We start from the raw sequence: 261,210 nt of genomic DNA, 5'->3' as shown, positions 1-261,210 counted from the left end.
TAATTGGAAAGGGAGTAGTAGGAATGTTTGAGGCTTTTTTAGGCAACTAAAGCAATGGCAGGTTGAGCTAAATCTTCACGGTTGACAAAAAATGGTCCTCATGCCCACTCTTGGAAACCCCACTGCCTTGAGAAATCGATGTATTATCAGGTGTTGCCTGATGTTGAAAGAGCTGATCTCATAAGCACGTCGTGCAGTCCTCACTCATTGGGACAAGTCTGTAGCCCGGATGAGGGTTGCTTGTATTAAGATTTTTGTTGCATGCTTCATTTTTATTTTTGTTCTTTGGTCCCTTCTCCAATCTAAGGACCCAGTCATCAAGTGTCGCAGATGGCCGGATCTTGCCATCCAGCTGTATCCCTGCTGTTTGCTTGCTGCCCTCCCTGGCCCTATCGCACCTCCTGTCTTCGCCAAGGCCGTGTTTGCGGGGAGGCTCCGCAGTGTGGCTCAAGAGGAGAGCACTTGTAACAGGAGTGCAGGCAGCCCCTTCGCGGTCACGCGGCAGTACATTACACATTACATCTCCGTATGTGGGATGTGCGGTCCTAATTAGTGCAGCCTTGATGTGAGTTGGGAATGTTTTCTCTCATCTGTTAAATCTTTTTTTTTTTTTTTTTCCCTGCTCGCAAGCAGCCTCTCATAGACTTGATGAAACCCACGTTATGAACTTGAGATAGAGGGAAACTGGAATTGTTGAGAGTTCAAATTAAGCTTTTCATTATTTTGTGTAAATTGAGTGAACTTTAGAATTGTATTAATACACAAACTAATCTCTTACTAATGCCAAACCATTCCTTCAAACAGTCATTAGAACAAGCAGTAACTCAGTAAATTACAAGCTCTGTAAGCTTTCGTGGGAAAAGATGAGCTGTCCTCTACAATTTGGACAAGCTGTAAAGCATTTCTGCTGAAATGCTAGAGGGTGATTTTTCAGAATCTCGTTTGAAGAAAGAGAATTTATTTCACAGAAAATCCTTACCATAATTACAATGTAACATTTTGAGTAACCAGCTCCTGATGCAGATTTGATGGATTCTGTTGCTATTCTGTGCCGCCAGACTGTGTCTTACTGACTCCAGGCACATGGGGAAACTGTTTTGTAAAAAAAAAAAATAAAAATGACAGGGAGGTTTTCCTGGATGTGAAAAGCCTATCAGCCTAGATTTTAAAGTGCTTCCCTTTGTTTTGTGCTGGCATAGACATCCTTTATTAATACTGATGTTAAAAATTTCTGTTCATAGGGTCCCTTCCTTCCAAGATATTGAGTAGGTCTGGAATCTGTACTGAAGTCAATAAAAAGCAGGCTTTTGTGGTAGGCATACGAAAATTGGATGGTTAAGAGTAATTTTAAGGGATATGTTAATAACAACAAAATCTTGCAAACACTGCTGGGTCTGCTGTTACCAAGGAACAATTAAAAGCAATGAAGACATTTCAAGGAAACTTAGTGATTTCTTTGTATGTGTCTTCAGGACAAAATATGGAGCTACCATGTTTGATCTGGAAAAATTTGTGAGAATATGGTATAGCAATACTGTCGCCTGAGGAAAATCTCTGCTCTTCTAATTTAAACACCTATTTGTAGAGAGTTATTTTTTGCTGCTTTTGTTGCAGTCAGTGCAGGCACTGTGCATGTTGGCTTTTCTGGATGAAGTGCATTTCCCAAGTAATAAACAGCAATACAAATGCTTATGATTTAGGGCTTTGATGGTGTCATGTTGATAATACAAAAGTAGTAATGTTGAAATAGCTTTCTTGAAAGAAACATTGGTATGTTTCTGTCCAGTAGGAAAGGGTTTTTTCCGCATAAGAAGTTTCAATATGCTCCAGAGGGCTCCAGGATTCCAGGGCTACTCATGCTTGGGGACTTGTTTTGTTTCTGAAATGTAAACTTTGTTATTTATGTTCAGGCAATTATAAATTGTATGTTGATCTGAGAGTAATACAGCATTAAAAATCAGAATCTGTGAAAACTTTCTGTACACGCATCCTTAATTTCAGCTGCATACAGTGCATATAGTTTCTAATTGTGTGATTACCTAATGCTCAGATAAAACACACGCATGGGATTTTCTGGCCTTAGGAATTGTGTGTAGTGTTTTATATGCTGGGGGGAAGTAAGTTGTGTGGTTGTCTTTCAGCCAACAGCTTTAGATTTTTCTCACATGCTCACTATGAAGATGGTGTCTTGTTACCTGAAGTCACCGAGGACCACAAATGCAGACCCCAGTTGTTGCACACCTGTGAAATGCATCTTCCTGATGCTTCCAGCTCTGGCAGCTGAATGGAAAGTGGTGACCCTCAATAATAACTCACTCAAATGTGGCATTTCTGTGCTTTTTAATTGGGACATGATGATGGCTATTACCTGTGCAGAGCCAATCTGTTCACAGCATCCATTTCTAGGTCCTCCCACAGTAGCTGTCACCACAGTAGGCAAAAGCCCTTTCTCCATCATCCCATCTTTGTTCCTCGTGGTTCTAATCATCTGTTTTCTTACACTGGTCTTCAAACCAGTAATAAATCCCATTGCTCTTTAAAATTACATTAATTTTGAAGAAGCATGGAAAATCAAGCTTAAAAAAAAAGTCTTTTGGAGTGGGAACTTAAGGTCTCTAGGAGACAGCAGCACAGACTGTCACTTCAGCAAGAGCAGCTGCAGCTGTAACTTGTTCCAAATAAGCAATCCAAACATAAATATTCGAAAGCAATTCTCATAAGCAGACTTCAAGAGAGGTGGAGGAGAAAGTGGCTGAGCCAGGCTCTCAATTGCTTAACAGCAATCACTTGTTTCACTTCATAGGGTTGTAGCCGCTTGTGCTTGCATGGGTACACCTGACTAGGAGTCTGACAGCTTCCCCGCCTTGGGGCAGATTACATCTTCTCCCTGTCCTTTCCTGACCGTCTCTCAAGGAGAGCCTTGCTCCCTATGTTTGTTAGTATCTGAGCTGCTACAAAACACTTGGATGTACATCAACAAATACCTTTTGCTACATCTTAACTTGTGTGAGCCCTGGAACAGGCACTGCAGCTCTCCCCATCGGTCTTCCTGGTGGCCTTGCTCTAAGAACGCGCCAACTGCAGAGTTTTGTGGCTACTCCTTCATGTTTCTTAGGATCCGTCCTTCAGATCTTCTAGCCTGTGTGGGGTTGCCACCCACCACTAGCACAGGGTCGGGAAGGAATTGGCCTGAGCTCAGCCAGGGTGGGGAGAGGACAAGTGTTACTACATTGGCCTCAGCTCATGGTAGAGAAAACCCTTTACCCACTGGAGCTCGATAGTGGGATTGATGGTAGAGCAACAGAGCTGTGACACCACCGCAAACCCAGCAGCCACCCAGGTTAAGTCCCTCAAGCCAAGACTGATGTTCAAACACAAGAAATCCGGGAGCAGGAGAGCCCCACAGGTACCTGTCTGCCTTCCTTAGCCTGAGCAGCAGTCCCATCGCTCAGCAGGACCCATCTCTGCATCAGCCATGCCCCTCCCTCAATGAACCTCTTGAAGACACCTCTCCTCTTCGGTGTCCTGCCAGACAGCCCAGGCAGGCTCCCATGGTTGTGCACTGTTGGGCAACAGACAGGGAAACAGACTCTCTCCCATGTTGCCTGAGAGCAACCAGGATTAACTAATGCAGCAATCTGTGCTCTGCCATGCTTTAACCCTCAGTTACCAAATGCTCCCCTGAGTTTTCTCCTCTAACATGGAGCAAGGTCCTGGGAAGACTATCCCCAGGAATCACCGTATGAAAAGGATGGAGGGGCACACATATGAAAGAGCAAAGGCACCAAGATGCAGCTGGCGGCCAGTGTTTGCGGTTCCTAGGGCCCTTCTCCATTTCTGCTTTAGTCATGAATAAATCAAACTTGTGATTGCTGCTGGGACTGAGTTTCTTTCCACTCACCATGGATGCTGGAGGCCTGTGATTATACGTATGGACCTCAGCTTTCCTTTTAGAAAGTGCTGCTTTCATAGTCCTCAGGGTGGTTGGGCACGGCTGAGCTCAGCACTGCCTAACAGCCACAGAGCTGCAGCCCTGGCAGCAGTGTTCTCCCAGTTTATTTGCTAGTGAGAGGCACACCCTTGGAAACTGAAGAGGTTTTCCTTTCTTTACACATTTAACAAATATATATGTATATAAAAGTTCCTGCAACCTACTTGCTCCCTTTTGGCAAGAAAATGTTTGTCACCTCCCCTTGAGCCGCAGTATGAGCGCACAGGCTGTGTTGCCAAGCCTTAGCTGAAGCTAAATAGGCTGCTGCAGAACATAAAAACTGTGATTGTAATTCTCCCCAGTTCAGCCCTAAATGAAATTACAGTTTTGGGACCACACGGGCTGCTGCTGCTCCAGACCTGCAGCTATTTCCAATTCTAAATAGCAATGCCTGACATTTTCTGTTTGAATATAACATATACGAAATATTCCATGGTATACACGCAGGTCTAATACCCCACAAAGTTTAAAATTCTTCCATAAAAGGTTGCACCAGATGCAGTAAAACATTTCTGGTTTCTCTACTCTGCAATTTAGTCTAAAACTTATTTTACATGAGTCTCTAGGACTATCTTGTAATGTCTTGCAAAGTCTGTGTTTGGTGCAATGTCTTGTAGAGCTTTGCAAGGCACCTTCAACTTCCTCTCCAGTGACAGAGCATCAAAGAATGGTGGTGGTATTTTGGGTGCAATTTTGGGTATTTCTTCGGGTGAAATTTTGCAGCAACTAAAACTTATTGTTTCTAAAACAGGAGGCTGGTATATGAAGGATATCCTATGTCCCGCACTTCTTTGAATGTGTTCATTACAAATAACAGCAGAAGAATCTTGAGGATCAAGGATGGCCACCCCTCTGTCCCACAGGTAGTGGCAGAACCCTTGGCAGCCCAGTGGACTTTTTGGTCCTGAGCCCTGTGAAGTCCCATGCAGTAACATCCCCCCCTGGTTCACTCCTGTGGTTAATATTGCCTCCTAGTGATGGCTGATCTTTCTGAGGGGAAAAGCACAGCCTTCTTGTGTCTCTGTTAAAAATGTGTAGATCTGATTTTAACTTTTTCATGTTAATGCGATACATGTATTTTGTGGCAAACCTCTGCTCCCACTGGACACTCAAGAGCCCAGAGCAAGAAAAGCTTAAGAGCTGTGAAAGGAAAAATTCCCACCCTTAGAGCTGTGATGAATTTGAAGGTTTGGGGGATTTCTCAAAGTTTCAGATCTGTCCTGCTGTGCTGGCAATTGCTTCTTTTGAGCAGGCTGGTGTCCTTGCCTGCCAGAGAAGCCTGCCACCCCATCCGTTTCCTCTCCGATGGCTGATCAGGGTTGAAGATCACTAATGGTACATGGACATATACAAGCACACACACCCCCATGCAGCTGTCGTTGGAGACACCATCCCATAGCTGGTCCCTGACCCCGTGCTCTCCCCATTGCTGGTACCTGGACATGCATGCCCGCAACCTGCAGCCCTGCTGCAGCTGCAGTACTCAGCCCTCTTCCCCTGCTCAACAACCAGTCCAGCATTACATTTGCTATGCTCACACTTAACCACTCAGACCAGAGAGCACACTCTGGTTTTAACCAGATAAAAATAGGTTTTAATGAGAATAAAGAACACATTGCAGTGATCAAGTGTAGACACGGCTCAAGCAAGCATACTGACCTGCCCTTTTTATCCTCTCTTTTTCCCCACTCTTGCTCCTTCCCAATTCACCTTGATCCCTTTCTTTCCCCACTTTTAATCCATCCCCTAACGTCCTGAACTAACCCACAAGCCCCTTAAAAAGATCCCAAAATAAGTTGTAGACAATCCCAAAAATGTTTTCCCTGCTGCAACTCATAATGGGTCTTACATTCATCACCTTGTCCTAAGTACCTCTAGGTGTTTCTCCATGACCCACAAGGTCATGCGCATGCTCTGCTGGGGCTCACGCACCATGATGTTCTTCTCACCAGAGCTCTACTGCTTCTGGATCTGTCTTCTCCCATACAAAGTCTTCCAGCACAGGAGGTTTTCTGGGGATAAGGTTGCCCACAGACACAAGAAAGGAATTAGGTATGGGAGCTTCTGAATGCCATTCATCATTTAGAAGGGGCCTCCTACAATGTAATTTTAAAGAGCTAAATGTAAGTTTGTGAGTAGGGTCTCCAGGACACCGATAGAGGCTGGTGTTGGTAAAGGAGCCAGACTCCTTCTAAGAAACAGTTTTCATAGAAGAGGACAGAGGGTGGCATTTCTCCTCCTGGCTCTTCCATACCCCACGTGTGCCATTACGGTAGTTTTGAGTTGTGTTTCTTGGCGTATTCCTCTTCTGCCTGCCCTTCCCCTCCTCCCATTTCACAGTGTGTGAGGGAGCTGTGGGTGACACACCGGCCTCATGGGCCTCTCAGGCAGGCACAGTTGACAAGAGGGACACAACGGGAGCAGATGAGTCAGCCATACACTAAGCCACAGGAGCGTGAGCTGCTCCCTCCCCCCTGCCTGCTGCAGCACTGGGCAGGGTGGCCAGCCCCGTGTCACCGGCAGCCAGGGACAGCCGCCACATAGTGCTTGGCAAGCATGATGGGGACTGGGTCCGCTCCACCTCGCACAGGCTGATCTGACCATGCTAAATGCAGGAGGCCTCAACAACATTTACGCTGAGGCCATGGAAGACTAATGACCCTTTTCACTGCTTAAGGTTTGCTTTTTTCTGTTCAGCTGCTTTGTACCTTGCCTGTCAGGGCAGTGAAGGTTTGTCCTTGCCTAGAGGGACACCTGCGCTGTATGAAAGCCAGCCAGCCACCTCCTGCTGCAGCTTCCCAGTGCGCTTCCCTGGGCATCTGATGCCCCCAGGGCAACAGGAGATGGTAAGTCAAAGGGTCGGTTCCCATTCTCGAGAAATGGCACAATGGAAAAAAAGTAACTTCAGGAAAAGGAGCCCAGCCAGCTGCTGGCATGCATGAAGTCTGCAGCCTGGGGGAAGCTGTCTAGAAACCATCAAGGGCTTGCTGTGGTTTCCAAGGTAACTTCCATCTTCTGTGACCCAGGTGAGGCTCAGCTTTTCTGAGCACATGGGTAGAATACAAATAGTGGGTCTGAGGTGGAAAACAAAATGCACACAAAATGCCATATGTTACCCCAGCTGCTCTGCTAGCAGCTGCTTGCCTTCCACATCTGCCCACTGAGGCGAAGTGCCAAGACCAAGGAATGTGGCCACCGCAGCTTGAACCTTCATGACTTGCTGCCAGAGGGAAGCCAGATAATTCAAAATTACCATAGGTGGCTTTCCAGCTGGAGTCATGACTCAAAAGCCCAGGGACCTGGTTAATGCACAACTCCCCGGTGCCCACACAGCATGGCTCTGACCCTTCCTGTGTGCTCACCTGAGAGCATCCACGAGTCCACTGGCCAGCACTGGCACAAGCTGGACTCAGCTGTTGCCTCAAGGGCTGTCCCGGGGTCTTCCAGGAAAAAAAAGGAGTCAAGGCTTCCCAAACATTATTTCTGTAGCAAACACGGGAAAGCTGGGCTGCTGTCACAGGAGAACCAGGTAGCTATGGGGTCACATGGGTCAGGTGCTGTTCACCTCCGGATCACCTGCCACAAAAGCCACCAAGTTTTAATTGCCTCTTCCAAACCAGTGTGAGAAAGGAAAACCAGAGCAGTGAGATGACGTACTCACAGTCACATACTGAATGCAATACTTTAATTCTTTGATGTATGCATTATTGTCCACAAAAAGAGTTTCCAACAGCAGAGAAACCAAAGCCATTGCTGAAGGCTTCACACAGTTCTTCCTGTCACTATGTCCTGGTTTCAGCTGGGATGGAGTTAATTATCTTCTTAGGAGCTAGTGCAGTGCTGTGTTTTGGCTTTGATGTGAGACACTTCAGTTCCTCAGGCCTTTCTAGCAAAAAGGCTGGAGGGGCACAAGGAATTGGGAGGGGACACATCCAGGACAGCTGACCCGAACTAGCCAAAGAGGAATTCCATACCATGGGACGTCATGCCTGGTATATATACTTGGGGGGCTGACGGGGCGGGCAGATCGTTGCTCGGGGGCTGGCTGGGCATTGGTTGGTGGGCAGTGAGCAGCTGCACTGTGCACTATATGTTCCTTTCTTCCTTTCCCTATGGATGTTATTCTTTCCCTTCCCCTTTTCATTACAACTGTTATTGTCATCATTGTTAGTATTGTCCTTTCACTTTTATTCTAATTCAATTACTAAATTGTTCTTATCTCAACCCTTGAGTTTTACATTCCTTTTCAACTCTCCTCCCCATCCCTCTGGGTGAGGGAGGAGTGAGCAAGCGGCTGTGTGGGGCTTAATTAGAAGCCGGGGTTAAACCATGACACACTATCATGCTATGCACAAGCAGGGAGCCCACCCCAAAAATGTCAGCTTCCCACAGAGCTCACGGATGCACGCCCAAGTCATGGCACTGCTGATGCCACTGGTCCAGTGTCTTCTCTCCATCACCTTAACATGACCCAGGCCTTGGCTGGGAGAGGGACACAGGTGCCAGGCTGAGCCTGTTATGGCAGAAGCTAATACAAGAACATCACCACAGTGCTGAGGGTTATAGGTGATGCTCTTGAGATGGTTTCTGCACAGTACTGATGCTCTGGCAGGAACCAGTGCATGGCCAGGAACCAGAAGGGGACCAGGCAACAATACCTGCTGCAAATGTCTCAAAAACTCGGCATCAATAGGTCCTCCTTTCCAGCTATTTGTGGCTTTCCTGAAATAGTCTGTCAGCTGTCATTACCTGTCACCTCTGATCCACCCACAAGACTCCATGCCACTTTTCTTTTTCCAGTATTTCGGGGCATAAACTCCACTAGCAGTGCTGATATTGAGGAGTTCCTAGCTCTGTGTTGCTGAGAAGCTCTGGTTTGGAATACGGTCTTAAATTTGGGAGAGGCAAATTTGAGAGTCTTACTATAATCAGGAAGAATTTTAATATTTTTTACCAAATGTACCCTCATATACAAGCCTTCGACTCTCTCAAGTCACGAATTCTGAGAAGAGACTGGTTGGAGCTTGAGGAGCATCTCCTTGAGACCTGCTCTGGCAACACTGTATCCCCAAACAAGGGAGGCAGCTGAGATTCCTTCCCCAGGCAGGCAGGAGCTGCAGCAATGCCACGTTGAGCAGGTTTGTGAGCAGGGAATCTGTCCACCACACAGGACCAGTCTTCTCCCTCTGTGTGGCTAGGCTGGCCTGCAGGAGCCTTGTGGCCCACTTTCTTGAAAGACACAGAGAGATGTGCTTCACCTTGCCTATTCCTGGGATGAAATGATGTCTCATCATTAGCTGAGGCAACCAGTGAAATTTCTGTCCCATCCCCATGTGTTTAATCCTGCTCATCAAGGTTCTGGAAAACTGAGGGTGGAAGAAGCTGCCTGGCCACCAGTTAGTGGTGATCTTCACTAGCACTGGGAGGTGGGCACAGCCCAACAGGCTGATACCTCCTGGGACATGGACCTCAGTCTTCCTCCTTTGATACCTCCTGTATCCCTACTGTCCTAAGGAGGAAACATTGCCCAACAGTGGACTTGGAACCTCTTGGCTGGCTTTAGGCACACAGAAAAGGCAGGGACCCCCACCAGCATCCGAATATCAACAGCAAGTGAGACGAGACACAATGCAGGCAGCTAAGGCGTCATCCTATTTTGATGGTTGCATACCCTTCAATTAGCAGCTGAGCTGTTTTGATTGCGAAGAAACATTAAAAGCTCTTCACCAGGAGGAATTCTTGGTTTAGCAGCTAAGCTGAGACAGTGAAGATCCGCCAAATGCTTGGGAGTTTGAAATGCAATAGGCACAACTTCACAACGGCAAAAGAAAGCTTTTCTCTCAGCCTGTCAAAAGATATAATCTTCAGCTCTTCATATGAGTCAGCTGGGATGAAGTGCTTCCAACAGGCAACATTTCTTACGGTGCAGTCACTCCACCTCTGATCTCCCAGCCCTGATGCTCAAAGAAAAACTACAAAATCTTCTCTAGGTAAATCTGGAAACTGTATCTCATCACTTTTCTGAATATTAACGCTTTAGAGCATGTTACCATCCTCCTCTTTTCACCATTCCCACTGATCTCTGTGCTCTACATTGTGCTACTATTATTCTACAAATTACCTGCCTCTCTTTTTCCCCTAGGAGATAACTGCCAATATCCCCTTCATATTCCATGTGTGCTGGCAGATGTCTAGCTCAGACATAGGTCTAATTAAACCCAGAACAACTGTTCCCCATGTGCAGTGAGGTCTGAAATTCACTGTGTCTTTTCTGAGAAGCATGCATGCTCCAAACCTTATCTGCTTTCTCCAGCTATATAATCTGGCTTTATAAACGCTATTACACCCACCTACAAATCTTTATCTTTAAACTTTTTGGTCTAACAATACTGCCATGCCAAAAGGCTGCATACACTGGAAACAGAAGGGGCAGTGTGCAGCTGGGTCTGGTTTATAAAAAATAAAAGGTGTAACACTATGCCATGTTTCATAGAAGAACTTAAATTCTGCTTCACAGGACACGGTGGGGTTTGAGCAGTAGTTTAAAATCAGTGTTTTTCTTTGACTAGCAACACTGACCTGTATCTACATGCCCCGGTGCTGCTCAGCCTTCCCTTCACTCCTTCAGCCCCTGCCTGGAAGAAACACCTCTTCGCTTCTTTCTTCAGGAGGCTCCTCTCCAGAAGGGAAGCAGCATCTGAGCTGCCCCTTCACTGAGCCTCAATTTCCCATCTGTAGAATAAGGAGGTAAGGGTGCCCCTCAGCCTTGTGAAGAGAGGTTCAGGCTTAGCCACTCCAGCCTGCTGTCACCCCCACTACTTATCCATCGCTGCTCCTGTTTGCTCCTGGCCGTGGCCAGTCTCTGCAGGGAGCCATTCGCAGTGCTTTCCTCCAGGGGTTTGTGCAGCATCTGAATGTCAACTTACTGCATGAGTAGGACAGTGTGTCCTGCCAATACCTCCCACGGTATCTGCATAATATCTGTATTGTGCATTTCCACAGCAGGAAAGGACCTGAATCTCTTCTCCCTGAAGCCAGGTATCCTCGCTGGGAGCTTCTGAAGAGGGCTTTGCCAACGTTTGCAAAGCCCTCACACACTAACACACTGCAGCAACACCTGCCACAGAAGATCCCATGGAGAAGGAGCATTGCTTGTGCAAAGCAGCGTGCAGGGCAGAGGATGCAGGACTCCCCACAGTGCGGGCTAAGACAACGCTGTAGCAATGCCCCCATGGGAGTGTTGACCACATGGGGCTGGGCTGTGCAGAACAGCGAGGAGCTCTGGGACCAGTGGGTACCCAGCCTGCCAGGTGACCTACTAAAGACTATCAGCACAATATATATTTGTGCCATTCAGAGAACCATCAGAGGAGGTAAACCTTGACTGTTGGCCAAGTGTTTAATAAAGGATGGAGACCAGCTGAGGCTTTTCTCATATCTGGAGTATTTTTAGCATCTCCTCCCTCAGGTTGCTTCTCTAGGTATCTAGTAAGGGCTGGGTTTACACTGCTCTCTCTCTCACTGGATCTCTAGCAGGATTTTTTTCCTCAGCTGCACCTCCATTTTCCACATATTTATAGCAGTATAATATCTTTGAGATTTGGTTGAAACTGGTCGATGGTTTCAAAAGCTAGGGAGGGGACAATTGTCAAGCAGACATACACCTACACTGACAACATGACCATAAGAGCCTCCTTCCTATAGGAAAACAGGCTAAATGCTCTGTAGTCATGACATTCAAGGCTCTGTCATAACACAGAAACATAGATGTACAGAAATAATGCTGTGTGGGCAGCCTAAACTTCAGCCTCTTTTAACCTTTGGCTACCTGACTTCGCGAATTTCATTACTTTTTCAAGGAACCGTTTTTATATGCAGTGTAGTACCTTGTGAGATGGCATGTTAACTTTGATGGAGTGTGTTTACGTGAAGGAAGACGCCTTTTAATTCTGCGTTGATTTTCACCTTTTTTACATTCTTCCCACACACACTCTCCCCCACTAAGAGTATATTCATGAACACGTGAATACACAGAGGATCAGCAATGCAAAAGCCATCCACCTCTTTGTCCCTATGCCACAGGTGATGGGAGGCTGATGAGTCTGATCCTCAAGCCTTGCACAGACAGGCTTATTGAACTTGACAGCACCACTTGTGTGCAGAGAGATGACTCACTTAAGCAGAGGGTATGGGATCTGGCCCTAGTTGTGGGGCCACTTGCTTCATAGCAAATATTAGCTGTATATACCACACTCATGTTTCTATTTTGGGTCACTGTTTGCAAGTACAGACTAACAACAGTGAAAGAACAGGAATCTGCTACCAGCCAGCGCTCTCCTGGCACTCTCAAAAGCAGCTTACAGAAGCTACATTTCTGGAGAGGGTCAGAATGGACAATTGCTGTAAATAAGTTCACAAGATACTAGCTGTGGGAGATTTCACATTTCCTAAGAGCAAGGTGAGTATCTGGCACTTTCTCTAGCATGTTAGAGGAGTAATTGTTAGTGAGACTTAGACACTGACTTATTTTTAACAGGTTGTCAATGATTTCTGAGACTAGAGAAGTGTCTCAATGTTTTCAAAATACCAGCAAATTTTCTAGTGAAGAACTGCACCTTTTGGGTGCTTAACTGAAGCACCCCTGAATGGCTGTCAGAAATAATTTGCGCTATCACTCAGCAGAGGCAATGGATGATTTAATATCCTGGCTTTCTGTTATGCACAGAACGTGGCAGATACGTACATAGCTGGCCCAAAGGAAATTACTACCTGTTCTTTTTACGCTTCCTTCTCTCTGTGTGCATTCACCTGCTACTCCAGCAGGCAGTTCAAAGTCCCTCATCAAAACCGTAATTGTGGTGCAATCGATAGCATTTTACAAGAGGGAAAATGCCTTGACCCACAAGTGCTGAAAATGGAGGTCATGCCAAACCTACAGCTCATCGAGATGTGAGGACACTTAGCATGACCTGACTTGATTCTCAAAACCCGAGTTTTATTGAGCAGTCATCTCGACAATTTTGTGTTGTCCACACTTCCAGTACAGCAGTGGGCTCTTCTCTGTGATGGACTCTGTATGCCTAGAAAGCCCACAATGGGCTGGCAGGTGCAAGTGACTTCCTATGTCTGGGTTTTCTTCAGCAGAAGCATGGTTGCATGTCACTGAGAACAACAGGGCAAGGAAGGAAGTCCCAGAAATTTAATCTCAGCTCTTCCACTCACCTCTCCACATGGTGAGAAAACTCTAAACTCTTTCCCTTTTTTCAGTTTCGACCCTCTACTCATTGAAAAGTAACATATTATTTCAGATTTAATGACGGGGGAAAAGCCTGTCCTAGCCAAAGGACTCAAAGTCAGTCAAGCAAGAGAAACAAGTGGAAGAGAAATCAGACTTCTTTCTTCCTAGCTCTGCCAGAATGACGCCTTCTCTCTCACCCCAGAAGATGTCCACGCAAACAAAGTACGTTCAGGTAATTTAACCATCATGCTCTTAGGGAGATGTTATTGCCTAGTGTAACGTGCCAGAAATGAGGATAAAGCCTACGGCTGGCTTCAAGTCATTGCTGTCTCAGTTCCTGATCAAAACTGTTAGGATCTTCAGTGGTAGCCAGGGGCCATCAGAGGTTCTGGGGATGCACAGCAGGGATGGAGAGATGAGCAAGAAGCTCAGCTGGGGCCAGCTTTTTTTGTGTGCTTATTTGTGAGACAGCTGAGTCAGTCAGCAACAATAGCAAATCTTTAACAGCAAATCAGTAAATTAGATGCAGACACGTTGAAGGTAGGAGACACGCTGTGGCTCATATTGGGGTGTTCCTGAAAGGATTATGTTCCATTTGTTCTCTAAGAACTAAGTAAGTAATGTGCCATGCAGGCATGAGCCAGATCCGCGGGGCAAGGCAAGGCAGGCAGAGGGGGAATACTCTTTCTCAAATAATAATGTAGAAAAACAAGATGCTGCTAATTTGCTGAGGGGCTCTGAGCGTCAAACTGAGGAAGGGCAGATTAGGCAAATGCTCTGCTAATAGGAATACCAAAGGGAAAATATTGTGTGATAGATGTAGCACTGGTGCTGCACAAGAGACAAGGCTTTTAAGGTGACATGCATAAGAAGAAGAAAATAATGGTAAAGCCTTGAAAAAGCTTGAAATAATCAGAAAGGTTATTTAAGTGAGGACAATTATGCATGGTAAAAAGGAGCGCAGTTATGTAATGTGATGAGGGCCAAGAGCTCGAATTCACAGAACAGCAATGGGAGGCACTGTAACCCTGAAGGTAAAAGGAGGAAAGATCCCATGAGCCTTAGGGCAGGCAGAAGTAATGAGATGAGGTTTGCAAAGCTAGTGAAAATACTGTGGACCCTGAAGGGAAATCTCATTGCAGTTAGAAACAGCCTTTTGTTGTTTATGTTTTTTAATTCTGGTAACTTGAAGAAAGAAGTTAACATTCAGCTTGGCTAGATAAAGGTTCAGTGATTCACTCTTAAGAGCACATGAAGCAAAGAGCTGAACTCCTGATCACATTGGGTCTCCAGAAATGACAAGTGTATGTGAAGCAGGGTGTGAGCTTCTGGAGGGAGGTGGATATATCCTGCAAGCTGCAAGTGCTGATTTGAGGGCTGCTGCTGCCAAACAGTATTCAGGAGAAATTGTTCTCAGTGATAAACCTGCAGCTTTCAGCAAGAAGCAGACTGTGAGGAAATAGTCTCTGATGATAACTAATTCCAGAATAATTGTATTTCTTTCCCTAGCCCCATGTGCCGTTTGCCAGGAGATAAAATGAAGCTACATGAGGCCATCAGGTTTAGCTGCAATCCCTGCCCCTCTCATCACCCTTTGGCACCCATGTTCTCTCAGATCTTCTTGCCCTCACTAGTTTTATGTGCTGTTTCCCTCTGTTCCTCTTCTGTTTATTTTCCTCCTACTGACTGAAATGCCATTTCTGTTCTTTCATGTTTAACTCATACTAAACTAGAAGGCAAAATTTCAGACCCTATTTAACCTCATCCATTAACAGGAATCCAGTAAAATATGATCCAGTTTTAGGTCTGTAACACTTTCTACTCATTCCAGTTTATTCATTTCAGTTTAGCTGGAAAGCCCTTCTTTGTGGCAAGGAGAAGTATTTTGCTCTGGTCTGTAGTAGCATTTTGGCTTATGCAATGAGGAGGCAAACCACTCTCATGTAATCATATTTATTAGATCATTAGCACTCTTTTAAAGAAGTGCCAACAACCAGCACTTAGGGAAAAAAGAGAGCTGGCAGTAAAGGCCATTAAGTAGAAAGGCTTTGGAGGGAACCTGCAGGCAGTTCGCAGCAGTAATGAAGCAGACTGATGTCTCCAGTTAATTATCTCACTGAGAGCTTTTTGGGAGGTGCTGCCATCACTGAGCTGCAAGCAGGTGCAAGGGTGGGATATGAGGTTGGAAGCAAATACATGAGGTTCATTTCCCTTAATCATAACACTTAAATATGTGGCATCACAGGGTAACAGTATTCACTTCTGAAGCAGTGGCACCCTCAAACTAGGTACCTTTATTGCATTCATGTATATACACAATTTCAAAATTGCATATACCTGCCTATGCTTTCAACTGCGGGCAGCTGCAGGAGGTTGTCAGCTAGTCCTGTATGTGTTCTAACAGTGTGACTCCTATACAGCAGGCTGGCTGGCTTCACAACACGAGCATCTTGCTTTCTTTAGTAGCCTTCTAAATTTGTTCTTCTGGTCACTGATATTGTTTTAGCTCAGCTTAGTCACACAGTCCTCTCCTAGGGTCACTGGAAAGTTCCCTTTGCAAAACAGTAGTCCATTAAGAGATAATTTATATATCAATTAACATACCTTGGCAATTGTGCATTGTTGATACCTGGATAATTATGGCAATATCACTGCCATATAATCCCATTTGTTTAATTGTAACACAAAGGAATTTTTTATTATTTTTTTTTCGTAGCTGAACAGAAAATGCCTTGCTCTTCACCAAGTCATTAGTGGAAAGTTCAGGAGAAGAGTGACTGTAAGAACCACTAACCTTTTGTGCTGAAGTAGTACATCATGAGAAAAAATTTAAGGACCAGAAAAAAGGTAAAGGAGTACAGGACTGGAGAACAGATAGCACTCAGTTCTATGTCACATCTACTTACCTACAATGAAAAGGCACTTTAAAAAGCTACAAGCTGCTCAGAGCTCATATTACCTTTACACTACTGGATTAAAAATGTCGCATGCTTAAAACCCATTCTTGAGAGACACTGGTGAAAAATGTTAGCTAGTACTTTTTTGTAGAGGGATGAAGCTGGGTTAATTATCATTGATAATATACAGCTGTGGGCTGGCTTCAGGGGCAGTGGGTTGGCCGATGTAGATAAGGTGCAGCTGTGGCTGGTTCTGTTAAGGGGTTGGGCAGCCAATGAAGAGAGAGCAGCTGAGGAAGACAGGGGAGGAAGGAGCAGAGAGCGAGTGAGCCAGCCAGCCAGCCCTGGAGGGAGTGAGATTAGAAGAAGGCAGCAGAGGGACTGGCATGAGAAGTGTGTTGGTATGAGATGGTAGAAGACCTTGTTGCAGCCGGCTAGTTTGGAGAGTTCTGTGACACTTTTCTTATACCAGAGAGAGGCAAAAGGGACTTTGAGTTAAAGGAATGGTGTCAATTTTATGGTCACTTTTTAAGAAATTATTCTAAATTAGGTTCAGATCAAGTATCTCTGAAATTCTTTGACAAGTGTACTCTCTTTTTTTAAAAAAAAAAAAATTTCAGTGGCATCTTTCAATTATATTTTTTTTCCCTTCCTTGATATGGTTAAAATCCAAACAGACAAGAGGCCAGGCTGCCTACAGTCAAACTCTGTGCATATTGTTAATGTGAAGACATGGTAAGGGTAAAACTGGAAGCACAGCTGCAGTTCCACTAACCCAAAACCTAGGTGTTCTCCAGTTCATAGCACACACAAAAATGTGTAGCTGTAAACACATAGAATTAAAAAGGATTAATTAATGAATGAAGATTGCCTTTGGATGAGAGCTGGGGTTTTGAGTTATGCTTTCAGGCAGAAGTGTGATGTTTAATTTTTTCATACTGCCTAGCATTTTACTGATGGGGGGGCTCTGCTGTGAGGTTGATGATTTTGCACTCTCTGACACAGAACAGCTTGGGGTGAACAAGTCTGTTATTAATGTATTGCTCAAAGGCAGTCGGAAAACACAGTGGCTGCAACGTGTATTTTGGCCTTGAAGAGACACACTGAGAATCCTTTACTGCTGGAGGAAATAGATATGCAGCTTGATGACCCATGATCTGTTTCAGTAATAAGACTTTATTTTCTCTTATTCCAGATCATGCTCTGTCCAGATGTTTTTAGCCTCTCTGCAGATTATGTCCTCTCTTTTTTCCAGGTTACATAGACCATCTGCATTCCAGGCAAGAGAATGATGCATCACAGTTGAAGATGGCAAAGGTTTACCATTTGCTTGCTTTGGCACTTTTAAGCATTAATGGTAGTTTTGAGATTCACTCTTCGCACATGTGAAGCCATGGGTTCTTTGCTGGCTGAAAAATCAGATATTCAAGCTATAGGAGATATCCTCACTGGCCAGTGGAGCTCTGCTGATGCTGTGTGGTACTTGTAATGGAGTAGGACAAGCAGCTCTGTAACAATCTCACTCCATTCATTTTCCTCTTCCAAAGTAAGTGCCCTGCTCACGTCACTTTGTTAATGAAAAGGTTGGATGACAGAAAGGAATGAAGTCAGAGCATTAGCTGTTGGTGGAATAGTCTCCTTCCTGGCTCAGTGCTCCCAAGTGAGCTTCTGCAGGAGCTTCCCTTTGTGCCTGGCAGCACACCTCAACTCTACCTCCAGATCCAAATATTTTGACCCTATGGAGGCACCACACAGCTCCTGTGTACACAGCTGAACTCAGGGAGCACCCAGATGTGAGCAGCACTGAGCTCCTTCAGCACTTCTGTCACCCCATCTACAGAGAAAAGGAGAGGTGAAACCAGGTTTCTGGGGTATCACTATTTCCCAGTGAAATGCCTTTTGGAAACCTGGGAACCAATAGATGAGGAAACATGCTAAACCTACCAGGAATCACTTGTAGATGCCAAGGGCTCCACATCAAACATGAAGTGTGACTCAGGGAGGCAGTAGCCCTGCAACATGTTCAGCATCATCAGCCAGAAAAGAAGATGGGTCCTCCAGTCATTCCCCGAGGAGATCTACCATGAGGAGGAGTGAGAAATCACCAAAATGAGGTCTTCCACCTGCATAAGTCTAAGTGAACGCTTTGGTCTTAGATATCGAAGCCTCTGGGCTGTGAGGTAGTGAAACCACATCTGGCCATAGGGAGTTCAAGTCCCCTGGCTTTTAGGGCTGCCCAGTTGTTGGGCCAGCCAGATGGCCAGCATGACCTAGGAAGCCTTGTGGCTTCTCTCAAACTCTTCCCACCCCTACGTGTCCCCAGCTACATAAGCATTGTGATGGGATGGGGGCTTGCTGGCCATGCCCCAATGTCTTTCACAGGAAGCTGGGGAGCCCGTGTCCCAGTGGCATGGTTTATCCTGCAGGGAGAGCCCATGGTTGGACGCCTGTGACACATCTGGAGTGTGCGTCCCAGAGTGGCAAAGTTGCTGCAGCAGTTTGGGTAGGAAGGGGCTTTCATGTGCTTAATGTGATTTCACAGGACCATAGCCAGGAGCTGCAGTCCCTCTCCTCCTTGCCTTGTGCCAGATACACACTTGTCCTTGTCCACCATGCAGAAAGTCACAGGACAGGGGGTCTGCAAACTCATTGCTGGCAAAGCAGTGAAAAGGAGCCAGAGGTGGTTGTGATTCCATTTTGCTGTCCCTCAAACCAATGATCTTCTCTGATGTCATGCACCAGAGTAAGGAAATTTTTTTCCTCTCTTAAAATTCCATGTATGCACTCTGCCTTGCTTATAAACTGAAACACAAGTTGGGATCAATTTGCTCAATATGTCAGTGCTTGCAGTTTAGTGTGATCATAGCTGATTTGTTTGATCTAGTGTATGAAAACTGTTTGTCACCTGCTACTTTACCCATGTGAAAGGTCTGGGGACATCTGCACAGAGAGCAATACAGACCTCTGTGTTGTATTAGCTCATAATACACTAATTATCATGTGCTCTTTTTATTTCCTTTCTAACACAGCTTACTTCACTTCTCCAGGGGTTTCTCCCCACCAGGAAAAATACAGAAAAAAATCTAGTTTTCATCAAGACCTCTGATGTTTCTAAAACAACATTATCCTGTTACTTCTTCTTGCCAGTCAGGGAATAAGGACTATGTTGAATCATCTTGCAACTAAAACCAATGAGGCTGAGGCAAAAGAATCCTGACATCTTCAAGAGCTGTCCTGGGGGAGCTCCTCTGTTTGGTGCTATTACTTGGGGCTCAGGGAAAGAAAGCATGTGGCCTTCCAGGCTCGCTGGCCAGCTCTCTGCCTGCATGCCCAGCTCTCTTCCCTCCAGCGGGAGCCAGCACGTTAGGAAGCAGTGTCCCGCACATGCGTCCCCGCGGGCACCCTTGAGGCAATGTGCACACTGTGTCAGGAGCTGAACAGGCTTCCCAGGTGTCACGGTGTATTTAGTGCTACCCAACAATAATGAGGATTTTCCCCACAGAGGATACAGCTGAGTGGTTTGAGCACTTTCATGTGCAATACGCTTTGGCAGTAGGTCTTTTCCCCCTAAAACTCTATTTAATTTTTAAGAAGTGTTTTCATTGAAACTTGTCCAATAGTGTTGTATTGGGTTTGTGTGGCAAGGTGTTGGTAGCAGGGGGGGCTACAGGGGTGGCTTCTGTGAGAAGATGCCAGAAGCTTCCCCCTTGTCCGACAGAACCAGTGCCAGACGGCTCCACGGCTCCACGGCTCCATGGACCAGACGCTGGCCAAGGCTGAGCCCATTAATGATGGTAGTAGTGCCTCTGTAATAACTTATTTAAGAAGGGGGAAAACCTGCTAGGAACAGTAGCTGGAAGAGAGGAGTGAGAGCAGGTGAGAGCAACCGCCCCGCAGCCACCATGGCAGGCAGGAGGGGCAGGGGGCTCCAGGCCCGGAGCAGAGGTTCCCCCCAGCCCGCGGTGAAGCCCACGCTGAGGCAGGCTGTCCCCCTCAGCCCGGGGAGGCCCACGGAGGAGCAGATCCCCACCGGCAGCCCCTGGAGGCCCCACGCCGGAGCAGGTGGGTGCCCGAGGGAGGCTGTGACCCGTGGGCAGCCCACGCTGGAGCAGCTCCCGGCAGGGCCTGTGGCCCCGCGGGGAGAGGAGCCCGGGCTGGGGCAGGTTTGCTGGCGGGGCTGGGGACCCCGGGGGGACCCAGGCTGGAGCCGGCTGTGCCTGAGGGACGGCACCCGTGGGGGGACCCGGCTGGGGCAGGGGAGGGGTGTGAGGAGCCGCCCCTGAGGGGAAGGAGCGGCAGAGGCAGCCTGTGAGGGACTGACCCCAGCCACATTCCCGGCCCCGGCGCTGCTGGGAGCGGGGAGAGGGAGCGGGACTGAAGCTGGGCCCGGGGACAAGGGAGGGGTGGGGGGAAGGTGCGTTTTAAGATTTGGGTTTATTTCTCATTATCCTGCTCTGATGTGATTGCTAACAAATTAAGCTAATGCCCCCAAGCGGAGCCTGCCCTGCCCGTGAGGGTCACTGCCGAGCGATCTCTCCCTGCCCTCACCTCGACCCACCGGCCTTTCCTTACATTTTCTCTCCCTGCCCAGCTGAGGAGGGCAGCAATGGAGCCGCTTTGGTGGGCACCTGGCACCCATCCAGGGTTGACCTACCATAAGTGTCCATCACTGACATCTTGCATGGGACAACTACTAGCTCCCAGGGGCACATCTTACATCCTCCCCTGGCTTTGAGGGAGGCACTTGAGTTCCCTATGGCAAAACTCCCATCAGCTTCAACAGCACAGCATCAGGCCTTTTGCATCTTCTGCTGTGCTGGTTTTCAACCAGCACCATCAGGCTGCAGCAATTAGCCCATTCCTAAAACCAGTGAGGAGAAACCATGTGTGGCTACCTACGACACTGCAGCCTCTTCATCTCACCTACTTGGGGGGGCGGGGGAAGGAGGGGCTGGGGGGAAGAAAGAAAGGTTGTGTAAGTCTGAATTTAGCCACCTATCTCCTCAGACACAGCATCTGTTTCCATGCAAGCAAGAATAAAATGGTTGACTAACACACAGGTCTGCTGCTCAGCAGCTGGCCCCCAGATCCTCTTCTGTGGCACTAAATATGTCCCTGGCAAATTTAGGGACAACCTTCTCCCTGGCAAACAGAATGCTGAGATTTCAAATGAGGAATTAATGAAAATGTGCTCTTTTCCTGCTTGTTGTCCCTTTAAATTCAGTTTCCATGGAAACGGGTCTGGAGAGGCTGCCTGGAGGGAGCCATGAGAGATCTCTGCCTGGCTGCTTTCTCCTCTGGCTTGCCAGCTCCAATTGCCACCCCAATTGCCAGGTTTTTAGAGAGGTTTTTGCTGTTGTCATTTACACCTGCAATAGGAGCAATGGTTCCTTGTGGGTTCTTTCTCTAAGGAGTTCCGAGGTAGTCAGCCGTGCTGCTGTCACCTGCAGCCAGGCCGCTTGCAAGCAGAGCTCCTCTCCTTCCATTGCCCGCCCATCGCAGCGCAGGCTCGTCTAAACCTGCTGCAATGCAGCCTCACTGAAGATGTCACTTCTGTTTGAAACATCCATTCTGATGCTTTTTTCTTTTTTAAAAGTGGCCGTGGGTGTGATCTGAGTGTGCCGACTGAGCTGGGAGTGGTGGCAGAGGGACAACTTGATCATTAATTTGGTGTTTATCCTAGAGGAAAATGTGAGACCCCACCTGGAGTACTGTGTCCAAGCTCTGGGGTCCCCAGCACAAGACAGACATGCAGCTGTTACAGCAGGTCCAGAGAAGGGACTCAAAAATGGTCAGAGGGATGGAGCACCTCTCCTACAAGGAAAGGCTGAGAGTCAGGGTTGTTCAGCCTGAAGAGAAAGCTCCAGGGAGACTTCATTGTGGCATTTCAACATATAAAGAGGACTTACAAGAAAGATGGAGAAAGACTTCTTACCCAGAGCCTGTAGCGACAGGATAAGGGGCAATGGTTATGAAAGAGGGTAGGTTTATATTGGATATCAGGAAGAAATTTATGATGAGGGTGATGAGACACTGACACAAGTTGACCAGAGAAGTTGGTCTTCCAACTTCATTGGAAGTGTTTGAGGCCAGGTTAAATGTGTCTTTGAGCAACCCAGTTAGGTGAAGGTGTCCCTGCCCATTGCAGGATGGTTGGACTAGGCGATCTTTAAAGGTCCCTTCCGACCCCAAGCTGCAGCACAAACCAGTAGGCTGCAACAAGGCTTTTACCATCAGTCAGATTCTACTGTCTATGCTGTTTCTCCTTGCTCCAGAAACCACACCACTCTACCTCCATCCAGCCCCCACTACCACCATTCTTAGGGCTATTTAACTACCTAGTGGGAATGAGCTACAGCTGCACATCATCCATGTCAATCAAGCCACTGCCGTCCCAGCAAGGCCACAGCTGCATATTATCAATGCTAATCAACCCACTGCCTTCATTTCTCTACACCAAACCATTCTGTACTTCTGTGATTCTAGGAAAATCGTTATCTCTGAGATCATTTCTGCCAGATCCATTGCCAAGTTGTTTTATAGCAGGGTGAGGAACAGCACATATCACGGTACATGGCCTGAGAGCTTTTGGTTGCAGGTGAGGGTGCAGTGTTTCTTGGAGTTATGCTGGAGGACAGGGCTGGGTACAGACAGTCAGGTGGGATATGGCTGCACCCATACTTTCTTGGATATCCAGCAGTGCCTCTGGGTTTCTCATAGAGAGAATCCACTGTCTTGTTCTCAGAGACCTCAGGAACAAACTGTCCTATGTACTGCACAGGCAATCAGTGGAGTAAAACCCAAAAGCAAACTGTAAAGTGATGGCATTTGAGTAGATCCACCCTTTTCCCCAGTGAAAAAACCTAAGGGTCTTAGACCCATAATATTTGGGGGTCACATAGTCCCACAAATGGTGGCTATTTCTACCACAGTTGCAATACATCTGCTTCCGTTTTTGTTACCATTTGAGGAGATGCCTCTGGTGTATCTGTGAAAGCTTGTCTTAATGAAATCTGAATTTTTAGTGAAAGCTAACAGGATAAGTTTCATCCACCCTCTCAGCTGAGATCTGCAGACAAGTACAGTTCCGATGTAAAAACAAAAGTATTTTTTAAATTTAATTAATCCTAATCAGAATAGTTCAACAATAGCTGTTGTTGCTTCAGATATGCATGAAAGCATTGCCCTCCTTGGTTACCTAGATGCTTGCCTATAATTAGAAAGGCAGGCTATCCTGAGATGTAATACTGAGATCGTTTTCTGCAAGCCAGATGAGCAATGTCTTGCATACTGTACCAGAGAGATTCTCTGCTTGCTGCTGGTGTGGTCTCAGACGGAGTATGACCTTCACTGGTGGACAACCAGACTTCAAGGAGGTTGCAAACCAGTACCGGGGAGAATCCAGAGAGCAACAAGCATGGCCAGGGGTCTAGAATATATGACCTGTGAGACAAAACTGAATGAACAAGGCTGTTTAGTATAAGGGGAGGCAAACCAAAGGGATACACCTCAATGAAGGGATAAAGTAAAACTGCAGACATGAAAGCAACAAAACACTTTCCATGTCCACAGCGGGTAGAAGAGAAATAATGAGCTTAAACTGCCACAAGGGAGACAGTCCAGGCATTAGGAAAACTTTGCCAGCAATAGGGACAGAGCCATAAAACAGAGACACAGAGAGGTTATCTATGCCCAACAGCCCCGTCTCAAAGCAGAACTGGCAGATGCTTCCTCTCTCCCGACTTAAGACATTTCCAGCGTTGGAGACAGCATCCCACTATCGGACAGCCTGTTCTAGCACCTCACCCTGAATTCCCTTTGCAGAAAGCTAAGCCTAATCCTTCCCTTTCTATCCATGGTAAACGACTGACCTGCTCTTTTTTTCTGACTGTTGGGGCATACCGTGCTGCTCCGACCTCTCTCCCCTGAGCCCACCCCCCGCGCCCACAGGGGGAAACATCGTCGTGGGGGTGTCTCCTCCCTCCAGGCTGCCCCTCTCAGTTTCTCGCGATCATTTGGCACGCTGCTGCCGTTGCCCAGCATCCCGCCGCGGTAACCCTTCCCGTACAGGGTGAAAATAACCTTTCGTGGCCGCCAAGTCACACGGCTCCCCCTTGCCCGCGGCGGAGGCGGGGCGGAGACTCGAACCTGCGGCCGAAACGTAGCGGGGCCCGCCGTCTCGCCCCTCCCCCGCCGTGCTCCGTCAGCGGAGGTTTGTCCGCCGCGGGCCGCCGTCTGCCGGCTGTGCGTTGCCGGGCGGGTCCGCCGGCCGCGGGAGACGGAAGAGCTGCCCGCGTGCGCCGCCCGCTCGCGCCGTCCTCCGCCTGTGCCCGGCCGCCTGCCCCGCCATGAGCGAGAAGGGCGAGCTGGACCTCACCGGTGCCAAGCAGAACACGGGCATGTGGCTGGTGAAGGTGAGGAGCCGCCGGCGCGCCCTCGGGCCCGGCCCGGTGCGGCCTGTGGGGGCTGGGCCCCCCTCCCGTCCCCGCTCCGCAGTGCCGGGCTGGCGGCCGGCCGGGCCCCGCGGTAGAGGCCGGGCGCCGGCGCGGAACGGGGCCGTGCCCGGGGCGCGGGGGGGCCCGGGCCGCGGCGGGGGGCCGGGGCTGCCCACGTCAGGCTTGCCTGGTGTCACCGGGCAGCCGGTGCCCCCCGTCCCTTCGCCTGGGCGCCGGGGCTGGGCGGGCAGGGCGTCCGTGGTGACCGAGACACCGCGGGGAGGCCGGGTGGCTGGAGCTGCCCTTGGCTCCTGCTCTGTTAGGGCTAACAGCCGCGGTGGTACCGGCGCTTTTGTTTTCCCAGAACTCTGAGAGTTGGAGAAAGTTTTGAGTGCTCCCCAGTTCACATCCTGGTTAAAAATAAAGGAAAATAAACGCTTGTGTCGCAACAGCTCATTTTGGTGCTAGAGAAGTATAGCTATAGTGAACGTGCTATGAAAAGATACAAAGGCCACCAGATCAAACCCAAGCACCAGTTTGGGGCATGGCCATGCTCTCCGTCTGCTGCTGCTGCTAACTAGCCCACCGCTGCATGCCCACCGGCTCTGTTCTGGGGAGGGGCTTTCTATAAACGTGCCTTGGCTGCTTCTGCTGGCAACAGCAAGCATTGGCTCCGGGAAGAGGACACTCACAGCCAGCGGGGAGAATATGTGCCCTGGCCCCCTTCTAGTCCCATGTGGATGTGCCCTCGTTTTTCTAGACCCAGACATTTGTTCTGTCTGGGGAGAAATGGTTGCCTCTTCCTCCTTTGGGGATGAAGGGAACAGGCTCAGACCGTCAACTTGTGAGAACCGGTGAGGGCAGGGTAGTATCCAAATGCTGGTCCTGGGTGGTGAGGGAGTGTGACACCGTAGTACTTCAACTACCAGAAAATCTCATTGTGGCCCTTGAAAGTGGTGGGGGCATATCATTGCTTTGTTGTGCAGAATTTCTGGTTGTGAGGAGGTCGCTGCATCTGGCTTCCTCTTTTTGTACTGACACCCAAATGTCTGGTTTCGTGAAACTGTAACGAACGCTGCATAGTGCTCTAATCATAATAGCTTATCTAGGACAGTAAAAATGAAAGCTGACAGCAGAAAGCTGGAAAAGTATATCATGATACACTGAGTGGCAGGATGATAAAATTGTAGATGAAATTCACAGTTGAAAAATCAAATCAGATGTGCGTAGAGAAAAACTGCTAATTACACATACATGGGGATTGGGTCTCTGCTGATTGTGATTCAGAAGGAGGTTAGGTTTTCAGTAGATGTGGATAGCTATAAGAATGTCATGTCAAATGAGCAGATTCAACATTGGACATGATTACTAAAGATAGAACAAAAGAGAAAACATTATTGTGCCATCATATTCCCGGTACCCTGAATACTGTATGTAGTTCTGGTCTCATTCTCCCCATTGTGGAAAGTATACGGTGGATCTAGAAACAGTACAGAGGAGAGCACCAGGGATGATCTGGGGAACAAGGAATGGTGGCTGTGGAGGGGACTCTTGAAGACATTGTTGCCTTTCAGACTGTTAAGGTGATTGATTTGGAAATCTTACAGGAGTCTGAAGTAATCAGGAATGTCACAGGTGAAGAAGGAAGAAGTGAATAGGCGAAGGTGAATCGTGAAAGAGTCAGTTGGAACACGAGTATTAGGGGTGTGTCAAATGAATTCCTCTGGGGCTCAAAGCAAGCAAAGCAGGTACCATTTTGCACAATATGTAGTTAAATTTTGGAACTTGTTGCAATAGGAGTTTGTGAATGTCAAAACTTTGCAGAAGCTCAGGAAGCCATTAGACAAATTCAGGCAAGAAAATAGAATTGAGAGATCAAAAATGAGTATGCTTCCTTACCGCAAGACTGCTGAGTGGAAGATCCTAGAAATTAGAAGAGCATGCTGGGGAAATACCTTTTCTTCTTATGTTCTCCTGTTCTTCCTGAAGTATCCCTGTTGGCTGCATTTGGAGATGGGACACTGAACTTGCTTGTCCTTTAGTCTGATGTAGTTTGGTGTTTCTTGAAGCAAGCCAGGAATTTTCAGGCACATCTATGCTTACAGTTGATGCCACTCTGAGCACAGATTTAATGAGAAAACTGGACTAAAAGGAAGGCTTCAATATTACTCTTCCAATTAAGTATTAATGTAAACCTTCATGCATGTGGTCTGAACTTCTGATTTGTCTGTCTTCTTGTATGTTAATAAAAAATATTACATGGTTGTTAACACTGATAGACCGTAGCAGGGGATGTGCAGGATTTTATCTTTTGAATTCCTTGGGACCTGAGCTTGGAAACAGCCATCCTTGTCACTAGGACCTTCAGCAGACTCAGGCATGACAGTGTGTAGCACCTGTACTTTCTATCTTCACTAGCTAGGGTAATGAAGCTGAATTTATTCTTCCTCTTAGGGACAGAGCAATCAGTTCTGCTGGAATTAAAAAAAAAAAAAAGAAGGCATATTTAATTTCCTTTTAGCATGTATTATGCTAGCACAGGAAGTATTCCGGAGAGACCATTTAACAGGCAATAAAAATAATGTAGTGATGGGTATTTTAGAAGTATGAGCAGTAAGAGGAGGCACCAGAAATTGAGTGAGTCACTTTAGTACAAACCCAGAAAGCAACTGGAATAATTTTTTGTGCGTTTTCAGTGAAAGCTGAGATAGGGAAATGTAAGAACTCTTGGTTATGCACTTGTAAAGTGAAGCCCGTTTAATGTTAGCCATTGGAATTGTCAATTTCTTGTTTCCTGTGTGGTAGTTTGTTGGTTTTAACCTGCTGCATTGATCTATATTTAGGAAGATGGTATCTTTGTATAATTTCTTTTTGTATGTTCAAAGGAAAATGAAAACATAGAACCTGCCATCAGCCTTACTCAGTTTCTGGTGTACATACTGCATACAGATTGCTGTATAGAGAAAGAGCTTATTTAATTTCACATAGAAGGTTGGAAGTAGTTTATTACCGGTTGAGGCTGCTTGTGTGTTTTGTTTTAAAGGTAGACAGGACGCTGAGAATAAGCTGAAAGATGCATGGAGCAGGGGCCCTTGTGTCCTACGCTACATGCAGGGTGTCTCGCGTACTGGGGCATGGGTGTCTGATGTGAATAGCAGGAAGAAAACAGCAGTCTGAAGAGGTCTTGAAGTGGTGCTATTCAGTATGTCAGATTTCTTCTCATGATTAAATTGTAATGTTTTTTTCAAGAGAAGAGTGTTCTTGCCTACAAATCCCAGAATAAAGGCCACTTGCCTCGAAAACTTTCAGTAGCCTTTCAGTGTGGCAGACAGAGTATGACTGTCCATACGCCAGCCTTTCTGTGGGTATGTACTTTTCAAAATCCTGCTGTGGGATCTTTGAAAATGCTTTCTGCTCTGTAAAAGCAGGTTGCTCTTGTTTTCTGTACATCCTTTCAAGGAGTGTAAAGTGTTTGAAAACTGATGTGTTCTCCGTAAGTTAAACTTTTATTATGCTAAAGTTAATAGAAAGTGGCAAATTAAAATGTCTACAGTGTGTAAGACCTTATTTTATCTTTCCTGTGATTGTTTACACCTTCAGCATGGAGCTACAGAGTTTAGCACATGGTTTTGGGAGTACCATCTGGTTTATACTGAAATATCTGTGTGTAGCTAAAAGTAGTCCTTTGATCACAGTCCTTCATAACTCTCTTTCTTTCTCTACATGGCCCTTGACTGTAGATAGGCCAGCAGAAAGATGATTAATTGCACTCTTTGAGACTGTTTCCCGTACAGCTGAAAGAAATGTGATTGATCTGCAGTCTCTTAATCTGAATAAATTCCCTGTCTGATTATATTATATAGCAAGTCAGTGATTTTAACAACATGAGTCCTTCACTCCTTGCCCACTTATACTGAATGTGTGTCTACTTCATTACCTGGCAATATCAATTAGATACAGATTAGGTGCGAGCAGATAAAAATATTTCCATTAAGTCAGCTGGGGCACATGTCATAGCATTTATTTTGGCTTTAGAAAGAATATGGTATCTGATTTGACATGAAATCCGCTGTAGAAAATTACCATTTGAAAACTGTGGAAAAAAATGTGTATCTCAATAGATTGTGCCAGTTCGTGGCTTTCTGTTGTGCGTGTGACGTTTTTGACCCAGCGTTAGGACTTTATGGAAACCTGGACTGACATTTAGTTTGGTTGAGCATTTGGAGGACATCTGGCTATTTCACAGTGCTTCTCACAGGGGTGCTGTGAGACCAAAGGAAAGTGCTAAGCACCAGTACCAAGATGTTTTCTGGATTTTTTTGAAGACCAGATAAATGCATGATTAGTGTTAAATTCATTTGAGCTTTAGGAAGCTAAGAGGTTGCTGTTTGTCAGCAAGTTCACGGAACAGGCTCTTCGCAACTTCAGCTGCACAGTGAAACTTGGCTTAGTTTTATTCTATGCAAGACAAAAATCAAACTACCAAGTGCCTTTTTGCAGCTTGAAACAGAAAATGCCACAGACATAGCTGAGTACATTTCTCTTTCTCACTGACTGTGTCTCACACCACTTTTCTATGTGGGCACAGATGTTTTCAGTAGCTGTGGACTGTGTGAGCCAGAATAAACTCTGCCGTACCAGTAAAGAACATTGCTGCAAAATTAAAGAATGTAGATTTGTCCTGATGTGTCATGAGCACATGAGGGAAAAAGATATAAAATTCCTGTATCGGAATGCTTGTTTCTACATGGTGTTGGAACAGTAAATGATTTTTCCTTTAACAGGTCGCTGTTTTGTTAGACACTGAGACTACTGTAGGTCTTTAAGATGGTGTTCTCCCAGCAACTGCTGCATCCTTATTGGAAAGAAAGGGTTTTATAGGAAGTAGTGGCTTCTGTTAGACTGTTTTCAGCTATTTCCTTTTGAAATAAATCTGTAATTCCCTCAATGAACATCTTAACAATTAGATTTGAATAGTCAGATGTGAGGTTGTCCTTACTGCCTCAGGTCTGTATTCCACCTCTTGATGTGCCACAGTACTTCTGCATCTAATAACTTGTGTGTAGGGGGGAAATTGCTCCAATCTCTCATTTGATGTACTAATGTATCATGTTCTGTCTTTATAAAAAGCCGTAATTGAAAAGGCAGTCATAATCGTTGAATGGTGGCGACAAAAACTTGTGTTCTGCAATGCTATGTGAAACATTGCACTCTGCGCTTATAACTGATTGAGATGGCTTCTGGCAAGGAAAGGTGGATATGGCTAGAACTGATGCCATGTGGTGGAGGTAGAGCAGTTCCTCATTCCTCTGGGGCTAAACTGAGAAGTTTCAAGTGCCTCACCAAGGTTGGATGCATGAACGTAGGGGCTGAGCTGGAAGATCCTCTCTGGGGCAGAGCAGTGACAGCCACTAGCTCAGGCCACCTTTTGAAGTCCTGGGGAACTGTGCAGATTTATAGGTGTTTGTCAGTGATAGCACCATATATCAAAACAAACATTTAATCAACCTTAAGATTTCACAGAATAAATGTTGTTTGTCATCTTTAACCTTGCCTGGTCTTTAAGGAAACCCAGGATATCTCTGCTGAGCACTGGGTACATTCTCCTGGCATTACTGTCTCCAGAAAAAAGAAGTGCCGTCACTGCTGCACACAGGCGTGCATGTTTCTTCAGGTCTGGGACACATCTGGAAGTCTGAGGACTGTGGGTGTGTGGCACAGTGGCAGCAGCAAGGCGTTGAAGCTGGCTGTGGAAGTGCCAGCTGTTGGGGTCTAGGTTACCTCATAGTGAGCTGGTACTTTTTTGGCCAGAGACCGGAGAGGCAGCTTGTGATTTCAGCTCACACCGCATTGATGGGAAAAGAGGAAAAATGGGTCTGCTTTGAAAGCCAGCTTCCACGTTGTTGGTTGATTATGTAGGCGCATTACTGTCCTTCATGAGCTCACATCACCTGATGCTGCAGATGCCAAAACCTTTGTAACTCAAGGAGATTGTGTGTAGGTGAGTCAGCATCAGTGGAGCAGCTTTTATTCCTTGGATGTATCACGTTAAGCGGGGCTGCTTGTTCCTGTCCCTGCACTGACCTCTGTTTTGTGTAGCTGTTTGGGGAAATGCATTGGGGAGCTAGTTTGGTTGTTCCACCTACTAAATACAAAATCAGTACAGCTAAAACATAGAAGTCCCCCACACCTCCCAGCCATCTCAGTTTGCTCTTTCTGTATATTGACCAGCTGCACAAAGGCTTTTCCTGATAGTGTGGTGGGGTGGGGATGAGTGACTTGAGACAGATCTGCCTAGCATAGTTCTGCTGTTGGAGAAATGGACATCTGGTGGGAGTGGGACTGTGGTTTGCTGCTCAGCATGTCTGAAGTTCCCAAACTCTTAAGCCTTCCCTTCACAGCACCTTTTAGTCTCAGAGTTGTAATTGCCTAACTTCTCATCATAGTAGTGGTTTGGTTGCTGTTTTTTTTCCCCAGAGAGATGACAATTTCTAATGAATATTTAAAATTCTAGTTTTACCTGATAAAATTATTGGGACTCCTTAGTTTAAGAACATGATGCTGATCTTTTTCTGCCTTTCATGAGTGGATAATAGTATTTAAGGTATTAGAATATTTTTCCTGCATTTGGAACTCTACACTGGCTTTATTTTTATGCTACATTATTCTCTTTGCTCTCCCTAACAAAATATATATATAACAGCTTGAGAAGTGGGCCCTTGTGAACCTCATGAGGTTCAACAAGGCCAAGTGCAACATCCTGCACCTGGGTCAGGGCAACTCCTGCTATCAATACAGGCTAGGGGTTGAAGGGATTGAGAGCAGCCCTGCAGAGAAGGACTTGGGGGTACTGGTGGATGAAAACCTGGATGTGAGCTAGCAATGTGTGCTTGCAGCCCAGAAGGCCAGCCATATCCTGGGCGGCATCAAAAGAAGCGTGGCCAGCAGGATGAGGGAGGTGATTTTCCCTTCTACTCTGCACTCATGAGACCCCACCTGGAGTACTGACTCTAGCCCTGAGGTCCTCAGCACAGGAAACCCATAGACCTGTTAGAGTGGGTCCAGAGGAGGGTCACAAAAATATTCAGAGAGGTGGAACACATCTCCTATAAGGAAAGGCTGAGAGAGTTGGGGTTGTTCAGCCCACAGAAGAGAAGGCTCTGGGGAGACCTTATTGTGGCCTTTCAATACTTAAAGGGAGTTTATAAGAAAGACAGGGACAAACTTTTTAGTAGGGCTTGTACCAGTAGGACAAGGGGTAATGGTTTTAAACTAAAGGGGGGTAGATTCAGACTAGCTATAAGGGAAACAATTCTGCAGTGAGGGTGGTGGTGAGACATTGGTACAGGTTGCACAGAGAAGTTGTGGATGCCCCATCAATGGAAACACTCAAGGTCAGGCTGGGTGTTTCTCTGAGCAACCTGATCAAGTAGATGTCCACGGTTATTGCAGGGGGGGTGCACTAGATGGCCTTTAAAGGTCTCTTCAACCCAAACAATTCTGTGATTCAATATTGTCTACTATATTTAGGTCATACTGTATTCTGAAGAGGTAGGGTAAAAGCATTTTAAGAATTTTAAAATCTACTTTTCTTGAAATCTGTCTTGTCTTAGGTCCCCAAATACTTGTCGCAACAGTGGAATAAAGCTTCAGGAAGAGGTGAAGTGGGAAAACTAAGGATTGCCAAGTAAGCCTTTACTGTACCTTTATTGACTGCATTTTTTAGAAGAAGTTACCAGCAGTAAAATAGGTTATGTTGCACCTCTTATAATGCATAATACTGTTTCTTGCAAACACTGCATATTTCTCTGATACCTGAATGGTACTTGCTTGTATAGTAATTATGAATATAAATTTTATGAAATTACTCTAGATAGTGGTTGTATCCCATTATATGATGTTTGATTTCTTAAACCCAAGTAATATGCACATCTAACTAGAGAATGCTCTATAACTTACATGTGCTATTTTGCTGCTTCTGTTCTCAACTGCTGACACTTTTCCCATTCTTGGGCATCAGCATAACAAATTTGAGCAGCTCAGGAGTGAAGATGAGTAATAAAACTAGGATTTGAGTGTGGGTTTTTATCAGGAAAGCTAAACTTGTGGAATTAGATTATGAAAACTAAAACATTAAATATTTTCTTTTGCAGAAATCAAGGAAGAACAGAAGTAAGTAATTACTAAATACAAAGGCTGTGAATGTGTTATATTTTTAATTCTAAAAATTGTTTAGAACTTGTTTAGAACTAGTTTCTAATGTCACATTTTTTTTTGTTACACCTGTAATAAGGATTGTACCACAAAATCGGCAGGAGAGAATTCTGTTCATAATTCTGCCCATAGATTTACTGTGGGACTTTCATCAGGTCTCTTTGTTCCCTAGGTTTGTTTACCCATCTGTAAGCAGCAGTCATAGTAGCGACTTTTTCTAAACATTTTGAGATGTATTAGTGCAAAAGGCTGTCTGAGGACTAAGGAGGATGATGATAAAGTGAAAGAAGTTGGAGATGAAGGGTTGCAATTTCAGAAAGTATTCTGTCTTATATTTGGAATTTGGTCCTACTAAATATAAAGCAACTTGAAGGTTCTGCATGCAAAGGTAACTTCTTTTATTAGCAGCCTCAGTGCGTGATAGTAACTTCCTGTATCTTTTTCAGGAGATAAGGGAAGTTGTATTAGTTAGAATTACTTCAAGTACCACTGAATAGGAAGAAGCTGGACAAAAAAATGGGAAGGAAACAAGCTGCATTTGCCATTTGATAATCTGGCCAAAATCCTTTTAAGATAAGTGGAGAGAGTTCTGCTGGAGGTTTGAATACCTCCCTAATTTTGTGACCCTCACACCAAAATCTTGATATTGATGAGACCCACAAAGTTCATTTTGCAGACCATGTAAAACCAAGCAGTAAGGAACCCAACGAGTATGTGTGCCTTCCTGGGGGCCCTGTTGCTGCATGGCAGAATGAGGCTAAGCAGGATGCACAGGAAAAGCATGTACTGCTGGTCTGAAATGTCCCTCTTCAGGTTTCTTGCTGTGTCCTGTGGCTGGGGATTCTGGTTACCCCAGTCCCCCTAGTCCCTCTTCAGCTCCTGTATTGGGTACACCATGTAAAAATAGCCAAGGAGCTGTATTTGAACCTCTCTTGGGCTGCATAAAATTCAGGAGTTCCTGGGCTAATAACACTTGTAGTATATTAGCACTTTTCCTGGAATTCAGCTGGCTGTGTGAAACATTTTAAAGCACTCCTGCTGAGCAATGTCTGAAAACTTATTATGCCTTACATTTTAATAAGTATAATCCAATTGTTCTCGTGACTTCAGGAGGAAGTAATTTACAATTTTTTAAAAGATGAGTAAATTTTAGTAAGTAAATGAAAGCTTTGAATTCTGCATTTCAACAGGAGATCAATATAGTAAGACTTTTATCCCGCTCTTTATGTTTTTGAATTGGAAATTTGCTATACTGCTTGTGTTTCCTCTCTTGTTTTCCCCATAACTCTCAAAGCTGTGCAATTGAGTCTGTTTAGTAACACTGTGGTAATTGTGACTGTTAGGTGTCATTTACTTTGAATGAAGAGCTTGCAAGCATCAATGATATTGGAGGAAAACCTACTTCAGTCAGTGCACCAAGGGAACATCCATTTCTTTTGCAAAGTGTGGGAGGACAGACCCTAACAGTGTTCACAGAAAGTTCAGTAGGTAAGTTAGAATTGAAGTTATTTGTTATGATTCCAATATACATGATTTCAATAAACTGCATTCTGTAAAGGCCATAAGACCCAGAAGTCAGATTTTGGCTCTCTTGTGTTGTTATCTGCATACGCTGTTGTACTTTTTTTGTTTCTGTCTCTCCTTATATGATTTAGCAACTAATCTAAGTTCTGCACGTAGGGCTTTCATGTATGTTTCAGCTGTGAGTCTGCTGAAGAGAACAGGGAGAGTGTGGAGTGCAGTACATTGTCTATTCCCCTTTAGGTTTTTCACTGGAAAAAATGTTTTTAAGTTTCCGTGCACTTTTGGGATCAACTAATACTTTTTTGTCCTCCTTGAATTGGTGTCTGCTGTGAATATAGTTTTACAAGGATGCTGATTCTTCCTCTGTCCAGTTGAACAGATCCATTTTATCAATGAACACATCTGTTCACCACATTGAAGTACATATATGGTTTAAGTGTATTAAAGCTTAATAAGGTCATGATACCAAACAGTGCAGCAGTTGGGTTATCATTTTTCTCACTGGATTCCAGCTGTTTGGCCTGCCTTAAGTTCAGCTCAGTAGCTCTATGAGTGATTAGGATATTCAAGATCATATGTCCCAAATCACATGTTAAGCTTAAGGGACATCGTAGCGTTACACTGTATGGTAAGTTCAGCAGACTGCCTTGCATGTAACTCCTATGTGCTATAAGGTTTTTCTACTGAAATTACATGATCATGTTCTGGATGTTAGAGACAGAAGGAAGGTGTCTGCAGAGTGTACCTCTTTGTCTGCAGGTTATCTGTTTCAGGCATTTAAGTTTTGGTGTTCCCAGAAGACAAATAATAGTAATTTTTTTTTTTAATACTTCTGCCTTTTGTTGGGCAGAAACTACAGTGTGACCAGCTTCTGATTTTTTGATGTTCATAGGCTGGCAAGTAATTGCTGTGATGGCCGTGTGATGCTTTACCAAATAAGGAGGGAGAATCATAACTCACAGGACAGACTTAGAATACTTAGTAAGTTTGACCACCTCCTTCTTAAAATCTGTTTTAAAGATTTAATGGCTGAGCTTTGAGATATTACGGTACAAGGAGCTTGGCTCTCTCAGTTGTGTTACAAATACAAGCTTTTACACTACAACTTAGGCACTTTGCATTTGTTGTCCCTTTATCTGAAAGTAATGTAATTGTGTTACTGGTTTTTCACTTTAAAAAAATTGTATTGTTCTGTGTGTGACTTGCAACACTTTAAAAATACTGGCTTATAATTCATAGCTTACAAATGTGGAAAGGGAACAAATTTTCAAGAATGTTGCAAGCGTTTTAGTAGTACCTGATCCTTCTTCATTTCTCTGTGCCCGTACCTCAGAATGCTTGACAGAAGAGAGAGATTTTAGGTGTGAAGATGTGTTTAGAGTATACATTCAGTGACTTTTACATGATGCAAATCCCATGAGATTTTGCTTCCCAAAATACCTTATGATACAAAATACTGCTTCAAAAACCTCTTAACGGTAACTTGAGTTGCAGCAAGTGCAGATGCTTAACTTAAATGTGGAGTATTTGTCATCAGTTAGAATGAAAGTCATTAGAATGGGATGGCTGGAAGATGCCTGTTTATTTCTGTTTTACTGTCTCTAATGCCTGTGTCTAAAAACCTTTAGGTACTTAGAACCTGTCCAATTATTATTTAATAAATTAAAAATTTTGCATTTCTTAGCAACTAGAAAATGCTATTCAAGGACCATGGATTGCTTGAGTAGAAGTTGTTATATTAATCGGGAGCAAAGGGTAGTTAGTGAAATGAGAAATACTTGAAGCACTGAATAAGCATAGACCCTGTCAAAATTGTTTTTGTTTGAGATCAGGAAGCATAGCATGCAGTCAGTGAGTTTTCATGAAACTTGCTTAAATGCAAAACGGCTAAAATGTGTTGCTGTTGTGTTAAAGCTGGTGTTGGCAGTACAATCAAAAATAAACTTTAATGTGCTTTTCTAGTATGACTTTTTTTGGTTGTAAAGATGAATGTGACACATACATTCCAAATTCCAGTCAGATTTCATACAGACACCATGTTCCTGCAGCCGCACTCTTGTGTTTATATGTGTATTGCCAGTATGTTTTGAGCTTTATGGCCAATTTCAACAAATTTCATAGTGAATTATGGCTAGCATGACAATAGGTGTCTGAAGCATGGGACAAAACTATGTGGATATCCCAGCCGAAAGAAAGACTGCTACCCTATTTGATACCAGGAAGTCCACATAGGAAAAAATGCTATAATTATATCAACCATGAAAAAAGACTCAATAAAAACTTACATCTTTGCACATCAGTCAATCCGCAGTATGAGATAGTCATAGGAAACTGAAATTCATTTATTCTTATGTTCACAGACCAGTATTTGTCTTCAAATTATAATTAGCATATTTTTGTGAAAATGTGATCTCGTTCCTTTTTCTTTTGTGAAGTGCACCATGTAACAGAATCAATATGCCAATTTGAGCTATGGGCCAAAGATTAAGCTGGTATGGAACTGCAGCTGGCGTTGCTAATGTGGAATCTGGAAGGATGCATTTGAGGAATTATGGAAATGAAATACAGATAAAAAAGTGCTTCATGCACTATTGATGTCAGTCAGTACCCTTCTTGAGGACTGAACTTACCTAAAATGGAGCAAATGGCATAAACCAGTTGGGTTTCTTTTGTAAAGGGTGGGGAGTTTTTTTGATTGTGGGTTTGGGGGTTTATTTTTCTGGTTTTTTTGAGCACGTTAAAAGCCCTAAGATCTATTCTGTGTGCTGTCTTCTAATCCTGGGATCTTTATGTTGTAGAGAGATGGTCTTTCAGAAAATGAGGGATGACAAAACTGCTTCTGAAATATTTTGTAATCTTGAAAGATGCTGCAGGGAGTTTACATGTTCTGGATAATTCTGCACTTCACATTGACTTGGCAGGTCACTTAAAACAAGCAAAAGAGATCAGATTTGACAAGTAATTTAATATTTTCTGCATGATGTAATTTCTAGATTTCTGAATTGGATTTTGTGTGGGTTTTGTTTTAACTGAACTTGTTTCTAATACCTGTTGAATTGGAAGAAGTACTTTAGTTCTTACATTGTAAACCTCTGCATCTCTGGTGGTCCCATATTGGGGACAGTATTGTTAATCCACAGCAGTAGGCTCTTCTGAGGTGCCATTTGTTACGTCCAGAGTCTAATAAATTGCAGTTTCTTGGCCTTCTGTAGTTTGCACACTAGGTCTGAGCTACTATGAAGCTGGATAAAGTGGATCCCAACCCAGATACTATTAAAAATCTGGCTGCGCTGGCTTTCACACTTGGTGCACTTTCTGTTTAGACTAACTGGGGTTTCTCCTGTTTCTTTTTCTGTATTTTACAACAGCTCTAATGAATATTACAGAGTAGTACAATGCACTCCAAAAATAGTAGTTGCAAAATATCTCCCTACTTCCTTTGCAAGGGAATTTGCACATGTGAGATATTGCTTTGTCTTCATTGCTGGGCAAGACCTGTGGTGGTGTTCCTGAATATCAGTTTAGCAAAGCTGTGGCTTCTGTGATGACTGCAGAGGGATCTGAAGTACAGTTGTCTCTTGCTGTGTAGGTCTTGCTGTCTAGGCTGGTTTCAGTATTATTTCTGCATTAAATATGAACTACATTCTGTTCCATAAACATCACCATATGTACATCAACAGTTGCTATGCAACAATGCTATTTGTGCTTCCAGTCACTTTATTTTATCTTTGTCATCAGCTATCATAGCTGTAATTTTTTGGGCGGGAGGAAAGGAGAGCATTTTGCTTATATTTCCATTTGTTGTATTGAACAAAATTAATTTTTCTTATGCATGTATAGCTAAGAACTATCTAGGTGCAAGTCATGGCATGACATAAGGTATATTTGGTTAAAATTGTTTTTTTCTGAGCTTCCTACTGACAGACACCCTGACATAAAGATGTGCTGTAATTTGACAGTTTCTTTCTTGGTTGAAGGAATGGGAACATGCTTTTGTTAAACATTTAACAGCAAAATTTTCTGATTGCAATTATAAATTAATTCTCTTACTGCTTTAATTGACTGTTGCTTAATTTTTTCGCCAGCAGGTAGTTTAGGATTGCTGTCCCTGAATATAAATAAAAATTGGAGCTATGTTACAGATAACGATAAAAGTTTCTTTCTGAGCTAGTTCTTGGACAAATGTGCTACTAATGTGAATTGGGAAAACACAGACCTTGGCAGGCAATTGCATCCCTAACTGTAAAGGGACTGATGGGTGGAGAGGAAGGTTTTACACTGCCGGCACAAATAAATTACAAGTTATTTCTGTAAAGTAGGATGAGATGACTCATTTTATTGAAATTTTAAGTGTATCTTCACAACTCCCCCTTCATAAGTGGGATTGCCTTAATGCCTGTTTTAGTGACTTTAAATTCTTTCATGCTTGTTCCATCTTGCTGAAAGTAAAAAGTGTTTAGAGAATTCCATTGACAGAATGACTGCCAGAACTTTGTTTCTCAGCAGCGTTCATGCATGGATTGTTTCACTGTTTTGTGCTTCACAGAAGACTGCTGGCTGTTAACATTGCGTTCTTCTCCAGTTTCCTGAATCTTCTCTTCTTTCAGAATCTCAATTCATGAATTTCAGCTTTTTTTGTGTTCTTGTTCAATAATACACGTAACTGCTTATATACCTTAGAACAGCTCCTTTATTCCCACACTCCTTGAATATTCTCCCTTTGTTTTGAGTTGTTTTTTTTCCTTTATACAGCTTTTCATATATGAAAGGACCTTTTCTGAGTTTGTACATGAATCACACCTACTGTTTAATGTACAATGCACAATTGTATTCCAGTGAAAATGAATATTCAGAGGTTTGTATTCTGTATTTTGTGTATTTTGAAATACCAGATCTATCCAGACATTTAAAGAAATGTGAATGGAAGAAAGACTAATAAAAATCCTGGAAAGATGTTTCTTCCCATCATTAAATCAGTTACTTCTTTAATTACATTTAATTATTTCCAATAAAATATGCAGTGCTCAGAATCTTGATGCCTTCTATTACTACTACTAATCCTATTAGATTAATGTTTGACTTCTCAAATTTCTCATCAGACTCTTTTTTAGGAATTAAATGCACTCCCTCATCATTCTGCCATCTTAGCTCTGCCTGCTGAGGAGTTTTGATGTATACCTGTCTACTTTAACAGTACTTTCCAATTATTTCTATTCAATCTGCCATGCATTTCTGTCTCCAAAATGGTTTGGGGTCTTAATGCTACTTTGTTCCTCTATGTACTTCAGTCTTTTATGGACTGTTAGCAGAAGAGGAAAACCTATCAGCAGCCTCACGATCAAAAGAAATAGAAGCAGCAGCAGCCTTTCAGGTCCCTGGCATTTATGCAAATTTTCAAATATTTTTGAGGATCATAAAGAAGATGCAACCCGTGATCATAAAAGCAGAATATGTGACTCAAGTTAGTCTAATTACAGACAGCATTTTGATGGGTCAGTATTATTGTGACTTACGGTCCATTTAGAAAACAACTGTGACTTCTTACATCATCTCTCTTCTCCACCTCTAAAAAATGGAAATTGTATTTATTTACTTCTTACGAGTGTTGCGAGAATAAAGAAATTACTGTAAAGTGGGTTCAGCTGGCTGGCACGGGTAGGCTCCTAATTTTCATTTTTGTTATCAAAACTATAGACTGTTAATGTCTGTACAAATTTAGCAATTGAGAATACAATGCACAAAATACAAGGTATGTTAGAATGGGTTCAATGTGATGGGAATAGAATTGGATTTCTGCCTTCCTCATTGACTTAAAATTTGGTTTTTTCAGTCTTACTGATGTATGTGTAAAAAAACCTGCACCACCACCACCACCCCAATAAAAAAACAACCACAAAAAAACAACCAACCAACCCCAACCTATTGATATTTATCTGTTAATCTTGCATGTTGTGGAGGAGGCTGAGCAGCTGTAGTCTGCATCAATAAAATATATTGAATAGACATAGTATAACTTCTTTTACCTTCTTCATGATATTAGTTCTGAGAAGATTTTTAAAGCAGAGACTTGTGACCTAGTCATAACAAATCCAAATTGTCTAATAATGAGGAAAAAACCCACCACTTTTTTGCAAGGCTTGAATTTTGTCTGTTTTTTTGTCTCTGCTGTTGAGGGCAAATTCTGTTGATACATACAAGCAAACACACACACTCCACCTATAGACATGATACACGTTATTGTTCTTTGAATCAGAAATGCTTGATGTGTTATGCAGTAGTTTTGGCTAGGTAGCTAGTCTTTCACTGAAACAGTTAAAAAGAAACTGCTTTAAATCCAGCTGCTTCTTACATCTCAGTCCAGGCAGCAGTTGACATCTTAGTACACTTGTGTGTCCTTCATTGTGTCCTCTTTTGTGTGTGTGTACTGAATGTTTCCTTAATTAAGTTACAACTGAGTTAGGGTACTGGTTGGGTAATAACATTGTGCTGTAAATGTGCTAAATAACACAGAAAATATGATGTCAATGAGAAAATACATGTTTTCCTGCAAACAGGCTATCCTGCATGTATATCTGAAAGTTGGCGGAATTTTAACTCACTTTGTGAGTACTCACGGGTGGGAAGAGGCCATATAATGGATATTTTCTCTTGAGGAAGCACGTGCTTTCAGCTGCTAAGACTAATGACAGCTACTGGGAAAGAAAGAAGGCTCTGTGAGATACTGCTTTTTCCATTTGCATTAGTTCTCAGGCTGTCAGCCATCTCAATGAGAAAACAGGGCTATCAGCCATGAAAACTAGAAAGAATCAGTGGAAGAAAAAAGGTTTTGTAAAATATTGCAGGTTTTCAGTTCAGTTAATGCCCAGCCTGTAAATGGCAAAAATGATCAAACTAACTGAACTCAAAAATTATTATCTGAGTTAAAGCAGTAATTCGCTCTCATCTGTAAATAAATAGCCCGTAATGATAGTTGTGACATGTCTGAGTTGAAAGCTAAGGATGAATATTACCATTTTAAACCGTATTTCAGATGAATGAAAATGTTCTTTTTATTCTTTACCTTAGAAGATGTGTGAAAAGGAGAAATGTAGGAGGAGAAGTCAAATTTTAGGTTGATAATTTTATGTAGGGGATTAATTTCATAGGGCTTGGTAGATGTTAGAACTCAGTTTACCAAAATACATTCGCTGGCTGCCATTTCTTGAAATGTGGGATTGGAATGTCATGCAGAAAGCTGTTTCTGAATCGGACTCTACCATTCACCCAAATGATAATTTTTTGGCAAGTCACTTTGCAACACTTGTGCCTAGGTTTTTCCTTCATACATTGATTCTCTGCTTTGTGGAACAGGAGACATTTCTGATTATGTGCATTTTTTGTACTTAACAGGTTGGGCTATAGTATCGTTTGAGGGCCAATGATCAGAAAGGGAAAAGACTGAAAAGATAAATTCTTGTGTGATCTGCAGAAAGGGTAAAGGAGAGGTTGATCAGGTTAAAAAAATTACCTAATACCAATTAAGAGCATTCTTTTGCAGAACCTTGATTATATTTTTTTATATATAAAAATAATATTCATTTGTCTAGACTGACCAGTGAGATAAATAGATACTATTTGTTGCTTAAGCATAATCGTACTACTGATTTTGTACAGATGTGTAACTTCATTCTTGCAGAGCTCAGAGGTGTAATGGAAGTTGTGAGTTTGGGCACTCATTTTAAGTTGTGAGTTTGGGCACTAAAGGTACCTTCAGAAGGTAAATTTATAAACATTAATCAAATCCAGTGATTATGATTTTATCATAATTTATCATCTTCTTTTCTTTGCAATCCACTTTTTACATGTAATTTCAAATAATCAATACAGAAATGTTATGTTCCCTTTTTTATTCATTTGGTTGTTTTTTTTTCCAGAAAGCCAACCGGAAGAAAAATCTGAAAGCAGCAGTGCTGGTAAGTATGGATGCTTTTTTTTGAAACACTACGAAAATTAATTATGACTGCAGCTTTTCAGTTTTACTTATCAAGAAATTGGTAAGGAGTCTTTTTTTGTTACATTTCTAGAGTAGAATTTCATAAAATTGAAAAATGATTTCATAAACTGATTCTCTGCTGCAACCAAAAGCTTAAATTATTAATATTTGTTATGTAAAAGAAAGGGAATAAATGATGTGGGAAAGCTTTAGAAATGTAATGTTCCTTGGAATGTTATTTTAAATATTTAATTTTTTTTATTTCTCAACTGTTTTTTTTTAAGTTCATTGTATTTTTTAGTTTGAATTCTTTCCTCTTGATTGGAAAGTTTGTAGCAAATTTCCAAATGTTTTGTTATTTGATTTTAATTGCATAGACTAAGTAGTCAGAAAAGTAGTCTTCTAGTACTGTACTTTATTCTGTTTTTCTAATGGAAAAAAGTTTTCTTGTGAAAGAATTATAAGTTCTTTCGAAAGAGTGAAAAATGGCTAGTTCACTGGTTATTACCTGCCAGTTACATATTAGTCAGTCCAACGACGTCTCAAGTACAGTAAAAATTCTGAGGGTGCATCTCAAACTGCCGTTGCTATAGTAAAAGTGGTTTTTTTACACAGTTCGTAGTAGTCAATAGAAGTATTGCCCTTTGGTATTTTTTTGTGAAAAGGGCAACATGCTTATATCATATAGGATATCAGCCTTCAGAATCTAAAGATTTTATTTCAGGTCTGAGCTAGTCTGTGCAGGCTTCCTTTACAGCCTCTGAAGGAGGCAGTCCAGGAAGTCTTATTCTAACATAGGTACGTGCAAGTACAATTCCCCAGCAGCTCCAGCAGAACTGTCAAGGCTCTGTGTTCCTAGCCTGCTCCCTTCTCTTCTGCTAAATCCTTTGGGCTTATGTTACTGAAATTCCTGGACAGGTACACAACAGCATGAGAATCTTACAGTGTCAAGTAATGTTTAATAAAAATCCCCTTTTCTGCTTTTGTTAAAGGGATGTTACAAAAATATCATTGATGTACTAGCACAGATAAGTGCAACTGTTTGTTAGTAAGGGCCCATGAACCTTGGAAACCAGACACATCTAATATAAAATATATAGGTAAATCTGTTTTGTCAGTAGGATTACCTCTCATGCACACAGATTAAACAGTACTGGGACTGGGCTGGCACTTGGGAGTGGCAGAGACAGCAGATGGACTGGAAAGAGTCTCATGGGCCTGGCTTAGAGACCAATTCCTGAACATAAGACTAATGCTAGTGGGTTTTCAAAATGTCTTCTTCAACGTAATTTTTTGAACACTTTAACATGGAGATGTCTGTTTTTTCTAATACTTTTATTTGAATTGCATTTCAGTGTTCGATCTTGTTGAAAGTGTGTACTTTGTGTCTGGCTAGGAGTAGGGTTTGGGGGTTGTTTTTTCTAGGAGGGAATTCTTCGTAATATTGAGGTGCTTTTTGTTACACTGGCTTAAGCATGTCAAAAGACTGGTGCTAGAAATGTTGTAGTCTGACGACTTACTGAATTCAAGGTGTGTTTTATAGCTTGCAGTTTTTCACAGTTACTTGTTAAAACCTGTTCGCTCTGATTATATGTTAATTGTGGTGTGGTTTTAACGTTATGAAGGGCTGCTTTCTAGAGATTAGTATTTTATGCCACTTGAAAACTGAGACTCACTGCTGTGGGATGTCTCATGTAAAGCAGATCTTGAGGGTTTAACTGTTAAAATGAATCAGTATTTTGATACTTATATTGCATGTCTCTGATGATCTTTAGTTGCAGGGATGCAGCCTTAGTTTTGCTTGGCTTCCGGGGGGGGGGGGGGTTATTCTGTTTCAGTTTGTATTGGAATGGTTGAATTGTCTGCTTTTCACTCATGGTGTCTCCTTGTTCCGCAAATATTCTGTAAGGTGGTCACATGTTCAATTGTTTGTATTTTTGCTTCGGCCAGAAGAATGAATTACTGTATGCTGGGGGCTGTTTAAATATGCTGAGAAGATGAGTGCTAAACCCACTTGATGGAATCAAGCTGGTTGTGGATTCAGTTTCTGAGTGGTGATAGTTGGTTTACACTGGAGCATTTAAAGGAGGGCTCTCAGCCATCAGTTGTGTTTATGTGCTTTTTTTCTCAAAATCATCACAGAACTCAGATGACCTTTTCCAGGCTGCCTCACAAGTAATTCAGATTGAGTGCTCCATTTTGCTGTTAATCTACTTTATCTTGGCCTACAATAAGTACTTTTGAGGCAAAGATGATGTCTTTCATGTATTTACGTAGCATTTTAGCATAACAAGGCCCTAATGACTGCTTTTAGGTATTTCTGTAATAAAAATATTTAAGGTTTATTTGTAGTTAGAAAGTAAGTAAAAGCAGTAAATGAGATAAATCAAAGGATTTCTAAATATTATTTATATTCTTTTAAAAGTTCCCCCACATTTTTACATTAGGAGGGTGTTGTCAGTCTTCAGAATTTCTTATGTCACAAATCATTAGTATTATGTATGACATTTTTAATCACATTTATTTTTGGTAAGTGGCTTACAACATCCCAACAGGTGAGATAGTACCAGCATTGCTACTGGATATTATTTGGAGACAGACAACATGATACTGGGTCCCACCAAAGATAATCTGGCTGGTATCCTTTCCTCAGTGGTAATCAATAGCAGATGCCTTGAGAAGAGTGTAAGAACAATGCAGAAAGCATAGTGATACCTCCCCAGAATACTTCTTCCAGCCTTTAGTGATTCACTGGTCAGGGAGATCCAGAGCCAGGTGTGATGGTGTTTTGTTTAACAGGGCCTCATGGATTTTCCTTCTATGAAGTATCCCTGTTGGTTGAGTCCATGTAAACCTTTAGCATCCATAATATCTTGAATGATGCTATGGTTAGGGTCAAAATATTCGGGAATGAAGACATAAGTGAAACCAGTTTACTTAAACTAATTTTGAGCTCCTCTTGCATGTTATCATTTTAGATCACTTTTTCTGTACAGAAATCCTATTTGATTAGTGCTTGTGATAAACAGTGCTTAGTGGTTCAACCAATGTTGTTTAGTGCCTGAAGGCTGGTTTATATTAAATGTGAAAGGAGGGAAGCAAATTACACACTCAGCTAAAGAAAAAGAGAAATGAGAATTGGCTCTCCTTGTTCCTGTATGATGATGAGCATTGGATTTAAACCCAAATATGTGTGTGTAGCTCCTGTTTGCCTATGACCTTGCTTGCACCTACTTGTAAGTGCTGTCAGTGGTGACAGAAGCTGTGAAAACCAAGCATTTGTGCCAGTTAAAGTACGACCTTCTCCCCCCGCCCAATAAAAATCCCCAGAAGCTGCTGCCCTGAGCCTGTGTAGTCTGTTGAGAATGATACGGTAAACAAATGCATTCACCTGTAGGAACAAATGTAATTGGATACTGTCCTTTTGGAAGTGCATTAAATGAAAGTTCCCGGGGCAGCAATGGATTATGATGTTGCCTAAGCTCTGAGAAGGTAGCTTTGAAAGTATAGTATTGGTGTCAGGGGGATGGGGGGCGGTGAGGTGAGTGTATCAGCTCTGTACACAAACTACAGATGCACCGTTTTCTTCAGGGGTTCGCCAGGGAGTGTTTTGTGCAACCTGCTGGTTGCAATTCCTGAACCTTCTGTAAGGCAATTGAACTACTGTTGTATCCAAATGTTATTTCTTGAAGCCTTTTATGTAAGTTTATAGCAAATAGCAGCCTTCAGTACTTAACATGCATTTGGACAAGGTATTAGTCATCTCTTTTCTGTAAACCTGCCAGTGAGTAGTACAAATGCCTTCTAAGGAAGGGAGAGGCACCATTGGGACCATTTCTGATTTGGCTTTGGTTAAAAGGAGTAAGTTATCTGAGCTGCTGCAGACAATGTAGTGTGAACCTAGTATTAAAGTGTTGCCAGTTGTGAATGTACATATTTGACTGCATACACACATATACAACACTTCAACTGTCTGTAGATCACACTTGCTTCATTTTTTTGATGTTGCAACATAAAAAATTCAGGTGGTGAAAATACATGTGTTTAAAATTTATTTAAAATAAATTCAGTGTAAGCACTTTGATAAACACTGAAGTGCATATGGTAAAATCAGCAGTTCTTTGTTAAAGGCACAGAGTTCTTAACATGACGACACAGGACTGTATAAAGCTGCTAAATGCACATTTGATTTCATCCTCTTCAAAGTGGCTAACGTATATTTATTATACTTCAAAAGTGAAACTAACTGAAAAATGATCTTCAGGAGGAATAAACCAGTAATTCTTAATTTATATACTAGCTCAAAAGTCAGTCTTGAAGATAACTGAATTACGGAATCTGCCATTTTCAAGCCACAGAAACAATTTTGGTCTTGGAAATATAACTATTTCTGTTGACAGATAAATGCAACAAAACTTTAAATACAGGCTTCCTAGTAGTTTTCTAGGAGCCATAATCATTAATGAGACTCCATTTGTAGCTGTTAAACACACAAAGAAGCAACAATTCCTGCTTTAAGGTATATGTAGTCAAAGTCTATCATACTGGTTGCAATAAATATTGTGGAGAAAAAGGGAAGGCGCACTGGTCGAACAGCAAAAAGGGTATGGATTTGATGTAGGTCAGCACTAACTGGCGTTAAAATTTTTAGGAACTTGCATAAATGGCCTTTGTGTCCTTAGGGTCCGGCTATTTATTTTAGTATACTGTATGAATATTCTAACATTTCTGTTTGCCTGAGCAGCACCGATGTATTTGTTGTCATGCAGTCTCTATCCTGGGAATAGAACCCAATATAAAACAGTGGGAATTAATCCTATGCGCCTGTTACTGTCCTTCAGCAGTGTCCACATCCAGCTTGTCAAAGTATTACACTAAGCAGAAGCATGCTTTTGGCTTGTATTAGAGTTCTTGGTTTTCCCTTCTGACTCTCGAGAAATTCCAGGAATTTCAGCTGTGCTTGGCATTGCAGATCATGACTCCACAAATTGTGTTTGTCTTCTGTGAGGGATTTTGCTGATTATTGCAGTTCACCCATCTACCAGCACGATCACATTTGATGCGTTCAGACCTTTGCCGTATTGCAAATTAGAGCCTTGAACGATGGATCAAAGGGTCAGAGGGAGATCAAATGCTTGCTGCCTTGGCCAGTACAAGACTGGCATGTAGCAGATGTAAAGCTAGCAGGAAGCAGTTTCAAAGTAAATAAAAAGAGGTGGTTCTGCACTCAGCATGTAATTGAGCTATTGAATTCGTTGCCAGAAGATGTGGATGTGAAGGTGGTATTTGCTAAAAGCTTACATGACCTTAGAGGACACCAAAGAGATATGTGAAAGGTAATCCACCGAAGGGTACTGAGATTGAGAGGACATCTGATTTAAGAGACCCCAAGCCACAAAAGCCTGGTAGGCACTGGGATCCATACCCAGTAGGAGAATCATGCATGGCTGCTCTGTCCTTAGGCTTCATTCATTCTTCTTTCAGACTTGATGATCTTAAAGGTCTTTCCAACATAAATGATTCTATGGTTTTATGATTCATGGATATCTGCTTTTGGCTACTTTGCTGGAGTCACGACACTGAGCAAGCAGACCTTCAGTGCTGTTACTCTCAGACTCTGCTTTTTTTCATGCTTTGTTTTTTTTCCCCCACTTCTGTACTGTTGTTACACTGCTTGCATCAGGGATAGTTGAAGTTTCTTACTTTTAACCATGGAATTAACTTCTGAGGGGAGAAGCAATGAAGGCAAAGGCAAGAGCAGCTGTTTTAAGGTTGCTAACTGCCACTGAGCGCACTGGAGGCTGCAGCACGGTACGACCTGAGCTTTCTGTATGCTTGAGTCTAGAAACAATCTAGCAGAGCTCATTTGGTGCTCTTACTGAGGTTTCCAGCCCCAGCATCTTGCCAACAGCTGTGATATAGGAGCAGGAATAACATGTAGCTGCATTACAGCATGTTGTCTTACTCATACAGGTTGTCTTAGGGATTTCTGCACTGTCGTCTGTGGGCAAACCCTAAAATCATTATCTGCATGGCAGAAAAGTCTTATAGAGGCGGGCTTTTATCTTCATGTAAGGCATAAAATAGCCTACATGTCAGATGTTTGCCCTGTTGGGAAAGAGTAGTATTTGCTCTTCAGTTTGATAAAGTTAGTATTGATATGACTCCTAACGTGAGAGTACCTTTTTCTCTGTTTAGCTGATTCTTGTCAGCCTGGCTTGCAGGACCTTAAATTTGTCTCCTCTGAGATTACTAGTTTTAGCATTGAGAAAATGTACTGCTTTATCCCTAATACTTGCCGAAGGCTTTATTTAAGTAGTAGAGAGGCAATAAATGACTGGGTTTGGTGTTATAGTTGTTTGTTCTGTTTACATTTTTTGATGCTTAGCCTGTTCATTGCTATAGTTTGTTTGCTTAATTTTTTCTTCTTAATTGAGAGTGTCTGTACCCACCTCTGACCTGTTCTTTTTCTTCATCTGTTCACTATGGTACAGAATCAAGAACCTCCTCTGAGTTAACAAGCAGCTTTCTGCAGAGCTGCAGCAGTAGATTTGTAGCTCAAGGTTTTCTATTAACAAATTTTTTTTTAAGTGAATTTTTCTGACTCCTGCTGCAAAAAAATAAAATTTCCTCTCTGAAATCTGACATACGACAAACCAAAATAATTTATTTTGGGTTTTGGGTTTTTTTTGTTCAATTTTTGTTTTTAATTTAGTAATTTCAGGATAATTAGATGTTGCTTGTGTTGTACAACCTCAGTGTTGCATTACGTGGTCATCTGCCACCTCCATAAACCCAAGACCCTCAGGTGATGGTCACCGACACGGAGTTGATTGGCCCTTCTCTTTGTCTCTAGGTACTCGGGTATTGTAGGCTCTTTTGCCACACTGCTCCCTCCCCGTCCTCACTGCTTGGGGACTGCAGCACTGCAGGCTTCCCTGAGCATCAGGTCCATGGCTCTAGCAAGCTCCTTGGATCCTCATCTTCCTGGGGGATTTCCCTAGCAAGCAGCCTTGGGCTATTAAATCTGAACTCTCATCCCCTTGGTGTGTGCTCCTGTGGCTGGTGAAGTGCCACCCCCTTACGCTGGAGACTGAATCTCCCTTCAGGAGACGTGAGCAAGAAAACCTGCTGCCTCCTTTTGGCCAAGCTTTCCATACCGGGAACAAAGCTGCTGTTGAAAGCTTGGAGTGGTGTGGTGTCAAAAGCAAAAAACAAATGTATCCTGGAAAAGTGTAGAGATCTAGTTTTTCAGGTAACTGAAATAATGCTTGGGAGTGCAACTAGTGGAATCTCCCTTTAATGTCCAGAAAGATGGAGGGTTTCCTGAACTCACTATAAATGAAGATTATGTCCCCCAAAGTCACACCACACAGGCAATACTGTAGTGAGTTTTAACATTATCAGAAGTTTACGGATCTTCAGAATGGCTCAATTCATAACAGTCATCTTCTAATTGATTTTGAAACCTTAACATGTTGAACTTGCATGTCATCATGTCCTAACAGTGTTTTAAATGAGTAGCTGCCGTTTACAGCTGTAATTATTGTACCAGCTTTGTGAATGGTTTTGTTTCTGAAATGGCAGAGCAGTATGCTTTTGTGAAGCTTAAAATGAACAATGTAGTGTTAAATGATAATGGCAATGATGTTAAACTGTTATCATTGCAGATAGAAACAGCTTTTTAGGAGACTGTTGCTTTAGCTGTGTGTGGTACTCCTACTACACACATTCTTAGGAGAAGAAATCAACTGTCTAGTTCTACAGGATATTATGCAATTTCTTTCAGAAAGGCAGCTGCACTTTCTTCTTCCAAGTGCTTGCCTATCCACATTCCTCAGGTGTCATCATACATCTCCCTCCTACCTTCCCCAGTGCCTGCTGCACTTCTTGTTTTCTGGCATTTTATTGTGAATTATGATGATTTATAGAGACAATGTTTTGAGACAGTGTTCCCTGTAATATACCTGTAAGTATGTAGGACTTAGAGAATGCCTACGTCAAAAACCATAATGTGAATTTTCTAGTCTTAAATTTCTTGGGCCATATCAATTGCTTTTGTTTCAGCCTAGTAAACTATGCAAGCCTGTCTCTTCATATGAAAATACCTTCATGTTTTTAACTAATAGTCATTTTCCTGTCAATCTAAGAATTGCTCCCCTGTGTTGTGGGACAGAAGACAAAATTAGGGTTAGGCAGTAGTTATTTAGCAAAGATAAAATAATTATAGCCTAAGAAAATAATATTTATTTTGTCATAGACCCAAGTTAACTTGCCCCTTTATCCCCAATCCATTAGTCAACAGAATTAGGGCAATGTGACCCTTCTACCCAAATAAATTAATGGTCGAGGCACTGCTGTTATTAAATTGTAATATTTGTTGCCTGCCCTTGTTCTGCTTGTATACTAATGGGGAGAGAAGGAGGAAGATCATTTTCTTAAGCTGTTCTCATCTTATTGAATGGAAACCTTGTAATGCTTTTATGTAAGAGGAGAAAATAATAATGCCACTGATTGCTGCAAATGATGATGTAATTTCCCCCCCTCCCCCCTTTAGGATCTAGAGAAGTATTACCTACTGTAGAAAAGAAATGACCAATTGTCACTTACACAGTTGTAATAGGCACAAATGCAAAAAGACAATTGAAAATAAGACATGACTATTTGAAAATGTCAATAGTGCAATTATGATGCTGTGAAACACTGGTCAGTGGGTGAGCAGGTGATGTAGGTGAAGAGTTGGAGCTGTAATTTGATGTTGCACAGCCTGTGTATTTCACAGCATCAAAGCTACCTCCAGAAGCCACATCTGGCTCTAGAAATCACTGGACAGTAAGTGGCTGGAGACTGAGGAAATACTTCAAGGGAGCATCATATATGTTTGTTCTGGTTTTATATTCTTTCCTGCGCATACCTAACAAAGCCCCAGAACCTGCCTGATGAAAGGGAGGGGTGCGGTGAAAGAAAAATGAAAAGTAGTTGTTTGATGGGAGGAGGTGGGCAACAAGATAAGGGGAAGTTTGTGAGGGTCAAAGGATCAAAAATGGGGATTCTGCCCAGAGATGTGAAGGATCAGGAGGTGGAAACAGTTCACAGTCACCAGGGGATGCTGGGCTAGTCAAACCTTGATCTGATGTAGTGCAGCCAGTCTTAGATTTTGTCCTATGTGTAAACCAAATAGTTGGTACCCATGCCAGCGCATTGCCAAGTGTGATAAAAGAGCCCTTGGCTTCTCCTCCACCAATGGAAATGCTGGGCATCCAAGTGTGGGTATTTTGGTCTTTTGGGCAGCTATATATATTTTTTTCATGAGCAGTCATTCAAGGAATTAATAGAGGCAAGGATATTTTTTTTGTAGTGTATGGGGGGTCAGTCCTGCCTTCAACTCTCTCTGTCCATTCTGCATGGTGGTCCCTTTTCTCACCCAAGAAAACAGGCAGGGAGGGAAGTAGAGCTGACTGAGCCTGGGAGCAGGTTAAGTGCCTCCTTGGGGAAGGGGGAGGACGCTCCTTTGTACACCTACAAGCAATTGAAGATCATCAGAGAAATTATGGAAATTGTTGTTCCTCCCTGCTTGTAGGACTGTTCCAGTAAGTTCATTGTAACCCAAGTCTTGATGAGAAAAATAGGAGTAGAAATACTTCACGTGCACATCGTATTCTAAGAAATGTTGTTAGAACAACTGTTAGTACTTCAGACTTAAGAACCTGATTTTGTGGCTTTCTCCTTGTCATAGTAGTATTGAATGTGAAATTTCCAACCTTGGAAGAGAAGACAGAAGTAACTGATCTATAACTGGGTACCTTTTCTGGCACACCCTACAGTGGTGTAGCACAGGTATCCACATAAGTGACTGAACATATGCAAAATATATTTATCTTTAGTATATTTGTGGAGTAAAAACGAAACATTATTCATAGTATGGAGGTTTTATGTGGTCATTTTGTTCATATACCAAAGGAAGACATGCACCCCCGCTGGTTTGTAAAATTATTCAAGTTTCAAACTAGTTTGAAGTGTCTGATTATAACTGATATGGTGTGGTTCCACATAGTTGTGGATTTCTTCAATGTGAACAGGGAAGAGAATAATTTTTTTTACCCTCATCTATCTTCTGTTTCTGCTGTGTCAATCAAACAGCTGAGTGAGGTGCCTTCAATCAGAGATGGCATATTAAAATTTCAAACCCTGACACCTGTGAAAATGTATGGATGCTCATGAAAATGGGAAAAGAAGACAAGATTGAAGTTAGTGTTGCAGCAGGTGACTTTACATGTATACCATAGATGTCAGTATTATTTACACAGAAACATTTTTTTTAAATGCAGTGAACAGTATTTAAGGTAATGAAACACTGAATTTTAAATAAGAAAAATAGAACACCACCAGAATTTATTTTTACTAATGATTAGAGATGTACATTTTCACTTAAAAAAAAAAAAAAAAAAAAAAAAAAGAAGAAAAAGAGGTTTCAGGTTCTCTTTCTTTTTCATAGGTTGAGGGAAGTAGGTACTCTGAACCAAAAGCCTGGCAAATAAAAGCCTTCCTGTAAATCTTTTAAGAATAGCTATAGAATATTCTTAGAAGATGTTTCAGATAGTTTGAATTTTACCCACGGTTACCAGCTTGTGAATAGCTTATGTTTTAAAAGTATTTTCTACAATAAATGCAGACCCGTCCAGTTCTGTACTGCTTTTTCATGAGGGAAGTCATGCTATGATGAAAAACTAGTACTGCTTTCTGATATGAAGTGCTAACATTTCCTTGATGTTTGGCATTATAAGGGCCCAACTGAAAAGCAAGCAACCATAATATATTTTGATTAATGTGTAAGTATATTGATTGTTTGAAATCAAAATAGATTTTTGGTATTTTTCTTTTTTATTTTCAACTGCAATGACATTTTAAATCTCAATCAAAGATCAATTACAAGTGAAGGTTATAACCAAAAGTGTTTAAGTGAAAACGGATGATTTGACATCCTAGGAGCAACAGCCTCCTCCAGACTCTGTGCTTATGCAGGCTGTGTATTTGACAGCACTAAGAACAGGCTTCTTTAAAACTTGTAGATCAGTTATGGAGCTTTTTTAGATTGTCTTGTCACTTTTTCTTGCTCATGTAGAGAATTGTGTGTGCATAAAGGGCTTTTCATGTAATTATTCTGTGTGATGGTGTTTCTAGTTCTTGTCCTAGAAGATCAGCAGGATTTTTAGACTTCTTTTAGGGGAGCTTTCACATTTACTTCTCACAGAAGTCTTACAGATTCTTGTATGTACAAGATTAGTGGTTAATGCAGATTTTTTTTTTGAAGATACCAATTTGAAAATAACTTGTGGCTAGGGAAAGGAGGGAGGATGACACACAGTGATGTTTTATGTAAAGAACTGTATTTTACTATATGTCTTTTGTTTGTAGGTAGTTAATGCATTTAGATAAACTCAGAGAAGTTTTGGGATACGTGAACAGTTCTTCAGCTTGTGTGCCTGAAATGTAGAGTGATCTGATTTTTAAATAATTCAGTTTGAAAAAGTTCCACTTAGAACCACATCTTTTGTGATCTGTAAGCCTGTAACATGGAGACTGGATAGGAAAGTTTGTCATTTCTAGACAGTGGGATCATTCTGACGGAGTATTCTGGAGAGGCTGGATTTCTCCATTTGATAAAATCACACTGGAATATGTTCCAGTCACTGCTACCTGGTCTGGAGATGTAGTCTTCCTCTCCCAATTCACCTCTAGCGGGGGACCTAGTTAATACCACCTATTGTATGTTACAAGTGACATAGAATTTTGTGTTGAAGGATAAGTAGAACTTGCATTTACATTCCTGGCCACTACTACTAAGGATGGATTTGTTTCTGAAATGTGCAATAAAACTTCTCAGCCTGTCTTGTGTTAGCTGTTTTCCTTGGTCGTCATTTCCAGTATGGAGTGTATTGCATTTTGTTGACATCCTTAATATTTTTTCCTATACTGATGTTTTGGGGAAGTTGAGAAACTACTTGGTTGTTTTGTCTTTAATAGCATTTTATTTGAATTTTGGGTTCATGTGAACTGTGAATGATGGTTGGGTTCAGTTATGGACAAAGCTTAAACTTGGAGTTAGTGCAGCTTCTTTTTGCCTTATGTGATGATTTTTCAGTCCACCTTTGTGGAGTGGTTAAATTAGAAATGCTTGTGGTTAAATTAGTTACAGTTGTTCCATAGATGCTATTAAAAATTTGTTTAAAATATAAATGGAAAGATTTGATAAATAGTGGATATGAGGAGAAAGAAGGTATTTTTCTATTAAAGTGGTGCATCTTAGGTGCCAGTGGGTGGTGTATTCAAAACTAATAGTACTAGTTGCTTCTGGTAAGCCATTGTGCAAAGCAAGAGCTCTGTTCCTTGCCTGTCCTTACGAGCACAAATTATTAGTAGGAAATAGTGACTTTAGCATTGTGGGATGTCATTGCTAGACACCTGTTGTATGAAACCTTATGTCAAGTATTTTTATTAGCCATTTGACATGTATATATAATTAGAAAATTTAACATTCTGTGCAGATGCAACTAATCTCCCATAATAGAACTAACACCCCCCCACCCCCCCCACCCCCTTCCTTATTTTGTTCATTTACATGTTTTGGCAATTATTATTGGTGTAGTAACACAGCTATAAATTTGGTTTTACGTGATTTGAGAAATCATTTAACTTTAAAATCAAGTTGGTTAATTCTAAACTCTCTTGCAATCTCAATTTTTGCAAATTCAGTACAATAGATTAGCAGATTAGCATAAATACTAATGAACATTCAAAATAATTTATTCCAGTTAAAATCTGTTCTGAATGTTATAAGCAAAACATATTTTAAGCCTGCTTATGAAAATACTCTCACTGCTGTTCAGAGCAGTTAGGTGTATGCATGTTAGTCATACAAGTACACAAAAATTCAGCTACACTCTCTGGTTGAAAGACTGCATCGAGAAAACATGTATTACAAATAGCATAAAGCATTCAATCTGTGTTTACAATGTTTAGCAGATAATTTTTATTAAATTCAGGCATAAAATTTTCATTCAGCTTAAGTAAGCCAGAGATGGATGTCATTATGAGATTTACATACCATTAGCTCACATCAATTGATTAGCAGCCGAGCTCTGTGGTACAAAGCTAGTTAGATACATTATTTGTGATGCCAGGAGGCTGCAAGTCAAGGAGGTTTACTGGCTGCATGCTCGCTTCCTTTGCCTTTGTGATTACTTGATAAAATGAAGAGCATCACTGTGAACGATTGACCCTTTCGAACAATCCAGACTGGTCAGCAGTCTAAATCCACATTTCAAAGCCATCATTATAGCCTCAAACTTAAGAGTTTCCAGGGTGCAGACAAAGGTGTTGTCCTCCTTCAGTACCAGTCGTGTACCATTTTCAGACTTTATGAAGTACTTGAATTGAATAATATTTGAAGATACTGAAAACTCCTCTGGAAATCCATCCAGCCTGCTTTTGGACACCAGTACAATTCTGGATTTTATTTTTGCAATGAAATCAGGAGCATTACAAAAGATTCTAAGTCCTTGTGAACGGTCGTGGCTGTCAGTTATTTCCAGGAAAGTAGTCTCTCGAGATGCTAGCTGTTCCTTCTCCCACCGTGATTTCACTGCATCCGAGAGTACCTTAAGCTGGAAAAAATCTGCTTCTTGTGCCAAAAGTTGATTTTCTCGAAACCCTTCTGGTAGGAGAAGTTCTCCATTTCGGAGGAAGTTGAGAATGTGTCTGAAAAGGAGTCCATCTCTGTCTATGAAGTAATGACCGTCTGCATCAAACGGGCACATTATTTTTCCATTTATGATTCCTTCCAGAAAAGAGTCTGGATACTTGGTTAGTGTCTGTTTTTGTGTGATGTATAGATAGCCACCAACATTCAGAGTAATCAGAGACGTTCTATAGTCCTTGTCTTGCTCAGAGCCTTCGGAGTTGCTGTGTTTTTCTTCACATTCCTTTTCTCTTCTGTTTATTTTTCTCTCCATTATCAAAGATAGGACAAAAAGCCAGCTATCTTGCTTTGTTCTTGTCAGCTTGCAAAGAGATTTTTTTTCTTTTCTTTTTTTTTTTTTTTTTTTTTCCCAAAAAGCACCTTTATTCAGCTCCGGCACGATGTTGGAATGGAAATGCTGCTAGCATTGCTGCGACTGTCAGCTCGGGTTTGCAGTAGGTGGCGTATCAGCTGTGTATGCAGGGAGATATCAGGAATATGACTGTAAAAGAGAATTTGCATTTAACTGTATAAGGGAAGAAGGGTATAACAACTGTTTGTCTCTTTTTTTCCTTTAACTCTTAAGAAGTTTTTGTCATTTTGGGGCTTCTTCACAGAAATGCATACTACTATTTTAAAAGACACCTTATTTTTAATACTTTAAGATATATTTGAAGTATCAGCTGGCCAAATCATGTTTAGTGCTTACAGTGTTAAACAGGTAGCTTCATTTATGTTTCAAGGATTTTAATTTTCACAAAGCATCTTTTCACATTTTTTAGTACTGATTACAGTACCTGATGCATACAGCAGGACAGCAGTGAAAGGAAAGGTGTCCCTGTCTGTACAAGGGGGGTGTCATCTATGGAGTGCATGCACATACATATTCCTCATTTATCAGACACATGCACGGTGGTAAGTTGTTTTCACAGAAGATAACCTGGAAGTGATGTTGAGGACTTGTTGGTCTGTTTTAAGTTTGTGAGATGAAAGCTTCCATTTGCAGTCAATGGGAGTATCCGCGCCAACGTAAGAACCACAGCCTGATTAGGTCTTGCTTTTTGCCTTTCTCTGTGCCATAAATAAAAATCATTTTGGAGAGGGGATTTACTATTTATACTGGTGATGTTTTTTAAGTCTCCAAGGCTATCTAGCATCAGTTTGTTCTTTCTCGATAGAAGTAAATCAGCTGCCCTGTGGAACAAAGGGTTAGTGTGCCTACAGATAGCTTTGAACATCACATAACATTATAGCTTAGCAACACTTGGGTATGGGGAGGGGGAAACATCAGCAGAGCACACTTGAATCAAATGGCTGTCTTCTCTCCATGAATCTGTGCTTTAAGGCTCCCTCTCGGTTGCCTCTTAGAAAAAGGTTTCCCCTTTAAACATTTTCAGCCTGGAGCAGGAAAGGGAAAGCTCTTCACACATCTCTGTGTATTTCCTTGAGAAGCGGTGGGAGCTGCAGCATGCATTCCCCAGCACGGGCGGGAGCAGGCACTTACCTTGGGCTGGACCTGGGGAGGAGGTCCCATCTTTTTCAAGATATATTTTTCACTTTACAGGTAGATGTCTCCTGCTTTGCCTGGTTAGCAGTGAAAAGTCAGATTATTCTTCTGCTCTATTTCTAAATATTTTATTTCTACTGCTTTCACTGTCTCTAAGGCTGTTTATCGATACTGTAGAGTCATCACTGTAATATTAATTAAAACTGAATCTAGTAGAAATAAATGCACTTCTTTTTACTTACTATTCTCCTTGCCACAGTATCCCTAGCACTGACAAGCTGAATTTTTCTGCTCCTATATGTGATACATTAAGCAGATATTATTCATTAGATTTGATTTATCAGGAATTAGTCATGGGTTTAGTTTTAACTCTTTGATGCCATTGATATGTTTAGTATAACTTCAGTCAAAGAGATTTCAATGAGTTTCTAATTTTTACACATTTGGGCTTTTTTCAGAATTAACTCCTTTGACAATTATTGGGTGAATAATTGAGAAAATAAGAGCCAATTAGTTTCAAGTATGATATTTTTTTTTTTTTTGCCATTACAGGAGACACCATTCAAATTAATTTTATTGTTGACTGATGGGAAACTCAGTTAATGTGCTTAAACTCTGCATAGCTACAATGTTGAACGGTCTTAGTGGCTGTTAGACCCTAAGAGAATGATTTCTGTGGTTCAGTCATGTTATACAGGGATCTTGAAATACTTTGAAGGTGAATTAGGAATGTCCTAGCAGTAGTAAGCAGGGATTTCCAAGGAGAGCTGGGATTTGTAAAAGATACGTAATTTTTTGTGGCCAACTAAGCTGTCTACGTTTTAAGCGACAGCAGTTACAGAACAGTATCTGCTCACTTAGTTTTTCATGCTCATCATCTTCTCAACGTTCTAACACTTGCAGTTGAAGTTTTCCACTTTTGTGAACGAGTAAGTATTCTTTGAAAGATCATGCAAAATCATTTTAGTGGTTTGTATGATAAAATATTCAGGATTGATTTGATGTGGAAAATGTACTCTGTGGAGATCATGAATATTTACATTTAAACCTTTGAGACTTGAGAAGTGTAGGGCTGCTGTAAAATTTTCATCACCACAAACCCATGCAACTTTACTTCACTGCAACTGACAGTCATGTGTAACACAAAATTAAAGCCTGGCATATCTTTGTGAAAATTTTCCATTTTCTGTGCCATACTACAAGACTACTTTTCCAAAGAGCCCTTGTTCTTCCTGTGTACTTGGTGATGCATATGGTATTGCAGTGCATGTAGTTTCAGTGCAGTGGTTTCCTATAGCTCATGTTTTTCTGAAGGTGTAGCTATGCCTAGAGGAACTGGATTTTCTTTTATCTGTCCCTTTGTCCATGCACTGGAAGATCATCGAAATGTTCGTTTTGGTAAAAGCATACAAGTGTTTTTTGCAATCTAGTTGGAGACTTTGACCATTCTTGTGCTCCAAGAGTCTTTGTGTTGTGCACCAGTGATAGCTGAGATGTACCCACTGCATCCTGGGTCTTCTGGCTTCCCACTTGCGTTGAGACAGAGCAACCTGCTGCTGCGTGCTCTCCCATGCTGGCTCTAACCAGCTGAAGTATCCTGCCTGCCAGTGTCTGTAGCTAGCAATCCTGAAGTGACTGCTGCTTTACAAATTGTTAGTGTCACCTGTATGCTGGGACTGGCCATTCAAGTAAGGAGTAACAGTGGAATCCAGCAACTGAAAGGATGTTGTTTTGGTTCCAGATTAAGTCAAAATATACTACATGCTCTTGCACACAAGAGAGTGGTGGTAGTAGTAGGACCCCATTTCCAAGTTAGTCACCCTTAAGGCAGCAGCAGGAGGGCAATCCACAGAGCTTTTCAGTTTCTTCTTGGTCAGACAAGCTGTCCTGGAGACTGAAAACGCAGTGCTGGTGTCTGTCAGCTACACAGGAGAACAAATCCAAGGAGGAGGGGGATAAGCATCTGCTCCTCATTCTGTCCTACATGTTTCCTTCTGGAAAATAACTTTACTCCTCAGCTTTCACACTTCTCCTGAACCTCCTGGTCTGGAAGCTTGAGCACACTAAACTAGAGCACACCACAGGAAAGTTCGTGCTTTACCAATGGTTCAGCTTACTCGCATGTCCGAACAGCATCAGCTTCACTGAGAGTCTACCATCAGTAAAAATGACTGGAGTTACAGAAAACAGCTACTTTTATTTATTACAGTACAAAAGGATAGGAGGAAAAATCTCAACTATAAGAGGTAGAGAATTTTTGAAGTGTATTAGGAAGCCATGCTAATGAAATCTGTTTGGGTTATTGAGGCAATTTAGTAGTTATTTAATGTTGTGATACAGAAGATTGGCCAGGTTGTTGAACAATTAAACCATTCAATAGCTACTGTCTCACAGTGTTGGTAGCATGGACATTCTCATTTCAATAATAACTCCAGGACATTGATTAACAGCTATTGAAGACAAGCTCTACACTCTAATTAAAATAGAAGATTTTCAAATCAGCAAGTCTGAACAATTTGCATTGAGGACTTTTAAAAGAGCTGTCTGAGAAACTCAACAGTTGCTGTTGATATTTTAAATAATTTTTCAGCACTGCAGTTCTACAAAACTGAAAAAGAAAATGCGGTGCCAGTATTTGAAAGGTGAATTGGATGGCCCAGGTATTTAAAAACAAAAAGGGACTGTACAAAACCCAGTAAGACATCTGATTTGGAAGTCAAGCAGTTAAAAATTAAGGGAGAGTAATCTGATATTAATCAATGTGGGTGGAGGGAAAATGGATTGTGCCAAAAGGTTTCCCCTTTTTTTTTTTGATTACAATTTGTTCAGCAAAGCAGGTGATGCTTTTTTCTATTAAATCTTCCAATATGTCTCATTTGTCATTTTGAATTATAGTATATACTGTATTAGTTTCCCTTTCATTTAACTATACAAAAATTATCTGCAGGCTTCAAGCTGGCAAAATGTTAAGCAGAGAGCTATCACTAAAATGTTGCTGTGGTTTGGTTCTTGGTCCTATTTATTTTTAGTCAGTGATCAAGAAGGGGGTAGTTACTGATGAAGTCTGGAGATGATACAGACTGAGAACGTAATCAATAAGGAGATACATTGCTGATGCAGAACCATTTAGATAGATGGTTAGGTTAACATTTTAACGTGACCAAATATGAAGTTTATATGCCCAGGAATACGCTCTAGACAGGGCTTGCAGTACATATGTTTGCAGGAGGATTAGGGCAGCTCTGTCCTACGTATAATGAAACGCTATTGGCAACTAAACGTGAGGTCATCATTGTGTGCAGTGGGCAGTAAAACAAATGTATGTATCTTTGGTTACCTAAGTAAGGGAGTGCCAAGTGAAGACCAGGTGATACTATTCTCTAGCTGTGCAGCTACCAGGGAAGGGTGGCCTGAAAAGGGGACCAGTCTTGAGGCTGCCCTTTGAATGGAAGAGAGGTGCCACAGAACGCCTCTCATCTGGAAGAGCAGAGCTGAGGTCTGGTATAGGACGAGGGGGCCGCCTCTTGTCCAGCCATCACGTGCAGTAGCCTGGGAAGCTGTACAGCAGTATCAGTGGGTAGCGGGAACTACCAGGGCTTCTGACTTGGATGCTGGGAAGCAACAGCCCAACTTCTGCCTGCTGAGGAGCTGGAGGCATGCATGCCCATAGCCTGTCCTTACTGCACTTTCTTCCACTTTTTCTGCTGCCTGGGGATTGTGCATTCTGAGGCAGGTCTTCATCTCCTACTTCCCTGGCACTGCTCACAAAGAGCAGGAGCTGGTAAACTCTAGATCCTATCCTATGTGCTGTCAAGTCTGGCTGTGAGAGACAGTGTCTTGGGAGAGATGTTCATGAACTGAACTTTCTTAGGCCAATAAGAATGATTAAGAAGCTGAAAAATAGGCCTAATGGAAGATTCAAGAAAACATGATTTATTTTTATTAGGCTTGATCAATGTGGAGAGTACATAAGTGCTTGGATGGGAGAAATACTTTCATAGCAGGCTCTTCAACTTAGCAGTCAATGGTTTAACAAGATCCAGCGGCTGGAAATTGGAGCTGGGTGCAGTCAGACTAGAAAACTAATACATTAAAAATCTCCAAGCCTGTCCATTTTTCTCTCTCTCTGTCTCTCTCTCAAAACCCAAAACTAAAAACCACCCAATCAAAAAAACACCCCCTATCAGACCATCTTCTACACAATGCCAGTGAATTTCTCCTCAGTGAATTTATTAAGATTGCCTTAAGCATTTTAACCACATTCTGTTCATTTGATGATGATTGTTAGCAGGATTTGAAGCTGGAGTCAGTGTCTCCACAGCGTGTCTCCCTGTCATCTCATTGGAAGAGCCAACAGTTGAAATTCCTTTATGAATTGGCACCGGGGCATTCAGGCAGGGAGATCAGGGTGAGCACACATTTGGCAGCTAATGATGAAGCTATAGGTTATGTAGACCAGCCTGTCCAGAGCTGCACTCGCAGTGTGCTTGTACCTGCCACTCCACATAGGGCAACGGAGAGTATAAGGTGCTTGGCAAAATGTCTGTTTTCCCTTCTGATCACTGGTCTTAGCTAGTCTTCCAGACCTATTCATTTATCTTGTACTACTGCTTTATTTTGAGTAGGTATTTTTAACAGGGAATTGGTACTTCCATGCCTTAGTGATTTGGCTTCTAGCTGATGTGACTATGGAAATAACAAGGCAGACATGTGGCGCTTTGGGTGTCTTTTTATTGCAGCTCTGGTCCTGCAGTGAGTGAAGACGGACCCAAGTCTTGGAACTTGAGTTTGGTGAATGGGGGCTAATTAGGCTGAGAAGGGAGTAGAAACTGTGTTCCCCCACTACAGTCTTGTATCCAGAGGTTTGCATGCATCTTTGCATATTTATCCTGCTAGATTCTCTGGATGTGTTAAAATCCCCAAGAGGATCCAGGGGAAGTGGGACATAAACCTTGGCTTTTGGACAGTGGATGAGCTTTGACAGCAGCCTAGCTTAGCTGCAAGACTGCATGCAGCCATGTACTGTAAAGTGACTGGAACTAAAAAAAGCTAAATCTGATCAATGGTAATTAAAAGAGGGCATTAGCCAAGACATCAGAGATAAGATATTACTAAGGATAAGCATGTTTAATTTGCAGGTTCATTTCCTAAATAGTTGGTGTGTGGGAGCTATCTGGTTCGCTGATCCTGATTCTTTAAACAAGAATAGTTTGAAAATTGTGCCAGGTGCAGAGAGGTTGATAGCAGCATGTGTGGTGTTCGGGAAGTTGGGCTGGATGGCTCAGATGAGTGTAGGCTAGTTAGCCTTGAACCTGAACCATAGAAACTAATGGAAAAACTGTCATGGAGTTAAAAAGGTAGAAAAGATCAGAAATATAATGAATGCTAGCAAATGTGGCTTTATGGAAAGGTTTATCTGGTCAAACAAACCTAATTTTGTTTATTTCGGAGATTACAAGTTTAAAGTAACAGCGTGTTTGCAGCCTGCTTACCATTTCGTATTGCACATAATTTAGAATCTTGTGATGTTCTGATTTATGTCTAAAAAAAAAAATAATAGCAAGCACAGAACAAGATTAAAAACTGGCTGGCAGTTATCAGAAGGTAAGTATCAGTAGGAAGCCACTCGGGCTGGAGTTTGAAGGGCTTCCTCAAGGATTAGCAAGAGGGACAGTAGTAAGTGAGAATCAGTGCTTATAAAATGTGTCATGATTGACACGAATGCTGGTCAGATAGTGAATAACTATGACAGGACTGTCATGGTGTGACTGAGATCACTCAATTCACAGAATCTGGTTAAAGACAATGCATTTTAATCAAGACAAAGGCAATTATACACTTAGGAACAGGGAATGCAGAGTGCGCAGGTAAAATGTGAGGCTTAGAAAAGACTCAGAATAAATGTATTGGTGATATAATAGCCAGTGAGCTCCATCAACCCACAGAGCTTGATTTTTAGAGACAAATTGATCTTAACCCATTTTTAGCTGTCTAAACATGAAGAACAGTCATGGGACAGACACACATACACCCCACAAAAAAAACCCAACCCAAAACTCAAAAAACCCCACCAGCACAGGGCCATCATTGAATCCTAAAAGAGATGGGACCAATTTTCTTCTGAAAGTCTCCCTTCCTCCCTCTCTCAGCTGAATTCAGAGATTCTGCTGAATAACCTTGAGATGGCTGAAGTGAGGTGAGAGAAATTCCAGCTCCTGTATCTGTTATCTAACCTCCATACATGGTTTTGGTAAGGCCAGTACAATAGTATTAATTACATCTGTTTTCTGGTCTCCATATTCTTAGAATGTCATTGCAAGATTGAACAAGGTGTAGCTAAGAGACCCAAGACTGATTTAAGTGTGGCGTAAATGCCTTGTGGGGACATAATTCATGAGCATGAATTACTTCACTTATTGAAAATACGATTGATAAGTGACTTGATTACAATGTGTAAGTACTTGGAGGAAACATGAGGTACTAAAAGGCCCTTTAGCATAGTATAGAAAGTCATAAGAAGAATCAACTGCTAGAAGCTGAAGCCAAATTCATATTAGAAATTCAGCAGCAATATTAGAGTCGCTGTAGCCACACGTAAGTTACTGGGTTTTATACAGAAGAAAGAAGGTAAAATTTATCTGTTGGTGATACACAGGAGGTCAGACAAATTTGCCAGGTTGTCTCTCTTGACCATAAACCTTAGGACTCTGTAAAACCAGAAGTGGTTTAATCAAGTTTTCTTTGTTTCATTCAGAACTACTGAGAAAAGTATGGCATTCTAATTCCTTTCAACGATTTAGTTTCAATCAAACCAAGAAATTTTAGATTAAATAATTTCAAAATACATGGTGTCGAAGTAATCACTCTCTGCATTATTCAGGGAGAGCAGACTTAGATTTCCAGATTTAGTAATATTTCATAGTAATCACACCCCCCATGCACACATTATGTACTAGAGCATTGTAGTAGAGAAGCAGGTGTTTGCCCACCGTTGCTTCTCTCTTCCTTCCTACATCAAGTTGCTTTTAATTTTTAGGCTTTTCCACCTTTACGGAGCAGGCTGGTATTATCGTACTGCTCTGGTAGTTGTTGCTTTAGGCAAAAAGGTGTTCACGTTGTAATACAAAGTGACTGTGTTAGAGGTGAATGTAACAGAGAGCAGTATTAACTATAAACTTAGTATGTGATCTCCTAGATTACTAACCACAAGTTTTTATCTCTTTTCCCCAAGTGTCAGCGTGAGTAGTATTATTACTTTATTTCATCGTGCTTCTTTAGTGAACCCTTTCTTTATTGTAGTAAGATGAAAATGGGTTACTCTTTTTCTGGGGGTAGGGATATAATTAGCTCTCATTTTGTCTTCCACTAATTTTGGATACTTTGATGATCAGGTTCTCTGTAGATTATTTTTTTTTTCATGGTCACTGACTGTATTCAATGCCTCTTTCCAGAAAATGGTTCTTAGATAACCTGAGTGCAACAATCTAGAGAAAGGAGGACTGCACAGTTACCATCTCTTATTTAAAATTTGGTCCTTGTGATTCATTCTTAATATGTAAAACATCTGATGGCAAAATAAAGAAGTCTAGGTGATAGCAGCTGTGCAACTATGTTTTTCCTGCTTATTTTTTTCGGTGTCTAAATAGCAGAGATTTTAGAACTTGAGAACTTAAATTACATTATGTTTACTAAACGCTTTGTTAGTGAAAAATAATTCAAATGTTGACCATGTTGGTGAATCTTATTTTAATGTCCAGCTTTGCTTTGCTTTTTTCATTGTAGATAAACTTTCCTTGGAAGGAATAGTGGTGCAACGTGCTGAATGCAGACCTGCAGCTAGCGAAAATTATATGAAACTGAAAAGGTAGGAGTGCTCTATTACAAATGGATATGCGATACTGACTTTGATGCTTTTATTATTGCCTTACTAGGGATGGACTACTTCAGTTACCATGATCTCGTGCAGGATTTATACAGGATCAGAACTGTTCTTGCTTTTAGGGTGGATTTACTGTAGGGAGGGAATGAAGGCTGCAGGGCTTACACCTCCCTCTGCTATTGTCTGGTGGGATGGCATAGACTTCTGTGTTCCATCATGTGCAGAGCTCTTACTAGAGCACACATTCGGCCTCTTCATACTTAAATGTATGAATGTATGGCTATATTAAAATGTGACTGAGGCTGAATTTTCTGAGGACTTAAAGGTTTACATTGGTCTGGTCAGGACACGCTTCTGGAGTATTGGTTTCTATGTGGATGGTCCACATATTTAATTCCGCTTAATACTGTGCCATGCTAGATGAAAAGCATCTCTGAAAAGATAACTTAAAATGTCCAAACTGGGAAGGGGTTCAGGGAGAAGTGCTAGACCTAAACTGGTGTGCTTGCTGGGAAAGTCAATGACTGAAAATGTCAGAAGTGGTATGGAAACAGCATGGCATACATTTAACAGGATCATTTCGTGACTTTATAAAACCTCATAATTTGTTGCATCTAGAATTTACCCTGTGATTTCATATATCGTATGGATAATTGATGATGTTCAGTAGCAATAAATCAGATTTGAAATTGAATTGTGTATTACATTAAATGCACATTTGTATATTTTAAGCATGTAGGTTTTAATTAAATCCCCCTTTTGTATTGTAAGTTTGTTGTAAATAGAGAGGTGCAAAGCAGGAAATTTCAGGAAGAGAATTGTCTGTGACTAGTTGTACAATCATCAAAAGAAATGCAGAAAAGGCGAAGTGATGTTTTCCCCCAATTCCTGATCTGCTTTCTGTGTATCATATACTACATTTACAGTATCTTATGCTTTATTAACCTTTTCATCTAAACTGCTCCAGTATTTCCTTAATGTTTTCATTAAAATCTGAGAGTTTATGTTCTGGCTGTTGGCAAATTGATACTGTAAGTTTGCTGCTGTACAGTGAACTGCCTCATTTCAGACTGAGTGCTGTGATTGCTATCATGATTTTTGTCATCAGTGTGAAATGGAGTATGAAGCAAATGCAATGTTACTAGAAAAGGATTCATTTCTAGCAACTTAAAATATATACAAATATAGTCTGTGAGATGTATTTGCTTTCTAATTGTTTTAATCACAGGTTGCCTGATCCAAGTGCTTTTTCACATTTTCTATTAGTTGATCAGATAAGCTTCTTCTGGTAAGGCAACAGCAGGAGACCAAAACAAAACTGATAGCTTTAATGACATACTACCCAAACTTTGAATTTTTCAGCATTCTACTTTGTTGCACATGGATGCACGCAGCCCTCTGGTCTTTGATTTTGCCATGTTCAACTCCTATAGGAGCAACAAAGATACAAACACAAAGGCAGGTTTTTTGTTTGGAAGCCCTGGCAGCTGAAAACTGATAGTAGCATTGTTTTTTCTTTCCTGTCGAAAAATTGTCAGGTTGTGTATGCCTAGTTTCTAACTTCCCATGTTGAAGGTTTTTTGCTTTTTACTGAAGAGTTAAAAAAAAAAAATCTTATCTGGTGGGAACTGACATGAGATTTAGCAGATCTAGCAGTCAAAGCCTCAGAAGAAATTGGTTTATGTCCAAACATCATCTCTCATATTTGAGTAGTAGGATCTACTGTTTCTCTTCATTCCCTTTACTCTCTCCTACCCTCAACATGCTACAGTCTGTATTTGTGCTTTAAAAAGGTAACAGCATTGAAGATAAACCACATAAATTATACAATTATGTTATATTACACCATTTTTATTCACTTTTCTATTTACTGTTGTGCTCTACATGAGAGAGACTCTCCAAAGGTGGAATTGATAATGTTGATAAAACAGCAAGTCTGTTGTGTAGGCTTTCAAAGCTACAATAGTAAGTTGAGTTGGGGAGGAAATAAAATTAAAAGATAAATGCAGTTGCTTCAGATTTTTAAGATCTAGAAAATGAAATTAAGCTGCACACTCCAATAACTGTGATAATTCGTTTTCTTGAGAGCTGGCAGTGACCAAATGGGATTATATACAACCCTGGTATTAAATGCAGGTATGGATCCCATCTATTATATAATCTGTATCTGGGTCAACGAAATTGGCCGATGGGTATGTGGCATGGCGTGGCATTTGATTTCCATGCTGCTTTGTGGAGTTTCAGTGAGAGGACAGGGTGGTGGTCTTGTGATGGCGCTGCCAGGAGTTAGGTGGGAGATGTGTGTGACGTGTAAGTTTAAGGATGGGTAATGAAAGCACATATTTTGGTGACACATATGGGTGAAAGCGTTACCAAGTGTAGCAGATGGGAGGGGTTTTTCCCAGGGAGCAGCTTTTGAATTGATTACAGGAAAAGTGTAGATGCCTGATGTTCAGAGCACTTTGCGTACAAGGTACAAATGTGTGTCTAGGGATGACTAGTCAGAAAGGTAAATCAAAGGTTGTGTGACCGTCACTTGGTATTTTCCATTTTGCAAGTTTTGTTGTTGGGAGATTTGCTTATTTTTTTCCATTTTCCTTAATTTCAAGTTCTAGAAGGGGGGCAAATACCACGACACGTCAGCTATCCTGTACTAGTAAAGCTGCATGCTATTGAATTTCCTGAAAGTTTTTTTTTAACAATGTATTTGTTCATTGTAACACCTTAATGATACATTTGCAATTACTGCTGCTGATACTGTTGCTGCTAGCTGGAAAATAATATGTGGTTTCCACGCTCCTGTCCTAATTTCTGTGTTGTGGGAGTGGATCTCATGGTCCCACTTAAAAATATTTGGACTGTGTAGTGGAAAAAGTAGGCAGACTGTTCCCAACTGTGGATGGTGTTACTGTGTGGCGGTCACAGAGAATACTGTCCCTATGCTACTCTTTCTGCTTGATACTTCCTCTCTTGCCCCGTCAAGCCTGTTGGACGAAGGAAAATTGTGGCATGTGAACTGTTGTAGCAGAGAGTGTGTATCACCGGTGGGCTTACATGCATCATGGCTCACTGTACAGCACACATTGTGTTTGCACAGTCTTGTGCCCCCACCATCCATGTCTGCTTCAGGCAGGCTCCACATCCACCCCAGCCAGTCCCACCCGAACTAAACTGTTTTCTTCATCTTACTGTAGTCAGCTTTCCACCATGAGGAGACATTATCTGTCCCTTAATTTTATCTTTTCTGAGGGTTAAGAAATTTTTGTTTCCATTATCTTTGTTCTGTGATCCCGGTGTTTAACCACCTTGGAGTTAATGACTCCCCAAAGAGAGAGGTCCTCCAAGAGGCTTGTCTGCACTGGGAAGGACAAGGTACAGGGAGAGAGAAGATTCCCAAACATTTAGGATCCCCCCCGGCTCCAGATGACTTGAGAAGAGATGAGAATAAGATTTTGATACTCCTAAGGGGGTTTTGCTGTGCACAGAAGAGGCAAAATGGGGGACTGGCATGCACCCCATCTCAGATTCTCTTTGCCAAATTACCTGTTTCTGTCCTTGCACTGCTCCTCACATCTGTTGTGTTCATCCCTCTGACCACAACCAATGCTCCTTTTCTGCAATTCTTTCTCAGTCCCCCTTTCCCATTTCTGTTTACTTCTGTTTCTTCATTTCCTCACAGAAAGAATTTTGTTTTCAAAAATAATTTGAACACATCACTATCATATACACTCAAACTATGTTTCAGTTTGAGGAAGAGGTAAGGAAGAAAAACCGCCTCTGTGAGTGACTTCTGCAAAAGCCTGATTCAAACTGGCATTGTCAAGTTGAGTATCTACAAGGTCTCCAGGACTGCTCAGGTCCTTTGCAGTGGGGTGACTGGGCACCAGTTTTTGGGGGAGCTTTTGAAGGCACATGCAAAGTGCAATTCAAGCAGTTGTTAAATGCAGTGTTTGATAGCGCTTCCCCAGCAGTAGTGGATGACAGGCAAAAGCTGGGATAAAATCAGAGCCCTTGTTTCGTTCTAAATTGTGCCATTGAAATGCTGGTCGCCTTTCAAAATGGATTTTGATTCAACTAATACATAATCTGAATCATTGTATACATAATACATAGTTATAATAGATACTATTATGTATTATCTGAACTCACCCGAATTGTACATGAAATACTTTTTTTTAAAAAAAAGGACTCCCAGTATTACAGAAAGCCTGGAAGAGCTTATATTTTAACACTTCAGTGAGGCTGGTAATGCCTATAATTCTCTTAAGTAACTTCAAATACATCTTGAAGTATCATTAGTGAAAATGGTAATTGCCAACATGGCAGCTTGTAACAAGGCTGCAAGAATTTTGTTTATCTTCTTGCTTTTTCTTTTAAGAGTTTTCTACAGACAGTGCGATGAAAGTCCATGGAAAAAGTTACAGAAAAAAACCAGGTGTGATAGGCTTCTAGGAGAAACGGGTTGGAAAATGTTCTAGAATAACTAATGACCTTCCATGTTTGAAAAGTCACATTTCTTTACAACCATATTACGGAGGCCACTGGAAGTCCTGACACTTTGTGGTCTAGCCAAGGAGCTGAAATTTAATCAGTACAGATGAGTTGCTCATCTTCTCTAAAACACTGTGAGAGCATTGTCTGACTGACAGTTCAGTATATTGCTGAAAATGAGCATTATGCCAGCTCTTTTTCCCCAAATACCCCCTACCACCAAAAGAGTATTAATAATTTGACCGGCATGCCACTTTGTATATATTCTTGTAGATATGCTTAGTTGGCTATGAATTCCCTTTCGAAATAGATATGTATGAATACGTTTACGCATTTTGCACAAAAACTGATACGCTGCATAAATGCTGTTCAGTTTGTTTGAAGTGGGAGGCCGTTGTTACGCAAAACTGATATCTCGTCTGCCTGCTGGTCAATGCAACCTCGATTTTTCAATACCAAAGTTCAATTTCTTTGTCTTGAAGTAAGATTCAGCATTATACAAAAAGACGTTCCCTAGGATGTTTTGAGTAACTTATCATTAAGTACAAAAAATAGGAGATTTTTTCCATGTGCTAATATATTTCCAATCCCAATTTTTCCTGGAGAATAATGTGCTGACTTTCCATTCTCCTTTTGTTTTACCTTAAAATGGCTTTGTTACAAAGTGGCATGAAGTTTGCCTTCTTTCCATCTTTTAAATGTCATAATTACCAGGTGATGGGCACAGAATCACAGAATGGTTGAGGTGGGAAGGGACCTCTGGAGGTCATCTGGTCCAGCCCCTACGCTCAAGCAGAGCCACTTAGAGCCAGTTGCCCTAGAGTGTGTCCAGACACTCCTGCATCTCTCTGGAATTGAAATCATGTTATAAAATGCTGCTGGGAAGCTCTTGTGTTTCTTAGTAGTGGGTATACTGAATGTGTTCAGTACCTTTTAAAAAGGCACATTGTTGAGAGGAGCCTAGCCTGAAGGTCATTTTCAGAAAGAAGAAAGATGCTTAGAGAGGCATATTTAAGAGGAGTTTATGGCAAATATTGCATGGATTTTTCCTTGTGCTCTGGAGAAGGAAATCAATAGTCGTAAACAGAGAGTTCTCATTGTCTTCTTTCTATGACACATAGTTCATAAAACAGTATTCGTCTTCTGCTGGTTACATTACTGCTTTTCCCTTGCCATCAGAAGCATTGCATTTAAGAACGTATCTAGTTTGCCTTTGTGGTAATTAGCCAAAAAGCATCCTTTCTTTTTTTTATCTGCTGAAGGGGTGAGGCTAAAAACAGTTCCCCTGGAATATGTCCAGGCTTCAGTCGCAGCCAGTTTCTTCAGGCTGAAAAAAGCCTCATTCAGTACCAGTGCTCAGCACCAGAAGTTCTGGGTGCTTGTATTTCCAGTAAACCTAAATATCAGTGGTACAGATTCCTCCTTTTGAAACCAAAGTCTTTGGTGTCGTACAGTGCTGAAGGTCTTTTTAGCTTACTGTTACCAGGGCTACAATAATTACAAAGGTGTCTCTGCTGCTAAGATGCTTTCCAGATTTTAATGAGCAACTTGTTTAGTACTTAGGGACATCCTTCCTGTTCCCAGGGCAGCACCAATTCGTTCTTTTCGTCTTCTTTTCCATCTGTGGTATGAAAGTCACACTATAATGGGTGAAAATCTCTGAAAGACATTGCAGTTTTAACTACCATGGCTTATCCTGTGTTATTAGATGTACTAACCTGTTCTTTTCTTTTGCCGTCATGCTTGACCCTGTCAGGAAAGATGGGATGATAGCTGGTATAAAAAAGGCCCATTCTGCATTGGTGTCAGCATTTGGATGTAAATCTTCGTTTTCTGTATTGCAGAGCAGAGCTCACTGAAGCTCATGGATCTCTTCCTAGTCGCCATGCCAGATGCTATAGTCATCCTGAGTACTGCCGGTGTTCTGGGTTCTGCAAAACTGATTTGGCAACTAACAGGCTGACGAGCTCAAATTTACACAATATGTAGAATGTCATCACCACAGCATATCTTCTATTTATAAGCAACTTTGTTCACATACTTCCTGATGATATTTGTAGTTTGTGAGAGATCAGTGAACTAGTATGATCCAACAGTTACCCTGCTGCCAAGGAGCTCCAAAAATTGTATGATATCACAAAGTACTAGAAGTTATCCTGGTGCAAAATCAAAGGTTGGAATTGCCAAGTGGCAAGCTTTGTTGCTGACGTGTTGATTTCCTGGCTTATTAAAATATTCCTGAAATTTATGGAAATGCAGGAAGGCACTAAAAAAATAGCCTGAAGGGTGACAGGTACGTATGTGTCCATCCAAATTGCACTTGTTACTTGGGATGTTGCCAAGTTCAAACAAGTTCAAAGATGACAAACCATCCATCCTCTATTTCTGGTTCTTTTTTGAGGGAATGTCTGTCTGTAGGGCTCCAATGCTTCTCAAAGTGGGGTTCCCTGCAATCAGTGGGTGATGTATTTCCCAAAGACACAGCAAAATTCCAGTGGGAGCTTAACTCCTAGAGTGCCACAGGGAGAGCTACACCACAAGGGAAGCAGAGGTATCTCCTGTGCTCCTCAAAGGCTTTGTGGGTAGAAAAGATGCCAGCCTTGGAAATTAATCACAGCATTATATTTTATGGGAGAATCTTTCATTCTCTGAATTCCTCAGATATTCATACAACATACTAAAAGCACTGCAACTATCACTTAGTTTCAGGCACAATCCAGAAATGTTTTCCAAAAGAGGGGACTTTGTGCAGCCACCTGCCAGTGCTTGAGTCTGGGACATTTTTAAAATGGCTTGGGAGTTGAGTTCAAATGAACACCATGAAATGAAAAAGAAGAGTGAGTTACTTTTTGGAGGGGTTTGGTGTTATTTTTTTTTAAAGAGAGAGGTACAATGTAAAATCATTTGAATTTCAGTCATTCAGCGTACTTAAACTCACTTTTTTTCTCCTTTAATTATCTGGATGGAGAAAATGAGACTGCCAGTATCAGAGGCCAACAAATTGTACTTAAGTTGCAAATACAGGGAAGGAACTTTAAAATCCTAGGGGTTTTATTTACCTTCCAAATCAAGCGCAAATAATTTTCGATAATATTTTTAACAAAAGCTCTTCTACAGAATGTTACTTTCCACAGCCTGAAAGATGCAGAAATGTATACAAAGGACCAGTACATAAAATATTTCTTATGTACATTCATGTGCATGCACAAATTCAACAATACTGTAAAAATGACGGTTTTCAAATTACATTTCCCATGCCTGCATTTAAATACTGACACTTCTGCTTATGGCCTTAAGAAAATATAGGCTGCTATTTTAATTCTGTTACCATTGCAAGACTAATATGACTGAGGGAATGAGATGGTTTCTCGTTGAAATGATGTTTTATCAACAGAATGTTAAATGTCAGTGCTGGTGATGTGCAAATCATGAAATTATTCCTTCCTTTTGAGTCTACAATGACTTTGAAATTTGCAAGTTACTTTGTGCTTTTTAATGAAATATGTTTCTGAAGTGAACCTCGTAGACAATAGTCACACAATTCCTGCGGTTTCTGGTTGTGATCTATTATGATGTTCCTGTAAGCTGTTGTCTCCTTTGTTTGAAGTTAGTGGTTTTGGCTGGGATTTAATCACTGTCACTTCAGTTTCTGTGCTGCTTTGCTGAAAATTTTGCACTATGCGCTAAGCCAGTACCATCCGTGGGACCTAACATAAATGCATCTGCACTGATAGAAAGTATTACAAATCTGGCTGTAGGTATGGTTGTTGAATGTCCATGTGAAACCATTGTAGGGCTGATATGCTTTAATCCATACCTGAGATTAAAATGAGAAGTTTTTTTGGAGCTAACCTTGTATGTTGAATGCTGTGTAATATACCCCGACAGGAAAGCATAAGTGTGCTGTGGACTCGCTGCCACTCAGTTCCTTCCTTCCCTGCTGCCTGTGGAAGAAAGCTGAAACTGAGCAGTTTTGTGTCAGCTACCTGTAATCATCAAAGTTTAGTTTACAATTTTGAGTTCGTTGTATAATACAGTTGGCTTCTGTAGCATGCATGTGTATATGATAATATGCAAGGTCCTGCACCTGGACTGGGGCAATCCCCAGTATCAGCAGAGTGGGTGATGTGGTCAGAGTGGGTCAAGAGCAACCCTCAAGAAGGACTTGAGGATATCGGTAGATGAAAAATCGCACATGACCCGGCAATGTGTGCTTGCAGCCCAGAAAGCCAGCCATATCCTGGGCTGCATCAAAAGAAGCATAGCCAGCAGGTTGAGGGAGGTCATTCTCCTCCTCTGCTCCTCTGGTAGAGCTGGGTGGACCCCAGCTGGAGTACTGCATTCAGCTCTGCGGTCCTCGGCACAAGCCACAGTTGGACTTGTTAGAGCGGGTCCAGAGGAGAGCCACAAAAATGGCCAGAGGGATGGAACACCTCTCCTATGGAGGAGGGCTGAGAGAGTTGGATTGTGGGGTTCAGCCTGGAGGAGGCTCCAGAGAGACTTTATTGCAGCCTTTCAGTAATAAAGAGGACTTATAAGAAAGCTGGAGAGGGACTTTTTACAAGGGCCTGTAGTGACAGGACGAGGGGCAATGGTTTTAAAGTGAAAGAGGGTAGGTTGACATTGGACATAAGGGAAAAATGTTTTACAGTGAGGATGGTGAGACACTGGCACAGGTTGCCTGGAGAAGCTGCGGATGCCCCATCTTTGGAAGTGTTCAAGGCCAAGGCTGCACGGTGCTCTCAGCTACCTGATCTAGTGGAAGATGTCCCTGTCCATGACAGGTGGTTGGACTGGATAATTGGGTCCCTTCCGACCCAAACCGTTCTGTGATTTTATGAAAGTAGTATGTGGATATAAGACTGGACAATCAGTTTCATGCCTAAGGCAAAGAACTGACTTCTGCTCATGCGGTGAAGGCAGGAATGCCATGTTGCACAGGAATTGTGAAGATCTGTTTTGCCTTGGAGGTGACTGTTCCAGGTGACTGCACTGTGCTTTCCCAGCAGCTCACAAAAGCTTGAAATGTCCAAATACAAAGTTAAAATTTATAGTGCAGCACCTGAGAGTTGTCAGCTCCTCCTGTATCAGATGCTTGCAAGCCATGAGTTTGGAAAGAAGGTATAGCATAACGTGAAACTGAGAGAGATTATATGCTGGTATTTGAAATGAAAGTTTCCAATAGAGTGTAATTAATATAGCAAAGCCACTAAATGGAAATAACAATTAAGAAAAAGAGAAGGGTGCTCAGCTTCACCCAAGTTTCTGAGGTACCTAAATGCTGATAATGCTTTGCACTTTAAGTGATTCTGCACAACTGGATTAATATCCTATTAATATCTATGTGTATCATATCAACATATATTGATATATGTCACCTGCCCTATCAAACATCTTAAGTTTTTTTTCTCTTTGGGATCCACTGTCTTTATTAAGGTGTTGTAACATAGCTAGCTAAAGCCATATCTAGTTGGACCATCTCTGAACAACTTAGAAACCACTGTGTGCACAGGCTGGAACTTACACTAACAAGGTGGAGGAGGGCAATAATGAAACCTGCGGTGGCTGACTGACTGAGGGTGGGAAGTTCTGGAGGACAGAATGACTTTTTTTAATTGCTTACACAGAAGTGTGGTCTTTTCCATCCCCTACTTTTCCTTCCCTTCTTTCATCCAGCATACTTACCTCACTCAAACCTGTAAGTGTGCTGGATGCTCCCCTGCATTGCCAATCCCTGTCAAAAATTTGCTGGTAGGAGTTTAGGGTGGCCCTTTCTGACTCGGATGAACTTGCGTGTGTGTTTATCCAGGGGTCATCTTCATCAGCAGATTTAAAATGTAAAGCAATTCTGTGCTCAGCTCATACAGTGTAATCTATTGACAATTTACATTTGATTTTACAAATAACTAATGCCAGAGATAGCAAGCTTCCAACTTTATTAGTGTATTAATCTGTCCTGGCAGATGTTTCACTGGATTCAGTCCGCTGCAAGTCCAAAAAGACCTGCCAGAAATTAATGGATACAGCACTACCTCATAGGTCCTGGACATGCTGAAACAGTAGCTGAGAGAAGTGTAAACAGGCTAGGTCCTAATGAAAGTTAATGTCAATGAAGTATCTATATTCTAATCAATATTATCTATATAGATTAGATATCTATATTAGTATAATATCTAAAGGTCTTTGAATACTTTGTTATTTTTGCAGTAGTATCTAGCTAACCCCTCTTTTTAATGCTAGTGGCAGAATCAGGAGGAACTGTACCCTGTGACTTGTAATACAAATTTGAATTACTGTCCTGCTGTTCCCTCAGATTGTGTGTATGTGCTTGAATGCTGACTGAGACTTTGCCAAGGAGGAAGATAAAGAAGAAATAGTTAAAGAATTAGGAGAAGAAACAGCTCACCAAAGAGCTTTCCTCTGTTCCTTCTGCTCCTGGACTGTATTCAATTCTGCGGCTTTGTGCAGCACTCCTATTAACAGGCATAGGGAAGTTTGGGATTTTACAGGGTTCATTTCTGTGAATAACATAAGGCTCTGGCTTTGTGATTCCAGTCTGCAGACAGCGGAGACACACAGGCATCTTCCTTCTGTAGAACTGATTGAACTATGTTAACTCAGGTTAGAATAATTTGGGAATGTAACAACAGCCTTAAGGTGAAAAAAACCCCAGGCTAACACAAGTGCTTAACTTCTCATGAACCCAGGCTCTTGTTAGTCCTTAGACCATCATGGCCATGACAATGCAACCACTTTTGATTTAAAAGCAGCGGGAGGTGAAAAAATCACTTGCAAAATCATTTCCATTAAAAAAAAAAAAGGCTTAGCTGGGGCTAGAAGCAATGAGACACACATCCTGGCTGCTAAGCTCATTTTTAAAAGTTCCTGTGTCATATCTGAAAGAAGGAAAAGACAGGTTCCTAGCTCTCCAACAGTGTTAACTATAACTGTACCTGAGGTTAAAGGAAGCCCTATGTTCAAAACCTGTTACAAAGCTGAATATTATCTGTATTGTAGTTCACTCCATTTTTTCTAACTGGAAAACAGACAGGAGAAATGGGAGCACAAAAATACCCATGGCTGGATTTCTCTGTGTAAAAAAAGGGAAGAAAATCCCAGCTTTCTGTATTATATTTTGAATTGAGAAGTCATCTTGAAAGAGAAATTTCACTGTATGTGAGTGTAGGCGGGAGTATAAAAACGTGTGATAAAAATAGCAGACTACATGGAAATCAACACTGATATGTGGATGCATACCTGGAGATGTTACATGATAATAGCTGAGAGAGAAATATGCCTTAGGTTCTTATTTATATAATACTTTTCAAAATGGAAAGAAACCCCCTTACATAATTTTCAAATTATATTTCAAATAATCACTTTATTTTTACTTCTAATTTCAGCTCAGACATTGGCTCCTGTTCTCACCTGTGGGAAGTGCTTAGAAAAACCAAGATCATTTAACTACTTTCAATTGGTAGCGCATGTTGAAAATGGACTTTTCAACAAAGTCCTTGAAAAGTAGGCTCTCTTTCTCTGAAATAAAATGCAAGGAAAAGTACTACATCCTAAAAATCTTGAAACCATGATCAAAATGCTTACAGCACTAAGAAATAGCACTACAGCTCTATTGCAGAAATGACCTTTCAGCTGACAAAAGGTTAATCAACCAAAATAATTATTTTTAAAACAAGTGGGTGTTTTTGTAGGCTCTTTAAGGCACAGCTATGGACAGGTACAGCAAACAGAATTTTCATATGCAGCCTTTTTGATGTGAGAAGCAAAATATACGTTTTGTAGATTGACAGAATGCACAACTTCATGAGGTTAATTTGGTTATACCATATAAAATAAAGTGCTCTTCAAGTCAGTACGGTAAACCAACTGGAAAAACCATAGATACTTTTATTCAGCACTATTTAGTGATTCTCTTACTGTACCCAATGTCTTCAGAAAAACACATTTCAGATGTGCTCTTAAGTGTCAGTTGGTCTTTGTTATTATCAGCATGATGCAGGAGCAGCATCTGTCTATGGGAATGCAATTTATGATGAAATATAGCTAATTAAATCCCTGGAGGATTTATATTCATGTATGCTGTGAAACTGAATCATACAGATATTTCCTATTAAATTATAGCAGAATTGAAGTGTGTATTTTAATTTCTAACTGTGTACACCTAAACCCTTTTCCCCTGTCTTTCTATGACAAGTGTAAATTAATATGAAATACACTGTATTACTGCAATATCAACCAGGAGAGATACTCAGGGTAACTTGGAGAGAAACATGTACAGCATAGTTATGCTGCCGCATAATGGAGTAGGGGTAATGCTGTGGGTTTTCTAAACTGACACCGAAATCACCCGATCTTAGTAGATTATTAAAACTCATTCTATTGCTATTTCCTTTTTAACTCTTCTTAGCTCTTTTTTTATATTAGTAGAGAAATATCCAATGTAGTATCCACTCTAGGGGACAAAATGTTTCCCACAAACTGGGTACAGTACCCAGTTTGTGGTACCCTAGCAAGGACAAAGCTAGCAAGTAGTTCTTCCAGATTTGAGCTGTTTTATTAAATCATACACAGATACTTTTCTCCCTTTTCTATCCTAAACTTTTAGAGCTGCTTGGTGTGGGACAGAAAGAATTATCAATTAATACATCCTTTTGCTGTTTTTTTAAAAAAAAAAGTGATTTTGAATGTCATTTGGATATTAGTTTGTTCTCTGCAGAGTATGTTTATTATATAGCATTTAGATTTTTATTATTATTATTTCATTAAGCACTTACATAAGTGAAATGCTGGGCTGGTAAATTATATACGTTAGCTGTAGTATGCATATGCTGATTTTTGTTCCTTAGCATACCGAAGAACTAATGCTTATGGAAAATGAGCTATGATTTTGTGTGTTCATGAAGTATATTAGTTGCTGCATAGCCTGTGTCTATGTAATCAATTTTTTCAGAACATAGATTGCAATATGGGAATTACTTGGTTTAATTACTTTATCAGCTCTTATAACCAAATAATTTGTTTTCTACTACACCCTACTTCACGTTTATAAATGCGCATAGTACCACTGAAAGGGAGGTTTCACATGCTTTAATTACCTAAGCATATCATTTGTGTAAGTCTAGAAACTGGCAAAATGGAGGATAGGATAAAGTTTTGGGGAAATAAACAGGATTGTATTTTCATCTTCTGTGTATATACTGGGACTTCAGCTGTATGAAGGAAAATCAGATTTGTGAAAAGCAGCTGCCTGCCTAAACAGGGTGTAGTCATTCATCTAAATTGATGAGAAAAAAGCAAACAAATCATAAACTGATCTATTGATATTATTTTCTAACAAAGATTTCAAACTTCAAGCCGATAAATGATGCATTTATTTTTATGTAATTGTAATAGAATATTGTAAAACAGTATGTAAGGAATCACAGGTAATGTGTGACCAGCTTTAGTGAAACCAAGCTGGTATGTTTTAGCTATAGGTATATAAGTTAGGAAATAAAATGGCATACATATTTTACTTGTGGTTTTATTTTTCTGAAAGGGCCAGTAAATTCAAATGAGCTTGTACACCTCAGAGACTTCTTGGTCCCTGAACATCTGGGTGATGAGGCTGGAACAAGGCCCTTGAAAATAATATCCTCTTTTGTAACGGAATACAACCAAATTAAACGTATGTAATTAGCGATGTGTTCCAGTCTGCACATGGGCAGCTGTATGATCGGTGCCGTGTAAATATTACAGAGATAAACATGAGTAATGAAAATCAGGAAGTGCCTAATTATGCATGAAATAATTTGGAGTTACATAGATTATGGGCAGCTCGATTTCAGAAACTAATGAGTGAAGCACAAGTGTCCTATGTATCAACCAGAGAAGATGAAGAAGATTTATAAGCACATTTGCCCAAATGTCGTGTATGCTGTTATTTTAATAAAAGAATAAACAGAGTTTAGGTCTGGGATTTAGGAATCCTGTTAAGTGCAGAGTAGAAGTAATATTGCCAGAAAGCAGGTGCACAAGCTCTTACTATTTCAGAATGACCTACGTCCTTTTTGGAAGCAAGGGAAACACCTTGTTACACAGTCAGATTTGGTGTTTATATGGGCCTTTCAATGTATTTATTCATATACAAAGTGACTGATGTACCAGCCATTTATTTGGCAAAATTTTAAAGGCAAAAATTAAATGTTTTGAATTCATGGCATGCTACATCCACCAAGTGGTTATTAGAAGCTCTTCGGGCCTGATCCGTGAAACCTATCAAATCCAGGAGGAAAACTTCCATTGGATGCAGCAGGCATTAAATCCAGCCCTTTAATGGTGGTGCAGAGTCCTATGTCTTAAGTATATTCTGTGGTCATATAATACTTTGTTTGCTTTTTTAATTTTTTTGCTTTTCTCACTGGTCTGCATCTACTATGTAAGCAAAGAAAATATTGCTGTAATCATGTGGGTTTTTACCTGAAACAAAATGCAAGGTGGAGGCCACCCATTCTGTAACACTGCCTTCAGAATTATTAAGTGCTGCTTTGTCACCCAAGTGCTCTTTGGATAACCTGGCTTCTTGCACTGACTTGACAGTTGCATTTCTTCATTAATCACTACAAACACAAGCAAGTACCCTGGACTCAGTTACTGTCTGAATAAAATAAATTGAACCTGGCTTTGTCTTCAGTTTTGAGTGTGAATTGAAAGCACCTTGTGAAATGAATTGAGTCTAAAAAGGATCATCTGCTCTGAGCTCTCAGGGACCCAGGCAATTAGCACACACTTCCTTTTTGCCTTCTATTAAGATAAATCAGTAGTTTCATTCAAAGTAAGGCATCGTATTACTTAAAAAAAAAAAAGTAATTTTTTGCTTTGGTTTTGTTCAGAATGTTTCTTAAGTTAAACGGAAAAAAAATGTTGATGGTTTGACAAGATGCAGAAGTACTTCCAGTTCATTGCAGTATCAATAAAGAAGGGAAAGAAAAGTCAGGTTTAGAGGATTTAAGCTATATAAAAGCCAGCTGACAAGAGAATCATCTTGTTCAGACATAGCTTCTGGCTGCAGCAGATAGGAGCTTCTTGGAAATAACTCTGTCAAAGTAAATGACTCAAAACAAGCAGCTAGTAGCCCATCTCCAAGGAAAATGAAGCTGTAGACATTTTTTTAAAATAAACAAGATTACAAGAAAGAAATACTTGACTCTATCAACAGTTTCTGTTCTTCATTGAAATAGCCTTGAGGTTGCCCTATTTTGACTTCTGGATGGAGATTAAAGTGCAATAGCAACTTCACTATGTCCACCTACAAATGGATGTGCTCCTCTTAGGAACCTCTGGTATGCAAACAAAATTTTGATGTCCCTAATCTCCTGTGAAGTACAGAAAATTCATATCTTATGATGGCTGTCTATTGGCCTCTCTTTTGTATTTGTTGGTTATCCTTTTTCCTCTGTAGTGTGTCTTTAGTCCTTTTTGAAGTAATCCTATTTATGTAATTGTGGCTTCTTGGTTATGTAAAAAACTCTTGCAAAGAAACTCCCAGTTTTCCATAATATGTTTCTGTCTACGTTGTCATTCTTCATTTTCTGTAACTTTTGGAGATGGGCCTGTCTGAATGTCTGTACAGATGCACAGGGTTCCCTGCTTGAGACTCTTCTCATCAGATCGTGACTGTTACTTATCCTACCTAAATGTGGTAACTCGCAAACTTTTTTAGTTAAATGTAAATTTAAAATGAATAGTTCTTTTATTTCTTCTCTATTGTGGGTTTAAATACTCAGCTTTGTCATGGATGTCCATCTTGAACGTGTAATTTAATTTCTCTGCAGTTTCATTGGCCAGTAGGAATAAATGTTTCACTTTTTTTCCTCTTCCTGCTAGGGTTTGTTAGTACTCTGTGTATCCAAGGGTCATGCAAGGCTTTGCGTTTTAGATGGACAATTTTATGCAGTGTTTTTAAGCAGAGAAATAGATGTGTGAAGCTGACCAGTCCAGATTTGGTGAGTGGACTGATGGTGTTCCTCTGCAAGTCCTGCCAGAAATTCTGTGGCATGGCCACTTCCCAGCTTCAGGCAAAAACCAGGTTCATCTTACTTTCTGTTGTCTATGTGGGTCATATGAGATGCTTCTCCCTTTCAAGACTGAAGTCAAAAGCCTTGCTTTTTTGAAATAATACTTGAGTCAGAAAATCTTCCTTTCAATTTTTCTTCTGTCTTTTAGACTGTTTCCAACAATAGGATTGCAACAATATATGTCTTTATGTTCTTGTATTGGATCCCATCCTTCTGTTAAGAGGTGCCTTTGAGCAGAAGCTGATTAAATCTACCACACATTTGGAATGACATTAACGTTCTTTTTTTTTATTTCTCATCTAGTATAGCTATCTATGACATTTGATTACTGGCCCAGTAATTAACATTTCTCATGACTGTCATTTCGATTGAGTGAGAAGAAATCACAACGATGTCTGGTACATTTTCTCTTTCTGGATTGTCAGTTTTATTGGAGTGGAGCGAGTGCTCAGCACATCCAGCTCTTCATCTGTTTCTTACAGACCTGCATGTAGCTGTGCTGTAGTTACAGAGGAGGGACTGTGGCTGCTCTCTTTTTTGTATACCTTGGAGGGCTTACCTCATGCCTTGCACTGCTCAAGGGAAAGGGGAAGTGCAGCATCTCTGCAGTTTTCCTGCTAAGTTCAGCATGTTATGCTTGTCCTGTGATACACACAATGTTATATTTTATGCATATAACATGATTTATGCCTGAATTTTTGACTGACTGTGCTGGGTCAGAGCAAAAACTGTCTCACCAAACGTCACAAAGAGTCACCAGTAATGGGTGGCTTAAAGAAAACTTAGAACAGGGCAAGATCCTTCGTCAGCACAGTCCTTGAGTTTGCAGCAGGTCATGCCTCAAGAACTGTTGGGTTGTCTTGGTGTTTAACAGCCATCAATACAGTTATCTTTTGGGAATTTATCCTTTTGAACCCATATGCGCTTTTAGCATCCATAATACCCTGCAGCAAAGAAGTTCCATCAGTTGTTTACAGGTTGCGTGAAGAATTGCTTTCCTGTGTTTGATTTGAATTTTTACATTTTATAGGTTTAATGTCTGCTAGCTCTCGTATTCAAACCATGCAGTAGTTGCCTATTTGTTGTCTTCCTGAACTAAATGGTTTTGTGACCTCAGTCATATCTTCGTCTCTCATTTTTCTCTTTTCCAGCCCTGAAGAGTCCTACTCTGTTTTCTCTTACAATGTAACTTGTTCAGTACCTCTATGAATTTATACTGGGACACAATAGTGCCCTAGTAATTCTCGTTTCTTTTACTGTCCTTTCAAAAGAAAGCAGACTGCCATTTTTAATGAAATACTGTTTCATTAATTGCAGTATATTACTGGCCTGGAAATAATCATCCTCGCTACTGAGAATCTATAGAATAATAATGTTGAAATCTCACCCTGGCATCTCAAGCATTTATCTTGGGTTCATTTTTGTGATGCTGGCATATCAGATGAGCATCTAACCAATGTGTCAGCCTGACTTTTCAGCTGCTTGTAAGAAGGGGTCTTGTGTATGAGGTGTCAGTGTTGCTGAAGTCATCTGGCTGGCTGCCCTGATACGGTGGGTGGCGAGGGGAGCTGGCTGGCCTGGAGTGCAGGGCTCTGGCATTCCCAGGCAGCTTGCGCGCCTGCACTACAGCGTCAAGGTACCATGGATGGTCTGGCAGCCCCTGGGCTGGATTTTAAGGTAGTTTTTTGTCATTTTTGTCCCTACAGCAAGCCATGGAAATAGCAGTTGTGAAATGACAGGAATTATATTAATTTCAGTCAGCAGCTGCTGAGGATACTGGGAAAGCATATTTTGTTTTGGGAACATCATGTTTGGGTTTCCAAAACAAAATTTGGAAGGTTTTCTGTTCCATGAAAACTTTAAATGTTGGCTTACCTCCTTATTCAAGTTGTGGTTTTTTTTCTTGAAAACACAAAAAGCATGTAATAAAAATTCTGATTTCCAGCCAGTTCTACTTGGGCTTCAGTTGGAAGATTATTTCTCTTTTTTTCCTACATGTTATTAGTAAGAAACTTTATTATATCTACACTTTCTGCATTTTTATTTCTCTCATCACTGCAATGGTTGTTAGTGTCCCAGTGTGCTGCTTAAATTTTCTTTTGCCTAATTTTGTTTCATTACTTCATTGCACAGCCTTCAAATAACCTAACTGCTTTTTTGTTTACACCCTGACATCCACAATGATAATTCTTTTTAATCATTCTGAAGCTAAGCTATATCTATTTGTCTTGTAGTCTTCTGATTACGGAGTAAATATGCAGCTATGGAAAATACACATTCTCTAATGTATATTAGTAGAAGCAGATGGTGCAATCTGTTCATCGGTGGAATTCAGTTTCTAAAACTGATTTAATCTGGTTTGCAGCAGATACCACTCCAGTACCGTCTGTCGTGGAACATATGTGAAGGGAGAAGTCCCGTTTCATGTTGGTTGTATTTCATTGCAGTAAGGTGTTTATCTCATGAGTGACATGGGGTATTGCATACCAGAACACCTATTGTAAAGGCATGTTGTTTCAATGCACAAGACTACCTTCTTTATTATTTCTGTTTTCATATATTATTATTTTTCATTACCTTTTTTCCATTACCAAGCTGTGTACTGCCAGTCCCTTTGGCAAACCTAGTTTTCATGCAGCCATTAATAGAATCTGTACTCAAGAAAAAATGATGGTGAATAATTTTCTTAATTTGTAGATAGGAATTTGAAATTCATTATAACAGCGCTTTGCATAAGTTGGCATTTTTCCCATTGTGAAAAAGAAGTTTCCTCTTTTCTTCAGATTGGAGGATTTTCCAAAATTACCAAGACCAGAAAAGCTGTTTGTCTTCTGCTTCTGCTAAGCCAAATGCAGAGAAGAATACAGTGGGTAGTATCTGTCGTCTTTAGCTCAGACAGATCTGTAACCTCTAAAACAGCAACTGCTTAGGCTGAAATGGTGAATTGCCATAGAAATCTTAAGGCTCTGTATAGCTGAAGAAACATGCTAGCAGAGACAGCTTTCTTCTCCCCACTTAGCACAAACACAAAATGTTTGCAGCTCTAGATACAGATGTTGCAAGCAATAAAGGAGAGTGATAGGTAATTTATATTCCATTTCCTTCTGCACTGAAGGGTGTGGGAATCCTCCAGAATCTTGTGGAGTTAATAACATTAAAGGGTGCGCAGTGGAGCAAGGAATAAAAATTAAAAATAAAAAAAAATCAGAAATAACTTACAAAAGCATCCGTTTGGAAGAAACCTGTTAGGCTTCTTGCATTTCTGAGTAATTGCTTGACTATTCTTTGCATTTTAAGAATCAGATATTTGCTGCAGCTGTTTCTTTTAAGTGATTCTGTTTCCCAGTCCTTTCCTCTAGAGTGTCCTCGCTCCTCTGGACTTCAGGCTAGAATTTAAAAACCCAATTTCCCACGCAATGTAAACACTGTACACCAGCTCCAAAGCTGTCAAATGTTACAATTTTCACAAAAGATGCTTTGTTTGCTGGTTCCCCTAGAGATGCTTATAACTATATTTTTTGTACAAAGCCAGTAATTAATACATAAGAAAAACCAAAGCGTGTACTTCAAGGTGATAGTATTGTGTAAAAAGAAAGGACCTTAATAGGAGACATATGAGAGGGGAAAATACAAAACCTGCCTTTTTGTAAATTAGTAAGTATATGTGATATACTGTGATTGTTCCTAAAATATACCATGTATGCTGCTGAAGAGAGGACAGCTGCCCAGCACATCTGGGTATCACATCGTTCCGAGCTGAGCTATATTTACTGCTGTATGTCAGCTGCAGACAGCGGTAGGTGTATTGCTCAGTACAGAGTACTTCTTGCATCAGTGTTAAATGTTTTTTAAAAACCTACAGCTCTCAAGATCTCTTAATTCCAAGGTAACTTTTTATAAAGTTACAAATTTATTAGCATTTCTAAGTGTGGTGAGTTGACCTGGGCTGGCTGCCAGACACCCACCCAGCTGCTCTCTCTCACTCCCCCTCCCTCAGCAGGGTAGGGGGAGAAAATAAGATGGAAAAACTCATGGGTTGAGATAAAAACATTTTAAGGGAAGACAGCAAAGGTTGTGTGTGGAAGCAAAGCAAAACCAAAGGAGACTTATGGTCTGCTTTCCATCAGCAGGTGATGTCCAGCCCCTGTGTGAGAAGCAGGGCCCCAGCATGCATAGTGGCTGCTTTGGAAGACAAACACCTTAATAATGAACACCCCTCTCCTCCTCCTTTTTCTTAGCTTTTATTGCTGAGCATGGCATCGTATGGTATGGGATGTTCCTTTGGTCAGCTGTCCTGGCTGCGTCCCCTCGCAACCTCTGGCCACCCCCAGCCACCAGCCCATGAAGGCTGTGGGACAGGCAGCCTTGGTGCTGTGTGGGTGCTGCTCAGCAGCGGCCAACACATGGTGCGTTACCAACACCCTCCTCGTCACCATATGGGATGCTATGGGGAAGGTTAAGCCCATCCCAGCCAGACTCAGTACACTAAAATATGCTGGTTTACACTGCCATTTGATATGTATATACACACTGAATTAAAAATTGTCAAAGTTTTTTGAAAACTGTACTCTTCTCTCAATAATAATAGTTTCACAGTATATTGTATTTCATGTTTGGATTACTGATTAACACATTCAGTTCCATGCAGGTTTATGACAAACCAATGAAAGTTGTGTGTAGTATTTCTTGTGTGTGTGTGTGTATATATATATATATCTATGGGTTTTTTATTTTTATTGCAGCCTTAGGTGTAATTAAGAAAAACTATGCAGAGCAGGCTTTAAAATGTAATGGTCCTGAAGCTTCTTTCAAGACTACTTTTTTTTTTTTTTTTCCTGTGGAAGACATACTCAACCAAATTACACATGCATGGAGTCTGCTTTCACACAGATCTTACGGACAAATGCAATTATCCAGCTTCCTATTAGGGAAGCTAGACAATGTTTGTGCTTTAGCCATTAACTGGTTTTGGAATTTGTCATGCCAGACAAATCTATAATCAAATCTTTGGGGTTTTTTATCTAATAACAGAATAGGTATGGCTTCACAAAGTCTGGGTGAGTTTCTTTGTGTTCACAAATAACAGGCAATCTTCTGAACATCTCTAATTAAGAGCAGAATACTAATGTAGCAGAGCTCAGAAGTGCATGGAGCTAGGTTTATTTCTTAATAAATAAGCTCTCTAGAGAATGTTCAAAAGATAATATTCTGAGCTTCCAAGCTTATATTGTTGTTTTTTCTCCAAAACAATGTCAAAGTTATTTTTTAAATTATATTTTTAAAATGCAAAATGAAATCTTACGCTTTCTGGACTTGGTTGCCTCAAAACCTAGCCTTGTCCTTGTTGTACCTTGTTGTTATTGGTGTGTTTTTAAAAGAAAGATATTTTGAAATAACTTTGCAAATTGTTGGTTTAAAGTTGTAGCAGAGCTTGAAGCTGAGTCTTGGGCCACAGCCTCCAGATCCTGAAAATGTTTTCAAAATACTGAGTGAGAGCTCTTGTCAGGGGCTAACAGGGACACATCTGTGGCTGTGATGGGCACTGCACACCCTGAAGATGATGCGCAGAAGCCAAGTAAGGCTTTTTAAGAAAATAACACTCACGTTTGCCCTCTGCAGCACGATTTCAAAGACCAGACCTTGAGGAAGGTGACTCAAGCCAGACAGAATGATACAGGCTGGGTATAAAACCATCCTTCACACAGCCTGGCAAGTGGAAGCAGAGGTCTGCAGCGGGTGGTCCCATGGTGGCTTTTCTTTCCCCGTTGCCATCACCTCCTAGCTACAGAGCAGCCTGGCAGCTCCCACCCCTATTCTTGCTCGCTGGGCTCCCTCTGCACAGCTGGTTTCTGCCTGTGGCTTTGCCACAGCTGCATACCCCCTTGCTCTGCTTGTGGGAGCATGGTCCCCACTCAGCAGCTGAGGGATGGCAGGTATGTAACGTATTGGGACAGGGAGCTGGGGAGGCACTTGTTTTGCAAAATCGGAGGAGGTAAACTGTAATTAAACTGTTTGAACAAATGCAGCAGAGCAGCAGTGCTATACAGTTAGCAAAGGAAATACAGGTGACTGAAGGAATGATTATCAAACTTTAAAAAAAAATCTGCTTTCTGCTTTAACTGATACATCTTTCAGTCTGCTCTTTGGTTTGCTGTGTTACATTTCTTTTTTTTTTTTTTCTGCAGCTTGCCAGATAAACTGATAAGTTTTCCAGTTGGAGGACAAGCAAGACTGCTTTTTTTGCATGGACTAAGAAGAACATGGGTTTCTTTCCCTTCCTGTGTTTGTTCTGTTGTATATAGCATAGGGTTTCTAGGGTTTCTGAGCCTACCCAGCTTTTCTTTTTAACTTCATGCTGATTTTGCTTGGATTAAGCATGTTTTCAGAATTCAGTTTAAAATAATTTGGTTCTCTTTGCTTGCAGGAAAGAGTGTTGGGTGGGTTAATTCAGCAGTTTCATGCAAGCATATGGTTAAGCTACTTAACAGTAGCTGAACTGTGCAAGATTACCTTTTAAGCTATCGATGGCAGTATATAGTCATCAACACATTAACACATAGGCATGCACAACGCTGTTTCTCCCAGCAGTTTCATTTCAGTGCCCTTTGCAACAGTCCCTCACTGGTGGTTTCCAAGTTTATTTTAACAGAAGGGAGGTGGATGTCCTCAAAAAGCCATTCCACTATCTAGCAGTTTAGGTCTGCAGGCTAAGGAAGGAAGGAAGAAGAGGAAAACCTCGAGGATTTGAGCCAGATAGGTTTTCTAGGGAAGCAATCCAAATGTTTCCCAGATTGCCACAAACTGTTAAATTGTTTACAGTAAATTTAAACTGGAAGATCCCCAATGGAGCCAGATGCCGTGGCTGTTTGCAGAGCTATGAGGGGAGGGGTGAGGTGTCTGGGAAGTGGAGTTTTCAAGATGGGAGAGTGTAGTCGGAGGCAGAGTGCTGGCAGATGTAACTCCATAAAGACATTTTGTAGAAGGGGAGGAGTGGTTCAGACTGAAGAGAGGTAGCTGGGATGCTGTAGGGATTTTTTTTTTCATTTAAGGACTTCTAGCCAACAGTCTGCCTCTCTCTTTCCAGCTTTTCTGTAGCTGTGAGTGGTTTCATTGCACAGTGAATTCACTGAGCCTGTAAATCTTCTACCTTTTTACCAGCAATTCAAGACCTAGGGCTTTCAGGGTATGGTGAAGATGTAGCTTTCTAACAGACACCCTGAAATTCTCCTTTCTTGTTCTAATTAGCAAAATTCAGCACCATTTGTGAATCTGCAGACACTGGCAAGAAGTATTTGGCTTTGTGTTGCCTGAACTTAGATATTCCCATTATTTATACTATTGGTTTCAAAGAGCAACAAGCACTGCAGATTAGTTTTGGCAGGAAAATGAAGATTATGTGATTTTGAGACAAGTCTGTTTATTTTACTTTTAGAAATAATTGGTAGTTGAGGATTTAAATTTTCCTTTTCTAAAACCTGATTTGAAATAGTGTCTAAAAAATACATCCATTTGTTATGGAGAAATTTGGGGACTGAGGAAAACGGGAGCAGGGAAGGAAACTAGATCTTTGAAAATGGAAGTGGGAGAGGAGGCACATAGACATACAGTGATTCTTCATAATTTTTGGGTTTTTGAATCACAACAGGATGTTTTTCTATAAATGATGTAGTGTAGCAAAATTGAAATTATATCACTGGATATTCTTCAGTCAGTAGTACACAGGAGAAAAATTTAGATTATCATTTCATTATTATAATGGTCATTTCTGTCTTTAAATTATATAAAAACCTGAAGGTAACTTCATTTTTAAAGATCCATTTTGTCTTGGTTTTTACATTAAGATGCCAGATTTTGTCTTCCTTCTTTTCTCCTCAGGCATCCAAGTATAATATTGGCATTAATTATAGAATCATAGAATATCTCAAGTTGGAAGGGAGCCATAAGGATCATCAAGTCCAACTCCCTGCACCTTGCAGAACTACCTACAACTAACCTGTATGATTAAGAGTGTCATTCAAATGTTCCTTGAGCTCTGACAGGCTTGGTGCTTCCTTGGGGAGCCTCCTCCAGTGACCAACCACCTCCCAGCGAAGAACCTTTTCCTAATCTGCAATCTGAACTTCCCCTGATGCAGCTTCATTCCGCTTACTCAAGTTGAGGTTTTCCTTAAACAGGAAACAAGTTTATAGTGGCAAGTTCCCGAGTGCAGGTGCACACACTTTGAAATGCATTATTTGTATTGGTGGGAGAGTGGACAACCCAGCGCAGTCAGGATGGACCGAAAATATAGAACCTGATGGTCCCCAAAGTTTGGATAAGAATAGGGCTCCAAGCTGTGTAATTTTCAGAAAGGTGTAAATGGCATAACAGGGTGCAGAGCTGGGAACAGAGCTTGACTTTAAACACATCTTATTCCAGGTTCTTGTTCAAAAATCTCAGGGGCACAGACATCATTTGTCACCTAGATCAAAACTCAAAGTGCTTGGCACTTGCAGGGTTTAACCCTTTCACCTGTGTTGTCATTTTTAGCAGTCTGCATTTTGTCAATGATGTTTCAAATACTTTATTTTTCAGTTAGTTGGTTGGTTTTGTTTGTTGACGATTTAGGATAAACTTCCCTTTTAGTAAGAGGCAAGAGATTTCCAGACATCTGGCTGTGAAGCAAGAAAAAGTCTTGAACCAGCAAAAGGGGACATAAAACTTTTCCTTACACTTTTGCCTTAAAAATAATTACACTTCTTAAAATGTTTTTGTATGTATTTAAGCTCACTTGTACATTTGCAAGAAGTCTGATCCCTCCCCAAAACCATGCAGTCTTTAATTTCTTTTCCAACTTACCTTCCGAACCATCTAGTAGAGTTAAAGAGGAGGAAGTGACGTTGTATTATTGTTTCCTAAAGGATATTTTTTGATAGGAACAACTGTAATATGTGTGCATACAGTTGCACTTGATCTCTAAGGTCTTTTCCAACTTAAATGATTCTATGAATCTATGATTGACTCTGCAAGGCCTTCGATCCACAGCATGACAGCAATAGAAGGGGCTTTTCACCCAGCAAGAGGGCAATGCTGGGTTGACCTAAGTCCTCCTAGAAGAGCAAGGAGGATGCAGATGCTGCCTTGCTTCCCAACGGTGAGCGGGCATCTGCACCCTCAAGTGTATCTGGTCAAGGACCCTTTCCAGTACAAAAAGGGGTGTTGAGTAAAGGTGGGAGGCAACAAACAAAACATAAAGAAACACAGACTTGGACAGACAAGCCTAATGGAGGCAAAGACAAGAAACTTCATCAGCCATACTAATGGATGGGCTATTTATAACCTCACTTAGCAGTCATATCGCATAGAAGATATCTCTTGAGTTATGATTCCTTTTTAAGCTTAGCCTCAGATGGCACACTTCCACTCTGTCCCCAGTATGGACCATGCATGGCCAGAGCTTGGCTTCATCAGCATCAGGACACTTCTAGAGGAAGTATCCATAGAGACGTATGAGCTCGATTAAAAGTGTCCACGATGCCAAGCAGATCTAGTAATTTTCTTCACCCTAATTGCATTAGGGCATCACTTAAAATGTTTACAGGTAGTCATCAAATAATAAAGTTATTAAATTATATCACTCCTAGAATGCTAAAGTCTGTCTTATCTTATTGTTACATTATTTATCTTCACATCCTCAGCCCAGAAAGATTTTATTTTAGTCATTTGCAGTACTAAACTCAGAGAGAAAAACAGGAGCTTAGTGGTTTTAATCAACTATTCCCATTTTATCAAACCAGAAAATAAAATGTATAAGCAATTATTAGTTATTGTTGAATTGCCATTCATATCATCTTGTGTTCTGTACTGGAGAAAGATATGTAGAAAGTCTTCAGTTATGACTGTGGCGCTTGTCTCAATATTAGACATGAAATTATCTTCTATTCATATAATTCATCGCTCAGCCTTCAACATACGTAGTTGAAGATGTCAACTTCAGAAAAGCCTAATAGGTTTCCTGAACATGAAATAATTGCAGCACTTTTCTTGAAATGCCAGGATTTCAGGACTTAAAATTAGTTATAAATCATATTCTATATTAATAACATGAAACATTTTGTTATTTAATGCCGGCAAATGTGCTTCTTAATGCCATTTCCATTCAGCTTATCCTCTTCCCTGTCTGCCTGTCTGGTCTTTATAAATGGGGATGGACTCATTTTGCTTTGGCTGGGTGTGCGCGCTGGAGTAACACTCAACGTGTGAAGGAGAATAGTAGATTCATCTGTGCAACAGGCTGCAGCCGTCCACCTCCATTTAATGTGAGACAGTAGGACTCCTTACAACACAACATACTGAATTTGCATGCTGCTAGTTCTTATCTTTCAGAATGTATGACAGATTGTTATGTGTAGCAACAGATTGTCATCATTATTATTAGACAATGTGTATTTCTACCAGTGTGGTCATTCTGGCAGTTTCCTGTGTTGTTTGTGGTTGGGCAGTGCCATGGAGGTTTTTTAACAGGATGTGCCCCACAGGGTGCCGAGTTCCCGTAGTTCCCACAGAATTACAAAAACTTTTAAGTTTCAGCATCTTATAGGAGTTTTTGTCTCTTGCCCATCATCTGCTCGTGTCTTATATTACTAATCCTCTTGCTTGGAAGAAAAGTCAGGAAAGATGCTACCTGAACTTTTCAGCAAGGTGCTGTAGTCCAAATGAATGCAACAGAAGTAGGTATGAAGTATATTATTAAATTTATTTTATTAGCTTGTTTTGGATGAGATTTTGCAGCATGTACCTATCTCTTACCACGTTTGGGATGCATAGCTAAACAGGGAAGCAAAAAAACTTGGTTGCACATCTTGGGTATTGTTGAACTTCGTATAATGCAGCTGCCAGTGTCTGGTTCAAGTACAGAATTACTGAGTAAAGGGCTAAGAGAGCATTAGTCCTTGGCTTTCACTCCACTGGTATCGGGCTGGGGACTTCTGTGAGGAGTCAAAAAAAACCACCAACCAACTGCAAAACTGCAGATCTGGAGAGGTTGTTTCTTCCCCTCCAAAGCTTTGAGCAGTGGGCCTGCTCTTTTCCAGTGCACCTCTGTTGAGTGATATTGCGGAGAGAAAAGCAAAGCAACTTTTCCTCCTTAGCAACAGTTAAGGTTGGCTCCTTACTTACTAGTGCCCTGTGTAAATACAGCTAAGCACACAAAGGTATTGAAACTTTCAGTCCCATCTGTATAGTAATTTCTTTAGAAACGTCAAGAATTCAAGTCCTAGCAGCATTTCTGATTAATACGTGCTTCTAGTCTTTGAAACATTTGTTTTGTGGCAGAAGATTAATCACAGTAAATCATCTATTCTAAAGGTCTTTGTTTTATTTTTTGTTGCTGGAAGATACATGTATTTAAAAGCCAGTGAGCATCTACTCCTAGGAATGTACATATTGCCTTCATGTTTCCCTTTATGAGCCTGCTGCATGTTGACAAATCCTATAGAATTATTTCCATGCTGTTTGAATATTTTTCCCCTTATTCAGCTGTAGGCACAATGACAAATCAGAGTTGCAGTATAAAATGTATTCTGCTGGGAAATGACCGTGGTGAGTTCGGTGCCGTGCTGGTTACTTGCTGTATTTCAAGGCAGAAGAGCTATATTTGATCTTGGGGGTGGAAGAGAAAACCACAGTGTGCAGGCTGGTGGCTGCTCTGTCGCTAGTTTATTGCCAGTTTTGGGGGGAAAAATCTGCATTCTTTTTTTAGGCCAGATATTAGCATGAATTATGGCACTAGCTATTTCAACGAGAGTCAAGTGGAAAATCTCCAAGGAGTTAGAGTTGTGTGTAGTTCTGACCCATAACTAAGGCTTTTAACTGTCACACTCCTGCAAATCATAATAAAGAGTAATAGGTAAAAAGCCACTGCTCTTTTAAATCAGTGTCACCAGTGACTCAGAATACCTATTGATTTTTTTTTCTTTATTCCTACCAACAGTTTCAATTAAGATTCAGCAGATCCACTCTGAGAAAACCCTGTGTAAAATGATTCATAAATATTTTGGTTTAATACTGTTTTTTAAACTCTGTTTAAGAAATGAGCATTTAAAAGTAATTATATCTGTAGCACATTAAAAGTTGCTCAAAAAGGCTAGTATAATGCCCAATTCATAGCTTTTGTTGCAAATTTTTGAGTGTATAATTACTAGAATTTATAAATATGTTTTATCAACTTTTTTCAAACAACAACTGTACAAATTTTAAAAGTCAGTTATATTCACCCAGATATTTCTGAATAAAGGAGAGTTACAGCATGGTTTTGGGAAGGAAAAAAACCACCACTGTATTTTCCCTGCAAATAGCATCTGTACCAACAAATCATTTGGACAAAATGATTACAGGCCATTTGTCTTTACCCTTTGTAATGCACTAAGCAAATTTTAGTGCCTCATCTACACATGAACCATTTGCTAATTTGGGGTTTATAGCACATTTGTCAGGCCCTTTACCTGTATTTGTGCATATTTTGGGGAGGCTAATGTGAGTTATGCAGCAGCTCTTGTTCCACATAGATTGTGTGACCATATTCTGCATGGAAGCCCCGTGGAAGGAAGGCAAGCTGAGGCTCTGTCATTCTCCAGGAGATCTTGAAAGCTGCAGAAAAAGAAATGAGAAGGGCAGCCATTAGGGAGAAGAGCAAGATGCATGTGTAGAATAAATGCATACTAATAAAAAGGTTTGCCTCCTGAGTCACCGTGCTTCCCATTTATATTTCCATATTGGCATGTGGCAGCTGCTGTAATTGCTTGCATTAAAAAGTAATACCAGGAATTTAATGTATTTTTAGTTCTCACTACAGGAATTTGTCAACTAGGAACAGGGAAAAAATGTAACATTGTACTGTTAGCCAGTTTTCTGAGGGCCATCTGAGACCTGTGGGTTGTAAGAAACCCTGAAGTACGACAAAGACATCTCTGAAATTTCTTTAAGAGGTACATACCTTTGTAGCAGATATATTTGTTATTTGGTACATGTAGATCTTTCTGAAGTCTGCCATTTTACAAACAAACTTAGATTGTCCATTTCTGTTTTCACTTGGTAGGCTTCCTTCCTGTTTCCTAAGCAGGCAAGAAGTTTTTCTTCACTTTCAAGATTCTGTGCTGGGGAGCTTCACATATTAAACGTAACTTCACTGCCATCAACCTCTGGAGGCCTCCGAGAAGTGCATTAGCTCTCCTACGCATTTGGTTTTCTACTGGTTTGGAAATTAGCAGGTTAAAATGAAAAAGCTGAAATGCATATCCTGCATGGCAAGTGAAAAAATGTTAAGAAGTAAATTGCTGGTCTTCTTTCCTGCAAAGAAGGATTAATTTATGGAAGCTGCACTGAAATGGGGGTTGAAATTTCCTGTATTGCAATTTTAAAATGCCAGAATAGGAAGAGACCCTCAACACTGAGCAGTGTCCGACGTTCACAACAGGCTGTAGAGGAAAGACCTACCAATTGTTTGCATCTTTAAATATCTAATTCATTAAGAAGCTGGAGGGGGTTTGACATCACCATTCTAAGGGTTTTCCTTCTGAGGACAGTCTAAGGTGTTCAGTCCGTATTTTCAGTGTTCTGGCGTTTTGCCACTGAAGGGCTAATGACTTTTTCCTGAAGAAATGGAGGATATGGTAAATTTACCTTGTAAAGAGTAATGACTGTAAAGCCCAGTGCAAGGAGGATTTAATCATGGAGAAATGCCACCATGGAAAGCCTAGTGCTCCCTGAAAACGAGACCATCGGGTATGTTTTAATATTGTCAGGAACCTTGTCTATCACTTACCTGTGCTGCAGCTGTAATAAAGAGAAGGACTCTGGAACAACATCACAAATCAAATCACTAAATCTGGTCCACATGAAGGTGGTGCAGTGGCCTTGAAGGGGAAAGCAGGAATAAGAATTCCCAGTTCGTCACCAGGAGCCCCTGTCTTATGAACAGGAGCAGTATCAGTAAACAGGTTGAGCGGGAAATCTTTACAGAAAGGAAAAATATGCGAGGGGAGAAGTGAGATGAAAAATAGCGCTACAGTAGGGGAGAGGGAGGACTGGAAAACTCCCCAGGTCAAAACAACAGGAAAAATGGCAAAGTACTGCAAGAAAAGATTTTATAAAAATAAAAATTAAAGCCAAACTATTAAAAAAAAAAAAGCATTGAGACTAAAAGGAAAAATATTAAGTAACGAAAAGTTGGAATAAAAGACAGATTTGGAGAAAAGATACAGATTTAGCTTTAGCCTGTGCCTCTGTGAAGTGTGAGTTTAGAAGACCTTTGGTAACCAGATCAATAAAATCTTTAAAATGATTTAATTAGATTGAAGGCTAAAAGATAAACTCTTGTGATAAAAACACCTTTATTTGCCAGGACAGGGGTAAAAAATGTTCACTGCTCATTTACCTTCCAATTTATTTTTGTTCAAGCTAAGAAAACGTGCTACATTTGGACAGAAGAAGGCATTGATGTACCTTTGAATTTAGAAATGTAGAATACAAGGCAGTGGTTGCTTAAGGGTAATGAAAACTATAGAACAAATGACGAATCTGCAAAGATTCAAAAGGAAACAAGTTTCTATCTATGTGTGAGACAAAACCGTCAGCAACTGCTGTCCGCTAATACTAGCTGGGAAGGATGGTTGGCTTTATTTCCAGCTGCTACAACTAGAGAATTTATTTAATGTAATGCTTACTTTAATTGTAATTTATTTAGGTTGTTCGAGTGTTAAATCACAAGCGTGCTGAATTTAAATCAAGCTTTTGGGGTGCACATTATATTTTTATAAAAAGAAATCAGTGATGTTAAGCACAAGTGGTTTTGAAAGAGCTGTTGTCTTTATCACTTTTGTGTTTTACATTAGTAAACATTTAGTTACTATTTGCATTAGCGTCACTATTAATTTTTCTTTGGAAAGAAGCAGATTTATTTTTATTTATTAAAAAAATTGTACATTTATTGGGCTAGAAGTCTCATATTGTGTTTAGTGAAATTGACTCTTCTGCCTGTAAGATACACCTTTGGAAACAAAATAACTTCACTGATGATAAGGCGTTACTTTTATGTGCTATAGAGCTGTTTTCTCTGAAGAGAGGTCCTGCACCTTTCTAAAGCTTGCTTTCTTGCATCTTCATTTCAAGTAGTAATTCTTGAGTAAACTTGGAGTAAACGGAGCTGCTCTTCTACACCATCATATATAAGCTTTAAATTACGTAGGGATGACAAAATGTGTTCAACCTCAGACCTTCTCAGAGTCTTCCCTGAAGAGGGATGAAGGTCACCTCTTGGTAACTGTATGATTGAAACTTGATTGTACATTCGTTTGAACGCGGGTGGATTTCTCTGTGTTTTTAAAAGTGCTCGTAAAACAGTTACTTGTGCTCTCTGTGCTATAATGCTAAAAGAAAGGTCATGGAAATTTATATTTTTACATTAAAATATCTAAGAGAAGGTCATGGAATCTGATCTTTGCTGTGCTCTGAGAGTTAGCAGAGGTGGATCAGAAGCTTTTTCTGACCTCAGCTGAGTAGGCTGGGAGATTCTGGGTTCATTTGGGTTGGGTTTGATCTTTTTTAAGGCTTTTCTTCCATCTGAGTGTCAGGCTTTGGGAATAAAGTTTGTATTCAGACATGGGTTTTAGCATCTTGCCTTCACAGTTGTTTGGTTTTCAGCATTTTGGTATCTTCTGTAGCATATAGTGTCCTAATAATTCACCGTGTTCTTGAGCAAAAGTAAGAGTAGGAAAAACTTAATTCAGAAGAGTGCATCTGTTCTGCCTTATGATTTGTTTGCAGCTGACCTTCGATAAGGGCTGGTTCGTACTTGCAGATTTTTAGAATTCATTTGGAATATGTGCTTGTCTGAACTTTTTCTAATTCTCCTTTTCTTTTGCAGATTACAGATAGAAGAATCTTCTAAACCTGTAAGGCTATCACAGCAGCTGGACAAAGCCGTAACCACAAACTACAAACCCGTGGCTAATCATCAATATAATGTAAGTAGCTCTCAGTGTTTTCCCTTCTTCTCCTCTTCAGGAATCTGTCTCAGGACTCTAGAATCGCTCTGCTGCTGTCCTGCAGGTCTTTTGCTCACAGCTGGCCACTGTCTTTGGAAACGCTCTATGTTACCTGGTTTCTGCCTGATTTTGTCTTCTGGGGATCTTCTTTCTGTCTCAAGACCGGTGTCATCCTTAGGGCTAAGGTCTGCCAATTCTAACTCTTGTCGTGCTACCTGACAGAGGGCAGACCGCCTTTACCCAAACCTTTTCTAGTGGCTTTATTACATTCTTCCTCTGGTCTTTTTTTGTGAGATGTAATTTCGAAGTATGGCGATGAAAGGCAGTTCTGACTCTGTGCTATGAGATCTGGAAGCACTCCTCTGAGCCAAATAAAATATCATACGGGGTTCAAAGACTTGAAAAGAATCATTAGTTTCCAGTCCTTTGCAGGAACTGACAAGAAGTAGAGAAGAGTAACAGCTGATAATTTTTCACAGTTTCATACCTTCACAGTATGTGTTATTTGCATCATTGGCTTTGTCAATATTACACCCACACTGCTGTTCCAGATCAGTTGATGTACATACAAACTATAACGTCCTTTTTCTTAAAGATCTTCGAGTAATTTGTGTGTATGCATATATAATTGCTGTTACTGTTGAATATGAGCAATGTTAAGTCATACTGAAAATGAGTCACTGTGTTAGTCATTTAAACTTTTACACTTTTTATTAAGATTTTATTTACATAAAACAAATGACAATATACTGCATGATATTTAAGCATTATTCTGAAAGGCAGTCTATTTCCACAGAACCAAAAATAATTGTTTCTCTCTTATGGGACTGTTCTGTAGTAGTTACTGTTCAAAGTCTGATCTATACGCAGATGATCATACCAATATAACTATTTCAGCTAGGGGAATGACATTTCACCAAAATAGTCACACTAGTATATCCTGCTATGCAAGTGTGATTTTATATGAGTATATTGTTTTATGATGCTACTATTAGTCTCCTTCTTTAAATCTGAAATAAGCTACGGTGATGTACAGCTGCTCTTTTTACTAGGATGCTGTGCCATTTCCCTGACACTAGCATAATTACAACAGTATGACTTCTGAATCGTTAATCCAATCGCAAACTACTGTCATCGTATCATCACAGAAATTTAAGTCTCCTGTGAGACTCAGGGGGTATAACCAGGACATAACCAGGCTTCTTAAAAGTTGTGATGCTCTTTTGTCCTAATTGTAATATTTTTATTGGTTACATAGCGGTCCGTGCTAGTTGAAGTCCATTGGCAGTGTGTTTACTTTTCATGTCTACCTTAAAGATGTTCTGATAGGAAATAACTAGTAGGACATACTTGTACTTGAGTCACTCTTGGCCTTGCCTTGCCTTTCTACATCTTTCTTTTCACTACTCTTTTATTAAGGTTCAGGTTAGATGGCTGAAAGGATGTACAACTGGGAGAACACGTCCATGAACTTTTTAAACCTCTTCGTTATTTTTCTCCTGTTTCCAAGCAGCAGTTGCTTTCTTAAAACTTGCTGCATTGCTTGTAATTGTATGACAGCCCTGTTGGGGACAAGACTTTTACTAAGAAAGAAGAAAAAATACACAAACTACTGTACATGCTGATATGTTCAGTCATCTTCTGGGGAGTTTCTGAGGAAAGAATGAGTATCTGCTAAATTAGAAAGAAAGCAGTAACATTTCCTGAAGGAAGAGATGATAGAATATTAAATGGGGCTTAAACGTGGCTGCTCCATGTACCTGTAAATAAACGTACAACAGGAAGGAGGGAAATAAATTATATGTGGATGAGAAATAGCAATAGCTTGTTTGGATACAAGGATGGGGAAAGTGATTTTTTAAATTTTTTAAATTTTTTTTTGGCAAGACGTTACATTAAGCCTACCTTTTTATTAGAAGAAATTGCAGTTCCGTTACAATATATGCCAGGATTGTGACTTTGTTTTTCTTCTCTGGGAAAGGGACCTTCATTTTCTGTATATATGTAAATATTACATGTTTACAAGGTTACAGTATTAATATTCTTGCGCTGGAGTCTTTCTATGACTTAATTATTTTTCGTAACACAGCAGAAAAGTCCTCTAGTGGTCCTGGTTGCCCCTTCAGAGGCTTCTTTGTGATCTCCCCTCTTCCCACTCTCCCATACTATAGAGGCTGGTACCTGTGCTCCAGGGAATGAGAAAACTTTTAAGACTCCTTTCAAACATCTTCAGGTGAAACTTTAGATTTAGTCTCACTTCTCTTTCACCTTTGTATTAGCTGTCTACTGAAGCAGAGTAATACATCAGCTTCAGTATTAGTGATACCTTCAAGAAGGTAATTTTGGCAGCTTTTCAGCAAGCTTAGCAATGTCCTGGGAAGGTAAACAAAGAGAAATTGATTGCTGTATGAAGTCTTGCAGGGATAAACTCTAAATTTCTACACTCAACAGCTTGTTCTGAAATGGTCCTTCCTTGAAATCAAATCGTATTCTAATGCTTCTTAAACTTAAAAGCCACACAATTTTAAAGAAATCTCATTAGTTGACAGTGTACGTGCGTTCTGTAATATGACTCTCAAAAAGTCTTTTAAGCCTACTGCATAAAGCATCCTGTTTGCGAAGAAAACAGGAAGGAAAAATAATGAAAGGCTGCATTGTAACTTGCTATGAGCAGTGTATTCACAAGACAAAAAGAAAAAAACAGCAACAGATACCGTGCTTCTTTTTTTTTTTCTTTTTTTTTTTTTTTAAATTAGCACTTCACAACGCACTCAGTGTTTTCAGACACAGTGGGAGCTGTTGCTGAAGTTGGAGGGAAATGCTGGAGTGTTGCTAATTAAATTTGGGGCAATTTGGACACCAACAGCAAATAACTCTTTAACAAAGGGAGAGTTTGATACTCAGATTTCTGTGTGAGTTGGTTTTATACATTAATGAATTAAGAATATTAGAATATTCACATTGCATTTGTATAGGGAATACTAACACTCTTCTTTGATTTACTTTAGCTCATCCAGAGAATGTAAAGTAGAAACCCCTACTGGGGAGAGTATACCGAGGCACTGAAATAATAGAGAAAGAAGAATGCTGGGCATTACAGTTTGCTAGCAAAAAAAAGATTGTGCTTTGGTTAGAAAGACTACCTCATGTTATTTTCCAGGAGACTATTATTCGTATAATTAGGTTTTTATACCCAGTTGTGAAATAGTCCTGTCAGAGACCTAACATCAGTGAAGATAATGTTGAGAATTTCCTTATTGTTCCTTTGTTCCTTTGTGTAGAAGCATCAATTTTAAAGTTGAGTACTTTTTTTTCCTCCACAAAGGGAGAGTAGTAGCTAGTTGCTAGCTAAGCACATTTTTCCTGTGGTGTCATTTGAAGAGGTACAAATAGTACCATGGATTTTTTTTGTTGTTCTCAGAGATTGTCTTGAGAGTCCCAGTAGCTTTTCCAGCTGCAGTTTGTTTCTGTTTCTGTTTTTCTTTTTGTTCATTTTGGTTTTGTTGTTTAGGGAAGCAGAAAATTGCAGAAGGCTTGGTAAGAAGAGATGTGTAATAGTTGCTGCTGTGGCAGAATGATACAGCCTGTAACTGACTGTCTTCATCTTTCACACTGCATCTTTCAACTGGTATATTTTGAGTCAGAGAAAAGTTGCTAACCTGAGAAAAAACTGCATAGGTCTTTGCACTGAAAAGTGACCTCAGATGTATGCGGAAACCCAGAACTCAGTCATTGCAAATAGAGACACCTTCATCTCTTCTGCGGTCTCCTGGACTTGACCTCTACTGAAGTGCTGGATGCTTTTCTGGCAACAAATTAAGGCTGGATAATCCATCTCCTGCTCTTGCAAAATGTTAACATGTGCCTATATTCAAAACATTCTTAGTGTCCTCAGTCCTAGTGTCCCATAAGCCAGTGTCTCAAATGTAATAGGGCTCTATTGAACATCCAGTTGACTGCTGTTTACCGGTATCAGCCATGACCTGACCAGCAACTGCACAGAGAAACTGGAAAATTCTGGGTATCCCTACATCAAAAAAGGTTGGAAACTCAGGATCAAGAAAGCCCACTGCAGTTGATTGCAGCGGCTAATTAGAAAACTCTGTTTCCAGGAGAATACAGTGTTGATGTCTTGATTTTTGAAGAGGACTCCATAAAGTTGCAGTCGTGCAACTTTCCTTCCCATATGGTACAATATATCCAGGTATAAATTAAAAGCATTTTTAATGTGCAAAGTGACTGGCATTAGGTCAGCTGAAGATCAGATGCAAAGACTTTTTGGCAATCAAACAGTTGATTTAGTGTATTGCTTATTTATTGTTGCTTATTATTGTAATGCTTGCAGGTAGCACTCTCACACATCTCGTACTTCATCCTGCATTTCATGCAGCAAGAGGCCAGGCTCTTCCTGCTCCCTACTTTTTGTGTCATTTCTATAGGTGCTTCATACAGAAACTCTTGCTCAAGTACCAGGTCATGGGTAGTGCTGTAGGTCATAGTAGACTTTTAGATGAATGGGATTTATTCGGCTTCTCCAATACCTGCATGGCTATGTGAGTATATGCAGAGAACTGGCCAGCTGCTTTGCTGGTGGACTTGCAACCAGCAGAGGCAGGGAACCCCCGAGTGCACCCTGGCAGTGCTGCTTGGTAAAGAATTCGGCTTCTGTCACGTTACGGTGTCATAATTTTTTATTGTATTAATGGATCCTGACTGTATTTTGGGTTTGTAGTTTTAAAGTGTGCCAGCTGAGTAGACTTGTTCGTACTTTTTTCAATGCCATTGCAGTTCTGCTCCATGTGTTCACAACTGGATGCAGTCTGCTTGCATTATCCTGCACAGTGAGACTACACCAGTACAGAAACAGAAACTGAGTCCACAACAGGGCTTCCAAAGCTTACAAGTAAAACCTTTTCAAGGTCAACAGAAGCTCCTAATGAATTGTCTGTTGGACTTTCAAAAGAATCAAATGTTTTGATGGATAATTTACAGGCAGGTTAATTTTCTAGATTTATGTACCTACTCTATAGTTTCTGTGGCATAGCAGTTCTGCTGTAGATCATGGCAACCGAGATGATGTACTGTGAAGCTGTTTTACTTGATGCTACACTTAGCTGTTGTTGCAAAGCTATTACTGTTTTGAAGATTTATTGTTTAAATGCAGAGACTAAGGAGTTAAATAATTACACCAAAGTGTATTAGTGGATAAAAGCAATTCTGTGTGTTTGTGTGGGGAGTTTATGTCTGTTATATCACTAACATACGGTTGGAAAAGCAGACAAGTATTTGGTTGCCCAAGCCCGTCTTAGGTTTTTAGCAAAAGCAACAGACTTCAAGCTACAACTGAGAACAATTGTTCTGCATTCAGTGTGGTGATGTACATCTGTTTCAGGATTTGAAGGAGCAAGTTGGCTGTGCAAAGACCTGTGAGCAATGGCAAAGGTGGTAATAGTCTTTAGCCACTTTGGGACAGATACCAAGAGACAGGCTATTTTCACTCAGAGAGTAGGAGGGAGTTAACTGGAAAGGAAACATAGGAAAAAGTAAATTGTGCCATGAAACTGATTTCTCTTCTTAAAAATCAGATTTTTAGTATCCAGTAGAACTGGGAATTTTCATCTCTAGGTTTCTTCTCTGAAGCTCTTCATTTTGAGGATCAGGTCTGAGACATCAGAGGCAGAACAACTCCCATAGGAAATTATCCCACTGGCAGCCAGGCTTGTGTCCCTTATTGATCACGTACATCTCTTGTGCTATATGTTGTACCACTTCAGATGCACCCATGCAGTTTGCCTGAAAGCACTTGATGATTACATGAACTGTATTACCTTCTGGGTCACCTTTCTTGGTTCCAGGGAGCTTGATGTATTTCTGTTATTGGGTGTGGTATTGCGGGTGGGTGGAATGATGTGCTGGCAGATGCTGCGGTTGGTGCTTTGCAGTGATTGGGATTTGTTTGGGGTGTGCCGGTCTGTGCAAGTTGTGCTTCTGATGGTGAATCTGAGGAAATGCAGGAAGTATTTTTGGAGGCAGTAGAAGTTTCTGCAAAAATATATGGTCATCTTGTGCAGATTATAATAGTTAAATACTTTTTAATATGCATTCAGTGCTTTTTAATACACATTCTGAAACAGGATGGTATGTGACAACAAGGGGCCTCTACTTGCTTAGAAGGTTTTTCTTTGGGCTGTTGTAACTTTGTGTGTGCTGCTCAGGTTTCTCCTGAAGGCATATCATCCACATCCTTGAAGTGTCTTCACTTGGTGAAGATTGGTTTTATATTGACAGAGTTGTCGCCCGGAGTGATGAGGCTATGTCCAAGGGCCCTCTGAGCATCCTTTGGGCAGCTGGTTGTTAGGAGTGTGGATGTAGCCATATTGGTCTGTGGATTTTCCTGAGTATGGCCATTGGTAAGTTGCTTGATAGCTGTCGTTATACTTCAGAAGCCAGCATCAGCAGAGGTGGAGTGAAAATATGTCTCAGTTTCCATTTCTGTACTAATATTAATTCTCTCTGCAGGTTTGGGCATATCATGCAGGCTCTGTTTCTGGGGTTTTTTACTGGTTAAAGCAGAGATACATATCTGAAAAGCTTATTGTGCTGAGGACAAAATGCTTAGTTTATGTTCATAAAAGAACATTCGAGTGCTCAAAAGAAAATTTTCCAGATGAAAAGCACTGAGTCATTGAACAGTGTTGTATTAAATTGAAGAGGGGTTTTATGTCTTAATGTTCAGCACTGAGAATTATACAGCGTTACATACAAATGCCTTTAAAACATGTTTTGTATCTGATAGATCGAATATGAGAAGAAGAAGAAAGAGGATGGAAAACGGGCTCGAGCTGATAAACAGCAAGTGTTGGATATGCTTTTTTCAGCCTTTGAGAAACATCAGTATTACAACATCAAAGACCTGGTGGACATAACCAAACAGCCAGTGGTACGTACGTACTGGTAGTCTCGTAAGATAACCATTTTCAGTAGTTACTATTGTGTATATTTTCCATATCCAGACAATAGTTTAATATACACTATATGCCTTTGAAACATCTCTCTAAATATGTTTTACAACAAACAGAAATATTCAAGTTTTAAGTTCACCATTGTAGGAGTGTGTAGGATACCAAGCATTGCAGTGAGTGTGCTTTTTCTTGACAGAGGTGGTTTAAGTAACCTAAATGGTCTCTTTCTTATTTAGATTTGCTTTAATACTAGAAACTAAATTCTGTAATGCTCTGACATCTCCCATGCTACTCCTGCCCTCACTGAAGTAACAGCCTAGTTCTGTTGCTGTTATCAGTAGAGAGCTTGTGTTATGTGAGTGGTCAGCCCTTCCTGCAGCTTCTGAACTTTATCTTGGCATAGCAACAGGCCTTATTCTCTAAGTCTAGAAAATTGTTTAATGGAATTAATATTAAATTCATGCATTGCCCATGTTAGGAGCTCAGGCATCATGTCAATACCCCCAAAATCACTTGATTTCCTTTACAGATAGAGTAATTTTAGACTAAGATTTTACAGATTTGATATTTGGGGTTTACTTTGATTTTTTTTTTTTTAAACACTGTTTTGATCCACGAACAAGAAAAACATGAAGGTGTGTGTTTATGCGATGGTTTTGTTATCCTGCGGTGTCTGCCAGCCCCTTCGTCTATGAAACCTAACTTTACAGTTCTTCCCCTTCTTTCCCTGGTCAAGCTTTCCTTGAGCAGAAAAGGCAGGAGCTGGGGAGACAATGACACATGAAGTATCTTCGGTGCTGTTCATGTTTTTCACTGCTGACTGTGGTATCTGTCCTCAACCCAGCTGCAGTTCTGAGAAAACCTAAGGGGAATTAGTTATGTTTGAGTCTAAATGGAGCAACGATTTCAAAAGTTGTTAGAGCAAAGGCAGAAGAAAAAACAGTGACAGCTGAATTATGGAAAAAATTATTCCACTAAAAGAGGTGGGGAAAAGGGAGATGCTTACTAGTTTTGCTCACTTCACATGTAGAATTAACTGGATCTGCATCGGAGGGTTTGTATAAGGTGCACAGTCTGGTTAAGAAGCTGCACAAAGATGGTACTGGATTAAAGTACATGTAGGTTCACGGTGTTCTAATACCTTGGAATAAGCTAGTTGGATAATGTATTCGTGTCTTCTATTCCATTCATTTATCTAATGACTCAGCTCCTTATCTGTATGGCAGAGAAGATGTGTGGATCATGGGAGCTGAGGAGGAGGAAGGAATAGGAGGAAGATACGGAGGAAGTGGCAAGAAAATTTTGAGATTTTTTTCTTTTTTGGTAAGAGATAGGTGTGACAGTCACTGTCTCGATCACTTTGAATGTAAGTAGGTACAGATTTATCCCGTCTAGCATGACTTTCAGCTAGAAATAGTCACCCACAACTCCCTCTTAAGCCATTGGAGAACAAAAGTTCTCTTCCTTCTCTGATGTGATTTACTTCTTGAACGTACCTGTCTCTCTGCATCAGCTCAAAGGAGCCTGGAAAAGCTGTGCTTCTGACACAAGTTTCTTCATTAAGCACCAGAAGTTGGGCAAGATTAATCCAATTTTTGTCTAAGTCACTGCCCTAAGGATTAGATGTATAGAGTAGTTATTAAATTAGAGCAGAATACCTCACATGTATAATTCTGTTAAATGTATGTTGAATTTCTATGCCTGTCTGTATATCTCCGCTATCATCATACACTCCTGAATATATTCTGCCTGTAGCGTAGCGGATCTGTGCTGTGTACTTTGATCTTAGCAAATCTAGCCTTTTTTTTCAGCTATTGTAGTACTAAGATAATGTTAAAGGGAAATTTTAGATTAATTTGACCCAATATCACATGCTATTTGGGCTATATCTTTGCATCTGTGTTTGTTATTTGAATCTGTACTGATGGCTAGAAGTCCTGTAGGGCTCCTGAGATTAATCAAACCATTAAACCCTCCTCCCCTGAGTGGGCTGTGCAGTCTCGGTTTCGAGCTCTGCGCAGGAGTTAGGGGTTTTGTATTCATTCCCAGATGCAGTTCTGCTGTAGGTGTTAGTGCCCATCCAACTTCCTCAGACCCAGATATCCTGAGAAAATAAGTGACCAAAATCCTCTTCCTGGTGCCTTTCTTCATTCAGTGGCTAGCCAGCTATTGTCTTTCATCTACCCCTCATCTAAAGCTATCCTGATTTTCAGTCTGGGTTCCCATTAAAAACTGTAGGGAGTTGACATCCATTTCCATTTTAAAATACTGTCCCTTGGTTCCTGCTGCTCAGCCAGTGTTTGCTCCATGTGTGAGCGCCCCTGATGCTGCCGAATTGAACCTCTGGTACTGGCAACATTTGTTTTTTTGTCTGAAAATAAAGGATCTGTTCCTAATGCCCACTGTGACTTTATTGCTTGCAGAGCAGCTATACCTGACACAGAAAAGTAAGATGCCAACAGGTGAATAGGTATGCTTTCCCCACGCTGCTAATTTATCTCTACAGAGCGTTCACTGCTTTATTTTCTGTCGTAGTGTCTAAGATTGTCTGGGTATGTAATTTCTCCTCTGAGTTTCTAAATGTTGAGGTTATTTTCAGATGCAAGGAAAAAAAAGCAGCTGCTTCTGTCTCCTCAGCTCCCATTGAAATGAAGTTCTAGGTGCTTACATCACTGGCTAATAATATTTAAAACACATTTATCTAAGGGCAATAACATCTTTGTTAGTAAAGTAACAAATCAATAAGGGTATTTTTCTTATGTAATGGTAAATGTGAATAGTAAACCCTTGCTACAGAGTATGTTGCATGTCACACGGGAAATTGCTGCCATCTTTGTTTTGTGATTGTGAAATCAAAAAGCAAGTCTATTCTGAACACAAACTACTGTTACATTAGGGAAACCTGGGTTTATTTGTTTTCCTTTTTTATGAAAAACAACAATTCGCAGTAGTAGACAAATCTGTTGCCACCTACCCAGATGTAAGCACTGAGCGCTCCCTGGAAACACTGCAGTAATTCTAGATTTGGGCTTCACGGCTCAGAATATAATATGCATTTTATGTGAGAAATCAAATACTTGCGAAGAATGGAACCAGTACGGAACCGATGGTTAATGTGAACTGTGTTTTTTCAAAATAGGATAGATTGTTTGCAGTTTTTTTCTTTTATTTCAGCTTTAAGTAATGGTTATCCTAAATACAGGAGGGGTGTCTCCTCAAAGTTTCAGAAGCGTTTTCAGAGCTTGGAAGTTAACTCCTCCCTCAGAAATGTGTATCCCATAATTCTATAATAACATTTCACTTCTTACAGAAAAAAATGTGAGGGAAGGTGTAACAGAGGAGAGGATTCCTTAAATGTACAAACAGATTACCTACAGATTCGCTTCTGTGTTAGAATTTATGTACATAAACATATTGAACCCCTTTCCGAGAAGAAATTGTGGGGCCCTGGTTAGTGCTCCCCAGGCTCTAAAATTCAGTGTTTTGGGAGGAATTGGGGAGTTTCTCTGGACGATACAGTGTCAGACTGAGTAGCATGCTTCAAGAGGTGTAGGCCAACCGGGCACAGCACAGACCCAGGTGGAGGGTCATGATATCTGGAAGGAAAAGTGATCCTGCAGGAAAAATCCATAATGTCCCCTGAACTCATCTCAAGCCACTTGCTCTCAAATATGGTACGGTCCAGCAGGATTATCCCTGATTTGTAATTGTCTAAAAACCCCAGCAGTTTGGCTTGCTCTGAGTCATGCAGAGTGATTTTTTGGGGGTTAACGCTCTCAGCTGCCCTCCCTAAAACCACTGCTGCTTGTTTCCCCCTCAGTGGAGATGGCAAATAGGAATATGTTGCAAATCCTCAGTTGCTGCAGTTCACAGTCCCAGCTTGAAGTGCCCTTACTTGCGGCACAGACATTTATCTTGCTGTTCAGTTGGGGTTGGTTTTTTTCCGTTTTGTTATGCTGTTGAAACAGAACTCTTGGAAGTTTTGCCCAGAGAGAAACAGAACTGCCTGGGGAATTGGGTCTGAAAACTAGTTGAAATTAAAAGTAACCTTTGTATAACTGGGGGTGTGAGCAAGTAGTGAGAGGTGAGAGCTGCCTCGGGCAAAACATCGCCCAAAGATACTGCCAGTGAACAGCAGGCGGGAGCTGTGGACCTTGCGGCTGTAGCGGTTTCATTCTGTCTGAGCCCTGCGGCAGCATAATGCCTTGTGAACTGGCTTCCTAGGTGCAGGCTTGGTCTCTCAGCCCAGGAACTGCATATGGATGTACTTGATGGGACCAAGTGCAATTATATTTTTTCCCCCGATTCTCATTAATCTGTGTGGTCTAGAGCAGAATTTAACCTTGAATCTGAGTGTTTCTTCCATCCACTCTGCCGTCTTTTGAAGTGTCTGTGACTACTGAAAGCTGCCTTATGCACATGCACAAGGATTGCAAAGCAAGCAGTGGCTATGCAGGTATACACACCTACATGTACCCATGTAGAAATCGCTTTTTTCACCTGCTTTCATCACCTTTTACAAAATGCATTGCACAACAGCAGCAACAAAAACAATTTGCCGATTTGCCCACTAATTGCTGTTACAGTGAGTACAATTGTCTTAGGTACCTGGCTCTCATATAATGACAGCATCTCTGCAATATGAGAGATGTGGAAAGGTGTGCTAAGAGATGTGTATAGATCTCCTGCTGCCACCTGCTGGGGTTTGCATCGGGCACCCTCGAAGAATGAAGAGCCATCCCCACGGTGCAAAATGAACTCCCTGCTCACCGCTCACAGCTCCTGCACAAAACCCCCTCTGCTCAAAGAAAAGACCCTAAGAAACTAGTTTGTATATGCAATCCATTACAGTCATCTCTTATTTGTTGGACAAACACCCCTCATTGCTTTGAGATAGGTTTTTAAGAATAATTTTGCTGCATGAGTTCAAATGAAGTATCATCATTACTGTGGGATCTGGATTATTTTTTTTTTGCTTTATAAATTTTTGGTGTGTGCCTGGAGAGGGAGTAATGACTGGTTTCTCTAAAAGAGAATTTTTTTACTGAGTGAGAACATGCTGATTATTTATTTCTCAACTTTTCCATTTAGCAAAAAATGGGAAGAGTAGAAGGAAGAAACTTGGCCATCAGCCTTTCTTTTTTTCCTATGTCATCCACAAATATTTGATTTTTTTTTTAATGAGTTGGAGTATGTTGATATTTGTGCTTAGTGGAACTGTAGGTGCAGAAAATACAAGGGTTCCAGTAACTCCAGTTCAATATATGCACTCAGAGAGGATTAAACTGCTGAAACTAAAGCAATTATTAATTTAATGTGGAGATTCTTAAACTGTGGTCTGCAGTTGCCATGGCAATCCACTCAAGTTGGTCCTGATTAATATTTAAACAAACAAGCAGGCAATCGGCTCTTTAAGAAATGAAACAAATTACTGGTGTTTATTATGAAGAGTTAAGGAGGGCTATATTAGTGAGCTGTCGTGTGTCAAAGATGATACTACTGGTATCATAGCTTCACTTGGTTTTTTTCTTTGATTTTTCTTCCTAGCGTTAACACTTGAATGTATTAGAAAATTCTCTGGCACCTACTCAGCTCTCTGAAAATGAGGCCATAATAAAACGCTGAAGGCTTTGCAAAAATGGCATGAAAACCAACAGCTTGGGGCTTTGAAGGTGTCTGAATAAAGCAGGGAGTTTCAAGATAATCCCAGCCCAAGCAAGATGAAAAGCCAAGAGCTTGTAGCTTAGGTGAAGAAATTCCAGGAGGAAGACGTGTGAGACAACCTCAGCATCACCTACCCCTCTTTTCTGCAGCCTGTGAAGCATCATCTAGCTAGCACCTGCCTGTCTGCACCCCAGCAGGGCTGGCCGGGAATACCCGGGAGCTGTCACACTGGAGCTTGGGTGCTCCCTGCAGCTTCGCTGGGGCTTGAGCTGGGTGTTACACTTAATCTGCTGCTTAATCACTGTTGGTGCCCAGGGCTGGAAGTCTGTCACAGAGCCATTACCGCTCTGGCTAGTGCCCATCAGCCAACCTTGCTGCCCACCGGATGAGTTCTGTGAACCAAGCTGATGTGATTGAGCAGATCATGAGACCTCGCATAGGAACTGTGCTAAGTGCCTGCCTGTATAATTTGATTTTTGTTTCCTTTCAGATATACTTGAAAGAAATTTTAAGAGAAATAGGCATCTACAATGTGAAGGGGACCCACAAAAACACATGGGAGCTGAAGCCAGAATACAGACATTACCAAGGAGAAGAAAAGAGTGATTAACAAAGGCATTTACAAAGCAAGAGCCAATTAGAGTGATTGCACTGAGGGAACTGTGGTGGGTTTACAGATAGGACTGAGCACAGCGCAATTCTGCAAGATTCAAGTTAAAGCAGCTGATACTTTGTAATTTTCCGTAGCTTCATTTTTTTTTCCAAGGAATATTTCTTGTATGTTTCTATAAGTGTTTTGTCTTTTGACAGGAAAAAGATATTTATAGAATAACTTGTATTAGATTTATCTTTATTAGAAATCTTTTGAGTTCTGATCTTTTCTTTGTTAGCTTTATGGCTTTTCAAAGCCTTGATGACTTTGGAAAACGTGTCCTAGAGGAAACCATTAACTTTGTGGTTTTGCATTCGAGTAGAACCAGGTTAATACCCTCATTTCTGCTGGGATCTGTCAGGGCTTTGTCTGGAAGTCTGCAAAGGTGCACAACCTTCTGTGCAGTGTGTGGGTGCAACAGACATGATGCTCCTTTTGGGATCAGGCTTAGAAAAAACAGCCGTAACCACACGTGCTCATCATGGTCCTTAGACTCCATAGGAACAACAGGTCAGTGGGAAGACAACAGTCTCCCTCCCCCACCAAGTGATTACTGAGAAAAAAAAAATGAAGTGTCTGTCTGTTAGGTACATCAAGGAATAGATTTCTCTCGTTTTATATCATCATGTTACCTATGTTTAAGCATATCAATAAAATCATTATTTTAATTTGTACCATGCAATGTTCTGCATTATTGACTGAACACGTTGTGATTTAGATAGCGTAGGTATGAAGGGTTTTTTCAAACCATGTTTTTATTGCTGGCTTTGCCACTGGGGGTTTCTCTGTGTTTTGGGGAAGATTTCTTAATGCATCTGTGTCTCTGTTTAGCCATTTTTTAAATGCACATTGCAAGGGTTCAACATCCTTTTGGGGAAGAAACAGGAAAGGAGATGGGAGGGGACTATTAAATTATATTCTCAAAGCTTTTATGTTAAAGAAAGAGCAAAGAAAACTGTGGAAAAAAACCTCATTAGTATACCGGTATATAAAGCAGAAGGTGATGTTTTAAAAGCACAACTTCCACCTCATATAGGAGGTGGATTACTGAGTTTTTGAAGAGCAGGTAACGTTCCGGGGATGTGTGCGCTTTCATAAATACTGCCGTTGAATCCCGTCTCCTCAGGCTCTGCAAGCAGGACCCAGCTTGCTAATGGCTGTGAGAGAAACCCAGGAAGTCAGCCTTCGTGTCTTGCTATAGAACACAATGTGCAGGACTGGTCTAACTTCATGCAAGGCTGCAATAATCATTTAGCATTTGGGACAACCTCATTTGGATCCAGCACACGATAACTGGCAAAAACTCTCCAGCTCCGCTCCGCTTGTTCTGCAAGGGGACCTTACACAAGTGCTGTTAGCAGGATTGCCATCTGCTGAAGGAGTGGAGGAGGCAGCTTGTTAGGCATTCAAGTCTGATCCCTCAGCCCCCACGTTCAGATTCATTTAAACTTTGAACTCACAGCCATGATGAGCACCAGTTCCCTGCTGGCTTTGCATGTGCTGCTGTATTTGCTTGCTGCCGAACTGTGCTCATGCAGATGCTCTTGAATATTAATTGTTGAAACATTGGTCCACAAGCAGGTCCCATAGGCATGAGCAGAGATATCAATGTGCTAAATGCCATTAAATGAGATTAAAAGCACATCCAGCTCTCTAACATTACTTCTCCCACATGACCAGTTCTTTTGAGTCATCAGAAATTTTATACTGGGCACACCCAGGCAGTACCAGCATGGACCTGAGCTGATGGGAGGCAACAGTGATGCAGCTGGCCCAGCAGAGACATCCCGGTGCCAGTGGGCTGGCAGTGCAGAGGCTGCCACTGCTAAGCGAGGACAGGGGGTGGATTTGCACCCAGCATGGGACAGGCTGGTCCCAGTGCTGCCATGCTCTGCTCCCCACCAGCTCACGGCTCTAAACAGGTGCCTGCTGCCACCTGCCTCCCCTGCTGATGGGCCCGGCAGGGCTGCATGAGAAACAGCAGCAGAAATTAAATGCAGATATTAGCTGCAGGCTGGCCAAAAGCTGTGTGGCTGTAACTGACACCACGTCTTTGACACAGCTGGGAGTGGGATCTGAGCTCACTAGATGCTGTGATCCCAACGGATGTTCCCTACAAGTCATCCATGCTTTGAGTCAGCTATGTATTGGCCTTACCAGCTGCTTGGAGTTGGCTCCAGCTGAATATACCTCCTGCATGTGTCAGCTGTGCCCACCCATGTTCACATGTCCCTGTCACCAGGATGGCATTTTCATTAGTCACTGTATTTATTCGACTCCTAAATCTTTCTCACTAACACAGCATCAGAGCTGAGCCGTTGCTCCAAGCTCACCTGGAAGATCATTCTGCTTGTTGAACTTCTCACCGAGCTGTGGCTGGGTACAACCTGCACTGTTTCTCATACCAACGGCAGGACTGCAGGACACTCCTGGCTCCCCCAACAAAGACTATGTGTGGTCAGCCTTTCTCAGGGAGTGTTTAGTTACTCACACAAGGATGACAAACTCCAACAGGAAAGATCAAAAAAAGACCCATTCCAGAAGAGCTCAGCACTTGGGGCTGCAGCAGGTGTCAAGGCTCTCATCTGTCAAGAAAGTCAAACCCCTCCACATTCAGCTCCCATCAAATAAATTCTTAAGTTTACCACATTTTGGAATAAGGAATTGAAAAACGCCTTTAGATGAGAAACAGAGGGCAGCTCTAAGCCCGGGGGGGGGGGGGTGTGGGGGTGGGGGGTGTGTCAATGAACACAGGTGCCTTTGAGCATCCCTTCAGCTAAGCACACCTAGGGCTTGTGTGAGGAGATTCAAGCACCAGCAGGTGAACACACAGTGATACTGTTCTCCTGCCCTCAAGAACCTCAACAGAAGGAGCTGCTTGGTACTGGTCTCCAGACCTCTGCCAAAACGCACTGCTTGGACAAGTGCGGTCATCCAAGAGGGACTTGCTGCCCCTGATGGTGTTACGTAGGGGTTTGGGCTTCTGCAGCCGGTATGTTTGCAACTACAGACAAATAGAAGGGAGAAGGTGCAGACCTTGGCTTTCAATCTTGAAAGAAAAAGAACACCTTGTTTCTTTTCCCCTCTGCTCCATTTAACTAGTTTTACCTCTGGAACTCATTCTTGAAAGTGGCATTTCCACAGGAACCTAAGCACCTCCAGGAAGCAGGGAAGGCTTTCAGCAGCTCTGAGACAGGTAACCAAGTAGAAAAGGAACATGCAAGGGCAAAAGCTTGATTAAAAATGACAAAGGAAACTACAGAATACTTCCTCAGCCTCCTGGACCTACGCCTGCACCCACCAGTCTGTGGTGGGAGGGTTGATAGCACTGGGGGAGGGCAATGAGACCCGCCCACCCTGGGCTTCACACATCTAATTTAAGGTGTTTGGGTGTGGTTGTTTTTGGTGTTTTGTTTTTTTTCTCTCCAGAGTCTCACTCACATAAAACCCAGCTTTGACTCCCGAGAAGCCTCCCTCCACCACTCAGCCAAGCCCAGCCTTGGGAAGAGGCTACACTCCAGCGATGGGAGAGGCTGCAGCGAGGCAGGGCCCACCAGCCCAAGCACCCCCAGCCACAAGTTCCTAAAGCTACCTAGCCCACTAAGCAAGGGGCCATGAACACAAATCCCTCTACCTGTGGGCAGCCACTATCTTGCCTTTTCTGCTTAAATTCAGGTGTGTTCGTGGGGGCCACAGCAGTCTTATGCCACCAGAAAGCATGTGCCACGAGGTGGCTGCTGGGCCAGGGCAGCCAGAGCCAGCAGCGAGGGCTGCACCAAGCCCTTGAAACATCTTTTTGTGGGCAGCTTGACCAAGGCCCAGCAACTGCAAGCAGTTCTGGGGCTGCAGGAGGCAGAGAAATCAGCCCTCCCTGGTCGGCTGGAGGGGCCAAGGGTGCCAGTCCCAGGTGCAGACAGCTGTAGGTAGAGATGAACCTCAGCCAGTGCCACAGTGGGGCTTTGCTAGCTGCACCTCCGCAGGGAGCAGCGAGGGAGCATCCAGCTTTAGCTTTTTCTTTTCTCAACTACTCCATTACAAAGAATTTGGGAAGCTAATCGTTACATACTTCCCAAGCATCTAATTTTTGGACATTCCCTATAAAAAAAAAATAAAAAAAAAGCAGCTACATTGCTTTGGCAGGGCTGCCGGCATGCTCACACCTTGCAGAGGATGGGAGGGCACGGCCACTCTGGAACGCCAGCAGTGCTTCCTCCTGGCCTGCTGGTCACACAGGGCAAGGAACCCCAGCTGTTGGCTCCCAGGGTAACAGGATGGGTGCAGAGAAATGATTTCTCATAATTTTTCTCACCACATTCAGCTGCTGCCTCTTGTTGGCATCACACACCAAGATTCTAAAAAGGCCTCCGAGGGCTTTTGGCTTCTTTCTGCCAGAAGTGGAAGGTGATGAGCGCAGCTCTGATGGCTCGAAACACCCAGCAGCTACGCGCATCCTTAACATCCTGCTGTGCCCCTCCACAATGCTCTTCAGGGCCTGCCAGCATTTGCTGGCACCCAGTAAAGCTCCCCCAGCCCTGGCCACAGCCACTTGGCTGTCATCTTTGCACAACAGCTTCCAGCTGCAGCTTCAACCAGAAGGCAACCAGGGCCCAGGGACCACAAACCAGCACGCTTGTGCTCCTGGCGATGAATTCTGGGCTGTTCAGGGCAAAGATTTTCAGACTTGGCTAGCGGGTTTTTTTCCTCCTACTGAGGCATTTATGTCCAAGCTAAATGAACATGGTGTTCAGTTGCTGCTCTCCCACTGTGGGTTAGCAGTGACACCAAGATTTACTTACTTGCTGGCTGGTGCAGAGCAAACAGCAAACCACTAGTTTGTAACAGCAGCTGCATCCTGGGGCAACGGCTGCAGAGCTGAAGCGCAGCCAGAGGTCCACAGGAGCAGGAGGAGGCATCTTACCTGCTCCAAGTCAGCAGCAGCACGTGAGAGCAGAGGTATCTTGATGCAGATGCTATTGTATAATAAAAGCATCCTCCCTACATAGCTGTCACTGAAGACACTGCCCAGGATGACAGCAGGCTGGCCTAAGCCAGCTCAAGAGAGACTTGCTGAGGGAAGGAAGCAAGTTGAGCATTTATTTTTTTTCTACATCTGCTTGAAAAAATAATTTGACAACAATCATAGCCTAAGCTTATGCCAAGTCCCTTCCGGCCTTAAGCTAAACCAAGCCGGGGGGTGGGACAACCCAAAAAACCACCCAGCTCTGTTCCCTACATCCGTTCATTTCTTGCAGGCTCTCCCTCCTTGTGCAGAAGCTGAGGGCTGCACAAGGCTCCAGGACCACCCCCCACCTGGGCTCTGGCACCCACCCCCCGCCCAAGCTGCACAGGCAAAGCCAATGGGCAGAGTACCCGAGGGGGTAAGGGGGGTATCCAGCTCCCCATGGCCCCACCAGCACCTCTCCCAGCACGCCAGCTGTTCCCTCCACAGCATCAACATGCCCAGGCTTGCACCCTTTCTCCTCAAAGCAGGCAGCCAAGGAGCAGCAAGCTGCTGCAGCGTCATTCAAATGTTAACAGCACAGTCACTGGTCCACAGGGGTGGGATATTTTACCAGCGCTGGGCTGTGGGGCTGGAGACACTGCAGGGATGCTTTGAGAGGGCAAAAAAGAACAGATTTGTAGGTGGGGCAAGATCCAGCTGGGGCAGCAAGAAGAGCAGCATTGGGGTGGGAAAGCAAAAGGCCAAAGGGGACCACAGGACACATGCCAAGCACAGTAGCCACTTCCTCCAGCCCAAAGACATCACAACCTTCAACACAAAAGTACAAAATTAAAATGGAAGGTGTCCATCTAGTCCCGTCTCTCCCCTCCCCCCCCCCCATTAGCCATCAGCCCTCCCCTGCCAGCAGCCACCTCATGGGAGGTGCAGGAACAGCCTCCTGCCCTGTGCAGGGCTGACACCCAGCCACTTCACCTACCCCACGAGGCTTTGGGGAAAAGCCGTTTGGATCCTTCCCAGCTCCGCAGTCCTTCCAGCCACGGAAAATATCTTCCCAGGAATGCAAGATACAAGCCTGATAAGCACACTTTAAAACAAGATGGGGGTAAGTTTTAAAGTTGTCCTTCAGTTCAGGCTGTGTTTAAGCAATAGGGTAATTTGTTATGAGGAGGTTTTTTTAATCAATTCAGTAACTCCAAAGCTGTAGCATTAACAGCCTTACAAAGCCTTGCCTTCTCAAATCACTTTGGCTTTCCAGCCCCACAGAACAGCTGCTTGAAACGAAGAGGGGCCAGAACAGGAGGAACTGGGTTATGAAGAAATATGCCAACTTCATTTTCAGCCGAGTTGCATCGCAGGCCTCCCACTTAACAGCAAGCAGCAACTCCCAATGCAAGGCGCTGGATCCCACCTTTCCCCTCACCCTGCCTCCACTGCAGGCAGCTACCACAGCAGTGCAGCAGAGACCGCTGCTTGTCACTGCCACAGTCCTTCCCTGCCACCAGGTGTGGTTTAACCTCTCCTCACTGGTGCCTGGCACGTTTGACACTTCAGAGCAGCAAGACTTGCCCTTTTCCCCAAGAAAGCGAAGGCAGCAATGCATTTTTGGGAAGCACAGTGCAGCCAGCCACAAAACCGCTTCTCTTGCCAGGGCTCACTGGAAAAGCAAACAACAAAATCCTGCATTCTCAAGAGCCCTTGAACTGACACTTTCCTACAACAGGCTGAAGGGAGACTCCCCATCAGAGGCTCCACCACACAGAAAAGACATACGAGATTGATGGGAGCATGTAACCCAATAGCTCAGCATGCTTGCACACACCAATTAAATATCCCAGTTAGCCTGGAGTACAGACAGGATGGCACACAATTTGCCATAAGCCACTCAACCCAACAGCGAGGCAGTGCTCATCATGCTTTTAAGCACCTGCTTTTCAAAGCAGCACCTTGTCATTTGTACACAGCTGCCACACAGCAGTTTGCCTCAAGCCTGTGCCCAGTGTTCCCAGCCCCAGCATAACCAGGCAAGCAGGCAGAAGAGCCATTGTCACTCCCACGTACCAGCTCCATGCAGTTTTGAACACTTTGGCTCACTGACTGGAAGTGGAAGCCAGGGATGTTAGGGGCTGCACAGCCACACAAGCACTGCCCTGCCTACACTAACCTTACTCCACTGAGAAGCAGAGTCTCAAACTGAGCAAGCGTTCCCAAGCTCCCAGCACATGCAACATCCTCACCCAACCCCGTTAAACAAAGCCTCTGCAAGGAAAACAAAAATTGGCTCACACTGATTTTATTTAGGCTTTGAACCTGCCTCCCTTTCAGCCCCATAGGGTAAAGGCAGAGGAGTATTAATTTACATCACTCAGATTACACCAAAGTTGTACCTCAGCCAGCAGTGCAGCTGGCCCGACTTACTCGGGAAAGCCAAAAAAAAACCAAACACAAACCAACACACCACACCACCACATATGTAAATGAAGTTCCCACAGAACTAAAATAGACAAACCAGATAGGAACCTCCGAGATAACTAGGGCACACTCCACTCCCACCTCCGCAGACACTATCACTCCTCCCAGCCTGCTGCCACATCTATCTCACCCCTGCAGAAACCTGGCTCCACCTCAACCCTCCTGCACCAGGGCCCAAAAACCAACAAGACAGACATAAAAACTCTGAAATGGAGGCCTGAGGCCTCACAGGTCCACAGCTAGCCAGCGCCTCACGGCCTCCCCTTTCAGGCACCTTAACCTCCGATACCCCTGCAATCACTGCAGTAGGGAAGAAGTTATGATTTCCAGTCCAAGGCAACATCCCTGGTCAGGCATGCACTGCATCAACAACAAACCCCCTTGCCCCAAGGCTCTCTGTGAAGGTATTTGTGTTCCTTTATTCAATCCAGACTGCCACCAGGTCAGGCAGGTAGAAAGCGCAAGGAACCTGTTACTGTTGCATCCCAGCAAGAACCAGAGAAGCAACAGTGGTTTGCTCCAGGTCTGTCAAACAGATGCATTTCCTAACAAGGGACACAGCAGGCACAGCAAGTTTTAAGTACTCCAGTAAGTCTTGAGCCCAAGCACACACTTGCTTTGTAATGCACCTATGACAGAGCGTGGTCATTCCAACATTTCTCTCCTCTAGTAGTACAGAAAACCCCCAAACCCTGCAAACTGACCAAGTTCTAGTTAACCTGCTCCTGAATAGCTGTCAAATACAAAGGAGCTATTACCACAGCCAGGCTGTGCTGAAAAACCTCATAATTTCACCCTCTTCCCCAGTGTTCCCAGTACTCAGGCTCAGACAGTGTGCTGGTGTTGACTCCTGTTCCATCCATCCTCCTACTTTGATCTTGAAGTCATACTACAACTGAGAACAGACTCAAGTATCCTTGTCTGACAGAGCAGCTCAGCCAGCACTCAGCTTGAATAGTGCATAGTCCATTCTGGGTGTATTTGTATGAGGTTTTTTTGTTGGGTTTTTTGGTGGTTTTTTTTTTTTTACCAATTTTGGTATCTCTTCCAGAGAAGTCTCTGAGCAATCATGAAAGACGAAGGTGGTCCACTCCATTATGATGGCATTTCTTGGACTTTGCCTTATTGACCTCTGCCTGCTCTTGCACTCCAAAGCCACAGGTAAAAACTGCGTGAAGTCTGTCTGGAAACAGTCAAGTTGTACTGTCAGTAGTATAGCCTGGTCCTAGCGCACTACCAAATCCTTGGACAAACACCTTGCTGCAACCTCTCCTGCAAGTTACCCTAAGAAACACATTAGACCAAAAGGCATCACCTAAAATGGGTTTAAATGAGTTTTATTTTAGACAACCTACATGACAGATGTTTGGGGTTTTTTTTTTTTTTCTTTTTTTTATAACAATGCCTCCACTCCAAATCAGGGTCAAAATAAGTGAATAAAGCTCAAGATGACATCAGTCCAGTTAGACATTGCCGATTCCTGGTGTTGTGCCAATGAAGAAGAAACAGCAGCCAGCTATGAAGACAAGTGATCCAAAACCATACTGTTTGATTTGTTACTGAAACAAAAGTAGCAAGGGTTAGTTCAATGTCAAGACAGTCACAGTAAGTTTCTATAACTTACTTGTGTATTCCCTAATTCAATCTGAGCTGCCACAGTCAGGCAGGCAGAAAGCGCAAGGAAGTTATTTTTGCATCTTAGTGCAAACCAGAAAGCAACAGAAAGAGTGCTCATGGTCTATCAGAGGATGCTGATCATTTCTTATGATCATACAGAGCAACTGGTACCAGCTGCTGAGCAAGCCAGACTGGATGCTTATTCATCCCCTTTTTCTTGACACACCAAGTTTCAGATTTCCTTTCAAATAAGAGTATGTCCTAAAGAAGTACTAAAGTTTACAACGTACATATGTCTCTCTTCAGAGAGCTGTACACAAAGAAGCTGTAAGGTTTTTTGCCCACTGGAACACCCTGATGCTATTCCTGTAACTCCACCTACCTGAAGATGGTGTTACCCGAATCCAAAAGGTCTGCCCAAGTAGGGTAGATGCATGCAAGCTTCTGGTCTGAGAAGGTACCTGCCAGGTGACCACCTATTCTAGGGCCCAGGACAGACATCACCCTTCAGTCAAGCTGCAGGAAGCTGTGTGTCTGTTTTGGCCAGTAAAAGCATTCCCTTAGTTGGACTACTGCTCCACAATAGAATTTGGTTCATCTTTACATGACTGGCATACCAGAAAGCCTGTAAGAGGCTTTACAGATAAATTTAGCTGGCTATAAACAGACTTTGTAAGTCCACAATGACTGGGCAAAGCAATTGGTGATTCCACACCGCTAGTCTGCATCAAATTCCACAGTTCTCCAAATAAGCTAAAAGTACAAGTGTTGGGATCCAAATACTGTTTCACTGCAATCACATTCCAAGAGTAGTTAAAGCAGACCACAGGAGCTGTCTGAGCTTAGACAGCTGGAGATTCCAAGTAGAATAAGGTTAAGTACTCAGTCAAGTATCACTGTGATCCCAAATTTAGGGCAATATTTGAACAGTTCTTGCATAACAAAATAAGGGCATCAAATTAAGTGAAAGAAGAAAAAACATGACCAAATACTTCAGAATTAACCCCCACAAGAGGGACCAAAGTAGCAAGTGCTCCATTTCAGAGGACATTGTCTTTAATAGTTTAAAACCATAACCAATTACACATTTCGCCAAGGCAATTCTTCCTACATTTCTTAGCCATTAAGTCACCATGAATCGCTACAGTGAAACTGTGTCCCCTTTTACTATAATTGAATAGTATACAATGGAAGTTCCAGCCACTTTGTATAACACAAAGTAGCAATTAGGGTGTACTTACATGAACTTTTAAGTTTTTGAACTGGCAGCTACTGTTCAACAGGGATACAAGAGAACAAGTGATGCATTGAAAGAGCTAATCATGTAGCAGCAGTTAGGCACATTCATCCATTTCAGGTCAGTACTTACACATTTCTCAATTTCTAAGCCATCCTTAAAGAAAATCATATACGGGGTCACACCATCCTCACGGAAATCCAGAAGAGCCACCATGCCATCTGGATTCATGTTCTCTCCTACAAAGAACTTCAGAGAAATATGTTACTGAGACATTTAATGAGCTATTACCAGGAGAAAGTGCCTTTTTGTATAAGAAAGCTACAACATCTCCAAGTTCGAAGTCTCCACGACCAGCTGCAGCAATTTTGCTTTTGCAGCTCACCCATTTTAGTGCCACACCACACTACTATGAACAGCAGAGTAAGACACAACAGACAAAGTTATCCTTCAAGTCTTTTAACTCCACAGTTCCTAAATGGCGATAACTATAAATGTAGTTAACTACAAACAGTGCAAGCTGAAATAAGACGCCCGAACACCAAGTCTTTCGCTCTTTCTCCTCCCTGCTTCTCAGAAACCCTAACGCTCTTAGAGAAAGGATGTCCCCACAAGAGAGGCCCTCAAAACTCAAACTAGTTCAGCAGATGAACCAATTGCAGCTTGCATCATTGCAGTAAAGAGACAGAAGTTTCATTACCTGGTAGTTTTTGAAGTTAGCAAGGATGTGTTTGATTTGTTCTGCAGCCCCAGTCATGAAAGGCTTTACTCTCTCTGGCTTGTGTTCCTCAAGTCTGGCTTTGATTCTGGAAGGAAAAACACACTGAAAACATGTTCTAGCTTAATAACTTCACTGTGCAGCATCACATCATAGCAAGAAGAGTTACTAGCAGTCAAACTGTGATTTTGCTGCCTTTCTCCTGTTCCCTCTCAAAGCCCCCAAATTTGAAGGGAACTAGCAGAACAGTGCCTGCCAATCATCAAGCTCACTTCTAGTGGTAGATGAAAATTAGCAAGCCACTTCCACAGCACCAAGAGTACTCTCTGTCAGTATCGGAAAGCATTTTCACCTTTCATACTAACCCACTGAACCATGAGCAACAGAAATTACACCTTAAATTAGCAAGAAGTTTCATTCACACACATTATTTTTGGACATTTAAGTGTCAAGTTAGAAAAGCTTCAGGAAGCTTTTCTTGACCACCTAACCCCCTTCCACATGAAGGTTTGGCATGAAGAAACCCAAAAGAAAACAACAGGGTTACAAATAAGATCTAAAGCACATGACCAGGTCCTCTACCTCAGCCAAAATAAACTTAGATATTCCAGTATCAATTCTTTAGAGCTCCAGTTCTGCCAAGCGTTAAGACATTACAGAAGTTCACAGCCAGTTTGGCACGTGTATCAAAACTAACACCTACTGGGAATAAAGTTCAACACTGTTTTTAAAATCTCAGCAAACTAAATAAATTTCACAATCCCTTTTAAAGATAACGCCTACCAATACTTACGCTTTCATGTAATCCTTGATGTATTTCTTGTAGGATTCTTTTGTAAAGCTGGTTTCCTGAAGGTGGTGGTTTATTACTATATCGACACCAGTTATGACCGTGGCTTCTGTTCCATCTCCCTCAGGACCTTCAGCAGAGGCATTGCCACCAATTAGAGAGTCATCAATTTGACCCTCTGTCCTGGTGACCATCTAGATTTAGAGACATCAAAAAACTTAACGGCTCTGCGAAAGTTTTAACGCTACCGCTCTTACACATCTATGACCTGACAGCAGGGCATGACTTCAGAGCCACAGTTAAGCGCAAGGAACCTGACTGCAGCCCGAGCACGGTTTAAGCCAGACGGCTCTCCCAACACCTGACCGAAGCTTTGCTACACCGCCGGCGCCGCACACCAGCCTGGCTGCCCCGGGCCCTCTCGCTCACCACCGGCCGGCCCTGCCCCGGCCACAGGCACCCGGCCGCGGTGGGTGCCCCCCTCTCGGGCCCCCGCAGGAAGCCGGTCCCCGCTCCCCAAGCCGTGCCTCCGCCACCGGCCCGGCTCCCCGGCCCAGAGTCACCGCTGCGAGGCCCGCCCCCCCTCACCGCCCGGGGCGGCCGGGCCACTCACCTTCCCCTCCACTTCCAGGCACAGGCCGTTCGCCACCTCCCGGATCTTGTAGATGTCCGAGAACATCTCGTCCTCTGCGGGGGACGGACACACACAGGCGGGCGCCGCCGCGTCAGCCTCCACCCTCCGCTCCCCCGCGCCGGCCCGCGGCCCCTTCCCCTCACCGCCCGGCCGGGCCCACGCTCCCTCCGGCTCCCCCACCCCCGGGCCCCGCGGGCCCGGCCCGAGCCCCCCCGGGCCCGGCCCTGCCCCCCCCGGCCCCCCGCCGCCGCCGCCCGCACTGCACATGCGCGGCACCGCCGGGCCCAGCGGCCGGGCCCAGGCCGCGACCAGCCGCTTCCCCCGGCCGACCGAGCCGCCGCCCGCCCCTCCCGGCCCCAGCGTCGCCCCCCCCCCCGCCGCGCCGCCGCTCTTACGGCTGATGCAGTCCCGGTAGATGATCATGGCGGCGGCGACGGGCGGCGGCGGCGCGGGTCTCTGCGCAGCGACCCGAGAGCGGGCGGGAGCGAGGCGGAAAGGGCCGAGTCAGCGCCTGCCGGGGCTCATATAGCGGGCACGTCCCGGCGCGTCATCGCGCACGCGCGCCCTCCCCCCGCCCCCCTCCCCCCGCACCCGCCCCGCGCGGCGCCCCCGCGCGGCCGGTGGGCGGGAGGCGGCTGGCGGCGCGGGGGGCGCCCGTGACGGGGCCGTTAGAGCGGCCGTTGGCGAAGGGGGGGGAGGGGGGTGTCCCGCAGCACGAGCCGCTCCCCCGCACCCGCCGCAGAGCCGTGCCGGCGGCAGGGCGGCGTGTGCCCCCGCTGACGGGGCCGGGAGCTGCGGCCGGGGGGCGGCCCTCTGCCCGGGGCGGGGGCGGGGCGGGGGCCGAGGGCGGGCCGTCGCTGTGCTGTGGCCGGGCGGTTCGCCCAGCGCCCGTGGCCGCTTCCCCCCGCTGGCTTGTGCCCCGGCCCGGGCACGAACCTTACCGCCAGCCCGGGACGGGCTCAGGCGGAGCGGGGAGCGCTCCGCGCCTCGCCCGCGCACCGCCGGGACGCGCCGCTCGGTGCCCCGCGGCGTCCCTCGCTGTGCCCGCTCCCGAGCAGCCCGATAACGCGCCTGTCGGCTGTCGCGACCGCCTGCAGGCGCTGCCCGCTCACCTGCGGGGGCCTCGCTGGAAGCCCCACCACCTGCAGGGACTGCTGAGGGTGGGCCCTGCTCACTCGCTGCTGGGGAGCTCCTGACACCTTGTTAGGGCCGTGAGGTGTTGTCACTGTTCAGGGTGCTGCGCCTTCTCCAAATAAACGATGTTCTTTAATAGGCAAACAATTAAGAAGCTGTTAGAGTCCTCCTGTTATTCCTCCCCCCGATAACGAGAGTTGGGTATGTTCAGAGACGCCACTTCCGTGCTAGCGAAAGGACTGCTTGGAGCAGGTATATTGCTTGGATTTTTGTCCACAGTGAAGTCAGATTAAGCCCGGCAGGCAGGGTCAAGGTGAAAGGCAGAAGGACAGTGATGCCTAGGCCTCTTATTTCCCCCTTGCACGTACTTTTCTGCAGTAGCCTGTCACAGCAGAAATTAATGCAGACCCCCCTTGAACCCTAATTCTTAGGGGACATTGACAAAATACCTTCAAAAGACACCGTGGGACCTACAATGCTTAATGTTGCTAATGATCCTGGACTTGACAGAGGCACCGGGGCACAGAATACAATTGCCTGTCCCTCACCTCCTCAGGCTGTAAATTACTCATTGCTTGCTTTGTGTATGCCAGAGGAGCTCGAGTTTTATCTCCTCCTCCCCTGCTATCACTTCCTTTGCTCCAGAAATCAGTGCCTTTTTTTTTTTTTTCAGATGGTCTAGCTGCTTACATAATTAAATTTAAGTCGTTCTCTGCTGTTTTTCACCTTCATGACTACCGTTGCTATTTCAGACCTGAAAAAGGGGCTTCTGCCCCAGAGCTTATCGGTTTTGTCTTGGTGGCAGCTGGCCCGATAAAAGATAGCCCCTCCTCTTACAAACCGCAATAGAAAAAGAGCAACTTTCATCTTCAGCAGTGGGTTGAGTGACAGGGGAACATTTGGCTCCTTCACTGTAATGTAATATGCAGCTAAAAACATCCAGTTAGTAGGTGTGCTTCAATTTGGTTATATTTTGAAGAGATTGTTCTAGAAAAATGAATATTTCTGTAGCGGTATTGAAACCTCTTACAAATTCAGCAGTTGACTCAATTTACTGGAGTCAAGGTAGAAACCCTTTGACACAACTGCTAAGCTAGATGGACCTTCAGGCTGATTTGCCTGTAGCTCTACATTCAGAGTTGCAGCTGTGAAGTGGGAGATACTATTAAAAAATGTGTCAGTTATATAGGTCAAGGCTCCTGTGTGAACACCAATTTGGTGTGGAGTTAAACTAAATAAATATCAAGTGGAAAAAGCTTTAAATGAGACTAGGAGTGTTGACATGACAAGGTTTTGCATCCTTTTAACTTGAATTGCTTTTAAAATTAATTTAAACTCAGACAACCCTGAATAAATCCCAGGACTAAGTGATATTTTAATTGGTATAGGTTTTGCAAGAAGAACTTCACCAAGGTACCATTGCTGAAAAGTTCCTGTGATGCTATATAAACAGGCAATTATGTCATGTGTTGATACATTGTCATGAACTAGATTAGAAAATGCATTAATTTACCACCCCCACTCCTCAAAACCAGCATTGTTTGAAGAAAACCTTAGTGTTCCTCACCTGCTTCATCCAGCCAACAGTTAATACATTCCAGCGTGGTAGGCTGGTTAAAAAGGTGGTCCCTCCCGCAGCACATTCTTTTTAGGTGCTGAGTGACATCTAAAATGATGTGACAGGTTTTCCTGACAGTGCACCTCATCTTTGGAGACATGTAAATCCCCAAGGACTGAACAAAGTCCTGTGTTTTTATAGATGAGGCTTTTAATATCATTTGAGGAGGATTTTCTAGGCTGGTGTCTGCAGAGTCTTACAAGAAGCCTTTATCATGGAAGACGCATCTCAGCTAGTCGGGAATTAATGCACTGTTACTCATTTCCACCAAACATTAGCATCTGGATATGACTGTGTTCAACTAATTGTTTGTGTCTTGGATTAAAATGGCAGATGAGAGCTGATACTTTGCCGTTCTTTCTCTAAGTGAACAATATGTTTTCAGCCCGTTGTGGTGCCTCCTGTTGAGCTGTATGAAAAGGGAGGAGATCTTGCCTGCAGCTAAGGCTCCTGCCAGGTGCAGTCAGTGGAAACAAATGAGAGGTGAGGCTGGGCTGTCACATAAGGGACAGCACCAGTGCGTTTGTTCTAACCTTTGTAAAAGGCTGTAAAAGGCACATAGTAGTGGTGATATTTTACATCACTTGCTGGATGCGGGAGAGGGTCCTATATATATATATATATATATGTATGTATGTGTGTATAAATATATATTTCTCCTGGTAGAGAGGAACTGGAAAACTGAAGACTAAACAACTGAGCATGACTGGCATTGAAGAGAGGCCTGGCAAGGCAGCCTGTGCCCAGTGCTGTCTTCCCCAGCACATCTCCTGGCACAAAGCCTCTTGCATTGGGAGAGAGGATGCATGGCAAGCCTGTGATCAGCTTGTGTCTTCACAAATCTGGCTGGAATTTAGGACTGAAACAGGAGCTGTGACTTCATAGCCCCCTCATTCCACCCATCCAGATAAAAACTGTAGCTCAAACTGGTTTTGTTCAAGTTCTTTCCCCAGGGAGTTTCAGGGCAATAAAGGTTTGATCTTTAGGTGCTAAAAACCTTACTAATTCGGATTTGACCTCAGAAAACTGGGCCATCCTTTTGACTCTTTCAGGTGTGTTTGTTACATGATATAGTCAGCCTTTCAGGCCCTGGCAATTCTTGGAGCTTTTTGGGTCTTGAGTAAAAATTGGTCATTTATATCTACATTGGCACAGTACTGTCAGAATCCCAGATCCCGAGACTGATACTTGAAAGAGTTGAGCTTTGATCATCAGTATAGCTTATCAGGTCTGACCTATTCACAAATAATAGAATATGTTAGACTGGATTAGATAGATGAAGATATCCCAGAAAAAGGCATCACTTTTTAGAATACAAGAAAGATCTTCAATTCAGCAACAACCCCTCCTGCACTCATAAGAAATGTAGGTGTTGTTACTCTGACATTTACAGTATTTACAGTTCTTTCCGTTGCAGCTGGGTCCCTGAAAATCCTCTGCATCTTTCTTGGCTGTACACATCCACAGCTGTTTTGCTTGATGGCTGGCTGCGCTTCTTCAGACAGACAGAGGTCACTGCACAGCAACAAAAAGCCTTTTCTCATCTGTGACATTAGGTGCACCATTTCAGTTTACCTAGAACCTCTCCGGTGGGGAGGTGTGAGGGTGTCAGGCTACACTGCAACTAGTGCATTTTCAGGAAAAACAGGACTGGAATTGTAAAGATAAGATCTTTGAAGCACGGTGCTGCCCAAAGCTGCAGCCACATTTTAGACTTAGGTACATAAATATCCACGTGACTATAAGAACTATGGTAGAAAGGCCTACTCCTGTCTTGGGTCTGCTGCCATTCAGTGTTTCACTGATGTGCTGAATGCTGGGAAAGAGGGTGCATTCATTAAAGTTGCAGGCATTAGGTTGGGAAGGACCACAAGGGTATTGCAGATTGAGAACTTAATTAAAAAATTATTTTGACACATTGGACAAATGGCATGAAGAGTTAGAAGGTACTTGGACAAGGCCAGTAGGTCAGTGAGCAGTCAAATTTACTAAAGGAAAATCTTTCAAAGGCTTTTAAACACAAGGATGCAGTACAAGGCTCAGGCAAACTCTGAGCTGCACGCTGCTAGAAACTGAGATGGTGTATGGGGGAAGTACTGCCTCATTACTGGCCCTGGTCCTCTGCTCTTCCCTAGGCTTCTGCTGCTGGCAAATGCCAGGGGACACTGGGCTGATGCTGCACTCCATATGGCTGCTTTGATGTCATGCTTCTGACTGCAGAGCAGAAATGATCAGCTACAGGCACAGGTCAGAGAACTGCACAGCTGTTCTGCAGAAAAGATCTGGGGTACTGGCAGGTCCAAAGCTGAACCAGAATCATAGAACCACAGAATCATTTAGGTTGGAAAGGACCTTTAAGATCATCAAGTCCAACTGTTAACCTAACACTGCCAAGTCCACCACTAAACCATGTCCCTAAGAACCACGTCTACACGTCTTTTAAATACTTTCAGGGATGGTGACTCCACCACTTCCCTGGGCAGCCAGTTCCAATGCTTGAGTACCTTTTCAGTGAAGAATTTTTTCCTAATATTATCTGTCTTACCTGTTTTAAGAAAAGCCCACACCATATTGGAATATATAACTGGTGATGTTATGTGTAAGAAACTGCTGCTGTCTTAAAGATGTGAGGGGCTGAGCTCTGTTCAGTGCTGCATATACCTCCTGGAGCACTGACTCCAGCTTTAGCAATGCACTTTGAAAAAGGTATGGACTAATAGGCCAGGGTTCAGAAGAGCAGTGGGAATGAGTAGAAGGAATATGAGCTGGTTTATTTTGCTGCAAGAGAGTTTAAATTAGGCACTGGGAATGCTTTTCAGTGCTCTCAATAGAGAAGCAAGGAATAGACTGTCCACCTAGTTCACTGTCCCTGCAGGTTTTTGAGAATAGGCTAGAAACCTGCTTAGGTGAGATCAGAAAGTATGTTAGATCCACCATGAATGACACAGGTAACAGCTGACCCTGCCCTGCAACAGATGGACAGACTGCCTCTAGGTCCTTTTAGCCCTATTCTGTGTCACCCTGCAGTTCTTAGATGAGCTATGTGCTGTCATTTACACGTGTTTAGACTGGTTACACAATTGGGATAAAAATAATATCCTCATAACCCTATTCAGAGTGGACAGGAGGGTTTGGAAGAGACATGTTGTAAGAGAAGAATGTGTTTGTTGTTCTGCATGGCAAGATAAGTCTGTGTGGAAATCACATATGTGCAGAGGGAGAAGCATTCAGGTTCTGCAGTGCCCAGAGCTTTAATCCTGGTACAAGTCCCTGCTTTAGTCCTCTTTAAAAACAATGTGGTACAGTTCTTTGACTCAGGTTTGAGATAGGCTGCAGAAAAGGCTCCTTCCATGCCAAACATAAGGGAAAGGTGAGCAGGGATTTAACTACTCTCATGCTTGCCGGTACTCTGCTTAATCTGCAGGCAGTAAGCCTGGATCTCTCTGCAAAGAAATGGAAGATTTATAAATTCATCCACAAAAAAAAAAAAAAAATTGCGGGAATCAGCACAGGCCTGGACAGTTCAATTGCTTTGCAAAAATGACAGTGGAATTCATTGTATTTAACCTCCACAGAACAGACAGCTCACTGCCAGATCCCTTTGTTAAGTGAGCTGAATCTGACTTCTCACGGAGCAGCATGGCCTGCTCCTAAGGGAAGGGGAGCTGCGAGGGCTGGTGGTGGTGCGGGCAGTTGAATAGCTTTTTTCTAAGGCAAATTAGCCTCTGCCTAATTTTTCTCCCGAAGCCGTTGAGCTCAACTGTATCCTCAGCTAACTTAGCGATCCCCATCGAAAAGACTCAAGAAATCTGTGTTTGCGCTCCAGATGTTAAGGCTTCCTACTTATTTGGGTGCTTGTGACATCCGGAGACGCCCCACTAGATGGCGGGACAGGAGCTGGTGGATGGCAAGCAGGGCTCTACTCACCTTGGTAGGAGGCCAGAGCTGTTTCCACTGGTGCTGGTGTCATTCCCGTATCACCCGGAATGCCCCAGGACCAGCGCAAGACAGATGTGATCTTGGGCTTGTAACTGATACAACTTCTCTGGGCCCCTGGCCACTTGGATGCTGCACACAAATACCATTCTCTCCAGATGATCAGCATCCCCATGTGATCAGCTGGGGCCTATGGAGTTTTTAACCATTAGAGGGGCTAATCCTGCCATGATACACTCACTCAGCTGTTATTTTTCAAAATGACATTTGCTTCAGAAATGTTTTGAAGACTGAAATTGAATTCTTCCATTTTAATCCATTGCTGCATGCTTTTTAGTTCATTGTTATGTGGTGTGAGCTCTCGGTCTTGTCAACAGAGAAATAATCATCAGAGCATGCAGCTTGTTAATGATGTTATTCCTAAAATTCTGGCACTGGATTTGCCAGCAGGTAATAAATAAGGAACATGCTCAGTTATGTTTGTAAAGCAACCCTTGCTGCAGATGCCCCAGGAGAATGGCAGGAATAAAGATGGTGTTACAAGAGAATGGGAAGATCAACCTTTTGGTCTCCCAGTTGTGCAAAGCATCGCTTTAAAATACTGTAGAGGAAAGCAGGCAACAGGACTAAAAGACAAAGACTGCATTTTGGAAAAGATCTTCCTAAATAGTAATCCACTAACCTGAATTCATAACACTTGTCAATTGTAAATACAAACCTGCTATTATTTTCAAAGATCCCAAGACAGATTTGTTATTTATTATTTTCTGATAAGGGTTTTGTGTCTACTGTATTCCCCCCCTTCTGTGAAAATCAAAAAGGGACCTGAGTGACAAAGGATTCAGAGGCTTAGGAGATATCACCCAGCTTCTGAGTGATTTTGAATTCCTCTGGTTTAAATTGTTTTATAAAGGTCTGTACCATAGAAGCCATTATGAAATGGGGAATTTTAACAGAAGGGTGGTAGAAGCAGCTCTTTGCAAATTGTCACCCACAAATGTGCTCTGAGGAAATATGGGCTGATCTGTTTATCTATCTGTGAGATCGCTGATAACCTTAGGCACTTTAAGATTAGGGTAGGAAAGGACCTTGAGAGGTCAATCATCCAGCCCTCTTTCATCAGGGGGATTAGTTAGACACACAACACTCTGGGGAGAAGTTTGCCTTGTTTTTCAGATCTCATGATGGAAATTTCCATCCTCTTCTGCAGAACAAACATTTACTGAAAAAGGGGCTGGGGGCTGGGTACTCCCATTCCCCTGTGAGTGTTGTAAATACAGGATGGATCAGAACCTGTATTAAAGTGGATTTAGGGGTCTGTCTGAAGCTCAGATCTTGATGGAGCTGAGTTGTCACATTCTACACGGACGCTTGGTTGCACAGTTTCCATAGTTATCAAAAAAAAATCTGTATTATTTGCCACTACTTTCACACAGGATGAACCAGGATGTTCCTCACTGTTTGGTTCCTTCACTGGGCCAGTGGGCACATGGAAGTCTGTCTGCAGGGCCATGATACTGTAGGCAGAGAAGAGAAACAGAGGAACAGGCCCATCTCATGTATTTCTGCTAAGAAGATTTACATATAAAAAGCAGTTTAGCTAATGAATACAAATCCGGGCAGAGTTGCCTGAAGCAATAATAGATACCTCTGTGAAAACAGAAAAACAATTCTCAGTGCTGATCAGAAGACTGAACTGCTAATGAAATTTTAAGAAAGAAATAGACAATAAAACCAGAAACATCCTTGCCATATGTATGTCTGCATACACACACAGAATAAATATATGTATACACACACATACACATTTTATATACAACTGCTGTATGCCCAAATGTCAAATGCCATGTGCAGTTCTGGCCTCCCAGTGTCAAAAGGGTATGATAAAAGTAGTAACAGTACCAAGAGGAGAGGCAAGGAGTGAAATACTAAACGTGGAATAGGACACACCAGCTTTAAAAAGAGATGTCTGGGGTGTTTGGTATGACAGCAGTCTTTGAAATTAACTGAGAAAGTTAAAAAAGGTTAATTATTTGCTGCCTCTCAGCATATAGAAGTATGGACACGTCAAGAAGACGATGAGGTGACCAGGTTTAGAAGACGCAAAAGAAGGGTCCTTTTAACATCCTTTTTATAGTTCTGTTGTGGAACTTAGTGCTCGAGGATGCTGTGGATGCCAAAAATTTAGATTATTGCAAAAGCAATTAGAGTCACGGAAAAAACACAGGAACGGCTATTAAGCATTTCTGGCTCAGGAAGAAGCCCTTCAGCCAAGGACTGTGGGAGGCTGGGCAATTTAACACTTAAATATTACCTTCCTCTGCATAGATTTGTAGGTTTTGTGGGAAAAAGGGTTTGGAAGAGATCTCCTGTATCCTTGAATCCCCTTTATTAATTTATCAGTCAAGTGCAGCCTCAGGGAGGGACATTTCTAGGCAGGAAGAGGGAGCAACTGGGTCTCGAGGAGGCTAGGAAATCATCTCTGGCTGTTTCTCTGACCTGAAATAACCCTTGGCGAGCTGTGGGGCCATGCTGAGGTGAGGGAGGACTGATACCCGCTTTGCCTCACTAGGTCCCAGCTATGCTGATTGCATTAGCTGCTGCCCTGAGGATTTCTCCTGGTCTAATTTTGCTGTCTCATAGTCCTGACTTGGTAGTGACATTTGAAAGAGCAAGTAAACCCCTCACACGTGTCAGGTGGTTTAGCTTCCTTAATGTTTAATGACCGTGCCCAAATGCGCAGCCAAGGCAGTGTTGGGTATCCCTGGGTAAGCAAAGGATTACAGAGGTGCTGCGAGGTCAGTCTGCTTTGTTTCAGCTGTGCCAAGAGATAACATCCACCCTGCGCAGTCTTCTGGGCAGACACAGGCCCCCTCTGTCTATCTTATTTTGAGTAGTTCTGCAATGTGGTCTCATCCTGTATCCCTCTACCTATGGCTCACCAGGTATTAAATAACAGCAAATTTCCCACCTGGGACATCCTGAAATACCTGCACACCTCATCCTACAAACATTTACATGTGTGCAAGCAAGCCCAGTGTGTCAAGAGGTAGAAAAGACACATAGGCACATCCAAAGTTGAGCATACTTTTTTGCTGTTGTAATTGAAAACCGCTGTAGCCACAATGTGCACAATGCCTGTTAGGTTTGCTTTTGTGGTGTTTTTGTGTGTTTTTTTTTCCCTAAAAGGTTATGCTGTCCTTGGGTTTTGAAAAGCTCAACAGTGTGGGTGGGAGCACAGTATGCACCTGGGAGGCAACAAAGAAATTCCTATGTGCCAAAACTGGTCCTTACAGCCTCTCTTGTCTGCAACGGCAGTCAGCGCATAACCCTCCTGTCTCACATTCTCCATGCACGAAATGAGGCTAGTAATGTTTATCCACCTACTGTGAGGGTTGATAGAACAAATCATTATTACTCTACGGGGACAGGAAACCAGGAAGAAATCCCATTGAAATAATTAATCTATACAGGAGCAAGTGAATGTGGAGCAAAGAAGGAGGCTCGGGGGCGTATGCTCTTCTAGCACAAAGCAAATGATTCTCCACTGAGAACAGCATGAATATGGAAACCACGCAACAGATGCACTGTGCTGTACATCAAATGTATGTAAATTATTCTGCTTGTCTTTTTGGTGCATTTCCTCATCATTCATGAACAGTTTTGTGCTAAACATCTGAGAGAGGAGCTGAGGAGCTGGTTTTGGTTACAGTGGCTGTTGCAGACACACGGTGAGAGCACGCAGGGTACGCTGTGCTGGTGCTGCCCAGAGCTGCAGTTGGCCCCTAAGTAGCAGGATAGAAGTTGGCCTCTTCTTTCAAACTGCTCTGTGGCAAGGCAAAGGCAGTGAGCCCCAGCCAGGCACTTAAGAGCAATGCCACAGAAATGGGGACAGTTTTTCTTTCTATTAATCTGAGTTTATTATCCACTCCTTTGGATTTCTGCTGGTGGCCAGTGCTATTTAAAGACTTGGCTTTTATCCAAAGCCCACGCACGCACGCTTCATATAAGAAATACAGACAGAAAAGAAGCGAATTCTCCATTAGTTCATTGAACAGTTCTGCTGCGGCTGAACACAAAAGGCACCATTTCAGTTTCTCCATGTAGTCCTGATTTACAAGCAAGCTGCTTCCCTGAGGGTCAGCCTTGCCAGAGGAACGATGTGCCCCCTTGTAGTGCAATGTGTCCCTGCTACTTGGAGTTTCACCTAGGCAGACAGAGGCTCAGGGCAGTGATTTTTACTTGCAACTCTTTTTTTTTTTTTTTTTTTTTTTTTTGAGGATTTCACATGGAAAGTGCAAACACAAAGGCTGAATCTTCTGATTGTTGTGATGCACTGAAAATGAAGGGCCATGAAAATTCTTCTTTATAATTTCCTTGATTTCTGATTATATTGTCCATTCCTGAAAACAGCCATGACGACTGGTAGATATATTGACCAAATGTTTTTATTCATTCATAGCTTCTCTTTTGATTTAATGCAGTTGTGATGAATTATTACGTGTTTCCATATATAAGGAAACAAAACTATGGAGGCAATGGATATTCAAGAAGGACAGTAAGAACCCAAGATCTTGCCATGATAAAAAATTTCAGTGCTGCTGATGCAGGAGTTTGGTCTTCAGAGAGCTACAGCGTCTGTTTTGACAATGTGGCATTTGGCATGTGGCATCCCCAAGTTACACAATGTTAACCCTGAAAGAGAAGCATGAAAAAGGGCTGGATTTTGGACTAACAGCTGGAATGTCCCATGTTGTAGCCCTGCTGAACAGTATCGCTTTCTAGGGTGTTCAGGGCTAAGCCTGAAAATCTGTATTTAGGAATCAAAGTAATTTTCTTCTGATTCTCAGAGGAAGGTAGATGCTTCCTGTGGTGCTCAGTTCTTGCTCTTGGCACTCAGTTTGGGCTTCCATTTTTTGGTTTCAGTCCCTTTATTCATAACATGTAGCTGTGGGCAGAAACTCTGACCACACACAAGTATCCAAAGATTCACTACTAACAGCTCAAAAATGCAATGTATGGGATGAGGTCCTTTTAAAGCCTCAAGGAAGAAGGCTGAGTATTACAAACATATAAGAATTGCACCCCCTTGCTCAAGCCCAATTGCAGAGACATGAAGAGCTGCAGGCACTGTTCCAGCATCTTTTCACTATCAGTGCAATTTCAATTATATTCAGAATTTTGAAGTCCTTTATTTGCCCTTTCATACTGTTAATATGAAGGACCTACTAGCCTAAAAACTGTAACTAAGAACAGCTACGGATTTACCAGGAGGCACAAAGGGAAGAAAGACAGACTTGTGCTATCCCCCGATATTTCAACAATACTGTTATTATCCATATATCTATCTCAAAGAATTAAAAATGATATTGACGTGCATATAATGTTAACAACTGCTAGCTAATAAATATTTTTAAATATGAAAAATACGAAAGCTACAGACTGCATCTACTGCACAAATGGACTTGCATATACAACTTATGAAGAATGTACTGACGATCAGATAATGTTAGCCTTTGAATGCAAATGTCCAGTAGAAATCTGAGAGGTAAAGACTGTTGAACATAGGTGTTCAAGTTTTGCCTGGTATGTGATACAGTAGTGATATTAAGATGACTGTAGTTGTTACATTTTTAAATCATGCAGTTTGCAAGCCAAGAGCTGTGATTTACAATGCAGTGTTTTATTTTCCATGCTCTGGCAAGTGACATCATGGCTTTATTCTGACTTGGTTCAAACACAAATTCTTATGTTAATAGTGTATAGTAAAAGGAAAGGAAGTCAAACAATGAAGATTTGCAAAATTTTAGGTACAATTCTTTTATGATTTCTCATTTGTTTTTCAATGCTTGCTGTTCAAGGAAATGCATTTAAGCATGCTTAAACTAAGAAAAAGGATGATCTGAATTATTACTGTGTATGAATGTAGTTGGCATGTTTTAGCTGATGGATCATCATTATTGCCACTGTTGTTATTAATTAACATGTTGAATGTCTTGAATGTATTAAGGCATAGTAAGTTTGTAATCCATAGACAAGGTTGATGTTAACAAACATTTGTGATTACAGTTGATATAAAATACAGCACTATACTACCAAGTCATGATGCATTTGCTACAGGATCTTATGCATTCTCTACAAATATATTTTGCACTACTCCTCCCAGTTTTCTTGTGATCACACATTCATTTTATAAGCACTGTATTTTTTTCTCTTTGTATTGCTTGCAGTAACTCAGGCATGAATCCATTAATGCAATTACAGAAGTGTAAAGCAGAAAGCAAAAGACTTACTTGGTAATACAGCAGCACAGAGTGACCCCACGGTAAGGTCATGCTGCTTGCCCTGGATCCTGTCTGTGGTCAGGAGAGGTCTCTGGGAGCTGGTTTTGGAACCTGGCACAAACTTACTCCATCATGCGCTACTTGGGGAAAAGTTCAGACATTCAGATCTGGGCTCAAAACACAGGCAGCAAAAGCCGAGGTGCAGTTCTGGGAGAGGAAATTTATTACATATTTTTACCTGTCCCACACAGCTCCTGACTGCCCTTTTGACGGCACTTTTTAAAGTTCATGTTTGCAAGCACCTGTTCAAGTAGGAAGCAAGGTTGGGAGTGGGGTGGAGAGTATCTATATCTGGGTATGTGGTGTTCAGTGATGACAAACATTTCAGTCTATACTTGAGAGAAGGTTTTAAAATTGAGACATACCAGAGCCAAGATGGATCAATGTAGTAGTATGAATAAAACCAGCCAGTCTCTGTCATCAAAAATTTAAAGTGACTATTATTATGCCTTACCACCTTTGATTCCTCACCTCAATGGCCACAGTCAACTAGAATCAACAAAGCAAAGCCTATATGAGCTCAGAGCAATGTTTGAACATACATCTCTTGCATTTACAGTGCAATACTTAATGTCAGTGTCATGGTATGTCTTTAGGTTTAATGTACACTAAAGAGGATCATCTGCTCTATAAATTCAGCTGTACCTTTTCTAGAAGCACCAAGCACTAGTGCACATGAAGTATTTTAACATTACCATGTACAGCCTAATATTTGAAGATGTGAGGTTAGACCTTCGGTTTAGGATCAGCAGTTGTTAGCATCCTGGCAAAAATCTGGGGGACGTATTTTGCTCTTGGTTTCATTCAAGACTTTTTGTCCCATTTTTGCCTCCAAAACTTATGCCCTGAGAGTTTTACAACATAATAATCGGCCTCTTACTACTGCCCTCTGAAATCAAAGCCCTGGCTTTCCAAGCAATTTCTCAGTACATTCCTCACAAGGCTAAGAGAGATCAGCTAAAACTTGGAGGCAAACCTAGATCCATTTAATGAGCCTATCATTCATTAACATTTACATTGCCATTTGTTTCAGTGCACTTGAAGCAAATAAAATAGGGGAAGTAAAGCAGAAAGACATCAATGTCAGTGAGAAGCTTTAGGGCCCGATACGATTGCTGCTAGTCAGCAAACAGCAAATACCTCCAAACCTGGCAAATGCACTCCAGGGTTGCTGAAACTGTTGGGAGATAGAGCACTGGATGGGAGGAAGAATGTTGTGGCCTGTCTGAACAATTGTTTTCCAGGGTGTATTTTGCAGTGGATTTAGAAGAATTAAGAAGAAAAAAAGCTCTTCAGCTGAGCTTTCTGGGTAAACTGACTTTGACCAAGAATGTTGTTTATGAAAATGCAAAAACGCTCTCACTGTTTCTAATGCAAAACAGAAAAAAAAAAAATATCTGTGGCACAGGCAGAACAGCTTTGATTGTAAGATTCCCTATTCTGATTCGTCCTGCTACAAGAAGTGCTGCACTTGTGCCAGTGTGCCGAGTAGTCTGTTCCTAATGCTGTCTTCCTGCAACACATAAAGGAAGTTTTGAAGGTCTGGCTGCTGCTGCAGCTCTGTCTGGTATCACAGTTGGTAGAGAGTCACAGCACAGCACCTGGCTGCTGCAGAGGCTACACTGGCTTAAGTAAATTCTTAGAACCATTTCTGGGCAGGTATCCAGAAACCAGCTAAGTTTAGAGAGCTTTTCAGACACAACTAATCTGATACTTGACACCCTTGAATTTAGGTGTGTTAACATTTATATCGAAAAGACCGGCACAGCTATGTGTTAACATGGTCAGATAAGATGGCAGCTTGGTTTGGGAGCTATATCCTTCTGCAGTGGTGATGCAGTCTGTTAAACTAAGACCTTTTTTGCTGATTAGAGACTTGCTGAGCTAATTGAATGAGCTCTGTTCAAATAAACCAGATGGAGCTGCAGGAGTCTGCACACGGCTGTGATTTTTCCCCACCTAATCTTTAACCACACCATTTAAATGCCTCTACGATGTGCCACATAGCACGGAGGGAGTAAGATCATCTATATTTTACACTTCATTGCTCACTCTCTGCACCTCTCCCATTCCTTTCAGATGCTGTACACCTATTGATCAAAAGCCATCTTCTGGGGTTCCCCTGCTTCTGGAACTGCTGCTGTACTCCAAGGTTTTAGAAACACAGAGCACCCTATTTATAATCTCCAAAATCAGTGTTACAACGGAGTCTGCAGTGACAATCAACATCAGAAAAACTGCTACCATCTGCATATTACTGAGAAGCATTTGAAAAAAAGTTCTGTAGCCTCTAAAATGACCACATTTTCATCCAAATGTGTTTACATCCATTATAGAAGCCTTTCAGGTAGGGACTGTAGTTTAAGATATAAAAATAGTAAGAACAGTGGATGTATGTGTTTTGGAACCGTACGAAATCCAGGTTGTGTCAGAACTACAAGAGCTGGGCTAGTTTCCCATAAAAATTTATAGATATTACAAACCCCTAAAGTTTAACTCCATCCAGGGGGAATTATATAATCTTTCCTAAGTCCTGGTCTCCAAGCAGCCTGAAGAATGGCCATGCTGGACTCTCCTAAGGTGTGACTGCAAAGTGCTGTGGCCTTCTAAGGTCCCTTAAGACCTCCTCCAGGAAATTCAACTCAACCTTCAGCCACTTTCCTTGGAACATTTTGGCTCTCAGACTGCTGAAGTTGTCAGAAGTAGCTTTCACCAGTAGCACTTTCCTCTGGAACAAGCTACCTAAATACCTTAATCCTCATGTCAGCTATTACAGAACTGGCAGACCATCTGTTTTCAAAAAAGCACTTATTCTTTTCACTTACAAAAAAAAAAAGCTTGTCATTTCATACAGTCTAGCACCAGTAAAAGCTTCTGTACAATTTATACATGCCTGTTTTCCTCATGTCTCTTGTCTCAGCCCCCATTTGCACTCTCTTCTCTTGTTCATCTATGTCACTCTTAATTGCTTTTTTGTCTCTCTTCTCCCTGTCTTCTCATTTAAAATGAAAAGCAATGAAATTTTTAGACTGGTTCTTTGATTCTACAGGACTGGATTCCCCATGGCCTTAGAGCTGAAACAAGGCCAACCCATCTCCTGCATGAATTAGGCTCTGCATTTTTAGCTTACTCTGGAAGTCCACCCGAAGTCCTTAGATGAGGTTTTATACATGGTCCATCTGGCAGCCTGCAAGCTGCAAGGTGGCTCTGCCTTGTTTGCAGTCTCTGCTCTCCGACCTTGAAGAAGGTCCAAAGAAGTTGTTAGTGCACTATGTGAAGTCTGGTGGTTAACACCACATCATGCTCATACTGCAAGCCAGACAGGAGGCCAGGGGTATTAGGATGTGTTGTTAAAGGCAGTATGCATACTGCAACCCCTAAAAAACTTTTTGCTGTGCCAGGTACTTGTGGCTAAATCCTGTGAGATGTTGAGTCATTCTAATATTCGATGCTTCCGAAAAGGCTGAACCCATTGCAAGCCATGCACTCCTGCTGCTACTGTTACATTGGTGCTGGTGCCAGTGTGAAGCCAGTTCAGTTCCATCAGCTGGTAAAAGCCTGGGTTTTGTATGTGTGCGTTCCATAAATGTAGTGAGTTGAACCTGCTCGCAAGTCAGATGAGAGCTATCACCAGTGTAAGCAACGGGCCACAGCTGTGTCTGGGAATGGGAGGGGGATGTGGGAAGGTAAGGGAATCGTGTTGGCAATCAGTGCTGCCATGTTGTAGAATACCCTTGTTGCAGCTGTGAGGCACATCACTGCGCTCACTGGTGCTGCCACCCAAGGTATGAGTGAGTCCAAAAGCTGGCATCTGCTGAAGCCTGCATAGGGAAGGATGACTATGGAAAATGGAGGGAGGTGATTGAACATGTCAGCTGTCACATTTTCCCAGAAGCCCAGGGTGTCTATCACTGCAGTCTGTGCCTGTTCAGCCCCTGGAAGACCACTGCTTTCCCACTCTGTCGGGCTTTGAAACCATAAGCCAGTGGAAATGTGAGCTCCTACTTGTGGCTGCTGCTTTGCAGCATCGGCAAGGAATCCCACTGCACACTAAAGTTCCTGAGCGACTTGTCCAAGGTGTGTTTTTTGCGACAGATGACTACCATAAGGACAAAATCCTACAGCTGTTCCCCTGTGCTGTGCAGGATAACCTGCCTTGCTCAAGGTTGACAATAATCAGCTCATCTTGGCCAAACACAGTGTTATTTCTGGGACCCTGGTGTTGTCGCGCTGTGAATCAGCAGGCCTGCAAAGCAAGAAAGTGCTTCAGAAAGCATCCTGTCTCTTCAAAACCTTCTGATTTCAAAAAAATTGTGATGGTACTTAAATGCTTCATTTTACAAAATTTTGTAAAGTACATTTTTTCAATTCAAAAAGAAGGAAATGGTATTCAAATGGTGATAGGAAAAGCTGGGTTACCCAAAGCCAGACCGTGGTAAACAGAAGAAAAGCTGGATTATTTCAGTAATGATTTAATACAAAGTATTCTATAGACAATATGGACAAATGATCAAAACTTGGGAATCAGGAAAGAGAATAGTCAGGCTCCTTTAAAAAGTAACAGCACTGAAATTTTGAAATTTTCCCCACATAGGCAGTCCTGTGTTTTGATCGACTTAAATCCTGTACTGTTAAGGGCATGGCTTTGGGGTCACCTGCTACCACATCTCACTGTCTGTTATCTTGTGTAAGTCATATGTCTGTTACCGCAGACCTACTTCAACTGCAACTCTTCTTTCACAGGATAGGCAAGTACAAATACGTACTGCCCTCAGCACATGCTTCCTCCTCCTTGGGTATAGAGTACTGCCAAGTAAGGGGTGTACTTAAAGTGGTAGAAAACATACTGTGTGGTAGAAAACATACTGTATGTACCGTGCTCTTTGGTGTTACACCAGCCTCTCTGTCCGTTCAACATTGAATCATCTCCTCTTTTGGAAAAGGTTAGGCCATATCTTATACCACGTGCTGCCTGGTTTTTAGTACAGCATACAAACATGTTTGCTTTTCTTTGTGTTGCTTCTACTAGCACCCAAATTGGCATAGTTTCTTCCAGCTGCTGCTTGTTTAGCTGCTGTGCCATGTTGGCCAAAAGCCTCTGTGAAGCAATTATGACTGATCTTTATTTGGCAAGCAGTCAGAGGACAACAATCTGCTTCCCAGATCACCTGTTGAGATTGGAAAATACTGTATAGCAGTGAAAAGCCTTCTGTAGCACCTTCCTACCTGAGAATCTTTAACAGCTTTTCATTTGCTTATTCAAACAACATCAAATCCAACACCGTGACATACATAGGAGTTATTATCTTTGTCGGGAGTCTCAGAAATGAAATGAAATCAATTTTCCAGGACCTGCTGGAAGATTGCAACACTTTCAGAAAATTTTGTCTGGATTGCAGGTTTACACTTACTAGAATTGCCTTGCTGGGAACTCATGTTGTGTGAATTTCTGGTCCACTCAAAGCTCGGAACTATTCTCAGTTCCTTCACCCCCTCAAAGCCCGGAACTGTCCTCTGTTCCTTCACCTTTACAGGTTAAAACCAAATAACACTGTCATTTTTTATCCCAAAACTAGCATACGATAAAGACCTTTAGCTCTTGCCAGTGCCGGAGTCCACTTCAGATTATAAAAAATTACTAACAACAAGGCCACAAAATAACATTTGCTGTTATTCCTGCTTTCATTTTCCTTTCTTCTTGAGCTCTGCACATCAGAGTCTGTTATTAAGTTAGAAACCGCAAGACGTGTTGTCGTTGTGTGCCTATATGACATACACTAGAAGCTGGAGCAAGAAATATCCCCAGTCAGTCTCATCTAGCACTGTTCATACCACTAGAAAGTCTGTTCTAATGTCTATTACAAGTAGTGGAGAACAGATAATTCCTTTCCTCTGTATGGCCACCTTTTAGTCTTGAAGACTATGTTATCCTTAACCTTTTTTTAAATAAACAAATCTACTTCTTTCAATCTTTCCTTGCAGCTCATCTTCTGTATCCCTAGCCTTTGTCTTGTAGCTCCTCTCTACAGCCCTCCTGAAATGCACACCATGGAGCTGGACGTGGTGCTCCAGCTGAGGCTTAGCCCCTGGCAAACACAATGGAAGGACTATTATATTTTTACACACCAATAACAGTGATGAGTGTTTATTTTTTCCAATGAAGTCATCTGCTGTATGACTGAGCATCAGATTAACTCCTTCTCAGACAGAAAGTCCAAACCCTGAAGACGAGAAGGCGGTGCCAGGGCAGGGAGTAGTTGACTCCCATGTGCCAGACTTGCTTTCATCATGCAGTCAAAGGGACATGAACAATTAAAATGAAGTATGCGACTAATAATTATGGAAGTTTCCAAGGGACAAAGGAAACTCTCCAGTGGTTACAACTAGTGACAAAATGACAAGGCAGTTTGAATAATGCCCATAACCATCTGGGTCACTTCACTAGCCATTCATTTAAGCAGTAGGACACTATACAAAACTGCCTCCACCACTGCAGAGACCAGAAAAGAAACGATTTTCCATTGTAAGTAGCAGTGAAAACAGTGAAACAACCATCAATGCACAAAAAGCAGGGCTCCCTGGTACAATTGTTTGAGGGTGGCCTGCTTTTGTTTAAAAAAGAATCATAAAAAATATGTGTGAGGAAACTCCAGAGCAGTAAGGTCAGGGAACTAATTAGTTAAACCTTAGTCCTTCACAGCCCAGCAGGAAAGAACTGGCTTTTGGACAAAACTGTTGAAAGACTGTGTAACCAGTAGCACACCAGTAGCACATGGATGGCTCAGAGACATGTGAAAAGATGCTGAGCACTAAAGTCAACTGCTGATATGGCACTGATGTCAGGCTCAAGGCAGCTTGCCAAGCATAGTCTGTTGACTGTTGATAAAAGCCTTATTATCTCATAGTATGAATTGGCTTGAGAATACAAGAAAAGAGGTTACTCAGAAGACCCATCCAGAAGTCACTAAAAGTAAAGAGAAGTTAGCCTGAATTCCCCTGTATTCAGAAGTATGTGGTTGAGTACTAACAGGTACTTTAGAAACATTATCAGGTGCAAGCTGTAATGAGCAAGCAGGAACCGGTTTGCATCAGAGATAATGAAAACCAGCTGCCTGCTGAAGGAACTGGCCAAACTCCAGGAACAACTTCAGGTCAAACTGGAACTAAAGTCCTCCTTAAAAGGGGACAGAAAGTTGGGAAGCTGGGAAACAGAAGTGGCTGTCCTGCAAAATCACTCTGCATTAGAGCCAGTTCAAATGATTTCTGTGCAAAAAGAAAGGATCTGTTCAAAGTTTATCTCAAATAAGATCGTCTCGATTGTAGATATAAAACTTGGAAAGTACTAGACAGTTACTAGGAGTTTCAGGATGGGGTCTGAACATGAGTACCAATTCTGAGGTGTGAGTTTGCACCTGCCTTTGGAGAGGCCCATATGCACAGACAACTTTGCAACACTGCAATTGGAGCATGGGCTCTGTGGGCTGCCCATGCTGTAGCAATCGAAGTCTAAAATTTCTGGGAGGTCTGTGATGGACTTGGATGGTTGTAGAGAACTATTTTCTTTGTATGAAGCATTTTCAGCACACTGGGACCCAAGCTTTAAATCCCTTTTGTTTGAGACATTCATGTACGGCTACAGCCAGCTTCTTAGCAAAAGCTGAACAGGCATCATTCCCTTTCTCCACCAGCCATTAAGCTTAAATAAAAGTTTCTCAGCTGCCAACTTTGCCCTGAGATTAGCGAGGGGAGCAATACCACAGGGTGTTTTGACCTTTCAAGGGTAAGGTATGACCACCCACATGCCACAAGGCAGCAGAGTGACAGCAGCACTGGAGTTGCACCACAGGGGTAGATCCTACAAGCAGGTCTGGCAGCTCTTCAGTCAGAAAGGGAAAGCACTGAGGTGCCAAAACAGGCTGCCTTTAGGGGCAGAGAAAGAGCTAGTTTCAACTATTTCACAGTGATTCCTCCACTCTGAGCCAAGAGAACAGAGTAGTTCTGGGTCTTGTCCAGTCTTCGTGGACTGGTCACCGCCACCAGTACAGCAGCTGGGACCAGCCCTTTTGGATAGCCCCTGCGTTCCTCCTCTAGCCAGGCAGTGTCATGGTGGCCACAGCTGATGTCCCATACACAGCGCACAGTGATCCTTCTGGAAGAGGATCAGATACACATTCACAAAGCGATGCAAAGCTTACATCCTGAGGGCGTAATTTCAGTGTTGATAAAGCAAAGAAACACATGGAATTGCACAAAGCTCAAAAGAAAAAAAAAATCACCCATGGAAGTGTTTTATCCAAAATTTTCAACGGGGTATTTTAAAGAGCAAAGTAGCTATTTAAAACCACGCTGCCCTTTCCTGTTCCCCCACTGAGCGGTAACCCAGGGCTGCTGTAGCACTTTGAGGAAGCTTGACCCCAGGGTGCTGTGGTGTCGCCAGGGAGCACAGGCCACACGGCTGCAAACCGAGCACCAAACCCCTGTCGTTACAGTTAACGAAGGGGAAAAACCCTGAGGGGTGAGCGACCTGTTCATTAACCGAGGGGCACTGAAACACCTCATGTACCTGTTCCAGTCTCCTGGGGTAGCACTGCTACTGGAAAATACCACTATGCCCCGCCAGCTACGAGTCCACCAAGGCCAGCATCAAAGGCAGACTCCTGACTGGAAAAAACAAGGCAGCTCAGTTCCATTCATCCATCCACCCCCCAATTTGTTACAAGCCAGCTCGCTATGCTATATATACCCACCCACCCCGTTATCAAACCTACACCGGGGCCCTTTAAATCAGCCGGCCCGGCCCCTCAGGCGAGCCCGCCCTCGGAGCGGGGGAACGGGCCGGGCTTTATAACCGGCGGGGCAGGGGCGGGTGGTGACTGGCACGGGTGGAGGCGGGAGGCCTCGGTGGTGAGTGGGGAGGCGGCAGCTGTTGCTGGCCCCTGAGGCCGGGGGTGGGCGCGAAGGTGAGGGGCCCGCCAGCTGTTTCTGTGCGAGCTTTGCCGAGCGGTGTCCCCGGAGGGCGATGGGGGGGCCGCTGGCTTTGCTCGGCGCCCTCCACCCCCGAGCGAGGGCGCGCCGCTTCCTTCCCTCCGGTGCTCTCCCTTCGTGGTGCCGCTCGTCTCACGGCGGGGCCGGAGGGAGCCGTTCTGCGTTGTGTGGGAGGGAGCGAGCTGGCCCGTGCGGGCGTTGCTGCCTCCCTTTGTTCCTTACCCGGCGTTACCGTGTCCCCCTCGCCCCGGCCGCTTACGCAGTGGCGCACCCCTTCTTGTGGGACAGCTGGCGTTTGGCGAGAACGTGTAGCTTTAGCACAGGTTTCTTTTCTTTCTTCCTGATGATGCTTCACTGCTTGACTACAAAGTCTGGGCTGTGCGTCTGGTACAGTCTGTGCAGTGAGAAAGTATTGCTTGTGTAACTATGTGTGCTTATAGTACAGGTGGTAACTTTTTGAGACTAGTAACTCCTTTAGCATAAGCCGCCTGTAACATTGAAGGGCTAAATCAATTTTAAATAGCTAAAACTACTGTAAGCTGGAGTATACTGTGTGATTGGTATGCTAAGAATAGATAGTTAGTTCAATATGTGACTTAAATATTTAGATATTGCCCTGTTTGAGAACAGACTTTAAGTGATGCATTCTTTTATGGAACCTGGGCTTCTGATTTTATTCCAGTCACACTGCCAATAAAAGCAACCAGACTTTCTTCTGCAGAGAGTGTGTGGATGAATCTCTGTATTAACTTAATGCAGTGTCCTTCAGGGGTGGTATCACCTCTGCCACCTTACTGTTGTAATGGAACAACAATGTATATTTGACAAGGACAACTTCTTTCCAGTACAGCTGGAGCCCTCAGTTTACTCCCTAATGAGGGCTGGACTCCCTTTTTAAGTAGTTTGCCACTCACTCACCTGGTAGAGAATTCTCCTAAGGAGATGCTTACTGTTTTTATTAGTATACAGAAGAAATTCTGAAACCAACCAAGAATTCAGAAAATGAGACAGTTGAGGTGAAAGGGCAACATTGCTTGCTGATATGTTTTTTGGATTTTTTCTTAAGATAAGCTCTGCTTTAACTTCTTCCTATAAGTATGGAAAGCTAGAAGGAGGGATGCAGAGTGTAAGTGGAAAGACTTGTATGGCTACTTTGGCCTACATGGCAGGAGAGGAGACTGGTCAGCCTTTTAGAGGTAGAAGCCTTGACAGTGCTATGTAAGGCTTTCTCACCTTGGGTTATGTCAAAGGAAGAGCGTGCTGTAAAACTTCTGCGTTAGGGTATTCTACACATACGTTGAAACTTCAGCTAATATTAGTAAATCTGTGTGCAGTTTGGAAACTTTGGCTCTGCAGTGCTTGCATAATTCTATGTTATGTCAATGCTCCAGAATTGCGCAGAAAAACTGAGTAGCCTTCATTGCCTAGATAGAATGAAATACAAACCAGGAAAAAGACAGATATATACTAGTTCTGTCAGTCTTATGATATTTGTGATAAGTGAAAATGTGTTTTAATGTGTTGAGTGGAAAAAAGTTGACTGTTTTCAGTTTGACGAGTTTCTCAAAAGCAAAGTTTATGTGTGTGGCTGATAGAGGGGAAACTGAGCTTGGCTTTGTCCTTGTTAATTAAATGATCTGCCATTAATCATGGCTGGACAGGAATATGAGGAATGTGGAGCTGGAAGTGACCTCTGTCTGGCACCTATGTGGCTCTGCTGCTTTTGTATTGAAAAGCTTGCATAGTCTATGCCTGTGGCTCCTGACCTCTGTTCTGCATTCTTGGCAGTTGGTAGGTGCCCTTACTTGCCTTTTCTTTGGGTTTGTACATCAGTGGTGTTCTTCGCAGCGGCCTAAAGAGTCAGATGGGTTTCTGTGCACTTGGTTGTAGAGTATTTGAAATGGTGTGCTTTGAGCTCCTGTGGGTTTTTTATTGTATTGGCAGAAGACTGAAGACCCATGTAACTAACTCTTCATGAAGTAAAGATGACAAAAGGAAAACTAGGGCTGCAGTAACTAAACTATTCAGGCATGCTTACTGTCTGCAATGTCTGTTGATTTCCTTTGGATGCTGGATTATTGACACTTCTTTGGCCACTTCCTCCGGAATGTTAAATTTTACAAAAGGTGGTAGTAAGCAGCTGGTGTATTTGCAGTATTTTCCAGCTGGCCAGTACAGGTGAATAAACAAAGTAACAGGGAAGGTAGGTGCCAAGGGAAATTGTTTCAAGTACAGTTATGCCACAAAATTGGCAAAAGATAACTGTAGAACCCAATGTTTAGGAAGATTTAGAAAATGGGTAATGGGAGGTGTTTATATTATGAGGAAGGGAAAAAAATAAACAGTGGAGAGACCTGCTTGGTTTTGGGAAAGGCAATATTGTATCTGCAGGACTAGTCTGGTTTTGCTGTTCTTACTCTTTTTGCAAGATAATTGGAATATTTTAGTTTCTCGCAGAGCATATGCCATAGTTAAGCATGATTTGTGGTCACTTTGTGAAATTAATTAAATTGACTTTAAGCTAAAGCAGCCTTTTTTACTGTAAAAGGCCTTATGTACCCGATTACACTGTTTTCCTGCTTGTGAACATTATATGAATAATGTGAACACTGGTAGCAGAAATAGGCCTTAATGGAAACAAAATGTGGTATGCACCTCTATCTTCTGTCCAGGTGTACCAGCTCAGGTCATGTTAATGTTGATGTGAGGAAGAAGGAAGAGAAATTTGGTAATGACTGTTCTAAAGTTCCATTTGATCGCAGGACATAGTCAAACTATTTCAGCTTGGTAAGAATCCTTGGAATTTTTCACTGCAGTGCTCCTTAAGATCACGTCTGGGAGACAAACTGCTTCAGCCTTTCATGGTGAGGATAGTGGTGGGCCAAATAAATCTGAGACACTGATTTGAACCCAGATGCCTTTCTGCAGTATTACTGACTTTCTTTTGATTATAGAAGGTGTATTAATGTTTTTACGCTTAGTATGTTTGGAAGATCCATCTTAAATGGGCAAGGCACAAAGTTTTATTAAATGTTAGCATATGTATTTATATAACAGATATAATTATAGAAGCATTAAATGGTGTTATTTCACAGAAAGAAGAATCAATGTCAGCGCTAAACTGGAAGCCCTTTATCTATGGAGGTTTAGCATCAATCACTGCAGAATGTGGTAAGGTTTGCATGATTTTTTTTACTCTAGTCCCTTTTAAAACAAGCTTGGTTCCATGCCATCAATTAAACAGTAGTATACGATGGTCTGCAGCATAGGAGGCTTTTTCTTTAATGTTGTCTGAGGGGCTCCTCAGAACTTTGTTATAATGTCAGAACACTTCAGTCTGTCAAATTTGATCCCTTGTGAAACTTCTTTTTATACAAACCTCATATTATATGGTGTTTGATCTGTTCCTAGGCAGTGGTCATAAGTATACACAACTTTTCTTTTCCTAGAGTAGAGAAGTTGAGCTCTTGTAAAATTTTTCTCTTGGCTTTTCTGAGTAGCTATGTTGCAATTTAAATTCTTTCTTGAATGTGAGCAGCTGATTAGATTTGAACACTTCAGTTAGTGAGCAACGTAGAATAATTGCTGTAGTGAGACAGTGCATCTGATTCTTTAGTGCCTACTTTAGACAAACCTAAAATATAAACATTCTTTTAAAGTCTTATCTGAAATGCATGTACATGAAAATAAAGGAAATTTGGATATTCACAGTAGCAGAACATAGCCTGACATATAAAATTAAACCTAAAAAACCACTTTAAAAAGCATAATTAGGTGTAAGTTTTCTACTACTGTTTTGTTTTCCTTTTCTGCCTTCTCTGATGAATCTTGTTCGAACTTGATTGTGAAACTACTGTTATTTGACTTGACTGAATGGTGCCAGTAATGCCAAAAGCTTCATGAGGAAGACAAACAATAATAAAAGCCTTGCTTGTGTGGTGAACCTCATAGAACAGATGTAGTTAATTCTGACTCCTATTAGTATTTACATGAGTACTGAATGTTGAAGTGGTCCCTTTTCTAAAGATATGCTGTGGAGGAATATGCTTTCTAAACACTTTCATAAATGGAGCTTGGAGAGCATGAGTTTGACATAGCAGTAGGCCACAGGAAAGCAGTAACAGAAATGGGTACTGCTGCTATTTCTTTTGTAGATTCTAAGCTAGAATCTGTATAGCTTGTCCTATGGAATTTTTCTTTGCCTTCAATGAAGTGATCTTCAAAAATGCTGGTAGAATACACATGCGAACTCTGTACTTGATTGTGATTTCAGAGTCTTGTTCACTGTGGCTGTTTAAGGCCAGGCAATACCATGTTGCCTGAAAACATAGTGAATGCAAAATGTAAACATAGGAAGTAGGTAAGGCCTCTGACAAGCTTTTAGAAGAAACAAGGTGACATAAAAGAAACCACTTATTTAAAAGAAAGTCTTGGTAAGAGACTTTTTTTTTTCCATGGGAGAATTTTTGTGTTCTGGTATATAACAGTGGTTGTTGTTTCTTACATAATGTTCTTTGTTGCCTTTGGTTAGGTAGGTACTTGATTCATTTTCTCTCTGATTTTTTTTCTTTAAGGGACTTTCCCTATTGATCTGACCAAAACACGTCTCCAGGTTCAAGGTCAAGTTAATGATGCCAAATACAGAGAGATTCGTTACCGTGGAATGGTACATGCACTAGTCAGAATATGCAGAGAAGAAGGACTGAAAGCCTTATACTCTGGGTAAAATTAATTGACTTGCAGTAATGGTTTATGAACAGTCTGTTAAGTATAAGTCCATAGTGTGTGAATTCTTCGGTTTCAGAATTACAAGGTATTTGGTTAGTGTCAGTCTGGAATTTGAAAGCCCAAGCTTAGATTGCTTCAGTCTTTGTACTCTGCAATAGCATTTCATGTTTAAAGAGAACAACCTCAAACAACCAAAGCTACTTGGAAAAAAAGCTAAGCATAAAGTTACTCTGTATAATGCTGTTATGGTTGTTCCATCTCAGAAGAAAAATAAATTAACCTTTATGTATAAATGGGCACTGTTGAAGGTGTCTGTGCCCATGGCAGGGGGGTTGGAGCTAGATGGTCTTTAAGGTGCCTTCCAAACCAAGCCATTCCATGATTCTGTGTTTTCTTTAAAAATGCAAGATGGTGGGGGAAAAGATGTAATCTGCATTTGCATGTTTCAGACATGCTTACCAGCACAAGTCAAGGCATGTTTTAATAGTAATCCTTCCACAGTTCATTCATGTTATTGCAGGCTTTGTTTAAAAAACAAAACAAAAAACCACCACCAACAACCCCCCCAACCTTGTTTTGTTTATAGTGAGTTTAAATTGTTGATTTAGATGAACAAACCTTTCTCTGGTAGATAGCTTGTGTTCAGTCTCTCCTGCTCTAAAATATTTTCTGACCAGTCTTTTGCTATTTTGAACATAAATATTATCACTTTTTTTACAGGATTGCACCTGCAATGCTACGACAAGCTTCATATGGAACTATAAAAATAGGCACTTACCAGAGCTTAAAAAGAATGTTTGTTGAAAGTCCAGAAGGTGAGTTTCCAGTTTAGTTGAGGACTGCTTTGCTTGAAGCTGGCTTTTTCCATTTGGTATCTTGCTGTAGCAGTTAAAAGTCTGCTGAAACAAAGTGAGTCAGCACTCTCTCTGGTTAGAGGATGAGTGGCATCATCCTGCCCTGATGCATCCTAAGCTTTGTAAATCTTCAGCTAAACTTTTTTTTTCTTTGTTTATGTAATAGATGAAACCCTGGTGATAAATGTTCTATGTGGCATTCTTTCGGGGGTAATCTCATCATCTATTGCCAATCCTACAGATGTCTTGAAGGTAATGATGTGTTTGTATAGAGTTTGTCCTTAGTTTTTGTCCTCTCATTGAGGAAATGCAGAATATTCTGATGAATATGGGATTTGTTTTGTAATTGTATTTATTCTCATCTCTTAACTTCTAAAAATCAGTAATGCTCTAAATTCTTGGAACCTCCTTCTGGTCCATACTAATTATTTTGAAGTATGCACCAGGAAACTGATGGCTGAGGGGGTAGTTGGATTTGTGTAACTTTTTTTGGGGGGAGGATAGGGGGAGAATAATGTAAGATCAACTTTCATGCTGTAGAATTTGTGTGGAAGTGACACTGCATATATAATCTATAGTTCTTGGTAACACTGTTAACTAGGTGTTTCTTGAGCTCAAAATAGGTGAAGAGAATTCGGAGGCAAGAGTTTCAGTGACTGCTACTTGTACTGTAGGATTCTTTAATCCTGTAGAGAGGCTTTGGAGTCCAGTGTCCCATGGAGACAAGTGTTCCAGCATCAGCCATTTAAAGTGAATTAGTGAAATGATCAGCTCTCTAAGAATGTTAGCTTAATGATAGCCATTAAACTCTTTTCCAGTTGCTTGAAAGGGCTGATGGTATTTAACTTGCAGAACTGTAGCATGTGACTTGTGTGGCTGCCTCTAATGAAAAATTCAAGCCAACACTTCCTGTTCTTCTAAAGCTACTAAAAACTTAGTCCTTCATACAGCTAGTATGGTTATGTAGAGACATTTCAAACAAAGCTTGTATTTCAGTTGTGACTTCAAGTAGTTATTTCCCAAAATTATATCTGTGTACTAACTTGCTTGTCACCAAACTTGTATTTGGTAGTTACCATGGCAGGTTCCCAAGGACACTTTTAGAAATCCATGAGGTCAAAGATCATGATCCTTACTAGCTGGAATCTTAATCTTTTTAACCTTTCATTTTAACGTGTTCCTCTGAGAACACTGTAAAGGACATCCTGCAGAAGCTGTCTGTCAGTCTAAGTGGAATAGTGCACAAATACAGAAATAGAAGTGACTTAATGCATCTAAAAACTACACCAATGTACTTGTTTAAAATTAGCAGCTGCATTTGGATAGTTAAGGCAAAAGACTGCATCATGGTTATGATACTGTTGGCTATGAATTTGTATTCAATGACAAATTGACTTTACGACTTAAGATTGTAAATTAAAATGTTAATGAAACTGTATTGAACTGTTATGTATGTTTGAAAAGTATTTATATTCTATCTTCAAATGAATCTCAGATCAGAATGCAAGCCCAAGGTAGTGTGATTCAAGGAGGAATGATGGGCAACTTCATACAGATCTACCAAAAGGAAGGCACTAAAGGATTATGGAAGGCAAGTTTTTTTTTAACTGTATCCTGCACTTTAAATACACCTTCTTGCTCAACTAAATTTCAGGTACTAATACAGTATTCTCTGCTAAAATATGGAGAAGCTAATATGTATGTAGTTTGTCATGACTACTTCACTGCTGGTGTCTTGACGCATTTTGGCAGAGGGTTACTGCCAGTCTTGTGTTCAAGGATTAGCTACTTCTTAAAAAAGGGGAGAGATAAATGGAGACTTAAATTAGGGTGACTGGCTTTAAGGCTAGTTCAACAACCCTTTGCAAGACATGTCTCAATCTATACACTCTGCTCTTTTTAAAACATATAATAAAGAATATTTACAAGTAAAGGTAGTAATGAACATCCACTGTAGCTCATGAATTCTTGTACTCAGTCTTGTAAGTTGTCTCTTATGCCAGTTAAACAGTGACTGTATGATTGAAGACCCAAAATGGACAATTGTTCTGAAACGGCTGGAAAGTAGAAATATTTTTCTATTAGTGTGCTTTCCTCTGCAAAGTTTCTCCACCTCCATTTTTCTGTTAATCTTCCTTACTTTGTTGGTTTTCCAGTTAGTGGCAAGGGGAGCCAGTATCACCTGGTTGTTGAGGTCTTAGCCTGACTGTTAATGTAAGAATTCAGGTGTTAAGCACAGATGGAGTTGCACAAAGGAACTGAAACTGCCATTCAGTGTGGGAAAGTTATTTGTCTATTAATTTGAATTTGCATTTTTGAAGCACATACATCTAAGACGTATACTTAGATGTACCTTAATTGAACTCTGTGTTCTTAACACATTCATAGTGTATTGCTTTGTACTAGAAAAGCTAGGTGTTTCTCATGGTGCACAAAGGTTAATTTTAAACTTTATATTTTCTTTTGCCAGGGAGTATCATTGACAGCACAGAGAGCTGCTGTTGTTGTTGGAGTGGAACTGCCAGTGTATGACCTTACCAAGAAGCACATAATTATGTCTGGATTCATGGGAGATACAGTATATACTCACTTCCTGTAAGCTTGTATAACTGACTGTTAACCTAGATTATCGTTGGTTAGTTCTCATTATAGGGCATAAATCTCTTGATTTTTGTTATCAATCCAGATGTAAATATACTTCTGGTGTGTTTGTACTTCTTAATGCAATAGCATCTCAAATGGTAGCACATAGCATGGAAGCTAATTTTATTTAGGATTTGGATTTAGCTTTCTTCTGAATATGGATTTTTTGTGAATGGTCTGAATATTTCAGCTGTGCAAACAGAGGTTAGAGGAAAGTTACAATCAAGTATTTGCTGTTCTGAGAGGCACAAACATCTGTTCAAGTATACAGAAACTGCGTATAAGGGCTGTATATCAAACCTTCAAAATGATGCTTTATAGTAAATGAAAAGGAATTTTTCACACTTATTAGCTAATGTAATTTTTAATTAAATGTATTAAGCACTCATTAATTACTGCATGTTTTCTGGAGAGGGGGAATTCTTGTGCATCTTTAAATGTGGTAGGTCAAATTTCATTAAACCTTTCTTTTGTTAGCTCAAGTTTTACTTGTGGGTTAGCTGGAGCCCTTGCATCCAACCCAATTGATGTTGTAAGAACACGCATGATGAATCAGGGAAGCCAACAACATGGGGGACGCTCCAACTACAAGGGTACTCTGGATTGCTTGTTACAAGTAAGTAGTTCATGTATCAACATAAGTAGAAACTGATGCCATCAAGCAATGATTTTGGTGTCAAACTTGACATTGTTCTAAGTTTCCCTAGAAATTAACCCAAGTAATTTAATTTCCTTTTTTGCCATAATGTTCAAAAGGACTATATTGCCAATAAGGCACTTGATATGAAAAGTATGTACGATTTTGACAGGCAGGAAGAAAGTTAGTGTATACTGCAGGCACTTAATACTTTTTGGTGCTTGGATAAGGAGACAAAGTCTCTCAGCAGCACTGTCTCAACTTTATATGATGTTAGGATATTGATAGGAAATGATTATTTTGTAGATCAGTTCTTGAAGAACAACATCTTGTGGGGCAGATGGCTTTCTCTATTGCATATTGTGTAATGGAAGGCCTAGTATAGCCAAAGGCAATGTCAGTCTCTTGATTGTGATTATTTTTGCTTGGTTTCTTAAATCCCTAAATTGGGTATGAGGTGTGAGCATGGTGGCCTTTTACATGGAGAAGGGTGGATAGGAAGCTATTGGTATCCAACTGTTGACTGAACAGTCAGTCATGTATAACAGTCCAAGTTATGCTGTCCAGTGTAATTTTGTGGAGTCCATAAAGCAAACTGAAAAATTTCAGGGGGTGTCTAATGTGAGCTGCAGCTTTACATGCAGCACTCTGCAGGGTTGGTTGAGGTTTTTTTTGGGGGGGGTGAGGTAGAGGGGGAAGACAAGTCCAGGAATGCAATTTGAATGAATCTGGGTTGGGTACTGAATGACAGACTGCAGCTTTTTCTGCCAGGTAAAGCTGCAGGCATTACTAATCTTGGCTTTATCTAGTGAAATGTTTTTGTCCCATTGTACAAGGTTTAAATCAGGGTTACAGCACTAAGCTATCACCTTGTCTGGTACAGAATCTTGTTACTGAGATGCTGTCTAGATTTCTCAGAACTACATAAATGCGTTCTTGCTATTGCTTTTTTCCAGACATGGAAGAATGAAGGCTTTTTTGCTCTGTATAAAGGGTTTTGGCCAAACTGGTTAAGACTTGGTCCTTGGAATATCATTGTATCCTTTTCAAAGGTGTGCAAAACTATTAACCTAGCCATACAATAGCAGGTATTAACAGTTTCACAGAATGCTCAGTGTGGAAAGTGTCATGTCAGCGCAAATATTTGCTTTTATATGAATAGAAAATTGTGTAGTTGACAACTTTTCTTAGTCAATTGCTGCTGGTCAGATTGAATTTGTGATTCACACAGAGTGAATATTAAGAGTGTGATCTTGCAAAACATTTTTCTATTCCTCCAGTTTCATACCTGGCCATTTCATTAGTTTGGAGCCCAGTATTAAATAAACAGACCAGATGAGTTAAGAATGGGGGCTGCTGCCAGAACTGGGGGAATTGCTGGTGGTTAGCCATGAAATCTTGTTGTTTATCTTATTCTGACACAATTTTTCTTTCAAGAGCCAGCTGATCAGAGCCCTGGGAGTTGTGTTGGCAGTAATGTTTTTTTTTTTACCATGAGCAAACCTGCTTTAGCCCACTAAAGCTAAGTGAGTAAAGAGAATCTAAGGGCTTTTGTAGGGCTTTTTTCTGCGGCCTCAGTCCTGTGTTTCAGATCCTGAGGAATAGGGATGGGAAAGTAATTGGCATCACTAGCCTTAAAGCAAGCTTCATTGTTCTGTGTAGTACTGCATAACAAAAATGGCCAGCCAGCAGCATTGCATAGGAGGGAACAAAGAGTGGAACAAAGTTTCACACAGGTGCAACTGTCATTTAGTAGGAAAGTGACCATTTTGCACTCTGAACAGGAAATGGTTTTCCTTAATCACATATTCCAGTTCTTTCTGACATATGAACAGCTGAAGAAACTAGACTTCTGACATGCTGAATTCTGTTAATGTACTGTTTCAGTTTAACCTGTAAGTTGTCTTGGGTATTTGCTCTTTGTCTGACATGCTGGCCAAGGGCACTACAAGACTGTTGTGGATGAGAACCTGGAAGTGATTTTTGAGGCAGACTGGCTTCTGTAACAATGGCTTGATCGTGTGATTCAGGTGGAATACCTTCTGTCAACTCTCTTAAGTCTTCTTCAATATGAAGATCTGTAATGCAACTTTATGCTGTTGATACTCCAATGCACAGTGTTCTTACTAGAGGCAAAGAATGATCTTACTGTAAAGGAAGATAAAGGAGGATACCAATGAGCTGGGCTTTTCCTGTTTTCAGAACTGTATACAATTTGACTATAATAGTTCATAGTTTCTAATTAACACATCTTTGCAGCAGGTACTTTGCTGAACTGCAAGCCTGCAGTACCAATTCTGGTTTTAGAGCTTTCCTATGTTTTCAGTCCTTAGATGCCTGCATAACTTTCTGGGAAAAACTCCGCTTCATTTGAAAGTGCGGTTGCTACAGTTGACATCAGCTTTCTACAAACTATGCAAAACTGACCTGTTCCGTCCCCCCCTGTATCATTCTTGATTTTTGGCATAAGTCATTCTTCAACATACCCATCTGTAAATTGCAAGTACGAGTGAAGATCCAACAAATCCATGTTCATTTGCCTGTCTTGCAGAGAAACAACTTTCCATGCTTCTTCCGTTGTTGGGAAGAACTACTTGTAATGGTTTACTGGCTGTTACGTAGCATCTGAAAGATGCACGTTTTAAACTGAGTGGTTCAGGCTGTGTCATGTAGGTGCCTCTGTGAAAAGAACCAAATCCCTCCAAAGCTAGGTCTACTTGTTTTGAAACTAAACCAGGTTTGGGTGTCTCTTTAAACAAGGAAACTTGAACTGCTGAGCACTTCCATAGAGCAAAAGGGCCCAAGTTGCTGTTACATGCAATCAAACACTTTATGTATGTCAGCCACAGCTTTCTTGAAGTATTACCTCTTGGCTTCAATGTACATCAGAGATTCAGGGCCATTAACTAAGCAGTTACATCAAGGTTCTTATTGAATACTGCTATTGAATTCCAGGAAGGGAAATGTGAGATGCAGGTCACATGATGGTCTTTCTGCATTTACAGAGGGTAGCAAAGCAGGATGTGTAGCTTTAGACTTTTGTGGCATTGTGTTAATTGCTTAAACATTTTTGGTTAATCATACATTCCGCTTAAAGAAATTTCATTGCGATTTCAGAATTACTATAATCACTTAAAATTACTAATTTTGAATTCACAAATGGATTTTGAAATGCACAAGGCACTTTCTTTCCTAAGCATACCCATATACATAGAAAAACATTGTACCTTATGTGCAGTGTTTTCCTTATAGCTGTTTCTATGCTTTAATAGAAATATTTGTAAATATTTTTATATGCTATGTAAACTAAGTCTATGTTTTACATATTCAAGCTTATTAAAAGTTTTAAAAGCATTATGTAGTGACCCTGACTTTGAGTTTTGAAGTTTCAAGTGGGCAGGGGTGCATTTTCAAGGTGATTAACAAGGGAAAGCTGTTGCTGGCATTGAACTGCATGAAGTTGGTTATTTAGCCAAGGCAGTCTAAAGTTGCTGTAGTTAACAGCTATGTTCCTGTAACTTACTGGCTCTGGATAACATACACAACATGTTTTCACTGTTCTTTGGCATATTTTAAACTGCAAAACTATTTCCCATTCTTAGGGAAGCTGCTTGGTCTGCAACAGGTCAATCAGCTTAGTTTTGTGTAGCAGTGAAATACGCTTATTAATGTGTAACCTGAGTGGATTTCTGGGGTTCATATGTGGTAGCACAAGTCTGGTGGGTGCAGTGCTGAGGGGAGGAGAGATCTGCCAGTCTGGAGTAAGGAGGTGGGGGTGCTCTGCCTGGGTACCCTGGGGAAGCTGGAAAGGGGGTGGGTGTACAAGAGGGGCTGAAGTGGACTGCTGAGCACCAAGGGCAGAGCTGTGAGTGGGAGTTGGGGGCTGCAGCTGAAGGTGACTGCTGCAGTGAATACCTTGTGCTGTTTTCAAGCTCTTTAATTTCAGACATGCCTTGGGATTTAGTTTAAAGGTAAAAATTTACAAAAACTAACAGCAAACCAAAGATAATGAAGGGTGTTTCCAAAGTAAAGAATGAATCCTGCAGTGGGTTCTGAGGAGGCATGAGGGAAAGGGCGGCTCTGGTTAACGGGTGATGCTGCAGACAACGCGGGGCAGTAAGGAGGGGGGCCGGAATGGAGGGTCCTGGGCCTGCCTCGGCGGGCCTCTGCACGCCGGCGGTGCTGCCCTGGCCCTGGGGGCGGTCACCGGAGCTCGCACGCAGGGGCGGGGGGCGGCTCCCTGCTTCGGCGCCGGGCAAGTGCCACAGGTGGCCGTGGGGCAGAGCAGCGTGAGGGACACAGCGGCCCCCGCTGGGGCCGGGGCAGCTCCGGCGGCGTCGGGTGCCCCAGCGCTTCCCTTACCTGTCTCAAGCGGACGCTAGTTGTCACGTTACGATGAACCGAGGTCGAAAGCACCGCAGCGAAGGGGCGCCTGGGTCGTTAAGGCGGGCGTTCCGGTAGGGCTGAGTGTGACAGACCGGCTGGCCGGGGAGGGAGGTGCCACCGGCAGGGCTGTCCTGCGGGCTCCGCCGCCTCGGGAAGGAAGGCTCCGGGGAGCGCAGGGGACGACCCAGCTGCCGACTCCGGCCTTTCTCCGGGCTGCTCGGCGGCGTCCCCTGGAGGGCCGCAGGCGTGCGGGCGCGGGGCTCGCTCTGCCCGGGGGCGCCGCAGCCGCCTGCGCTCCTCCCGCCGGCAGGGGGCGCCCTCTCTGTCAGCCGCCGCCCGCCCTCCCCCGCCCCTCGCTGACGCGCCTCTCCGCCCACCAATGACGCTGCTGCCACGCGACGCGGCGCGCGCCGTGCCTCCCCGGAAGCGCCGCCGCGCTCCCCGGCGTTCCGCCCCGCTCCCGCTCCCGGCCTCGGCCCGGCCCGGCAGCCGCTCGCCCCGCCGCCAGCATGGCGGAGCCGCCGCCCGAGCCGGCGGGCAGGGAGGTCCGGGACCGCCTGAGCCTGTGGGACCGCCGCCCGCAGCCCGCCGCACCGCTCAGTGACCGTCAGACGGACTCGGTACTGGAGCTGAAGGCGGCGGCCGAGAACCTGCCGGTGCCACCCGAGGTGAGGTGGCGGCGCTGCCCGGGCCGGAGGGAGGGACCGAGGGCCGGAGGTGGGGTGGCGCCGCGGTGCCACGTCGCCAGGCGGCGGGGGGGCGGCCCCGCAGGCCCCGGCCGGTTGGGCCGGGCCGCCGCTCTCCCCCCGTTTTTACGGGGCTGGACAGCGTTGTCCCTTCTGGCGAGGCTTCGGGCCGGCGCGGCGCCGAGCTCGGCCCCTGCTGCGCTCACAGCCCGCTCCTCAGCCCGCCGCCCCTTTCGCCTCTCTCGGGAGGGCTCGCTCTTCAGCCCTCCCGGCTGCCCTCCCCGCCCCCCCCCGCTGCCCCCCCTGCCCGGGCTTGCCGGGGGCTTGTAGCCAGCAGCGGCTTCCCCCTTAAAATCTAGGGGGCTTTCCCTGCCTGGCCTTACTACCTCGCTCCGTTCATCCGAGTTTGGCCACTTGAAATTGAGAGATTGTAGTCCTGCAGGTATATGGGTTTGGCCCTCCAGACTTGAGCCTGATCAATGCATAGCTGCTGGCACCAGTGTTGTTTCCTGGTGCAATTTACAGATGCTTCAACAAGCCGTATAATGCCAGGAATAGTGGTAAAAAGCTTAATAAGTTGTTGTTAAGACGTGGTCTCCCCCTCAGTTATAAAATAGAAGACTCTGACGAGGTGGTCATTGTGAATGATGAGTGCTCCTTTGCCTACAAATGGAAGGGGAACAAAATGTTTGCATTCCTTAGCTGCACTTCTCGTGAGCGGTTATTGTATTTGAACAGGTTCATATCACAAGATATATAGTGCCATAAAATCAACAAAGTTGGCTCTTGGCAAGTGTCTGAAAGGTCAAAATACCAAAGGGGAGGGGGCAAAGCAACTTCTTCCTGAAATGCACCCGTTTCATTTCATGTTTCCTGGTTTCCTGTAAGCTGTATGCAACTACACTAAAGTAAATATTGGCAGACATTCAAAACGATTGTAGAAGTATGTGCTGCTGTTGGAGGATGTTCTTAAGGATCAAAAACAGGTTTGCAGCAAGGCCAGTGCTGTATTTGCCAGCTAGGACAGTGGGAATGCCAAAACGTTGAGTACTTCAGCTGTTTCTGGCTCCTGCTGAAGTGGATTGGGACAGTCGCATGCCAGCTGTTCTGAAAAAACAGGCTCTGATGGACTCATCTTTTCCTCAGTAGTAGTCTCAAAAGAGTCCTGCCTGTTTTTGGGGGGCAGTGGGGAGAGCTACGTGGAAGTTGAACAAGATGGGGCAATCGGTCTTTTCTCAAATAGCTGAAATCCTGATGGTTCTTTCTTTGCTGGACTAATATTACCAGGCAATGAATATTTTACAAAGTGAGTAATTTTGTAGAGCTGTACCAACTTGTATTTAAGTATTGCTTTCTGTTTTTATGTTACTGATGTTCTCATCAATAGAAAACATTACTTATCAAGTGAAGTAAAAAGGGTATTACGTTAAATAAGAGTATATAACAATACTTGTTTTCTTGAATTAATTCCTTCCATATAATCTAATTAATAGTTTCCAATCATAGCTGAATACAATTTCTTTCAAGTTACTTTCTTCCATAGTGTTGTGGTTTAACCACAGCTGGTAACTAAGCACCACACAGCTGCTCACCCACCCCATCCCAGTGGAATGGGGGAGATAATCAGAAGGGTAAAAGCGAGAAAACTCGTGGGTTGAGATGAAGAGAGTTTGGTAAGTAAAACAGAAGCCACATATGCAAGTAAAGCAAACCAAAGGATTCATTCACCACTTCCCGTGGGCAGGAGGTGTTCCGCCATCCCCAGGACAGCAGGGCTTCATCATGCGCAAGAGTTACTTGGGAAGACAAATGTTATGACTCCAAATGTCCTTCCCCCAGCTTTTACTGCTGAGCATGGTGTTATATGGTATGGAATATCCCTTGGGTCAGTGGGGTCAGCTGTCCCGGCTGTGTCCCCCTGCCAACACCTTGTGCCCCCCCCCCAGCCTGCTCGTGCTGGGGTGGGTGAGAGGCAGCAAAGGCCTCCGCTCTGTAACCACTGATCAGCAGTAACTAGACCATCCCTGAAATAGCAACACTGTTACCAGCACAAATCCAAAACATAGCCCTGTACCAGCTACTATGAAGAAAATTAACTCTCTCCCAGCCAAAACAGCACACCTTTTTTTTTTGTTTAAAAAAATGATTGTGTGTGATAATTTCCATTCAACAGAGCTATTCCTTGTCTTCTAAAAAAGCTTTTCTTTTTAGCTTGACTTCTTCAAAAAGCATTTGAAAGAATATGAAACACTATCTCCTGCATAAATTCTGGCAGTCTTGAGTTTTCTCTGATTATCTGGCAAAAAAATCTGACAATTCCTGTACAGTGGTGTTGCCATGTCGTGTAGACAGTGATGACATTTATTTTTGCTTCTGTGTATGTTCTGAATTCTTATGTTCTCAGATACTTTTCTAGTGCATTTCTCTGTGTATAAAACCAGTTAAATTGGAAATTAAAGTATAATAACGCATCAGTATGTCAGGTGCATGTACGTTTAGTTTCTCTTCTGACATGAGTATGCACTTACATAAAATGCAGTGTAGTGTTTTCTGACTTAAAAAAAGAAAATAAAATTTGTAGGTATTCCTGAATATATAGATATGGTAGTTGTTGGTGTATTATCATATTGATAGATAAAATGTCCATTCCATTTGTTGCTTCAGAAGTAGATGCCTGTAATTTTTTCAGGTTGATGCTTTGGATTGTGTTACTGTAGTTGAGCAGAATATACTAATTCTTAGTAAGTTCTCTAACTAAAGTTTGTGGGTTTTTGTGAGCAGCTTCCAATTGAAGATTTGTGCAGCCTAACATCCCAGTCGCTTACTGTTAGTCTGACTGCTGCGGTGCCAGAATCCACAGAGGATGTCCTTTTGAAAGGATTTGCCATACTGGGAATGGAAGATGAAAGGATTGAAACAGCACAGCAGGTAAGTGGTGCCGAAAAACCTCCAAGTTGCAGTAACCTTCAGAGAATTCTGTGAGTTCCTGTGTCTCTTGCCTAGCTTTTGGTGGATTTGTTAATTTTTTTTGTCCATTTTCAAGATGCATGAAGAAACTTGAGGGGGTGGGGAGATCTTTGGAAGTCCTAGCTGTTCAGTGACAGATACTTTTCTGATTTTGATTGGAGTCCTATGTGAGCGTGAGGCACCCCTTCAGTAAGATGGTGTTGCTCATAATATAGAATAATGTTGTGCCCCCTCGCCCCGTTCTAATGTGACAGCCTTGTTCTTGTGCAAATAAAAAGGGATGAAATTCAGTCTTTCCCATTTTGATTTAGTGGAGGAATAGAATAGAGTTATTTTGGTTGGAAGGGACCTACAATGATGTTTCCTTGGTTAATAATTAGGTTCTGAAACAGCTCTGTTTTTTAAAAAGGCTCATCTTCATTTCATAGATCTGATTTATTTTTTTTAATTGATTGCATGTGATATCTGTATTGTTCACACCATAAAATCTCTTCTAGTTCTTCTCCTGGTTTGCTCAGGTACAAACACAGATGGATCAAGATGAAGGTGCCAAGTATAGGTACGTGTTCTTCCTCAGTTCCTTTCACTGTAAGCAATTTCAGCCTTGAAGGACTTTATCTTATCCATATAGTGTTAGCTTGCATTTGGATTCATCTGGCAGGGAATAGGTGAATGTGTAGGAACAGCTGAAGCTTTCCAAGGCAGTATGCCCCACTCGCATCCTGAAGGCTATTGCCCTTGTGGCAGAGCAGTTAAAAGGGTTGCAGATTTCCTTCTTAACTGCCTGGTATATTAAGACAAATTGAAATTAGTTTTGACTTGCAGATAGGGCTGTAGACAAAGGCAGTTTAAGAGCTTTCATACACCTTTTCAACTGCCGCTGCTATTGGAATGGCACCTTCTGTGGGTGAGACTCTGTAAGCAGGTGTGGCTGGTGGTCATTTCTGCTTTCACCATTCAGTCCACCAGTGACTATGGCCATGATTCTGTATCTGCATTCCCTGCATTCCTTGGCACTTTGCTCAACTCCAGTTTTGAGACTGGGTGTTCTCATCTATTTTTGTCTAACTGACTTTTCAGTCGGGCTTGGAAGAACCCCTTCCCACTGACTTTTGCAGTTACCTCTCAAGAGTCTGAAGTACAGCTGAATGGCTTAGCCAAATCTGCTGGCGGCTTTTATGGAAACTGGCTTGTGGTTTGAGACTTTACAAACTTGCGCCTGGTCACAAAGAGATGCTGCTGTATTCTCCTCTTCTGATTTTCTCTGCTTTTCTTTGATCTGTCTCTTCATCTCTTGCTCTGACATTTGAGGACGTGACATTTCTTAAAATTAGAGGTTTAGGCGTATACTAAGCCCATGATCAGATCATTAACAACCTAAAAAGGGTAGCAAGCTTGCACTTTGTCAGTTGACACGTTCATAATAGTGCGCACAGATACCTAAGTGTGCCATGGATGCAGAATGGTTTGTAGGATGGCCAATAGGGTCTTGCAGGAGACCAGAGGAGCAGGAGGAGAATAAGGAAGTTCTTTGCCTGTTGTGCACTAAAGGGTTGCAAATTACTATGGAAAATTGGGATTTTACTTGCTTTGTATTTTACATGCTTTCTATGTGATAAAGTAGAGCTCAGAAGTTTTTGGTGACATCCAAGAGTAACTAATTTTAAATTATGTTTTGGTCAAGTTGAATGCTTGACTTATATTTAGTGATCATTTAGAGTTTATATCTGCATTGAGCCTTAGACAAACTTGGTGACATTAGATACTGCATCTATTTCGTTTAAGCCTCTTTCAATCCTCATAGTCAGTTGTGAATCCTTTGGGTAATTTCAGCTCACTTAGGAGGGTAAAAGTAATTTCTAAATGGAAAAGTGTATGGAAGAGGAGACCCAAATTAACACCCTGTTGGAAGCAAGGCAGGTAGAATTTGCCTGCTAGCAGTAGCCTGCAGTAGTCATGATGTTTGCACTGTTTAGACAGTATCCATGTGCTCTAGACTAGCTGTGGTGCATGTTGCTACTTTCTGGGTACGTTTGCTATGAGGAATGTCAGGGAAATGGAGTTACTGCAGTGGCTATTCCAAACCCTATAGCTCTGTTATTTCTGCAGGTCACAAAACATCTGCTTGTTGTGCACTCTTGCTTGATGCGAGTGGTCTTCTATTCCTAGAGAGGGAAAGGTAGTGGTAGTGTCCCTTCAGGCAGCTGGATTCGCAAATACAGAAAGTGAAATTTTACTTCTGTTATCTGTTGATTCTCTTTTTCTAGAGAGATGAGGGATTACTTGTCTGGCTTTCAGGAGCAATGTGATGCTATCTTGAACGATGTGAATAGTGCCCTTCAGCACCTGGAGTCACTGCAAAAACAGTATCTTTTTGTATCCACAAAGACAGGAACGCTGCATGAGGCCTGTGAACAACTTTTGAAAGAGCAGGTAATCTTTGATGGGAGGATTACTGGAAACTTCTAAGGTACCATAAGTCAAAACTAGTGGGCTGTGGCGACAATCCCTCCATTTGCTTTGGACCTTGCGTTTGGTGTGTTTCACCTGCAGCTAGGGTGTTAGGCTCTGTGCAGTAAAATGTTCAGTATGTGTTGATATACAGTTTAAGCAAGAAGGATGGCTAGCTGAGGGGAGCTTTTGTAATTGATGCCTGACAAATGCAAACTTTTTTGAGGTTAATAATTCATGTCACTTACAAAAGTATTTTGAGCTGGCTATAGCAAGAAGAAAGATTTTTGTACAAAAGTTATGAGCTTATTTCCCAATACTTTCTTTCTCATTAGCTGCTCCGACAGTGATGTAACGAACATGTCTTTTTAGCATGACTGGATAAGGGAGAGTGGCTCCAATCCTGAAATACAGGATTTCTACCATTCTCTGTAATACCAATGACAGCATTGCTGTTTGTATGCAACATCATCTGTGGAATGCTGACAAACACGTAGGAATATGCTTTTAAATACACTATTGAGAGTAATGTGTCTTTCTCTGGTAAGAGAGAGCAAGAGAGCACTGTTGTGGTCTGCATCTTTTGTTGTACTTAGTTGCAAGTTATTTAGAGCTAGTTAACAGTGGTGTGTGCTGAGAGCTGAAAGGGAGGCTAAATAATTTTATATATATTTATACTACTTGCTAGGTTGCTGATTTTCTTTTATTTTTTTTTTTAATAGTCAGAACTTGTTGACCTGGCTGAAAACATCCAGCAGAAACTTTCTTATTTTAATGAGCTGGAAAACATCAACACCGTAAGTATTATGTCACTGTTAATAGTCTTAAAAATGAAAGTGTACTGATCTTTTGAACTTGGTCACCAACACTAAGTTACTTGGATTCCTTACAATGATCTTTGTCTTGTTTTCCAAAGAAATTGAATTCCCCTACGCTGTCTGTGAACAGTGAAGGATTCATTCCCATGCTGGCTAAGCTTGATGATTGTATTGCATATATTTCATCGCATGTAAGTAATACTGTCTTGGTTTTGGTTAAATCTCAATAGTTTCAAAACTCTGTATTCATACCATGTGTGTGGTGATTTTTTTTCCCTTATGAAATGTTCCCTCTGCTAAATACAGTAAGAAAGCAAAAAATGACTGTTTATAAAACCTAAGAATTTTTTAATGAATATACTTAATATTCTGCTTACATTTTATAAAAGACTGCTTTCAGTTTATACAAAATAGTATTTCTAGCTAGTAAAAAGAGTATTTTAAGTTTTGATAAATTTTCAACTCTCTTATTGTTTGTATTTAAAATGGATTCTTTAATTTCTTTCAGCCAAATTTTAAAGACTATCCTGTATATTTGATTAAGTTTAAACAATGCCTTTCTAAAGCTATGCACCTTATCAAGACATACACTGTGAATACCCTACAGAACCTCACAAGCCAGTTAATGAAAAGGGTAAGGTGAATCCGTAAGTGGTAACTTGAGCTGTACTGTAATGTCTGTTGTAACACTATACAGTTTTCTTCTATTTTTTTGAGGGTGGGAGCCATCAGCAGTTTTCTGTGAAAATACATCAGTCCTGTACCACAGTGTTTGTGTAGATTGGCTAAGTTTCAGCTGAATCTGACAGAGACCTAGTGATCCAAAAGATTTAAAAATAGTAATAATTAAAAAATCCTGGAAATTGAAGAAGGTGAAGTAGGTGAACAGTAACCTCAGTGAAGGCCAGGGGTGGATAAACAACTGTTAGAGAGGCAACAACCAGCTGGGCAGACAGCATGTTTTCCTGAACTAATTTGTGCCTTGTATCTCCGAGTCAGCTGCAGTGCACGCTGCTATCTCTGTTGCCAAATGGTGAGGGTGCACAAGAGAAGTACAGGTACTGCGGGGGTCTGTGTTGGAAATGGATTGTTAGAGACAGAGAGGTTGCAGGGAATACTTGAGAAAGTGTACAGGCTCTGGGTGTCGTAGGATGAAAACTGTTAAAGCACAACTCTTGAGTTCATGACATGACTCTTTCAGTATTATATTCCAGTATTTTTAGGTGCTCTTGATCATCTAAATATTTCTTTTTGATAAGCATGCGGTGCTTTGTGTAGCTGCAGAGAATAACTGTGACAGGCTCTTGCTAGTTTTGGCAGTATCTTTTGGCTGGTTTTAAAATGTTGACACTGATGTTGGAGAGTCACAAGGGAAGAGTTAGGTGCTTTCCTCCCACTCACTACAGTAGGATTGAGGCATGAAGGTGAATAGGGAGGTTTTTCGGTCTTATTAAAACGTTAGTAGTCTTGTGCTGGAGTATTTTGGCAAAGGAGAAAAGAGAGGGGAATGTCTCTTTCCACCCAATGTCCTCCTTTCTCCATTTAATTGTTGTTTGCCTTGTGCTCAGTCTGGTTACAGGCAAACTTCTTGTCATGAGGGATAACCAGTGAAATTGAAAGATGCTAGAGCTGAGAACTGACAGACCTAAAAGAAGGGGATTTTAGACAATATTCATGGAAACTTTCTAAAGAATACTCCTGGAGTGAAGATCTTGGTTAAGTGGCATTGATAGTTTTTCATGTTTGGTACAAAAGTAGTTTTTATTTTTAAAACGTTATTGTAACATGGTTTGATGCCAGTGGATTGCCATGACTGAGCTGAATTCAAGCAGAACTGAACATCTCTGATAATAAGTGTATCTGCAGAGAGAAATGAAACCTTATTTCTGGATTTGAATTGCTGTTTAACAGTTTTAAAGTCAGGAAGGAGACCTCTTTTAGGAGTCAGATGACCTCCTCCCCACCTACATGGGGTTTTTGTGAATGTTTTGCATATTTCTCTGAAACAGCTGATACCTGCTTCTGCTAGAAGTGCAGTACTGGTCTTAGTTGTTATCAAGCACTGAGATTTCCTACTGCAACACAACAAAAGGTCTTGTTATGGCTGGAAAGGGACTGATGAGATCTAGATGTCCTTTGTTACTGCTCACATGCAAGTGTTGGGGATTTTGATCTGTGTAGAAGGATGATCAAGTTGCTTGCAAGAATGAAAGTAGGAGGATGGGGAAGGTGGAAGAGTTTTCCTGTCCCCACCATGTTTCAAAGGAAAGCCATCTGCTTTTTTTGTCATCAGCAGGGGTAAGGGGAAGAAAGCCTGGTGGCTAAACTGGGTCTCTGCTCTGCTTCCTTAGTGCTAGAATTTGTCTTAAGTTCAAGCTGTCTGCCCAGCTAAGCTGGGGAACTGTGTCAACACTTGACCTTCCAGTTGAAGCTTAAATGCAAGCTGAAATTTAGCTTCTCTGCCCTGGGACTGGAAGGTAAAAGGCAAATTTTGCTCCACTTTAGTACTACAGATTAAGGAGCAACAATCAGTACTACTATGTCCTGGGAAAATTTTTGCTTTTAATGGAGAATTCCATAAATATTGAAAGTGTTACTTTTGCTATAGAAGCTGTTGGTTAAAACTTTTGTTTTGGGTTTTGTTCTTCCATCTGGCTTTATCCAAGTTCTGAAATAAGCATGCCTTTCTCGCTGGAAAGTGGCAAAGAGCTGTTCCGCTAGCAATATAAGCATAAAGAACCAATACCCAGTTTTAGAGCCTAATTATGTCATCCATTAAATACTAAAGCCAAATATAGTATTTTCCTTTTTAATTAATTACTTATCTCTTCTTTCAGGATCCTTCAGCTGTGCCAAATTCTGACAATGCCTTCACACTGTTTTATGTAAAATTCAGAGCAGCTGCTCCCAAAGTCAGAGTAAGTAGGCTGGTAACTGTTAAACAGGAAGCTGTGAATATGGTGTTTGAATTTATTGGTAGTATAAATGCAAGGATTGCATATTGTGCAAGTGTGAATGTCCAAAGATTGCATATTGTATCCATGGAAATATACTGCAAACTGTTTTCCAATTATTAAAAAAAATAATTTGCTGGTAATGCTCTTTTCTTTTTTTGAGTAGACTCTTATTGAACAAGTAGAGCAAAGATCTGAAAAAATGCCAGAGTGAGTATGTTTACATAATTTATTTTCAAAAACTTTAAGTTTTGAAAATCCTTATTTTTGTTTAAATACTCTTTAACACATTACTTGTTTAAAAGAAAGTTTTTAAAATTGAAATTATGTAGACCTAAAAGAGGGTATGAGAATTAATTTTGTGTTTACTAGAAAATGAGCTTAAGGGTGTAGTTACTGTTTTAATTTCTTGGCTAGGTATCAACAAGTTCTCAATGAAATCCATCAGTGTTACCTTGATCAGAGGGAGCTTTTGCTTGGTCCAAGTATCGCTAGCACTGTTACAGAATTAACCAGTCAGAACAACAGAGATCATTGTGCTCTGGTAGGTAGTCATGTGTTGTGGGTTTTTTGTTACGTTTTAATCCTCCTTCCCCCAGGTAAACTGTACTTACTTACTTCAGTAATTTACATGCAGAATTGTCACTGTTGTGGTTTTGAATCATTAAAATTTTACTAGTATTTTCAAGTAATTCATATTTTGTGGAAAGTTGTTCTGTAAAAACTCTGCTCTGCTACAGACCTCACAAGGAGATATTTGCAAAAGCATAAAATGTGGTTACTTAAATTTATTCAGAAATTAAAAGGGACAGAAGATGCACAATGAGCTTTTATTTGATTAGTAACATCTTTTCATACTTGATCCCAATAATACTGAGTTTCAAAAAACTTCAATTTAATCACAGCTGTAGTACTAATAATAATACAGTGTATAATGGTATAATATATAATAATGTCTGTAGTACATCCTGTGGTATTAATGCAGCGAAAATAATTTAATAATAAGGTATTTGTATTTCTGTGAATACAGGTACGAAGTGGTTGTGCCTTTATGGTCCATGTATGCCAGGATGAACATCAGCTTTACAATGAGTTCTTCACAAAACCAACACCAAAACTGGAGTAGGTGGTACATGCTGGTTTTGTTTTACTGCACGTTTTATTTACTATGCTTTAATATAGCAGACAATGTTATATGGCAAATAGGATTGTATTTAAGCGGTTTGGTAAGAACCAACAAGAAGAAAAACCTTAATAATTTTGTGTCAGAATTTGATGTTTGTTTTCTTTTTTCTTCACACAAAGCTCATAGTTTATGTTCTCCGTAAATAATCTGAGTGATGTAAATGCTCTGTAGATGGCCTGAAAGAGAAAGACACACAGTTGCTTTGGAAATAGCTGCAGAAGTTTACAGTGCTAGAGCTCCCAGCTGTTTTTGTACTGCCTGTATGCCAATGATTTGCAGTCATTTGCAGAAGCGCTTTTCATTTACTTCAGTGTAAAATTAAGCTGATGAACTCCACCCATTTTTCATCAAGGATTTAGTGTTAGTGAACTGCCCTTACTGTCAAGAAATACTTGCATGTGCCTGTATGTGGGCTGAATGGAAGGCAAGGTATTGGACACCTGACAAGAACGGTATCTGTATCTGCTCTACCTAGATCTAGAAGAGGGACAGGTTGTTGTCTTCACATGGTAATTGCGTTATAAAAGTATTGTAAGTTTTTTACGACATACCTGTAATATTAGAGCAACTGAGTAATGATGCTCCATCTCCAATTTGCCGGTATGTTTTAATATCGATATTTTATTTTGAAATTTGGGCAGGTCATGTTCCCTCACCATGAAGTTCATAAATAAAGTATATTCCTGTTAATATAACAGAGACACTGGTTTTGAGTGTTGCATTATTGTAAAATCAAGTGCAGCTTGAGTTGAATAAGTGCGACGTGGAAAAAATACTGCCCACTACTGTCCCCATCCTCTAAAGCTAAAGGAAAACTATAAATACATGAAGTCTCACTAGAAATAAGCCATAGTCCCAGAGTAGTAGCAGTCTTTCTCCTTTCTGAGGAATTGAGGTGTTGTGTGGGACATGCTTAGGATTTGATGTGACCTAACTAAATTGGCGTAAGAACCAATTTTGCTATCTCAGTCCAAATCCTGAAGTAAACATCCCTAATTGAAATCAGTGTGAGATGTTGTTCAGACAGAAATTTTGTCACTGTTGCCCTTCACATCAAGAATGAGAATAGGCTTCTGATTATTTTTGAATCTTGATGGAAAGTAGTTACCTTCTTTCATAAGAACTTTTTTCCCTTTTTTGCCTGCATCTAAATAAAATAATTTGAGGAAAATGTTTCGTATAGTAACTACTTTATTAGGTTTTTCTTAGTTACTTGATGAATAGCCTCATTTTTTTCTGAAGTGATGAGAGTCTCTGAAGACATAATAGCTGTGTCTCTGTACAGATAAAAGAGTTTACCAAAAATCTAGGCAAGAGTAGAGATCTGAGGTTGACTGTTGTATTTAATAATAAGGCTGTTGAAAGTTTCTCCTTTGTTTCTGCTTTTAACATGGAGAGTTACTGTTTTATCAAGTTGCTTGTAAAGCTATAGAATACAACAGAAGAGGCAGATTCAAAATGTTTCTTCTCTGAGCATTTTTTGTCCACACTTGGAAAGGAACTGTTGTTCTATGGTCAGATATTCTTCATGAATCAGAAAAAAAATACATATATAGTGCAATAAACTCAACAACTGCACCATGCTGTAAATACATGTTCTTAGTGTTATTATTTCTAAGTCTAACTGGGGAGTTACTGTAATTTTCAGTTACTGACAACAGCTTTATTGGCTAATCTGTGATCAGTGAAGGGAGCACTATGAATGGCAGATATGTCTGGAATGAATGCTGGTAGTGTCTTAACAAAGATATGCATCACTTTGAACAGGAAGGAAAAAATACAGTGGGGTATCTGGTGGTGTTTCATATTGCATTGATACTGTGTTAGATTGGAAAGTGTGCCCTGCAGCGCCAGAAGTTGTTACAGAAAAGGTTACCAGGCTTCTCCTGTGTCTGTCTGATTCTAATAAGCTATTGAGTACTTGGAATCAGAAGAGCCTTTTCTCAAAGGGAAACTGGGAGTATGATTCTGAGCTCAGCAGGAGCGTTTCTTTACATAAAAGCCAGGTAACCAGTATGCAGTGTCTTCCCTTTGTGACAGACTGAGTTGTTGTTTTCTTGGTTGTTTTTTTTGTTGTTGTTATTTTAAAATTAATTAAAAACCATACCACCATTCTAAGCATTTGGTATCCTACATCTTTTAAAAGGCTTTGTAGGAAACCAGGGGTTCATGTTATAAACATTTCTTAAATCCTTTCTTAAGTCTTCAATGATACTGTGCTGCATTGTTTTCTCACCCTGGTCTTAAAATTTTTTGCCATAAAATAATTTGCATTTGTGGTAAAATTTTATTTTGGTATTGCAGGGTCCTGAAAGTGCTTTGCTTTGTTTTATTTTTTCCTTATAGTGAACTCTTGGAGAAGTTATGTCTTTCACTGTATGATGTCCTGAGGCCAATGATCATCCATGTCATTCACTTAGAGACACTTTCCGAACTCTGCGGGATTCTCAAAAATGAGATGCTTGAAGACCATGTACAGAACAATGGTAATTCGTAGATGGAACTTGATTGTTTTTAACTGTCATCTTAACTGATAAAATTATTAAATTGTATAGGCAAAAAAATTCCAAGATTTTTTCTAATGTGTCTTAAACATGTCACAGATGAGGTAAGGTTATTTTTTAAATAAATTATGTTTTTTTCATTTATAATAGAAAGGTTTGTATTTATGGGTATGTGTATATCTTCATTTAAATTAATATACTGATGTTATGGAGTCCTATTTTCTCTAGATTCTACAATTGCCAGCAAGCAATCCCCCCAGTACATATACATGCACCAGGGTTGATTTGAACTTCAGATGAATTCATTGCTTTGCTTGGCTCTGCTAATGCATCATTTGTGTAGAGCTCTGCATACATGATGATAAAGCAATGCAAACTTGATTTTTTTCATTCTCCTTGACAGTTTTTCCCAGACTGGAAACTGTAATTTCAGGAGAGGATTTTTGGCAGTTTTTGAGTTTTGGAAGGTTTCAGAGCTCACAGTCTCATAGAAGGGAGTTGGCTATCAGAAAAAAAATGTTCTCTCTTTTCCTTAGTGCGACCAATGCATAATGGAATCATTTCACAGTCTTAACCTTGCACTGAGTGATAAACAGAAATCGTACTTTGTAGCTGGTATATAACACATCTCTGAAGCTGTGCGAATATCCTGAAGAATTGCTCATTTTCCTGGAAGTAGAATTGCAATGCTGTTGAGAATGAGGAAAAAATTAGTGACATAATCTTTTGGTTAGTCTTAGGAAGTGACTTTCTACTACTTAAACTCAGGCTGGTCCAATAGTTTTTAAGTTGCATGTGAGCAGCTTTGGATCTTCTGTTCTGGTAGGTAGGTAGATGAGCAAGCTTGTCAACTCCTGACAGTCACACTGCAGGCTTTGGCTGTGATAGAACCAAAGCATGTTGGTTTGGTGTCCAGAAATACCACTTGACACGCCCAGGTCTCAGATAATTAGAGTGCTTAATTCTGTCATGCCATCTGATGTTACCAGTGTGAGATCGTATTTTCACAGTCTAATGGAAATTTGGGGAGCTGAAGCAACTGCAGTATGGAGTTCAGTAATTCCTTGCTTGTCACAAATTTGTCTGCGTGCCGCTGTTCCAAAAATAGCTGACTTCATCTGCAGCAAGCCAGTTTTGTGATGATTCAACATGTGATGCTTCAAACTTTTGTGTCTATAAGCTTGTTTTGTAATTAAATGAACAAATCTGTGCTTTTGTTTACCTTTTTAGCTGAACAACTGGGTGCATTTGCAGCTGGTGTCAAGCAGATGTTAGAAGATGTACAAGAGCGTCTTGTCTATAGGACACATATTTACATTCAAACTGATATCACAGGCTACAAGCCTGCCCCGGGTGATCTTGCATATCCTGACAAGTTGGAAATGATGGAGGTAAAGCATCTGCTATTTTTGTTGTCCTTGATTTGGTTTTCTTTTTATATGCAGTATATACAATTGTGCAGTATAGTGTTTTGCAAATAGAGTTTTGCAGTTCTTAGGTGTATTTAGTATTAGTGGCGCTATCAAATTGGCACCTGTTGATTAAATTATGACCCTAAACTATATGTCAGAGAACACGTTATGTCAAACCCATTTTAGGGTGATAGTTCTCAGAGTTAGTTTTACCTAAACTTAGAAGCATCTAAATTTTCTTGCATAACAGTAAATTTTTACTTACTTTCATAAACACTAGGTATTACCCGGTGTATTTTCTAGCTGAGCTGGAGCTGAAGAGAAGCTTTATAATAGGCACAGTTAGCTGCAAGTTTGTTTTCAGAATTACTGGTCAACTAGTGCTTGGGACACATGTGTACGCTATGTTCAGACTGTGAGGGCAGACTTGCTTATACCTCTAGGTAATTTAACATGTCAGCAGTGGTTTCCATTAGTCTTTTCAGATTCTTCTCAGTATTAGCTACTTTTGTAGTTATTCCAAGCCTTTTAAGTCAATGTTCCTCTTGAAAGGAATCAAACTAATTCTACTTACTTTAAACGGTTAATACTATATCGATGAAAGATTTCACAATGAAACTATTCACAGAAATAAGAAAGTGGCCGATGAAAGACTTGAAATTAGTTTTTCACTAGGGCAAACTGCATTTGATATGCAACAAACAATTTGATATGCAACTGAAAGGTAGCATTGCATGGAAGGGATTAAGCCTGATAAAGATCCCCCCCAAATAATTACTGCCATTCACTTTATAATGAGAGGCCCAAGCTGTCAAATGATTGACTAAGAATGGCAATTCCAACATGGGCTGGCAAGATCCAGATTTTACTGTTCAATTCGGCTTTCCATCTATCTACCACAATAACTGATTGTGTTTAGAAAATTGTAGGATTTATTTGCAGCTGGCCAGTTGCAAATCTATCATCATAGATGAGCTATTGCTTGACTTCAGAATCAGAGCATTACTTACACAAAATGCAGAAGCTTTATAGCTAGCTAGCTATCCACAATTTTGCTGTGGGCTGGAAGAAATTAACATCTTATAACTGTATCTTGTTCTGTTCAATTCTTGTCTGTAAACAGAAAAACACTGTGGGAAACTTCTTAATACTGAACACTTGCTGCTGTGTCTTTATACATGTCTAGAGCTTTTATTATGCTACAGTTCATGTTTCAGTTTATGCTTTGGTGATTATAAGGTACATTCAAAAGTTTTTGGGAAAGCAGCTACAAATCCTGAAGCTAGTGAGTTTGTAGAACACTTGCCTTTTATACTGCAAGTTTAAGGCCTAATAGGCTTTTGAGGAAAATACAAAAAGAGTAATTGAGAAGCCCACCACGCAAAATGTAGCTAAATGTGATCTCCATTCAGAACAACTACTGATCAGAAGTTTTACTAGTATAACTGTTAGGAGTGCAGGCTTGTTTGGTTTGAGTTTCTTTGCTAAAATTGTGTGAATAAACTCGATAAAAAGATTACTGTGAGAACTTTTTAATGTTAGCTATAGCTTCTGTAGGAAGCAATGCAGTTACTTAGTTTATATAAGGCCTTATTTTCTAACTAGGCTTCTACTGCCATTCAGTTAGGAAGAGGAGAGTGCATTTTACAGTTCATTCCAAATTGAGAAGTTACACTGCTTTTCATATGTCCTCATAAGACTCCAGTTTTTTGCCTCATTTGAGACTCATTTTGCTACTTGATTGCTTTTAATCCTCAAAACCTTGCTATTTAGAGAGGCCTTCTGTCTGAGTAAATGAATTATTAAAATGTTAAAAGCACAGGGCAGAAATATTTCTTGTGCTGTTCTGCTCAAATATTAATGCGGTTCTTTGCCCACTCTTGCTGCTTCTTGTTGCTTTGAAGCAGACCAAGTAACGAAAAAGGTTGAAGTGTGGAAGTATTCAGTAATGTTAGGGGAAAGTTTTCTGTTGAACTCCTGCAGGGATTAAGCTGGAGAGTACTTTGGGGACATCTGCACATATCATGTATAAGAATAAAGCCATCACAGAAATTATCTGTATGAAATCCAAGTGAGTGTTGGATTGGGTTCCCTTATTTTGAGCTTCTCTTTCCAGGCGGCTTCACAGGTTATTATTTAGAGATCAGTAAAAACAGGTGAAATGGAAGGAAAGTGCCTTACATAGATCTGTGTGGTATTTGTGAATCTTAAATTGATACTGAAATGTTTCTGCTACTGTTTTGGAAGCATCTGTCTTTTTCTTTTAATGTCTTTGGAACACTGGGAGCTGAGTGTAGCTGACTCTCTTTGCAATTTAGTATGCTTTTCTCTATCGTAATCAAAGAAGCGTAATGCTCCTTAATTTAAAGGCAAAAAAAAATTTAAATCTTTGTGGTATATCTTCCTCTGCAGCAAATTGCACAGAGTTTAAAAGAGGAACAGAAGAAGTTGCCATCTGAAGCTTCATTTTCAGATGTCCGGCTAGAAGATCCTGAGTCATGCAGCTTAGTTAAATCTGGTATGAAATATATCTTGTGTTGTCAAATTAATGCATGAAATTCAGGGAAAGTGAGCGTTAACTTGAACCATCATTGATGGTTGCATGTATCTTAAAGGGTTATTTTCGTAGAGAAATTCATAAGATATTTTGAGAGGTGAACTTTGTCTCAGGGTTCTTAACTTTATTTTGGAATGAGAAACAACTTAATCTTGTCCTTTTGGTGGCAATTCTTTGTGCTGCCAGTAGAACCCATTCTGTGAAGCAGCTGCTTCTGTAACTTGCAGCATCTATTGTATTTTGTATAAAACAGGTTCTGTATTCTCTACTACGAAGTAGCCCTACCATCAAGATGTATATTTAAGGATGCTTCTGTTTCTTAGCTGTGCTAAGATGAGAAGGGTGGTTTGGTGTGTCTTAAAAGAATGCTTGGAGCATCTAGGTAGTGTCTTTGTGTGTGCCTTCACCTGGAAAGGTGACTTTTTCCTTTAAATGCATTTGCATTTTCATTTACTGAAACCAGTTAGTCATTTTAGCTGTTTACAATAATTCAGAATATAGTCCATGACTTCTTTTAATATATGATCCATGTGCCTGTAAATTGCAGTTAACTGGAAGCAAATTGCATGAAATATGGCTCTTTCGATGCTAATCATTTGAGTGTTACAACCCTTCAAATTTTTGTCTAACATCCATGAAGAATTTCTCACTTTATTATACCATTGCTCAGAATCGTACAGTGTTATTTTTCCCAGCCACCTTTCTCGGCTCCTTGTCACTATTTCTTATATTTGATTACCTGGTAGCTTCTTCCTTTTGGCTTGCAAGGTCTGCAAAGGTGTTTCTGGCTGTTTCTAGCTGGACTCCTCAAATCCTGTTGAGAGTGGAGTTCATCTTGCTTCAAGCCAGGTGTGTGACATTTGCAAGTCCTGTAAACACCACCTGCATTCAGGAGGTGGAAGGAACCTGTATGGTGTAATTTGAAGATAAGTGTCTGAGATAATTGGGATTATTTGCCCTTCAAAGGTGCTGTGCTCCAATTTCAGTGCCTGCAGAAGTAGCTGAATTGACTAATAAATAGCCTAGAAATCTCAAACTGACAACTAAGGTCTTACAGGCCTTCTAATTACTGTGACAATATATTTGTTGTTGCAAAAGGTAGAAATAAATTATTGAATTGTTTTGGACAACTCCTGCACTGATCACATGAACACTTCACAAGTACTTACTCCATCACTAGGTAAAACTTTAAAAATTTTACGTTTTTAAATGTTTGCTAATTGCAATCAGAGTTCTGATGCTATTGACTCAGCTGTTTTCCAGGGTTGAAGGACAGAATGAAAAGAATGCAAGACTTCTGTCTGTCGGGTGTTGGAAAAACCATTCCAAGCGTACGGAATTCTTACAAAAGTTACCCAGGAGCGACGCTTTTTTATGTTTACAACCCCCTCATGACAAAATTGGTTTTGCCATTATTTCTGTCGTTATTAACATGACGTTTAAACCCTACACTTTCTGCAACTGTTTCATCCATTTAGGATTATCCTCAGCAGAAGGGAAAGCATGAAGAAGTAAAACTGATGGAATGGGGTTCCCCCCTCCCTTTTTTTTTTTGCCTCTTCTGAGCATCTCCTGTAGTGCCATGATCACTAACTATTTTTTTCTCCTATGCTTTTTTTCAGTAATTGAGCATTTCATCTGTTGAGCTTGGTTAGGGGTATCTGTGTGTGTGTCTCTCATTGGAGACATGCCTGTAAAGCTAACTCATTATAAAACGGTTGAGCTAGGCCATCCCTGAAAATGGATTCATGTCTGTCAGAGCTATGTGCTCTATACACATCAGAAATCTAGTCAAGACCTGCTCAGAATGAAAAAAACCAAACCCAACCCTAACCTGTTTGGGTGCAATAAAATATGTCTTATTACTGTGAAGTCAGTATAAAGTGTAGTCAATATTGCAGTCTACTTCACTTGAAAGGACAGATGGGCAAGTTTTTCATGTCTGTATTTTATTTTTAAACAGGTTCAGCAGAATCCCTTAATCCCAGGCACCAGACCACGATTTCACCAGCAGATCTGCATGGAATGTGGTATCCTACTGTCAGAAGGACCCTAGTGTGTCTCTCCAAACTGTATAGATGTATAGATGTATGCAAAAATTTCTTTATCTAATTTTTTAGGTGAAATTATGAAGTGTGTAGCACCATATCTAAATATTTTAATGTAAATTAGGATTGGACAATTACTGACCTCTGCTATTGCTTAGTCTTTTTGCTGCTATCTTTGTGTAAAACAAGTGAACTGACAAATTTAGGTCATAATTTCCAAGACAATTTTGTATTTTTAGAATTAGAAAAAAGTCAGTAGTTTGTACATCTGTTGCTTTTGCTATTACAGTAATAGTTCAGTGTCTGATGCTCAAGACACTGCTCCAAAGTTGAGGAGTGAACAGGACGAGAAAGAATAGAAGGTTTTGGGTTGATTATAGAGAACGATCTTACTGTTGAAATTCCTGGGTGAATGTGTTTCTTGCTATGTGCTTTGCAGGAGATCAGACAAGGTGATATTTCTGGTCTTAAAAATAGTGATGTTACTACATTTTAGAAATGTTCTCAAAATTTTTTTATGACACATCTTTGCACTTTCCAAAATGGAGCAGACATTTCCATAGTTTAAGAAAGCAGGAATCTTCATGTCTAAAAGAAACAAAAGCAATGTTTACTTCACAGGTATTTTGAGACTCGCCCTAGTAGGTGACAGATTTATGTCTGTAACCTAATAGCATAAAATGCTAGTAAGTCTCTGAGAAACAAAATGCGTGTTTTGCTTTTCTGTACATGTTGTATCTTTGTTAGATACATTTAATGCATTTAAAAATATCTTTGATAAGTGTTATGTGAAACTGCTACCAAGATGCTATTTGCTTAAAAAGAAGCTGGGAAATATTAATACTTTATTGCTTAATATATCAATCTCATTAAAGATAAATGAGTATTTGCCCTTGTTTCCAGCTAGACCTTTGGAGATGAGGTTGTTTTTGCATTGTTTGCAAGGCTCATTTATAGTGTCTGCACAGTGTTATTTATTTATTTCCCCACTGAGAGATTCTAGCAGGCCTGGTATGTGGTGCCTGCACCCTGCATATAGGAGAAGACATTGAATGAAGTGGCATTGGCAGGTCTTGGGGCAGTCAGGGCTGTGACGTACTAAGCTGGAGTGCTGGTGGAGGCGAGCTATGTTCCTACAGCTAGCTCAGCCATATGATCTAGTTGCTGCAGCTTAATGAGTTACTCTGTGTCACCTGGGCCATGGCAGCTGTCATGTTTGTTTACCAACCTGGTGCAAATGGTGAGGTAATTTTGAGTTTGCTTGAGGTTAAGCTCACTTGAATGATCTCACGTCTATAGCAAGTATAAATTGTGCACACAGATAGTTACCCTGACACGTAAAGTGTCTAGTCAGGTTACCCAGTAAAAACATCGTTCATGCCGTTAGCTGTGAATGCATTAGGTGTCACTGACCGTGGCACTACCCAGCTGCAAATTCCGAGCCGGAGGGTGAACAGGGCGTGCTTGAGTATCCCTGTATCCAGTCTAAGTGCTGTAGCAAGCTTTTATATATGAACGCTCCATCCTGTCTTACTGCATTTAGGTGACATGCTTGTAGCTAAGTAATCTAGAGCTTTATGTGCTGGTAAGCACATCCTTCACAAGATACAGCTCTTACATTCTGCTTAAGCTTTGCTAACACCTTTTTCTGGTCTGATTTCCTCTTCCCCGCAGAGGGCAGTGTTTCAGGGATTATCGCAGGAGGCCTTATCTGCCTGTATCCACTCGCTGCTGGGAGCTGCTGATTCTATCAGCAAAAACAAGGTCAGCATCTGTGCTTTGGGTATGATCTCTTTTTTCCACCCGTGTATATCTAAAGCCGTGAAGTAGTGGTTCAGAATTCTGTTGAAATCTCAGTGAAAGCATGTTGCTCTGCCCCCAGAGACCTGATGGATTGGCCAGCTTTTACTTATGGTTAATGCATTGTAAAGCAAAGATAATGATTCACATGCTAGCCTGTCTGAAAAGGTGGAATGCAAATCATAGCAATCATGTTTACAGGCTGCTCTGGCTCATGTGAATTCAATCAAGTGATACCTAAATAAAAATTTCTGCTATAAATCTCTGCTCCCTGTATTTGTTTTCACTGCCTGTTACTCTTCCTTTTTTTCTCTGCCTTCATTGTTTGCATTTTCAAAAATCTTTCTCAATATTAAATTCACTGGGAAGATTTGTTAAGTATTCTCCATTCAGAACTGTCTGTTAACAGAAAGCTTGATCTGATGTGTTGCTCAGCATTCAAGACAGTTTCATCACATAATTTTAACTTTAAATGTTACTTTCAGTAGTTGGAGTAAACCTTTTTTCCTCTCACAGTTCCTTTAATATAAATATGGTAGTAATTTGCTAATTCCTAACAGTCAGGAAGTTAATTAAAAAAAAACCCAAACCTTAGTAGGCTGAAAATTGTTGGATTTGTATAAGCAATAAATATTTAGTAATGAAAAAAGTTTTAATTGCCATTAGAAATAAAGAGCTGTTTTGAAGTATTTCTTTTGAGTATCCTTTGAAAAATATCTGTTAAATGTAGTAACTTTAAAAAGAAATTCAAACAGTTTCCTTCTAGCTTGAGCAGATAACTGTTTCATATGGAATTGATTCAGAGTTCTACAGTTAATTACCCGTTTGAGCACTGTACATCCCAGATCACCATCGACTTAAAGTATTGCAGAGAATGAAACTCATCATGCAGTGAACCCTAGATAGGTTGGCCCAGGACTAGGATCTGGACCGCTTTGTTCTTGATGCAAGTTAATTTATCTGGTGAAATAGCGCATGTAAGAATAAAAACTATAAAATCTCAAGAAACCCTTCCACCACATTTTTTAGTAAACACTTCTATTTGTTGAAACTTCAGATTTAAATCTAATTTCTTCTTTACTGTTTTATTTAATATTATATCAAGGAAAGTTTTCTTCCAGCTTGCAAAATCAAATATGAATTCTTGAGTCTTCCTCCATTTACCTCAATGAGCCATGAACTTCAAAGATTAAAAGCAGCATGCAGTATAAAGCACACAGCTAAAATAACAAGCAGTGCAAAACTGATACTCAACAGTGTGAACTTGGCCTTGTTTTATTCTTTGTATCTTTGCTGTACTGTTTAGAAATTAACTAAGCTTTGTGTTTAATGACGTGAGAAAAATGCTTCATAAGACTTTTGCACAATAGCATGGTTAATCAAAGTTATTATGGAAATGTTAACTGTCTGGCTTTTTTTTAATCATCGTAATGATTAAAAAAATTTAGAATGTCATGTTTTTCAACTATAAATTATATGAATTACATGAAATAATTTCTGGCTCTTGTGAAGAATAGGTTTGTATCTTTCAAATAACGGATACCTGTACTTAATGGGGACATTTAGTAATATGGCTGTGAAATCTAATTCTTCTAAGAAAAGTGAATAAAGTCTGCTTCTGTAGAGTGGTATGTTAGCAACAGTACAGAAGTGGGATTTGTTGATCCCAGAGTGTAGTTAGTGGCACTGCAGACTAGTGGAAAAAGCTTGTTAGGAAGATTCTACTATTAGTTTTGTTATAGGCTGTAACTAATAAAAGTGAAGGTGTTGAAATTTTGCTCTTCATGTAATTGTTGGCATTTGTTTAACATGTAATGCATGTTGTTTTTCTTGTTGTGCCGTAGACCCAGGTTGATGGACAGCTTTTCTTAATAAAACACCTTTTGATTCTTCGTGAACAAATTGCTCCTTTCCACACTGATTTCACCATTAAGGAAATTTCCCTGGACCTTAAGAAAACTAGAGGTACTAAACAGTTGCTGGCTACAGAATGGGATGGGATTGTCCTCCCTCAATGAGCCAGCAAAACTGGGTTTATTTTATGTTCACCTGCAATGACCTGTACGCTTGTTCTAATCTCTTGCTTTGTTCTTAAGCTTTTCTGAAAAAAAAAAAAAAACAAAAAAAAACCCAACAAAAACAACCCAAACCATTCTCTGATTTAGGGTAATTCAAGAGTATCTAACATGTTCTTTATTTTTGTATGAAATGCATTTGACTGCTTTTTACTGCTGACCTAATTTAGTTATCCAGTCCTTTTTAAGAACAGCTAAGTAATCTCTATTTCTATTGCACAGAGATGTCTTTCCTCTTTTCTGACCCTTTAAAAGAATATTTTTTGTTACTGCTGTTTAGCAGGTGAATTTAACAATACATAGTTGACTTGCCTAGAACTAGTGAAGATTTCCTAGGCCTTCCTGTGAGCTTTTGTTTTGGAAAGGATTTCTTATGCTGCAAGTTCAAGAAAGTATCGTTGAACAGTTTCATGTAGCAACCATGTCTGTTATAGGAAGGGAGAGCAGAGGGTAGTGGCCATGGTCATGATTTTTGAAATTTACTGTGGTTCCTTTGTAAAATGCAGGAAAAAAAACCCCTCTCAATACAAAACTGAACTGTCATGCACTTGTCAGGTTTATAAAGATAATGGGAAAAATAATTGGAAGCATGTCAAGTTTCTTTTCTTCCATTCTAGAAGAGAAAGCTGAAAAAATAACTTTGCTTTTCTGCCATCTAATATGCTGCTGTTTTAACTCTGAAGCAAGCAAATCTTACACTAACCATTTCACCTATTGCATTTGAACATCGATGAAACCTCCTACCTGTTGAGTAGTTTCTAGTTGACTGGAGGTTAAAGGGCAAATACATCCTTTTGGTGTCTTGTCCTGGCTGACACACAAGTTTGTTCTCCATTTTCATTTAATTGAATAAATTTTTGTGCCAGCCAGTGCTTTTCACATGGTAGTGGTAAGTAATGGAAAACTCTTTCTTTATATTGGGTGGTGGCGATGGTGTTGGAAAGATGGACATTGTGCTTAATTCTTAATGTAGTGTAGCATAGGCCAGTAGGGCTTTTGTATTCAGGATGAGTTGTAGAAGAAAAATAATGTGGCTAATAGGAGTGTTACTGTTTTCTAGCCAAGATTTCTGCATATAGATTTAAGATTTAATTTGGCATTTATAGACAAAGGGACACTGCTTAATGTAAAAGTCATGCTTCCACCCAAATTTTTTTTTGTAGTAATATAATGCTAAGGTTCATTTAACTGAAGTAAACAGTGGGGAGTCACACTGACTAGATTATAGGGTTCTAATCAAGAATTTAGGCTCTTTTTGGAGTCAGTGAAGTTTCTGAAATAATGCAGGGAACATAATTAATCTATCTTTGCAGTCTCTTTTTAACTGCCTAGGAGTGCAGATTCTTAGTTCAGTGCAAAACCTACATGCCTAGGTATCTAGTATTCCCTCTGTTTGATGCCTTTGACAGCACTTTTAACTCATGTCTGGTTTCCCTCCCATTGTTTTATACAGCAAGAGGGGTGCAGAACTGCTTTTGAAATTAAAAAAAAAAAAAAAAAGCACAGATGTTTGTGTGGGATGATAAATGAATGGCGTTAGGGCAATAAGCCATACTGAAACTGTACTGATAATTTTCTTTTTCCCAGTTTGACTAGATTTCAAGTTGACAACATCCTGTTAACACTATAGGAATAATTTCAGTATCTTGTGCTAATTACAGACATTGGTGCTTTTCTTTCTTGGGACTTCTGTAGAGACCATAAACATGAGTGTATTTCAACCTTGATGTTTTGTTGTTTAGTCCTAACTAAAATAATGAAGCACTGAGGAAAAGAGTGCCAGTTCTAAGTTATTTCATGCAGCTGTACTTGGTTTTCCCAGGCAACATGGTCCAAATTCTGCATAAGGTTTATAAATGCTTAACTACATAGCTTATGTAAAAGTCTTTCACTTCTAGCTACAGTTACAAAAGGAAAAGAGCTCGCACAATTTGCGTGCTGATGGCACTACAGCTAGTATCAGTCATTTGTTAGGTTCATGTAATGTATATGTCTGTTTAGACTGTACAACTGTTAGATTCAGGTTTGCCATAGGTACAATTGAAAAGTAGTGGATCAAGTTCTGTGTGTTTCTGTGCCTGTGCACTTGTGCATCCACACCTAGTGGTAGTGGAGATATTAATGTTATAGTCCTAATCATGCTAGGCCATTCTTTGTGTGTAAATGAGTGATTGAAGTTTTTAATTCCTGGAGCTGAATGCCATTGACTTACAATGTGAGTGACTTTATGATTCACAGATGCAGCATTTAAAATCCTGAACCCTAAGACAGTTTCAAGATTTTTTAGACTAAACAGCAACAACGCCTTGATACAGTTCTTACTGGAGGTAATATGGAGTGTTATTGCATTAAGAAAAATTGGATCATTCAGGCAGGTGGTGATCTCTGGCAAATAAAAAGGAGAGAATTATTGTCTTCTGTTCAAGGGTACTCCAGAAATCAGAGAACATTATATCGACTCTAAGAAAGATGTAGATCGTCATCTGAAATCAGCTTGTGAGCAGTTTATTCAGCAGCAAACCAAACAGTTTATAGAACAGCTGGAGGAGTTCATGACAAAGGTACAAACATGTTATGTTCATTAACCTAACTGAAATACCAGTAGGACAAGGGAATTAGTATTTAAATTGGGTATAGGAGAAGCTGCTAGTTCTGTCTGATTTACTGAAGACGGTGGCATTTCCCATTATAAGGTCATGATTCCCTTTAAGTTCCAACAACAATTTTCCGGGCATTTTTGAGATTAATGGATTAAAGGAACATGGTGTAGTTCATTTGTAAAAACAACCCTTAATACATTTTGATCAAGAAGCTTTAACGTTTCATTGACTTGAAACAGGTCTGTGAAAGTTGGCAAAAGCTTTTCTGTTTGCGCAAAAATGCCTACTTTGACTGAATGAGTAAGCCTTCAAAAATAATCTTGGGTCCTGTGTGTTTTTGAGGGACATCTTAGACTATGGCTGTGAAGTGTGTTAAATTTTTCTGTTCTCAGCATGTTTTACACCAGTGAGGTGCTTGCTGAGCAGGACTTACCTCCCAAGTCCTGTTCGTGACAGAAATTCCTGATAGAAGTTGGTCAGAAAGACTGGGCATTCTAGGGGATAGATTGTTACAATGTACTTCTTTCGACAACCTGCTGTAGAGCTCAGGATTTTTAAGCATCTTGAGAAGACCACACAGCAAGATCTGTTACTTCTGGAAAATGAAGTGTGTGATGTGGATCCTTATTTATGGAAAATGTGGCCTCACATCTCAAAGTGGGGCTACAGCATTCCATGGACATCATAAATATCCAAATATCCCAGCTGCTTTTTTTTGAGAATTTAGAAGATTACAGTATTAAATTTACCAATGCCTGTCAGACTGGGGTGAGGAGCCAGTGGCATGCCTAAAATATAGGTGGGTAACTGGTGAGGTTGACAGGTTGTCCAGGTGATCCCAGTGATTCATTGGGAATCTGGGGAGTTTGACTAACCTGCTTAAGTATAAACCTCTTTTGAGGTTTTGTGTCCTTAGGTGCCTAAACATCTTTGTAAATTTAATCCTGTTTTAAATTTTATTTTCAAGAAATAATCTTGGTTGTAATTTTAAATTGCACTTCTGTCAGGCTGCTTCCCCTGTGTGGTGTTAAGTCAGGGCTTGGAACGGAGAGAGCCGGGGAGATTCCATACACTGCAGTATCTAACAGACTTGCGCAATTGTGGCTTGGTCACTTTGTTGTGAGTTCAACTGAAAGAAACTAATTTATTGGTTGTACTTACTTTAGGTAGCTGCTTTAAAAACAATGGCTACTCAAGGAGGTCCCAAATACAGCCTTTCGCAGCAACCGTGGGCGCAACCAGGTATTTGCCTTGTTTTATATTCATGTTACTCCTGAGGTGCTTGTAGGCTGATAAAGCTTTGATAGTTTATTACTTTGAGACTTCTTCTAAAAACTTTTCATCAAATGGAGAAAGAAAACCTTTCCATTCACCATTTTTGGTAGACCAATAGAAGCTGCGTTATATGGGGCTCAGGTATTTCAGAATGTCATTTGTCTCTGTACCTGACTTCTAAAGCATAGGAGTCTGAAAAGCTGGTCAGATTAATTTGGACTGTGAGACTGTGATTGATTTTGAAAAATTCTAAGTACCTAAGAACTGTCTGCCTTTTTCTTGAAAATCCTGGCTTCCATTTTTACCTCTGTGCTAGTTTAAATGTCTTAAGATGCCTCTAAATCAAAACCTGACAAACTTCAGAATATGTATTTAATTGGTGCAGTAGATGAATGACTTGAGTATTTCTCAGGCTGTGATTGTTCTTGCATGAAAACAGCATTTCTGCAACTGCATACAGAATGTGCTTAAGGAATTATTTGATTACATTTAAGATAAAGCTTTTGCTTTTGTAGCAAAAAAAGAATCTGCATTGAAGCTTTTATTGTCTGTACATTTGGTACCTGCTTTATTTTCAGTTTTCCTGCCACTATGCAAAAAATTGAATCTAGCTTCGTTTTCTTCTTCTTAAGAATTAAAATGTGGATGCTTCCTAGGAACATTTGAGTAGTTTAGACGTTCCTGGGTTGTTTTGCTCTTCACATTACAAAGTTGTGCTTTTGGGTGACACTGAGAAATCTGTTTATTCCAATCCATACATTGGAACCTTCTGTTGCATCATGTCCTTAAAATGCAAAGCTAGCCTCGTTCATTCATAATTCAGTGCTGCTCCATGGGTCAGACACTCTCAAGGGCTAACTTGAGCTTCTACTTAACATCTCCTGCTTCTTCGGCAGTGTTTTTAATGTTTGTTTGGAGATAATTATGTGTGTAGAGGCAGATCTAAGCAGAGCTTCTGCTGTTTCTTGGAGTCATTTGCCTGGGAAGCAGGAGTAGGGAGAAGATTTAGACACAGTAAAAACTGAGGGGAAAAAAATAAATACAGTATATTAACTTTGATACTTTAAAGCTACAAAATGTACTTTTCCCCTGCCCTTTAAGCAAAGATTTTGTAATATCATTAAAATACCGAGCAATAAAGAAAGAAGGTCTGGTCTGAGAGAGGATTCCCGTTTGGTTGATTGAAAATCCAGATGGCTGCACAGCCTTTATTCTTACAGACGTGGCCTGTGGTCAGTAAGGAGAATTTGTGACAGGCTCTTCTCTTCACTAGCACTGTTTATTTCCCAGCAGTTTCTTTTCCAGACAAGTTTTCTAGGGGGGAGGCTATTTAGAACATTGTTGCTCTTGGAAGGCGGTGACTTCAGGAACCTCAGGAGGATGTGGCAGCTTGCAGAAATGGGTTGGATGCATTTCCTGTAGGGAAAGAGAGGCTAATGTCATGGGTAGGTCCCAAAAGAAAAGCCTTGTCTGGCGTGCTGTGGTTGTATGATGCTGCACAGACCGGTCATCCCCTCTTGCCCTTTCACTCAAACCTGTGGTTATGATCAGCCCCAGTAAAGTGGAGGTGATACTCTAGAGTGTAGACTTCAACTAGCAGAATGACATTTTAGCCTGTTAAGCATATTTTCTTTTACTTTCAGCAAAGATCAATGATCTGGTCTCTTCCACTTACAAGACAATAAAAACAAAGCTGCCATCAACGTTACGAAGCATGTCGTTATACTTGTCCAATAAAGATACGGAATTAATTTTGTTTAAGCCAGTTAGGGTGAGTATTGCTAGGTGTACTTCAGCATGTTTTTCTGTAGTGTTGGGCCTTCATTTAGTTAAAGACTTTAAACACATTTTGTGGATTGTTCGCCTTATATTTCTGTGTGTATATGGTTATATGTATAACATATCTATATAAATGTATGTGTATCTGTACAGACACAAATACATACACGTGTCTGTAGAGTTACTCTAAGCTACCAGTCCAGCCAGTAAACATGACGCATACCATGTGTATGTAATAGTGAACAAACTATAACAGTCACTGTGGTGTCCCTGATCTGAGAAGCCTGTTGTAAAGACGCACAAAATAAAGTAAAACCAAACCAAAACCCAGTCTAGTGATGTTTTATAATGCTACGTTTAGCTTTAAAACCCAAAACAAAACAGCTGTCCTGCCCTCCATTATACTCAGCCTACATAACATACACGTTACAGGGAAAGTAACTGGTTCTGTTCATTCTGCATGTCTTCCTTAACACCATATGAGCTACTATAAAGAAAATTAACTCTGTCCTAGCCCAAACTAGTACAGCTTGGTCAGTTACACATGGGCAGAAGCACTGGAGGCAGAGAGAATGATGCAGCTTTAATGGGAGACCCACTGCAAGCCCACCAGAAAGAGCAAAGCTTCAGTTTTAAGCTTCCAGGCTAAGTCCATAGGACTCAGTGGTTCACCTTAGCGTATCTTAGCCGAGTTTTCATCTCACAGCCAATGTGCATCCCTTGTGGCTGTTTTAGGGGCTTGTTTTAGAACAAAAGCTCTTAAAGCTCAAGTGCTTCTCCCTATCTGGTCACTTCAGTAGCTATTCCATGTACACTGTGCTTATTCTGGTTTGTGTTTGAGATGGGTGTTGTGGTTTTTTTATACTGAGTTTTTTCTTCTTTCCTTTAAAAGAATAACATTCAGCAAATGTTTCAGAAACTCCATGCTTTGTTAAAGGAAGAATTTAATGAAGAAGATCTCCAGATCATAGCTTGTCCTTCAGTGGAACAGGTATATATGGAAGCTCCCTGTTTTATCAGTTACTCTTTCATGTAACTGGCCTTTTTTAAACATTAATTTTTTTCATTTTTAGTATTTTTAGTGTTCAGAATCTTTGTTTATTTACTGTACCCCTTAATCCTGGATGATTAAACCCAGGGCTTTATCCGAACTCTAGGCTCTCAGCTAAAAGGGGTTTTTTTTTGTTTCTTTTTATGAATATCCAATAGATTTTTTTTAAACTGAAGGTGGTGATTGACATTGCTGGGGATTGAGTTGTACAACATCATGGCAGAATCTTGCCATTTCTGGGCATTGCCTTTACGGAGAGCTATCAAAGCTAGTGAATATGCTTTAAAAAGGCCTCTGTGTTTGAAGGCAGTCTTGCTTTTGACAAATGCAAAAAGCAGCAACTTTTACATTTAGGAAGCATGAGAAAGAATCACAAGGGTTCATTTGAAGTAAATTGCATTGGGAAAATGTGCAGATGTTTATGGTAATGTAACCCTGCATGATAAGGTCTTTAGTCTCTGAGATGATTTGGATTAAGAATTCTCTGTATTAGGATGCTTTGACAGAAACTAAATAGGTTTTTAAAAATCTCACTTTACCCTTAGTGGTTCAGGGAATGTGGATAGAATTGTGATTATTCCAGGATGCCAATGTTTAAACAGATAATCTAGTTTAGATTAGAGGACGTGGCCTGCAGTGAATGTGGCTACAGGGATGTGTGGTAACTGTCCTGGAGCACAGAGTGGGAGTGGTGCACTGGAAGGAGGTGGGGTTGTGCTAGAGGAGATGGCTTCCTCTAATTATCTATTAATCTGTAGGATCAAATGTCCTACAAACAGAAGTGTATGGGAAACCGTATCGTAATCTATGTGAAACAAGTATTGTGAAGGATCCTCAGTGTGGTTCAAATATCTAAGATGAACATTAACACTTTTTGCCAGTATATGTATTATTCGTAATTCCTTGACAACGCATGAAGTCATACTAGACACTTTGACACAGTAGGTTGTGACTGCTGAAACGACTAGTCGGCATGGTCAACAATTGTGTTTTAAAAAGCCTGTGGGTGGGCATTTGACTGGAAATTTTGGCTAGTAGTTATTGTAGCTGTCTTCTCTGGATTCATCTAAGGCTCTGTCTGCTTCCTAGGAATCCTGTTTAAAGGTTAAAATGTAAGACATCAGTTCTGAAACTTAGCCGCTCTGTCTAATGTAGGCTTTCCTTTTGTCTTTCAGGTGAACTTACTTTTATCGATGTCTAAGTAGCCCAACAGTGAGGCTGCTTGAAATATGCTTCAGCTGAATGCCGAGCAGTGAAGGGAATGCAAAGACATTTGCTTGAAGTAGACTAAGGATCCCACTGTGCAGGCCAGTCTGCATCAAAACTATTCAGGCTGCTTAACCCTGGTTTAGGAAAAAAAGAGAAAAAAGGTTTTATTGATTTGTTAAAGGCCTTTCTGTTCATTGGCTTGAGAAATGAGGGTGAAGAAAATATAACGAAACCCCTTTGCTGATCACTTATGAAAGCTCAGTTACTGCCTTATCCAGATGTTTTCAGAGTTGAAATATCTTTTTTTTTATATGTAAAAACCTTTCTTGCATTCCTTTAATAAGCTGATGTATGCAGTGAAAAGCTGTACTTTCAAAGACACACTGGAAATGAAGAGGAGGGAATCGAATGGGAGCAGTAATAGGTATTTGCAAGGCTTGGAGGTAAGCACGTTTGGTATGAGAATTTGACTAAAGCAGGCATGCTCTGATATTTCTTTAATTCCCAAAAAATCCTGGCAGTCAACCATGTGCTTGAACATAATTCAGACATTCTTAGTTGGGCAAACTTTATTTCCCACAAGCATTTCTTGAAACGCTGGATGTGCTGTTTTTCTTACACTGTTGTGACTGGGAGCTGTGAGGTCTGACCTGAAGTTTCGTGCTCTAACCTTCTGCCATGTAAAGAATCTCAGATCCTTGAGATTTGCAATGGAAAGTTGTGCAATATAATTTCTGTTTCTGAGGGAATTGCATGTTTGCAGGTGCTTCACAGCAAAGCTTGGCATTGAGATTCTCATTTACTTAGTTTTGGGTCAGAGTTGGTTTTTTGCTTTACCCAAGATCAAATGGTGGTGTCATATTGTTTAAAGTGGGAACTGGGACTTGTACAGCCTTTGTGCGCTGGAGTTGAGTGCTAGTTAAGGGGGGTGTGGGGATGTCAGAAATGGAGTGTTCAAGCCTGTCAAATCAGCATTGTAAACAGGGGATAAGTACTCGGTAACTGATAAACGGTGCACACTGTTCAGGATGCATTAATTGGTCATTATTTCAGAAAGCTGAGTACTAAACACTTGGCCATTAATGGAATGAAGCACTACAGGTAGCTTTAGAGTGTCTCAGTGTGTAAGTCTTCATTGTGCAGCACTGCGAAAGAAGAATGTGGTGACTTACATGGCAGATTTTTAACTTATTTATAAAACCTGTTCTGTAGTTTAAATATGTAGAAATTTCCATGCACATCAGTGGTGTTTTGATTTAATAATTTTCTTGTTATAAATCGTGGCTGGAGACTAAGATGGTAGGATTTCAATCTACCATGAGAAGAGTTGCAGCAGTGGTGCTGAGGTACAAAAAAATGGTACTCGTAAAACCTTATATAACTCCTTAAAAAAATACCTAAAGGAACTAACAAGGAAGAAAACTTGCCCATTCTTTTTACTTATGTAGAAATACAGGCTGTAAAATAATGTCCAGTGCATTGTAATATATGTATATTTGGTTTTTATAAAGTTTTACAGAAGGACTGCATGGTCGCTGTACAGAGTTATGACTGACAATACAGACATTGTACAGAGAAGATGTGAAGGGTAAACCTTTGCAGTAGCCACTCTTGTGCTTGGGATCTTTTTCTCTCTAGGAGTACCCAGACAACTCTAGGACAGCTGGTTGAAAGATTAGAAGAGCAATCAGTTTATACAGCCTGTTTGCTAAATGAACATTTGTTTAAACATGTACAGTTTCAGATATTTACGTTTACAAATAGTGTAAATACTTTCAAAAGATTAATTTAAGATGCTTTATATTATCTGACTAGAAACTTGCTGGTTTTAATTTTTTTAAATAAAAACGTTGCCTCCTATTTTGGTCCAAGAGTAAACCTTCATTCTGTACCCTGAGGCTTGTCTGTCAAGATAACTGTAATACAGAGACAATAAACATCCTGTAAGCACAGGCAGTGCATCACTGAGAAGTGTTCTTTTTTAGCAGTAAATTGACTTTATTTGGCACAGATGTATACCTGAGTGCTGAATGTACAGCTAATTGTTAAAGTAATGCCTCTTTATGGTTATAATAAAAGTAAATTTGTATTTTCCTTACTGATAAATTATCTTCTGTGGCTTAAATGGTCTCTTTGCTTGCGATTTTGTTAGGGGGAAGAAACCACAACTGCAACAAGAACTTACTTTAACTGGTTGGTTTTTACTAAGAGAAAACTTGGGAACTGGTGGCAGAAAGCACAAGTATTACTGTATTTGATAGCTGTTTGTGGCACCTGGTTCTTCACAGACTCACCTACCTGTAGTTTCTCATTACCACATACTGTTCTCTTGGCCCGTGGTATTGTAGAAACATGTCATCCAGAGGCTTGTGGTTTGTACCCTCTAATGTCAGCATGAAGCTTCCTTTCATCCTCTGGCTCCGACAATGTCATTTGAATGAGCTAACCTAGGGAAAAATGCTCCTGTCTCTTGGAATTCAGCTTCTGTCTGACTGGTATGGGGCAGCGATGTGACTATTGCTTCCTAGGTGCTTGGAGCCTCCTTAAAGAGGTTTGGTCCTTTGGATTGCATCTCTCCTAAATGAAGCCAATACCAAAGCAGCTGCCCAGGCATTCATACATCTTGTATGACAGTGATGCCCACAGCTCAGCTTATGCTGTGCCGGGTGTTTTCCAAGCAAAACCAATAGTCTTGTTATCTCAAGTCGGGGTTCTTCTCCTGGTGTGGAAGAGCCAATCCACACACCAGCTGAGATACTTGTTTGTTGTCTGTGCAGAGATGGGTGTTAGGTGGTAATCCACAAAGCTAGCACACCTCTTAACACATGGCAAAATTTTATAGGCTTTGAACAATCAATTACAGTTATGTTTAGTCACACTTAATTCTTGTTGGTTCTTACAAGTCTCCATTTAAAGGTACAGTGTTCTTTTTTTCACCTCTTGTTCTGTGGGGAGGGGGCTTTGCTGGTAGGGGGCTCTCTTTTAATCGAGGATGGATCTTACAGTATGCTGATTAGGATAGTTCACACACAGTTCCAGTAATTTTCTGTTCAGTCTCATTAACCATTTGGTTCTCCTTGAGGTTATCTTGTGCCCCAGCCCGACATATTTATGGTCTCTGTGCCTTCTCTCAAAGCCGTGTTTTGTTAACTGTAAGGATTTAATGAACGTCCTCTGTTTTTCACATTTTCTTGTTTTTCACTATAGATATTTACTTTTTTGGTTTTCCCTCTCTCTCTCTCTCTTAAAAATAGTTCTTGTATCAGTCCCTTCCTTAAATTGTGCATGTTTGGTATTGACAAAGTGGTATGGGTAGGAAAAGGGGAAAAACTGTTGCTGAGGCGGATCATGTGGTGACTGCAGGTAGATCCAGCCCTGTGTCCACAAATGCTTTCTCCTACCCTCCTATGTTTTTAGCCTCGCTGAACCCTAAACCCAAGCCAACACTGTGAAGTGAATCATATCTTTAATACAAAGACCTCTGAATAGAACAACAACAAAAAAAGAATGAGGTGGCCCCTTTTGGTGGTGGCCAGCCATGCCGCTAAGCCATGGGAATTCCCATCTACCACCAACTGGAACCCTGAAACCCAACAGGTACCTCATCTTCCCTCTCCTGGATTACCTCTGGTCCCTGTACGCAAGCTGTCATTTGTCACCCCCTCTCGACCCGTGTCTCTGGCAGCCAAAGCAGGGTGCGGGTTTGTAGGAAGGAAGCCGTCTCCTTCAAAGTCCTGCACATTCCACATGTAACCCCACGACCATGCTGTGATACAGCAAGTGCTTCTGCTTGGCGTTAGGACTTGATGTACAGGAGGACAGGCATTGTGAGCTTGGACAAGGGAGCTCTGTGTGCAACACAGAGTGACTGTTACTGCCTTTATGAAGGAGAAGTTGACCTGAAATGCTGATGTAACTGCTTGCAGTGAGTCTTAATGTCTTCATTTCAGTATTTCAGGCAGGCAGCAGAAACCAGAGGAGTGATATCACCGAGAGAGGGGTTGCCAAAGGTATTGCAGCGCTCTGTATTTTGGACAGCAGGCTCCCCAGCTGAACCTTTTTGGATTGGAGGAAGAGCTCCTCTTCACTCTCTGGCCACTCAAGGAGGTGACTTGTCTCTGGGTCTTTCAACAGCGAAGAGAGGCTCTGCAAGGTGAAGGGCGTTAACGTTGAACCCCCTGAAGGGAGGCAGGGTAGCAGAGCAGAGCACACCTTGTCACCCAACCTTCCATGCTCACCTGTGTAGCGTGTCCAGGCTGCCCTTCCCCTCCATGCCTGTGAGGTGCCCTAACCCTACAGCTCCCCTGTGCAGGTGATCTGGTGCCCGTACAAGAGGGCTGAGAAGCCAAAGTCGTGCTCTGGCCTCCTTCGGTGGGAGTGGGCTGCCCAGAAGTTGTGGGGCAGGGAAGATGTAGCGATGGGTCCTAGAAGAAGTGTGAATTTGGAGGATGGGAGAGCAGGTGCCAGTGCTTTATGGTTCTGTATACCGACGTTGGATTGTTGCCACCTTTCTGAATAGCTACCTCAGATGTCTCTTTCCGTTAGTAATACATCTGTGGCCACGTGTAGAATATTGCTCTGAGGACTGTCAAGATTTGGTTCGTGCCTGCACTGAGGAAGACCACGGGAATCCTTCACCCTGAGGCCACAGCTCCCCACCAAGCACAAGCTCCTGGTGCTGTGTGACCTCCGTTTCAGAGCTGACCACTCGTGTTTGCATCCAGCAAAGGACAGGGATGCACACCAGTGGGCTGGGACGGTTGCACCAGCACTGAGCAGGGCTGAGCCCTGGCCAGCACATCATTTCCATCTCCAGGGAAGGGTCAGAGGTGGGGAGCCTGAGTGACAGCAAATACCAAAAGAGTTTGGCATTCCTCTCCCCAGATGCTCGTTTCACATTAAGTGAAATGCTGTTTAGATAAAATCAGGAGCTTTGTGTTGGTATTGACATTTAATATAAATGTTTTGAAAAGAAATAGTGTTTCAAAATGAATTTGTGAGACTTGCAGTTCTTACCTTCAGCGACAGCATTTCAATCTTATCTAAATGCTTTCCTGAAAGGGAATTTCATTAAGATTCACACAGGCAGGAAATTTGCTTTTGAATGAAATGGTGATTTTTCCACCTGAAAATTTGTGACCGGTCCCATGCAGCAGCCCCAAGCTTATCTCCACTGGGTGGTTTCCCTGCTGCTGTTGCTCTCCGAGGAGCTGGCAGGCAGGAGCTGGCCAGGCAGGGCTACCACAGCAAGTGCTCACCTTGAGCCAGGACCCATGTTGAAATAGATGTGATCGCTGCCATCAAAGTCGATTTGATCCTGAGCCGGGACTGTAATGGTGATGTGGCTGTTCAGTTTCACGGTGATGGAGTGGAAAGAAGGACTGCGAGTGTGGTGGCTGAAGTCATACCACTTCCAGTGCTTTGGGCTGACCCCTGCCTGGCCCAAGCAGATCCCGGTGCAGGCGTCCAGGGTGGTCCTGGGGACAAATTCAAAGCTGGATGAATCCAGAGCCAACAACTTTCTGGTCCCAAATGCCATCCTTTGCCTGCAGTTGGACCAAACTTCTTTTCTATCCAAGAGTCACTGCTGAGACCTGATGCATCAAGTCAGGGACTGGGTTTTGGTAGTAGTTTTTGTCATACACTAAAAGCACCCTACAGAAATTAGCTGGCTCCCAGCAGAGCAATGAGTCCCTGAAGGGTAGAGAAAATCCTCTGGTGCAGCGTGTGCTCTGTGTGTGTGAGTCTCCCTCTTCCTGTTGCACGTCTGTATCTTCAAAAATTCCCTGGACACGGCAAATTATTTTGCTCTGGCAACCTTTATGCGAAAAACAGGTCCTCTATGCATGCATATGTGGTCGTGCATGTGGCTGGGTAGGGGAAATGGACTTGCCAAACTACAGAGAGAAACACAGCGTGTGGGGGAAAGCAACCCGTATTTATGGCATACAAATGCACATTGATACTCCTTATCTCATGACAGCCTGGGTAGGTGGCTCAGGGCACTGGAGCATCCCCCCAGCCGTGGTAGGTGGACAGTTTTTGTCATTCGCGGCATGTTTACGTTGAGTTTTTCCCGCCTAAGCGTGAAGAAGGTGATTCTCACTGGGCTGCGAGAACAGCTTGGCCTGCCCCAGTGTTACCTTGTGCTGCAATGGGGAAAAGTAGGGGAAAAAGAAATCTTTACAGCTATGATGTGCTACAGCTCTGGCCGTGGACAAGCCTGAAACTGGTCCATACACAGAACAGACAACCTACCCACAGGCTGTTGGTGTTCTGCTTTCGTCTTTTTCTTAAATGTCAATGGTCACCTAGCATTGCCCTGAATTTACAAGTGCTGGGAGAGGCTGGCAGGGTCGTAGCAGCCTGCCCCAGCTCGGTGGCAAGCCAGCAGCTGGTGCTTGGCTAATGCTGATGGGGACCGTGTGGTCCAGGGTGGTCAGGAGAGACCTGCGGTGGGGTCAGTGATGGTTTAGTGCTGCCAGGGGTTGCCTCGGTGTCGGGCTGTAAAAACCTGGCTGCTGCGTGACGGATGAAAGGCCAACATGTCTGCAGGCAAATGGTAGGACTGCAGGAGTGTGATGGAAGCATGATTGCAAAAGCTATTTTAAAATGATTTGTAATAGCCAGGTAGACATTTAAGATGTCCATTAATTAGTCTCAGCACAGGGAAGAGTTGTAAAATTGAAACGGGATGTACTGATCCCCCCAGATACTACCTTTCTGAAGGCAAACCGGAGACTGGGGGTGGGGTGTTGAAAATTAGTATTTGATGGCTCAGACACCAGCAGTTTCTACTAAAGCCATTGGCCACCTCATATTACAACCCAGACTGCAAGAAATTGTTCACCTAAGTAATTATTTAGTGAGGAACACTCACTGCATATGAGAAACAAACCAGAAGCAATGTTGATCTCAAGCTAACCGACTCTGGCTATTGCGGCTTCTCCTCGCCTGCAGCTGATAAGCCCACATCTTTCCAGCGCGGCCACCTGGGGCTCCATGGGAAGCTGGTAAAGTAGATGTACCCTGATCCCTGCACTGTAATGGGGTCAAAACACCTCAATGGCCATGAGGCCAACCTTGGCCAAGATCCATCCTCACACCAGGGTCTGCGGACAGATGTCACTGGCAATTGAGACGGGACAATCCCCAAGTGCCCTTGTGCCATGCACAGTGCCCGCACCTGGCACCTTGGTGCACAACACAAGAAGACACATGACTCTGGTGGACTGCAGCACAGCCCTCCCACCTTTTCATGCACTTTCACGTAGAAAATATAAAACTGGAAAAAAAAAATGAAGATGTTTTCAACGTGCCTTAAAGCCCTGGGGTGCCATGGGGGCAGGTTGGGGGCAGGTTGGGGACAAGCTGGCACCTGGTGTCACCTCTGGGCTTGCACTTACCACAGGTGGCCATCAGGGTGGAAGCAGACCCCGTGGCCATGGCTCCTGAAGGCAGCTCTGATCCCTGGATACCTGCTGTCCTCCGGGATGCAATAGGTGAAGAGGGCTTCCTTGGTGAATGTGGTGAGAATGGCCATGCTGCCCGACAGGTAGTTCAGAAACAGTTAAGGAAAGACGAGCCCACAAAAACCCCACAGAAAGGATGCTTTGGAAGAAAACTGTTGTGGGACAGTGTCTGGGGGGGAAGTGACCTAAGTCTCCACCACCCTTCAGACACCCAACCCCAAGGCAACCAGCTCTGCAGAGCTCATTTCCTCACAAGAGCAGCACAAGTTGCGTAGCCAGCCCAGGAGGCTGAGGTGGGTTGCCCCAAGGGAGGAGGTTCACGGTGGCCCGCCTTGAGGCAGGGCGTTCCTGTGGCTGTCCCCCCAGCAAGTGCTGTTGCTGCTGGATGCTAAACCTGACCACTTCCATGCAGGAACAGGAGAAAAAATGTCTGTCCATTAGATAATGTCATCTTACAGGCTCAGGAGAACAGCAGTGCTGCAGGAGCAAAGGCGGGGTCGTGAGAGGCAGGTAGGGGTGTGGGGCAGGTGCCGAGGGGAAGCCTGCCTGCACACCGGGATGGGGATGCTCTGCCCCAGGCCTTCCTCCCCCCACGCTGATACCAACCCCGAGCATTGCCAGGCCATCACACTCTGCTTTCCACCTAGCCTTGGGTTTTTTGTTTGTTTGATTACTTTTTAATTAAATCCTTTTAAATAACTGAGGAAAACTCATCCTTCACTTCTGTGTTTTTGCATTTCATGTACAAAGCTCAGCTCTTCTTATTTTATGTTATTAGCTGCTCTCTGATGATATAATTTGCCAAGGGCCCTCTTTCCATTAGAGACACAAATTTATCCTGCAATACACTGACAAGTGAAATAGAAACATTTCTTTGCTAAGGGCTTAGCTCCCAGCATTACAAGGGAGTTGGGTTTAATGCTTTCTAATAAGAATAAGCAGCATTACTGCCTGCTTCTGCGGGAAGAACGGAGAGCAGCTAGGAGAGGGGGGAAGAGGGGACATCTTGTGTTCCCTTCCAACATCGTCATTAAAAGCAGCAGTTAGCTCTCATGTGCAGAAAGGGGCTGTGCTTGGGTTTTGTTTGTCGCAGGGACCTGGGGGACCCATCCACAAGGGCTCCCAGGTGGAGGCACCTGTGAAGTGGCTGACTCCAGTTTTAACTGTGGCACCAATTCATAACCTGGAGATGCACATTTTGGCTCTGCAGAATAGTTAAGAATTACTTTCTGGTGGTAAGGCATGGAGTGGAACAAAAAAGCAACAAACTGACGATTTTGTTCCTGCTTTTATTTTTCAGGCTTTTTATGAGGCTAAAAAGACAGACGGTCCCAGACAGGAGGATTTGCTACCCCTGTATTTCAGGAGGGGAGAGCAGTATAATGCACTTCTATGTCGAAAATAAAAAAGCCAACAAAATCATTGATCGTGTGATAAATCACAGGTAATTTTCTTGCACTCCTGTGGAAACCGCAATGCTGTCTGGTTTGGGAAGGGAGAGGAGAGGAGAGGAGAGGAGAGGCAGGGAAGGGAAGAGAGGAGTGATGCTGCAGGGGGCTGAGCTGGCAGGGGGGTACCATCCAGCCCCTGTCTCTGCTTGCCCTCCCAGTGTCACTGGGGCTGAGACAAAATGCCCTGGGGAGCTGCTTCTTGTGGCAGCAAGGGTGGAGGGAACACCCCATCGCTTGCTGGACATGGTGGTGATGTCCCTCCTGATGAATGAAAGGCTGCCTGGACCCTGTAAAGCTTTTGCCTGTGGTGTTAAATTGTTGGAATGGGGCTTGGCCTGGGACCAGGAGCACTCATCTACTGGGGGTCAGTCTTTTCTGCCAAGTGACAAGCAATAGGACAGGAGGAAACAGCCTCAAGCTGTGCCGGGGGGGGTTGGATAGGATGTTAGGAAAAATTTCTTCACTGAAAGGATTGTCAAGCATTGGAACAGGCTGCCGGGGGAGGTGGTGGAGTGACCATCCCCGGAGGTGTTTAAAGAACATGTAGATGTGATGCTTAGGGACATGGTTTAGTGGTGGACTTGGCAGTCCTGGGTAATGGTTGGACCTAATGATCTCAGAGGTCTTTTCCAACCTAAATAATTCTATGATTCTATGTTTCCTAGCTGAGGATCCTGGATCTGACCCCACTAGACAGTTAGGATAGGGCAGCCTGGTTTGGAAAGTAAAAGAGATGAATGAAAGTGTGGAAATGAGTAGAGCAGAGTCCGAGGCTTCAGTATGGGTGGGGATCACTGACTTGAGGAAAGGAGATCACTGACGTGGGGGGATCACAGCCTTCAAACTGCATAGGATACTCCATAAGTAAAACCCTTTGTACACACACCATCCCAGTAGAACCCCAGGGACGTCAGGTTCAGCTTTCCACCTCAGCCATGAACACCTGATTAAGTCCATCTTGAAACAGGCACAAGTTGGTATGTCCCATCAACTTAGTGCACCCACTGATAATCATTTAAACATTTTGCTGAATCAGAATCTTCTCCATATCTCATAGGAGATACCTAAATGACTTTGACCAGAGCTGCAAAACTCTCACGGGGTATGAGCAGACCCAACACAATGCAGCTTTCTACAAACCGTGCCTGAAAAGCCACAAGAAGAGATCCAACAGGCTATACCCACCTGTATACAACAGGTGCAACAAAATCACTGCCCGGCTCCAGTATGTCTTCTGGAAGTGCTGATGTCAGCTGATGCCTTTTGAAAGGGGCAGTTTTCAGTCTGACAGTGGATTTGTTTTGTTTGGAGAGTCTGAGTGAGATTCTGGTCCCTTAAAAATTTTTAGAAGGTTGTTGTTGAGGGGAAGGTGATGCAGCTTTGTTTCTCCAAGCCTTGCATTATGGATTATTTGGAAAAGAGGGGGGATGGAGGGAGGGAGGCACTGAGGAGTTTTTCTGTCTTTTGCTTTGTTTGAGGAGAAATAAGTGGAAAGGGAAAATCTTACCTAACGAGGATGGGGTAGGGTCTGTGATGCTGCAGGGTGGCTTTCCTAAGAAATGTAAGGGATCTCCTTGCTTAAAACAATGAAACATCAAGCCCACGAGCAGCTGAGAATTACTTATACCAAAGGATACTAGACATGAACTACCAAGTCTCTTCCATTGCATCTCCTACTCCTCTCAACCAGAGGACAAATAGCTTGGAGATCACAGGCCTTGTTCTATGTTTTGGGTAACTATGAACGTCCCTGGCCACTCATAATTAAGATTATGGCACCTTTTACTACTCAAAGGACTGCATTCTCTGCTGCTTCTCTAGGTGCACTGAAGCTACCATGTGCTTCTGGCTCCAGGTCAAGACCAGCAATAACAGCAACTCACTAGCAAACGTACATACAGGCAAGAAATTACAGGCACTGCTGAAGTATTTCCCTGTAGTTCTCAAAGCCTCCTTCATCCAACCTAAAATCAAAACCAGGGAAGGTAAAACTAAGACCAAGTTGTTGGCCAATGACACTACCCACTCAATCTAAGGGAAATCAAGTACCATGGGTTGTTATATCAGGATTCACCTGAAGCAGTGCAGATGCCTGTATATGAGATTGTCACCATCGATGGCTTTTGTAGACAAAGAGGAGATATGGGAGATCCATCTCATTGCAGGTCTGATGAATCGTGCAGTAGAAATGCCTGTTTCCCTGCCCTTGGGTCAAGGAGAGCTGCAGGTGATGGGGAAAAGCATGGCTATGCACTTGCATAGGGAGGGTGACCAGCCCTTGGGACATCCTGCCCACACAGCTCACCACGCGTGTGGCTGGGCACCCTGCCTCGCTCCACCTGTGTGCTGTGCCCCGACTGCCACGCCGGCCTCTCCAGGCAAAACTCAGCTTGCATGTCTGATGGGACCAAGCCCTGCACACGGTGTACACTGCTGACCCCTGCAGAGCCAGAGGACAGACCCTAACCAAAAAGCTCCAACCGGGTCCTACCTGGAGAGACCTGAGTGGCACTTGAACCTTGTACTGCCTCTCTGTAACTGAGACAAACTTCAGTGTGAGCTGTCATTCCCATGAAGATATGGTGGCACTTAAAAGTCAGACCCCAAAGGACCAAAATAGTGGGAGGAAAGGGGAAACAGCAACAAAACATGGATAACTCCAGTGATGCAGTTGGTCTCTGCTCACATTACTGAGGCCATTGTGGCCCAGCCATGGCCACCTGTGGTGTGCCCTGGGAAAGATGCGTCCCTAGGGGGGGAAAGCAGGAGTTAGACCCTTCTGCTACTGAGAAGCCTGGGAGAAGGTTGGCAAGTCATATCCATGTCCAAGGCTGCTGGGTGTGGGGACTGAAGCAGCTGCAAGGCAAGGGAGGCCCCGCACAGTGTCAGACGCCTTCAGGGTCTCTTGGGAGAGAACAGTTACCTGGGGTTTGACTAGGGAAAGCCTTTTGCCATCTGGGAAAGCATGTGGCTCCACCCCCCTTTATAGGAACTTCCTAATCTGTGAAGGACAAACCTTCAGTTGCCAAAATTGCAGATGGTTGCTGAACCCTCAGCTCTAGGTATGGCTCATCAAGCCATTCAGTGCCTTTCTAAGGGCTCTACAGTGAAGATGCGCGGCTTGAGGACTCTCAGGCAAGTATTGCCTTGGCAGCACTGAACTGTCTTTGTCCAACATTTTATTCTGGTCCCATTCAGTGCTGTTGCCTGCTCAGCATGTCCTGCCTAGAGAGGGTGATGGATCTTTCCTGCCAGTGATACCATCACAGGACTGACATGAGGATGCCTCAATGCTTGTTGGTGCATGTGGGCAGTAGTGTTATGCCAAAAGTAGGTTACTACCAGACAAATTCTCTGGGACCAGAGTGAAGGAACCTGGTGATGAGGCTTTCCTCCTCCCACCAGGGTCTGGGGCTAGTTTCCCTCAGTCCCTTACCATTGCGGCAGTTTCTCCTTGATGCTGCTCCTCAGCTCAGCTTGGGCAGGGTTGGCATGGGGAGTGATTTCCAGCTCTTCTTCCACTTCACCTTCATGCATCAGCTTTTGAATGACAGATCAGACACTTCCTTATAACTCCTGCAGCAAAAGATCTGTGGGTTGCAGTGCCTGCCATGGGCGGTGGGCCTGGCATGGGGCACCTAGGTGTATTGGGTTCCTCCTCACCCTCCAGCTCCCTCAGCCCACATCCCTCTCCCCTTCCTCTCTGCTGCTGTCAGGGGGTGGTAGCTCTCCTTTTTTTTGCCAGGAAGCAGCTTGTGCATCAGGCATGCTCACATGGTACAGGTAGACTCACATTTACCTGGGGCTGTTCCTTCAGATCCACCACTGTTGGGAGTGGCTTTTCAGGACTGCTGCAAAAGGTGCACTTTGTGGAGTCTTCTCTCCAGGTGGTCTCCTCAGAGGACAAAGGAAATTCAGCATCAGCGTCATTAGTTTTTTTAAAACTAAATTGGGCTTAAGTCTATGATGTTCCCATAAAGGCAATCAAACCCACTGCATTGAGTGTAATGCCAGAACTCCTTTTCTTATTTAACCATAGAATTAATCACAGAATTATTTGGCTTGGAAGGGACCTTACAGACCATCTAGTTCCAACCCCCTGCCACGGGCAGGGACACCTTCCACCACACCAGGTTGCTCAAAGCCCCGTCCAGCCTGGCCTTGAGCACTGCCAGGGATGGGGCATCCACAGCTTCTCTGGGCAACCTGTGCCAGTGTCTCACCACCCTCACAGGAAAGAATTTCTTCCTAATATCTAATCTCAATCCACCCTCTTTCAGTTCAAAGCCATTTCCCCTTGTCCTGTCACTACATGCCCTTGTAAAAGCCCCTCCCCAGCTTTCCTGTAGGCCCCCTTCAGGCACTGGCAGGCTGCTATAAGGTGTCCCCAGAGCCTTCTCTTCTCTGGGCTGAACAACCCCAACTCTCTCAGCCTGTCTTCACAGCACAGGTGCTTCAGCCCTCTGATCATCTTTGTGGCCCTCCTCTGGGCTCACTCCAACAGGCCCATGTCCTTCTTATGTTGGGGTCCCCAGAGCTGAACATAGTACTCCAGGGGGGGTCTCATGAAAGAGGAGCAGAGGGGGAGAATCACCCATCTCGACCTACTGGCCACGCTTCTGATGCAGCCCAGGGTCTAGTTGGCTGCCTGGGCTGCAAGTGCACATTGCTGGGTCATGTTGAGCTTCTCATCCACCAACACCCCCAAGCCCTTCTCCTCAGGGCTGCTCTCAATCCGTTCTCTGCCCAGCCTGTATTTGTGATTTGTCCCAGCAGGATGGAAGAGAGCTAATCATGAATGTTTCCACCACAAATGGTTTGCAAATGCAGGGGGGGGTTTCTTTCCAAAATGCAAACATTCTCATTTCCCTTGAAGTTTCTCCATATTAAGATTGCCTTAAAAACTGAGTGTGTCTTGTTTTTTAATGTAGTTTCTGAGGGGGTTGTTTTTAAAGAATAGACAGGAGCTGCTTTTTTGAAGTTGTTTTAAAAGTTTTAAAATTTTAATCCTTTTAAAAAGGCTTAAAGCCTTTTTTGCTCTTTTTTCCACTTTCTCAGTGCTTCACAGGATGTTAAAAGGAGGCCAAATTAAAAAATTGTCCACATTTTCATGTGAAAAACAACACCGAGTTCTGAAAAAGGAAACATAAACATGCCAACTGCATTTATTTGGGAGCACAGGTAACTAAATATAACCTACATTTGCTGACATTACATACATACATATTTCAGCCTGGAGAAGAGAAGGCTCTAAGGAGACCTGATTGCAGCCTTTCAGTTCTTAAAATGGCTTATAAGATGGGGACGGATGAAGGGGGGTGGCTTTAGACTGAAAGAGGGTGGACTGAGATTAGGCATTAGGAAGAAATCCTTTCCTGTGAGGGTGGTGAGACACTGGCACAGGTTGCCCAGAGAAGCTGTGGATGCCCCATCCCTGGCAGTGTTCAAGGCCAGGCTGGATGGGGCTTTGAGCAACCTGGTGTGGTGGAAGGTGTCCCTGCCCGTGACAAGGGGTTGGAACTGGATGATATTTAAGGTCCCTTCCAACCCAAACCATTCTATGATTCTATGGTAGTTGCTCAAAAGCAGTTTAAGTCTGTTTTAACTTTAAGGCCTCTTTTTCTCTCTGTGGTATTTATGGTAGCCATCATGACGCCTTCTACTGTGAGCAGTCTTGTCACCCAAAGCCACCCCATCTTGCCCCAGGTTGCTTTCTAGGTGGGTTTTCCTTTTCCATCAGCCAGCTGTGGACCAGGGCTGGCTGGCAGCACAAACCCTGGTGCCACCAGGTCTGAGGAATGGCACCTGTACATTTTTACTGCATACTCTGGTTTTATTTGCTTGCATTGTGAGTTTGCACTGGCCTGGCTATGTGGGCTGCTGCCACTGCTGCTTGTACAAAATTTGTGCTCTGTCTACAATCCACATCTGACTTTCTGGTTGTGAGAAGAGGTATTATTTATTACACATTCCTTCCCAAAACCTCCCATTGATAGAAGAAGGAAAAGAGCCTCCAGCTCTGACTTGAATGAAATGGGATATTTGAATGTGAAAAATGGGAAAATGAATAGGAAAACCAGCAACCGAAGGGACTAATTTTCTACTCCCTACCACTACAGCAGGGCTGTGCAAATGTGTGCACCAAGCTGGTGTAGTTCATCAGTAGTGGGCTGGCACTGGGCACACCGCACAGCCATTCCAGCCCCAAACCTTACCCTTAAACAAGCAAGAGGTGAAGGCACAGCCCCTGGTTTCAGTCCCTGGAGTGGGCATCGGCATGGCCAGCCTTGGAAAGGCTGGGATGGAAATGGAGATTTCTGCCTTTGTGTTTAAGGTGGCTAAGTGTCATCCCCAGTCAGAGGAGGAGGGAGTTGATGGCTGCAGTATCAGTGGGTCTGCCACTGGCCTTTTCTTGAATTTCTGTTTTGCTTTGTGGATCTGTTTTTTTCACTTTTTTTTTTTTTTTTTTTTTTTTTTTTTTTTTTTTTTCACATGCAGGCAAGTTTTTTTGCCAGGAGACACAAGTCTTCCCACAGTTGAAGATATACTTCGTGCCTGAGTCACTGCTCTTTTCTCATCAAAGGGGTCCTGGTTTTCTGATGGTCAAGCTTAAGTCTCTTAAAGGGGAGGGCCTCTGCCCTTTGGAGCAATTTTTGCTCCATTATCAGAGAAGAGAGACTATCTTTCTTTCTCCCTTTACAGCTGCAGGAGCATCAAACTGCCTCCACAGAGCATTTCCCTGGAAGCCACATGCCTTTTCTGAAAGGCATCTCACCAGAGAGCTGGCAAATCCTGCACTGCCTGGCTCAAAAGGCTGTGATAAGAAATTACTGGGGTCACGGAGAAAACATACTTTGTGCAACCCTGTGGCTCTGAGGTGGACCACTGGACCCTCCAGTGAAGCTGTTCATTTTCTCTCCTCTTTTTTTCCCTGGGTGAATTAATTTCATGCCCGCCTTTGGTGCTGGAGTGATGCTTGCCTGACTCCTTTTGGCTACAAATAGCAGCGGCAACTCTCCAGCCTCCTCCCCCAAACAAGGATGCCCCCAGCAGAAAGAAGTGCCCCTTGTTGTTGCCCCCTGCTGCTGACCCCTCCCTGGGTACTGCTGCAAGCTGCTGCTTCCCAGGAAAAAAACAGCACTGATAAAGTGCTTGTCATTCGTAATTTCTGGTTTCTTTTGCTAACTGACCAGCTGGGTCTCACCTTGCCCAGCCAGAGGGCAGTTGCTGTCCCACCATCTTCATACTCTCCTCCCATGGACAGAGGTTTCTTGTCTGATGCTGGCCTTGGATGACTTGGGCAATCTCGACAGGCTCCCATATGGCTTTTTGCAAGGAAGATTTGCCATCTCACAACTTTGTGTGCAGAGGTTTTCTCAGGGAAAGGCTTTGCCATTCGTTGCTTCCCCTCTGCCTCCTCTCCTGGGCCCCCAGGACTTCTGCACATCTCTTTGTGTCTGGGCCCAGCTTCAGCAGGAGAAAGGGCCACTATAACCCTATCCATCTTCCACCGGTGGAGGGGGCAGACGCACATCCCAGCAAGCGGGATCATCCACTCTAGTCCGTGCAAAGGGAGAAGTACACGTGCTGGTTGGGCACAATGCCATCCATTCCCAGGAACACAAACTGATCTCCAACGACACCGCAAGAGCTTAGGAAACCGCATTTCTTCCCTCTCCTTAGGACCTGGCACTTCAAATTTGAGAGGGAAAGCTGCTAAATCAGCCTAAACATTGTCCCATGCTTTCAAAATATTCATAAATAATCTCAAAATAGCAGTGAGCAGGAAGAGGAGAAGTTTGCTGCTGATATTCAGCGTGGTCAAGGCAAAGGGCTGACTATGAAGAGTTGCAGAAAGACCCTCATGGCGCTGAATAAAAGGGTAATAAAATCACAAATGAAATCTCATGTAGATAAATGTAAAGTGATGTGCATGGGAAAAGACAATCCTAGCTTTACACACAAAATGATGGGCTCTGAGTTGGCTATTTCCACTTGGGAGTGAAATTTTCAGGTTATAATAGATAGCTCTATGCAAATGTCAGCTCAACACTCAGTAGCAATCAAAAAAGCAAACAGAAAGCTAGGAATTATTAGGAAAGGAGGAGAGAGCAAAACAGAGGAAATCATTATGCTGCTGTATAAATCTGTGGGTTCCCATCTCTTGAATACTATTGTGCAGTCCTGATTCACCAATCTCAAATATGATACAGAAGAAATAGAAAAGTTACAGAGGAAGGCAATTGAGGGTGATCAAAGGCATAAAAGGGCCTCCATTCAGGGAATGACTGAATAGATTAAGACTTTTTATCTTGGAAGAAAAAATGACTGAAGAAGAAATATGACCGAGTTTCGTGACGGGAAGAGTGACACGACTGGGGAACAGCTGTTCACATTATTCAGTGCTGTTCAAAGGAAGAGAGTGATCATCAAAGAAAACTATCAAGTGACAAGTTCAAAATAAACAAAAGAGATTTTTTAGCTGTGGCACTCCTTGCCGTAGGGTACAGTGGATGTTTGAAATTTTCATTGGTTCAACAGGGTGTGAACTAATCGATGGAAGAAGAATCCATCATGGGCTATTAAATGCAGGGACAGTGTCTACAGTTCAAGAGGTTCCTGAGTCACAGACCACTAGGGGAGTGGAGAGTATTCTTGGAAGTATAAACAAATGTTTGATCTATTTTTGTATTGCTTCCTGAGCATCTGTTCGTTGCCCATCTTGTCCAGGGCAGGATACTGGGCCAGGTGTATTTTGGGGGCTAACCCTTAGCAGTCATCCCCATGTCCTGCACCTCACACCAGGCCATGCCTCCCACTGAGAAAAGCAGCTTAAATGTAGCCCGAGGCGTCTGGTGCTGCTGCCTGTCACCGTTTCCCATGAAGCCCCCTGCATCGAAGAGGTGGAGCTGCTGGGTGGCTTTCCAGCCTGAACACACCAGGCGTGATTTTCAGCTTCAAAACTCTTCCACCAAGACCCACAAGCAGGTGCCTCCCCTCTTCCTTTAGCTCCCAAAGCAAAAGCCTCTGTAGGCCACCCACTTCAGAGCATGGACCCCTTCTCATGGTATACCCTTGCTGTGGAAGGGGAAGCCATGATGTTTGTGGCTGCTGAAGCAGACCTTAGTGATGGAGGGAAAGCACCAAGCCAGCTGAGTGCTGGCTATGCCTGATGGGCACACTGACATAAAGCAAAAGGCATGCACTGCAGAAACCTGGCTCAGCATCATCTCCTCCCATCACTGAGTCTGGGACCTGAGGAAACCTGTCCAGTCCACCTTCTCCTGCACAGATAAGTCTCCTCTACAGATCCTCAGCTGGAGGCCAAGTCTTTCTTGAAACACAGCTGATAACCAAGGGATGCACCTTGTGCTCCTTGTGGACCTCTGATGTGCACCTCACCGTGCAGTGGAAACATGACCTGGTGGTGGCTGTCTCAGAACAAGGATGTTTGAATGCGGCCAGCTCACCTTCCCGCAGCCTAGCCTGGATTATCTTGGGGTTTATTGCCCCAAGGCACCACTGAAAGAGAATGCATGGTTATGAATGATGGAAGAGCATAAAAAAGAAAATGTGCAGCAGTGGCTTGAATGGTCAGTCCAAATCTGAGTGATTCACTCAAGATTTCCCCCAGTAAATTAAAAACAAACACTTGGATACTCTGCTGACACAATATGTAAGTGCCTCTTCTGGCTGAAAGGTCGCCACCTTAATTCCAGGGACATTTGTTCCTGTGCACTTTTCCAAGGCTGCCTTAAAAGCCATGCCTTGACTGTTTACTGGCTGACGGACACAAACTAGGAGCCTTGCTTTACACCTCCTTCCTAGCTAGAAATGAGAATGAGGGATAGTGCCTATTACAAGGTAATCACACCCCGGGGGAAATTCCTGAGCTCAGTTATCTCTGCTCCCCAGATCAAGGTAATCTCCTTGCACTTGGCTAGCCATTGGCAAAGCTTGTCTAGCCAGGCTGGCTTGTCACTCTCAGCATTTAGGAGCCTGCCCTATTTCTGGAGGCTGCTACATCTTCCAAGCAGCTTTGCATCGACATTGCACACTTGACAATGTGGAGGTGAGGCTTATTTTCTGAAAATCTACCTTTTTCACCTATAAGGCCTAATTTAAAGTAAATGTAAGGCCGTATTCTATTCTTATTTACATGTGTGCTATTTTGCAGCAGCTCTGAAGGAGTAACAATGATATATTTTAAAACAGGAGGACAATCAGACTTCTGTTGAGTTGATTGATCTGCAGGAGAGGAAGCACAAAAAGGTTTATTACACACACTGAAGCAAATACTCTGACAGTGACTGTTAGGGGAAAAAAATCCCCACCCACATTTCTTGCCCCTAGATTTCCATTTGGAAGGAGTCCCTGCTGTGTTTGGCTCTGTAGGATAAGGAGGAAGATGAGAGTCTTGAACGTAGAGTGTGAACTGCAAGTGGGCAAGGGTGGGAAACCCCAGCTCTTGGCTGCAACCTGGGGAGACCAGGTGGCTTTCTCCCTCTCCCTCTCCCTCTCCCTCTCCCTCTCCCTCTCCCTCTCCCTCTTCCTCTTCCTCTTCCTCTGCCTCTGCCTCTGCCTCTGCCTCTGCCTCTGCCTTCACCTTTGCCTCCACTTCCTCTTCCTCTTATTCCTCTTCCTTCTCTTCCTCTCCTGTTGCAGGTGCTTCTCTCACCTACTCCTCCTCTTCCTTGGGGCTCCTCACCCGTCACTGGTGGGGGGTCCTGCCGCACCCAGGTTGCCCCCTGGCACCACAGCTGAGCCAGCAAGCCAGGGCAACCCCCAGGCCGCTTCCCAGCACAGGGTCTGGCCCCATCCTGCCGGTGCTGGAGGGAGCTTTTAGCCACCGAAAGGCAGAGCTCTGGCACCCCACAGCCATACGCCATGTGCATGGGCTGCCAGCGCAGCATCGCTGGCACAGGCTCCTCTCTCCTGCGATGGCCTTATTTTAATATATTTGCACTGAATAATACATATTTCTGGTGAAGAAAGGCGGGTATCTCTGTGCAGGGGGAACTTGGCAGCTCTGAATACTGAGCAGCCATTTCCTCAAAGCAGTAGGATTCAACCTGGTAATCAACCCTATTAGCATTAAAAGGAACTGTCTAAATGTCAAGCCATGTTCAATAAATAAGCACTAACACATTTAGAAATGGCTTAGAAAGGGGAATTAAATTTTTTGCTGCTAATTGTGATTCTTATTTTAGATTTCCTGCCAACTCTAGCTCTTCCATTCAATTGAGACGATCATTTGGTGCCAAAACGAAGGAAATGAGATGGCCTGAAAGTTGAGGGTGGGCAAAGCTGTTCATACATCACAGAGTATGATGGGGACCTCAGCCCCTTTCACAAGCCCCTGGAAGCAACATAAGGATGGGATCAGCACACCTTTCGGTCAGGTACCTTCCAGCCTCCCGTTACAGTGGTGCCCAGATCCTCTGATACCACTTGATCCCACTGGAGTGGCGAAAAGCCAGGAGACAAAGGAGAGGAGGGCAGGCTCCTGCCAGCTGAAGGCATGCAGCCCAGGAGGCAGGTGAGCAGAAGCAGGGAGCACAGCTTGCTGGAGGCATGTTTTATAAGCGGTGCCGGTTTTAACAACCCTGCTCCTCTGGACCCAGGCACCTCCAGCGCTGCCTGCGTGGAAGTGGCTCACCGATGTCTGGTGCTTTGATGCAATAATGACATGTAACTGATACTGATGGCAAAGGCTAATCCACTCTGCCCCATAATGTCCCCAGTCAATCATGCAATATTCTGTTATTGGAAAAACTCATTTTTGCCCCTCTGATAGTAATCAGTGTATGCCCTGAAGCACAAGGCTTGATAGCCTGTGTAATTTGCAGCCTAGCTTAAGTGTAACTGCAGATGTTAATCCTATTTATATAAATGCCTGACAAGCAAAAGTAGGGATGGAGGTACGAGCTGCAGGGCAGGCAAAGGCATAGAGCTGGATTTCCAGGAATTCTCCTGCAGATTTCAAGCTGCCACACCCCAGTGATGGGAGACTGAGAGGTTTGGGGTGGGCAAGGGGAGATAGCATAGGCAGCGTCTCTGCAGTTGTGCCCTTCCTTTTGCCTGGTATCTATCCTGGAGCAGACCTCACCATGGAGCATGCCTCCTGCTCTGGGCAACCACTTTCTACCTAACAAATGTGTGTCTAAGCTTGTTGTGAAAATAAAAAACTAAAAAAAGAAAAGAAAAAAGAAAAAAAGCAAGATTTTCTTCTTTCCGCCTCTGATTCCTGAGTGCAGAAATCCAGACAGAAGAAGAAGAAGAAGAGAGGAGTTGCCTTCTCTGCAATATTTTGTCATCAGACTTTCAATGGACAACCAGGAGCGTTGCCTTGCTGAGCCTACCTCCCCTGCTCTCTGGAATCAGCTGCATTTTGCCTTGCAGTTTTCATTTTGCAAATTTGCTGATTTTCTTCTCCTCTAAGTTTTGCTTCTAATTTCTATCCACCTCCTCTTTCAACATCTCACTCTCTGTTTTCCCACACACCCCACCCCGCCCTGCCTCTCTCCTAATCCCTATTCTTGTTTTCCTCTCCTCCCTGGGGTTTGTACTTCTTAGTTTTTCGTTCATATCCCCACAGTTGTTGGTATTTTTTCCTTCTCTAATCTTGTATTTCTTGCCCTTTCTCTCAGATTTCTAGTTTTTCTTCTTTTACCTCCTTTCCCAACTTTTTTTCTCCAAACCACATCTTTATTGCCTCCTGGTCTCTGACACCCCATGTCCCACCCAGCTGAGATGGGGCAGAAACCTGTCAAAACTGAGGAGAAAGACCATGGGAGGAAGAGGGATGTGACCCTTCAGTTTAAGGCTGGAACTCCCATGCATCCACTTGGCCCTTCCCTAGAGACTGACTCTGATGTTCTGACAAAAATGTTCCCATTCATGTTTGTCTCCTTGTTTTTATTATGGCCCTAGATCACTTGTCCCCGATGAACACCAAATAGTGCTTATCTCTGATCCACAGTGGCAAAAGGAGAAGTTCAAATGCTTTGGTCATTCTTATGAACAAAATGTTTTTCGGTTTAGCCTGGCATTTTCAAAGGATGGCAGATGGGCACCTAGAAAACTCAGGATTTATCTCACCGTGGCTGTGATCATTCCCAGTATCGCACTGTACCTTGCTCACACAGTCCTGCCTGGTTATTCTCCTTTCTGTCCTCAGCTGCTGCCTCTTCCTGGGTTTCGGCTGGCTCCTTGCTCTCTCCAGCCTTGTAGTACCCCTCCACATGCCTGGAGAGCATGTCCGTGGCTGGAGAGAAGAGCAGGACTTCTCTCAGCATGGGGACACAGTGCTGAAGCTGCTCCTGCACCATGGCAGCCTGCGGTGGGTGCCAGGAGGGGGGACTGTGTGCCCCTGCTGCAGCCAGCCTGGGCGGAGGAGAATGTGGGCCAGCTGAGCATGACTTGCTGCTCCAAATACCTTTCCCGGGACTTTTGAGGAGGGTGTCCCACAGGCCAGGAGACTTGGGTGAGCTGAACCAAGGCCCAAGGTCATGCCACTAAGTGCTTGAATTAGGAGCCTAATATTGTCAACAGCAAGAAACAGGCACCTCCAGCAAGAGATTTGGAGGAGTAGGCACCTAGCGCCGGGGGGATGAGACAGGGACACAGCTCTTTAGTTAGCCTTTCCTAAAAGGGCACAAAAAAGCATCTCCTCACCTTGCCAGGGTGCAATGAGGCCTAAACACATTAAATAACATATTCTGGGTGAAATGTGCTCTGTAGCGATGCTAAATTTTTCTGCTCAGCTGCTCAGTACTGAAAATACCCTCTGAACTGGTTGTGCAGGATTGAACTGTGGGAGGAAGGGTTATGTACTGAGAGGCACCGAACCTGCTCCCGTCACAGGTGGATACTCAAAACACACTTGCAGTGGTGATGGGTACTTGTGCCTGCTCACTCCATCTATTTCACCAAGGAGGGGGAAGAAGGGAGGTCACTGCTTTGTAACTGCAGGAAAGCCTCAGTTTCTAAGAATTCACACCTTTGAGTGAAATCTAACCCAAGTCTCTTAGGCCACATGGAAGAGAAAGACTTAATGCCAGCAAGCCTGGACTTTGCAGGAGCTGTGACCTGCTGATGACCATGGTCCCATTGGGACAGGAGGGATCCAGCTGCCCAGCAGTATTTCCAGCCATGGATTTCCCTGGCTTTGCTGCCCTCCCAGCAGCCCTGCAACACCCAGCACCTGCACCCTGACGTGTTACTGCTGGCACCATCCCTTGTCCTGCAGGATCAATGAAACAGCAGCATTTCCCTGGTCTTATTCCAGGTTTAGCTAACCTAAACCAAACACCAAAAATCCCTCAAACCCAAAGCAAGGAAATCTGAACTTCACAACCATTTAATTAAGGATAATACCCCTGGAAACATAGTTATAGACTACACTGTATTTGTTGTGCTTTGTTTGCCTCCTGTTCATCTCTAGGGATGTCTCCCACTTGGGCAAGAAACATCAGACAGGCTAAAACCACATGTTTGTGGGTGCTTTACCTCACCAACACATCTTCTCTGCCTGGTTACATTGTGTCTTGTTTACTTTTTAGAGCAAGGCTGCGACAGCTTGGCCCTGTCACACATTTCCATAGCTGCAGGAGCCCCGACTGTGGCCAGGGCTCTCCCCGCTTGCTGTGGTTCCAGCTGCAGGGTCTAAGGACAGCAGTAAGGGTGGGCCGGCAGGGACTGGTAATATCTTTAATTCTACCTATTAATATAGATGGAAAAGAGAAGACGAGCATTTGGGCACATTTGCTGCTTTCTTTCAGACCTGAGAAATAGTTGGTACAGCCAAGAACACATTTTCCACCCCAACTGTATACTACAATTGATCTAATAAAAATGTATTTCATTTGCCTACAAAAATCACTCTTTTGGGCACTTTACAGCCATAAAGCATGCTGTTTTCTATTCCTGGGCTCCTTTAAAAAGCCAAGTCTTGCTGCTTATATTAGTGAACACACCAGACACATGGTACAGCCAAGTGAGCACTGCTGTAGGAGTCTTCACATTACAGTTTTCTAGGCTTGATCCTCCAAGCACTTAAATTGATTTTACACTCATGGTACTCCTGGGACACCCAGGCAGCTGCTTCAGGTTTTCACCAGTTTAAGTAAGATTAGGATCAGGCCCAAGAGCTTTACGCCTTGCAGCAGCCTGCGTACTGCAGGCGCTCTTACCTTGGTGAGCTCATGTCTGTGTTTCCAGGGGACAAAGAGCAGGACTGGGACCCACAACTGGGATGCATGCAAAACTGATGGTTAACTGTGGGAACCGGCAAGCAAACTCACATTAAACCAGGCAAAACTGATTTAGGATCTGGTTGTGATGCACATGCCAGAAAGTAGCATTTGGTCCTTTTGGCATCCCTGAGAGCATGAACAGAGGATGGTTTGGTCAAAAAAGGTGTATTAAAAGCAGAACCTTAATGCTGCTCACCTTGGTCTGTGGGCTTAAGGCTGCTCCTGCTGCCCATGGCCTCTGAGCTCTTCTTCTCTCTCCTATTACTGAAACAGCCTAAACATCATGTTTTAGTTATAAAGTGAGTTTAGTGGGTGGAAGGGTGGGAGGGGAAGGGGGATTAAATTTACTGCTTCAGTGACTACAGATCTGAAATAAATCTCCGATTCAATGATAGATCAATAACACCAAGATTGGGTTTAAATTATTAATAAACTATGAGAAACGAGGATAATTATTCTATGAGTCACAGCTCTCTAATGCACTGCACATTTTTTCCCAAGACATCTGCATTGAAGCACGACCTGCCTATCTTTTGGCAGAAAGCTGTAGCCAAGAAGTTAATGCTTTTTGTTTTGCTAGCTAAGCATTTCATAAACCCTCGTGGGGCTGAGACAGCCTAGTGATAACGTTGTGCTTCTCTCACAGAGAAACCCTTAGGTCAGGATCCCCTAAAACATTTAGGTGTCTAATGTGCCCCTGGAAATCAATGTGATTGATTTGAATCACATTTGTGAATGGGTCAGAAGGCCCTCAGATGTCCTTCTGAACCTGGATGGCTGGAGATCAAGGAGTTGTGTGAGAGGAGATGCTGGCCTTGGAAAGTGGCCTTGAGTGGTTGCAGAGGCCCATTGTCTTGGTGGCAACAAGTAGGGACAACCTCAGGACTGTGGGAGGCAGGGAGGGGAGGAAAGGCTTTTGCACGTTGCTGGTAGACTGCAGTAACAGCACCACAGAAATGCTCGTGAACTTCAAGTGGAGTTCACTTCACTCCCCCTTTTCAAGCAAAAAAGAAGTGCCCGTCAATCTGAGGAGGCCCATTAAAATCAAGAAGATGAAAACTAGAATATTCCTCCATTCTGGGTTGCAACCATCTCTGTTGGGTGAGACAGCCCACACTGACTCATTATGGGCTAGAGATGCTGAGCACCTCTGGGTATCCTCCCACCTCAGTGGGTGTCATCCCTCAGCTCCAGCATCATGGCTTAGGGTGGTGGTGGAGAGCAAAACTGACTTCAAGCAAAACCAGCTCACCACTGCTCTTTGACGGAGGGGGCTGGGGTTGTAGGGGCTCAGAGCACTCTTGATGATGCTCATCAGCTGCTGGGCTATCAGGCAAGGTGTTCAGCATTGCCTTGGCTTACCAGAAGAGTACCTTGCTTAACAGGAGAGGAACAGAACTCAGGATATTGGTAATGGAAGGCATTTATCCTTGTCAAGGTACTTCAACCAAATCAAAATCTCTGCCAAACAAAGCTTACCTTGTAATTTATTTTTTTTTTATTTCAGTAGACGATGCAAAAAAGCCACTTTTTTAAAAAAAATAACAACCATACAATTCTGAGTACTTGGGATGTTAGGCAGGATTGCTTTAAATGAACTTACCATCCCCCTGGCACCAGGGACTTGTGTGAACAGCTCCACTCCATCTGTGTTATCTTATCCTCCGTGTCACGCCTTCTGCTGTGGCAGGAAGGAGGATAGCCATCTACATGCTGTCTGCAAAGAGGTGACACTGGGTGGGATGCTCCTCGGTGGTTCATGGCCAGCGGGGAAGAGAGCTGTGGGGTTTAGGAGCAGGCAAGCTTTTCCCAGCAGTTTCCAGTGATTCTTGGCTGCGTTATTTTGGACAGTGAACACCAGTCACCTTAAATGAATCCTGCCTCAGAAGATGTGAACGTTAGGTCTCTGCAGTGTGTGGAGGGAACAGACGCACTGGCAAAGCTGAGTATGGCAGAGAAGAGAGGGGTGACTGCCAACACCCCAAAATGGGCAAGGAGTATTGATAGCAGCTGTGCGCAGTCCTCTATGGACTTACTGCTTTCCTTGCCTCTAGTACACTGGATGAAACAAGGTTGTATCAGTCCTAAAATCTCTCTCCCGCTTATCTCAGCTTACACAGTTCTGCAAATGGCATTAGGTGACCCCGACTCTGCCGGGTGATTCAGCATCACTCCGCGCCCCACACAGGCTGGGGCTCTGCTGGAACGCCCCTCTTCTACTACAGCACATCCAGCAGCAACTGGGGCTTTCCATACCCCCTCCCACTCTCTCCTTTCACCTGAAGTTATCTGGCAGGGTATGAAATCATTCTGAGCCTACGACACGGAGCTATCAAGGTGTCCAGCTGCTACTGTCTGTGTAATGCAGGTGAAATTTTTTGATCATCCCTGTGATACACAATTTAAAGATGCCTGTGGCCTTGACAAATGAAAAAAAAGAACTTATCACCAAACATGGGGGAAAAAAAAAGGTGCCAAACAAACTGTGATTGGGGCCTGATTTGATCTGATTCAAGCGAAGGAGTGAAGAGTTTTTGATTTTTTTCTTTTTTATCTGCATCAGTAATTCAACAAGGCCCTTACACATCACTGCTTTTTTATTAGTTACCTACAAATTTTAAAGGATTCTGGGCACAGTGCACACAAATTAATGCATCTAGGGATGAAAACTTTCAAGGAATAGGGGGAGCAGTGATGCTGTGGTGTTTTCATCATGTGTTTGCTCTCCCAGCTCTGCTGAGGTAGCCAAACGCCATCATTTCTGCCTTATGCATGAGGAGCAGAGCCCAGGAAAGGGCCATGTGCAGGTTAACTGGGACAGGTATCAAACGCAAATTTCATGGGGACCCCAGTTCTGGGACTCAGGGGTGGGCAGGTGACGGGCTGCTCCATGGGTCAGGCTGAAGTTTGCTCGAGGATGAGATGTTCTCAGGTTGAGCAACCTGCCTGCCTGTGATGGGTCTGGGTGCAGCCCCAGCAATGTACAGGCAGCTGGCTGCATGCACCCCACATGCACCCCAAATCACGGCCGGTCCCTTAAGGACAGCTCAGGCCAGCCCTGCAAGATGCTGCTGCTGCTGGGTCCCCTTCAGCTCCTGGAGCAGCAGGTCCACACCTCGTGGGAAGGCACAGACTTCTCAGATGGGTTGGGAATCTCATTTTTGTTACGTCTGGGTAGTGCCTTTCTGTTAGCCTGGAAACCGTAAGGCCGATTTCCCTTGATATCACAACAGAGGCTTTACCTCAGACCATAACATTTTCATAATTTGGGGAAGAAATAGAGCTTCTTTTGGGCTGCAAGTTATGAATTTATAACCCTATAATGAAAAAAACACCTTGCTGCATGTTCACGTAGCAATACAACAGACTTCCCTTAGACAGCTGCTTATATCCATTTCCCTTGGTGCCAAGCACATGTGGTAGCATCTTTAAGGAGAAAAGCCAGAACATCCTTCAGATATTCATATAAGGAATGTTATCAATGGGACTGAGTGACATTTAAAGTACACTGCAGAAGAATTTGGTCTTTATTTGTCTCTTGAACGAGCGCCTCTACCCAATTTCTCTTCTCTCCCCTTCCCTCTGCCTGCAAGGAAGATTAGATATGTCTAATATTTATATCAAACAGCTGAAAGGGGTGAGTTACATCCCCAGCCAATGTAAATCCATGTTGCTGTAGCAGCATCAGTGGTGTGAAGGGTGGTATTACACTGATTTACTGTGGCTGGGGAATCAGACCTCCCTTTCCTCCCCTGCTGGAAGAGCAGCCTGCAAAATAAAAATCACACATTGCAGCCACTTGGAGAGATGCTGCATGGGATTTATCAGTCCAACAAATAAGAAAAAAATATTAAAAAACCCCTCTTCAGAAGCTGACAGGGTTCCTTTTAATACAGCAAATGTTGAGGGGTCCAAAGACAACAACTTGGACAGACATAACTTCCAGTTTATTAATAGCAGGGGCACTGCAGCAGCTGCCAGTCTGTGGATGTCTCAGGCATATTGTAAATCTCCAGTTGTTCGGTGTTCCTGCTGCTTGCCCGCATACGGCATGAATACAACGTAACGTGACTGAATTATATAGAAAAAATGTTACCAATTACTCTCCTTACTTGGATTCCTTCGGCTTAGAGCCAGTGGGCTGAACTGACGGGGAATCTGTCGCTGGTGCTGGAGAGGAAAGAAAAAGCTTTCTTAAAAAAAAACCAAACCCAACAAAAAAAATCCTCTTTTTGTGAAGAACAGTGGGGTTTTTTTCTTGCCTTAAGATTTCTTGCCATTTCATTATTTTGTATTTCAGATAAAACCTTCCCACCTTAACGAGGAACATTTTTCCCCATCGGTTTTAATGGTATAATAAATTGCGTGAGAGCAAAGGAAAAGCTCCCAAAACTGAGCTGTAAAAGAAGTTGCTGGAGACCGAGGGCAAGCTTTGGAGAAGAAGAGACAAGAATTACAAGCTAATTTACTTTGCTTTTCCATTCAGGTTTTATCTGTAAGTAGCTCGGGTCTGCTTATTTTACTGACTCTTTGGGAGAGCGTATTCCCACGGGTGTTTCACCTCCCCACTCGAGGCGTGCAGCTCTGCAGGGGCAACGGGGCAGGGGACCAGGGCTACCCCTCTGTGGGAAGGACATGGTGCTACAGGCATGGGGAGGAGACTGGTAATTTTGGCCTGAACACCTCGTACAAGCAAATGAAGTGTCCTGAGGGATTTACTGTCAAAGCAGCACCTTTCTCCTCCAGGTTTGCATTATTTCAGCGGCCACAGGCTGCACGTTTCCCCGTGCATGCAGAGTGCAGCAGACCTGGGGTCTGTTACCACCCCACCTACCGGGTTGATTATACCTCTCAGCTCAGCAAAAATCCTCTATGAAATAAACCAGTGCTTATGCAACCTACCTCGGTGCCTACATCCCAAGCAGTGTTATTTCTAAAAAATCAGAGAGGACAGAGGGAGACATTTGGGGCAGGTGTATGCAGAAGATGGTGGGAGAGAGGAGAGACACCCACGGGCAGGCAGAGGTCTGGGGAAAGAGGGTGGACATAGAGGCATTTGGGGAGGGCAGTAGGGTGGCAGAGTAGGTTGTGGAAAAACAATGTAGAAGAGTAAGAGACCTGGGAAAAAAAAGAGGCATGGATGTGACAGGGAGCCAGAAAAAGCACTGAAATGAAGGGTGTTACTCAGATTACATAAGCCACTCTTATGAAAGTCAAAAAACAATGAAAAGAGACTGAAGAAGGCCAAAGAAGCCTCTGAATCACTGTAGTGTACAAATTCTTGAAGACGTATTAACTGTTCACTGTAGGTTCCTAATGAGGCATTCCCATATTTGAGTCTGCCTGGTAAATCTATTTGTGTCCAAGTACTAGCCTGCTACTGAAACAGGCTGAAAGGAACTTCATCTTTCATCTGAATTTTAAATTGTGATGTGGAAATTCAACAAGTGACTGCCTGGGATAGCACTGAGAGAGGTTTCTGCATGCACTTACTTCCAGTCACTTGTGGCTGTTTCAGATCCTCAGCCTCTTGATGGGGCAGATTTGTCTTCAAGGATACAGCTCACACATATACCTGCTAAGAATACTTGATTTCCACATGGAAAGCTCTTCAAAAACAAACATTACATGTACAAACAGTTGATCTTTCTCATTCTTGGGAGCTGGCAAGTTTGTGTTGAGAAAAATGCAAAAACGAGCAGAAAACACTTCTGTTGGCCAGCCCCCAGGGAGGACAAATGCATGAATTCTCTAGGAAATAGGTAACCCTTTACTTCAAAGATTAGCCTGTCTCTTTCGTGCTGGCTGTGCATTTTTGGCTATGCCAAGGCAGGCTATCCTAGGGGCTCTCCTATAACAGGTGGAATGCATGTTCATAGCGTGTTCAAGGAAGAAATATGTAAAAAGTCCAAACTTTCCTTTAAAAACCCAATTTAAACTTAGGACAAGGACAAGTTGTCCCACTTGGACCCCAGTTTGGTATCCAGTCTCTGTTGCAGAAAGCCACACTCTCTCTGTGCAGGGAACCTGTTGCTGTTCCCCATGGCTTTGTGAGCAAGACTAGTCCGCTTAACATAATCTCGTATTCTCTGTTTATTGAAGGTTTCTTCAGAAGTCGTGTACTTCTTTTCCAACCTTTTTGCATTTTTCCTTGCGAGAGCAGAGCTGGAATCTGGTGACCCAGTACCAGGGAGAAATATTTTCGGTTGGGGCTGGTAGTGCCAGACCCTGACAGCTTGCGTCCATTAAACTTATCTGCAATGCATTAAGGAGATGAGAATCTTCAGCAACAGGCAAAGTCAATTCATCATTCTGGTAACAAAGAAAGAAAGAAAAGAGAGATCCCATTAGTCATTTAGTCCTGACGGGCATATTGATTGATGTAGTTAAAATGTTCACACTAAGATAACCTTATTAGATTGAAAATCACTTTCTTTTCAGGAGGATCTACTAGGCTCCAATTCAACAAAGCACTTAAAGAAATACCTGATATTAAGGGCATCCCCAAGTCCCATTGGTGGGATTTTCTTAAATAGGATCCACCTAACACTGAAATGCCAAAGCTTAAGGTAGCTAAAAAGGATAGCATAATGCCTATCTAGGTTCAGATATGCCCAAACCAAATACCTTGCGTTATGCAATGGTACCCTCATCCCCACTAAGGCTGTACTAAAGATTGCATCGGTGATTTAATTATTAACCTAGTTTGCTTTGGCTGTAAAATGCAGTACAGCTGAAACTTACTGTATGCAGACTGGAACTGAGTGCACTTTATATTCATTACTAGTACTCAGACAAATTATTTTGGACATTTTATGCTACATGCTGATGAAGAAAAAAATAAAAATGTACAGTGGAATCTATTGAATCTGTTTAATTGGACCTGCTGGTGGTCATCCGACCATGCCAATTAAATAAAGACAAACAAAAGCATCTCTCAAAGGACTTGCAGTGAATAAACTCAGGATAAATACTGCATGATTTTTGTTATTGCATTATTCTGTATAGTTGTGTGTCTGAAACACAAGCTAGCCATAAAAAGCTACTTGCCCTCCTGTTTACAATATCTGGTTAATTGTATCTGCATCTTCCCTTCATGCACTCAGCCTGTTTAATGTCAAAAGAGAAAGGAGGGAAAAATAACAAGGTTAGTGTGGCAGAACTAGTGCTTTGCAACCTCCTTTTCTCCTGCCTGTCCCTCACTGCCAGTTCCTGTTGGAAATGATGTTCCTATGCTCTGCCTGACTGCAGAGACGGCTGTTTCCAGGTGTTTTACTGATGCAGGGGGCCCAAAACATTTGGGCACCTGTGGCTCACCTCCAGGCTATGTAACCTGCTGTCCACATGGGCAGAGTGGTCTGTGGGCACTGCAGATGTGCAGGGACCACGCAGTGGGACGTGCTCCTCACCCCTCAGCTGGGCTTCCCTGGTGGGACAGTTTCTGAGAACAGAGTAAGCAAATGCCAAGCAGGAATGTCACAGCACCATCCATGGTGAAGGTGCTGACTAGACAGGGTCACAGCCCACACTGTTTCTGTGGGACTCTGGCAATGGTCAACTGTTATGTGTCCTTGCGTACTAAAGAGCATAGGCCTGAGACATGGTGGTTAGAGCATTTTAATCTATATGGCTGACCTAGTCCGGTTTCTTAATACAAGTGCCTGACAGGATGGACTCAGATGCTACGGAGAAGCACATGTATAGGGTATCAATACTGCTCCCTTTGTCAACTTATACACCTCACTGAAAGAAATCACTGAGCTGGTCTGGCAAAAGCCATACTGTCCAGCTCTGTTGATTCACATTAAGGACTATCTTTAATTCTCCTCTTATACTTCTCTCAGGATAATTTTTTTTCAGTTCTCTGAAACTTTCCTTCTGATCCAGGACTTGTAAAAACCAATACCAACAAACCAGCGAGACCCCAAAAGTTTCTCTTTTACTACTGCTTTGCCTGGGTTACTTGTCTACACCTGATTTTAAAGCACCTAGCTTTACAAGTGGCAGTCTAACACTGCATCCTTCATTGCTGGGACAGAAAGTATCTCATTATTATGTAATCTAATTACATTGCTTGATTTTCATCGCCTTAGAGAACCATCTTTGGAAAAGTTTGTGATTTAGCCTTTCATGAACGATTCTGTAATTTCTCTTATAACAGATTGTTAAGATTCCTTTGCTTCTTCATCATACTTTAAAGCATCTCTGATGTCACTAACCCTACTGATCATTGTACTGCTGTCCTTTTGCTTCCTGTGTCAAGTTTTCATGGTCACAGACCTACAGAACAAGCCAGGCTGGCAGACGCCACTGGAGGTTGCCAGGGTCCAGGCCCCTCCCCAAAGCAAGTCAACTAGATCAAGGGCCTTGGGGTTTTGTCTAGTCAAGTTTCAAATGCCTCCAAAGACTGAGATCCTACAGCCTTTCTGACTCCAGTATTTAACTACTCGCATGCTGAAAATATTTTTTGCTAATATTTAATTGGGATTTCCCGTATTCCAGTGTGTGTCTGCTGCCCCTTATACAACCACAGTGCAGTACTGAGAAGAGCTGGTTGTCTTCTCACCCTCTCATTTGGCATCTATTGGCAGTGATGGGATGTACCTGAGCATTTTCTCCTCCAGGCTGAACAGTTTCAGCTCTCTCAGCTTTCTTTTATGCATATAGGCTCCAGCCTTTACATGTCTTGGTGACCCTTTGCTCCAATATGGAGCAGTCTCTTGTACTGGGGAGCCCCAAAATGGACACAACATTCCAAACGTACCTCATCAGTGCCAAGCAGAAGGTAATAACCATGCCCCTCCACCTGGGGTTTGGAAGTCAAGTCCCACCCAGCTGTTTTGGTTGCTGCTTCCTTCAACTCACAGTCACCTTCATCTCCCCACTTTAATGCCTTGTAATTGCCATTTCCCTTGGATGGCAATGTATGGATCTGGGCAAGCTCAGCAACTGCTCTGGGGCAAGCCAATGCCATTTTCGCAATGTCTGAATGTCAGGGGCTTTTCTGGCCCCACGTCTGTGCACGACACTTCACCTCTGGCCAGGTGCTGTGATTCACCTAGGTAAGTCCTGCACACCATCATCACTTAAAATTGGCTGCCAGCCTTGAACTCTTCCTCTTCCACAAATGTTTTAAAGGACATTTTAGAGTGTATTCTTAGTAACGCTTCTAAAAAATTTTCTCTTGCACTCTCAGTAACAGGGAATTTGAATTAGTAAAAGCACAGCTGAAATGAAGAGTTTTCAAGCCCAGGGGAAGAGCTCGAGCCATGAACATGCAGACTTAACTCACCTGCCTGGCTCCACACAGCATCATCATCAGCGCCTACGGGTAGGATCTCTTCCTTAATATACCGTTTGTCAGTGTTGCCTTGTCACCCTTCCTGTCCTGATTTCCCCCTATAACAAAAGAGAAAAATCAGCTTATACAGTAAGTGTGGAGAGCTTCTTTTCCAGTGGTGGTAAGGCATTTGAAATGGACTTTCCCATTCTCCCTGTACCACTTTGCACAAAACCATATAGCTGACCCTATGGGAATCATATATCAGGAGGGTAAAGCCTTCAGGACAGACAGCCTCTGGCTCTGTGCTTGTACCGTACCTGCCACGCTGAGCTTTCACTCATTAGGACGGTCCTGCTGATTAATATGAAATACAGTAGCTTTTAGAGGACTCTTTCCCGGTACTTGGCACATCAAAGCTGTGCAACTCGCGCATCAGCAGTTTCCCCACAATTTGAAGAAATGCAGTACTTGAATGTTCATGTTGAACTTTTCCAGGAAACTGAAGAGAATCAAATGAAGCATTTTATTGAATTCTAAATAGGGTGTTTTTTGTTTGCATGCTTGCTTTCATCAAAAGAAATGTTCGAAACAAAAAGCCCATGGCAAATTAGAGGGATGAAACGCCGCATTTTAAAAGTGCCAAAATTAAAGATTTCTGCTTTGGAAATTTGCCTCCCCCTCTCCATCACAAGCCATTCTGAGATTTTGATATCAAACCGCCATATTTTTCACTTGACCTGATACATATTTTCATTACCAACCCCAATCTTTTTTTGCAAAATGCAAATAAACATTTTGCTAATCTGGCCAGATAGGATCGCCACACAAAGAAGAGTGCTCTTGCTTTTGTAAGCTCATAGTTCATGGAGACTGGTGTTAAATAGAAAAATCAGTCACATCAAAATGACAGTCTTAAAAATCTAATAGATTATGGTAAGCTGCCCATTACAGTGTCACAAGAGATTGTCCACTAAGTATTCACAAACACATCTGCAGCACAGCAACACATCTTCTCCAAAGCCGTATCTGTCCCTGACATCAGAGCTCACCATAAAAAGCAAGTGAATTCAAAGCAACATTTATTGGCTATTTCCTCTGTGAAGCTTCACTTTCTCTATAGCTCTTCTGTTCTCATAATAATATGCTGAAATCTAGTCAGAATATTTTAATCTTAGAGAAAAAAACACAGCTGAAGTAGCTGGAAGGCGAAGGGCTTTGGAGGCAATTTCCTCTGATTCATCAGGAGACAAAGGCAGCGAGATGACTGTGTTTGTGTTAATAACAGTGGAATTGCCTCTCTGGTGCTGTTACCCCTATATTTCTTTGGCTATTGCTGTCATGTCCCATCTTGCAGCCCCTACTTCTTTGCACTCAGGCTGGATGTACCCACGGGAGGTCATGGCAGGACCTCTTGCCATCTCCATCCTGGGGCACTACCCTGAGCTTGGTGGGGCCAGTGAACAGAGCTGCCCGGTGCCATGGTGGTGTTCCCATCGCAGCTGCCAACTTTGCCATCAAAACCTTCTTTTCCTTACTCTGAACTCTCCCATCATCCCCCATTAAAAATCAATCTGACTTCACCATTTCTGTGACAATGGCCCTTGGGTTGGGTGCAAGGGTGGCCAGGAGAACACTGGCAAGCTCTTTTGCTGAGAGCATCTGGTGGGACGCAGGATCCCAGGCAGCTCTGCTGGGTGCTGCAGAGATATGTTCAGAGGTGACACCTTCCCTATGGGATCATCTGAAGGAAAATGGTATTATTTGCACGGCTGTAACTCCCTGGGCAGCCGCAGAAGGCAGAGAGTGCAATGCCATCAAATGAGGATTAAACTCTGTGCTGTACTGCAAAATGTCAACTAAATTAATTCCATTTGTAAGCTCCCTGCACATATCCCAAAAGGTAGGGGAGTGTTACGTACATAAGGCTAGAGAGATTTTTATACACAGACATTGCAGGGGAATTTCCACACCACAGTGGGTCTGGAGAGAATACTATGTAAATATGAGTTTAGTCAGCCTCAGCTTTCCTTTGCTATCTTCAAGATATTTGTGCTTGTAGAGGGAATCTTTCCCTCTAGGCAACGCCTGCTTGATCCTACGGGATTTATAATCTCCTACGCTATAGTCCACTGCAATCAAAGGCTTCCGATGGTGCCTCTACTTTGTTTAGATCTGACTTTGTGGCAGGACTTTACAAAGCAATATGTGATCTCAGGAGCTGTCAGACCCACAGCCCAGGAGAGTCTGAAGTCTTCCCGTCTCTGCAGGCTCCCTGTTTTGTTGGAGCAGAGGGGCCCACTGGCACCATGGGTGCTGCGATGTGCAGAGATACGGGTCAATACCACCCAGCTAGGGCAGGTTGGGCTGGTGGGAGTCCACACTTCCTTAAAGGCTAAAAAAGCAGCTATATGTGTGTATATATGCATATACGGATATGGGGACCTATTTACAGATCCAAGAAGAATAGTAACTACTTTCCTAATAATGTGTACATTATACACACTACTATTATTATTATAGACATTCTATTCATTTTTACATTAAATATAATAAATATAATAAATACAATATTATCTCTCTCAAAAAAAAATAATTATGGGCAATAATCGCAGAAGAAGCCCATTGAAACCAGGCAGATTGTTTCACCTATTTCTGTCATTGAAGTTGTGTCCAGACTAGATCTCCAAATTTCTATTTATAACCACTACTCTTGTAGAGAAAACAATCTCCTAAAATAACTCCATTTCTGCACTTTGCACTTGCAAAGGTGTTTGGAAAGCAATTGGTTGCCGTAAATCACACAGAAGACTCTTGAGTGGTCTCCTGTTATGCGGCCTTTGTGCCTATTGCATCCCACCAGTTCTGTAAGGGCGGGCAGAGCCAGTAATACTCCTCTCAGCAGTGTCTGTAGTTTGAAGGGCTGCATCCAGAAGCCTGGATGCCACCATGGTGGTTGACATCAGCTTCAACTGAGGGGCTGCCTACCTCTCTGCAACCCACCGTGGCCACTTGTAGGAATCCTAGAAGGATACGGCAAATATATGGTGATCCAAGCCCCCGTGAATTCTCTCAGCCTCAAGGTCATAAAGACTGTGCTGTTTCTGCAGGTGCACAGATGAGAAGCAGCTGCCTCTGCTTGCCACCACTAACACCTGCAAATTAGGAGTTAAACCCTTATATTCTGGTAAATCAGGAAAGTAACTTCTCTTGCTTTGCATTTGTAATATGTAGGCTTAGGAGGGGCATGCAGAATCAGACTACCGACCCCTACCACTGGGATTTTCAAATAAACCTGGTTTTAGCAGATGTCACTGCCTGGGCCCTGGAGCAGAGAGGACACATGCTGTATGCACAGCTGATGAGCTACAGCCCATGAATATTCTTCAGAAAGCCCAGCCCTTCAACAGGATAACAATTACATGATACAGTAAAACGACGCGGCTCCAGCCGTAAATCATGGTTATTAGCATGTGTTCTGGGATTTGTGTCACAAGAGACAAGGAGTAAACTGAAGTCAGATAGTCTGCAAGAACAGAAATCCCCGATTAACACTGCCAGTGGTCGGTTCTGGCTCTTTCCTGCTCTGGAAGTGAGAAGGACTCGTCTGACAGTGCTGCTGGAGATTTACTGGCTTTGGCTCTGGGTAACACAGAGCTGAAGTTACTGCCGACTGCGGCTTTGATTTCTAACACTGCAGCGAACTGCAGGTAGAAACATTTTGTGCTTGTTTTGGCATGCAGGACCTGATCCTCTCATCCACGCAAAGGTCTTTTGGCAGGAGAGTCCTTCCTGCTTCACGTCCCACAGCACTAGAAGGAAGATCAGGTACCATTGCCTTTCACCCTGTCCTCCACAGAAGCCAAATATTTTGGTAGAGATTGGAACAGCATTTCTTACAGGTGGCGAATAATGCATAACTAATCCATTAGCCCCCAAACACAGAGCTAAAGGCCATAGTCACAAGGCACCCAGTGAAATGCCAGTGATGTAAATTCACAGAAATACTGAGTAACTACAGTTACTGTAGGTTTAGAGCAGAATAAATCACAGAATCGCAGGCACTTATGCTGAGAAAGAGCTGAGAAGCTCTCTGATGTCTCCTGCTTCCCTTCATGGAATAAACTATACTTACACTATTCAACTGAGCCTCTTTTTTATGCTAGGCTCCCCTAAGTGTGCATCTAGCAATATAAATGTTACAGTAAGTCGCAGGAAAAAATACATATATTCACAGAACTGTCTATTAAAACTACAAGTGCTGAAGTAGAAATCTATGATGGTGTAATCTGAATAAAATAATGAAATAAATGAATGTGAACATTGTTGATGAAGAAAGAACAGATAACGAGAAAGAAGCCAAGAGCCAATGCTGTCAGCACTGACCCTGCTGAGGCACAGTCCTACCAAATGCCCTAAAACCCACTTGCCTGCATGCTATCCATAGGCACCTTGGCCATAGGCTGCCTGCAAGGCTGCACTGTCCCTGTATGCCATTGGTACAGTCTGCCAGCCTGGGGGTCTGGGCTGGCACCCTGAGATGGGGGCAGCCAGGGGGCACTGGCTCCAGATCTGACCTCGAATCTCTCAGCAGATTTTGGAGAAAGTTAGTTTTCCTTTTTTTTTTTTAATTAAGGTATGTTATAGTATGGTCTGACCAACTGTTGTTCTTACATTTCAGGAAAATCTGACTTCAGAGAGGGCTGGGGGGCTGGAGAGGGAGGTCAGCTCTGTACCTCTTCCCCTCCCACCACCCATCCTTGTGTTTCTATCCCTACCTGCTTTGAGGAAGACAACAGCCCTTGGGGCACCCTGCAGCTTCCTCCTTCTCCCTATGTAAACCCCTTACAGTGCCAGGGTTTTTCATGCACAGGTTTGGTTTTCATCTCCTGGGTGAAAGGGAAAATGGGGAAGAGCAGCAACAAAAATGGGAGTAACAAGGTGTCCTGGTTTCAGCTGAGATGATTTTCTTCTTAGTAATTGGTGCAATGCTGTGTTTTGGATTTGGTGTGAGAACAATGTTGACAGCACATGGATGTTTTTGGCTGATGCTGGGTTGTGTTTGTACTGAGTCAAGGACTTTTCGGTTCTTGGGCCCTGCCAGCGAGAGGGATGGAGGGGCACAAGAAACTGGGAGGGGACACAACCAGGACAGCTGACCTGAACCAGCCAAAGGGATATTCTGTACCATCGGATGTCATGCTGAGTCCTATAAGCTGGAGGAAGCAGAAGGAAGGGGGGGAACACATTCAGCATTATGGGGACATTCAGCGTTACGGCGCTTGTCTTCCCAAGTAAGAGTTACATGTGCTGGAGCCTGCCTTTCTCAGGGATGGCTGAGCACCTGCCTGCTGGTAGGAAGTGGTGAATGAATCCCTTGTTTTGCTTTGCTTCCATGCACCCCTTTTGCTTTAACTGTTAAACTGTCATTATCTCAACCCATGAGTTTTGTCACTTTTACTCTTCCGATTCTCTTCCCCATCCCAGGGTGCGGGCAGTGAGCGAGCAGCTGTGTGGTGCTTAGTTGCTGGCTGGGGTTAAACCGTGACACAAGGAAACACATAGGTAAATGGTAAAGCAGCATCTGACAGTCACAGCAAGGCCCTGAAAGAGCTTCCTCCTTGTAAAATCCTGAACAGGCATCCCAGGACAGGCTTAACTCTTCAGGCAGGAGTATCCAGGAAAACAAGAGATGCACCCCCCTGCCACGAGGGGTAGGCAGAGACCTGCTGATGGGTAGGTGCCTGGGACATCCTCCTCATCCTCAGTGGCCCTGAGAGTTAGTAGACTTCTTCCCCTTGTTGTCCTATTGTCCTATTGTCCCCCAATTCTGTCTGGCCGCTGGTGTTGCGGTTCACAGGGCCGTAACAGTGGAGCAGACAGGGGTTCCTGCCAGCTTGCAACCTTCTCTGGAAATTTCAGCAGGGCGGTGGGAGCCTTGTGCAGGACTGGCGGATGGAGGGAACAGGGACTTGCTGTGGCGTGGGATGTGTGAGACTGTGTTCAGAGAGGTCAGGACTGCCTGGCTTGCTGGAAGCAGGATGCTGACCTGCAAACTCATTGCAGGGAAGGATCGGTACTGCCAGCACCTGAGGCATCTTGACCCAGGCAAGCCCTGAGAGGAGGCAAGTGAATTGCCTTTTAGTGTTTCTCCACAAGGAGAGCCTGGGCATCTCATGCTTGGACCTATCCATTTAATTTACGGTGGATGGTTTCCACCCAAGGGCTCCCTTGCAGTTGTTTTTTTTTGCTGTGCTGCATCCTGACCTTTCTCTGGCATGAGCTGCCCCCATGGTCCCCAGCACACCACCATCCTCACCCCATCTGGCTGCTGGTGCTGGGGCATGGAGTGAATTAGTAAGCCCTGCTGTCCTCAAAAAGGGCTCCCCAGCTTGGTAGGTTTAGGTCTTTTATAGATACGCCGTTTCCCTTCCCATTCAGAGGTGAAATTAGGTTGCTTCTTATTCTGGCAGCTGAGCATCTGAGCTGAAAGGGCTTGGGGTCCTGGGGAAGTCACAAAGGCCAATGACTCAGGCAAAAACTGCTTCTTCATTTAATTCAGAGATTTCTTGAAAGGAAAGACAGGTTTAAAGGGAGCTCTTGCTCAAGTCCAGCTCTGAGCAGTACCGGTGTCATCAGGAAGCTGTGGCCCCATCTCTGTGGCCTCCAGCTTTTTTCACCCTTTGTAGCCAGTTCCTTTGAACCCCTCCATCAGACTGTGGGATATTATCCACACTGGCTACAATGCTTATGGTGGGCATGGGGGATGACCTTACAAAATGCACAGAGAGGAATTAAACTTTGGTTTGGCAGTGTCTTGATGTTGTTGGGGTTTTTTTTGTTTGTTTGTTTTAAGGGAACAGATTAGGACAGGTGAAACAAAAAAACCCACATGACCAGGTCAGCAGCCATGCAGCCGAGTTGCCTGCAGAGCCCTCTGCTCTACATGCCCTTCAACTTGATGCCACAGCCTGATTTTCCTCTTCTGCGGGACCAGCGGTAAAAAGTGAACCAAAATGTCAGTGGGTTTGACCTTTGCATGTGGTCCAAGAAGATACAATTGATAAGCTGGTGGCTGAAGGGCCAGTGGGGCTAGAGGAGCTTTCCTCCTCCCAGCTCCTCCTGCAAAGAGTGGGGAGAAAACACCAGACGATGGTCAAAGAAGATGTCTGGGGCCGGGGGCAGTGCTTGCCTCCTCTTCCAGACAGCCGCGATTTCGATTTTCACCTTGTGTCCCTGGAATTTCCCTGAGGGTATTCAGATGTGGAAGTTTCTCCTGCAGTGGTGCTGTCAGATGGGGGCTGGGCCTCCACTTCCCATTGCAAAATGATAGGTGGTTTTGTGGAGGCAGGGGGCATTTCCTAATATACAGTAACTTAAATCAAAATCATGTATTTTACCGTGCATACCTCTAATATACTATAGATTTTATAATTAACTCGAATTTCTCACTAGGAAAAAGTCAATTCCTGCATGGCAGGGCAGCCAGAGGAAAGAATGTTTTAGTCTACTCAGCAAACAGGGACCTATTTTTAATCCAAAGGCCCTCTGCTAGTTCTTACCTATTTAATGTAAAAGCAGGATTTACTACACATACAACTTAATCCCCTTTTTATATTTGCATAGAGATCCTGGGCATGTATATGAACAGTTTTTGAGATAAGAGGGGGAAGGCCTCAGGAGTCAAAATCATTATTTTTGTATGAAGTATTTAATGCTAAATATAAATATTGAGAGGACTGAATTCCCATGCACTTGCAGACTTCACTGTCGTGCTCCTGAGGATTTTTGCTTTACATCCAGTTATTAAGAGCTTGGTTGTATGTGAATAAATAAAAAAAATAATACAGGAAACCTTTATAGCGAAGACACTTAGCAGGCTTCATTTTCCAGTTAAAAGGAGAGAAAGGTTATAGGCAAAACAGAAGCAAAGGTGGTATACTTCTCATCTCCAAAAGATTGTGGCTAAGGAGTGGATGTGCCGGGCAATAGAAATCCAGCCTGAGGAAAGGACTTTCTCCAGCAGTGACCTCAAAGGGGATTGAAGCTGGAGTTCCTGTGGTGCACATTCATCAACCCTGCTCATTGTAATTCGCATGATTTACGTTCTCACAATCGTGATTAGGTGGTGAAAAAAAATGATCTACACGCGGCTTGACTTCAGAAAGCGATCCTATCCAATCAAGCCCCACGGCAGGCAGTCCTTTTGATTTAGCATTAATTTTAATATGTGTGGCCCTGAAAATAACCCTCCTGGCTTTGGAAACTTCAGAGATAAAAAGACTGTTGGGGAAGCACTGGGCAGAAGATTATCTCCAAGAGCTGTCATTCCTTCCTCCAGAGGCAGTTTAGCTGGAGTGAAGAATGGGATGCTGCTCTGGCATGAAATTCTTCTAAAAAATGTAGTCAAAGGCAACTTGGTGGGGAAATTTACTTCTCCATATGTGAAAGGGGGTCCAGACCCCGCCAGAATGGCTCGTGGAGTTGGTGTGGGCTCAGCAGTGCAGTGCAATGAACAGCAGACTTTTGCCTTACTGGGGCTAATATAATCAGATTAATTTTTGCTCTACTGGCTATAATAAGACTGGCAAAATGCATCTGCATTTGGATGTGAAGTCTCTGACTCACTTGATATCGTTGACTTCAATGGGCCAAGATTTTAGGCTGAAGCCTCCTGCTGCTGCTACTGAAAGCTTTCCAAGATAGTCCAGTAACAGCCTGGTTCTTGCCTGCTGACAGCTGGGCTCTTCATTGCAAATCAAAGAACAGAAACCAGCAAACTGCATGTGTCTTGGTCTGATTCTCACTCCTAAACCAGGGCAAAACAGGAGGGTAAAACCCTAGGCAGCATCTTTCCAGCATGCCTTCCTACAGTGCCTTGCTATGTCAAACTTCAAAAGCAAATCTTCACCAGCATTAATGAGCAAGAACTGTGGCCAGTCAGCCAGGAAAATGGCTCGTGGGTACGAAGGAGGATGAAATCAGAAGAAAAGTGTTGCTTAACTACTGCAGGCTGACGAAATGAGTTTGAACACAAAATGTGTGTTGGGTTCAATCAGACAGACAAATGAACAAGAGCATTTTTATTAGCATGCTACATACCAAGATTAAGTAACTGTTCTCTGCTAATAATGCTTTTGAAGCCATTAACCAGTCACACTACGCTGGTGACAGCTCTTTCCTATGCTCTTGAGTGGTTCTCCCACCCTACATTTTTTTTCCTATGAACAGAATGTTGTAGTGCTGATTGCAAAGGACAGACACCTAATTATAGGGCTTGTTATTAGTAGAGTCTGGGAAACAAAAAGTCTGCCGTTCATGTAGTGTAGAGAATGATGAAGCATCTCAAGTCACTAATGTGACTTAAAATGGGGTCTATAGGAATTTGTCCCCGTTAAACCCAAGGGAAAGCCTATTTGCAGCAAGATTTGGAAGGCTTTGCAGTTCTGTTTCTCAACTTTTGCCAAAACTGAGCTTGGAATGTTTTCCTGATGTCTTTAGCCCCCTTGGTGCACGCTCATGGCCTATCATGGCATCGCAGGCTCATTGCCCTCAGTGTGGCTATTGGGAAACAACCTGGGGAAGGGATGGGAGCGGGGCTGTTTCCAGTCAGCACACACCTCTGCCCCTGCTAACAGTCTGCTTTATGGTTGTGCTTAAACCAGATATATTGTTTAGACTAAAACAAGGAGAGAGAGAGAGAAAAGAAAGTGCCCAAGAGTAAATATATGAAGTGAGGGGAAACAGGCACTTCCTTCTGTGTTGCTGAAGGCTTTGTAAAGATAACAAGCCATTAAACTTTACGACCAAGGTCTTAGGGTAGTACTGGTTTGGGGTTTTTATGTTGCAGTTGCCTGCACAAGTTTTGGACTGCTTTTGACACCTCTCCTCCCCTCCTGCGTTTTCCTCCTTTCCCCCTGCCCATTTCTGTGAGATATCGAATCCTTTGAATAAATTGCACCTATCCATTTCTCCTGGGCTCATTGTCAAGTCCAGTGCCTGTCTCTTAAGGACAGTCCATCAGGCTGAGTTAACCTCGTTTGGTGATGGTGTAAAGCACATCTGGGCTTGTTGCTTTTCAGTGGATGTTGCTAGAAATTTTCTGTGCTGGTACTCAGTTAATGAGCACTGTGTCTTTTGTGGCCTGATATACCTGACTCCAGAGTCCTTGTTACGTGACACATGGTATGCATGGAGAAAAAAACTTTGGATTTTAATCTGGGCAAAAATAAAGAGGAAAGGGTCATTTCTAATTCCAGACCTCAGTTTTCATGAGAAAAAATACAGATCCTCCAACCCTTCTTCCTCCTCACACTCTCTTTTGGGACTATGATATCTTAGGCTAGTTCTAAACTTTGGCCAAACCCCAGAAGAAACACAGCTCATAATCAGCAAATTATGACTTGCCGGACATAGAGGTATCAAATGCAAGAAGAAAAAATTGAAGAAAAAGAAGAAACAATGGTATGTTCTTGGAACTGGATGAAAGAAATTAGACTGTAATGTACTGTTCAAAGGAGTAACAGAGCAACTTAGGTTAGAAGGATGTGGCAGCTGAACCCACTTGAATATGGAAATCTTAGGCTTTGTAAGTTTTGTGGGAAACCCAGGGCAGACTCACAGAAGAGGAATAACGTGATCTTGACGTTGCTAATGAGCTGGTGGCAGTGGGATTCTGAAGCAGCTGCAAATGATATAAAGAGTTTACCAGGGAAATTGAAGATGGAAAGAAAGGAGTAAGTAGAGAGAGTGACAAAATTATGTTTCAAGGATTCTGGTTCTCCTTGACATAACATGTCAAAAGCTGGAAATATCCAGGCACGGGCTGTAAACAGCTTTGACAATATCTGATTGATGTCGACATTAACTGAAGTTATGACATAAAATATACGATCCTGCAAGTGCTTTATTTTCCCCATGAAAATTATTACCACGAGCACTTTGTGCAGTGACATATATGTGAACTTGTACCTGTGGTTTCTCAGAGACACTGCAAGAAGATGTCAGTATAGTGAAAAGCCACTATCTCTATCGCTTATTTCATATGTATATGCAAGTGACAAGGCATTTAATACAAGTATCTTTTAAATAAACTTCATGGTCCGACCAGATTTTAGTTCAACTTTTATTACCCACATCTGCTTTTTTTACTTTGGAAGTTTTTCAGTGATTCTGCCATTTGGAAAAAAAAAAAACCAAAAAACAAACCACACCAGTTGTGTGATGTTACTTCTCAGGTACTGGTGTTTTATATGTGTAATTTGGAGGAAATACTGCTTCAGATTTCTGTGAGTGTCTGTAGTTCCAGTGGTGTGTAGTTTTCCTCTCTAAGAGCACAGGTATCCCACAGAAGGATAGAGTTTCATGCAGTATCAACATTCACCTACATCTCAGAAGCTGTTTCCTTAGCGGGCTTCCCAGCAGGTCTGCAGCTCAGCCCTAGCCATCACCCAGGTATGTCTGTGCTTTGGTGCTAGTTGTGCATCAAAGATGACGTGTTTCAACAACAAGGCAAGCAATTTCTGGTCTCATTTGGTCAAACATGTTTATTGCATCTGAATTTTTACCTTTAAACAGTACTGCCTAAGGCTTCCTCAAAAGAGGAGAGTGAGGGTTGTGCGTAGGTGTAAATGGAGATGGCTGGAGATGGTTTCTAAGGGTTTAGTGTTTGGTGGGGTGGAGCTGGGTCAAAGAGAAAGAAATGGAGATAGTGGCAGGCAACAGAACTGATAGGGCTGTAAGGGCTGCTAATAATCACACTGGCCAGAGGAGCTGGAGGTAGCTAGCTGCCTAGTCGTCTGTCTGCTTTTCTCTTCTGAGGCAGAGTTGTATGCAATAAATGCTTATAGTGTGGTGTTTTACTCCCTATATAACAAGGAAAAATTCTGGGACGGAAATCACAAAGAAAAAGTAAATATGATGAAACAAAGGCAAATAATTAGGCAGATGTTTCATTATTTGTAAGAGAACATTGACTGTCATCAGAAAAAAAGTAACTTTGTGTCTCCCAGGGTGAGAAGGAAATTTGACCTCTCTAAAGATCCAGAAACCAGATGTCAAATAAAAAGAACCCTTCTTTTTTTTTTTTTTTTTCTTTTAAACTGTCCTTATTTTTAGCAAGTTTTATCATTGTTGAAGGATTGGGGTTAGCAAGGCTGAACCCAGTCAATGAGACTATAGAGCACAACAGATAACAGTATCTTTGATCAATCAGGCAAAGCAGATAAAGATACACTGAAAAAAAATGGCCCACAAGCCACAGAAATATCTTTTTTCTGTCATTCATCAGTTCTTGGGATGAGACTTGCGGAATTTAATCAGCATTGGGGTGGAAGGTGAGGAAGATACAGGCTGATGTCTGCACCTTGTTTGTAAGCTTATGACAGGCTTTGGTTCAGTCATTTCAGATGAGGCTTTCCAGGCCACTGGATGCCCCTTTCTGCCTCAAAGAGGTGGTGTTAGTATGCTGTCTTCTTATTAGTGTCAAGTAGAAATCTTGACTAGAAATAGGAGGACAGTCTCCAGGTACCTTGTTAGATACAGAAGACGTGACAATCACAGCAGCAAATAATACAAAGCATTTCATGGTTCAGGAAAGACTGCTGTCTCATAAAAAGCGTTTGCACAGATTCTGCAACCAGATGTACTATTCTTGCATGTTTGTTCAAATTTGTGAACAAATGTGCAGGTTGGCACACGTTTAGAGGAGCAGTTGTGCAGCTTTCCACAAGCTACAGACTAATGACTACTTGGCTTTAGACAGGAACTACTGACCCATTATGTTCTTTCTAAGTATGGGAACCAGTGACCTTGGTGTTTGTCCATTCAGCAGCAAGCGCCATGGTACTTCGTCTGTGATAACCTACGTGAAAAGTATAAAGAGTAAATCACGTTCCTGGTACTCTGTCTATGCAGAAAGTGACTTTGGTAAGATAGGAAGAGTAACATCGGCACAATGTGTAAACTCAGTGTTTGTATTACGCAAAACAATGTTTCAGTTAATGGTCTGACTGCCACGTATTGTATGTTTATTTTGTACAGAAAGTCCAGATGGCTTATGTTTTCTACCACAACGCTCAGGTTAAATACCTTGCAAAATATTTCAATGGGCATTGTGCGTTTCTTCCATCTCATCCCTGCTTACAATTGGAAAGAGGTGAGCTGCCTTTTCACCAGGCAGAAAAGGATTAGCGTTGCTAGTTGAAGAGCCAGAACTGCTCAGACCAGGAGTGATGCCTGGTGCTGTCTGAGACGACTGGCAGCTTAGTCTCATAACATGACTTGTGCTGTAGAAGAGACCTTGCAGAAGAGACAGTGTCCCTTACACAGTAAATCAGAGATCCAAAGCTTATGTAGGCGTAAGTGAGCCCGCTGGACAGTACACATGATGGTGTTTTGCACCCCAGGGCCACCATACCAGAAACCTTGCCCAAGGTGTGGGTGTCATTGCTTGAGTGCACTGGAGCTTATGTAAAAGACCACTGGAGGGGAACTGAGAGCACGTGCAAGCTAGTAGCACACCGCTAATGTGCAGCTGCACAGTCACAGAGTGACCCATTTGGCCCCAGAAGAAGGGTCACCTCCATTACTTTACTCATCAATGTTGCCAGCAATCTGACTGCAGTTCACATTTAGCAATGCAGGGCAGGGTTACAGCTGTGTTTGAGGAGCGTCACTCCGGATCTTGTCGCATGCCTCACCCCACCTAAGCCTTTTTCTCAGACTTTGCTCACTGAATCACTGACATTACAGTAATGTGAACATCTTCAGGGATTTTGTCCTTCCACCTAGCTGAGATCTGTGCTTTGACTGAGATCTGTGGCTTTTTTCCTTCTGGATGGTTAAGAGTGAAAGCACTACACCAAGTAAGGAACAACAATAGTAACAAAAAGTAGTGTAATATTTTCTAAAGCTCAATAAACTCTGTACTGGCTCCTGCTGAGATACACCTTACTATGAAGCTGATGCCACTGATACAACTGTTCATTTGAGCAAGGCAAAGCAGCAGGGACATTATAATTAATAATCCTTAGCAGGAAACAAGTTATTGTGCTTGGGGCGAGAAGGGTGAAAACTGTTCTCTATTATTTTTTGAAGAGTTAATTGGTAGTAGGCAAAGATTTGCTGTGTTGTGCCAGCAGGTGCTGCTTTATGACTACATTAATGTTAATGATATCCTCCGGACACATATGAAGACGTTTAACCTATTTCTTTCTCGTTGCATTTCTCTGGGGTGGATGTGTGTTCTGGTTCCAGTTATTTTTTAACTGCCACCACAGAGCAATCGGACAGACAGTGACCCCAAATTTGCACAGATGTTTGCAGGTAGTTTTATAAGACCAGGTAACTTTCGTAACCTTCATTCACCCCAGGACAGACTTCACAGATTAAAAGCTGAGGGAAATGGGTGAAAGGGGCTCCTTCTCTGGCATAAAATCATTCCTACGGGTTGCATAACATTTCTAAAATTGGCTATTTAACTGCTCCTAAGCATGCTTAACAATAGTGCCTGGGATCTAACTGTTTATTCTATTTTTTTATTGCTGAAACCGCTCTTCTTCTGGCGTACTGTTAAAAAAGTACTCTGGCAGCAATTTGAACCCTGAAATGAACAAGTGCTAAAACTGTGTTCTGCAAGTGCATGCTGTGGCCCATCAAAGCATGATACATTGTAGTGAAGGTAAACCAGTGGCTCCACAGGGCCTCAAATGGTCTCATTTCAGCACTGCTCCACGTTTCAAGTTTTGTTATGAGCCTATATTAGCTGCTCCTTTCTGTGCTTTTTTGCACATCCAATTTGACAAATGTACACTGTCCAGCAATAGGCTTCAGAGACCCTTCAAGTTATTTATATTTTTCGTAAGAAGCTCCTTTTGCACAATCCCATCAGCTCCAGTCAAACTCTGGGTGCAACTGTGGCAGGTGAAAATGCTGTGGAAGGACAGACCTTGGAGCTGGGTGCACCCTCAGCAAGTTTGCCGACAATGCCAAGCTGTGTGGCACAGTGGACACCCTGGAGGGAAGGGATGGCACCCAGAGGGACCTTGACAGGCTTGAGAGGTGGGCTCATGTGAACCTCATGAAGTCCAACAAGGCCAAGTGCAAGGTCCTGCGCCTTGGGTCAGGGCACTCCCTAGCACAAATACAGGCTGGGCAGAGAACGGATTGAGAGCAGCCCTGAGGAGAAGGGCTTGGGGGTGTTGGTGGATGAGAAGCTCAACATGACCCAGCAATGTGCACTTGCAGCCCAGGCAGCCAACTAGACCCTGGGCTGCATCAACAGAAGCACGGTCAGCAGGTCGAGACGGGTGATTCTGCCCTTCTGCTCCTCTCTTGTGAGACCCCACCTGCAGTACTGTGTTCAGCTCTGGGACCCCAACATAAGAAGGACATGGGCCTGTTGGAGTGAGCCCAGAGGAGGGCCACAAAGATGATCAGAGGGCTGGAGCACCTGTGCTGTGAAGACAGGCTGAGAGAGCTGGGGTTGTTCAGCCTGGAGATGAGAAGGCTCTGGGGACACCTTATAGCAGCCTGCCAGTGCCTGAAGGGGGCCTACAGGGAAGCTGGGGAGGGGCTTTTACAAGGGCATGTCGTGACAGGACAAGGGGGAACGGCTTTGAACTGAAAGAGGGTGGATTGAGATCAGGCATTAGGAAGAAATTCTTTCCTATGAGGGTGGTGGAGACACTGGCACAGATTGCCCAGAGAAGCTGTGGATGGCCCATCCCTGGCAGTGCTCAAGGCCAGGCTGGATGGGGCTTTGAGCAACCTGGTGAGCCGATGGCAGGGGGCTGGAACTAGATGGTCTTTAAGGCCTCTTCCAATCAAACCCATTCAATAATTCCATGATTCTGTGAACACTTTTTACTGATCTATAGGTGTAGGAGAAAGAAACCAGACCAGCAGTGGCTGAGGAAAACAGAGAAGAGGTACAGAGTAGCTGATGGAGCTGGGCTATGATGAAGAGCTAGTAGGAAACCATCCCACAGATCTAAAACTTGTTTGGGGTCTCCAGGTTCCTTGGAAGTCAGCTCATACCTGTGAAACCCACTGACAGTACAGTTATCTCCTTGCATCATATGTGTCTCCCTATAGCATGGTTTTGTGTATAAAATAATAACTTGTTATTGCATTTGCAAATATACCCTGTTTAACTCAAATTGTGGAGTTGTTACCAGTCCCACTGGTGGCAGGTGTAAAGATCAATGTGGTTGTATATAATCAAAATCTCTCAGTTAGTCCCTTTAAAAATGTCAGAAAATGTACATGCACAAATGTATGTCAATTGAACATCAAGGCTGTAAAGCCAAGCATTCAAGAGACAGGAAACACCTGACCTAGCCAGCATTTCTAAATGAGACATGTCTTTCTGCCCTGGTAGGTTTCCATCATGCTCTGCCATTTAATCATCTGGGTTAGCATCTGAACGGATTTTTAATGTTGCTTTCATGATTCTTCATGTAGCATTGCTTATAGCATAACATCTAGTAGACCCCAACGGGACACTAATTTTTTAAGATCTTCCTCTTCTTTACAGCTTTTAAAATAAAATGAAATGGTTAGATTTCAGTTAAACAGATCCTTATTAAAGTAGGAGCTAGTCTGATAGTGACTTAAATTGGTGCTATGTGGCCATCACATGTTATTTGATAAGCATTCCATTATAATTAAGAAGTGGCTAATAGACAATTAATATACAGGATTGCACACTTAGCTAATTACATGATTTTTTTTTTGTTAGATTAAAATGTATAGGACCCCATAAATCACTATTAGAGATTGTTTAATAAGCCTGAATCCTCAATTTTCTCCCTGTCAATCAGGAATGGAGCCGCTGACTTTTCCTCTCACCCAGCGAGACTTGCCACGTGGAAGAACCGCTGCATTCAAAATGAGCTGAAACACTCTCAACTCCAAAACTTCACATCTTTTCGCAGGATGTCGCAGCTTGAGTCTGTGCTCTCATGGTCTGCTCTGTTTGTGAAGACTCTCAGCTCCTGGCCTTGCACATGAAATGAGACGTTTCTCAGTGTTCCCCCACCCCCACACCTTTTGCAGTCTCTTGCTTGATGCCTGTGAGGGACAAGGATTTTGCACATGGCTTTTTGTAACCCCTAGGAAGACTGTGTTTACTTTTAACATCAGTATTTTGGTTCTGCAAAGCTGACCCCTTTTAGGTGTCCCAGGCCATGCAGCGGTCGTTGGCTCAGCAGCACCTTGCCTTGCAGGGTGCACATGAGAGCCAAGCTGAGCTGGAGTGATCTGCCAGGGCCTGAGGCTTCGCTTTAACCACCTAACTGAGAAGGCTAACAACGGCAGGCTCCTCAGTGTTCAGTGCAGGGTGAGACAAGTACGTCTTTAGGAGGTGGCACATCATGTCCAATAATACTGTGGGCCAGGGAGGATTCACCTCTAAACTGTAGGCAACCACTTTGAGATGTCTACATGTTACACCTACAGGACAGTGAAGTGTTTAAGCTCTCCTGCAGCCAGCAGAACCTAACCAGTGCAGCAATGAGGGCTGAAGTATCACTTGACTGACAAACCACAAAGGGCTCAAGTCTGTTACCAGCCTATTGCTGTTTGGGGTTTGTGGGTATCAGAGACCAGGGCCAACAGGTTTGGCACAGCCTGGTGGCGGGCCTGTCTCTCAAGGTGGCTCCTGGAGGCCACATGGGATATGCCATGGTCACACATGGCATGTTGAAGCAACCGTACCCATCTGAATTGTCATAGTATAAGGGAAGAGCAAGGAGCTTGTTGGTGCAAGGTCATCTCTGCTGATCATTACTTCTAGTATATACTCAACAATAAACAACTAATGGGCTGTTTCAGCAACACAGAGTGCTCTGTAAAGTTTGATCAGACAGAAGTAGGAGAGTGATGCAGTAATTGGGCTGTGAGTGTTTTGCTGGCAAGGCTCACAAGCAGTATATCACAGAGGCACCACACAACGCAATAGCGTTGACAGGCAATGGCTTAGAGTTGACCAAGAGACTGCATGTGGTTTGATATGCTTTTTTCTTTAAATATTCATAGCTGAAGTAGAATGTAACTAAAGTGGGAACGAGATCTAAGGTAGAACAACACAAAGCCTGACATCTTTGTAAGATGTCACTTAATAGCAAAAGTCAAATGTTTTGCTTCAGCTTGTAAACAATGTGTGTATTATAATCATGGGGATAAATAAGAGTGATGCTTAGGGCTTCTTTACTGTGGTGTTCTTCGTGTTCAAAGCACTTTACAAGTAAGAACTAATTTCTCTAGACAGCTTGCATCAGAAAGTATCTCAAACTCACTGAGAATCTGAGGAAGTGGGGTATGAGGACAGATGATTTGCTCAGTTTCTGAAATGAAAGTAGGACCAGAAGCAAGGTGTAAAAGCAGGTATTTTTACCTTCCATTTCAGCTCTCAGCTGACCTGGCATCCTGGCTGGTGTTGACACGAGTATGCAGAGTTTAGTGTTTTGCAGAGCATTTGCACACGAGGGTTACACCCAGGCACACAGGCAGCAGCACTGTGATTGTGTCCCTGGAAGGACAATTAGTCCAAACAGATGGTGACATAGACGTGTCCCTCAAGCCATTTATCTGTTTGAAAAAAAAAACCTGCTCTGGACGTTTTTATTACTGATTTTTACACTGCTGACCAAGTGCATTCTTCTCTTCCTGGGCAGAATACGAGGCGGAGATGCCACCACTACTCTCTCTAGACACTTCACTGCCTCAAAAACCGAGAAAACATAATTTTTACTCTATATTTGGTTATTGAGGTCAGGAGATGATTCAACATCACTTAAATATGCAAGAATCTTTTTAGTGACTCAGTGGGATTTGCATCCAGGCTTAATGCCCTGGAGAACCACGGGTGAATGTGCAGTGAGGCCAACCTGTGCTGGCATGAACAGAGACTGGCATTTCAGAAGGACAGATGTGTTTGGGATGGTAGAAAGTAGCAGTGGGCACCTTTAGTTTTATCAAATAGAGATTTGGGAATGTAACGCACATAAAAAAAGAGAAGATGCTCCCAATTCAAAGAAACACTACACTTTTACTAACACACACACACCCCTCCCCGCCCCCAACAGACAGATTATTTTGATCGCAGGCACTTTAACAGCTCTTCTAAACCCTGAAGTGTTGCATAATCTTCACGGCAGCAGTTCAGACCTTGCTCTCCCCCGACTTCCAACCCATCACTGGATGGTAACCTCTTGCAACCTAGCGTGGAGCTGAGTTTTGAAACTGGAGAGTATTCTATGAGTGTGTGTGGGAATACCTATTCTCTCCCACTGGATTCTTTCCAGAACCAGATATCATCAAGAACAAGGACAGCAAGGTCAGCTGAACAGCCTGGTGTAAGGAGTGCCGGTAAAATGGGGAATATGGCTTTGGTTCCAATTAATATTTAGTTCTTTGTAGAGTGAAACAGCTTCACCTGGAGAAACTGGGTAGCCTGAAGCTGTGGACAAAGCAGTCAGCTGGGAAGTTAGTTCAAACCCTTCTTACAGAGCAGGGGTTACTTGTCTCTTGGCAGGGAGGGGAACACACTCAGCATTATTTCTGCCCTTATAATCTTGTGAGTGACATCTCTGTCCTTTTGAGAGTCCAGCTCCAAAATCAGTGTAGCTGCTGTAAAAAATTCTATAGTGAGCTGTTGCAGCATGTCCAATTTTGATGTACTTATACAGACATCTGATGATAGTAACGAAATCTGATCCAAATATATTAGTAATCATATATTAATCATGAAAATCATAATTTTCAGCACATAAATTACTTGCCAGAACTTTAGCCAACTTTAAGGAAAATGTTGCATAAGAAAATGCAAAGGTACACTGCTAATTTAGTTCTCAACAGTTCTGGATTAAGCAGCCTTTTTCTACTGATTAGTCCTATGCTGCACTTGTCTCTGTTAACTCAGATTCCAGTCAGCACTTAGACCTTAAAATGTTCATCAAAGGTCTGTTTCAGTGTCCACAGCCTCAGTTCTTCAGAAGTTCAAACCAGCCATCTCAGCCACCTCTCCTGAAACTGGCTGCACTTGGGTAGTACTCTTAAATTCCCATCTGATGGCAGGCCAAGCACAAGCACCCCAGGATAAAATATTTTCCTTTTTCTTTTGAGGACATTTTCCTGCTTTTCTGTACAGGATCCTGGAGCTTGAATAAAGGAGAGTGCTCCCTGGGGAGTTGCCATAGTAACCTGTGATGTTTTTTTGTTGTCTAAGGTTAAATATAAGCAAGGGAGAAATTACAGAGAAGAGTTTTATACCTGAGTTTATCATCTTTGTGTAACACCAAAGATGAACTGTACCTCCAACTTTTGAAAGCAATAACATTCACCTTGAGGCTGGTGTCAGGTTGGTAATTTTCACTGGAGAAGGAATTAACTGCTGTATTTATTATTCAAGAACCCTGATTAGGAAAAAAAAAATCCACGTCTGAAAGATGTAGCAAATAAGAAAGAGAATGAGATCATTAGAAATGTAAAGACATGGAAGTGGCAATAGCTGCTACAAATAATATCTAAACTTGTAATGCATGAATACCCTGCATATTCTATTTTCTTAATAGGATTCAATGACAGTCTGCTCTTAAACTTATAGTCAAAGAAAAGCTCCAAACCCAATTCATCCTTGGAAAATAACTTCAGGTCTCATAGCGCATACAAGGAAGTGACTTTTGAATGTGTCAATATCAGTTCAGCAAGAAACACAATTTAAGAATTCAGAATGAAAACAAAATCTGTTTTAAGAGGGTGTGGCGGAGAAAAAATCCACCCAAATTGCTGTCAGTTATGAGCATCAAAGGCAGATCAGGAAGTCTGGGATCAGGAAAAGTCATGAGAGCTGAACTACCAGAAAGGCCATTTCCATGAGAAATAACCCCAAAGTGCAATGCTGGGAAAAATCAAAGACAATCCTTGGAGGGCTGGGGGAAGGAGTGCGCAAGTGGTTTGTGCGAGGAGGCTGCACAGGAGCTCCCAGCCCCCGGTACTGGGGGGCAGGGGGCTGGTTCTGGGGCAGGTCCCTGTCGGCGCTCGCATCACAATCGTTCCCCTTGTCCCCTGGGGGACACTGGCAGCAGCAGCAGGACCTCAGACTGGGCTGCTTGGCAGTGCCACAAGGAGAGGGAAGAAGACCAGCCCTGGTGAGCAGGTGAGCAAGTGCCAGGCGTGTAATTTAGCACTGCTGAATTATCCAGCCTGGCTCGATTTTGTGCAGCTTTCCCCCAGCTGGCTGCCCAGCCCGCCCACCCCAGCTGCCCAGCATTTCCTGGGATTATTTAGTTCAAAGATGTGGGGAGAATGATATGAGAGGTGGGAGAACTTGAAAAGTGACTCTGAAGCCTGGGTTGATGTCTCCCTTGCAGCGCAAAAGAGCTGACAGAGCTGCTGTCAAGTTTAATTGTCCCCAAGATAATGTCCTTCAATGCTGTATATATTATACATTTCTGTTTATCCTGAAAACATGCCGTCTAAACACTTTAAACGTAAGTGACTTGAACAGCTCTAGCTGCTTTCCCATGATATGCAGTGGTAGGTGGGTCTGGGCTTATGATGTTGGATGTTTTCTGCTTCTCCTCTGGGTACTTAGGGGTCCGTTCCCCCTGTGGCTGACTCACCTCCCCGTCTTGGGGCTGTAGGTGGAAACAATGGGACTGGGCCCCCTGGGGGAACGGGATGGGTTGGAAAGGCTATGGGGCAGAGGGTGCAAGAGAGGGAGCAATATATGAATATGAACATGCCATAAGTAGAAACAAAAACCTCCAAAAGCAGAGATTTTGGGGCAAATCCCTTTCAGCAGAGGAACAATATTATGAAAACACAAGTCTGATGTGAGATAAACCAACTGAGGATGTGGAAGACAACCCTGAAAGTCAGATGGAGGCCCTATTGTAATAAAGTTGTTACTGCAAACAGACCTATATTGCATTTTTCCTCTCCTGTATTAAGGGATTTTGGATTCTCCAAGGTTTTGGACAAGCTTGAGAAGTGGGTGAAGGAAGCAGCTACAGATGTTGGCTCTCAGAATTAACTTGGAGGAGCCTGGGGATGCAGTGCTGCGTGGTAGAGATGACAGGAAAATAGGAGAACAGCAGTTTTCGGAAAGGAGAAGGCAAAAATAGGACGGGGGTGCACAATGTGATGGCAGAGCAGGAGGGTACGAGGAGATTGTGTGTGATGGTCACTCTGTGCCTAATGCTTAGGGAAGAGACATGGGGGCAAAATTTATGAAGGTAAAACTCTCCTTATCGATGGAAAGGCAGAACTGGGTTTCCAAAGGGACAGGAGGGCAGCTGGGGAACCTTAGCAGGGGAGAGGGTTAGACCTGGGTGAAGTCTGACAACCAGCTTCTTTTTTTTTTTTTTTTAACTAGAAAAAGGCACATTTGTGCTGTTAGATACACTGTGCAGAAACCCTAAGAATGCCAACAATTTGGTTATAAAAAATAGTTCAGCCTCAGTTCAAATTACTTCACTGTGAAAACTGCACAAATTTAATTTTGGTAAAAGCTGCAGAAGGGAAGGTTTTGTTTGGTACAAACCATATTATTTTGTGAAGCTGGGGATTTTTTTGTTCACATAAAAAGACTGAAATCCTTCATTTGCTCAGGTTTACCCATGAGAAGAAGGTGATTTTAAGCCACAACATTTTGAGTAGAGGGAAGGAGGGAAGAGTGTTGAGCAGATAAGTCTGAGCTTTCTGTGACTGAAATGACAAGCATTGGAGGTACAGCTTGCCAGTATGGATTTTAAAGAGATGAGTTTTCTGATGATGTGAAAAAAAGGCAGACGGACTGTAGGAAAGAGATGAACAATCACTATTGCAAGGCTAGAAAGCAAGAAAAATAATAGAGCTATCAAAGGATATAAAGAAAAGAGTGACAGGAGAAATGAGAAGGAAAGATCGAGAATTATCTATGTCTTGGAACAGTTTTTGGACCACGGTGATGGGAACTTGTCAGAAAAACATGCAAAGAGCAACAGAGCTTTCCTGGTGCTGATGTCCCAGGGCTGTGGTTTGGAGTTTTAATTATTTGTGCATATTGTATCATGTGGTGCTCTTCCTCTTCACAGTTCTGGGGATTTTAAGATCACAAAGCACAACTGCCACTGCATTTTTGCGATGTCCTGTTAGCACAGGCTACTGAGCATCAACCAGAAAAAGCTGCTCTCAGGGTCAGTTTTTCACTGTGATCCTTTAAAAATATTTGATTTTGAAAAGCTGGTTTCAGCTTCATAATTTTTAATTCATTTGTCTGCCAGTCATTTAGGAACAGACTATTCTGGGGTGCAAGGTATTCTTACATTTTACCCCCTTACCTGCCTGTAAAAATGAGGTAGAGAGAAAAAAGGAGAGTCCAGGTTTTTATACCAAAGCTTGCAGTGCTGCCACAGAGCTGCTTTATGTACCAATGCCAATTTTCTCAGCTTCTATAAACTATGTTTCTGGTGTATTCCTTACCTTTCAAAGGGGCAACATGGTTGACTGAGAACTGACTTATTTGCTTTTTCCTGTCATCCAATGTACTTTAATTCTGACCTTGAATTTTGGCAGTAACTCTGTGCATTTGTGTTTTCTGTTCTTTCAGTCCTGATCAAGCTTCTCCAGCTCCAGGGTGTCACCTACTCCTTGCCAGTGGTCAGTAGCCTCTTGCAGAAGTCCTGGAAGAAGTCTTTTCACACACTCCTCCTCAATTTACTAAAGAAAGGCCATGTCTGCTTTCGATCTGGCGAACGAAAGCGTGCAGGGTACAGAGCCTGAGATAGAATACATCACCTCAGGGATAAAACTGAGGGATGAGACGTTTGTCTTTGTTGATGGTAAATGGGTGAATGACATGTACTGCCAACCACCATTTGCTTACCACCGGAAGCTCTTTAGCAAGAAGGTACAGAATGAGTGGAGCATCTTGGAGGAGAACAAAGCACTCTGGGAGGAAAACCAAGCCCTTTGGATGGAAAACAGAATGCTCTGGGAAGAAAACAAGTCTCTGCAACGTCTCCAGACACAGAACAAAACTGTCCAGGTTATTTACACTGATGCCATTCAGCAAAGCCTCCAGAAGGAAAAGAAGGTTGTCCCATTCTTCCAAAAGAGGAACACAGGCTTTCAGGTCAGCCCAGGCAACAAAAGTCTCCAGGCAGTTCAGCAAAAGCAGAGAGTCTTAGAGGATTTCCAGCAGGATAACAGAACAGTCCCCATCATCTGGAAAGACCAAAAAGCCATCACAGTCCATGAAGAGAGCAAAGATACCAGCTCAGATCTTCAGAAGGACCCTGATGCCATCACAGCTGTGGAAGAAGGTAACCCTGGCCCAGCCCTCCAGCAGAAACATGAAGCTAAAATCAAGAGCACCACCTCAACCCAGAACAAGGTCAAGTCTGCCCCAAGCATGCAGGGTGAGTACGAAATCATCCGGGCTCTCCAGGACTTCTATGAATACCTCCACATCTTCCTGCAAGCAAACCATCTCCTTGGGGAGAAACAAGGCTGTCACATTCTCTATGATGTGAACAGATCCTTCCAAGAAGATTACAATAAATTGAAGCTGCAGCTGAATGCTGTGAAAAACACTGTATCAGACATTACGGCTCAAATGGAAATGTTGGAAAAGGAGCTCGTTGCCATCACTTCCTCAATGTATGAGGAAGCAGGACAGAAGCTGGCAACTGTGCATCAGCTTGGAGAGATGTGAAGCTTGGTGCTAAGACCTGCTAGTTCAATTTCCTGGAAAGCTTCTCTCCTTGTTCCAGGGAACCTAATAAAATCCCAGTAGAGCCTGAAGACATCTGGTGAACATTGTGTTATTCTGAAACTTACTTACATGACTCGGATGTATTTCACCTTCTGAATATAACAGTGTGCGTGACTGTTACGAATTTGCCTAATGTCAGGAAAACATGTTTTTCAGCATTTTTTTCCAAAATTTCTGATAATAAGGCCTAGAATTTCAAAAGATAATTCATGCTTTTCACACTTATTTTGACGTACCTTCTGTTGGCCATGTTTTTCAGAGGGATGGGCACTTCTGGAAATGAGGATCCCAAGTGTGAGCTATATTTGTATCCCCAGTGGTCCCTTTCTTTCTTATGGCTGGCCAAGTTCAGTGGCTGAACTATGTCTTCTGCCATGCAACAGCCTTCCCTTTCTCACATAGGGTAAGCAGTGGATCATGGAAAATGTAGCCTCCCAGATGAGACAGGCCCATGAAAGACAATGGGACACAGAAAAATACGTTCTAGGTGCCATATATATACAGTCCTACTGTCTCCTTTTCCCAGTCCTTCATTCCCACTTAAACTGTTGTTTCTTTCCCTTGTTTAAAGCTCTTCCTCAGAAAAGAATCCATCTCTTGCCTCAGAGTATAACAAGACCATAAAGCAAATGTTGCCCACCAGAATAGCACATCCCCTTCAGCCCTGGTTATTTGTAAATTACCTTCACTGGTTTATACTTTAATTAGGCTTAATTCTTCTCAAATTGCCCTGTTTTGGTACACTTGAATAATCCTACTGATTTCAAGTGAGATTATTATTTGCTAATAAATGACACTTTTAGGATGTAGTTTGTATAGGAAAGACTGCTTAGCGTCTTATTTACAGCTCACTACTAAAAGAAAATCCCCGTAGACTTTGGTGGTCTTTTTGGACCAGCTCTTCTCTGTGGCCAGGAATGAAGTGTGTCTTTGTCTGCAGACAATCACATGTACTTAAGGAGCTAACAGCTCTCCAGCCTGGAGGAGCATTGGTATTTCTGGTGGTATCACAGGGCAAGGGAAAGGGCAATGCCCTGCCCCTGTGCAGCAGAAGCCTCTGAGCAGTTTTGTGAGTCTGAGCTGTCTTTCTGAAATCTGTTGGACTTAGGGGACCACACATACTGCAATAACTTACTGTCACATGCTGAGGACCGGGTTGGGGTAGGTATGCTGTGAAGCTAAGCTGTGATGTCTTCACCAGACTTGCTCCATCACCCAGTGTGTCCCTATCAACCAGACCACTGCAGGCAGGTGGGGAAGGGCTGACCTGCTCTGTACCTTAATCATGCTGCTGCTTCTCTTAGGATTTTTACACCTTCTCCCTGCAGCACCTTTTTGTTTGAACGTCTGATGATTTTCCTCCTTTGTTTTGAACTGTTGATAACTGATATCAGCTCAGCAGTCCCCTTGCCATGTGCTTTCTTCAGCTTTGTTTTTGCACATTGCACAGCTTAGCAGCCACCGTACTGTCCTGTGTACAAGACCAGCTGATGAGGCACCTGCAGTTCATCACTAAGCTACTTTCAGCAGAACTGTCCCAGTGATTGGCAGCTCAAAAATTTGGGCCCTGCCTCAGGGACACAGCCCCAGAGAAAATGAAGGGAGGTCAGCGATATGTCCTCACCTGTGGTGGAAGAGGAGAGCAAGGATGCCACACTCATGTGGGTGCTTAGGCTGGGGGGGACACTGCTTCTGGGGAGAAGTGCCTGCTTCTGCACCACGGCTGAACTGTCGCATGCAATCATAGCCTGGGAGGGGTGGATAAAAAGACTACAGTGGGAAACATGGTTCCCAGCTCATAGTCCAAAGGCATACTCACAGCCCTCTGCTACAAAATGCTGAGGAGTAAAGGAGGATCCTTCCTCCCAGACATCATGGTGGGGCTGCAGGAGTAATGGAACAGGCAGCAGGGCCACATCGCCTGCAAGAGCAGTGAGGCCCCTCTTAATTTTTTAAATGGTCATATAAGGCAGATTTTTAGTTGTTCCATAGCAAGCTAGTAGGTTGTCAAAACTGGAATTTTGGTGGCTGTTCCATGGCTTAAGCTGGTAGTTGGATGTGTGTGCTCACACTATGAACAGACATGTCAGTCTCAAGTGATCTGCTGACACAGAGGATGGAGAGCCTGTTGATGTGTTTATGTTTAAAAATTGGGTCTAGTCTCAATTGTGTGGCAAGAGTGTCTGGAAATGCATTTTCCTCTGTCTGGGATATCCTTGACGCAGTGTAATTTGTCGCAATCTTTCAGGCAGAATATGGGAGTCTTTAGGTAATCTAAGAAGACAGGTACAAGGAGGCTTCTGCAGAGCAATTGTAGGAGCATTATTGTAAAGCAAGAGGAAGTTTGTGGTGAGATTTAGCTCTTGCAACAGGACCCAAGAAGTGGGTTGTCACTCTAGTTTATAGGTCTCTAAGTGATTTGGCATCAAATTACCTAAAGGATGAATTATCTTTCACCTTGTATTTCACTCAGACAGCACCAGGCCAAATACCAGCAATGACTGTTTACTTCAAGAGGCTTCAAGTAAGGAGTATTTTATTTTGCTGTTAGGCCTTCAAGGTCCTGAGGCAAATCTCCTTTCATGGTTGAAGGTAAAGGGTTGGCTCAGGTGGTGCAGGGAGGGCTGCATGTGTAAGAACTAAGAGGAGCAATGTCCATTAATAGGAGGATGTGCAGACAGCAAGTTGCTCCTGCTTAACGACAGTTCACAACTATATATAGCTAAATACCTCAGCCCTGTGCTGGGGAACATGTTCATGCTTCTGTACCTTCAGACCAACACTCTTTTTCTCCTAGTTGTCTCCCTCATTGTGTTTTAATGTAATATTTGTTAAGAGGCAAAAGGGGTTCTGTGAAGTCCCTAATGTTGAGTTCTGAAGGGGAGCAGCAGTAGTGACAACATTTGGTTTTGTATAAATATTTTAACAAAATGATGTATGTTCTGTTAGAAGAAATAAACCACTCCTTTGCCAGTGGTCAGGGCACTGACTCCTGCCATGTCCCTGCACATGGACAGGGAAGGCACATGGATGTGCAGCCTTTCTAACACGCACTTGGGAGGAATCATCTGACCTAATGTTGGGTGTCCCTCTAGGACCGCACTTCCAGTTCTCAGCTAGTCACCCCAGGATTCCTTTCTAACCTGTAGGAAGAAATGGACACCTTCAGGTTGTGATTTATATGACATTCCTTAGACAGATGTTTTAGGATGGGCTGAATCACCAGCTGGAGTCGCCTGCTTCTCTCTGTTGGCTTTGTAACTGCTCTGGGGACAATTAGCTCCAACTTACACATTCAGTTTGGAGCTCTCTGAATTATATCCTTCTCTCTGAGTGAGGAGCCTGGCAATCCCGAGCAGAGGAGGTGCTTCACCAGATGGTGAAGTGGCACAAGCTTGGGATCATGTGCTGCTGGTCTCAGTCCCTGCCTTTTCTTTCTGTGAAATGCCTTCATTAAGCAGCTGATTCAGATCTCTCCATTGTGTGGGGAAATTATTACTTTGTGAATAAAATTGACTTAGTTTGGGCACAGCTTAACTGCCAGGAACATGTGTAGAATCCTCAAGGGAACATGCTACTTCTCCCGAATGTTAACAATGTTCCTGAAGGGAACCAGGTTTTGTGAACCCTTTGCGCTTTGATCACTGCTTTGGATCTTTGATCTTCCTGGTTATAAAAAGTCTATACCCGGTGTATATTTTTTGGCATCAGCCATGGAGAATTTGAATTGATTCATGCCTTAAAGGCTTCTCAAATCTGCCATGTGCTGAGATAACAATGCCCATAATGACTGCCCAGCACTTAATCTTGCAGAGGACTGTGTGATAAGCAAACTGTCATAATCCCAGAAGGTACCAAATTTCCAGTCTGCATTTATTTGGTTATAAACCTGACTGAGTTGGTGATAACAGTGAAGGGTTATTTCTGGCTGATGATGGCAGAACGACAGATGATCATGTGTATTGCTCGGTCTAGGTGAGTATTGCTTGATCTCTTACTCAGTGTTGAGGGCACAGATGGTAAGATCTGACTGAGTTGCCTACAGAGTGCACAGGGCACTCTGTCCACAGGACTGCACAGGAGAAGTCCTAAGCACTGCCCATTCTCTGCTTTGCTCCATGCCCTCAGTGAGTGGCATTAACTATTTCAGTGGGGTCCATCATAGTATCCTATGGGTCTCTGTCCAGAGCAGGTGCTGGTGACGAAGGCTTGGCTCCCAGCTTTTGCAGCCTATTTAAAGTACAAATGGAGGAAAAATGCAGCAACAGGTATTTACAGGAACAACTTGTTAATCATCATAACATTTAGGCAGGTTTGGGAAAAAATGGGGTAAGCTTAATTTTTTTCCCTAGCCTGTTCACTGATTTGCAAGTCCCTGGGAACTGATAACTATTCTGGTTTGAAACGGATGGATGTCATTGCTACAGCGCATAATTTACCTTTTGCAGAAAGACAAACTTTATGCCTCTCTCCTTATTGTTGCTGATTAGCTCCTTATTTTTGCACTACTTGTGTCAATACTATTTTTGGAAACCTGGGTTTTTAGCAAGGTCACCATCAGCCTCTTGCTTCTCTGTAAATTGGATTATTGCCTGTAGCTGGACTGTGCAAATGCTGACTTTCCCATTTTCATTTCTTATTAGGCAGTCTAATACAGCTAGTTTTGTACTGTCTTCATGTAACACCCACCCTGGCCTTTTGCACTTGTCTTAGCAGCCCCACCACACCCTCCTATCCCTAAATTGGAATTTAGAATTTTTTTCAAAGTGTTATGAGTTTCCTTGATCCCTGGGTTCCTCCTGTTAACTGCTGAAGACAGTTCTGTTGGAGTTTTGCTTGTGATTTCATGAAGTCTGGGATGTGCTTCAGAAGCTGTGGCACTGGCCAAACCCCGTGTTCTCCATGGTGGTGTAGGCTGTTTTTTGGGTTCTCAGTAGCCCAGTCTGGTCTTCCCAGTGTTGGCCCCAGTTCAGTACAGAATGAGCCATAACAGTACTTGTAAATGCAGGCTATGGAGGGAGTTGTTCACTCAACCTTTGTGTTGAAACAGGACTAGTCATCTTTTTTTGGCATTCAAATTTGAGCACAGACTACTTATAATGTTCATGCAGTGAGGTGCAAATGGAGGGAGCAACCTTTCAGGTAAGGTGCATGAGACATTGTTTCCTGCAGAGGCTGTTGGCTGGTTTTAAAGCAGACAGCTTTAAAGCAGTACTGCATTTTCCAAAGTGGTATTTATCCCACTGAGGTGGAAGAACTTAAATGAAAGCAGTAATTGTGATCCATGGCTGCCTGAGGTGGGTTCTGCAACTGATGGAGGAAGGCTGGCTTGCCAGAGAGACTCTTACCAGGGGTGCAGGTCTTCTCCTGCTGGCTGCAGTGAGCCTGGAGTGGCCAAGTTAAGGTGTGAAGAGCCCAGGCCTGAGTAATGGTCACATCCCTTAACACATGGCTGAACAGAGAGCTTTGGCTGGGACTCAGGGGGGAAAAAAGAGTTTATGACCTCTGGAAGAAGGGGCAGGCAACTCAGGAGGACTACAAGGATGTTGTGAGGTTATACGGGAAGAAAATCAGAAGGGCCAAAGCCCAACTAGAACTTAATCTGATTACTGCTGGAAAAGACAATAAAAAAGATTCCTCTAAGTACATTAACAACTAAAGGAGGGCTAAGAAGAATCTCCATCCTTTATTGGATGCATAGTGGCAAAGGATGAGGAAAAGGCTGAGGTACTTCATGCCTTCTTTGCCTCAGCCTTTAATAGTAAGACCAGTTTTCTCAGGGTACCCAGCCCCCTGAGGTGGAAGACAGGGATGGGCAGCAGAATGAAGCCCCCATAATCCAAGAGGAAATGGTCAGTGACCTGCTACAGCACTTACACATGCAAGTCTGTGGAGCCAGGTGGGATCTACCCAAGGGTACTGAGGGAGCTGGTGGAAGTGCTCAAGGAGCCACTTTCCATCATATATAAAAACTCCCAGCTAACTGGGGATGTCCCAGTTGACTGGAGGTTGGTGTATGTGATGCCCATCTACAAGAAGTGCAGGAAGGATGATCCAAGGAACTACAGGCCTGTGAGTCTGACTCCAATGCCGGGGAAGGTTATGGAGCAGATCATCCTGAGTGCTAACATGTAGCATGTACAGGACAACCATGTGATCAGGCCCATTCAGCATGGAGTTGAAAGACAAGTCCTGTTTGACTAACCTGATCTTCTATGACAAGGTGACCCACTTAGTGGATGAGGGAAAGGCTGTGGGTGTTGTCTGCCTTGACTTCAGTAAAGCCTGTGACACCATTTCCCACAGCATTCTCCTGGAGAACCTGGCTGCTCGTGGCTTGGGCAGGTGTGCTCTACACAGGGTAAAAAGCTGGCTGGCCGAGCCCAGAGGGTGGTGGTGAAGGGAGTTACACCCAGATGGTGGCCGGTGACAAGTGGTGTTCCCCAGGGCTCAGTGCTGGGCCAGTCCTGTTTAATAACTTCATTGATGATCTGGATGAGGGGATCAAGTGCACCCTCAGTAAGCTGGCGGATGACACCAAGTTGGGTGGGAGTGTTGATCTGCCTGGGGGCAGGAAGGCTCTGCAGAGGGATCTGGACAGGCTGGACCGATGGGCTGATGCCAATTGTATGAGGTTCCACAAGGAGAAGTGCCGGGTCCTGCATGGGGTCACAGCAACCCCAGGCAGCGCTACAGGCTGGGGGCAGAGCGGCTGGGAAGCTGCCCGGTGGAGAAGGCCCTGGGGTGCTGGTCAAGAGCCGGCTGGACAGGAGCCAGCCATGTGCCCAGGTGGCCAGGAGGGCCAGTAGCATCCTGGCTTGTATCAGGAATAGTGTGGCCAGCAGGACCAGGGCAGTGACCATCCCCCTGCACTCAGCACTGGTGAGGCCGCACCTCGAATCCTGTGTTCAGTGTTGGGCCCCTCACTGCAAGACAGACACTGAGGTGCTGGAGCGTGTCCAGAGACGGGCAGCGGAGCTGGTGAAGGGTCTGGAGCACAAGTCTGGTGAGGAGCGGCTGAGGGAACTGGGGGTGTTCGGCCTGGAGAGGAGGAGGCTCAGGGAGACCTTATCGCTCTCTACAGCTGCCTGACAGGAGGGTGTAGGCAGGTGGGGGTCGGTCTGTTCTCCCAGGTAACAAGTGACAGGGCAAGAGGAAACGGCCTCAAGTTGGGCCAGGGGAGGTTTAGATTGGAGATTAGGAAAAATATCTTCACCAAAGGGTTGTCAAGCATTGGAACAGGGAAGTGGTTGAGTCACCATCCCTGGAGGTGTTTAAAAGACCTGTAGACGTGGTGCTTAGGGACATGGTTTAGTGGTGGACTTGGCATTGCTGGGTTAATGGTTGGATATGCTGATCTTATTACCAACCTAAGCAATTCTATGATTTGCCCAGGCAGTACCCCAAAGGATGCTGAGGGAAAGGGAGGTTGAGGAGCCATAAGTGGCTTGGCAGAGGCCACTTGTCTTTCTTTTCTTGTAGGCAAAAACCAAAAGCTCATTTCCTGAACCTGACATCAGCTTCCCAGCCTGACCTGGTGGCTCACAGCCATTCACCCAGCCCTGGAGTCAGGGATTTAGCTGCTGAGCAGCCTTTCAGCATTGCCTCTGAGTGTTCTGTCCTGTGCTCCTTGAAGCCCATGGCAGAACTGCAGCTGAGCTGAGAGTCGGCAGGATGGAGGATAGTAGTTAGATCACACAAATAGCACAACCAAATCCTACCAAATTCATTGTAAATATATGCATTTTAGCTTTTCAGCCTTTCTGTGCCTCTGGGTTAATAGTTTTTTTGTTGTTGTTTTGGGTGCAAAAGGTAAAATTGCAGAACTTTCAAATTTTCAGAAAAATACAGTTGACAGAAATGTTTTCTAAATGCAAATTGAACATCTTCCTTTTGATCGTGGGCTATGCCAAAGCTCTAACATACATCTTTGATCTTATGGCAGTGTCTGGAGAAATTATGGGAATCTAATATGGAATAATAGATTCTCATCAAGACTTCTAGCTTTAGGAAATTGTTTAATCTCCATTCTCAGTGGCTGTTTCTTTGATGCAGCTGTGACTGAAGGGTCCCAAGTGCTGGGAAAAACAGCTCACCAGCTCAGAACAAAGCTGATTATGTAAATTGTGCATTAAGATTCAGCTTCAACTTAATTTTATTCTGTAAATAAATATCCCATTAACATCCATCTGTTAAAAGTCAGGTAAAACATTTTCAAAACCTCCATTGCTGTGGCAGATGTGACTGCACCATAAATAGTGATCGGGTGGTGGCATGAGGATATCAAAGTATAAAGTACGAAGCACATTTTAAGAAGCAAGGAAGGTGATAACATTTAATTATAACAAAAGACACCTTGCCTGATTGTTTGAGATAGACAGTGTTTCCATTTGTGTTGTACTGTTTGCATTGTACAAAATGCTTTCTCTTATCACTGTCCCTGAGATTACTAATAGTTATAGCACATTAATTCACTTAAAATACAAAAACATTTCAGCTGATGAAAGTCATTACTGAGAAATGTCCAAGTCTTTTGCTTAGTATCTTTTTATTTCAGCAGCTTTCTTGTGAGTAGTCATCTTCCCTTGGTCTAGCTGGTACTTTACCACCAATGATGTAAAAGGTTACACTGATCAGGAACAGAATGATGAGCTCTGTCAGGTTTTCTAAAATTACTCTTCAAAGGGTATGAAAAGGTTTGAGTGGTCTTAACTCATAGCTATTTTTTACTATTTTAAATAATCAGGGATTTCATGTGCCCTGCAAAAGAGCCCTTGACAAAGAAGCAGCTAGGGGATTGGAGCAGATTTCACTTATACTGGAAGTGTAAAGCTGTGTGTCTCTGTCACTTCTGGAGATCAGAAACAGGTTTCTTATACATTCTTCAACATCCTGAAGGAGGAATTGTGATAGTGGTAACTTAATTCCATAAAGAGAATGGAAAAGTTATTTTCTATGGGACATACTGTAGGGAATGGATAAAGGTTGCCTCCAAGATGGAACAAGCAAGGGGAAATTACAATTCTTCAAGATACTATCAGACCTGAATGCAACCTTCCAATGCTCTGCTATTCCACCTAAGCTCCTTGTTTATAAGAAAACTGCACCATATGTGCAAACCCTTACTGCTTGGCGGAAGCTAGCCTTAGGCATAAAACTGCATGCCTGTAAATACCTAATTATCGGTACGACAAAATACCATATGCCACACTGAAGCTGACAGTCTAATTCCCAGTAAAACCAGTGTGCATTAGTGCTGCACTGAAACCTTTTCACCAGCGCAAATAAAAGCAGAGTCTGACACGAAATTTGAAGAATGGTTTACTGCTCAATTTAAACGTGTTTGTAAATCTGAGACAGCTCAGTGTTTCTCCAGGTATTGGATATCACAAGCCATGTCCTCCTCCCTGTCCAATTTTCCAAAGAAAGTTGAGGTTGTGGGGACTGTAGATATAACTGAAGAATACAGCTGTTATTACAGCCTCTCCCCATGCATCAGTATGCGACAAGTCTGTTTTGACTGTACATTTTCTCAGCTATCTTAGGCTTTCATCTTGAATTGGATTTTCCGGTGGTGTGGGTGTTGGGCAAGGAATAGAGGACCATGCAGCTTGGATCACCTCCCACATCCCCAGCTGTCACAGGTGCCGTCAGATTAGAAAAGGGAGGTTATTCCACCCCACCAGGCCAGAGCCACAGCTCTGACTAGGCGAGAGCGACCTCAGAGGAGGACGTGGTAGGAACAGGCCCTGAGCTTTGCTGTATTCAGCATTACTGCCCTGCCCATTGCTGGGTGAGGCTAAGAAGGCCAGTACAGATCCCTCCTTGAACGTCCACCCATCCCTCCCCTTCTCCCCTGTGTGAATCGCTTCTGCCATCTCACCTATAGGCATGTCTTGGACAGAAACATACTCTTCATCACATGTCCTCTAACGTTCCCAGACTGCAAAGATGCCAGCAGTCTGGGGAAGCTGGACTATAACAGGGGAAGGTGTATTGAACATTGTTGCTGCAAGAAAAGCTTTGCTCAGGTGCAGTCTGAGACCCTGAGGGGTTTATTGGCTCTAACACCATGAGTGAAATACAACATGGAAATGCAACTCTTCTCAAGAAGGTTGGGCTCCTCATTTGTGACGTTATTCAGGCTGATGTGCTCTGCTAAGATGGTGGGGGAAAAGCAGCAACTGACCCTGCTAGAGAACATCTCCAGAGCTGGAGCATTAGATTGACCAAGACTACCCAAGAAAGCACTATTTTTTGGCATGAACACCAGCTATTCTGTACGTGGAAATCTCAGGCTCCTCCTAGGAATAAACACAGATAGAACATGGAGTTTCATCTGGTCTAGTTTTCACAAGATTCAAATGCAAAACTGAAATTAGTCTTCAAAACAATATTTCTGTTCCTTTTTTCTTGACAGCCCATGTCACAGATTTTCTCTGCCCCTCTGCCCATGACGTGACATGATGGATATCCATTTCCTTACCATATTCATAATGTCTCCTAAAATCCTTGCCCAGTCTCGTCTCTTAAACCTCAAGAGCCTTACTTGGGACAAGTTACTCTAAATCATGTAACGCACATGTTGAAAATTATACTTTTCTGAGGGATGAGGTTCCTGGGGACCCTCGGGTGTGTGACTGCTTTTGCTGGTATCTAAAACTGGGCTTGGATTTCAGTTTCAGGAAATTACTTGAATATGGGACTGATCAGAGCTATTTTTGTTCCATTTATTTACTTTTGGCAGGGAAGAAGAGCTCGCCACAGCTGATGGGTTTTCCATCTTGCGACAGGCAGAGAGCAGCAGGACTCCTGGTGCTGGGTGGGCTTGGTGAATGCCCCCTTCACCCCAGCTCACAAAGGGACGTTTCCAATTCATTACGTGTTGCCTATACGGAAAGAAAATCTTTTTAAAAGAGGATTTTTGGAAGACATGTTATTCTAATCAGATGCTTCTGTGATCTTTGCAGCAGAGAGGCCAGGGATTGTTGGCAAGCTTTATTGAGTATGACTTAAATGTATTAGATTAGAAAGCACTCAATTTAGCTCGTTGTTTTTCCTGATTCGCTTGGCTACTCCAACCATCTCCCCCTCCCGATCCTTTATTGTGATGGAGATGCCGTGAGGCTGGCATGCAGAAAAGACTACATGTCAGCACATTCAGGGTCCTAAAGGCGAGATGCATCTATGATTGCATAGCACAATGATGAACAGAATTCCAGGGCTTCCCAATTAACCTATCTAATTTATCTTCCCACCATATGGTAAATCAGAAGTTAAATACGAGTGAGGGGTAATTCAAGGCCTCATTTTCAGAAGGTCAGCCTAGCAATTTGCATGGACTCTTTCCACCTGGGATCGAAAAGCAAACTCAAGCACGTCCAGCTGTTTGCTGAGGTAAATGGGAGTGGGGAGAGATGCAAGTACACAGGGAAGTGTTTTGTAAATGCAAACATGGAACTTCAGTTTTTACAGGTGAAAAATGTTATCAGGCAAAAGGGAGGGGCCAGGCCTTGCCTTGTTTGAAATATGTCTTCTTAATAATTTAGCTTCAAGATTTCTGCCGCTGCAATCTGGAGTGAATCTGTAGGGTGGGTGCAGCCACAGGGCTGTTGCTCCAACACAGTGGGACTTGATGAAGCTGTAGTTCAGAAGCACATAGTGGTAGAGGGCTAGTAAGACCTGCCTTCTCCTTTTAAACCTCTTTCTTAAGTCTCAGCAGGACAGGCTTGCTCAGATACTGAGCTGTACTAATTTCTCTGAATAGATGTTTAGGAAAGTCAGGTATGCCTGAAGTCCCTTGTGGTTTTCTGTACCTAGATGAGTTCTCCATTAAAAGAGAGATGTCACATTAGAAAAGTTGGCATACTGAGATCCCATATAGATTGCAAGAATCTTTATTCCTGAAGGCAAAGGGCATATCCTGTCCCTGCAAGAAGCAGTTTGCAGGGTGTGCAAGGGAGGGGGGATTTAAGCAAAGGACCTGATGGCAAACCCCTTTCCCAGGGCTTGCAACCCTCCTGGTGTGTCAAGCATCAGACCTCAGTCCTGTACCACATTCTCACCCTCCTTTGAGATCCCTGAGCCTCCCACTGTAACAGCACCCAGTCGCACCTCTGTGGTGCTCTGCTGCTTTGCTGGAGGGGAACACACAGTTTTTAAAAGAGGACGGAGGCAAAGGAAGGGAGAGAGACAGGGTTGGAGCCATGGGCCATCCCCAGGACTTGCTCTGGGAGAGATGGGGTGAAGGTAGAGACCAAAATGCAGCTGCCTGGTAATTTTTTTTACAGTGGTTTAATAAAAGATATCCCCAGTCACAGAGTCTCCAGGAAAGGCATTTAAACACATGCAAAACAGTCTAAAGACCTGCGCATCTTACCTTTGGGCTTGACATGCCCTGGAAGCAGGCCAGGCTCCTTGACAACTGCTTCTTGGTCTGCAGAAACTGACTTAACCGCCTACTGCACCCAGCCTTGGAGAAATGAGTCTTGGAACTTGGGCTGCAACGCCGCTGCCTCACCCAGAGCCTGAGCTTGCTTGGGGTGACCTCGTTTACTGGTGGATTGTTCATCTACAGCTATGGCTTTCCTTTCTGCCTCACCCCCGGCCCTCCTGCTAGTAAGCTAACCAGTATGCACGTCCAGTAAATACTCCAGGAAACA

The 261,210-nt window shown here is 42.7% G+C and overlaps 6 protein-coding genes, 2 long non-coding RNA genes, 2 other non-coding genes and 1 pseudogene across 13 annotated transcripts; 4 read left to right on the top strand and 7 right to left on the bottom strand.

The window, feature by feature from the left end:
- The first annotated feature begins 24,371 nt into the window (after positions 1–24,371).
- On the top strand, positions 24,372–111,934 carry GTF2F2 (general transcription factor IIF subunit 2). Its single transcript, XM_055701592.1, has 9 exons — positions 24,372–24,540; positions 32,175–32,248; positions 32,715–32,733; positions 34,119–34,263; positions 42,213–42,251; positions 65,299–65,380; positions 97,862–97,961; positions 104,779–104,922; positions 111,099–111,934. The coding sequence occupies exons 1-9, from the start codon at positions 24,475–24,477 to the stop codon at positions 111,216–111,218; spliced, it is 789 nt and encodes a 262-aa protein (XP_055557567.1). The 5' UTR covers positions 24,372–24,474; the 3' UTR covers positions 111,219–111,934.
- KCTD4 (potassium channel tetramerization domain containing 4) lies at positions 55,058–56,632 on the bottom strand. The gene has a single exon (XM_005433233.3). It carries the CDS (start codon positions 56,281–56,283, stop codon positions 55,510–55,512), a length of 774 nt encoding a protein of 257 aa, XP_005433290.1. The 5' UTR covers positions 56,284–56,632; the 3' UTR covers positions 55,058–55,509.
- A 289-nt stretch (positions 111,935–112,223) lies between the features above and the next one.
- On the bottom strand, positions 112,224–113,983 carry LOC129735328 (uncharacterized). Of its 2 annotated transcripts, XR_008730827.1 has the most exons (3): positions 113,594–113,983; positions 113,418–113,492; positions 112,224–112,873 (listed from the first exon to the last, which is right to left on the bottom strand). It is a non-coding gene; the product is annotated as an uncharacterized LOC129735328 (long non-coding RNA). The 2 variants fall into 2 exon arrangements; XR_008730826.1 differs by having other exon boundaries at positions 112,224–113,492.
- Positions 113,984–119,098: 5,115 nt separating this feature from the next.
- On the bottom strand, positions 119,099–119,234 carry LOC114017970 (small nucleolar RNA SNORA31). Its single transcript, XR_003563336.1, has one exon. It is a non-coding gene; the product is annotated as a small nucleolar RNA SNORA31 (small nucleolar RNA).
- Positions 119,235–120,013: 779 nt separating this feature from the next.
- Positions 120,014–124,245, bottom strand: TPT1 (tumor protein, translationally-controlled 1). The gene is made up of 6 exons (XM_055701593.1): positions 124,084–124,245; positions 123,668–123,741; positions 123,058–123,248; positions 122,247–122,352; positions 121,679–121,795; positions 120,014–120,251 (listed from the first exon to the last, which is right to left on the bottom strand). Exons 1-6 carry the CDS (start codon positions 124,109–124,111, stop codon positions 120,249–120,251), a joined length of 519 nt encoding a protein of 172 aa, XP_055557568.1. The 5' UTR covers positions 124,112–124,245; the 3' UTR covers positions 120,014–120,248.
- Positions 120,317–120,446, bottom strand: LOC114017969 (small nucleolar RNA SNORA31). The gene has a single exon (XR_003563334.1). It is a non-coding gene; the product is annotated as a small nucleolar RNA SNORA31 (small nucleolar RNA).
- A 4,945-nt stretch (positions 124,246–129,190) lies between the features above and the next one.
- LOC106631612 (uncharacterized) lies at positions 129,191–159,256 on the bottom strand. The gene is made up of 4 exons (XR_008730825.1): positions 158,930–159,256; positions 156,607–156,715; positions 151,212–151,329; positions 129,191–135,071 (listed from the first exon to the last, which is right to left on the bottom strand). It is a non-coding gene; the product is annotated as an uncharacterized LOC106631612 (long non-coding RNA).
- Positions 145,507–157,249, top strand: SLC25A30 (solute carrier family 25 member 30). Of its 3 annotated transcripts, none has more exons than XM_055701590.1 (10): positions 145,507–145,624; positions 148,801–148,876; positions 150,280–150,427; positions 151,154–151,248; positions 151,454–151,539; positions 152,783–152,878; positions 153,758–153,882; positions 154,408–154,546; positions 155,524–155,604; positions 156,382–157,249. In XM_055701590.1, the coding sequence occupies exons 2-10, from the start codon at positions 148,813–148,815 to the stop codon at positions 156,421–156,423; spliced, it is 876 nt and encodes a 291-aa protein (XP_055557565.1). In that variant the 5' UTR covers positions 145,507–145,624; positions 148,801–148,812; the 3' UTR covers positions 156,424–157,249. The 3 variants fall into 3 exon arrangements, with proteins under 3 accessions (XP_055557565.1, XP_055557564.1, XP_055557563.1); XM_055701589.1 differs by having other exon boundaries at positions 145,554–145,624; positions 152,783–152,882; positions 153,762–153,882; XM_055701588.1 differs by lacking the exon at positions 145,507–145,624 and adding an exon at positions 145,656–145,680.
- A 102-nt stretch (positions 159,257–159,358) lies between the features above and the next one.
- Positions 159,359–192,419, top strand: COG3 (component of oligomeric golgi complex 3). The gene is made up of 23 exons (XM_055701587.1): positions 159,359–159,621; positions 162,421–162,567; positions 163,104–163,165; positions 164,874–165,039; positions 165,780–165,854; positions 165,974–166,066; positions 166,384–166,509; positions 168,713–168,793; positions 168,996–169,039; positions 169,247–169,373; positions 169,860–169,951; positions 172,362–172,501; positions 173,750–173,910; positions 176,344–176,449; positions 178,452–178,576; positions 180,211–180,300; positions 182,181–182,301; positions 184,650–184,738; positions 184,838–184,972; positions 186,178–186,253; positions 187,930–188,057; positions 188,958–189,056; positions 190,292–192,419. The coding sequence occupies exons 1-23, from the start codon at positions 159,463–159,465 to the stop codon at positions 190,319–190,321; spliced, it is 2,472 nt and encodes an 823-aa protein (XP_055557562.1). The 5' UTR covers positions 159,359–159,462; the 3' UTR covers positions 190,322–192,419.
- A 120-nt stretch (positions 192,420–192,539) lies between these two features.
- LOC106631595 (uncharacterized) lies at positions 192,540–223,479 on the bottom strand (annotated as a pseudogene).
- A 24,025-nt stretch (positions 223,480–247,504) lies between these two features.
- On the top strand, positions 247,505–248,488 carry CBY2 (chibby family member 2). Its single transcript, XM_005433231.2, has one exon. It carries the CDS (start codon positions 247,505–247,507, stop codon positions 248,486–248,488), a length of 984 nt encoding a protein of 327 aa, XP_005433288.2.
- The last annotated feature ends 12,722 nt before the right edge of the window (positions 248,489–261,210 follow it).

Source organism: Falco cherrug, chromosome 2 (genome assembly GCF_023634085.1).
Source record: "Falco cherrug isolate bFalChe1 chromosome 2, bFalChe1.pri, whole genome shotgun sequence".
Taxonomy (NCBI): Eukaryota; Metazoa; Chordata; class Aves; order Falconiformes; family Falconidae; genus Falco; species Falco cherrug.
Note: the sequence above shows the minus strand (reverse complement) of the source record. Positions and strands in the feature narration are given on the sequence as shown.

Bases quoted from the DNA above. Each gene is read 5' to 3' on its own strand.
- GTF2F2 (XM_055701592.1), top strand. From the start codon at position 24,475: ATGAGCGAGAAGGGCGAGCTGGACCTCACCGGTGCCAAGCAGAACACG. The intron at 34,264-42,212 runs GTAAGTTAGAAT...TTTTTTTTCCAG, and splicing joins GTTCACAGAAAGTTCAGTAG to AAAGCCAACCGGAAGAAAAA. The intron at 97,962-104,778 runs GTAAGTAGCTCT...TGTATCTGATAG, and splicing joins TGGCTAATCATCAATATAAT to ATCGAATATGAGAAGAAGAA.
- KCTD4 (XM_005433233.3), bottom strand. From the start codon at position 56,283: ATGGAGAGAAAAATAAACAGAAGAGAAAAGGAATGTGAAGAAAAACAC.
- TPT1 (XM_055701593.1), bottom strand. From the start codon at position 124,111: ATGATCATCTACCGGGACTGCATCAGCC. The intron at 123,249-123,667 runs GTGAGTGGCCCG...CTCTAAATCTAG, and splicing joins GCCTGGAAGTGGAGGGGAAG to ATGGTCACCAGGACAGAGGG. The intron at 122,353-123,057 runs GTAAGTATTGGT...TTTTCCTTCCAG, and splicing joins ATCAAGGATTACATGAAAGC to AATCAAAGCCAGACTTGAGG.
- SLC25A30 (XM_055701590.1), top strand. From the start codon at position 148,813: ATGTCAGCGCTAAACTGGAAGCCCTTTATCTATGGAGGTTTAGCATCA. The intron at 151,249-151,453 runs GTGAGTTTCCAG...TTTATGTAATAG, and splicing joins GTTTGTTGAAAGTCCAGAAG to ATGAAACCCTGGTGATAAAT. The intron at 154,547-155,523 runs GTAAGTAGTTCA...GCTTTTTTCCAG, and splicing joins CTCTGGATTGCTTGTTACAA to ACATGGAAGAATGAAGGCTT.
- COG3 (XM_055701587.1), top strand. From the start codon at position 159,463: ATGGCGGAGCCGCCGCCCGAGCCGGCGGGCAGGGAGGTCCGGGACCGC. The intron at 163,166-164,873 runs GTACGTGTTCTT...CTCTTTTTCTAG, and splicing joins GATGAAGGTGCCAAGTATAG to AGAGATGAGGGATTACTTGT. The intron at 182,302-184,649 runs GTACTAAACAGT...TATGATTCACAG, and splicing joins GGACCTTAAGAAAACTAGAG to ATGCAGCATTTAAAATCCTG.
- CBY2 (XM_005433231.2), top strand. From the start codon at position 247,505: ATGTCTGCTTTCGATCTGGCGAACGAAAGCGTGCAGGGTACAGAGCCT.